The sequence below is a fragment of the Schistocerca serialis genome, chromosome 1, assembly GCF_023864345.2.
Source record: "Schistocerca serialis cubense isolate TAMUIC-IGC-003099 chromosome 1, iqSchSeri2.2, whole genome shotgun sequence".
NCBI classification, from domain to species: Eukaryota; Metazoa; Arthropoda; class Insecta; order Orthoptera; family Acrididae; genus Schistocerca; species Schistocerca serialis.
The window spans coordinates 1,071,990,969-1,072,193,128 of record NC_064638.1 but is presented as its reverse complement, the minus strand read 5'-3'; the positions used below and the strand labels follow the sequence as shown (position 1 = coordinate 1,072,193,128).

The window sequence follows — 202,160 nt, the reverse complement described above, 5'->3', positions numbered from 1 at the left end:
TTAAGTCGACAACCACCATGCGTTGTGTACTGCCAACATGACGTCCTGCAAGCGTGTAAAACATCAGTGCACGCTATCTGTTGATGAACTCTGTAATTCGAAACCGATAAAGGGAAAATGGTAACTGTGAAGCATGCGGCGATTTGGAACCTCCGAGCAGTAGCGCTAATTTATACGTTACAGGATGATCAGCGGAAAAATGTGCGTGACAAAATTAATAATTTCGCTCGGAAACTGGAATAATACCGAGGGAAAAATGCAACAAATGTTCGGCTCTGTTGGAAAACATATCTTCGCAGCCTCCTGCTACTAAGCTCGTAAACCTATCACGAAGTTCTTTTGGGCTACATCGCGCACAGCTGTCACGAATGTTGGCGCCCCTGCAAATGCACTCAAGTGGGTTTTTAGACTGCTTGCAACCCCATGAAACGAGAGCGGCGACTCGCGTATGCGGTCTGTTAGGGGCGGTACGACTTTCAGCAGTTCACAGCTTCTCGCAAGCGTGACGCACAAGGACGTGCGATCCACACTTGGGAAATCGAGACTAGCCCTACTAAAACAGGTATCCCCGCCGCTACCCCCACTCCGCCACCCCCTGCGCCTGACTCAACAGGGCTAGCATAAAGCCGACCGCAGCTATTCCAGTGCCAGAGCAAGAGCGCGCGCGTTGGGCGACAGGACTCTCTTCAGCCCTTAAGAGCACTGAGAATACAAGACAGCATGCCGGGCAGACCAGCATGGCAGGTGGGTTTCCTGTCTTTGACGTTTGTTGCGTGGCGGCTCTCATTAACTTTTTCCTCTCCGAAATAACTTTTGTGGTAAAGTGCGAACTACAAGCTGTTGTGTACAGTTCTTGATATGAAGTCTTGAAAGCAATAATCCAAGATGGCTTCCTGCATAATTTACCCTGCGTCGTTCACATCTGATTGGCCCAGATAACAGGTTCGCGTATTTTCAGGGAAGGCCTTTCATTTCATTCCCTCCCTTGAAAGATTTTGTATGTGCTAAAGTGGTGTGTTCGTTTCAATGTACTGCAAGATGCATCTCGGATGACGTGCTGTACCGTTACACAAGAATATTTAAGTAAAGTGACAAATCAACTGTCAACATTGCGGTGGAAGTATAAAACGAACTCTGTGGTATCATTTAATCACTGTAGTTATTACTATTGCGTAAGAAATGATAATACATTTGTTATTAGGATTCAACTAACTTACGGTTAAGAAGGTGGTTGCGCAATGATGTGAAAATTTTGCTAACACGCATGTTATCTTAAAAATTATTAAAGCTTTAAGATTCCTGGGGAAAAAATCGAATTAAGAACGAAAGACAATGATCGTTTTCTCGATGCTGTGCATTGCGAATACAGTTTGTCTTGCATAAGTACAAATAGATAATGCACGAAGTGGGCTTAGTACTCCAGCATTTCACCGCATTTCAATGTCTTCACCTTCTTTGCCGTGAATAAAATGCATTATTGTGTAACTGAGCTAACAGTCTACGTCAGTAATCTACAGATTTCGTATCGCAGTTGTACGAAATATCTCAATTTGTACACTATTTCAGCGCTCACTCGAAGATCGAAGCACGTCTGACGGCTGCAGCAGCCGTAATGGCGGCAGATAAACACCGAATGTCGGTCAAGATGTCGCAACAGTCTGAAATTTGCATTCGCAGAAATAGCTTTCTGGCGCAAGGGACATAAACAAAGTTCTGGAAACGACTTAGAAAACAGCTGTTAGCCGTCTCAGTCGTATCGTATGGGATGGAAGGCGGCCAAACTGCCAGAGAAAATCGTCAACGTCAGAATATTTCACAAACATTGCACGTATATATGTTTCGACTTTTATTTACACAGGGTGTCATCATCGGCCATCTTTGCCACGACCCACGACAAATTCTGTTGTTTTTTAAAGTCCATAATCGTAACTCGTCATTGAAATGCGAATTGATTGACAGTCGCCGAATTTTGAAATAACAATTCTGTGTTACAGCTGTGGATCGTAGGGTGTTATGGGAAACAAATTCGTTTAGTAATATGTAGTGATTGCTTGCATTCAGAACTTTACGGTATATTTACGTTTATCATGTCTACAGTTCTGTAGCGTATGTGTGTTACATCATGTCGTACAAAGCAGACTGAAATAAGAGCCTGTGGAGAGGGATTGACGATGGATGTAGATGACACGACAGAAATAACGTATTTTGGGGAACATTTTTGAAACTGTGGTGCTTACGAGATTCGCACGTAGATATTGTCTTATGCAAATTGTGAATCATGAAAGGCGTCGGATCTCTATCAGTGTTGTTCACTTTCTTGTTTAATCATTGCATCAACACAGCTGTAGAAGAAAGCTTCACAATTTTGTAACCATCATTTGAGTAGGACTGAATGTAGAGAGTATGTACCGGTATTCCCTAGATAGAGATAGGTAAAAAGGCTCAGTGATACAGTCATGATTAATAAAATTTGCTGAACACGAGATTCGAACCCTGGTCTGTTATCGACGCAAGTACTGTTTTCTATTTGATTCCTCCATATGTCATCACCGGTTGACTGAAATTTGAGTCGGAAGTAAACTAACAGAAAAAGGTAGACACCGGATTTCGATATCCTGTCACGAATGTTCAACTAACACAGCTGTTTCTTAATTGAGTTACTAATAAGTGCTTTTTGGTGTAAAGTTCGAAATGTTTGCCTTTACGAATATGCTGCTGCACTCGGAAGTTCTGCTTTAATAATGCAGCTACGATTGGATGATGGTTTCGATCAACTCCCTGGGTCCAGAACGAATACTTACTCTATAGCTGAATTGAAAATGTCTGGCAGACTAAGGCAGGTAGGAGAGAGATACTGGCAGAAGTAAATCTATGAGAGCGGATCGTGAGTCACGCCTTTGATAGCCTCAGTTCGTAGAGCACTTGACGAGAAAGGCAAAGGTTCCAGGTTCGAGTCACGCCAACGGTTCCTTCTCTTTTGGGATGCAACATATAAATCATTTAGTTAAAAAAAAATGATTTTGTAATCGCGTACATGATTTTTTTAAAATTTAATTCTTGATTTTATGTTTGGATTTACGGCGTAACATTATTGACTGCAGCGCGAAATTATCTGAGTGACTAGTTCTTTTGAGTGTGTTTTATCTTTGTGATATAGCAGGCAGTTAGTCGGTTCTTTGTACCCTTCTTATGAGAACGCCTCTGTAGAAGTGTACGATGACTAAATTAATAAAATAGTGCAGTTTCACTCCACAACCACGACAGAGTGTTACTTCGCGTGTCTATTCACCCGGCATTCCTACAGAGATAAGCTGCTTAAAGTTTAGCCATATCCTTCTGTCTGAAGTACACTTCTACAATGGTGCTTCAATCCAGTTCCTGTTAGTGGCGGGAAAAGTGTGTGAAGACAGTTCTTTTATACGCTTTCTGGCATTGATAAAGAGAGAGGACTTTCTTAATTGTGAAGTGAGTTAGTTCAGACAAGACTCTATTTCCTCCCCCCCCCCCCCCCCCCCCGCCCCCACACACACACTCCATTATTCGCCTCTATTGGCACTAGCTCTTGTTTTGAAAGAAATTCCTCTCACAAAGTTTGTCCAAAGAAATCTGCATCCCAATCTGCATGCTTTCGTGGTACAAGGATCTTCACATTAGAATCGTGAAGAAACTGAAGACGACAGGAAGGTATAGTGAAAGGAAAAGGTTATTTCAAAATTAAAATTATCGATATTAAGAAGCTACCAAAACGAAATGTGATTGAAAATATAAAATCAATAATTAAAAAACTCTTCTTGTGTGAGGAGAAGAAGAAGATGAAATCGAAGAAAAGGCGCCCTCCTAATTCAACTAAGGCGAGAACTGTCAGGTGCCACCCCCAGCTGTCCAATCCCCTATATCTATAGACTGTCTTCTCTAGGCCTATGCTCACTAGGCCTAGGAACTTCTACCGAAAACCGTGGAGTTACAGCGACAATTAAGGTATTTTAGTCCATGAGTTTCAACATTCTTCAAAAAGTTGGAGAGGAGAAGTATTGCTCGATACTCTCTTGGTCTAGCCAATGAAAGATACGAAACATTATGGCGCCTATCTGCTCTTTCGATCTCGATCAACATCGAAATTTCAGTGAATCACATGTGATGTTCGCTTAGTCTTACTTAAGATGATACAGTTTCCATTAAGTGCGCGCTCGAGAGCCACTCACAGACTATACTTCAGACGGCCGGCCGCAGTGGCCGAGCGGTTCTAGTCACTACAATCTGGACCCGCGCGACCGCTACGGTCGCAGTTTCGAATCCTGCCTCGGGCATGGATGTGTGTGATGTCCTTAGGTTAGTTAGGTTTAAGTAGTTCTAAGTTCTAGGGGACTGATGACCTCAGAAGTTAGGTCCCATAGTGCTCAGAGCCATTTGAACCATTTGAACACTTTAGACGGTCTCGTCTCGACGCTGCATTACTCTGTTTACGTTGCGCTAATGGCTGATGGTCGCTGATTACACGTCATAAGTTCCATAAGGCTTTTCGCGGATAATGCTGTGTGTACAGAGAAGTCGCGATTCTAGAAAATTCTAATGATATGCAGGAAGAGCTGACAGGATCGATTCTTGTGCAGGGAGTGCGATCGACTCGGTACGTAAACAAATGTAACGTATTGCATATACAGAGACAGAAATTATACTATTGCACGGTTGCAGAACAAACAATGGAACCAGTTACACCCGTAAAATATCTAGGCTACTACGGCGCTATTTAAAGTGTAACAATAACACCGCCCTAATCGCAGGTAAGGCAGATGCCAGACAGATTCATTGGAAGTATCCTTAGGAAATGTGGTACACTCGCGAAAGAGGTATCTTGCAAAACACTCGTTCAGCCAATGCTTGAATACTGCTCGTCAATATAGGGAGGTCCGTACAAGATAAGACTGATAAAGGAAGTAGGGCAGATCAAATGAGGATCAGCGCGTTTCTTTACAGGCTCATTTAGCAAGCACGAAAGCATCGCGAAGATCATCAACCAATTCCAGTGGCAAAACGCTGCAAAAGAGGCGTTCCGCGTCATTAAGTGCTCTACTGTTTAAGTTGCGAGAGCGTACGTTCATAGAGGAGTCGACAAATACTTTGCTTCCTCCACCGTGTATCTCGCGAAAGGACTGTCAGGATAAAATTAAAGAGATTAGACCCCACACGGAGGCTTACCGGCAATCGCTCTTCCCGCGAACCTATCACGGAAATGGAACGGGAAAGGAGGGAACCGACAGCGGTACACAAAGTACCCTCCATCACTCACAGTCAGGTGGCCTGCAGGTTATAGAAGTAGATTCAGAGTTACATTTTGTGCAACAAGATATGGGTGTACGTAAAGCTGAATGTAGAGTCCGGACAATGCCTTTTCATATTAAAATATTCCCATAGCTCGGTGCTGAACACGTATTGATTCACACAGTCGTCGTTTGCATTAATGTATTCGAGTTTCTGTCTTGTGTTCGCGAAAAATATCACTTTGCGGCGTGATTCAGATTGAAAGTGGTTAGTTCGTTCATATCAGGGTAATGGAGATGGCGTTCTGGTCGAAGTAGTGGCTTAACTAAGTTGTGGTAGCTGTGGGGTGGCGGGCGTACCATGGTCACCGTTCCTGTGGGGCGCATTTTTGTGACAGGCGAAATAAATTAGGGTAAGGGAAGAGACTTAACTAAGTTATGGTAGCTGTGGGGTGGGGGGCGCCCCATGGCCACCGTTCGTATGGGGCGCATTTTTGTGACAGGCGAATTAATTAGGGAAGGGAAGAGGGAGGGCGAATTACGAAGGGGAAACGAAGAAGGGAAAAGACTGAATGGCATTAATTAGGGAGGAGATGGAGACATGTGACAGGATATAATGAGGGGATGGAAACTGGTTTCTATTGAGCAACGGTTCAATAAGACTTGCCCATTCCTCGTACGGAGTTGCTTCTTTCTTGTTTTCAGTTGCTTGATGGAGCCACCGTAGTTGCCAAGTGAGCCAACATAACGGGAGTGTATATCGAATGGCATTCTATGTTTATTGCTTTTGTTCCTTGCGGCTTTGCATTGATCGACAATGAAACACTAAGAAAGGAATTGCGTTATCTTTGCAATCACTGCAACTTTAGACTGCGTGTTGTTCCGTATTTTAAACTGTATAGTGCAAATAGAATAGTTTATTAAACACAAAATGAGGAAATGTTGGCGGATAGCGAAGATTATCCTCGGCGTTTTAAACTCTTATTACGTCACTGGAAAGAAGAAAGGCAAAGCACTACAAATTAATGCCTAGTAAGCAAGGCTTTCTTCTTCTTGTTCTTCTTCCTTCTCCTTTTCATTTGGATATCTGAGGACTACGTTAATTCGGGTCAGCTTCGTTTCTTCTAGTTTTTATCTTTCCCCATTATTCTTTCATTCTCATACTTTGCAACCTTCGTTACTCTTCTATCCACCATGGTTTTACCCTGAGTGTCCCGGGAACCTATAACAGCCTGAATTTTTTACTTGAAACACATCCTGTAGTAAATATCTGTTTCCTGTGTTTCAGTTTCTCCCAGATCCTTTCGTGTCTCTTGAATCCATCTACTTTAATTCTCTTGTTGAGAAGAAGTTGTATTATCTGGTATGTAAACTTCCCCTGGTCCATCCTATGGATGTGTCGAAAGAACATGAACCTTTCTTTACTGATGGTGCCTGAGATTCTCTGTCTTGGTATACAGTTCTGGGTGCTTCTGTTCTTCTTGGTCTCAATATCATCCTGAGAAACAGTCGTTACAAAAATTCTGGCCTCTTAAGTAGTCCTGTTCTTACGAGGTGTGGACTTTCTGCTGCGTACGAGGCTTCATGGCGAATCACTGTTTGGTAATATCTCAGTTCTGCATTGATCGAAAGATTCTTCTTATTGTAGATGTTCATAGTTTGTACGCTAAACTGATGTTTATTTGTGCTCCCATTGTTTCTTCTTCTGTCTGGTCAGTTTTTACCCATTCCCTTAGGTATTTAAATATCTGTACCTACTGAACTTTGCTACCTTCTCTTGTCTTCCATGAGATGTCTTCATGTTTATCATATACTGTCTCATTTCGACAGAGATATGTAGGTCCGCTACAGTCGCTTCTCTCTGTAGTTGCTTGATGTAATTAATAGCCTCTTCTAATGAATAATATCACAATATTATCAGCAAATGCCAGGCAATGTACGCTTTTTTTGTGCCGTATTTGTATTCCAACAACTCCTTTCATTCTTCGTCGCCATTCGTTGATCACCGTATCAAGGACACAATTAAAGAGAAACTCCAGTATGAAGTAGTTGGAATAAGACGTGTGGATTGTTGGCGGTCTCAGCATTAGCTAGCTGAGCTTGGAAGTCACAGGCTGCTAGTTATGCAGGACAGACGGGGTGAGTCAGGAGGAAAGGTACCTGCTTTGAGGAGTGATAGTGTTAGTGGTGCTGAACAAAAAAACTTCACATGAACGTGTGACACATGAACACATGTCCTGTTCTTAACAGTTTTCGAGGAAACTAATACAACAATGGGGAAATACAGGTGAGAGTAAAATGAAACACTGTGATCTAATGCTTTTGTTTGATTGTGTACACTTCCTCACAAAAAGATATTCGAAAAGTCCACCGTCAACTGCAATGCAATTTGCAGCTCTTGTATACGGCTGTTGTGTTGCTGCACTGAGCTCATTTGTACGCCTTTTATTGTAAAGTACGAGTGAGGAGTCCACACTGCACTTCTAGACTTCGCTCTAAAGCCAACCCCACGAACAGTAATCTGTTGCAGTAAGATCAGGTGACCACAGCGGCCAAGAAATGACTTCACGGCGACCGATCCAATACGTTTCATCGAGGTTCGGTGTCACTGGCCGTCGTGCTGAAAGTGCATACGACTTCGTGTTCCAAAGGAATATCCTCCCAGTGTTCTGGTAATACGTTTTGGAGGAAATCGAGGTACCAGTCTCCATTAAGACGCTTATCTAAAACAACTAGGCCTATGAGTTGATCATCAATAATACCGCGCCACGTGCATTGAAATGGCCACCTAAAGACAACACTAACCTAGCCTAATATAGCTTTTATTGTATTCGCATGTGAGTGCTGTGAAGAAGGACACGTGACTGACGCCCGTGATTTTCTAACAGCTGTATGTCGGATACGGTTAAGAAAAGACCATATGTTCATTTGTAGTTTTTTGTTCAGAATGACTCATCTCTCACAGTATGTACCTTTCCTCTTGACTCGCCCTGTATATGCCTATCATCCACCTCTCTTGAAATGCAGATGCAGGAGTTATCGTTAGATCATTTATTATAAATGCTGCAATTAGACTTTTGGACAGTCAGAGAGTGTATTTGTAACGCAGGGTTCTTCTCGTATTTCTTTGAGACGAGTACGGAATGCAAATAGCGACCAGCAAAGGGACCACATTTGGAGGGCGTGTGGATGTAAGGTGACGTTGGCTGGATGGTTACGAGAGCGGCGCTGGAGAAGCCAGCCAACTCCAAATATGCGCCGCGCTGGCCGGCTCACCAGCGGACTGGATAAAAATAGGCAATCGGGGGCAAAATAGCGCTTCGCGTCACGTGACGGGCTCGTAACGGCGGGGGAGGAGCTGCGCCTGCGAAATACAGGCTCCGCTGCCTGCGCAACACGGATGGTGTTCAGCAGGCCGGCACAGCCAGGCACAGTGCGTGGTCCTGCTTCTGCGTTCCCGGTGAGAGGCGAAGGGTACTTCGCACCAACAGTAGCTATTTTATGTCCTAATCAGTTCTCGTATTGGACGAGGGAAAAATCAATGTCTTCACGCCTCTACACGCGCCCTAGACTTGCTTTCGCTAGAACAGTTACATCTACATACGTAATCTGCAGGCCACCGTACGGTGCATGGCGGAGGGTATCTTCTGCCACAATTAATCATTTCCTTTTCTGTTCCACTCGCAAATGGAGCGAGGGAAGAACTCCACCCCCCTACCCTCCTCCACCAAATAAGCCCACAATGTATGTAGATGTTGATCTATTCATCTACATCTACATACATTATCCACAGGCCAGTGTACAGTGCGTGGCGGAGCGTACCCCATACCACTACTTGTCATTTCCTTTCCTGTTCCACTCGCAAGAAGAGCGAGGGCAAAACGACTGTTTATATGCCTCCGTAAGAGCCTCAATGTCTCGTATCTTATCTTCATGGTAATTGCGTGAAATGTCAGCTGGCGGCAGTAGGATCGTTCTACAGTCAGCTTCAAATGCCGCGACTCCAAATTTGCTCAATAGCGTTCCTCGAAAACAACGTCGCCTTGAGTTCCAGAACATCTTCGTTAATAAGAAACTTCCTGGCAGATTAAAACTGTGTGCCGGACCGATACTCGAACTCGGGAGCTTTGCCTTTCACGGGCAAGTGCTCTACCAATTGAGCTACCCAAGCACGACTCACGGCCCGTCCTCAAGGCTTCACTTCTGCCAGTACCTCGTCTCCTACCTTCCAAACTTTACAGAAGTTCGCAGGAGAGCTTCTGTAAAGTTTGGAAGGTAGGGGACGAGGTACTGGCAGAAGTAAAGCTGTGAGGACGGGACGTGATTCGTGCTTGGGTAGCTCAATTGGTAGAGCACTTGCCCGCGAAATGCAAAGGTCTCGAGTTCGAGTCTCGGTCCGGCGCACAGTTTTAACCTGCCAGGAAGTTTCATATCAGCATACACTCCGCTGCAGAGTGAAAATCTCATTCTGGAATCTCCGTTAGTAGTTTTGGCCTCGCAAAATTTGTAATCCATCAGAATGTGCATTGCTACACAGTCGTAGCCGCAGAGCGGCAGTCTCTTCCTATGTAGTGTATGAGTCACAGTCAATGACGAGATAATTTTGTAATGCGAGGCAGTTTACGAAAGCACGTAGCTATAAAAAAGAGACTAAAAAACAAAGCAGCTTCGTAACACCAGAAACAGCTCATCACTGTGTAAAAGAGTAGTAGACATTGCTCTAGATCAGTGGTCGCATTGGTCAAATCTGATCACCTTGTTTCTAGCTTGTTATTTTAAGTGTTGAATAAAGAAGAATACTTCAATAACGACTTTCGTTTCCTTAATATCGCTTTTAGAAATTAGTTCAAAATGAAAAGTTGAAATAATTTAGTCAAAGAAACGTACTGAATGTTTCAAATCGAAATTTTAATTAGCAAGAAAAATTAAGCACATTACGTGTAGGTTTAGGTATAAAAAGAGGTAAATTACATATTTAAGACATTATTGTTACAAATTGAGAAAAAAGGTTTGGAGAAAACGTTTGTTCATATACTAGTGTTGATGGATTTCGATCGCTTACTTCTGGAACTTTTTTCCGATCTGACATTGACTAAACACAGTGCAGCCAAGAAAAGGTTTTGTTTCTTGAATCCGTGTAAAAAGACAGAAGAAAACCAATACATGCTAAAATATGTGTACAAAAAGGCTGAATGCAGTTCACGTTGCCTAAAACGATTTGTAATGTTTTTGAACATGTTGCGGCATCAGTACATCAGATAGAAGGATGATTAAAGCGTTTTATCTCTTGAAATATTGATGTCACATATGCGTCTCACCGTTCTCAAGAAAGCACTGGAGAAGTCGATGTAATCATGTGAAGAGTTTTGCAGCACTGGCGCCTTTGCAGTCATGATAACTGTAAGGAACTAAAGATGAATCACGAAACAGTTGTAAACCACTCCTCATTTTCTGACGATCGGTCACACTTTCATTCGCGAAAGCTAAATGAAGCAGAACTGATTTTTACAGTGCTTGGAATTGCTCATGGTGGGCGGCTCGATTTGGTTAAGTATGACAATGAAACATGAAAAAGATGGTGGTCAAAGTACGGTGAAACTATGTGAACAGCGGCAATCCGGGGATTAGCTCAGGCAAAGTGCTCTTGCGCTGTGTCTGTGGGCGGGGGAGGGGGGATTTTTTAATGCATTTTCTTTCACGAAAAACATGTATTCATTTTAGTTCATGTGTCACGACCATAATAGTGCACGCGATAGTTTTGCAAGCCCTTGGCTTCTCGGCCATTGTTTGGATGATCCAGCTGCTGGAGATTCGTTGCTTAATATATGCAACGCCTCATCCTGTGCGTCTGGAGAAACAAGCAAAAGCAACAAAAATGGGTTTTCATCAGTCTTCCAATAGCAACAACCCAATATATTCAAATTGGGAATCGGGAAGACCTGTGAACTTGACTGTCCCAGCCAATTCATCTTCTACGATATATACATGCGATGCAGAAAAATTTGAAACATTCCTTGATAGTTGTATATAGTATTCGTCACGCATGAACCTCCTGCGTCACCTTTTAAAGGGCTAAATGTGATGAAAGTAGAGAACTTATTTCGACGTTAACCAGTAACGAAGCTGTACGTGGATAATAGCTCGGGACTTCAACATAGAGTTACACTATCTGATTAAAAGTGTCCGGGCACCCCTGTGTAACGCGGAATTGGATAATAAACGACACGACAGACGAAACGAGTGGTGTAACATGAGTGAGAGAGTATCGTGTTGTCAGTAGAGAAGCATTAACACCAGAATGGGTTGGTCAAGAGAGCTCAGTGACTTTCAGCGTGGGCTAGTCATTGAAACACCCATCACGGATGTATCAGCCCATCTAAAGCTGTCCAGGTCGGCGGTTGGCCATGTGAGTGCGAAATGGAAACGCGAAGAAACAACCACAGCTAAACAAAGACCATGCTGCAGATCTGATCTGCTGACGGACAGGGACTGTCGAACACTGTCGAGGCCGGTTGTAAAAAAATCGCGTGAAATCCGGGGAAGGAATCAGACGTGAGTTTCGAAGTGCTACACCAGTCCAGCTAGCACAATGACTGTGATTAAGGTGTCAAAAAGAACCTGGACAAAGGTCGAGCAGCTCCCTGTAAGCCACACGTCTTTGTAGTCAGTGCTAAGAGAGACTTGAGGTGTTGTGAAGAGCGACACCACTGTACAGAGGATAATTGGAAACGAGTGATTTGGAGTGATGAATCGCGCTGTATCCTGTCGCAATCCGACGGAAGGTTTTAGGATTGACGAATGCCTGGAGAATGTTACCTGTCTGTAGCGCCAGTATAGGGCTGTTTTCGTGTTTAGTATCTGGTCCTCTTATTACGCTTCAGAAAATGCTAAATGCGGAAAAATATGAAAACATTTTACAGCATTGTGTGCTTCGCACAGTACAGGAACAGCTTGGAGACGATGATTGTTGGTATCAGCTTGACAGTACTCCCTGTCATAACGAGGCACCTGTGAGGTAATGGTGTGTGGACAGTAACGTTTAGAAATGGAGTGGCTTGCGCAGAGTCGCGACCTGAAACCAATTGATGAGTTAGAAGGTGAACTTCATTCGAGACCGCAGTGTCCAATACTACTAACTTCTTGGTTTCTGTTCTTGAGGAAGAATAGGCTGCCAGATCTCCACAGACGTTCAGACACGTCACCAGCAGATTTAGAGCTGTTTATAATGGCGAAGGGTGGATACATGCTATAACAATTTCTAGTAACAAGTGTTGATTGCCACCCTCCTCGATCGTCCCCACTTTTCTAAGACTGTCTCGTGTCCTTACATGTGTGTTGTGGGACACCCTCAAGTTCCTCCTTTTTCGGTTTACTTTTGCAGTTTTACTTTTTTATATCATATTGTAAAATTGTTAATTTCATATTCATTAACTTTTTGTTCTTGTTAGCCATTATGTGTAAAACACACGAGAAGTAAAAAAAAGCAGTGGTTTTAAAAGTCAGCTGTTTCGTCACCACGTTTTCGTAATGGTTAATGTTGAAGAGGCAGTTGTATTTATGGGGTGACGGAGTAAAGGAGTATTGACACGTTTCGTATTTTCAAAGTGAAACAAGCTTAAGGTGGGATCTGTGGAAAGTGACCTTCTAGTTAAAACAAATTATAATATGAGCTGCTCAGAGTTCTTTCAGCATGTTCTACAAGAGAAGGAGTGAAGGACGCTACATCAGATAGTTAGTTCCAGCCTCAGCACCATTGATTTTATACTTATATGGATATGGTGTCTGTTCTTTCGAAGATGTCCGACAGAACAGACACCATTCACGACCTGCAGCCGTCTAGAACGAAATTACAATTATATATTAATACCTTCAGCTGCTGACAGGCGTTGATATATATCAACGGGTACAGGTGAAAATGTGTGCACCGATCGTGACTCGAACCCGGGATCTCCTGTTTACATGGCAGACGCTCTATCCATCTGAGCCACCGAGGACACAGAGGAGAGCGCGACTGCAGGAACTATCACGCGGACGCCTCCCGCGAGACCCACATTCTCACCTTATATGTCCACGAGTAATGAGTGTGTTGGGTAGGGACACTACGAATGTAGTGTGTGGACATATAAGGTGAGAATGTGGGTCTCGCAGGAGGCGTGTGCGAGATAGTCCCTGCAGTCGCACTACCCTCTGTGCCCTCGGTGGCTCAGATGGACAGCCGGCACGGTAGCTCAGCGTGTTCGGTCAGAGGGTTAGCTGCCCTCTGTAATAAAAAAACTGAGTTAATAGATCAACAACGATCTAAACGGATGTCTTACGACGTCCGTCCCGAGCAGATGCAACGAACAAGAGCAAACAAAATGGGGTTAAAAAATGGATAGAGCGTCTGCCACGTAAGCAGGAGATCCTAGGTTCGAGTCCCGGTCGGGGCACACATTTTCACCTGTCCCCGTTGATATACATCAACGCCCGTCAGCAGCTGAAGGTATTAATATATAATTCTAACCATTGATTTTCATCAGTGTATAAGAGTGATGTATGGCATTTGTAGTCTGTACGGAATAGCAGTGTCTGTGGTATTAAGAAGTATGATGCAGTGGTCTTTCGGACATGAATGCATGTTTGTCTGAAGAACAGGCACTGCAGGGACTACAGTCATCAAGAAATACAGGAAATGTTTTCGCAGTTGCGAATATAAACTACCTTCGGCTGCATATTGGAATGACGACAGTGAAAATTTTTACCGGACTGGGACTTGAACCCGGATTTCCCACGTAACGCGAGCGTTCACCTTAACCGCTTCGGCCATCCGAGCACGAACCACGGCCAGCCTCAAACTTCCATATGCTGGCGTCCATGTGTCACAACCTGCTCTCGTACGTTACGTATATTCCCGTCCAGGAAGGACATATTTATTGAGAGACGAGAGCCTGATCTTGGCGAATAAATGTGGTATAGCGGTGCCTGTGTTATTAAGAATTTCGGTCGTGCATGCATGTTTGAAGGAACAGGCGCTGCAGCGACTACAGCCGTCAAGAAATACAGGAAATCTATTCAAAGTTGCGGCTGTATCATTAACACATTCATATGATTTTTTTTACGATTCTAAGCAGTTTAGCATATTCGAAATTGGACATCATATTAGGGCTACCGTGAGTATTGTGTTTATTATTTAGGAGTCAGTACCGCTCACACTGTGTAAAAAAAAGACGTCTTCATGTGAAATAAGTCTCATATGTAGCAATTTCCTTCGCATCTGTGACCCTCGTGTTAGCACCAGATATCTATTTTGAATTATGAAACGAAACATGCCTTTCGTTGTACACGACGCTAAATACGACAAGGTGTTGTATGTGCAGCACAAAGAAAGTACAGAGCATGTTCTATAAGTGGGTTAGAGTCCATGTAGTGACTATGTAGCAACAACAAATCCAAGTGTGTGTGTGTGTGTGTGTGTGTGTGTGTGTGCGCGTGCGCGTGCGTGAGAGAGAGAGAGAAAGAGAGAGAGAGAGGCCGGATGGATTCTGGTGGCGGGTCTGAGGTGAGGGTGGGGTTGGGGAGGGTGGGAGAGGGGAAAGATTGAGGGACAGAGAAAGAGGTGATTAGCGTCCCAAATACCGTTACTGAAAAGTAAACAGTACGCCATAGCAACAGGCGTCAGCAGTATGTGCATACGAGATTTTCTGTGACACTGAATTAGTTTTAATGTCACGGAGATCCGCTAACAAAAGGTACTGGCAGAGTTTTATTCAGTGTTGCCTGAAACATTTTCAGTATCGATATATTGCGTCCTCTGTCGTATGTTACGCCGCCTGTCTCGTATAACTGGTTGCATTTCAACACAGTTATTTTTATAAATGAAAGTTAGATCTCTTGAGACTCTGCCAGGCTAGTAAAGAGGTTATCGCACTTCTGGAAAGTTGGCACGCCGTCATCGTCCCAGGAGTATATTTTGCCGAAAATATGTAGAGACACACATCTTCTGCTGAGAGTCCAAATGGAAGTGAAGTTGGAGGACAATGAAACAAGTCTTCTAACCCTTGGTTTACTAGTTCAAAATTTTTCCTCGTGAGTCATTCGTTTCATTTTTAAGAGCAGTTCTTTTATAGAACTTGAAATTATTCGTAAATCGCGATGTCGCATTTGTTGTATCCGAGACAACTGGTTTTACGCCTTCGCTGTTGTTTCCAAACTTAGAAGTAACAGTTTCGGGGTAGCAGATACATAAACATATTTTCGGCAGATCATAGGTAATCGTTGCCCTTAAAGTAAAGCGCATCCTAATTCGAATTCCGACTTGAAAGCTGCAAATTTCGAAATCTGGTAGCGGAAGAAATATTCCCCATTTTGGTGGTAAGTCAAGGCGAGGCGATGTAATATAGATTCTGATCATCAGACTAAACTGAAGTTATTGGTGTGATTCCAAATCCGCCCGCCGTCTCTCGTGAAGTGAGGGCACTTGACACGGTTCTTCGTGAATCGTCCGTCGGATGAACACAATATAGTCGACAGTTTCTTCGGTGCTCTTTGGGAGGAGTATTTAACGGACTGGACTCGCATTTTGAATAGAGAGGGGCTCTGATCATCGTCCAACCAACCACATTTTGGTTTTCCGTGGTCTCATTAAATCTTAAGGTGAATAACAGAGTAGTTTGCCTGGGAAGGACTCGTCCAAGTTCCCAGAATGAGATTGTCACTTTGCAGCGGAGTGTGCGCTGGTACGGGGTGTTCAAAAAGTCTCTCCGAAGTTCCGTATGATTAATTGTTAGCCGCGCGTGCCGTATGCCGCAGTGAATATACCGAAGTGAAACTCAGTAAAATACAAATTATTAATTTATTGAATAATCATTTTTACTTACTAATTTTCACATTAAATGTTGAAAGTGTTCCCCCTGTTGTTGAATACACAATAAAATTCGTCTAATCATGTTTCCAAACACAAGCTGTAACACTTCTTCTGTAACAGAAGCAGTAAAAGTGGATATTGCAGTTTTCAATTCATCGATGGATTTTGAACGGTTTTTGTAGACAGTTGCTTTCGATGCACCCCAGAGGAAAAAGTCAGGTGGTGTGAGGTCAGGCGATCGTGGAGGCCAAAGTCCCTGTGAAATTATCCGATCAGCAAAAACATCAGCAAGCAGTGACATTGAAACGCGAGCTGTATGCGCGGTTGCACCATCTTCTTGAAAAAAACCGTTCAGTATTTCACTTAACACAAGTTCTCCTATGAATGGGTACAGAATACCACTGCAGTATCGTTGTGCGTTTATTGTTTCGTTGAAAAATGTGGAACCCACAAACTGACGTCTAGAAATTGCAATCCGAATTTCTATTTTCATAGAATGAATTAGTTCCTCATGAATACACAGTGGATCTGCAGTACTCCACGTACGAGAATTTTGCGAGTTCATGTACCCGGGTAAATGAAACCACGCCTCATCAGTGAAAAATGTTTCATTAAGAATATTCCTTCCATTTTGTTGAACGAAATTTTTGAACCATTGAGATCTTGCCGTGATCAGTATTTTTCAGTTCTTGACGCCTGTCACTTTGTATGGGAAAAGTTCTAATTTTTTCCTTACAGCTGTGTGGGCTGTTCCGACACTAACATCAATTTCCTGGGTGAGTTTTCTTACTGACTTATTCGGACTGATGGACATTTTATCGGAAATATCGAGTAGTTTATCCTCGGACAAAACGCTAGGACGACCACTTCTCGGTGCATCTGTCACTGAACTCATACTTCGAAATTTGTTAATCAAATCTCGCACAGTATCGCGTTGTGGGACTGTTGTCTCCGGGAAAACTGAATTAAATGTTTGACGAACTGAAACTGTGTAATTACGGCCAGCTTTGAACACTTGTTCGACTAAAAACACACGTTAGCGTTTTAACAATGACAAAAAACGAAACAAACGAACAAGGGAACTAAACTGAAAAGTTCACGTCAACACGTAACGACACACACACACCACCGATACTAGTGACGTTGGCTGAGATAAACCAAACAGTGGAATGTTGGGAGAGTCCACTGGAAGGGAAGAAACCCAGGCACGCGAACAATCACACGACACGCGCGGCTAACAATCATACGGCACTGCGGAGAGACTTTTTGAACACCTAGTGTGAAGCTTCCTGGCAGATTAAAACTGTGTGCCGGACCGAGACTCGAACTCGAGACCTCAGGCAAAGGACTTTAAAACCTAATATAACTCATTTCTTTCAGAAGGAGTAAGCCTTACACTGGCAACGGCTTTCACACTTTCCGTTTGTTTCAGTTCCGTAGTAATTGGTGTAACTCTGCACGCTTCGCAAGTAACCACTGTTACGCGTACGAAATAGACATAAACCTCATGCACCACAACGAGGAAAACCGGAATGCATAAACTACTGTCTGATCAAAAGTATCTGGACACCCATTAGTGGACATCAATGTGTCGTGTGTTCAGTCTACGCCTTTGTGACGCCCTCAACTCTGCTGGGGACACTTTCAATGAGGCGTCTGAATGTATGTGGAGGAACGGTAGCCTATCTTTCCTCAGGAACCGAAACCAGAGAAGGATGTTGAACGACGGCATCTGGAGCGAAGTTGACGTTCTAACCCATCCAAGAGGTGTTCCACTGGGTTCAGGTCTGGACTCTGGATGGGGCAGTCCATTTGAGGAATTGCCTCAAAGACGCTGCCTTACGGCAGTGTGGATTGCCAAGCACATACAATCAACGTCTCCGAACTGTTGCACATCCTAACCATGAAAAACACCTCCATTCCGCAACGTCACACATACACATGATGGCAGGCAACGTTCGCCAGGCATTCACCAAACCCAAACGCTTACATCAGTTTGCCACAGGATATGGTGTGATTCATCACTCCAAATCACTCAACACTGTCCTGTGGCGTCGCTCTATACGCCACCTCAGGCTCCGCTTAACACTGACTGCGGAAATGCGTAGCTTATTAGGAGCTGCTGGACAACTGGACTCTGTTCTTTTTAACTCTCTACGAATAGCCACTGTGCTAGCCGTAGTGGTAGCAGAATTTGGAAACTACGAGAGACTGGGGCAGTTTTAGAAGCGTTGAAATGTCCAACGTCCCTCGTCGATTTGTTACTCAATTGACACCCAAGACTAGTCCACATTCGAAGTCACTGACCAACTCATTCTGCTGTTACTGCTTCGCCTTTCGTGACATCTAGTGGACAGTTCTGCATGACATTGGGGTGTCCAGATGCTTTGATCAGATAGTGTGGAAGTGACGACCAACAGCTGAAACAATTTGTGTGCTGAGGAAGGCACTTCCAACACAGCTGAAACATTGGTTAATTTAGCGTTTTCAATATTCTACAATATGACGCTGTAATATGTCCAGAAATATTTCAACGAAAATCCTTGTAGGTTGTATCTGACTAATGCTCCACTAATGAAATGTTTATATCTGTATAAAATAGTTCAAATGGTTTAAATGGCTCTGAGCACTATGGGACTTTACATCGTAGGTCATCAGCCCCCTAGAACTTAATCCCGTGTCCGGCCATCCTGATTTAGGTTTTCCGTGATTTCCCTAAATCGCCCCAGGCAAATGCCGGGATGGTTCCTTCGAAAGGGCACGGCCGACTTCCTTTCCTAATCCGATGAGACCGATGACCTCGCTGTCTGGTCTCCTCCTCCAAAACAACCCCAACCCCTAGAACTTAGAACTACTTAAAGCTAACTAACTTAGGAACATCACACATATCCATGCCCGAGGCAGGATTCGAATCTGCGACCGTAGCGGTCGCGCGATTCCAGACTAAAGCGCCTAGAACCGCTAGGCAACAACGGCCGGCTATAAAATAGTTCTATGCTGAAACATAGCGATAGCAAGAGCTCTGATGCGCATTTGGAGAACTCACAGTGCCAAGTGTTGTTTATCTTCCATTCTGCACTTTCTACAAAGGGAGTTCATGTCGGTACAAAACACAGCACCACATTCCGCTTTCTCTTTTAGTTTCTAGTCTCCACATTTTGCTTGGGAGAAAGGATATGACTGAGATTGGTTTACCCACAGCTGTGAACCGTTTGTGAAAGTTGTGACCGATGACTGAGAAAAGGAAAGATGGGCTGAAATTCGCATCCCAAGCAGAACGAGACTCAACCACTCTCTTTCAGCACCTGACACAGGAGTTTGATGTAGGTCATGTGAGAGGTAATGCCGATGCGCCCCAGGCAGTCCTTCCTAGTAATTAGGTTGGAGTGAATTTAAAGACGTAGTAACGTTTAAGATCTATAGGACTTTAGGAATTACGGCCGTCTTCCTCGAATGAGAGATCCGTCTCAAATTTCAAGTCTACGAGTACCTCTCTCTTAGTTTCTTGTCTGCACATTTTGCTTGAGAGAAAGGATATGACTGAAATGGTCTACCACAGCTGTGAGTCGTTTGTGAAAGTTGTGACCGATGACTGAGAAATGGGAAGATGGGCTGAAAGCCGTTTCTCAATCAGAACGAGACTCAACGCGTCTCTTTTAGCACTTGACAGAGAAGTTGTGTTGAGCATATCTGTGACACTTTCGTGTTTACTAAACGTTCAGTAATAAAACGTTGCTTGTTACAGGCCCCAGAGTGACGAGCAAACTCACGATCGGTCGAAAGAATGTTTCGTAAACCGCGTTTTCCGTGGATGAAATACATTCCCTGAGGATCCTTGGAATGAATCTCAGTCTGAGATCTTCTTTTCCCGTAACTGGTACTCTTTGATTGTTCCACTTTAGATCGTTCCGGGCGGATGCCCTTTGATATTTTACGGTTGCCCCTGTTTCAAGTGATTTGCTCCAATAGCGTAATGGAACATTAATGGAACTTTCCACTTATTTATGCGTAGCACGTTGAATTTAGTGTCGATCATCTACAGGACTTCCTGTATTTCGCTACATTTCTCTGGCGTTGTAACCTTACTTAGCTATACGCAACAGTATCATCCGCGAACGGCCGTAGTAGCTTCTGATGTTATCCAGTATTATGTACAAAGGGCATTCAAAAAGTTTTGCACAGTCGTCACTAATTTTTTTATTTTTTGCAGTTGGAGAATGAAATTTTTTGTGAACATACTTGGAACATTTAGCTATACATTGAGCCTACTCAATGTAGCCTCCATCAGCTGTGACGCATCTTGTCCAACGCTCTTTCCATGATGTAAATGCACTTTGGTAAAATTCTGGGGATTGACTTTTACACCATCGCTTGACACAGGAAATAAAGTCTTTCTCACTATCAAATTCCTGCCTCATAAGGGCTGTAAGGGGTTTGGCATTGTCATGGCGTAGTCTGATGAGCTGACCCTGAAGTTGTGGTCTGTGGGTCTTGATGGCACGTCGCAGCTTGTTCAATGACAAACAGTAACGGTCCCGGTTAATTGTGGAGCCAGGTTCCAAAAAGTCCATGGAAATGACACCACACTGATCCCAGAAGAAGAAGGCCATCATCTTTCGGCCTGTCGTTCGTGAAAGTCTTGATTTCTTCTTCCGAGGGGAATCCGTATGACGCCACTCCATGGATTGGGTTATGCTCTCAGGTTCGGACAAAAACAACCATGTTTCATCCTGGGTAATGACGTCGTCAAAACAATGTTTCCACTTTTCAGTAAAGGTCTTCATGAGTCCCTCGCACACATTCTTCCTCGTCGTTTTCATTTCTCTTGTCAGTAATCTAGGCACCGAACGTGCACAGATTTTTCTGTACTCAAGTGACTGTACCAGTGATACCACACTACCCTATGACAAACGAGTCATTTCAGCAAGCCGTCGTGTCGTCACACATCTGTCAGTTTGGATGATTTGATCAATGGTCTCCTTATTGGTTCAAATGGCTCTGAGCACTATGGGACTCAACTGCTGAGGTCATTAGTCCCCTAGAACTTAGAGCTAATTAAACCTAACTAACCTAAGGACATCACAAACATCCGTGCCCGAGGCAGGATTCGAACCTGCGACCGTAGCGGTCTTGCGGTTCCAGACTGCAGCGCCTTTAACCGCACGGCCACTTCGTCCGGGGTCTCCTTATTCACGTCATTCACTGCCGCCGATGGTCTACCGCATCGTGGATTGTCCAGTAGAGAGAAATCACCTTCTTTAAACTTCTGCAACCACCGCTGGATACTGCTGCGATCCACTGTGTCCTCCCCATAAACAGGGAGCAACTTCCTGTGAATCGATGTGGCAGAGTCATCGCCGGTCTTGAAGGGGAACTCCATCATCGACTGTTGTCGCAACCGGACATCTACTTCACGGTCCATTAAGGCTTACTTGTAAATAAAAGAAAATACTTTTATATACCAACTTATAGCTAAATGTTCCAATTATGTACAAAAAAAATTTAATTCTCCCCCTACAAAAAATAAAAAAATAGAGACGACTGTGCAAAAGTTTTTGAACGCTCTTTGTATATCCTGAACACTAACGGTCCTGTAACACACCGTTAAGATACTCCGGAAGCTACTCTTACATATGACGATATCGACTCTTTCTGAACGACGTGTTGAGGAAGCATAACTTTGTCGCAAATCTGTAAGGAGGAGGAGGAGGTTAGTGTTTAACGTCCCGTCGACAACGAGGTCATTAGAGACGGAGCACAAGCTCGGATTAGGGAAGAATTGGGAAGGAAATCGGCCGTGTCCTTTCAAAGCAACCATACCTGCATTTGCGTAAAACTGTTTAGGGAAATGATGGAAAACCTAAATCAGGATGGCCAGAGACGGGTTTGAACCGTTGTCCTCCCGAATGCGAGTCCAGTGTGCTAACCACTGCGCCACCTCGCTCAGTAGCAAATCTGTTAACTCCTTTCGTAACGTTTGTGCTGCACGTACTAGGTCCTCTGTTTCACTACATCTTCTTCATTTTTCTCTGTGGTTGTCTTTTTGGTTAAAGTCAACGTCGCTCATCTCGGACCTGATGTCAAGCTACCGCTTTGTTGGTCTTCCCCGTGTTCGTATGCCACCTCTGTCAAACTGAAGAGCTATTTGTCCTGCTCATTACGTGTCCGTACCAGCGAAGATGGTCTTTCCTCGCTTCATCCTCAACTGGAGCGACGCCAAATCATCTGGAATATCTTCATTTCTTACGTTGTCATATCAACTCAGTTCGATTAACCATCCGAGAGTCTTCACTGTAATTGCATGAGGAGTCTGCTCACGGCTTCAGTGAGAGTCTTTCTACACCCTACATGGTTACTGGGCGTATCATGATCTTTTCGCCTTTAGATCTTGCGGCATCTTTATATCGCAGAGGACCCTGGTGACCTGCTTCCACTCGAGCCAAACTAAGTTTTCCTTCACCCACGTATCGTAGGCGGCGACAAGGTACCCCAGATATTAAACACACGTGGTCTATTATAGGTCTACATCTGGTCCGCCCCCGGTAGCTGAGTGGCCGCCGGCACGGTAGCTCAGCGTGTTCGGTCAGAGGGCCGATTGTCCTCTGTAATAAAAAAAAAACTGAGTCAAGGAATCAACGATCAACTTGAATGGATGTCTTGTGACATCCGCAAAAAAAAAAAAAAAAAAAAAAAAAGAAGGTGGTCAGCGCGACGGAATGTCAATCCTAAGGATCCGGGTTCGATTCCCGACTGGGTCGGAGATTTTTCTCCGCTCAGGGACTGGGTGTTTTGTTGTCCTAATCATCTTCATTTCATCCCCATCGACGCACAAGTCGCCGAAGTGGCGTCAAATCGAAAGACTTGCACCCGGCGAACGGTCTGCCCAACGGGAGGCCCTAGTCGCACGACATTTTATCTACGTCTACATCTGTACTTCGCCGGCCGCCTTGCGGTGTGTGGCGGAGGGTACTCTTATGCACCTCTGTCGCTTCCCCCTTTTCCTGTTCCAATGGTTCGCGGGAATAACTATTGCGGGTAAGCCACCGTGTGGCCTCGAATCTAATTTTATCTTCACGGTCCTTTGGTGGAATACGCGTAGGAGGAAGCAATATATTTGTTGACTCTTTTAGGAAGGTACACTCTCGAAACTTTAACAGTAAGCCACACCGCGATGTAAAACGCCTGTCTTGCAGCATTTGCCACGGGAGTTTGTTGACGATCTCCGTGATACTTTAGTGCTTAATAAATGGACCTGTAAGAAATGTGCTGCTCTTCTTTGGAACTTTTCTGTTTCCTTTATCAATCCTGTCTGGTACGGATCCCTTACTGACGAGCTGTATTCAAATACTGATCGAACGAGAGTTATGCACTTCCTTTGTTGACGGATCATATTTCATGAAGATATTTCCAGTGACTCTCAGTCTGGCGTGTGCCTTTCCTGTGATTAGTTCGTTGTTGTTGTTCCATATGGAGATAACTGCTTCCATCGATTGTGTCCGCAGATCGTGGTCTAGTGGCTAGCATTGGTACCTCTGGATCACGGGGTCCCGAGTTCGATTCCCGGCCGGGTTGGAGATTTTCTCTGCTCGGGGACTGGGTGTTTGTGTTGTCCTCATCATTCCATCATCATTGGTGAAAGTGGCTGGATTGTACTGTGTACAGATTGGGAATTTGTACGGGCGCTGATGACCGCGCGGTTGAGCGGCCCCACAAAACCAAACATCATCAGCCATCGATTGTTCTACATTGATGTAATCGTAGAATAGTGGGTCTTTCCGTCTATGTATACACAATACGTTAATTTGTTTATATTGGGGGTCAAAGAATGGCTCTGAGCACTATGGGACTTAACTTCTGAGGTCATCAGTCTCCTACAACTTAGAACTACTTAAACCTATCTAACCTACGGACATCATACACATCCATGCCCAAGGAAGGATTCGAATCTGCGATCGTAGCGGTAGCGCGGTTCCAGACTGTAGCGCCTAGGACCGCTCGGTCACTCCGGCCGGCTATTGGGGGTCAGTTACCACTCACTGCTCTAAGCGTTGGTCCTCTGCGAGTCTTCCTGCATTTCGCTACAATTTTTTAGCGTTGCGCTTTTTCTGTATACAACAGCATCATTTGCTTAAAGCCTCATGGAAGATAATTGTTGGTTCTGATAGTACCATTGATTTGGGGGTAAATCTGTAGATATGTTACCCCACCGCCTGTACTGATGTCCCTCCCTGGTATTTCGCTTTTGGTTTTGTTCCTGTTGTGCTTTCTCTCACCGCAACCGCTAATTTGTTGTTTGTTATCCCACATAAGTCTGTCATAGAAATAGGGGAACAGCAGATTTTATTTTAGAAATACTGGTATAGCGACGGTGATTAGATGGCTGTTGCCAGAGTTTTTAATTGTTTGGCGGCCTCGGTGGCCATGCGGTTCTAGGCGCTTCAGTCTGGAACCGCGCGACTGCTACGGTCGCGGGTTCGAATCTGCCTGGGGCATGGATGTGTGTGATGTCTTTAGGTTAGTTAGATTTGAGTAGTTCTAAGTTCTACGGGACTGATGACCTCAGATGTTAAGTCCCGCCGGCCGGAGTGGCCGAGCGGTTCTAGGGGCTATAGTTTGGAACCGCGCGACCGCTACGGTCGCAGGTTCGAATCCGGCCTTGTTTTGGACATGGATGTGTGTGATGTCCTTAGGTTAGTTAGGTTTAAGTAGTTCTAAGTTCTAGGGGTCTGATGACCTCAGAAGTTAAGTCTCATAGTGCTCAGAGCCCTTTGAACCATTTGTTAAGTCCCATGGTGCTCAGAGCCATTTGAACCAGTTGAGCCAATTGTTTGCTTTTTTCACTGGTATTGACTGTTTGTGTCAAATCGTTCTTAGGTGAAAATATCGTCATGGCGTCACATTTTTTGTTCTGTTTTGTGAAGCAGCGTTACTGACTTGTGGAATTCTTTCGCCGCGACTGCAGTTCACGGGTGTTGACTTGAGCGTATTGCATACCGAGCTGTTGCACCAGTCGGCCGTTGTCAGAGCTGCTAGGAATATGCGCCGCACCGCCGTCAGCCAGCGGCGGCTGCGGCAGTCGGAATCTCACGCGAACGCTGGGTTGGCGGCAGGCGTCGGCGGCGGGCGAGCGTCCTTGTGGCTAATGACTGCTATTTCAAACATCAGTCTTTTCTCGACACTGGCGAGTCACCCTCACCACTCAGCCAAACTGGCAGCTATCAATAGACGCCGCGTAGGAGGCTACAGCTGCGCTTTGCGGCACGTCGACGTGTTGGTCTCCAGCGGCGCTCGTGGGGTCTGTTTTGCATCTCGGATAATAAAAGCATCTTTTACTGCCGTGTTTTCTCAGTCTGTATTTTCGATCATCTGTTGGCTCAACGGAGACGAGGAATACTTCGACTGGAGTAACTGAACCAGGACTCGAGGAACATATCCATCACACGTAAGAGAGGACCTGTAGTGGAGAGGCAGATTCATAACAGAATGAATTGAAACTTCCTGGCAGATTAAAACTGTGTACCGGACCGAGACTCGAACTCGGGACCTTTGCCTTTCTCGGGCAAGTGCTCTACCATCTGAGCTACCCAAGCAGCTTTACTTCTGCCAGTACCTCGTCTCCTACCTTCCAAACTTTACAGAAGCTCTCCTGCGAACCTTGCAGAACTAGCACTCCTGAAAGAAGGGATATTGCGGAGACATGGCTTAGCCACAGCCTGGGGGATGTTTCCAGAATGAGATTTTCACTTTGCAGCGCAGTGTGCGCTCATATGAAACTTCCTGGCAGATTAAATCTGTGTGCCGGACCGAGACTCGAATTCGGGACCTTTGCCTTTCGCGGGCAAGTGCTCTACCATCTGAGCTACCCAAGCACAGCTTCTCTACAGAAGGAATTGTCTGGCGGTTTGTCTGTTAGAAAGTGTCAGCTTCAGTCTCTTCATTACTGAGGGGAGGTAACTTATCTAGTGCAAATAAAAACCTCAGATGTAGCAAATAGTAGTGTAGTACTGCCCAACAGGCTTTGTGTCACCTACATACGGAACTTGATAAGCCAAAACATTAGGACCAACGCTATGTTGTTCTACAGCAGCGATTGTGCGTGGCATGGATTCGACAGGCCCTTGGCAGGTTTCCGGAGATATGTGACACAGGACATGTGCAATTCCCTTGGATCACGGGTCGTTGGTTTGTGGGCGCCGAACTGCTGCCTGATAGCGTTACATATGTGTTTCATTGGATTCAGATCAGCCAAATTCGTTTTCCAAGTCATCAATGTGAGTTCAGTATCGTGGTCCTCAAACCACTGTGGCACCATTATGGTAATGGCAGTTATCCTGCCGTAAAATAGTATCGCTATAGGTGAAGCCAGTAGGTATGACGAGTTGCATATGTTCCGCAATAGTCCACAGCTGTCATAGTGCATTCGATTACTGCCAAAGGTCCCAGCAGTTTGATCGCATAGGAACTTACCACCACCAAAGGTCCCATGAAAGTGCAGGTGAATGCCACCCCTAGCGTCAGACTGCCTCCCCATAGGCCAGCGCCTGTCGAGTGGTGCAAACGTTCACCTGTGTGACGGCGTGTCCGGACTCGGCCATCGACTCTGGTGTAAAAAGAAACGTGATTCGTCCGATCAATCTCGATGGTCCCGAGCCCACTGCAGTCGTAATTTAAAATGTCGTCGGGTCAACACGTAGGAGTTCGTCTGTGGCAGAACCCCATGTTCGACTATGTGCACTGAGCGATTTGCTCCAAATCACTTCTACCTGCACCAGCACTGTACTCTACCGCCACATCCGCCACAGTAACGTTGATCGGCGAGTATACCGTTTTCAAAGATATAGAGGTCAGTTCGGCTATGCAACATTATGCATCCCTGTATCATAACACCTCGAACACCAAAACGATCATTGTTCGTGAGTGAATAGCCATATGACGGTACGTCCAGAATTTTCGAACATGATCGTTTTTGTTGTCCAGGCGTTACGGTGTTGGGAGGTATAGTGTTAAATGGGCAAACTGATCTCCAAATCTTTGAACACGGAACGCTGACCTGTCAACGTTATTGTGACCCTGTATTCCTTCGCCATCAACATCTCCTCAGGGGCGGCTTCTGCCCTGACTTCATTTTTATGGGTGGCAATGCGCGACCGCTTCGAACTGCGCAGTAGGCTTAGTGTGGTAAATTACTAACGTTGAGTATATACCGGTAATACATTGGAATATCATGAGTAGTAAAATTATGCACGCCTTGCCTTAATTTACAGTAACGATAATTAATCGAAAGCCTCAGCTGCCAACAGGTGTTGATATACCTCAATGGGGACAGCTGTAACATTGAGGTATATCAACAACACCTGTTGGCAGCTGAGGGTTTCGATTAATTATCATTTTTTTCTAGAGAAGCTGCATGGTCATCATTGGTATCTGTTCTTTCGGAACAGTTACTATCTTCATACATTTAATTTACAGTATTTACACTGACTTTTTGGGCGAAAATCGTATCCAGTTGTGATCTTAATCTGTAGCGAGCCTCTATTCAATTTGTTCTGTTACACGAAATTTCTTTTCCCGGGAACTGGTCGCCTTGTTGGTGTCTGTTCTTCCGTTGACAGAGCTATTGGCGCTATGATTGAAGACACTTGCATTCTGTTGGACTAGGGCTCAAATATTCTTCCCGCCACTCATATTTATGCATCTCCTGGTTTTCTCAAATCTCTTAAGGGATGCCCTGAGATATTTTCTTTGAAGAAAACAGTCCAGTCCGAGTTTGTACACCCTCTCCAACGACAAGTCGTTGTCGTAATGTAAGCTACATTTCTTTCTTCTTTCGTTTCCACGGAACACATCGGTGCCTGTTGCCTCGGATACGGTAATTACAAGGAGAGGGCCGAGTTAGCTATTTTATTCAAGAATGTACGTGGTTCTGTCTGCTGTGATATTGCTTTATATTGCGCTGAAGGTGTTCAGAGGAGTAAATCAAATCCCGGGCATTGATCTGCGAATACGTTCAGATTTCTCTCAAAGTTGTGCAGTGCTTATTTTGTTCAAGGAATAAAGGACATTTACGTATTATCCAGCGTATAATGCTGGAATTCATTTTAGGCGAGAGCAACAGAAAACGTGAAAAATAGGCAGCTTTCGTGGCGTAAACAGGATGTCTACGTGTCATGACCCTTTCAGACCTGAATTTTTTCTGGAAGAGGAAAAATTTTTCTTTATGTGGCAATGCTCTTAGGTGATTTTTTAAATGATTTTAGATGCTAGATTTGAACAAAAATATGTACTCATTATCAAAACATACTTTGTACACTTGTCTTCATTTTATGTACTATAATAACTAATTACGAAATTTTCTCTGTTGTAGTAAATAGCAAAATGATCACTCAATAATTTCCATGCAAAACAATAATAAAAGTATTCAATTATACAGTGGAATACAGCGAACCAACCACATACGTGTATTCTGGTCGTCGCGAGCTGCTGCACATTGGCACGCTGACTTGCTGATATTTTCACAGCGTTGCCCAACAGTCGATACAACTCAGGCATGATGAAAAGGTTGAACATTCACAGATGTGTACTTCAGATTTCCATTGGGAAAAATAACTTCTGTTGCAGCTAAGACACAGCAAAATTTAATATACACAATTGTAATCAGAGAGTCCGAAAGGGTTAAATAATGACTGAGAGTTTCTGGTGAGCCTATTTCCCCTCTGCCTGTGGGGGCGAGGGGGTGAGACTCTCTGTCCAAGCTGTTCCCATTTTTGGAAGCAGGCTCTCCTTTTCTTGGATAGTATCAACCGAGAGTGCAGTAATATGACCATGTGTAGAGAGTACCTTCTGTGACCACCTGCTTACTGTTCCCATTATGGTTTTTAGATTGTGATATGTGAAAATAAGAAAACTTATCACAATTATACATTTCCTGATAAAAATACCTAATACTTTTTGTTGGATAGTATCAACCGTGATTACAGTAGTTCGACCATGTGTAGAGAGTACCTTAGTGACCACTTGCTGACTCTACTTACATGTGTAATTATGATATGTGAAAATAATAAAATTTATTCATAATGATACGTTTCCTGACAAAAATGCCGAAACAGCCGGAAGAAGAAGAGAAAACGAAAGGTATCTTCTCAGGTTGAGAGGATATGTGATGTTAATTCACTGCTCACAAAATCAAGTCAAATTTATGAAGATCTTGGCAGTATAAGGTTGCATCGCCTCTGTCATAAATGCACGCACTATTTCGGTTGGGAAGGGTGTCAAAAAACTATTGAATCCTGTCCTGAGGCAATCTAGACCACAACTGTTATAACTGGTCTCTGATATCGTGGATACTGGCACTGGGACGAAATTGAACTACGAACTGGTTCCACACTGTTCTACTGGTAACAGATCAGGAGATTTTGTTAGCCAGGGAGTACCTCAGCATATCGTATATAGTTCATAGTGACACGCAACACGTATGGGCGAGAATTATCTTGTTAAAGAATGACACTACGACACTGTTGCATGAAAGGTAACAAATGAGGACGCATCCACAGCTCATCCAACCACCCGACAGTGCATAAATATGCCAGTTTCACGCACAAGCTCCACAGGATAAACAGAACACCTCTTAAACAATCAAACAAATTGCTGTTTAAAACGACTACATAACAGACATCATAGCCGGCTGGGGTGGCCGAGCGGTTCTAGGCGCTACAGTCTGGAACCGCGCGACCGCTAGGGGCTGATGACCTCAGATGTTAAGTCCCATAGTGCTCAGAGCCATTTGCACCATTTTTTGAACCTAAATTTACTTCCTTCGAATGTAATGTTCATCAGAATTCCTTCACTTATCACCACTTCCAAGTTCTGCCATGTCCGTGTCGTCCAAGTGTACTCTCCGTACCGCAACGATGAGTCAAGCCTACACGCCGCCAAATATGTTTTGTTTGGCAGCACTTGACTTCTCCCGCCGCGGTGACTAATGGCCGAGCGTTTCCTTGGCTTACTGGACGGGTCAGTGCTAGGAAGTGATCCTAATGAGAACTAAACACACCACACTAGAGCGCTGCGCCATGTTTTTGACACCTATAGTTTAGTTGCTGCAACGAAGCAGCACAGTAGAAAAGAAGTAACAGTTTTCCAGTGTCAAGCAAAAAAAGCAGTTCCCCGATATTGTTGAGATAATTCCATTGGACTAAGACTAGTCCGTTCCACGTAACAAGCAATGAAAGAATCTTAATTTTGTTAGCCCGGGTCAGTAAAATCAAGAAGTAATTACTGTACTGCACTGGTTTAAAACTACAATCTATATCTATGCAATCCACTTCACTGTTGGTGTTACTTAGGGCGCCGCTACCATTTCCTCCCTTTCCCTTTTATATTCGCAAATGCTGCAGGGAAAGAACGGGTACCGGTAAGCTACCGTATGAGATCAAATTTCTCTAATTTACTGTCAAAGTCGTTTCGGGAGAAGCAGACAGGAGGAAGTAAAAAGTTCCCTTGCGTTACCTGGAACGTAAGTTTGCGGCGGGGAGGGGTCGGTTCGTACCTCGTACTGCTCTTATTAAATGTCCAACTACCTCACTACGGCTTCCGTTCGCCGTCCCTTCACTCTGCAATCGCAGGTACTAGGTAGCGAAAAGGCTGCGTTGAAGAAAAATGCCACCTAATATCTACCCTGCTGAGGCCGCGTAATTCTAATAGCGAAGAAACAGTTCTTGCAAGTCCATATTTATCAAGATTTCGGGCGGTAATACGGTGCATTTTTGACTGTAATAAGTGTCCGAAAATTCCAAGACAAAGCTTTTTATTGCTTAGGCAACAACTGGAAATGGCTATAAAGTCCACATTTAGTGAGAGAATGCTCTATCATTCTCAACTCACAGTCTAAACAACAAATTTCACACGCAAAAGCAGCCAGAAATCGATTTTCAATCTGACCCGATGGAATACACAAATTAGCAGTCACTGATCCACTACTCTAAGTGAGTATCACATTCGGTCTTATCGGTGGTCTTCTATAACAGAAGTGCTCGCCAAGTATTCCATAATGAACACAGAATATGCCACGCGGATTTTTCACTAAAGGCCGATATCTCACACGCTCGTAACTTTCCAACAAATTAATCGAGAAGTGTCCCGTTTTCATCAAAATGTGCATAACTGCAACAGCTTTAGTCACGATTAAACGCGAGAACTCAATATTCTTTCATTTTACACTTAATGCGCACTGTGACAGCTAACATGACCTTATACGTCCGATAGTTAGGGAGCGACTATCACGATGCTACTTCACACTCTGCGTATCTAACTTCGGTGCGCGGGAACATCTTAATCCTGATTGGCTGATAAGTTTGACTGACAAACAGAATGATCCTTCTAGATCATTCTCGCGGCCAGTCACTAAACAGAAAGTCATTGACGTCATTCCAAATGCAAATACTAATATATTGTTTAATAAAAATGACGTAAATGAAAAATAATTTTGAAATTAATTTAGAAACTTATTACACTTTAGACTGTTATTCTGGCTGCTCTCTTATAAAAGCATGCACACTTCGACATACGTCATCAATATCGTGGTTACCATACAGCTTTCCCATAGTCCAATTCTGTTAATGTTTTGCAGAAAATAATATTAAATTTTACGTATGTCTCACATACACTCTCTCAATCATTCCCATTTATACACACAACAAAATAATAAACGAATAATAATTTTGAATGGTTTTTACACTACGAAAAGCAGAGTAATTAAAGTTTTGTAGAAAAATTCCAATTAAATTATTTTTATGCATTGAGAACTCTGGATGACTTTAAATGATAGAAAAAGACAAACTGTTATTGTTCCTAACTGTGTTTTTAGACCTAAGTGCCGCTTTTGTGACTTTTAAGGAATTTTCTCTCTCCGAAATATAATAGGTACAATTTTGAAATTTTCGCAAGATCCTTATCCGAATAACAAAAGGTGGTGTACCAAGTTTGATCAAAATCGGTTAATAATTACTATAGTTTATTTAGATTCGTAGGGGGCATGAATTTGCGTTTTTACTAGGCGTTGCTTGCGATAGTTGCCACGGACGCAAGCGCCAGCTGCACTTGATTCATAGCTGAGGCTTCTTCTTGCAACCTCCGTGATACGCGTCTGCTTGTTATACTGTGCTGAATGTTACCTGGTAATAACTTGTTACGTTACAAGTTCTCGTAATTTCAGCATAACTCGGTGTGGCACACGGTGCCTCTCTTGTAGCGTCTACCACTGGAGCCTAATAAGCATCTCCACAACGCTCTTGTGTTCGCTAAACGGATCGGCGACCAAAAATGCTGGTCCTCAACGGATCTTTTGTATTGATCCTATTTGGTAAGACACCAGATTGACGACAATACTCACGAATTGCAAATATGAGTTGTAGTACATCCGCAACCGACAAACATTATCAATAGAATCCGCTGAAGCGGATGTCTTTCTATTAATCATAATTCATGACTGACTTGAGAGTTTTATGTTACCTGTTTTGTGAGTCAATTACAGTGTCTGACATCTGCCTTCCCTATAATTAGTCTTACGTCGCTTTGGAAGTACACTACTGAAATTTTGTGGAAATGAGTGATTCCAGTGACTTATCGCTAATCTTGATGAACGATGTTCATCATACGAATACTCAACATTTATAGCTATTATTATTTTGTAAGACGCAGTCCGCTACTATGAATAATGTCAACACTGCTCAGTGATAATGGTCACTTTTCTACGGGTCCAACTGCATATTACGATACGAAGCCCAAACCATCACAGAACGTTCACCAAATTTCACAAATGAATGAACAATATCTTGGTTTTACACTTCCTCTGATGCAGATCTCTGATGATAACTGAAATTACGACAACACTATTAAGTAAATTCAATCCCTTCTGAAGTTCATAGTCTACAATCAGTTACAGATCAAAATCAGCGGTGACTAATATAAGGATAATACCAGAGGGAAAAATGATCAACATCATATTCTTAGCGTGGCGTAGTGCATTAGTGTTGTTAAAAAAAAGACTAGGGTTTTATTTCCCGTCAAGAACGGGTCCATTAGAGAGGAACACACGCTAGGATTGTATTTTTATGGACGCGGAAGGAAAGCGGCCGTGCTGTGTGAAAGGAACTTGGCTTTTTTCTGGGTCGATTTAGTGAAATCACGGAAAACCTAAAACCTGATGATCGGACACCGATTTTGTTTCGCGTTATTACCAGATCCGGCAGGGTATAAAAGGGGCGTGAACATCGTCCACATGTTGAGTGATTGCTATGAAGGATAACGACCTGTAGCGTATTCGTATGAGATAGCGTTATTAGCATGTGACACATTTTTGAAAGGGGCCTCATAGAAGGTCCCCATTTGGCCAGCTGGTGCAATCGTGAAATATTCAGATTTGTGGAGCATTCGGATGTAAATAGCAGTGACCCAATGATGGACTGCGTGTGAACGAGATGGCAGGCATTCTCGTTGTCAAGAATGTGGTCGACCACGTCTCACCACTACAGAGGAGTCTCTGGTAACACCTCGAAGACAGTGGGACAGCAGCAGCACATGAAGAACTTGAATAATGATATCTGAAACCAACAGCTGTTTTGTAATCCAACGTCGTTTATTTGAAACATCTACCAGTTTCGGCGCCATTTCACTTTACTGACCCCCATTATGTATAGAGTGAGTCTTTTCCTTTTCGGATTTTCTAGCTTTCCTATAACGTTCAAACTTCTGACATTCCGCACTCCGACTCGTAGAACGTTATCCTTTCGTTGGTTATTCAGTCTTTTTCTCATGGTCACCTCCCCTTGGCAGTCCCCTCCCGGAGATCCGACTGTGGGACTAGTCCCGAATCTTTCGCCATCCCTGTCGACCCAGTTTCTTCTGTCACGTCGTCAGACAGTTGCTCCCTCTCGTTGTGGCCTTCAGTGTATTCTTTCATCCACCCGCTCTCTCTCTTGCGTTTAACAGTGGAATTTCTCTTGTACTCACAATGTTGACGCCGTTGCTCTTAATTTCATCGAAAGTTCTTTTTATGTTTCTGACATTTTTGTACTTCGTTCTTTCGTCAATCAATGAAAGTTCTTTTTTTTCCTATTACACAAGGATTCTTCGGAGTTATCTTCCTTGTACCTATGTTTCCCTGTCCAACTTCTGTGGTTGTTCTGTTTAGAGATCTCCATTTCTCTCAAATGAACTGCCTACTCTGGCATTCGCTGTTGCATCTACAGCCCTAGAGTACATCAAATGCACCTCATCAATCCTCAGTACTTGAATATTCCTCTTCCTTCCCGAACCTCATCTATCTTCAGTTCTTCAGTATTCCACTTCCTTCCACACTGATTCTTCCGTGCGATTGTAAATACACAGACATGGTCTCTAAAATGCATGCCTTAAGAGCTATGGGCTTTTCTTGATCTTCGATACTGTCTCTTCTACTGAACGAGTGCTCATATCACTTAAGGTGTGCACTTTAGAGCCCATGTTTATTGGACGTATTTTACTTATTTTGTTCCATATTACCTCCTCCCAAAACATTAAAGCAAAGAGTTTGTAGCAGAAAATGATGAAGTGCTCGTAGCTCTCAAAGTATGAATTTTAGAGCCCATTTTACTTCTAATAATCGTCTCTGTCATATCCCTGAATACTGATAATTCCTCCTGGTATGCACTGTTTACGTGATCTGTTGTTGTTGACTTTGGTTTGGAGTCGACTCTGATGAGAACAATCCTGTCACTAGACTGCACACACTAGCTTATTCTCTGCCTCACTTCACTATTCGTGACGAATCCTATTCCAGTTGCATCATTTTCGGTTGCTGTTGACACTACCGTGTATTTGTTTTATCAGAAATCCGTATCTTGTTTCCATTTCGCTTCAGTGACCCGCACTATATCTAGACTGAGACAGTAAAAATTATTGCATACGTTGGAAAGGTATTTGTTAACAAATCCCAGTACCACAGACAAACTGGTAAATCATACACCGCAATATTTTTGGAAAAGTTTGAAGACAAGTGTGAAACCTCTAAGTGCTACATAAGGAATAACGTAAGAATCTCGTTGGTCAGCTGGAGAGCGTATCTCACCCCTCCTTTCCCTCTCAAGCACACACTGAGGTGACAGAAGTCATGGGATACCTCCTAATATCGTGTCGGACGTCCTTTTACCCTCCTTAGTACAGCAACTCGACGTGGCATGGACCCCACAAGTTGATGGAAGTCCACTGCAGTAATACTGAGCAATGCTGCCTCCAAAGCCGTCAATAACTGCGAAAGTGTTGCCGGTGCAGAATGTTGTGCACGAACTGACCTCTCGATTATATTCCATGTCGGGCGATCCGGGTGGCTCAATTATTCGCTCGAATTGTCCATAGTGCTCTTCAAACCAATCGCGGAATTGGAAATTTGTGGTACGTGCTATGGGACCAAACTGCTGAGGTCATCGGTCCCGAAGCTTACACACTACTTAATCCAACTTAAACTAACTTACGCTAAGGACAACACACACACCCACGTCCGAGGGAGAACTCGTACCTCCGATGGGGGGAATCGCGCGAACCGTGACAAGGCGCCTAGACCGCACGGCTACCCCCAATCGCGAACAATTATGGACCGGTGACATGGCGCATAGTCAGTCATAAAAATTCAATCGTTGTTTAAGGACATGAATAGCTGCCAATGGTCTCCAAGCAGCCGAACATCCAGAGGACACAGTCAGTTCCAGATAAACACAGCCCGAACCATTTTGGAGCCGCCACCAGCTTGCACAGTGCGTTGTTGACAACTTGGGTCCATGGCTTCGTGGAGTCTGCACCACACTCGAACCCTACCATCAGCTCTTACCAACTGAAATCAGGTCTCATCTGACCAGGTCATCTTCTAGGGTCCAACCGATATGGTCACGAGCCCAGGGGAGGCGCTGCATACGATGCCGTGCTGTTAGCAAAGGCACTCGCGTTGGTCGTCTGCTGTCACAGCCCGTTAACGCCAAATTTCGCCACACTGTCCTAATGGATACCTTCTTCATATGTCCTACATTGATTTCTGCGAGTGTTTCATGCAGTGCTGGTTCTCTGTTAGCACTGACAACCCTACGAAAACGCCGCTGCTCTGGGTCATTAAGTGAAGGCTGTCGGCCACTGCGTTGTCTGTAGTGAGAGATAATGCCTGAAATGTCGCCACAGTCTTGACCCTGTGGATCTCTGAATATTGAATTCCATGAATGTCTCATGCGTCTAGCCATTCCGCGTCCAGAATCTGTTAATTTACGTCGTGGGTCACAATCAAGTCTTACATTTTCACATGAATCACCTGCGTTCAAATGACAGCTCCGCCAATGCACTGTGCTGTTATACTTCGTGCACGCGATACTACCGCCATTCGTACACTACTGGCCATTAAAATTGCTACACCACGAAGATGACCTGCTACAGACGCGAAATTTAACCGACAGGAAGAAGATGCTGTGATATGCAAATGATTAGCTTTTCAGAGCATTCACACAAGGTTGGCGCCGGTGGCGACACCTACAACGTGCTGACAATGAGGAAAGTTTCCAACCGATTTCTCATACACAAACAGCAGTTGACCGGCGTTGCCTGGTAAAACGTTGTTGTGATGCCTCGTGTAAGGAGGAGAAATGCGTAGCACCACGCTTCCGACTTTGATAATCGTCGTATTGTAGCCTATCGCGAGTGCGGTTTATCGTATCGGGACATTGCTGCTCGCGTTGGTCGAGATCCAATGGCTGTTAGCAGAATCTGGAATCTCTCGGTTCATTAGGGTAATACGGAACGCCGTGCTGGATCCCAATGGCCTCGTATCACTAGCAGTCGAGATGACAGGCATCTTATCCGCATGGCTGTAACGGATCGTGCAGCCACGTCTCGATCCCTGAGTCAACAGATGGGGACGTTTGCAAGACAACAACCATCTGCACGAACAGTTCGACGACGTTTGCAGCAGCATGGACTATCAGCTCGGAGACCATGGCTGCGGTTACCCTTGACGCTGCATCACAGACAGGAGCGCCTGCGATGGTGTACTCAACGACGAACCTGGGTGCACGAACGACAAAACGTCATTTTTTTCGGATGAATCCAGGTTCTGCTTACAGCATCATGATGGTCGCATCCGTGTTTGGCGACATCGCGGTGAACGCACATTGGAAGCGTGTATTCGTCATCGCCATACTGGCGTATCACCTGGCGTGATGGTATGGAGTGGCATTGGTTACACGTCTCGGTCGCCTCTTGTTCGCATTGACGGCACTTTGAACAGTGGACGTTACATTTGAGATGTGTTATGACCCGTGGCTCTACCCTTCATTCGATCCCTGCGAAACCCTACATTTCCGCAGGATAGTGCACAACCGCATGTTGCAGGTCCTGTACTCTTAATGAACTGTGGTATCGTGTTGAAGCTGCATGGGCAGCTGTACCTGTACACGCCATCCAAGCCCAGACGTATCAAGGCCGTTATCACGGCCAGAGGTGGTTACTGGTGGGTACTGATTTCTCAGAATATACGCATCCAAACTGCGTGAAAATGTAAATTTTGTAATTTTTTCAATGAATACCCGTATATCATCTGCATTTCTTCTTGGTGTAGAAATTTTAATGGCCAACGGTATATATATGTATATCGCTAACCGGTGACTTTGTCACCTCAGGGTATATAAGACATTTCATCAGAAAACAATAGTGTACGCGGGTTCTTGAGCAGTATAATGTAATGGGTTAAGAATGAGCTTCTTTTTTTTCGAAGAAGTTTGTCTTACAATTAGTTTCGCTTGAAATCGTTTAGTAAGGATAATTTGCTTGGGAACTCTTTCTGTACAGCAGTGTTTCCCAAACTGTGTTCCGCGGAACATTGGTGTTGCGCGGGAAGTGAGTAAGTGCTTTGCGATAAATTATTAATAACCCGGCGTTTCTTCGACATTTTTTATTTAAAAAATTAATTATGATTTCTTTTTTAATATTTATAACTTAAAATTGAAGCGATCACTGAATAAAACAGGTTCTTCTCATTTTTCAAATTTTATTATTTTTGTTAACCTTCGAAATATAGGAAAACGTGTCCCATCAAAGAAGTAGTATTCTCAAAGTGTTCCGCCAAAGTAAGCTTTAGGAATCACTGCTGTAGAGTGTATGAAGACGTGAATCAGTAAGTCAGAGTGCTCATTCAGCTTACGTGCTAGACACTAAATACAGGTTGTTAGCACCAAGGTTGCAGTAAGTGCAGACTCCGTGTTACACCTTTAATGGCTTGCTAAAAACAAATGCATATAGCTTTCAGTCGTGTTGGAGAGTTCCTGCTTACACGAATCGTTTGTTAAGTAACTTGGGAGAGCGTTGAGGTTGAGTCCCACAGACGGACTGTGTGGTCTTTTGCAAACCTACCAAGTTCCGAACAGTGAGAGTGCGGTAGTCAGGTTTCTGTTCAGGTGTCTGCTAGCCTTCCAGACAACTGAAAAACATTTACATTTAAATTCTTACTGCATGTTTCACAGTGTCGCAACCATTTTTCTGCCACACGAGAAAGGATAATTATATGCGTTGACTGTACAGATCTCATTCTCAGAAACCAGGCTAAGCTGATGCATGTATACTGACTTCGTGTTGATGGGTTTTTGCATTCCACACAAATAGATCGATAGTTTCTTGGAGACGATTTTATCTTCTAGAGAATATCTTTGCACACATCCATAACAGTACCTTCTTGATAAATTTATTAAGATCAACGGATGACGGAAACCTCACGATTCGGTCCATCTAGCCTGTTTTTTTTTTCTGGATAACCTCTTTTGCTGCGCCTGAAATCTTCCATTCTGCTGTGTTTTGTAAGAAATTTTTCTGCCTCAGGATGTAGCCCCAGAATTTAATTTTCTAACTTCTCATGTAGTAAATTGTTCTCCAACACTACCATTCTATCGTTTTCTGTTTACGATATTCTGTCAAGTTTTCTTCAAATCATCTTCCAACTGCGTCTGTCAGCTATTTTTTCGACTTTCCTTTTGTCCAGTATTTAGCAAATGGCCTTTTTGTTTTGTGTGTTCATGTAACTGTTTGTAAATAAATATTTCTTCTTTCGTAAGTTTTCTTTGGAAGTGCAGTTTTTTATCTACTGTGTGTGTGTCTTTATCTTTGTAATAATTCATTTTTCTTTCTCCACTATCATGTCACCTAATACTATGTCTGACTTTCATTCATTCTTACCATTTGGGACTGCATATGCACAGCCAACTTGGGCTTTGTTTACTGCTCCCTTTCCTCGAGATCAGCAGAAGACTTGGTTATCTTTTGGATTCAGAACAGATTATGGAATCATGTGTCCGTTCTCACCGTTTCCATTAACGCCTTCTTATCTTAGCTTTCATCTTCCAGCAGATTTCTTTACACAGCGGATGAAAAAATTATAAATAGAAGTAATATCTGGTGTTGCCCAAGGAAGTGTTATAGGCCTTCTGCTGTTCCTGATCTACATAAACGACGTCGGAGACAATCTGAGCAGCCCTGTTACATTGTTTGCAAATGGTGTCATGTAGCGTCTTGTAAAGCCATCAGATGATCAAAACAAACTGCAAAACGATTTAGACAAGGTATCTGTTTGGTGCAATAAGTGGCAATTGACTCTAAATAATGAAAAGTTTGAAGTCATCCACATGAGTACTAAAAGAAATGCTCTAAATGTCGGTTACACGATAAATAACACAAATCTAAAGGCTGTAAATTCAACTGAATACTTAGGGACTACAACTACGAATAACGTAAACTCAAACGATCGCATAGATACCGCTGAGGGGAAAGCAAACCAAAGCTGCGAGTTATTGGCAGAACACTTAGAAAGTACGGCAGATCTAATAAAGAGTCTACTTACATCACACTTGGCCGCCCTCTTCTGGAGTATTGTTGTGTGGTATGGGATCCACATGAGATGGGACTGGCAGAGGATATCAGAAAAAATCAGAGAAGGGCAGCTCATTTTGTGTTATCACGAAACAGGGAAAGAGTGCCACGGACACGATACGTGCATTGGGGTGGCAATCATTGAAACAAAGGCGTTTGTCATTGTAGCAGTACCCTCTCGTGAAATTTCAATCACCAATTTTTTCCCCCGATTGCGAGAATATTTTGTTTGCGCCCACCTACGTAGGAATAAATGACCATCAAAATGAAATAAGAGAAATCAGAACTCACATAAAAAGATTTAAGTGCTCGTTTTTCCCGGTCGAGAGTGGAACGTTAGAGAAATGGCTTGAAGCTGGTTCGATGAAGACTCTGCCAGGCAGGGTAATCATCTAGCTGTAGATGTAGACTACTCTAAGGAGGGTAGGCAGATACAAGGCTCACTTTCCCGCAGTTACTCCCTGCTGTTCTCATTTAGTTCTCCAAAGCCAAAGTGAAATCATTCTAGCGACGATACGAACAGCTTATGGGGAAATACACTGACAGAAGCGACTTTGACAGACTTCTGTGGCTGGTCGTCTCGAAACGAGCATATCGGAAACGGCGAAGTTGAAGAGGTGTACATTTGCTACTGTCGTGAAAACTGGTTGAAGGACGGTGGAACCACGAGTAGGCAACAATGTGTTGGACGTCCACGTCTCACCACAGAAGGTAGAGGTTGGAAAAAAGCTCGCTCTGCAAAACAGAATAAGCGACCATCTGTGACAGAACTGGAGATGGAGTGCAATGCTGGTTTAGGTACAAGTGCTGTGGGGAGCACCATTCAGCATACACTGTCGAACGTACGGCGCCGCAGCAGACAACTTGTGATAGTAATCGAAGGCTCCATGACAGTGGCGAACTACGTGAAAATTAGCGCGGATCATTTGAATCCCTTAATGTCTGATCTTCCCCGATGACCACCTTCCAGTAGGATAGCTGTCCGTGTCACAAGGTCAGAATCGTGCTACCGCGGTTTTAGGACCATTATAGTGAACTCACGTTGATGACTTGGCCACCAAATTCGCCCGGTCTGAACCTGTTGAACCACATCTGAGTCGGTGAAGGGCGCCAGCTCCGCGCCCACAAACCGTCAGCTCGGAATTTACGGGAATTACGTGACGTTTGCGTAGACACGCGATGTCACATAACTCGCGAAACCTGCCAAGGACTTCTCGACCCCATGCCACGTATAATCGCTACTGCACTTCGTTAAAAAGGCGGACGAAAACACATGTGGCCATAATGTTCTGCCTCGTCAGTAAATGTGATCTTGCACAGAACACCATATATCTGATTTTTCCTAGTTCACTATTTCGCTAGTTTAGATTAGATTAAGCAGCCTCATCTTATTAATTCCCTCAAATAATAAAAAAAATTATTCAAATTGCGAATATGAACGGTCATCGGCGGTATATTGGAATGACGACAGTGAGAATTTGTGCCGGACTGGTATTAGAATCCTGATTTCCCGCTTTACGCGAGTGGTCACCTTAACCGCTTCGGCTACCCGTGCACGGTAAGACCAAAACCTTCGTATGCACTCGTACGTTACGTATATTCCCGTTTAAGAAGGACAAATTTATTGAGAGTCGGAGAGCTGGTATTGGCGAATAACTACGAAATAGCAGACCGAAGGAACAATGCATCATACTTCTTAATAACACAGGCTCTGCTATTTCGTATTTATGTAACGTACGAGAGCATTTTGTGGCACAGGGGCGACGACGTATGGAGGTTTGGGTCTGATCGTGATTCGTGCACGGATAGCCGAAGCGGCTAACGCCACCGCTCGCTTAAAGCACTGTTCCGGCACAAATTTGCTCTGTTGTCAAGCCAATCTACAGTCGATGGCCGTTCATATTTGCAACTGGAATACATGTCATCTATTTCTTGACGACTTTTGTCGCTGCAGTGCCTGTTCCTTCGGACATTCATGCATGTCCGAAGGATCATTGCACCATACTTCTTAATAACAAACACACTGCAGTTTCGTATCGTCCCTAAAATAAAAAGATGTAGGATAAAGGAAAGTGATGTCAAAGGGGTTTCGGCACGGAAACCTTAGCGTTCGGCGGTATGCCACGAATGCTTCCCTCTCAATTCTTGACTTCTACTATGCTAACTGCGCACTGGTCCTGAAAGTGAGCGGACTGACAAGGAATTTATTTTCGTATATCTTGTTAAATTTCAAACATGCAGATCTCGAGCTGTAGTCCGATCCACCAACGATGGCGTTTCGCTCATGTCGAGGCACGGACGGGAATTGCCTTGTTGACGATTTCAAGCGACAGTTGTGGTACGCGCATGCGCTTGCGTTCCTCTTGAAAGAAGCGTATATCCCGGAAATTATGTCTCTTGGTTGCTTACGCATAATTTATCACTTACCACCACATCAGTGACGACAAATCGCACAAATGAAATACAAATTCACGAACAACTCGCTGTGGTCTAAACTCGACCGCCATCGTTTGTGACTTGAACTGTAGGGTACATGATTTTCATTCTACACATACGTACTCAGGGGCTGGGAGAGTGTATATACGACGTTATTTGTACTCCGTGACTGCGCCTCGATGTGTGTGGGAACACAAAAATTGCTGTGTATCTAATTCTTAGCTGCGGTACTGAGGTACGTTCCGTCACATCTAGTCCAGGCGCCACAGGCTGGCGGACGTGAGCGGCTTCTTGTGGGTATTTCTCCTGACCAGAACATCCGGGATCTATTCTCGGCAGATAAAGCTCACACGGGCCTGACCAGATGGCCGCAGCCAGCACTGATGCTTTGAACTACGATGATAATAGTCGCGCTCTTCTCCAAGCATAGTTCCTAATGACCTCGCTATTGACGTCACGTTAGACTCTTCGGATACAAGAGCCTCAAGTTATTTTTAAACCTCCGAAATCAGAACGCGGCAGTATGCCTTCGTCAAAGAGGCACTGTGCACGAACGCACTGAAGTGAGATTTACCAATGGGTCTTATTACAAACTAGAATAACAGTCGCTCCAAGAAGCAAGTAAGCGTTGTACACACAGCAAAGCACAACTTCCAAAGTGCTTCAAATCGAACAACATTTGTGCGCAACGGACTATAAGTTGTTTTACCCTTTCTGTTGTAAGCGTGTGTGTGTGTGTGTGTGTGTGTGTGTGTGTGTGTGTGTGTGCCGGTGATACGCCACGTCTCTTCTTCCTAACTACTCTATTTTCTGAAGTCGAAGGAAGTAGCGTAAATTATTCAGACTCCGTATTAGAGAAAACAGCTTCAGCCATTCCTGCCTCTGCAGGAATTAGTTTGCTTAGGTATAAGAGATGAACCCACTTCTACATATACCTGACTATTTTGCAATTCACAATTAAGTGTGTGGTGTAGGGTGTTCACAGAACGACTTTAAGACTATTTCTCGATTGTTCCATTCTCGAATAGCATGTGGGAAAAATGAACACCTAAATCTTCCCCTACACGATATGGTTTCTCTTATTTTATTACGATGGTTATTTCTGCTTGGGTATATGGGAGTCAACAAAATATATTGGCATTCGGAGGAGAAAGTTGGTGTCTGAAATATCGTGAAAAGATCTAGCCGCAACGAAAATGCCTTTGTGTTAATGATTGTCATACTAACTCGCGTATCGTGTCCATGTCAGACTCACCCCTATTTCGCGATAATACGAGGCGTGTTCTTTAAGTAAGTACCGCTTTGAAATTAAAAAAAGACGTGCTAAGATATCTCAATAATTTTATTTTTACATAAAGCCTGTACCTTACTCTACGCACTGACGCCATTACAGTCTGATTCTTCCTTATTTGCGTTGTGTACTGAGTGTTTTAAGATGCCTCCGATAATCGTGAGTCCCGCCGACTGTGAAGTACGGGCTGTTATAAGATCTCTTAGTGTTAAAGGCCTAAAAGCGATCGATATTGATCGTGAGATTTGTGCAGTTTACGGAGAAAACATTATGAGTGATGGAATGCTAAGAAAGCGGGTGAGAGCATTTAAAGGTGGCCGCACAAATGTGCATGACGAACAACGGAGTGGGCGTCCTTCGGTCGTTAATGAAAGTTTGGTGCAGGAAGTGGACAATAAGGTGAGAGAAAACAGACGCTTTACGATTTCCTCCTTGCGGGATGACTTTTCTAATGTTTCTCGTAGTGTTTTGTATGGCATTGTGACCGAGCACTTGAATTACCGAAAATTGTGCGCACGTTGGGTACCGAAAATGTTGACGGATGTGCACAAAACCAAACGTTTAGACAGTGCATTGACTTTCCCTGAGCCGTACCACAAAGACGGTGATGATTTCTTAACACAAATTGTTACGGGCGATGAAACATGGGTGGCCTAAGTCACACCAGAATCAAAGCAACAGTCCATCGAAGCCCGCATCTCGTGGTCGTGCGGTAGCGTTCTCGCTTCCCACGCCCGGGTTCCCGGGTTCGATTCCCGGCGGGGTCAGGGATTTTCTCTGCCTCGTGATGGCTGGGTGTTGTGTGATGTCCTTAGGTTAGTTAGGTTTAAGTAGTTCTAAGTTCTAGGGGACTGATGACCATAGATGTTAAGTCCCATAGTGCTCAGAGCCATTTTAGTCCATCGAAGTTGAGCAAGGGCATCGTTTTGCTGCAAGACAATGCCCGTCCACATGTGGCGAATCAGACCAAAGATCTCATCACATCTTTTCGATGGGAAACCGTACAGCCCCGATCTTGCGCCCAGTGACTGCCATCTGTTCTTGCACTTGAAGAAACACCTGCGCGGTCAGCGTCTTCAGGACGATGAAGTCGAAACAGTGGTGATGCAGTGGTTAACAAGTCACACGGCAGACTTCTATGAGGAGGGTATTCAAAAACTGGTACAACGTTATGACAAGTGCCTCAATTTTGACGGAAATTATGTAGAAAAGTAGATTAAGATACAGGCTTTCATGTAAAAATAAAATTATTGAGATATCTTAGCACGTCTTTTTTAAATTTCAAAACGGTACTCAATTAAAAAACGTGCCTCGTACAAACGAGCTGCTGTTCTTTAAAACCGAGACTGTCACACTTTTCTCGAGAAGAAAGCCAGTGAGAATTTGACTCTCCACTACTACAAGTTTTTGAGACGGACTGGCGCTATTTTGTCAGTAGGTAAAATGTTGAGTGTAAACGGTGCTGTTTTTATAAGCAGCTAGCAATCACTAATTTGATGAAGTATGCAAATAATTTTAAATTTTATTTCTGTTAGCAGCTTAGAACTCAGGCAGTCTGTAAATGGCTACAGTACATATAAGTGCTATTCGCAACGTAGATACAACGGAGTAAATGCATGGCTAACACAAATGCTATGCCGCAGCATGAGTACCTATATTGTCGGAATAGAAACCGACGAGCCCAGTGCAAGAATGTCAGTCATATATTTTATTCTGCCATATTCACCTTCAGAACATCAATGAGTAACATTTTTTTCTATTTTTTCTCATTTAAAATTATTAATTTCTCCGTGTCCGGAGGACACTGCTGCTCCGCAAATGGGTACTGAATTGAAGAGTAACCGCGCCAGTACCTAAAAGGTTTTTTATTTTGATCGACGACTGGTTTGACCTCTTATATCGAAGCCATTTTCTAGTTTATCCGAAACTGACATTATACAAGCATGATATAATGGAATGTGAATACTTCATATTGTAGGACAGGAAATATATAGCTTACGTTGTGCTGAAGTGAAACAACGCCAGATGATTATGAAACGAAAAGTCGGGTAGATTTAAAACTGATGCGTCCAATATTATCGCAGGAAAAATGAGCGTGACAAAACGATAAAAACTGCACATTTCGATACAAGAAAAGCGTTAAGCTATATTTTTCTTTTTCTGTACTAATACTGGACATGTGTAAATTTAGCTTTTTCTTGTCATGTGAAGTATTTAAATAGCCATTATATCATTTATTTATAACGTCGGTTTCAGATCATCTAGAAAATGGCTTCACTATAAAATCCCAACCCGGTCGTCGACTAAAACAAAGAACGTTTTAGCAACTGTAGCGGATATTCTTCAAATCATTTCAGATTTTTTTCTGCTGCAGGACGCCACTAAAACACATATTACAAGTGCTCACTGATGTCTCTCATAAATCTATTCAGCCACTTAAATATTAACCCTACATCTAAATCTGTAGCCTGCGAATTACTATGAAGTGTGTGGTACAGGGTACTTTTCATTGTGCCATATTACAAGGCTAATTCCCCTTCCATTCACATACGGAGCGTGAGAAGAATAAACGCCTGCTATTCGCCTCATTTATCTGTGCTATTTAGATGTTATCAATATGTAGGGACGAAAAGAATATCCGTGTTTGTGCTCTGAAGGAAGGTTCTTGTAGTTTCCTGAGCAAATTTTCATGGAATGTATGGCGACTTTCGCCGAGTCTGAGACAGTCACGATATTTCACCATTTGTATTACACCTAGAATCAGTTAGACGACGGTCACCGCGGCTTTAGGAAAAGTAAAGGCAACAGAGAGGCGGTTTTGACATTGCGCTTAAGCAAAACGTTAGAAAAGTCAAGATACCTTCATCAGATTTGTCGACCTACAAAAAGCAATGGCGCAAGATATGCAAGAGACTGCACGGAAAGATTTAGGTGTTCTATTTTCCGACGTGCTATTCAAGAGTAGAACGCTCGAGAAATAGACCGAAAGTGGTTCTATGCACCCTCTGCCAAACACTTAAGTGTGAAGTAAAGAGTACTCGTGTACATTTAGATGCAGACGAGGTGTACCTAAAGCGCTACTATTTGAATCGTTAAGGAAAGAGAACAGATATTGCGTGTTCTAGGGAAAGATGGCGAATATAAATCTCTATCACACACACGCATATCACAACGCACACGCACACACAACCACAGCCAGACACACAAACCTTCCCCCACAACTTCTCTAACACCCCCACCATAATCCCTCCATACTGCCAGTAACCTCCCCATTTTACACAAGGGTAGTGTGGGTACGGCAGGAACATGACCTCACAGAAAGTAACGGTTCGGAATTTAGTCCCGGTACGAGGAAACACTCAACCTATGCGACCTCACATAACTGAGAACTAACGAAGGGAAATGTTGCGGCATAAATTTTTTATTCGATCGAGCACTTGTGGTTAGCAGAACTTGCATGATCATACGGTGCGGAAAAAATATTTACGTAGTTGATGAACAGGGCAGTGAAGAAAACAACAGCGCTGTTAAGCGCCATCATAGAAACAAGTCCATTTTCACCATGTTATGACAAGTTGCCTACCAGTGAAGGAAGGAAGGAAAATTCCGGTTTAATATTCTGTAGGTGCTGATGTCATTAGAGACGGAGCAAAAGTTCAGGTTGGCGAAAATATAGAAGGAAACTGACCGTGCCCTTTCAAAGAAACCTTTCCAGCATTCGCTTTGACTTTTAAGGAAAGCACGAAAATCTTGGTAGTCGCTCGGTGGTTTGAACCGCTGTCCTTCCAAATACGAATCCAGAGCGTTACCACTGCAACATCTCTCTCGTTGAATGTGACGAAAAATGGTTGTTCCTTATTTTTGTCACCCACCGTCAACCGGGCACTGGCAAAGTATCTCAGACGTTTCACAAAGAGTGCTACGTGAATCCTTTAACACGGAACAGTGCACGGAGGTGTAAAGGCCAGAGAGCTGTAGCAGATGTTTCGGACAGTGAGATGGTGTTCATCTTCATGACACGCCCCTAATAACGGCTAGCCGCTGCCAGCTCGACACCTCAGCCTTGCGTGTTGCCTGCTCCGACCATCTGGAAATTTAGAAGCTTGAATGGGAGCCCAGAGACGATCACAACACTCTTTCTGTTTCTTCGAACAGCACATCTGAGCCTGCAACTAGGACGTATTTCGCTTTCTTATTTTCTTGCTTTTCTTGTTCAACAGCGCTTGGCGTCTCGACAAATTGTATTGTTGGGCGCACGGTAGCTGATGAACAATGTTGCGGAACACCTGAGCGTATAGTGTTAGACTCACATTTGATACAGAGACAAAGTTTAAGAGCTCTTAGTTTGTGTAATATTTGGCGCGACTAAGAAGCATGTACCGTTTTGAACAGAAACGTATCCAGGAGAGAGCAACATAAGTATCTCAATCTTTAGAGACGAAAAGAACATGGAGCTCGGTAATGTTTAACAGCATTGCATCACTGTAGACCCAGCATCAGAAGAGAGAGCGCAAAGCAGTTACGTTAATGTCAGAACTTGGCGCAGAGTGTACGATGTTCCTAGGATCTGACACGAGTTCGACGTTTGAGTTCCTAACGAGTACTAGCGGTTCTGATTTGTATACGAAAGGAAGACAGCACGTCATGTCAACAGGGTCTTCAGCGCTTGTCAACTGTGAAACATGTATGAAACCTCGGAGAAAGGGGTGATCGTTCATAGCGCGAAGGCTCGATTTGTCGTCTGTCTTGAATAATGTAAGGATTATTCTTGAAGAACAGTGATGCCGACGTCAGACTCCTCTTTATCAAGTTCGTATTAAAAATTAGCATTCCATCATAACGAAAAGATATTTTAAGCATCTATATAGTCATGAACTTCGTCCAGACGTTTCCAAATGCGTAGAAAACATTATTTTTTTCTGAATATGGTATCCCCATAGATATCAATTGTTATTTAGTTATTCGACGTTTTCTACTGGAGAGTTATACAGTGACATTTGTTCAACGGAATTCTGATGTCAGTGATTATCGTATTACACGGCCGAAAGGGTCTTAGTTGTTACTATAAAATAATTTTTTGAGCTGATAACAAATTACGTTCTTACTTCTATTGCAGTTCCCATTAACATCATGTCAAAACGAATCATTCACGAGAACAGAAGCACCCGCGTCGTGATTGTCGGATTCACTTGAAAACACTTCACCTTACGATTCTTTAGAGGTCTAATGATGATCGTCCACAGAAGCATAAAAACATTGATTCACGCAGTCATCCGGATCTTCATTCTCGCGAGGAACATCTGACTAATCAACTTCAAAAACCTCTTAAAGTATTTCAGATTCGTTCACCTATTTCCGTTTTCTGAATAGAGGCATCTTTAAAAGCAGGAGGAACTTCAGTATGAAAACAGGAGAAACAAGAACTATCTAAAATATCAAAATACAAGCAAAATGCTAAATAAGCAAAAAGTACACGAAGCCAGTCGAATTTGATACATATACCACGGATGTAAACACGTAAATAGATGAAGTATTTAAAATACACTCCTGGAAATGGAAAAAAGAACACATTGACACCGGTGTGTCAGACCCACCATACTTGCTCCGGACACTGCGAGAGGGCTGTACAAGCAATGATCACACGCACGGCACAGCGGACACACCAGGAACCGCGGTGTTGGCCGTCGAATGGCGCTAGCTGCGCAGCATTTGTGCACCGCCGCCGTCAGTGTCAGCCAGTTTGCCGTGGCATACGGAGCTCCATCGCAGTCTTTAACACTGGTAGCATGCCGCGACAGCGTGGACGTGAACCGTATGTGCAGTTGACGGACTTTGAGCGAGGGCGTATAGTGGGCATGCGGGAGGCCGGGTGGACGTACCGCCGAATTGCTCAACACGTGGGGCGTGAGGTCTCCACAGTACATCGATGTTGTCGCCAGTGGTCGGCGGAAGGTGCACGTGCCCGTCGACCTGGGACCGGACCGCAGCGACGCACGGATGCACGCCAAGACCGTAGGATCCTACGCAGTGCCGTAGAGGACCGCACCGCCACTTCCCAGCAAATTAGGGACACTGTTGCTCCTGGGGTATCGGCGAGGACCATTCGCAACCGTCTCCATGAAGCTGGGCTACGGTCCCGCACACCGTTAGGCCGTCTTCCGCTCACGCCCCAACATCGTGCAGCCCGCCTCCAGTGGTGTCGCGACAGGCGTGAATGGAGGGACGAATGGAGACGTGTCGTCTTCAGCGATGACAGTCGCTTCTGCCTTGGTGCCAATGATGGTCGTATGCGTGTTTGGCGCCGTGCAGGTGAGCGCCACAATCAGGACTGCATACGACCGAGGCACACAGGGCCAACACCCGGCATCATGGTGTGGGGAGCGATCTCCTACACTGGGCGTACACCACTGGTGATCGTCGAGGGGACACTGAATAGTGCACGGTACATCCAAACCGTCATCGAACCCATCGTTCTACCATTCCTAGACCGGCAAGGGAACTTGCTGTTCCAACAGGACAATGCACGTCCGCATGTATCCCGTGCCACCCAACGTGCTCTAGAAGGTGTAAGTCAACTACCCTGGCCAGCAAGATCTCCGGATCTGTCCCCCATTGAGCATGTTTGGGACTGGATGAAGCGTCGTCTCACGCGGTCTGCACGTCCAGCACGAACGCTGGTCCAACTGAGGCACCAGGTGGAAATGGCATGGCAAGCCGTTCCACAGGACTACATCCAGCATCTCTACGATCGTCTCCATGGGAGAATAGCAGCCTGCATTGCTGCGAAAGGTGGATATACACTGTACTAGTGCCGACATTGTGCATGCTCTGTTGCCTGTGTCTATGTGCCTGTGGTTCTGTCAGTGTGATCATGTGATGTATCTGACCCCAGGAATGTGTCAATAAAGTTTCCCCTTCCTGGGACAATGAATTCACGGTGTTCTTATTTCAATTTCCAGGAGTGTATGTCGCAGCAGATGGCATCTACAGACGCGTATAGAAAAAACGAGCTAACTAAACAAACACTGTTTTTTGCCTTGTTTCACAAATTTTATTATGGTTGCTGCGCAACCTGGGTTACGGGTTATAAGCCCGTGGGCTTCCACAAATTTCATTATGGTTGCTGCACAACCTAGGTTTCTGGTTATAAGTCCAAGGGCTTCAAATTCGAAACCTAGGCTGTGCAGTAACCATATTAAAATTTGTGAAACAAGGCAAAACAGTGTTCGTTTAGTTAATTTACAATTCTTCACCAAGAACCCACAGCTTATTGAATTTTCACGAGTTATCTTGAGAGCCGTCTGTAACCTGTGGCGTACGAAACACGAGTAAACTCCAGATCCTTGCACAATATGTCAACTGCCCATACCTGTTACAAGCGAATATGAGGTTCTTTGTATGCAGTAACGAAGTAATATTTTTTGTACCAAAACCGTAGAAATACTTCGTTCTTATTGAGTTCAAAGTACGTTTGAAATGTGTACCCGTTCCTATGTGACACGAACGTGATCGTAAGGTTATGTCTGTTTGTGTTTCTGGCCCAGAGAAAACCATAACGTGGCCATAGTAACGCCAAGACATTCAGACAGAAGGTTTACGCTGTAAACGAAAACTGAGCAACTTAATAGTGTCCCGACAATGAATCAGAAGACATCGTTAAAACATTTACCCAGTATGCCAATTAAAATCTCTCAATGTTGGAGAAGGAGTTAATCGTTAAAAGAAAACTTGCAACAGTCAGGGTGCGTTCGGAACAGAGTACGACCTTCACACTGTCGCCCAGCGAGTTTCCGCACTGGCTGAGGCATTGAACTTGCATTCGAGAGGAACACGATTCAAATCTCTGACCAGCCAATGACGTGTAGGTTCCCCGTGGTTTACTGGCCATTAAAACACCACGAAGATGACGTGCTACAGACGCGAAATTTAACCGACAGGAGGAAGATGCTGTGGTATGCAAATGATTAGCTTTTCGGAGCATTCACACAAGGTTGGCGCCGGTGGCGACACCTACAACGTGCTGACACGACCGGTTTCTCATACACAAACAGCAGTTGACCGGCGTTGCCTGGTTAAACGTTGTTGTGATGCCTCGTGTAAAGAGGAGAAATTCGTACCATCACGTTTCAGACTTTGATAAAGGTTGGATTATAGCCTATCGCGATTGCGGTTTATCGTATCGCGTCATTGCTGCTCGCATTGGTCGAGATCCAATGACTGTTAGCAGAATATGAAATCGGTGGGTTCAGGAAGATAATCCGGAACGCCGTGCTGGGTCCCAACGGCCTCGTATCACTAGCAGTCGAGATGACAAGCATCTTACCCGCATGGCTGTAACGGATCGTGCAGCCACGTCTCGATCCCTGAGTCAACAGATGGGGACGTTTGCAAGACAACAACCATCTGCACGAACAGTTCGACGACGTTTGCAGCAGCATGGACTATCAGCTCGGAGACCATGGCTGCGGTTACCCTTGAAGCTGCATCACAGACAGGAGCGCCTGCAATGGTGTACTCAACGACGAACCTGGGTGCACGGATGGCAAAACGTCATATTTGCGGATGAATCCAGGTTAGTTTACAGCATCATGATGGTCGCATCCGTGTTCGGCGACATCGCGGTGAACTCACGTTGGAAGCGTGTATTCGTCATCGCCATACTGGCGTATCATTTGGCGTGACGGTATGGAGTGGCATTGGTTACACGTCTTGGTCACCTCTTGTTCGCACTGACGGCACGTGAACAGTGGACGTTACATTTCAGATGTGTTACGACCCGTGGCTCTACCCTTCATTCGATCCCTGTACGGGCCTTTCTGCATACAGAAAAGTTCTACTGCTGCCCTGGCGAGCACATTCTCCTGATCTCTCACCAATTGTAAACGTCTGGTCAATGGTGGCCGAGCAACTGGCTCGTCACAATACGCCAGACACTACTCGTGAAGAACTGTGGTATCGTGTTGAAGCTGCATGGGCAGCTGTACCTGTACACGCCATCCAAGCTCTGTTTCACTCAATGCCCAGGCGTATCAAGGCTGTTATTACGGCCAGAGGTGGTCGTTCTGGGTACTGATTTCTCAGGATCTATGGACCCAAATTGCGTGAAAACGTAATCACATGTCAGTTCTAGTATAATATATTTGTCCAATGAATACCCGTTTATCATATGCATTTCTTCTTGGTGTAGCAATTTTAATGGCCAATAGTGTAGATTAAGGTAAATTTGTCGGAATGGTTCCTGCGAAAAGTGCACGCCCTATTTCCTATGCACCACTATCCTGCCCGGACCTGTCCTCCGTCGCTAATGACCTCCTAGTCGACAGAGCATTAAAGAATAACTAATTCATAGCACACCTTGCATGTCCTCAGTTTGGGATTAGCTGTACAGACGCGCGCGACACTCTCTCTCTCTCTCTCTCTCTCTCTCTCTCTCTCTCTCTCTCTCTCCCACACACACACACACACATACACATGAGACAGCGGACGTCTGAAGGGTGTCCCAGAAATGTAGCGACATACTTCGAGGGGTGTAGAGGGTGTCCTTAGGAACAAATCGAGGATAGGAATCCCTGTCCGGAAACATCATCCAACTACGCCACAGAGCGTCAAAGTTACAGGCGATGGTGACTGCACCAGGACACCCCTACGGTGGAGATGTGACTTTGTATGCTGACGGATCGTAGGCGGAACGTCTCGCAAAGTTGTTCGTTACTCAGTGATCGAGACTGATTGCGACAATCGCCAGTGTAGAGATGGAGCTAACGGCTGTGTAGAAAGACCTTGTCTGCTATGAATGCAGTGTTCTGTTTCCTCGGTGTATGACTGTTTCGGACACGGGTTTCCATGCGCAGTTTATTTTTCTCCTGGAGCACTCTATGATCTCCAGTGTTTTTCGGTAAACAGGAGAAAAATAAACGGCAGATGGAAACCAATGTCTGATAGAGCTGCTATTCAGGCAACAGAGGACAAGAACGTTCTACACAGGAGCTAGCTCTATTTCCTCCACTGGCAATCGTGGCTATCAGTCGTGATCACTAAACAACACACCCTCTTCAACTCATCGAAGTTTGTCTCAACATTCCTGGCATACCGTGTATAGTGAGCTACATCTCCAACAGCCCGTTACACCCCTTGGAGAAGAAAATGAAAAAGTAAAAAAATAAAAAAATGAGGCTACTGTCACTTTATCTAGCGAGCAAATACTGTCTACATTGTAATGTTTTGTGTCCTATAGCCGTTCTGTTGATAGTAACTCCCTCTACCATCGGGATTCGAAAAATTGTTTTCAGGTAGAGAGCCACCATACCACTTACTGACGTCGGTCTCAGAGGCCAGCAGAGAGACTGTCAGTAAGATTCGCGGAAGACTACTTGTTTCTGAGAAATAATGAAAACATTACACGGTACATTTCGGGGAACTGCAATACTCACTGTGTTAAATGATAGCACAAGTATAATACAAAGGAAAAGGTTAGTAGAAAATTAAAAGCAAAACGACGATTGAACACAGTGTCACATAGACTCGGCTTTGTGTCTTCCTTTCTCAGAATCACTTCACAGCCACAGCATTTTGTTCTTCATAACAGTAACACATTCCTATATTTATATTAGACCTTGTAAATTAGAATGTAGCTTGAAAGATTTTCTTGTATGACATTTTTTGTGATAAAGCACTGGAGGAAATAAACCATTACGTTATTTACCATTTTTGTAAAAACAGATTCCACAGCGCACTGTGAAATGAGATTACCCCAAGGCTGAAAAATGTGAGGCCCAATAATGACCGCATAAAACCTGAAATTACTGACAACAGAAATAAAAAACATATCGTATATAAGGTATTCATTTGCATGTGATGTGCAGTACGTAAGAAAAGAGTGTATAAATACATGATTGAGCACACATCAAAATGTAATGTAAACACGGTCGTGTTGGAAAGGATTAAAATATAAAAATATTTTCCTAGATCATGTGTAATTATTATGACAGTAAACTTTAAAGGAGTGTCTTAAGACTTATTTTTCTTTTGAAGAACAGATGAGAATATTCGACTCAGTTCCACCTAACATCTATATGGCGTCCAGGCGAAATGTGGGTTTTTGCTGTGCCAGAAGTAGTGTGAACATTAAGTCATCACACAACTGTTGTAAACATAAACATACGGACCATTTCACATCTCGAGTTTACGCGTACCTTTGAAGATATTGTAGAGCAACCTGAAGTATACTATCTGAGTCTACAGAATGTCAATACTCAAATTATAGAATTCAAACAACTATCGTATTCCTTCAAATAGAGAGAATTCAGTCGTGGTTGCAATAAAGATGGATTTATAAGTTCTTCATATTCTATGTTATCTATGAATATTCTGTACTATGAATTCTGTCTATAACATTACCACAGTTGCTGCACCAGTGGTACAGAGTTTGAGAATAGAGTGGAATGACTTTTGTATTCTTAGAAATGTTAACTACCATGTCAAGCCCCTTGCGACATAAAGTATTCAGTCGTTTTATTAGTCACAGAGTATACCTCTGGTATAGAATCTTGCGCTGAAGTTCAGCAATTTCTCTCGTACTTTTTTTGATCGTGTTTTCAGTTCATGTAGGCTTTGGTGAGCTAGGATAGGGAGTGATGTTTGTACTGAAATAAAACTACCAATTTATATAAAAGGACTTTAATGTTTAACCAAATCTGGGAGTCTCTTACTGCAATTCATGTATGTTTCTCTTGCTTCCAACACAATTTGTGCAAAACGTAGTACGTGTTAAGCATTTATTCAACAAATATACTACTTTCTGGTAACTCTCTACACATAGGTATGGTGACTGCTAACAGATGACGGTACTGCCTCTTAACTACGTTGCATATTGCTTGTTATATTATTAATAAACACAACACATCTAAAAAGGGATATGGTGACTCATCTAAATATTTAATACTCTTAACGTACTGTAAATAGAAAGTGAATGACCTAATTGTAGTACAAGACAGTCATTAGAGCACAAAATATAGTGTTGCAGAAATTTCTTTCCTGTGTTACGTTTTACATTGTAAGTACATTTAAGTCCTAAGTTAAAATACAAAACGTAGTGTACACGTGTTAAGTACACACAAATACGCAAAAATTACTTAAACTACCGTTTCTAAGAATTAAAGTTATTTTGATGTGAAATTCTGTGAAGAGTAAAGAAGTTTCAGTCCTGCACGGTGGCGGTTACTGTATTTTAGGCGTTATACAAATGCTTCCCCGTCTTTTTCCCGGGGTTTAGGAAAAGAATTCGAGACGTATGTGTGAATATCGCACGTTGGTGTGATGAATGCATCTAAGGTACAGTAACCATCACCTGGCACATACATTAGTTGCCTCGCGTAGCTCACACCGATACTGCACAGCTTTTATAGATATTTAGGTGTTTTCTGCTTGATTTAACAAAGAATACAAAGTTGTTTTAAGAACAGACTGACGTGTAACTTGATTGTTGTTGAGTTAAAAGTGTGAGTGTGTGTGTGTGTGTTGGCGGTAGTGTCGGCTCTAGCACGCCAGTTTGCTGCCAGCCGCTGTCTGTGGGGCGACTAGAGCGGGCTTGCAGCAGGTGTCTTGCGGTGCAGCCGGCGCACGCAGAGGGCGCAGGGCAGCGCCTACATGTGCCTCGTGTTGCCGAAGGAGCCGAGCCCCGCCTGCGAGGCGCCCTTGTTGTAGCCCATCTGCAGGTTGAGGTGCGCCTCGTGCGCGCGCAGCTGCTCTTCGGTGAACTCGCGCTTGTGCTCCTCCGCCATCTTGGGCCCCAACCTCGGGCCCGTGTACTCGGGGTGCTTCTGCGTCTGCAAAGCGAACGGGCGCGTCAGATACACGGAAATTAATGTTGCTCGAGCACATTTACTATACTCCTGAGACTATGCTAGGTGGCCGTGCGGTTCTAGGCGCTACAGTCTGGAAACGAGCGACCGCTACGGTCGCAGGTTCGAATCCTGCCTCGGGCATGGATGTGTGTGATGTCCTTAGGTCAGTTAGGTTTAATTAGTTCTAAGTTCTAGGCGACTGATGACCTCAGAAGTTTAGTCGCATAGTGCTCAGAGCCATTTGAACCAATTGAACTATGCTGGGTGGCAGGTTTGTGTAGTCAAAAGATTGCCCCAAATTTCCAGGTTGAAATTCCCAAGTTTGACTGAGCAAATTGTTGTTCTATGCGAGAGAAAGTTTTATGTTGCTGGTTTTTATGGCCGAAAACAAATGTTACTGAACGCTAGAATATTTTTTTTTTAATTTTCAAATAAAAAGGAGTCCAGAGTGTAACAAATTTCCATTTTTTAATTCTGGTTACCAGTTTCGCTCTATAAGACCATCCTCAGACCAAGGCACTGAATTATACAGTCTAAGAAAGAAAAACACACACACACACACACACACACACACACACACACACACATCAACGAAGAAGTTATCTGAATGGGACGGATATCGGTAGATGTGATGTACGTGTACAGACGAACAAGTGATTACAGTTTCAGAAAAATTGGATGAGTTATTCTAGAAAAAGAGCTTAAAAAATTAAGCAAGTCAATAACGCACTAGTCCACTTCTGGCCCTTATACAAACAGTTATTCGGCATGACATCGATGTTCCGCCTGAAATCTCACTGACTGGAGTAATTGTCCTCAGTGGTGGTGGATCTCACTGCGAAGTGGTCGCCGATGACCATCGGAAAGCTGTTTGGAGACACCCCAGACAGCAGTGTGATACCAGCCTGACTCTCGCCCGAAATGCGACCCGACAGCCAGGAGTGATGGTCTGGGATGTCACTTCTTATCATCGCAGAATCCCTTTTGTTGTCATCTGCGGCGCTCTTACAGCACAGTTTTGCATTATACATATGGTTCTGAGCACTATGGGACTTAACAGCTGTGGTCATCAGTCCCCTAGAACTTAGAACTACTTAAACCTAACTAACCTAAGGACATCACACACATCCATGCTTGAGGCAGGATTCGAACCTGCGACCGTAGCGGTCACGCGGATCCAGACTGAAGCTCCTAAAACCGCTCGGCCACTCCAGCCGGTTTTACATTATATTTCAGCAAGATAATGACCGCCCACACACGGCGAGATGTTATACTGTTATACTGCTTGTCTTCATGCTTGCTCGAACCTGCGTTGACCAGCAAGGTGGTCGGATCTCTCCCTAATTGAGAATGTTTGGAGCCTCACAGGCAGCGCCCTTCAACCAGCTCGGGATTGTGGCGACCTAACGCGCCGGTTGGACATAATTTGGTGTAAAATTCCTCAGGAGGACTTCTAAAAACGGGAGGACATGTAACAAGTTTTCAAATCAGTGCCAAGCCAAAGAACTTCTTACATAATGGCCGGAGGTGGACCAACGCGTTATTGACTTGCTCAAATTGTGAACCTCTTTCTCTTGAATAAATCATACATCTTTTCTGAAATAGTTCCATTTATCTGTCTGTACATGAACATCACAGCTACTGACCTGCCTCCCATTCGGATAATTCTTTCCTGGTGCGTCGTTTTCTGGTCTTAAAGTGTATAACATTTACAATGGGTCATGTATGAAAAATATTTATCCACCTTAAAAACTAACATAAAATCGATATAATTTCAATATTGTTGTTGTGACTTCTGAAATTTTCCCGGCGTATTTCTTCTTCTAATAATTTCCGGGTATGCAGCCGGATCCCACCTGATGATGGCCGGACGTCTCTGGGCCGAAATATCGTGGCAGAATGGCGACGGGATCCGGCTGCATACCCGGAAATTATTAGAAGAATATTGTTGTTGTTGTTGTTGTTGTGTTCTTCAGTCCTGAGACTGGTTTGATGCAGCTGTCCATGCTACTCTATCCTGTGCAAGCTTCTTCATCTCCCAGTACCAATTTCAATATAGGATGATGTATCACGAGGATGGCATGAGCAGTTGTGGATGGATCCGCTGAGTTGTACCGATTAGTACCTACATAGAATTGCTGACTAGTTAGCAAAGTTTAGGCACTATAAAAGGGAAGCTCCACCCTCTGTTCCTCATGTAGCCCCTAATAAAAACTATTAAAATCCACAAATTGCTTGTGTATAAACAGAAAATCCTCATATTGTGCATGAAAACATGGCACAATATAGAATGTAAACGATATTATATTATGTATTCATGTACATTACTAGTTTTTTTCGTTTTTATAATGGATCACTTGATGAACAGTGGGTGAAAGAAACGTCCCGTTTATAACGCCTTATCGTTGCTAAGCTAGTCAGCAGTTAGTGACAGCGGCTCCGTTCACAGACTCGTCACGTCACCTGAGTAACACGTTATGTTGCTTTAATGGTAGCTTTTGAGGTGGATAAGTGTGTCATACATGAGCTACTATAAACGTTATGTATTTCAGAATCTAGGATGGCCTTCTAGGCCGAAACCAGTAATCACCATTAAAAATGAAATTTTATTGCAGTCTGGACTGCTTTTTATTGGTTCAAATGTTTCAAATGGCTCTGAGCACTATGGACTTAACTTCTGAGGTCATAAGTCCCCTAGAACTCAGAACTACTTAAACCTAACTAACCTAAGGACATCACACACATCCATGCCCGAGGCAGGATTCGAACCTGCCACCGTAACGGTCGCGCGGTTCCAGACTGTAGCGCCTAGAACAACTAGGCCACTCCGGCTGGATGCTTTTTATTAAAATATTTAATATGATCATTATGTTCTATAATGATGACAAAGTTTATTAAAATCATTTAATGGACTCGCCATAGCCTCTAAGAATTTTTTTTGTATGGATGAACTTTATTGCATCACGTATTACATCGAGCAGTTTCAGCTTGTGGCCATTTTCAATTGCAGCTGCAACGCTGGAATGTATGTCGTATTTACGAATACGATACTGGTTTCAGCGATACAACTGCATTTTAAATGGGCACAGACTGAAACTGGCCAGTAATGTAAAGTTTGTTTGTATAAAAAGTTTCTGGCAGCCTACAGTGACCTATTCAAGACACTGTATGAATCATAATATTTTCTTAGATAAACTGACGTTTTATGGATTTGATAGTATAGACAACCATTGGATAATGTCATAACTAACCAAAATAAAAGCACAACATTGTACTTAATAATTCAACCAATGAAAGCAGGGGAAATCCTTCTGACTGAAGAGAAATCACGTGAGGGATTCTAACGGGCTCAAACCTTGGTCCACTATTGTGACTCACATATGTAATTCATTTTTCGGATGTCACAAGTACTGTAATAATAGAAAAGTACGTATAGCAACAGAACAAATTATAAATAATGTTCTTAAAGTGATTTTCTGCGAATGGCCTCACTCTCAGTTAATAAAGACACAGTTTGGTTCTGCATATTCGGTTCTACACCACTGAAAAGCGTAACACATTGTGACTAAATAATAATAACCATGGTGGAAATTAAGAAATTGTTATGTGCCCATTTTGATGATAATTTAAACTGAAAAAATATGTTTTGGAACTTCTAAAACAAATTAGTTCAGCCACATTTGCACTTCGAATAACTGAAAATCTTTGGGAGATACAAAAAAGTAAGTTGACGTAATCCGCTCATTTTCATTCAATAATGTCGTATGGAGTAACTCATCTCTATGGAACCTTGCTCAAAAACGTACTGTAAGAATAATGTGTGCCTGTTTATATTGTAGGCATCTGTTTAAGGAGCATGTTTATTCCTTCATGAAGTTTGTTGTAAATAATCCACTGCATTTCGAAAGGAAAACAATATGAACAATGTCAATTACAGAAGAAAAAATAGTATTTAATAGTATTCCACCGTGAGATTGTCTTTAGTGCAAAATGAGGTGCACAATACTGCCACAAAAATGTTTGATCACTTTCCCAGTGATAAAATATCTGAGAGTCAGCGAAGTTAAATTTGAAAATAAATTAAAAATTTCCTCCTTTACAAATCCTTCTCTTCAAAAGTATTTCTAATTTCGCTGTGTGTAAAAATGGTTGGTAGGAACTACTAACTCACATCTACATTTAAAAAAAGACACTTGTAAATGGTCAGCATGTACCAGTATTTACAAAAATGGCTCTGATCACTATGGGACTTAACATCTCTGGTCATCAGTCCCCTAGAACTTAGAACTACTTAAACCTAACTAACCTAAGGACATCACACACATCCATGCCCGAGGCAGGATTCGAACCTGCGACCGTAGCAGTCGCGCGGTTCCGGACTGCGCGCCTAGAACCGCTAGACCACCGCGGCCGGCCCAGTATTTACATACGGTCATTTAATGTGAAAATAATATCACTCCTTCTACATCATTAATTGTACAAATGATCCATGGATCATGAAAGTAACATATAAAATGGTTTTAGCATTCATACATTACGTAGAGGCTGTGGGTCCACACGTGAAGGAGGCTGTGGTCCCACACGTGAAGAAATTAATGCAAATGAAAGTTTTTGTATTGCCACATCACTTATTAACCATTATTGAAGGGTAGAAAAAGCTAGGATTTACAGTTTTATCAACATTTGCAAAAAAAAAACTACTTCTGGGTAATATAAAACATGCAACAGACTCTTGATGAGCATTTTCAAAGAATGATCGGATACAGGTCAGCCGCGAACTATACTCCAAACCACCGTTTGTCCCAGCCTAGTCTTTGAAGAGATGGAGAAGAAGAAGAAAAGCAGCGGTGCTACAAGACACTGCGGAGAAGTTTGAAATTTAACACAAGAAACTGCCGCATTGTCTTCTGATCAAGGGCTAAAGTTTCTCAAACCTTTGGCTGTGAAATCTCAGTGATGAAAATTATCTACATCTGATATCCGAGAGAGGAGGACGGACTATTTTAACTGGTGACGACAAGAAGAGAAAGTACTGAGCAGAACGGAAACGACTCACGAGAATTGTACGAAAGCAGGTTTGTCATTAAATGAGTGGGGTGTGCGGATGTTGCTGGAGCGATGGGATAAGACAGTGAGAGTAAAGCTGTGGTTGAGAAGACTGTTGTTTACAACTAGTGGTCGTACTGTTGGTGGCATGTTCCTGCCTTCCTAAAATTTTGTGATCTGACTCACAAGTTCAGTTACAGCTGCTTCTGCAGTTTATTAGTGACTCTGAACGACGCTTCAACTTGACGTATTTAACATACAAGTAACATTGCCAGACGGGGAAGTAAATTAAGGACGAAAGTAACTTCCGCATGATGCGTCACCGCCAAGTAACATAGCTCGATGAAAGTTGAACTACACATAGAAAAAACTGTTACAGAATAGTGCAGAAGGTGACTGAAAGAAATATGCAGACGAACAGAAATGCACTTTCATTCAAAGACAAAAATTACACTGAAATCATCGAGGCTCATGATGGTCCCCCGGATATTACAGAAGGCAAGATGATGATGAGTCCCATATTTCTTTACAGAGCGTAGGGGAGCGACGCGGGAGACCAGCGCCGCCTTACTAGGCAAGGTCCTAGTGGAGGTGGTTTGCCATGGACAAAAGGCAAGACATGGTTCTTAATAGGTTATGTTATCACCTGAGCCGACACTGCATGCTCTAAAATGTGCACCCATGCTGGCAGCAAGGTTGGCAAGGAATGCTAATGATAGGGCGTTCCATTCCTTTAGCAGCGCGTCGGTGCTTATGGACGTGTTGCTATACGTCTCCCCAATGCACCCTACAAGTGGTCGATGGGACTTAAGTCGGGGAAACGGGCAGGCAAGTCTAAGCGCTGAATATCCTCTCGTTCCAAGAGCCCCTCTTTCTGCTCTGTTCGATGCGGTCGCATACTGTCATCTATAAAAATGAAGTCAGGGCTTAATACACCCTCGAAAAGACGCACGCGGTGAAGGAGCACAGTGTCATAATGACGTTTCCTTTGAGTGTACTGTGTTCAAAGGTTTAGAGGTCAGTGCGCCTGGGCAATATTGGTTCAAATGGCTCTGAGCACTATGGGACTTAACATCTTAGGTCAGCAGTCCCGTAGAACTTAGAACTACTTAAACCTAACTAACCTAAGGACATCACACACGTCCATGTCCGAGGTAGGATTCGAACCTGCAACCATAGCGGTCGCACGGTTCCAGGGTGGAGCGCCTAGAAGCGCTCGGCCACAGCGGCCGGCTATGTAACATTGCTTAAATAAATTAAAATGTGATTAAAACTATGAATTCTTCAGTTTTTTTCGGAATACTTTAAATGTAATTGCCTGTACTGAGATTTGAATGCAGACCCTCCCAATTTATATGCCTCGTAACGATAGGAGACAAACTTATCCTCATGAATTTTGTAAATGTTATAATGTAGTCTCTATCAGGAATCTAACGTAAAGACTGTAGATTTGCTATTTCTCCTTAGTCTATGCAGATACTCTTGTCGACTCCGCCGATCATCGATTTATGTGCGTATCTCCACCGTAGCCTTCATAGAACTTTACGCGTAGCCATGTGTGTTTTAGGAAGTTCATACAAAACCATAGTTTTATTGGTCGAAGTCACTTCTAAATATTTTTCATACTGGCTGTTGTGGATAACTACTGAGTGTTACAGGAGAACCCTCTGGGCGTTCTCTAGAATCGTGTATTTTTTAAAAAAAAGTGCTGTTTTTAGTCGCTTATCCGAAGCATTTTCTCGCGCAAATGTTCAAAGGCAATCACTGACTCTCTAGGTTATTTAAGAACTATCCCACGTGATCATCTCATTTGAGATTGGTACCTCCCATTGTATGTAGTTTCGCAGGATACATTAGAGTGGGCGACGAAGTAACATTTCACTATCGTCTCTGACCGAAAAATCTAGCCATCGAATTCGGTATCAACAGCGCGCTTTTCACTGTCGTACAGGAGGTAGCCAGTGAAATATTTGAATGGTACAAGTAGGAATAAACAGAAATAAAGAAAAAGTAGTATGGTAACGTTGTGAACTTAGAATAAGATTCGGTGTAGAAAAAGAAGCATACTTAAGTGATAGACATAATGAATTACGTAAATGCAAATTTGATCGTAAATGGTCCGATGTTCCCGAGATGAATGACTGAACGAATAAATAAATAAAAATAAAATGTCAGACATGAGTGAGAAAGCTGCACTCAGTTCCCAGTAGTAGGACCACATCTTGCATTCTAACAGTGCCAAAAAGTGCCAAAATCTTCTTCTGAATCTCTACAAAACTTTTCTTCTAGCGAGAGACCAGATAACACAATTGCACCACTCTAAGTCTGGCTTCTATAGGGTGTTTCAGAACGACGTTCTAAAAATTGGGGACAGGTTCCTTACACCAAAACACAAAAATATCAGTAAACATGGTCTCTAAAACTCACACCTTAAGAGCTATGAGCCCTCATTCATCTTCGCTACTTGTTGTTGTTTGGTCTTCAATCCTGAGACTGGTTTGATGCAGCTCTCCATGCTACTCTATCCTGTGCAAGCTTCTTCATCTCCCAATACCTAACGCAACCTGCATCCTTCTGAATCTGCTTAGTGTCTTCATCTCTTGGTCTCCCCCTACGATTTTTACCCTCCACGCTGCCCTCCATTACTAAATTGGTGATCCCTTCATGCCTCAGAACATGTCTTATCAACCGATCCCTTCTTCTAGCCAAGTTGTGCCACAGACTTCTCTTCTCCCCTATCCTATTCAATACCTGCTCATTAGTCATGTGATCTCTACCCATCTAATCTTCAGCATTCTTCTGTAGCACCACATTTCAAAAGCTTCTATTCTATTCTTGTCCAAACTATTTATCGTCCACATTTCACTTCCATACATGGCAACACTCCATACAAATACTTTCAGAAACGACATCCTGACACTTAAATCTATACTCGATGTTAACAAATTTCTCTTCTTCAGAAACGCTTTCCTTGCCATTGCCAGTCTACATTTTATATCCTCTCTACTTCGACCATCATCAGTTATTTTGCTCCCCAAATAGCAAAAGTCCTTTACTACTTTAAGTGTCTCATTTCCTAATCTAATTCCCTCAGCATCACCCGACTTAAATCAACTACATTCCATTATCCTCGTTTTGCTTTTGTTGATGTTCATCTTATATCCTCCTTTCAAGACGCTATCCATTCCGTTCAACTGCTCTTCCAAGTCCTTTGCTGTCTCTGACAGAATTACAATGTCATTGGCGAACCTCAAAGTTTTTATTTCTTCTCCATGGATTTTAATACCTACTCCGAATTTTTCTTTTGTTTCCTTTACTGCTTGCTCAATATACAGATTGAACAACATGGGGGAGAGGCTACAACCCTGTCTCACTCCCTTCCAAACCACTGCTTCCCTTTCATGTCCCTCGACTCTTATAACTGCCATCTGGTTTCTGTACAAATTGTAAATAGCCTTTCGCTCCCTGTATTTTACCCCTGTCACCTTCAGAATTTGAAAGAGAATATTCCAGTCAACATTGTCAGAAGCTTTCTCTAAGTCTACAAATGCTAGAACTAATGTTTATTGGATATATGTTTCTAGTTTTGGCGTAAGAAACCTGTCACCAAATTCTTAAAACTTCATTCTGAAACACCCTGTATATGATTTGTTGCAGTCGGCAGGAGGGGCTCGAAATACAATGTATTGATATACGAAAAGACAGAAATATCTGTAGGCTATTGAAACAAGGATAACTCAGCAGAAGGACCCCCGTTAGGGAAACTCAAAAAGTAAAAGTCAGTGAAGGATTTGTAGGAGATGCTGAAGACGGGAAAAATGTGTCGCCTGTAGTGAGGGAGTAGGTATTGCAAATATATATTTCGTGGAGTAAAAGAGTTAGATAATAAAATAGAAGTACAGGCGTCAACAGCCAGTTTTCTGTGAGTGTAAGTAATCAAAAGTACGTGGAGAGTAAGACTTTAAGATAGTAAGTAGGTCCAAATCGTTGGAATAGTGATGCAGACATGAAGAGAGGTCCACAGAACAGACTAGCGTGAAGAGCAACATCAAAACAGTCTTCGGATACACAACTACAACAGCAAATAATAATAAATTGACAGGTTTGAAGTCATTGACGACAATTCTGCCTGGCTATTAAGAAAAAAAAAAGAAAGGAGAGCAGTAACACATACGAAATCAAAAATGGTAATTACTAAGAAAACAAAGAAGAGTGAAATGAATATAAGAGAAACTACAGGATTATTAAAAAGAATAACAAAAATGGAAGTAGTGCCGGTCTGAAATAAGCGCCCTTTCAGATGACCAGCAGTATCACATTTTGCTTTTCAAATGACGACATATTGAAAGGCGTGTACGGTGTAGTGAACGAAAGAATTAGCTTACAGCTTGACGTAAATACATTCATTTATGTTACAAACAACCGGCATAGGGAAAGTTATGTAGGAGAAACGCAGTACTCACAATTCTGCCAAGGGCGTACAGACACAGCGTCACCTGAGGAATGTTGCGCCTCTCAAACAGATCAGCTGTCTGGAAGATCTCCTCGTCGGGCACACCATACTTGCGGATAGCGTCTTGGAACCTGGAAGACAGAGCACATATGGCTTCAATTGAATGTTAGGAGCATGAAATTGGAGTGGGTGACACAGCTCTTGTAAAAACTAGCTACAATGTTTTCAGCGTAAATGTCCATTATCAATATGTTTATTCTCAGTAGCGAATAGCTCAAGAGGAGGCAACATCAACAGTAAGATACTTCCTGTGTCTCTAGCAAACATCGCTGTAGGTCTCTGATCAAATATTTCACCAGTACAGACATGCTGTCAAATCTGACGTATAACCTACCAAAAGGTGACAAAGATTATGATATTAAAGTGAGTGATATTTAACTATCCAGCTTCCTTATACCTAATGGGAGTCCATCTGAAAATGATGACACAGGTTAGAAGATTGGTGTACTGCAGAGACTACACTTTCTCATCCTTTAACCTCGTAGAAATAATAATTCAATCTGAGAGCAATGCCCCTGGCAGGGGAAAGAATTGTTCATAGTAAGCAAGTCTCAGTTCAGTGTTCACTAACGTACGTAATATCGTACTAGTATCTTACTTTCTGCAGATTATTTACTCCCCTTTAAATTTTAAATGCAGTATTTTTGGGAGACGATTACTTTAAGAGAAAGCAAAGCAATTTATTTTAACCTGCGTTATCGTAGAATGAAGGCGAAAATATTTGAGACAGTGATGAAGGTCTATTCCTACACCCCCGTAATTTTAAGCTTACGGACAAGATATACTATTCGTTTTTATTATACATCTTTCTTCGTATCCATCCCTCTCTGAAGCATCAGCGTAGACTCAGGAGCAATATCTCAAAAATGGTTCTGAGCACTATGCGACTTAACTTCTGAGGTCATCAGTCGCTAGAACTTAGAACTACTTAAACCTAACTAACCTAAGGACATCACACACATCCTTGCCGGAGGCAGCATTCGAACCTGCGACCGTAGTGGTGGCTCGGCTCCAGACTGTAGCGCCTAGAACCGCGCCGCCACTCCGGCCGGCGAGCAATATCTCAGATTTTTCTTGTAATTTTAAAACTCATAGCGACGAAGGAACGAGGAATGAGCATAATTCTAAATTTTCAAAGTAATGGACAAACATGAGCTCCCTACAATATGCACACCAGTTTTCCAGAAAAAAGGCAGTCAGTACTTTTTATGAACTTTCAAATGCAGTACAAACAAAGAAATTCTCCTCATTCTACAGAAAAATCAGTTAAAAAGCTTCGCTTAAACGTGACAGAAGAGGTGGCAGTCAATTTCTGAAGAAAGGATGACTCCTAAATATTATACTGGTAAGAGCTGATTTAAACTATTAATGACAAGTGTTAAGCCTAGTTTATGCACAGCGCCTTTGTTTGGTGGAGGAGACTCAGACAGCGAGGTCATTGGTCTCATCGGATTAGGGAAGGACGGGGAAGGCAGTCGGCCGTGCGCTTTCAAAGGAAACCTAAATCAGGATGGCCAGACGCGGGATTGAACCGTCGTCCTCCCGAATGCGAGTCCAGTGTGCTAGAGACTGCGGCACCTCGCTCGGTGAACATGTAGAACGGCTCCTGTGTTCTGCTTGTCTAACAAATTAGAAACTTATGGCGGACTGGTTTTAGAATAGAGATGTCCTGCGCATACGCTGTTTAGCTTCAGAAACAGGCCACATGAACACACTTTAGCCGTAACATGCCATCTTTTATTAGTACATTTTGAATAGTTGCGTAATATTAATGAATATCAGCACCAGTTACTATTTTTTCTTTATTTTGGTCCACGTCCTGTTTCAGCTTTTATTTTTAAGCCATTTGCAAGTGGATCTGAAAACTAAAGCTGTGATAAAGCGACGTCAAAAGCATCACCGCAGCATAATTTTCAGGTCCATTCGATAATGGCTAAAATATAAAAGCCGGAATCGGTCGTGGGCCAAAGTGAGAACACATTAGCAACTAGAGCAGCTGTTCATTGATTCAGTAAACAGTTGCAGACCAGTGGCTCTCTCTAAACATGGAGACACTAACAGTTGTGCAATAAATGTTTCTTTGATTGTACAAGTTTTGGTAACTAGGTCATCCGCAACTGAAAGGGATGAGAGTTAATTTAGAGAGATCCTCTTCGGTTGTACTAATTATTTATTTAAAGTACGACCGCTTTCGGGATTTTAAAATTCCATCTTCAGATGTGTAAAATTATTGTATTTGGTGACATATAAAATGCGATCGGGCCCGTCAGTGCAAAAGCTCCTATCACTGCATATTGGCGGAAATTGTCCGCCGCCGGGCAGCCACAAGATAGGAACGTCAACCACGTTCTGTCCACCAACATGCAGTGACTGCAGCGCTTGCATTGACTGGCCCGACCGCATTTTATATGCTACCAAACTGAATAATTTCACACACCTGAAGATGGGTTTTTAACATCCCGAAACCGGTCGTGATTTGAATAAATAATTAGCGCAACTGAAGCGGATCTCTCTAAATTAATTATTCTTTAATTGTTGAAACACATGTTTGTATTGAGGGTGAAAGGTCGTTTTATTTGCTTTACGATCTTAACTAACATTTCAACATAACGGAAACTGACATAAAGCGGTTTTTACCGGTTTTCCTACCTTCAGGCACCACTGACTTCTGTCTTTGTTTTGCGTTGAACGCACACCTCCAACTCCGACGGCTCCGATATATATTTTAGTTCCTTCATCATAACAAAGTAGCGACGTGTGCGTGTGTGCGTGTGTGTGTGTGTGTGTGTGTGTGTGTGTGTGTGTGTGTGTGTTGAAATGTTCAAATGTGTGTGAAATATTATGGGACTTAACTGCTAAGGCCATCAGTCCCTAAGCTCACACACTACTTAACCTATATTATCCTAAGGACAAACACACACACCCATGCCCGAGGGAGGACTCGAACCTTCGCCGGGACCAGCCCCACAGTGCATGACTGCAGCGCCAAGACCGCTCGGCTAATACCGCGCGGCTGTGTGTGAGTGTGGTGTGCAAACGTATAAACCGGTTAGGACGTAGTAGATGAGACAGTAAATGTTGCTGTTTAAAAAATAGTATTCCCATATATCCAGACTTCGATAAATCTCGTATTCCAGCCAGCTACCCACCTTTAATTTTTTTTAACTTTCTGCAGTACAATGTTTTCCTATACGTAGCAGATCTCATTACATCCACAAAAGTATCCAATCGTGTTTAACCGGTTACCGGTCATGAAATATTACTTCCTCTGATTCTTCATCGGCTTAAATTTTATGACGTCTGTGCGATTTCCATTAATGATTCAACCGTACGATATTAGAGAAACGTGGTTTTTGTCTACTTTGTAATGCCTACACGTACGAAGGAACACTGCATCTTACTTCTTAATAATACAGACTCTGCTATATCGTATTTATTCACCAATACCACTCCCTCGACTCTCAATAAATATGTCCTTCCTGGACGGGAATATACGTAATATACGGGTGCAGTTTGTGACTCAAGGTCGAGGGAATATGGAAGTTTGGGTCTGGTCGTGATTCGTGCACGGATGGCCAATGCGGTTAAGGTAAAGCGGGAAGTCCGGGTTCGAGTCCTGGTCCGGGACAAATTTTCACTGTCGTCATTCTAATCTACAGCAGAAGATAGTTCAACTGCAACTGCGAATACGTTTGCTGTATATTTCGTAATGGTCTGAATCAGTGGGTGCTCGGAGACTACGATATTTCATTTTTGATTACGAAATGGTCCGTCACCTCTGAACATTCTCCATGAGCTGGAAGTTGGTCCCCTTAGGCTGTATCTTCTTGACGGAGTTGGGCGCGATCTTGTTGATGAGCTTGCAGAGGACGACTCCGTCTCGCAGCACGTCCTCGTAGGGCTGCGAGGGCAGCTTCTCACCCAGGACGTCTTCTATCCACTGCAGGACCTCTGCTTCCTGTTCCTTGTTTCGTGCCTGCAAGGAAACGAATTAAACTGTATGAGAAACACGTTCAGCGTTACGAAGCAAATTGTTAGTCCTAATTTGCAGGACAGAGTGCTATTTCCCTCGAAATTATTACAAACTTTTTGTCCGCTGTCAGTCGGCAGACTTTCGTGACCGCTATCATTAACGGTGAAATCGTCTACGACCGAATTTCGAGCCGTCTGCTGGTATTTTCTTCGAGACCTTAACCATGAACGGCAGAAGATGCTGAAGAAGACCCCCAGCAGAGGACTCGAAACGTCGATAGTCTGGAAGAAGTTAAGCGTGAGCGGTCTAATATCCTAGAAGATTTTACTTGCAATTTCTCTGGTGATTTTTTCAGTGTTTCTTGTTACCCTGTTGAGCTTTTCCGACAGTGACACAGTACTCCCATCACTGTTCGCCAAACATTTACACATAATATCGCCAGGGAGAACCAGTGATGGGATTTTGGTAGTAGTGCCTTGCCCTTTATTGCCCTGTAGATAAGATCAACCCTTATTTTTTTCTTTAAAAAAATTAAGCAAACAATACTGAATCTATGAAATTTTACTAAAACCGTTATCGGTACTGAAGAAGAATGCAGGAGATCGTAACACAAAAATTTGTTTTTGTATAGGTTCGGTCTTGAGCAAACAATTTTTACTTCTTATTAGCCAGATATGTTTCGTTGAAGCAACAGTATCATCAGTCGTTTTTTTTTTATTTTCTTGCTATTAAATAACAGGAAAATTGCTCTTTATTATCTCCACATGTAGAAATTTCAGTTTTTAAGAAAGCATTCACAAATTTGAAAACAGGCACATTTTATTATATATACGTTGGTACCATATGCTGTGGCTTTGTGGTTTTCTGTGTTTTGCGTTATAGCTGTTTTTCTTTCATGGTTTGTTATGTGAAAGAAAAACCGCTATTCAGGCAAATTACAGGAAACCGCAGCAAGTGGTAGCAAGGTATATAAAAAAATCTGTCTGTTTTCAGATCTGTGAATACTTTTTAAAAATTGAAATTTCTGTATGTATAAAAAGTGAACAAAAATTTTACTGCTGTTTAATAGAATGAAAGTAAAAAAATTCACCGATGATGGTGTAACTTCAGGGAAACATGTATGTACGAAAAAGAAGTAAAAATTGTGCTTGCTCAAGGCGAAATTTGTCCAAAAACAAATTTATTTGTAAGCAAACACGGGCACAAGAGAGAGCTTCAATCTCAAGATATAAATAACATGATAATCTTTTACTGTAAGTCAAACTTCATTATTTCTTCCAAATATTCAGTCATGTTAAGATAAGCGCTTGGTGCAGCCGAAAGCAAAATATGTGTTAAGCGTCAGAATAGAAATATTATGATGTTTTAACTGGTTTCAATACTCAGTTTGTATAGTATGCCCTCAGGCATGTCAGAAAAAATTTGTTTGTATTAATGTGCAACTTTAGTAGAAAAAGTTTCTTTGTTTGTTACAATGGCCATTTTTTTCTGTCCGTGTTTGACTTTCCGTAAAATAGGAGCATAACCGTGTTCTGTTGGACTTTGGGGGTTGCTGAAGAATAGAGTGGACCCGTAGCGTGCATTCACAAACTACTTCGAATTTCGTGAAATCTCCTTGTACTGAAATTGCATTGGTGCTGGATATCTGTGCCGGAAAAGACGAACCAGCTCTACATTTTTGTTTGACAAACTGTCTGGAAATCTCGAATTGTCCCATGTTCCTAACTTCCAGACATTCGTTTGGTGGATAGATTTGTTTCGGAAGCAGCCGTGCTTCCCGTTACTCTCTGTACGAGCAAAATACTGCCTCTGTTGTGCTGTTCTCGCTTTCAGCTTATCAGGGGAAACGTATGAACTGCCGCAGAGGTAGCGCAGAAATGCTGCAACTGGTGCATTTATAAAGTCAGCGCCGGCTCGCAGAGTGGGAAGTTACAGACTGTTGGCACTCGAACCTGGACTCTAAATGTAGGCGGCGATACCCAGATGTCATAATCCCGCGCTGAATCAACGGCGGTAATTTCGCCGCAATTTAGGTGCTGAGCGCAGCGGAGCAGCTCGTTCGCGACGTAAACGAAGCGTCGCATCCCCCGCCTCCACCCCCACCGCCCCCACACACGCCTCCTGCGGCCAGTCGTGGCGCAACTGGAGACTTGTGCGCTATCCAGGGCCGTTGCTGGCACCTATCCACAAGCTCTTCACAGGCCTCGTACAGACTGACAGCCCGCATACCATCCCGTTCACCTTTGCTATGTACGGCTAGGCATCTTCCTCTCCAGTGATGAGGGACCCATTTTCATATGCTTTAATACACATTAACGTCTACAGACAATGCCCAGCATCCTGCAACACAGGAGTAGGTAGCCTTGCACTCCATAGCGCACCCCGCGCAATATATACTACAAACCAAAGCTGAATTTGTTAATGAATTAAAACCAATAAAGAAGTTGCTTACCGGAGTGGTTATATAGTGCGCCTCTCATTGATAACGCAGTAGAAGGAAGAGACAGAGGATAACAGCAGTCCTGTATCCTCCTCAGAAGACACTAAATCACACTGACAACAAATGGATTCTACATGCTTTCTCTGCTAAGAATGCTGTTATCCAAATTCTGCTCAAACAGCAAAGACAAAATTAGACCTTTAGAAGAGAGCGGAATTTGTAGGATTTTGTGCGATGTACGTGACAAATTCTATATGAGTCTATCATGTAGGATTATAACTATTAGACTGGCTGAAAATTAAATGAGTTGGTGACCGAAAAATACTGATTCCACCTTTGCTGAACATGCTGTGAATGAATGTAGGTTCTTCGTAGAGCAAATAAAGGCAGGAGACTGGCATTACTTAAAATAATGGCTATCAGTAAACTCCGATCACAGAGTCCTGGCAATCTTTAATAATCAAACACAATTTTATTATTCCCCCTTGCTAAAGTAGCTCTCAGGATAATATAACTGTTGTTAACAGTGTAACTGTTCGTCACCCATATTCCATTGACTCCTTCGTCCCCTCTGCCCCCTATTCTTTTTCCATGTTCATTACATTCAACTGTTATTTTACCGCCGGGCGCTGTGGTCGAGCGGTTATAGGCGCTTCAGTCTGAAACCACGTGACCGCTACGGTCGCAGTTTCGAATCCTGCCTCGCGCATGGATGCATGTGATGTCCTTGGGTTAGTTAGGTTTAAGTATTTCTAAGTTCTAGAAGACTGATGACCTCAGATGTTAAGTCCATAGTGCTCAGAGCCATTTGAACCATTTTTGTTATTTTGCCAGTATAGCATAGTAGTTTGTGCCAGTGCTCACTTCTGTACTGTTATGGCCAGTATATTCTTATACTTTAATGTATGAGTGCAATGCCGTATAAGGTTTATTTTTTAATACTTCATGCTTGTGGTGCTTGTGGTTTTCGTGCAGATATATAGCCGTAAAAGGTCACATGCCTGTGGAAATTCAATCTTTGTATTAATGTTGTGTGGACTGTCTGTTTCGCGTTATGTTCTCTGAGGGTGGCCCAAAAAGCCGAGAGCCCGTTCATAAGGAACCGATACTGTGTATTTCGGTTTTTAATATGTGTGCGGATTATTCCATAAATTTTATCTGAGTATTAGAGATAGAGGCGAAGTTTTTCCTTCCCTGTAACATATATTTTAGTGTAGCTAGAGCTGAATAATGGTGGTACTACATCCTCACTGTATCTACAGAGCAGAAGGTATTAGGTCATATAATATTGTTGTAAGAAGATGCTTTGTTGGATACTAACGAGTATTCTTTCAGGTATCCTTCAGCACAAGTAGTAACGTGCTGAATAGCTTTTATCTTAACAATGGTGTGTATAAATAAAGGAGCTATAAAACTGACTAAAGTGCAATACAGTGCTAAATAGTTTCTGGCATTCACGTCAAGTGGTTTGGAGAGTTTGTATGTAAATTCGGTTGTTGAAAATCGATCTGAACGTCACAGTACGTCACTACACCATTTTGATCTGATAGGCAACTGAACTACGCATCCTTCCCCCTCTCCCCACCCCCAAAGTTTACCGTGGCACCTAAATCACGATGCATGTTTCCATTTGTCATGTAAAACGAATCATTATCAGAGAAAAAGCGCTAGGCACTGGGGATCGAACCAGAAGTCGCAAAACCTGTGACGGGAATGTGAAAAGTAAATCTTTTAAAGCAAGATTATGCAACAAGTGTTTGTGATTCTTTGAGTGCGAATGTACTGCCTGAATAACGGAAGAAAATAGATAGATGTAAAGGTAATTTCCGGAATAGCCCAAGGGAGTGTGATAGGAACATTACTGTTAATCGAGATGCTCAAGACACACCACTGGCAGACGTTACAAGAGTGGCGTTGTGCATCAAGGAGAGATTCACCGTTAACATTTCGAGAGAGAACTTTTAAGGAAGAATGGGTTCAAATGGCGCTGAGCACTATGGGACTTAACTTCTGAGGTCATCAGTCCCCTAGAACTTAGAATTACTTAAACCTAACTTACCTAAGGACATCACACACAGCCGTACCTGAGGCAGGAATCGAACCTGCGACCGTAGCGGTCGCGCGGTTCCAGACTGTAGCGCCTAGAACCGCTCGGCCATCATGGCCGCCGGAAGAATAGGGCAACATATTATTTCCTCCCTCATAAATCTCGCGTAATGACCAGAACGAGAAAATTTGAGAAATTAGAGCCAATACAGAGGCGTACCGGTAATCATTCTTCCCATGCGACCTTCGCGAATGGAACAGGGTAGGCGGGGATCAGTTATTCGTGCTGGAACTACCCTAGACCATCGTTAGGTGGGTTGCGGAGTGTGATGTAGAGTAAGTCCAACTTTCGCTTGATACGGTGTTACGGAGCTGGTATAAGGGTGTCAGAACCATTGACTGGGCTCTGTGTCTAGAAGAAATCTCGGCGCTTCGGCTATTCGCTGGCCATAAGAATGCGGCAGCAGGTGCGTGACCATGTGTCACAGCTCAGGTAGTGGGTCATGGCAGTGGCGAACGAGCGCTCTTAATGAAGTCCCAGCTGGCGGCCTCTGCCAACACAAAGATATGCGTCGTTGGGGGACAGAAATTTCTCGAGGTGTAGCTAATTGCGGGTCACCTAGCAGCGAAGGAATGTGTGTGTGTGTGTGCGTGTGTGTGTGTGTGTGTGTGTGTGTGTGCGCGCGCGTTTCAGAGAGACGGGCGACAGCCGCATCCTGCCCCGGTTGGAGTTGGAGGCGCCCAGCTGTGTCGGGGCGTCTTGCGTCAGAGACGCCGGTCTCACCACCCGAAATATATCAGGGGGAGGGGGGGAGGAGCGCAGCGTCCGCCCATCTGCTCTCACCAGAATAGACGCCGCGTGGGCGTGGCAGATGGCTGGCATCGCTTCGGTTCACGCCTCCTCCAAAACAGATGCATGCTTGTCTGTCGCGGCAGAAAAAATCTCACCGACTCTCGATTTCCTCTGGCCGGAGGTATATGTGCGATTATCCACTATTAGTCGAGATAATGTAACATTACATATCCTGATAACATTACGTATCTTGAAGGTAAAGGGTGATAATATTACTTTGAGGAGGCGATGATTTACAGCTTGTAAAAAGGGTTGAAAAAATCTTGGATGCACACAGCTGTAGTACTCAAATTTTACCACGCAATCAGTTTAAGTCTTTAACAGGCCGTCTTCAGTTGTCTTGTGAAATCCTAATGAGATGTGTGAAAACTCATAACCACTAACAATCATCTAATGCTTGGCCGCAGAATTAATAGACCCTATTTTTCCTCCTGAATAGAAATGTTGGCTCGTGCATGATGGTTGTTAGTGGTTATGACTTGTCATACATCTGATTAAGTTTTTACAAGACACCTGAAGATGGTCTGTTAATGATTGTAATGAAGACTGAGTAGTGCAGTTGTATGGAACCATGATTTGTCAAGAAAAGATAGATAGGTTCTATTAACACAGAGAATAAGGTCTACGGCGGTGAGAACAGAAACCTAAAATCTTTTCTTGACGTAATCTTGTCCGAGTTTCCTCGCTGGATTCGCTATTTATATTGAGAGACTAGAAGCGGTCGATAGAAGCTATACTTATTCCATCTTTTTATACAGCAGCACCACCGTCGGTTGCAGTTTATGTTGTTGTTGTTGATGTTGTTGTTGTAGTCTTTAGTCCAGACGAGTTTCGTTCTTTGTAGTTTCTTCGTTTGACGCTTATTTAGTGAGATATTTGGCCCGGTCACGATCAATGGACCACCCTGTGTTGTTGTTGTCGTTGAGGTCTTCAGTCCTGAGACTGGTTTGATGCAGCTCTCCATGCTACTCTATCCTGTGCAAGCTTCATCATCTCCCAATACGTACTGCAACCTACATCCTTCTGAATCTGCTTAGTGTACTCATCTCTTGGTCTCCCTCTACTATCTTTACCCTCCACGCTTCCTTCCAATACCATATTCGTGGCCCCTTGATGCCTCAGAAGGTGTTCTACCAACAGAAGCCTTCTTCTGGTCAAGTTGTGCCACAAACTCCTCTTCTCCCCAGTGCCTCCTCATTAATTACGTGATCTACCCATCTAATCTTCAGTATTCTTCTGTAGCACCACATTTCGAAAGCTTCTGTTCTCTTCTAGCCTAAACTATTCATCGCCCATATTTCAATTCCATTCATGGCTACACTCCATACAAATAATTTCAGGAAGAGCTTCCTGACACGTAAATATATACTCTATGTTAACAAATTTCTCTTCTTCCGAAACGCTTTCCTTGCCATTGCCAGTCTACATTTTATATCCTCTCTACTTCTACGGTCATCAATTGTTTTGCTTCACAGATACCAAAACTCATCTACTACTTTAAGTGTCTCATTTCCTAATCTAATTCCCTCTTGGAGTTTATATTTTCCATTTATCCGAGCATCAGGATATAACATAGCGGAGATTCAACAGTTTCTCCCAAAGGTCACAAAATTTTATCCGATATTTTTCAAATTCTTATTTGATTAATTTGTTGAATGAAGTCCGTTTGTCTTGTCTTGAAGGACACAAATATCAACAGTTCGGGCGAAATGCAGAGTTCAACATCTGGGTTCATATAATCAACGACAGGAGTTCTGTAAAAAGGTTTGAGAGCAAGTCACTATCGTCGCATAAGTAACGTGACTTTCTGTTATCCTATTTTGGGCCGATGAAGTTTCGATCCGCCTCCAGTGTTGAATGTTTAGTTACCCCTGCCAGCGAAATCCTCGCTACGTTTGGTTAACAGCGAGGGAGCGGTTTGAAAAAAATCATAAAATCGGGATGGTTGATCCTCTACCTGGGAACTTCTTGGCAGCAAGGAGAACGAAGCATAGCTCGCTCGACACCCTCAGTAAAGAATTTTTAGTGCTTTTCAACTGTAGCAATGATTTGGGTACACTACATGACCAATGTGGAATTGACCAGTAGATATCACGAGCGGCGGACCCTCCAGCTTAAAAGAAGATGAGCAGTATCGTGTTGTCAGTAGAGAAGCAGTAAGAGAAGATCTGGAGAACGCAGTAACTACGAACGTGTACTAGTCATTGGGTGTCGCTCGAGTAACAAATTCATCAGGGACATTTTACCCTTCTAAAGCTACTCAATTCGACTGTTGGTGATGTCACTGTGATGTGGCGACGCGAACGAACAACCCTAGCGAGTCCAAGGCCAGACATAAGTAATGCACTGACGGGCAGTGAACGTCAAGCATTTCGGAGGGTGGTTGTAAAAACCCGCATTAAATCAGCGGAAGGAATCGATTGCGAGTTCCAAAGTGCAACCCAGTGGTCCAGCTAGTTCAATGGTGTGCGTAGGAGTAAGAAAAATGGAGTCCAATAGTCGACCAGCTCCTCGAAAGTCACTCATTTCTGTAGTCAGTGTTAGGCGATGCCTGAGGTGGTTTAAACAGTGGAGGACTGGAAGCGACTAAGTTGGAGTGATGAACCACGCTACACTCTGTGTCAATCCGAGGGATGGGTTTCGGTTTGGCGAATGTCTGGAGATGGTTCAAATGGCTCTGAGCACTATGGGACTCAACATCTGAGGTCATCAGTCCCCTAGAATTTAGAACTACTTAAACCTAATTAACCTAAGGACATCACACACATCCTTGCCCGAGGCAGGATTCGAGTGCCTGGAGAACGTCACCTGTCACCATATGGAATGCCAATAGAGGAGGCGGTGTTATAGTGACAACGGACGATGTGGTGTTACGGTATGGAGGAGTTTTTCGTGGTTAAGCTGTGATCCCCTTATTGCGCTTAAGAGTACCCTACATACGGAAGGATATGAATACTTTCAAAACTGTGTACCGCGAATGGTAGAGGAACAGTTCGGAAACGATGACGATTTGTAACAGCATGACCATACCCTATCACCATCTGTGAAACAATGGTTTGTGGACAGTATCTTTCCTGAAAAGGAATGGCCTGCCCACAATCCTCGCTCCAGACCCCAGCGCCTGACACCGCCTTCATGGTTTCGGCTCTTGAGGAAGAAAGGGCTCTCATTCCTCCAAAGACATTCAGACAAATCATTGAAAGCGTCCCCAGTAGTGTTCCAGGCACCATAAAGGTGGCGAAGGGTGGATACAACCCATATTAATCTCCTCTATACGTGTGCGGACGCTTTTGATCAGACAGCATATGTGTAAGTCACTTCATGGAACGGATACACGCTTAATCTCTAATCCCAGCTGACCACCTTCGTTAAGCGGTTCTCACGTACAACTAAACCACAAGCAACGATCATTCTTTATTTCCAGCGCTACCTTAAGACGTAAGCATTAGATATCAGGCACTTCTCAGAAGGAAGGAGGAACATGAGCAAGAAATGAATGATAAGATCTGGGAAGCCTCGAAGAATATCTAAGCAAATGTATATAAAAATCGACATAGTTTTAAAATTTTTACCGTTGCACGATTCACAGACGTTCAGTACATAAGGAAGAAAACTCTGCTATACTTGGGAAGGGAAAGAAATTAATCGCCCTGCAGGAATCACTTGAAGCAACTTAAATCACTTAATAAAAGTAAGTCTTATGCCCCAGACTGTATACCAATTAGGTTCCTTTCGGAGTATGCTGATGCATTAGCTCCGTACTTAACAATCATATACAACCGTTCGCTCGACGAAAGATCCGTACCCAAAGACTGGAAAGTTGCACAGGTCACACCAATATTCAAGAAAGGTAGTAGGAGTAATCCACTAAATTACAGGCCCATATCGTTAACGTTGATATGCAGCAGGATTTTAGAAAATATATTGTGTTCGAACATTATGAATTACCTCGAAGAAAACGGTCTATTGACACACAGTCAACGTGGGTTTAGAAAACATCGTTCTTGTGGAACACAACTAGCTCTTTATTCAGATGAAATGCTGAGTGCTATTGACAAGGGATTTCAGATCGATTCCAGTTATGCGACTGGATTTGTGATTTCCTGTCAGAGACGTCACAGTTCGTAGTAACGGAAAGTCATCGAGTAAAACAAAAGTGATTTCTGGTGTTCTCCACGTTAGTGTTATAGGCCCTTTGCTGTTCCTTATCTATATAAACGATTTGGGAGACAATCTGAGCAGCCGTCTTCGGTCGTTTGCAGATGACGCTGTCGTTTATCGACTAATAAAGTCATCAGAAGCTCAAAACAAACTGCAAAACGGTTTAGGAGAAATATCGGAATGGTGCGAAAAGTGGCAGTTGAACTTAAATAATGAAAAGTGTGAGGTAATCCACATGAGTGCTAAAAGGAACTCGTTTAACTTCGGTTACACGATAAATCTGTCTAATCTAAAAGCCGTAATTTCAACTAAATACTTAGGTATTACAATTACGAACGACTTAAATTGGGAGGAACACATAGAAAATGTTGTGGGGAAGGCTAACCAAAGACTGCGTTTTGTCGGCAGGACACTTAGAAAATGTAACAGACCTACTAAGGGGACTGCCTATACTACGCTTGTCCGTCCTCTTTTAGAATACTGCTGCGCGGTGTGGGATCCTTACCAGATAGGACTGACGGAGTACATCGAAAAAGTTCAAAGAAAGGCAGCAAGATTTGTATTATCGCGAAATATGGGAGAGAGTGTCACTAGAAATGATGCAGGATTTGGGATGGACATCATTAAAAGAAAGCCGTTTTTCGTTGGGACGGAATCTTCTCACTAAATTCCAACCACCAACTCTTTCCTCCGAATGCGAAAATATTTTGTTGACACCGACTTACATAGGGAGGAACGATTACCAAGATAAAATAAGAGGAATCAGAGCTCGTACGGAAAGATATAGGTGTTCGTTCTTTCCGCGCGCTATACGAGATTGGAATAATAGAGAATTGTGAAGATGGTTCGATGAACCCTCTGCCAGGCATTTAAATGTGATTTGCAGAGTATACATGTAGATGTAGGAGCGATCACTGAAACCAAGCTGGTGGTGGTCGGTCTAGAATTTTAACCTCGCTCTCGGGGAGACATAAAAGCGGCATCCCGTATATATTTGCACCAGTGTTATAAAGCCAGTTTGATATTTTTGTAGGGTGGCGGGAGGGATCAGACTTTTACTTCACATTGCACAACGGGTGATTTATTTTATCTCACGATTTGCCCATTTCCGCAGTCTGCTTATTTGCGAAACCCACGGCGCCGTTTGGCGGCGTCCAGAAGTAGCGTGCCGCGCCCTGCAGAGAGATCCGACAAATATTTAATCCGCTGGCAGCGGGCGCCGTTTTACTGTGTAGAAGTGTCGGGTTGCGGGATACCAGACCCTCCGGCGCGGGCTAAATACGGAGCCGGAGAGCGCGCGCGCCCCATGACACTAAATCACTGCAGCCCTTTACGACGTCTCCTGTCCGCACACTTCCGGCGTCGTCAGTCGTGGAACACAGGAAGCAAGACTAAAGTTTCACGACCCGTCGACAACGAGGTCATTACAGTCGGAGCGAACCTCGATAGGGGAAGCCAACTCGGCTGTGGCCTTTTCAAAGGAACTATCCCATCGTTTGCTTTTGATCTACTTAGGGAAATCGAGGAAGACCTATATCTGGATGGCCAGACAGGGATTGGAATCGTCACGTCACGGAATGCCCATCTAGTGTCCTAAAAATATATCATCTTGCCCGGTGTCAGTCATGGCAATTCCTGCGAACTGCACTATCTGATCAAAAGTATACGGACATACATGTGTAATACGTAATTGACTGCTAGATGTCACGAAACGCAGACAAACCATTATAAAAGGAGGCGGCGAGGGGGGGGGGGGAGGGTGGGGCAACGCCCTTGCCGCAGTGATGACACCGGTTCCCGTCAGATCACCGAAGTTAAGCGCTGTCGGGCTGGGCTAGCACTTGGATGGGTGACCATCCGGTCCGCCGAGTGCTGTTGGCAAGCGGGGTGCACTCAGCCATTGTGAGGCAAACTGAGGAGCTACTTGTTTGAGAAGTAGCGGCGCCGGTCTCGGAAACTGACATAAGGCCGGGAGAGCGGTGTGCTGACCACATGCCCCTCCCTATCCGCAACCAGTGACGGTTGTGGGCTGAGGATGACGCGGCGGCCGGTCGGTACCTTTGGACCTTCATGGTCTGTTCTGGAGGAGTTTAGTTTTTTTGAGGGGGGCGGGGGGGGGGTTGTGTTGTCAGCAGAGAAGCAGTGACATCAGAGTGGATCCGTCGGGAGAGCTCAACAATTTCGAAAGTGGGCTAGTCATAGTACGTCACCTGAGTAACATATCCATTAGGAACATTTCAACCCTGCGTAAGCTGCCCACGTCGACTGTTGGTGATGAGATTGTGAACTGGAAAAGAGAAGGAACAACCAGAGCGAATGTATGACCAGGCAGATCTCATGTACTGACGGAACGTCGAGCATAGCGGAGGGCGGTTGTGAAAAAACGCATGAAATGAGTTGATGGGATCACTCGTGACTTGCAAAGTGCTGTCAGCAGCACAGCCAGCACAATAATTGTGCGTGAGGAGTTAAAAATAATGAGGTACAGTGGTCGAGCAGCTTCTGATAATCTGCACATATCTGTAGTCAATGCTAAGTGATGTTTGAGGTGACGTGAAGAGTGCAGCCACTATTCCCTGTGGCACTTAGATGTGTACTGTTGAGTTGCGGCAGCAGTGAAGTGCAAAGGAGGTGGTTTTACGGTATGGGGGGTGTTTTTCGGAGTTAAAGTGTGGTCACCTTATCGCCCTTACGCTAAATGCGGAAGAATATGAACTGATTTCAAGGCATTATATACTGCTTTCAGTAGAGGAACTGTTCGGAGACGATGGTTGCTTATATATAAAAAAATGGTTCAAATGGCTCTGAGCACTATGGGACTTCACCTCTGAGGTCATCAGTCCCCTAGAACTTAGAACTACTCAACCCTAATTAACCTACGGACATCACACACATCCATGCCCGAGGCAGGATTCGAACCTGCGACCGTAGCGGCCGCGCGGTTCCAGACTGAAGCGCCTAGAACCGCTCGGGCACTCCGGCCGGCTTGCTTATATCAGCATGACATAAAGCATCATCTCTGAAACAACGGTCTGTGGACACTAACATTCCTGAAATGGACTGGCCTGCCTAGAGCCTCGACCTGAACCCAATGGAACACGTTTGGGATGAGTTAGAACGTCAACTTCGGTCCAGACCCGAGCGTCCAAAGTCATTACATTCTCTGGTTTGGACCCTTGGGGTAGAATGAACTGCCATTCCTCCACGGAAATTCAGTCCCAAGCACAGTTCAAGCCGACATAAAGGAGAAGGGTGGACACACCTCATATTAATGTTGGCTAGCAGTTTGATCAGATTGTATTCATCTGAGGGAAACAAGAGCGTACCCAGGATCTGAGTTAGAGGAGAGAGACAACACTCGTTAGTCTCGCGGTAAATGACAAAATAGTTTTGAGGTATCACGACAGATGGTTCAAGGTATACTTACTAAGTACTAGTCAGTATCCACTACTGTTCTGGCTGTCTTCAAAGTGATACTGAATCGGTATGTCTGTTTAACTAGTGTGACAGGATTTGGTTGGCGAAGATATTTTTCTTTGTAAGGAGTGGTGAGAGTCTAGCTGCTGTCCTCCTCTGCCCCTCGAAGGGTGCATTCTTGCGTTAGAAAACATGACTCCAAATTAACTATAGAACTACCAAGTTAATGTAACAAACATTTTTATGTATCCATCGAAGTTTATTGCAACCCACTATCAGTTTAGAGTCGCTCGATCGGTTTCATATTTCACTAGCTACTTCATTTTAATAATATTCTTAGTTTTACTATCTGAACTGTTAAAATATTTACAGGGAATAACTTTCCCACATGATTATATATTAGATTATATAAATTACATTCTGTCTGTGTACAACAGGTGCTGGATTATAGCACGCTTACCCAGTCTGGCTCCATACGCCTTGTGTCGCTGAGAATTCTGAACCTCCGTTTATTGATGTGTGTATAAATTTGTGATAAGTTGACAGATTCTGATTGAGAGAACAAACAACGTGGTGCATTGATTAATTAGCACACAAGGCTCGCATTCGAGAGGAACGGGGTTCAAACCCACCTAGAGCCATCCAGGGACAGGTTTTTTTATTTTTTTTTTATTTCTCTAGTGCACTTCAAGTGAAGTCGAGAACGGTCAGTTGTCTGGATCGTCCTTATCAAATATAGAGTGTCTGATGTCCTGAGAGAGCTTTAAATAGTTGTTTTCTTTCCATCCTTTTGAATAAGGAACCAGAAGGAGGTATTGTGCCTTGTAGATGTAGGACAGCAGGAGAGTTAAGTATCGTCTCGCCGAGTTCGGGAAGGAAGCATAAGGTTTAACGTCAAGTCGATGTCAAGGATGACCAGAAATATCGACAGTGACCTTGCTAACATAAACACACAAATTTTTCTCAGGTGATTTAGCAAAACCTTTGAAAACATAAAGGCATATGGTTGGACGAGGACTTGAAACGTGCATTTGCTGAATACGAGTCTTCCCCGTCAACACTGCGGCAATTGGAGAGTGAAGAAATAAGTAGATAGGAATCAGTCGTAGACTTATCCACAGAGCGATGTCGACTTTCTTTGGAAGATAATGAGTAAACACAAGACAAGGTAGGCAGCGGGACTTTCGCTACGCACAAGCACGGTTAGTTTCTGCTGTCTGGATCACTGCACCACTAATCCCGCTGAAATACTGGACAAGCACGATTGTCAGCCGACTCCCTGGTTCGAAAAAGTCTGCAATTCTCCATTGACGTCCATACTGATTGTTACCAAACTTGAACCCACTGAATACGGTTCCAGTGCCAGCGGAAAGTACTGGTATAGCCAACACAAATCTGTAAGTCAGAAGAAATAACACGATGGTCCATTTTCAGAAGAGCTACGAAGCATATGCATGAATTGCTCTTAAAGCGATATACACCGACGGAGACACAACATTTGATCTTGTGATTGTAGTTGCTTCTTCTCTGTTATTGTTTTAGAAATTTGTAAATGGATCTCCTTTTGGCTTCAGTTACTGTGTGGACATTACATTTCGCACGTAGGATTAGGCACTCTTTTAGTATGAATAACATTTGAAGCAGCGGAATAAAACCTTGTTAGGTACGAGAAAAGACTCTTGAATATCACTCGAAAACGTTGACTAGAAAGAAAATCTAGATCTACACTCCTGGAAATGGAAAAAAGAACACATTGACACCGGTGTGTCAGACCCACCATACTTGCTCCGGACGCTGCGAGAGGGCTGTACAAGCAATGATCACACGCACGGCACAGCGGACACACCAGGAACCGCGGTGTTGGCCGTCGAATGGCGCTAACTGCGCAGCATTTGTGCACCGCCGCCGTCAGCGTCAGCCAGTTTGCCGTGGCATACGGAGCTCCATCGCAGTCTTTAACACTGGTAGCATGCCGCGACAGCGTGGACGTGAACAGTATGTGCAGTTGACGGACTTTGAGCGAGGGCGTATAGTGGGCATGCGGGAGGCCGGGTGGACATACCGCCGAATTGCTCAACACGTGGAGCGTGAGGTCTCCACAGTACATCGATGTTGTCGCCAGTGGTCGGCGGAAGGTGCACGTGCCCGTCGACCCGGGACCGGACCGCAGCGACGCACGGATGCACGCCAAGACCGTAGGATCCTACGCAGTGCCGTAGGGGACCGCACCGCCACTTCCCAGCAAATTAGGGACACTGTTGCTCCTGGGGTATCGGCGAGGACCATTCGCAACCGTCTCCATGAAGCTGGGCTACGGTCCCGCACACCGTTAGGCCGTCTTCCGCTCACGCCCCAACATCGTGCAGCCCGCCTCCAGTGGTGTCGCGACAGGCGTGAATGGAGGGACGAATGGAGACGTGTCGTCTTCAGCGATGAGAGTCGCTTCTGCCTTGGTGCCAATGATGGTCGTATGCGTGTTTGGCGCCGTGCAGGTGAGCGCCACAATCAGGACTGCATACGACCGAGGCACACAGGGCCAACACGCGGCATCATGGTGTGGGGAGCGATCTCCTACACTGGGCGTACACCACTGGTGATCGTCGAGGGGACACTGAATAGTGCACGGTACATCCAAATCGTCATCGAACCCATCGTTCTACCATTCCTAGACCGGCAAGGTTAACTTGCTGTTCCAACAGGACAATGCACGTCCGCATGTATCCCGTGCCACCCAACGTGCTCTAGAAGGTGTAAGTCAACTACCCTGGCCAGCAAGATCTCCGGATCTGTCCCCCATTGAGCATGTTTGGGACTGGATGAAGCGTCGTCTCACGCGGTCTGCACGTCCAGCACGAACGCTGGTCCAACTGAGGCGCCAGGTGGAAATGGCATGGCAAGCCGTTCCACAGGACTACATCCAGCATCTCTACGATCGTCTCCATGGGAGAATAGCAGCCTGCATTGCTGCGAAAGGTGGATATACACTGTACTAGTGCCGACATTGTGCATGCTCTGTTGCCTGTGTCTATGTGCCTGTGGTTCTGTCAGTGTGATCATGTGATGTATCTGACCCCAGGAATGTGTCAATAGAGTTTCCCCTTCCTGGGACAATGAATTCACGGTGTTCTTATTTCAATTTCCAGGAGTGTATATGGTAGGCTACGAAATCTTCTTTCATCTTCCTTTTGTGTAAAGACTTGTATCTACCAGCTCGAATCGTTTATCGGCGAGTGATAGTTTCTGCAAATCCGATGTCGAAATCTTCCTTGTAGCCAGGCCTGCGACGTCAGAAGGCTCTTTAATAGTTGTAAGTTAACGTAACACCAAGAGAACGTGATCCAGAAGCCGTTCTGGTGCAGTGAGAGGAGTTAATTGATTTCCGCGGTCGGCAGACAAAGGCTTTGGCAGCGACCAGCGGCCGCTCGGCCCCATTGAGTTGTTCTGTAAACCGTGAGGGCGGGGTCAACGCGAGGCGCACGCGCCTGGCGGCTAGCCAACCAGCCAAACACCTGCTGCACATCTGGGAGCCGGGTGCCGCCGGTCATCGACAGCGGACGTCTCTTCGTCGTGTGTGCCACATTTCCCAGCTGACGTTTAGGGCAGTACCATTGCTTTGGTCATCGAAATTGGCACTGTACCATACATTTTGTTGCAAGCGCTAGGGTTTTCGGCTACGTTCAGAAGGAATTTGGGCCACAGTCATCACCATTAATCTTAATTCTTACCTCCATTCATTATTAATATGTACTGTTTCGGATAATGTTACTTGCATTAATAAATACAGTGATCTACCAAATCTCATTTTTTCATAGTGTAATTTGAGAATTTTCAAGATACTGCATGTTTAACATGTTTGTTTCCGTCGTTAAAAAAAAAGAGGGACCACATTCGTGCACTCTCCCTATAGCCCTCTGGAATTTGACTCAATACTTTTCTTTTCTCTTGCTGCATTCTGATAGTCCTTATTGAAAATCGGATTTATTTACTTATGCTGGAAAGGACGATGAGGAATAGAGGAATATCGCGCAAGTTCGCTATTATTGTCCCGTTGGATGTCGGTAATATGAATATTTGTCTCAGACCCCGTATTGAGTCTGCCCAAGTCTTTGGGATCTCCACCAGATCGGATTAAAGGAAGACATCGAACCATTCAGAGGCGGACTGCTAGATTTATTACTGATAGTTTTGGTCTAAACGGAGATGCTTCTTGAATTCAAGTGGGAATCCCTGAATGGAAGACTACGCTTTTTTCGCGGAACACTATTGAGAAAGTTTAGAGAACGATTTTACTGCCGGCAGCGTAAATTTTGTGTAAAGACCGCTAGCATAAGATAATAGATATAGGGCTTGTATGGAGGCACATAGACAGTCGTTTTTCCCTCGTTCTGTTTGCGAATGGAACAGGAAAGGAAATGACTTTTAGTCGTACATGGTACACTCCGCCATGCACCATACGGTGGCTTGCGGAGTATGTACGTAGATGCAGATTCCATACGTTTTTAGGGTCCAAACCATGCGCAGCTGAATGAAACTAAGAAGGTTCAGCCTTGTCACGTAACATATCTGGGGCCTAATACTGTCCATCAAATGAAGGGAATATGTATTGGAACTTATTTGTAAATGACAATGTTCTGAGGTGCTTCTATTCGTAGGATTTTAGTTCGCTATTACAGAAGGAAAAGTGAACTACTCATATCCAAATTAGTTTCAGTCGTTTCCGGGCTAGATCAATATGCTCTGATCAGTCGTTTCTGCGCAAAGTTAAGATACGAGTTTAGTTGCTTATTTTACACTGACACTATCGTGTCTTTTCTTTTGAAAAACACTTGATTCATTCTACTTTTCGAGGCTGTCTTTCTCTTCTCCTACCATAACACAGCTGAGATCACCAACGCATGCCTATGCTATGGCATCTGACTCGATAGTAACCGGTTCGATTCACTGCGATGAAAGAAATTTTCATCGCCAATATTTGGCAACTAAGGGGAGGACAGGAGGTGGCATACAGCCCCTGACCACTAGACTGTGCATCAGTGTCGTGTTTTAAGTTCCAAACCTCTCCAAAGTGGTTCATGGAGTGGGCACATATAATGATGATGGTGATTTGTCCGTCGAACTGGGATGTCAAGTCCAGCGGTTCTTTTAGTACTGGCATCTGGTTTTACCCTCTCCCTTTTCCATCTCATCGTTGGCAACAACACAAACAAGGCACCAAAATTCTCTATACTTTCATCATTGTCACCTAGACAATGTTGCTGTCGTCTTTCGTGCAACCGGTGGTTACACTGAGGAAATAGAAATGGGAAATAGCTAATATATTTTCAGGAAAAGTCTCGTTCGGAACACCCGACAGATTATTTGATACTCACGTGCACGGACAGTGCAGCTGATGCACGTAGTACGAGACAGTGATTGTCCAGGATTCTGCTGTTCGAGATAGTATTCCCCGCATCTTCCTCAGGCCTATCTGTAAACAATTTACGCGCATACTTATTTGTCCTTAACGAGTCACAAAGACGTTATTCTTTTTACGTTTTTTGTATTCCTTCAGCTGCAGGTCGGTGAAAAGTCTGGAGAATAGAGCGTTACGGAAAGGTAGTTTCAGCTCTCGAATAGCATCAATTTGCAGTCGCCACAGAGAGTTTCCGGTTGCGTTATCTGAGAGACGGTTCCGACGAGAATAGTGTAGCTAAACTTAGCCCAGAAGTAGCTTCACTGACTTTCGGCTTTGTCAACAAAACGGTTGTAGAAGTTGCCATGCCTTCTTGGAAACACGAACTGTCCGGCACCCAAGTTACGGACCTGTTCCGTATAAAGCAGGCTGGAAAAACAACTAGCTTTTAGCGGAATTCACGGCGTTGTGTGTGGCTCTAGTTGTTTTGTGTTGAAAGACCATTATTTATAGGACAGCGGACGGTGTTTTAGACCAGAACAGGTTTCCCTCTTTCGACATCCATCACATTGTGCCAGTATCTGATACGCTCGATTCCTGATGCCCGTAACTCTTGTGCTAGAAGACTGTACCAATTGCAGCGCTAGAGGGGGCTGAACACCTTGTTGTTGCAGTCATGAGTGAAGTTAGTGCGAAACATAATCCTCGATATTGCACAACTGCTTGGCTCACACTGGTGTAATTAATGAGCCGCTATGGGACACCAATCTGGCGCCAGAAGCACGGCGTCTGCCCGACAGCTGTAGCTGGGAGAGGCAGTATATCAGCCGTGGCCAGGGTTGCGCCAAGACTCGCACTGCGTGCAACGCCGATTCTAGAATAACTCTTGGCTCTGAAGCCCAGTGCACTTGTTCTGTGTCCGGAACTGCTTGCTGTGGCTCTCGACTTCTTTCAGAACGTCTCTGGAACTTCTTTCGCAGGCACGCTGCACTCGAGATGGTTATTGAAATATAAATATAGTCATCTCGTACGCTACCATGGGGCGATAACTCTTTTCCAGAGGAACCTATTTATGCTCTTAACTGTGCTAGCGTTGAACTGTCACAGAAGCAACCTCCTTCCTAAATGTTTTGTAGGTCATAGAAGGGCACTTCCTTTCTAACTCACAATCTACTGTCATCAGTTGACCGGCCGGTGTGGCCGAGCGGTTCTAGGCGCTTCAGTCCGGAACCGAGCGACCGCCACGGTCGCAGGTTCGAATCTTGCCTCGGGCATGGATGTATGTGATGTCCTTAGGTTAGTTAGGTTTAAGTAGTTCTAAGTTCTAGGGGACTGATGACCTCAGATGTTAAGTCCCATAGTGCTTAGAGCCATTTTGACATCAGTTGACACGGTCATCGGAAAAACCTCATTGTTATTCATTAAAATTGTTCTAATAACGACAGCTAAAAAAAAGTAATGGGAAGAATACATTTGTGTCGAGTTGGAGAGCAGAGTGATTGTGCGTGGTTCAGTCCCACCACTGCAGAAACCACGACCTGTATTGTATGATCAGAAGATGGCCGACGCCAGGCGAAACGGCTCATTTCGTTAGAAATAGATGTGATTGTGCCGGATAATTGTTTTCCGTAAATTAATGGCGCTGAATACAGTATGTTCTTCACAATAATAAGTTGTTTCTCCAATTAGTGAAGGTCGTTGGCATTTACGTGTTGTGGCCGAGCGGTTCTAGGCGCTTCAGTCTGGAACCGCACGACCGCTACGGTCGCAGGTTCGAATCCTGCCTCGGGCTTGGATGTGTGTGATGTCCTTAGGTTAGTTAGGTTTAAGTAGTTCTGAGTTCTAGGGGACTGATGAGCTCAGATGTTAAGTCCCATAGTGCTCAGAGCCATTTGAACCAATTTGGCATTTACGTGAGCCCTTTGCTAGTGCTTACAGCAGTAGTGAATAAAGAAATCTCTCTGTAGGCAGTGTTCTGCTAGAAGTCAAATTTTGCCAACCAATGTAAGAGCTATACAATCACGTTCATGTGCAATACGTCACAAGACAGTGTTATAGACTTAATACTGTGGTATTCATAATACAGCTCTGCCCATCGGTTATGCTTGTACTTTTATATTACTAAATGAATGGGGGAAGACGAAAGGGATTGGCGACGCGCAACGAAGTACCTGAATGAGAGCGGATTTTTTTTCTATTTAGGCTGTGTTTATTTAGCCTTCTGCTTCGATACAGAACTAGTTTCGGCTTTTTAAAGCTATTGTCGATTGCTTAGCTGTGTAAAAAACGCACTGCGTTTCCAAAGCGAAGCTGGAACACAGTACTGCGAACGTAAGAAATCGAAGAGGGTGGCACGAAAGTGTCAGCTTATTCACATGAACGACTACGGTTCCTGTTGGTAGCAATTATACTGTTCTTGATGGTTTGACAGGTAGTCGGTGCATTTAAGGTGGAAGAAATGTAGAAAATTTTAATGCTGACCGAAGAATGAAACTGAGGATAGATTAACAATTACGGAGTTAGCTTTTTATACAGCTAAACACTTCTTAATGAATTAAAAATCCGGAAGTAATTGTGTGACGAATGATAATGACGGCATTGTTTGGGCAGTATTGTTTAGCGCCTATAGCTTGAAGTTAGAAATAAATATACTGAAATGATTGAAAGATAGTTTCTTTAAAGTTGTTTTGCTCATATTTACACCCACACACACAAGCGCGCGCGCACACACACATACGAGCGAAGTACAATTTTTTGCAATACTAGTTGTTGAAAATTTAGTTAAAAATAGACAGAAGTGGCACACTGAAATCTCCAACCTAAGACTTAGGTTCGAGTTCGGGCAACGCACAAAATTTAGAAAGCTGTATAACACTCGTCTCATCTTCAGCTAGAACAGAAGGCGTTTCACCACCCACAATAACGGCTACCCTCTGGTCCGAATAGAAAATGTACTTTATTAAAATGTAGCGAGTGATCAGTCATACGTCACAGCATCACGGACTGAGGCATCTTCCCTCGCAAGTAGGAAGCAATTCGTTAATGGACAGTATCCTATTTGGAGAGAGGTCAGGGTAACTTCCGCCGCTGGAACTTCATTTCATATGACTCGGAAAGACCGGTATGAGATACGTCACGGCCGGACAGTTCACTTCACTGACCACTGCGTATTGTCCCTCATGCGTTGCCACTCCTCTCACAACTGCACGTCATTTTGACTCTACAGCGGGATGACAGGCTTTTGACACTGTACCACACAAGCGGCTCGTAGTAAAATTGCGTGCTTATGGAATATCGTCTCAGTTATGTGACTGGATTTGCGATTTCCTGTCAGAGAGGTCACAGTTCATAGTAATTGATGGAAAGTCATCGAGTAAAACAGAAGTGATTTCAGGCGTTCCCCAAGGTAGTTTTATAGGCGCTTTGCTGTTCCTTATCTGTGTAAACGATTTGGGAGACAATCTGAGCAGCCGTCTTCGGTTGTTTGCAGATGACGCTGTCGTTTATCGACTAATAAAGTCATCAGAAGATCAAAACGAACTGCAAAACGATTTGGAAAAAAATATCTGAATGGTGCGAAAAGTGGCATTTGAGCATAAATAAAGAAAAGTGTGATGTTATCCACATGGGTGCGAAAAGGAACTCGTTAAACTTCGGTTACACGACAAATCAGTCTAATATAAAAGCCATAAATTCAACTAAATACCTAGGTATTACAGTTACGAACAACTTAAACTGGAAAGAACGCATAGAAAATGTTGTGGGGAAGGCTAACCAAAGGCTGCGTTTTATTGGCAGGACACTTAGAAAATGTAACAGACCTACTAAGGAGACTGCCTACACTACGCATGTCCGTCCTCTTTTAAAATACTGCTGCGCAGTGTGGGATCCTTACCAGGTAGGGCTGTGGAGTACATCGAAAGAGTTCAAAGAAAGGCAGCACGTTTTGTATTATCGCGAAATATGAGAGAGCGTGTCACAGAAATGATACAGGACTTGGGCTGGAAAGTTGCGACGGAATATTTTGACGAAATTCCAATCATCAACTTTCTCCTCCGAATGCGAAAATATTTTGTTGAGACCGACCTACATAGGGAGGAACGATCACCACGATAAAATAAGGGAAATGAGAGCTCGTACGGAAAGATATAGGTGTTCGTTCTTTCCGCGCGCTTTACGAGATTGGAATAATAGAGAAATGTGAAGGTCGTTCGATGAACCGTCTGCCAGGCACTTAAATGTGATTTGCAGAGTATCCATGTAGATGTAGATTTAGATATAAAAGCAGTCTACAAAAATGCAGCTAAATTGTAGAAAATGCTGCCTCCACTTAGTGGTTTCCACTATGACGAAGATTACCTGAACTACAATAGGACTGAAAAAGGGACAGCTAGTGTGTGAATGGGCTGACCGCACGGCCTGTTGCCGGAGCGAGGTTGGACAGGGGAACCCCCGCGCCTTACCGGCATGTTGACTGCTGGTTGCTAGGCGACGGTTGCGATGCTGGCCTCGCGCGGAGTGCTCTCGGGGGTCAGGCGGCGACTGTTGCCGGCGCCGGCTGGCGCGCGCTTTTCATGGCCGTCGGCGGCGCGGGGGCGGCGGCGGGGCGGCGGGAGGCGGCTCGGCGTCGCCGCGGGGAGGACTCCGGCGGGAAAACCCGCGGGGTGCAGGCCCCCGGCTAAACTTAGCCCCGGCGCCCACTCCGCCGCTGGAAGCTTCGCCAGCCGGAAGGCGTCGCGGGGGGCGCCCGCCTCACCCCATTTGCGTCACCTGGCTTTTGATTCCCGCTTCTTTATACTTACACTATATTCTCCCAGCTTTCATATTTCTCTTCCCTTTGTTGTGAATCCTGAATCGCTTTGGCAGAGTTGCAACTCGGAGTCAGCGAATACAGTTAAACAGCTTTGTCAATGGTCAGATGCTGTTCCGCAGCAGTCCTGTTGTTAAAACCAAACCCATTCGGGTGGCGAAAACTGACAACAATTCTAAGTTTTATTTATTTGTACCCCCCATGAACCATGGACCTTGCCGTTGGTGGGGAGGCTTGCGTGCCTCAGCGATACAGATAGCCGTACCGTAGGTGCAACCACAACGGAGGGGTATCTGTTGAGAGACCAGACAAACGTGTGGTTCCTGAAGAGGGGCAGCAGCCTTTTCAGTAGTTGCAAGGGCAACAGTCTGGATGATTGACTGATCTGGCCTTGTAACAATAACCAAAACGGCCTTGCTGTGCTGGTACTGCGAACGGCTGAAAGCAAGGGGAAACTACGGCCGTAATTTTTCCTGAGGGCGTGCAACTTTACTGTATGATTAAATGATGATGGCGTCCTCTTGGGTAAAATATTCCGGAGGTAAAATAGTCCCCCATTCGGATCTCCGGGCGGGAACTACTCAAGAGGATGTCGTTATCAGGAGAAAGAAAACTGGTGTTCTACGCATCGGAGCGTGGAATGTCAGATCCCTTAATCGGGCAGGTAGGTTAGAAAATTTAAAAAGGGAAATGGATAGGTTAAAGTTAGATATAGTGGGAATTAGTGAAGTTCGGTGGCAGGAGGAACAAGACTTCTGGTCAGGTGACTACAGGGTTAAGTTTGTGGCACAACTTGACCAGAAGAAGGGATCGGTTGGTAGGACATGTTCTGAGGCATCAAGGGATCACCAATTTAGTATTGGAGTGCAGCGTGGAGGGTAAAAATCGTAGAGGGAGACCAAGAGATGAATACACTAAGCAGATTCAGAAGGATGTAGGTTGCAGTAGGTACTTGGAATTGAAGAAGCTTGCACAGGATAGAGTAGCATGGAGAGCTGCATCAAACCAGTCTCAGGACTGAAGACCACAACTACAACAACATTTATTTTTACGGGCTTATCGTTGGATACAATACAGTTAAGGTTTTTAAGGTTAATTGATATTCTATTGAAATGTGATCGAAGATGCTACTACAGGCGGGTGTCAAATGAATCTGCGCAACGGAAAATAATAAACGCTTAACTGAAGATTTGGCCCTGTTTGACTACCCCTGAAGCATATCTACATCTACATCATTACTCTGCAATTCACATTTAAGTGCTTGGCAGAGGGTTCATCGAACCACAATCATACTATCTCCCTACCATTCCACTCCCGAACAGCGCGCGGGAAATATGAACACCTAAACCTTTCTGTTCGAGCTCTGATTTGTCTTATTTTATTTTGATGATCATTCCTACCTATGTAGGTTGGGCTCAGCAAAATTTTTTCGCATTCGGAAGAGAAAGTTGGTGACTGAAATTTCGTAAATAGATCTCGGCGCGAAGAAAAACGTCTTTGCTTTAATGACTTCCATACCAACTCGCGTATCATATCTGCCACACTCTCTCCCCTATTACGTGATAATACAAAACGAGCTGCCCTTTTTTGCACCCTTTCGATGTCCTCCGTCAATACCACCTGGTAAGGATCCCACACCGCACACCAATATTCTAACAGAGGACGAACGAGTGTAGTGTAAGCTGTCTCTTTAGTGGACTTGTTGCATCTTCTAAGTGTGCTGCCAATGAAACGCAATCTTTGGCTCGCCATCCCCACAATATTATCTATGTGGTATTTCCAACTAAAGTTGTTCGTAATTCTTACACCCAGGTACTTAGTTGAATTGACAGCCTTGAGAATTGTACTATTTATCGAGCAATCGAATTCCAACGGATTTCTTTTGGAACTCATGTGGATCACCTCACACGTTTCGTTATTTACCGTCAACTGCCACCTGCCACACCATACAGCAATCTTTTCTAAATCGCTTTGCAACTGATACTGGTCTTCGGATGACCTTACTAGACGGTAAATTACAGAATCATCTGCGAACAACCTTAGGATCTCTTAATTCTATAAATTACAATCTAAACATAAATGTATGATGAAGGCAACTAATCCTACTAAATTATAAACTCTGTTCCTGCTTATATATTTATTGTAGATTTAAAAAAAAACTTTATATTACAAAGTTTACATTTCCTAAGTAAAATTTCCCAACTCTGCCCCTTATTATGACTGCGCGGTCAAATATCAATAACGCGAAATGTCTGACATCATCTACGTACCAAACACTAATAGAAGACACTGCCTTCAAAGATGATCTACGGTGGTGTGGATGACAAGATGGAAGACGTGCGAGGGGAAATGCTGACATAATCGGCGCTCGGCGGTACCAACAGAAATTGCAACATTTAATTTCATCTCGCAATTTTGTCACTACAACTGCTAGGCCGCTGCCGTTTGCAGAAATGAAAAGACGGGGAAGTCGCCATGAAGTGTGGCGGACAAATCCGATATGTGACGAAGCCGAACGATGGACCCATCGGACACCTCTTCTTGTGCAGTTACCATTGCTAGTAAAGTGAACGTTCATCGTTTTCCTTTCATTCCTTGCTAAAAGGAGGATAAGCAGGCTGCTAGCTTGTTGATATACAGAATATCCAATAGTTGAATAAACAGTTCTAAAACTGGCAGTATATTTATAATATGCAGCCGATATTTTTATGGGTCAGTACTTTGATAAAACGATACGTTTTTCGATATATAGACAGCCGATAATATATTTCTAAATATCGATATATCGCAATACTGATATGTTTAAAAATACCGACAGTCCTACTCCTTACGCACAGTCGTTGTGCTAGCTGGACAGCTCGTAGCAGTTTGTAGTTGACGAGTGATTCTTTCTGCTGATTTCAAGCGATTTTATTCCATCATTCTCCACAGTGCTCGACGGTCCCTGTCCGTCAGTACGTGGGATCTGCCTCTGTCTCGCTTTTGCTTGCTTTGCTCCTTCGCGTATCCACTTCACAATCAAAAAAATGTTCAAATGTGTGTGAATTCCTAAGGGACCAAACTGCTGTGGTCATCGGTCCCTAGACTTACACACTACTTATGGTAAGAACAACACATACATGTCCGAGGGAGGACTCGAACCTCCGGCGGGAGAGGCCCTGCAGTCCGTGACATGGCGCCTCAAACCGCGCGGCCACTCCGCGCGCCACTTCACATTCACGTCACCATCAGTCGGGGGGGTTTAGAAGGGCTGAAGAGTCCCTGATGGATTAGGTGACATCTAAGGACAAGTCCACGTTCTAAATCGCGGAAGTCACCTGACCGTCCCATTATGCTTTTTCTGACATCACAATGCTCTTCTCCGTCTCCTTTTATTCTGCCGGGCCCACCTCTCGCGCATCTAGCGGTCAGTTCCCCATTACAAAGAGGTATCCGCATGTTTTTGATCAGACAGTACATATTTCTGTATTTTGGGTACATGACCGATTTTATGTCCGCCCCCGGTAGCTGAGTGGTATAGCCGGCACGGTAGCTCAGCGTGTTCGGTCAGAGGGTTATCTGCCCTCTGGAATAAAAAAAACTGAGTTAATCGATCAACAACGAACTTAAACGGATGTCTTACGACGTCCGCCCCGAGCAGATGAAGCGAACAAAATCAGATTAAGAAAAAAAAGGGGTCAGCGCGACAGAATGTCAATCCTAAGGGCCTGGGTTCGATTCCCGGCTGAGTCGGAGATTTTCTCCTCTCAGGGGCTGGGTGTTGTGTTGTCCTAATCATCATCATTTCATCCCCATCGACGCGCAAATCGCCGAAGTGACGTCAAATCGAAAGACTTGCACCAGGCGAACGGTCTACCCGACGGGAGGCTCTAGTCACATGACATTTACTTTTTTTTTTTTTACTGTGTTCGTAATTTAATAGCCTCCATCTTCAGGTGATACTAACTTTAACACGCCTGAGATTTTTGTCCAAGAACCGTGTAAAATGATTATTAGCCATCATATGAAGTAGGCCCCATTTCAGTCAAAGTGCATAGTCATAATCTGACAACAGTGGCTTGAGGAGCAAGATGATAAATTCCAGTGACAACGACGAGACCCCTCTGACAGACTGAAACCGTCTGTAGGATTGGATCTGGAAACGGAATCATCGCTTTGCGAGGATTGAGTTAATTTATAAATTTCCTCGACGCTGGTCTTCAGCTCCGAGAAGTCTGTGAACCACAGACTCATTAATAATTTTTCTTATGTCTGTAGAAGAATTCAACTTCAACCGGAACCACGACTCACCATGTCTGACTTGTAGTAAGGCTTTTATTATGCATTTAATTACAAAACGTTATCTGAGGTTAATCTGCTAGAAACATCTCGTTTTTAACAAACTACAAATTTCCGAAGAAAAACATAAGAGAATCACCTCAGTATTTACGTTATTATAATAATCTTCTGGTCGTTGGTATTCCTTGACTACATAGTGCGTGAGGGAGGTTCTTTGCATGTCGTGATGCCAAGTACTGCTTTAACGTTCTTGGGATGGAACGGAGCTCATGCGGAATACCTCAGACAAAAATAATAAAAAAAACGAAACAAGACTTGCTCCTTGATAAATCCTCTTACATAATAATTAACCTTTAACTTCTGGACTGTTTTGTCAGATAAACAAAGGAATAGATCTACTAATAAAGTTTGTTCATTTATATTCGAGATTCCACACTTAATCAACGAAATGATTTATTTCCAAAAACTTTGGAACATCTGGGAAACCACTCAGCCTCACAGCTTCCGATGGTAAACAGGGATCGTGTCGCAGCCCAATGAATATTTTAATTTTCCTTAAAGGTTTATATTTCAGTTACCAGTCTTTCCATTGATCTGATATCGTCTTTCAGCTCTTCGTATCTTCTGCTAATCTTTTTAACCCTGCATACCTTTTATACTCAACGTCCTGTGTAGTCCGATTGACGTATTGGGACCCTATAGCATAGTTAAAACTGAAGTGTGCATTCCGCTGTATTTCATCTCCTGTCGTCGTCGTTGTAGTTGTTCTTATTCCAAAGAGCTGTTTGATGCACCTGCTCACGCCACTCTATCCTGTGCAAGCATATTCATTTCTGCTAACTCAGCAAACCACAAGCATGTGAACCTGCGTACTGTAGCCAAGCTCTGGTCTCTCTCTGTACTCTCTACCCCCCCTCCCCAAACTTCTCCCATTTACAAACTGACTATTCCTTGATGCCCTAACATGTGCCTTATCAACCGATCCCTTTATTCAGTCAAATGTGGGATAAATTTCTTTTCTGTCCATTTCGATCCAATACTCATCCACCCGTCTAATCTTCAGCATTCTCCCGAAGCGTCAATTCCTTTATTTTCTAAACCGTTTATCGCCCATGTTTCAATTCCGTACAAAACTACGCTCCAGAGAAATACTTACAGAAAAGACTTCGTAACATTTAAACATATTTTTTCGGAAATGGTTTTCTAGCTATCGCTAGTCTGTATTTTATGTCCTTTCCACTTCGGCCATCATCAGCTTTTTTACTGCCCGAGTACAAGAGTTCATATACTACTTTTAATGTCTCGTTTCCTAATTTAATTACCGCAGCTTCGCCTCGTTTAATGCGCCTACATTCCATACCTTGGTTTTACTTTTGTTGATGTTCATCTTATAACCTCTTTTGAATAAACTTTCCATTCCGATCAACTGAGCTTTCAAGTCGTTTACCGTTTGTGACAGATTTACAACACCGGAAAACACCAGAATTTTTTCTCATTCTTTAGCTTGTCTACTCTGCTGATGTGATCTGAATATCTCTAATATAATGTCCATCACATATTTCTTCATTACATTCTTCTCAACGAATCGTCACTTTTTCAAATGCAAAAACAATGCTACCTTTCTTTATTTGGAAATGTTTCCGCTGTATCAGCCAAAATCCATTTTCTAAACGTACATCCTTCCTGTCTTATGTCTGGTATTTAATTAGTCTCCTCGGTTACCTTAGCATCAGTTTAATTTTTTCCGGTATCTTTCCTGGTGTTCCAGTAACATTTTATTTTACTCTGTACTAGATTACCCTCCCCGTTTCCGCACTAAATTCAGCAGCTATGTCTTTATCTTTTAGTGTTTTTATATACTACTTAGTGCTGTTTCATTCTTTTTTAAACCAGTTATTCTAGTTACTTCTTTTTGGGGAGTCGATAGCTTCCTTTGCTACTGAAAGCACGAAATGCCATTAATACAGTTCGCATTTCATAGTTGGACCTTGCGTCAATAGGCCTCCTTTATACAAGCCGCTGACGGATTGTTTCTTCCACGGTGCAGACAGGGAGATCTCAATGACCTCTTTCCGTAGCGTAACAGCCGGGGCAGGCGCCAGGGCAATCTTTCTCGCCCAGCCAAAATAGCTCTGTAACTGTTTGACAACTGTTTCGCGGCTGCCAAAGTTTCCTCAGACTGTTTTGCTCCAGCGTTGTCTAAATAAATTGCTGACGACACCGTTTGATGTATTTCCAGGCGCATTCTCTTTTCTCATGTCTGTGCGACGACAGAAGTACATATGTCCTTCTCGGCGTTATGCTTCAGCATGACTGGTGGTGAGCATATGTTGTTGCTGTAACTCCCGGTCGTCGGAGGAAGCCAGCAGATTCTCTCATAGAGCAATCTCTTGAGGGATAGTAACGAACTTTATTGCCCAGTTTCTGTCAGAACTTTTGGCCAAGTAACTATTTGTTTAGATTGTGAGTTGTCTCGTCTTGGCAACGAGATAATACGGCACGACGTATTTCGAGAGAGAGTAACTATAGGAAAGTCTTGGTGTTGCTTACGCCACCTGTTGTGAAGATTGTTGTCCAACAGGACATGGTGCCAGAATGACAGCGGAAATTAGGCAGAATAGTGTTGTGACAACTACCCTGTGTGCTTTTACTGTCCTGGATATTCATCTGAAACTGCAGTCCAGATATAGTGAAGGGTCTAACACAAGTAATAGCGTCTAGTATGGCGTAGGTCCAATGTCCACCCTCTCAAGCACATTTGCATCAGATCGGTAACACTTCAACGGAGAATGTCCGACGATTTCCCACTTCAGAGTTCTCGAGGGGTATTAGTGAGTGTAATCGGTTCCTTTTTTGTTGTGAAAGTGCTTTCGTGGGGTCCTTTATATTGCTTGCCAAAACTAGACAACAAAGGTGTGAGTAAAAGTTGAGGCACCTGCACAATCGGCCCCATGTGATCGCACAGTCTTTCCTTTCATAGTCTTTCCTTTTGGTTCTGATGACGAACAGAGTCTCAGTAAATCCTCCACGAGATTACTCGAGATTTGTCAGTGTCATGTTTTTCGTTTTTTGTCCCCAGGGGCATTATTTTCGGCACAGAGTAATAGTAAGTGTCGAAGGGAAGGAGGCATCTTGCTGCTGTCTTCTTCAGAGAAGATGAGGATATTGGGAAATGGGGTATTATCGGGCTAGAGTTGAGAATAATTACCGAAATTCAGTCGCTCGATGTTCTCCGCAGTGTGCGAAATTTGCGGAGGTTTCAGTGGAAGTTCTGGATAAAAGATACGTGGTTACAAGTTCCGTGATGGAGATGTGGTGGAAGAGTGTAGTTGCAGGAACTTTGTTCTGTGTAACAATGTGAGTTGGTGTGAACTGGAGAGAATACCAAGGTGGTAATTTGACAGAATACGGGCATTTTGAAACAGTAGGCAATTTCCACGTTTCCAAGTTGTGTAAGCAGACGACGGGAGAGTTTCATAAACAAACCCTCTAATAAATCAGGCGTAGTTCTGCATTTGATTCGCCACTGTTGAAGCAGTGAAATCCTGTGTTCACCCGCGATTATTACCATTTCACAGTCGCTGAGCACAACGATTCCAAATGGAGTCCAACCTGAATGTCAGGCGTCTATTTGTTCGAGACGTGAGACGGTGCGTACGCACTGGAACGGACACCGTCTTAGTGGTAGCAGATTCAGTGTGTCGAGTTCACAGCATTCTGTGGAAATGGAAAACTTTCTGTTGGTAATCTGCGTCCATTCCGGCGTTAATCACGAGCTTCCATGGTTTCTACAGTCATCATCACCAGAGTAACAAAATAATAATAATAATAATAATAATAATGAGTGTTAGGTAGGAGGCAGGAAGCTTCTGGAATGTTACAGAAATAAGCTAAGTAATTCGAAAGATGTATGGGAATTAGCGGCTGGAAGACTGTGCTACACACGCTGCTGGACTAATCGAATAGGAGAGAAGACAGTTTGAACACTGTCCGGCGCACTATTTCCGAATCCCCGCCTGGCTAGCGTTTGGTTCGCCAAGCATGGTGGGGCCAACAGTATCTGACCGTCACCCAGTCATAGAAAGTGCAGTGATGCTAGTTGACAATGGCTGTAATACTAATGACTGCTGGACTGATACAAGGCAGATTAATGGTACGACGCAACAACTTACGATACAGTGCATATCAACCAAATCGTCAGGTTTTGAGTTGCCGTGCGATATCTGGTCGGTTTTTGATCGAGTAATAACAAACAATGGCAGGTGAACCGATTCTCTGCGCAAATATGAGAAAACAACCTCTCCAAGTTGTGACTGTGGCCCACTGAAAAGCAGACTGACTGTTCACCGTGTAGTTTAAGAATTTCCTCTGAGCGCTCACCCTGGCGATCCAGCAGAGGTCCTGGTGACGGCGGAAGGATCAGTAGACTACATTCGTCGCCTTGATATTAGTTTGTAATTTGAGATAGTTGTAAATAGTGATTTTTAGTGTGTAGGCATACGCTAAATAAATAAATAAATAAGTGAACATTAATATGAAATGTGCCCACCCTTCACCTTTTTAATTCGTTGGTTGATTTGGGGTAGGGGACCAAACAGCGGGTCATCGGTCTCATCGGATTGGGGAAAGATGGGGAAGGAAGTCGGCCGTGCCCTGTCAGAGGAATCATCCTATCATTTTCCCGAAGCGATTTAGGGAAATCAGGGGAAACCTAAACCTGGATGGCCGGACGCGGGTTTGAATTGCCGTCCTCCCGAATGCGAGTCCAGTGTGCTAACGACTGCGCCACCTCGCTCGGTGTTCTTCGCATTTATAATGGCTTTACCTCTGATGGGGACATTTTCAGTGAGGCGTCTGAATATCTGTGGAGGAATGGCAACCCGTTCTTCCTCAAGAGCCGAAACCAGAGAAAGTAGTTATGTTGGATGCTGGGGTCTGGAGTGCAGTCGACGTGCTCATTCATCCCTCAGGTTTTTTCAGTGAGTTCAGGTCCGAACTCTGGGCTAGTAAATTTCAGGAATGTTATTGTTCACAAACCTTTGCCTCGCAGATTCTTCTTTATGACAAAGTGGATAGTCATGCTGATACAAACAGTCTTCGTCTCCTCAACTGCTCCTCTTCTCTATGCAGCACAGGATGTTGTAAAATGTATTCATATCCTTCAACACTTAGGTTTTCTTAAGCGCAATAAGGAGACCACACCACAACTATGAAAAACACCCCTACACCATAACATCATCTCCTTCGTACTTCACAGTTGTCATTGCACATGACGGCAGGTAACTTTCTCCTGGTATTCGCCAAACCCAAACACTGCTGACGGATTGCCACATGTTACAGCGTGATTCATCACACCAAATCTCTCTTTTCCAGTCATCCACTGTCCAGTGGCGTACCTCCTTGTACCAATTGAAGGGTCGCTTAGCGTTGCCTACAGAAATCTATGACTTATGAGTAGTTGATCAACCATTAGTCTCCTTTCTTCTTAATTCCGCACGCACAGTCGTAGTGCTAGCTGGACTGCTGGTAACAATTTGTTGCTCACGAGTGATTCCTTCCGCTGATTTGAAGCGATGTTCTACAACCACCCTCTGCAATGCTCGACATTCTCTGCTCGTCAGCAAGTGAGGTCTGTCTGCTCGTGCTTTAGCCGCTCTACTTCACACTCACATCACCAACAGTCGACTTGAGGAGCTTTAAAAGGGTTGAAATATTCCTGATTCATATGTTACACGGGCGACATCCAATAAGTAGTCGATATTCAAAGTGACCATTCTGTTGTTACCGTTTCTCTAATGACAACACAATAGTCCACGCCTCCTTTTATACTGGCGGGTCCGTCTCTCGCGACATCTAACGGTCAGTTCCACATTACATAGGGGTGTTCGGATACCTTTGATCAGATAGTGAAATTCAGCACATTGACCTCGCATTTCCAACTGAAAAGGATATGATGAATTTCCTTCTCGATCTTTGTACAATCCTAGTTTATGTTTCATACTGTCGTCGACAAGACGTGTTCCGCACCGAGAATGGATCCTGGTTCCCTGCCTATAACGGCCTGTGCCCTAAAATTACCCCATCCGAGCACGCCTGCTGTACTTGCGAAAAGCTTCGCGGCACCGTTGAAGACCATGACAGTGTGAAGCACTCATTTTACCTCAGAGTCACACTCGTGGTTAATTAGTGGCGACTCGAATCCTGATCCAACTCAATTTCAGCGTGTTACATAGAATCAACTACTGCGAAGTTATATTCTTTGGTGAGCAGGAAGAACCTGAGCACTATATTTCGGTCCATAGGAAGCTAGCCACCCTGGCTTATGCGCTTGATCTGTGGAGTAATTGGCGACGTCGCTAGTGCACGCCGTCGATACGGGGGTAGCTCGTTCCAATAGCGGGCTTCTTCCTTTCGTGCTTTACGACTCTTTGCGTCGGATCTCGTATTCTTCTTACGGTATTCTGAATGTCTTTGTGTTGTTTCAGGATGATCTCCCATCGTTTTCAGGTCGTTCTTTATGGTTCTAATCCATGTATTCAATGGACGTCCGGTGCCTCTTTTCGGTTCTTTTGTCAACTACAATTTTTGTCATGTGGTTTGGTTCACGGTTCGTGACATGCTTGTACCAGCGTAGGCGATTTTTTGAAGCTTTTTCGCTATGTTTGCACCTTAAACGAACCTGGGTTGTGGTCGTTTCTTACTCTGCCTTTTAGGCAGAGTAAGATCAGCATAGCATCCTCGTCTCTGCAACCTGGAGCTTCCTTTCGTCTGTTTTACGCATGGTCCGGAGTATTGTGTACTGTATATTAGAGCTGTTCCTATCAGTCAAATTGGTTCAAATGGCTCTGAGCACTATGGGACTTAACAGCTATGGTCATCAGTCCCACCAACGCGAGCAGCAATGTCGCGATACGATAAACCGCAATCGCGATAGGCTACAATCCGACCTTTATGAAAGTTGGAAACGTGATGGTACGCATTTCTCCTCCTTACACGAGGCATCACAACAACGTTTCACCAGGCAACGCCGGTCAACTGCTGTTTGTGTATGAGAAATTGGTTGGAAACTTTCCTCATATCAGCACGTTGTAGGTGTCGCCACCGGCGCCAGCCTTGTGTGAATGCTCTGAAAAGCTAATCGTTTGCATACCACAGGATCTTCTTCGTATCGGTTAAATTTCGCGACTGTAGCACGTCATCTTCGTGGTGTAGCAATTTTAATGGCCAATAGTGTAATTATAGGGACATTTCTTCTAGATTTGACTCATACTACCTCGTGTAGGAGTATGTGACACTTTTTTTAAAACACCCTGTATTTTTGCTCATGCGAGCGCCCTTTCGACAGCAAAAGAAACGTGAATGAAAAAAGTAATGACGAATAACGCCTACATGTGTGGTGTTTCGACGTTGTCCAGAAAGTGTGGGCGACATGGTGTGCTGCTGCAGAAGATGGCAGCACAGGTGCTGGTGGTGTCGCAACACCTCGTCTGGAGCCACCTCGCAGCCAGCGCCCGGCTTTCGCGCTGGGGGCGTCGCGTCACAGGCGGGCGTTACGTCAGAGGCGCGGGCAGCCCGCCAGACCCCGCTGGCGGCCGCGGTGCACGCTGCCGCGCGTTTATCAAGCTGCCAGCGCCGGCGAGTGTCGGCGGGCTTTATGTTGCTCCTTTCTGTCCGGACTACCCGGAGGTCGACCAGAGGACCCCCGTTTATTTGCTCCTCTACACTGTGTTTAACTTACTGGACCAAAGTCAGTCCCTCTTCCGGTACTGTGTCAGTTTGTACCCGAACAAGGTTGTGCAGAGGTCACGCTTCGGACTGATCTAGTACATAGACCGCATTACCTACCGAAAAACTCCAAATGATAATCACTACGATAATGAGACTTACAACATTCTCTCGGACTTTGTAAGAGTAACTGGAATCGGATTATCATTGAAATTAAAGATTTTTTTTTTTATTTTCTTAAAAATATTCTGTGGTATGGCGCAGTTAAAATGTCCAATTCCTTGAAGACATATTATTCTTACTGCTGCCGGCCAGGGTGGCCGAGCGGTTCTAGGCGCTACAGTCTGGAACCGCGTGACCGCTACGGTCGCAGGTTCGAATCCTGCCTCGGGCATGGATGTGTGTGATGTCCTTAGGTTAGTTAGGTTTAAGTAGTTCTAAGTTCTAGGGGACTCATGACCTCGGAAATTAAGTCCCATAGTGCTCAGAGCCATTTGAACCATTCTTACTGCTCGCTTTTGTGGAATCAATATTTTCTTTCTAAGCGTTGAGTTAACGCAGAAAATGATGTATTGCACGTTGTGGTACTTCAGTTGTAACTGTATTAATTTATCTCTTTTCCGAGGTGATTCCATAAAAGTAGATTTCTAGAGGGCTTTTGACACTGTTCCTCACAAGCGGCTTGCAATAAAAATGTTTGCCTGAGAGTCTCAGACGATTAAGTGCAGCTACTTTTGCTCTTCGTATAATTTTAAACAAACGAATTAACCTCCTGACATATTTTGCATATTACCACTTAATAATATCTTATGGAAGATAGAAAGAAAATATTGATTGTACAAAAGCAAGCAGTAAGAATAATATGTGGTGTTCACCAGCGGACGTCTTCAAGGAGTTGGACATTTTAACTGCGCCGTCACAAAATATATATATATATATATATATATATATATATATATATATATATATATATATATATATATATATATTCGTTAATGAAATTCTTCATAAATAATCCATGACAATTTGAAAAGAACTGTGAGGTCCACACCTACAACAGAAGAGGATAAATGACCTTTATTACTCATTATTACAGCTGCCAGGATTTCGGATGGAATCTATTAGGCACACTACGATTGTAGTGGTGTGGACATGTTGGGAACGTGGGTCTCACGGGGAGCGTCCAATGGATAAGTCCCTACAGGCGCACTATCCTCGGTGCCTCAGATAGCTGCTCTACAGTTGGTGCAGTGGATAGAGTTTTGTTCGATTCCCGGCAGGGGACTGTGTGTTGTGTGTCCTTCATCATCATTTCGCCGGCGCGGTAGCTCAGCGTGTGCGTAGTCAGTGGGTTAGCTAACCTCTGTAATAAAAAAACTGAGTGAGCGGATCAAGGAAGAACATGAACGGGTGTCACCGGACATCCGCCCTGAACGAATTGAACGAACAATATACACTCCTGGAAATTGAAACAAGAACACCGTGAATTCATTGTCCCAGGAAGGGGAAACTTTATTGACACATTCCTGGGGTCAGATACATCACATGATCACACTGACAGAACCACAGGCACATAGACACAGGCAACAGAGCATGCACAATGTCGGCACTAGTACAGTGTATATCCACCTTTCGCAGCAATGCAGGCTGCTATTCTCCCATGGAGACGATCGTAGAGATGCTGGATGTAGTCCTGTGGAACGGCTTGCCATGCCATTTCCACCTGGCGCCTCAGTTGGACCAGCGTTCGTGCTGGACGTGCAGACCGCGTGAGACGACGCTTCATCCAGTCCCAAACATGCTCAATGGGGGACAGATCCGGAGATCTTGCTGGCCAGGGTAGTTGACTTACACCTTCTAGAGCACGTTGGGTGGCACGGGATACATGCGGACGTGCATTGTCCTGTTGGAACAGCAAGTTAACCTTGCCGGTCTAGGAATGGTAGAACGATGGGTTCGATGACGATTTGGATGTACCGTGCACTATTCAGTGTCCCCTCGACGATCACCAGTGGTGTACGGCCAGTGTAGGAGATCGCTCCCCACACCATGATGCCGCGTGTTGGCCCTGTGTGCCTCGGTCGTATGCAGTCCTGATTGTGGCGCTCACCTGCACGGCGCCAAACACGCATACGACCATCATTGGCACCAAGGCAGAAGCGACTCTCATCGCTGAAGACGACACGTCTCCATTCGTCCCTCCATTCACGCCTGTCGCGACACCACTGGAGGCGGGCTGCACGATGTTGGGGCGTGAGCGGAAGACGGCCTAACGGTGTGCGGGACCGTAGCCCAGCTTCATGGAGACGGTTGCGAATGGTCCTCGCCGATACCCCAGGAGCAACAGTGTCCCTAATTTGCTGGGAAGTGGCGGTGCGGTCCCCTACGGCACTGCGTAGGATCCTACGGTCTTGGCGTGCATCCGTGCGTCGCTGCGGTCCGGTCCCAGGTCGACGGGCACGTGCACCTTCCGCCGACCACTGGCGACAACATCGATGTACTGTGGAGACCTCGCGCCCCACGTGTTGAGCAATTCGGCGGTACGTCCACCCGGCCTCCCGCATGCCCACTATACGCCCTCGCTCAAAGTCCGTCAACTGCACATACGGTTCACGTCCACGCTGTCGCGGCATGCTACCAGTGTTAAAGACTGCGGTGGAGCTCCGTATGCCACGGCAAACTGGCTGACACTGACGGCGGCGGTGCACAAATGCTGTGCAGCTAGCGCCATTCGACGGCCAACACCGCGGTTCCTGGTGTGTCCGCTGTGCCGTGCGTGTGATCATTGCTTGTACAGCCCTCTCGCAGTGTCCGGAGCAAGTATGGTGGGTCTGACACACCGGTGTCAATGTGTTCTTTTTTCCATTTCCAGGAGTGTAGAACAAAATGAGATAAAAAAAAAGATGGATAGAGCGTCTGCCATCTAAGAAAGAGATACCGTGTTCTAGTCCCGGTCGGGGCACACATTTTCAACATGTCCCCAATGATGCATATCAACGCCTGCTTGCAGCTAGTGTGTCGATTTAATCATCATTTCATCCCAGAAAGGAGTTCAATATGCACCAATAAAAATCTTTTATCATTTGCCCAATAATAAAATATCTGACTGGTAGCAAAAGTAATTGTATATCTAACCTAGAATACTTTATCATGGACTGTTTCTTCTATTCCGTGGACGATTTTCTATTTACAAACTGGTAGCTTGGAAAAAACTTTGCTTTCAAGTGTAGTTGTAGAGTAGGACTAAAAAAATATGTTCATTCATTAATGTTAACAGTAATCATGTATACATATCCTGTCAACTTATTCGTTCTACATTATTTAGATTAGAGAATCGTTCAAATAATCTATGGAACATGTAACTAACTAACTAAGGAGTAGCGTCTCAGATATTGGTTACGTGATTTCTCAACAGAAAGGTCACAGTTCGTAGTAATAGACGGGAAGTCATCGAGTAAAACAGAAGTGATATCTGGCGTCCCCGAAGAAGTGTTACAGGCCCTCTGCTGTTCTTAGGTTTAGGAGACAATCTGAGTAGACTTCTTATATCCTTCGCAGATGATGCTGTCGTGTATCGTAAAATAATCAGAAAATCAGAAGCAATTGCCAAATGATTTATAAAAGATATCTGTATGGTGAGGAAAGGGGCATTTGTCTCAGAATATGGAAAAGTGTGAAATCTTCTACGTGCGTACTAAAATGAACGTGTTAAATTTAGGTTACGCGACAAATGACACAAATCTAAAGGCTGTCAATTCAACTAAATACCTGGGGATAACAGTTATGAACAACTTAACTTGGAACGATCATAGGGATAATGTTTCGGGAAAGGCGAACCAAAGACTGCGTTTTATTGACAGAACACTTAGAAGATCTACCAAAGAGATTACCTACACTACGCTTGTCTGTATTGCTGCACAGAATGGGATCCTTACCAGATAGGGTTACGGAGTACATCAACAAAGTTCAAAGAAGACCAACACGTTTTGTATTATCACGAAATAGGAGAGAGAGTGACACTGACGTGATACAGGATTTGGGTTGGATATTATTAAATCAAAGGCGTTTTTCGTTGTGGCGCAATCTTGTCACGAAATTTCAGTCTCCAAATTTCTCCTCCGAATGCGAAAATATTTTGTTGACATCCAGCTACATAGAGAGAAATATCTTCGTAATAAAATAAGAGGTAGCAGAGCTCGCGCGGAAATATTTAAGTGTTCGTTTTTCCTCCGCGCTGTTTTGGAGTGGAACGGTAGAGAAACAGTCTGAAGGTGGTTCGATATACCCCTTGCCTGGCACGTAAGAGTGCACTGGAGATTAGTCATATAAATCTGTATATTGTATTGTATTGTATGTTAACCGGGGGTCTAGAAACGGCGGAGAGACCCCGAGCCCGCCGCAGCTGCAATGGTCTACAACCCCACGACGACTACCGCAGTCCACTTCACCCTTCCCACCCCAGGGAACGTCTCACACCAGACGAGTGTAACCCCTACGTTTGCGTGGTAGAGTAATGGTGGTGTACTCGTACGTGGAGAACTTGTTTGCTCAGCAGTCGTCGACGTAGTGTAGCTGAGGCGGAATAAGGGGAACAAGCCGACATTCGCCGAGGCATATGGAAAACCGCCTAAAAACCATCCACAGGCTGGCCGGCTCACCGGAACTCGACGCAAGTCCGCCGTGCCGGGGATCAGGCGGTCCTTCCCAGTCCGGAAAGCCGTGCTTTAGACAGCTCGGCTAACAGGGCGAGCAATCTGTATATAGGAGTGATGCATGTAGTTTTTGTCGTTGCAGACACTGATGGCTGGTTGGAAATTTTGAATCTCATCGCGGTTTCAAAACTCCTATTTTCCAGTGATAAGTTTTTGTGGTATGTGACATACACGAAGTTTCACCCTTTACCTGTTTCGGAAGATGCTTCCTTGCTTTCTGTTTATATCTTGACGTAATAGCTGACCGGGAGATGTATCATTTTTAAATCCGGAGAAATGTGGGAGGATTCGAAGAAACAATGACCCTACAATTTATCGTAGATAGTTGAGAAGAAGCAAATCCACATTTATAGCATTTGGAAATATGGAAATGTTCACTGAAATCGACTGTTTGAAATTTTGAAGTACTTAGAGATAAAACGCAGGAAGCGAACGTGTACCGAAACCAGACTAGAGTTCTAGGAGTCGGAGGTCGTGGAAGAGAGTCAATAATTGAGAAGGGAGTGAGGCAGAATTTTAGCCTATCTCTGGTATTATTAAATCTGTACATTGAACAAACAGTAAAGGAAACCAAGTGAGAAATGAAAAGAAGGAAATAAAGTCCAACGAGAAAAAATAAATACTTTAAGGTTTGCCCATGACACTAGTCATTCAAGCCATATACGCGACGACTCCCATCAGGCTCGTCAGGTGCATTTTATCTGGTGTTTCGGCAGATATTTGCAATTTTGTTCTTTAACGTGTAGCTGGAGTCAGTCAAAAAATGATTGCTCAGCACGTCTTTCATACGACGCCCAGCGTCGTCGGCAATAATCGTTTTATTTCCCTTTACAAACAAAATGATTTTCAAAGTGGGATTTTACATGGCCATGCAACAGAGCGGTCCCAAATTTGTCTAGTGTGATATTCGTCTTACCGATATGTACTAAGAGGACAGTAAAGCACAAGGAGTAACCATTACTGAGCAGCGACATCACCGCACTGGCTTGCGATGAGTTCTAGGCGCTTCAGTCCGGAACCGCGCCGCTGCTACGGTTGCATGTTCGAATCCTGCCTCGGGCATGGATGTGTGTGATGTCCTTAGGTTCGTCAGGTTTAAGTAGTTCTAAGTTCTAGGGGACTGATGACCTCAGATGTTCAGTCCCATAGTGATTAGAGCCATTTTTTGCAGAAGTGCGCTATTCAGTCCCTGCTGGAGTACTGATTATTCATCGTGGTTTTCTTTCCCTGCAGGTACAGATCGGTAAAACGAATATCGTACTACAGTATCTGGTAGCATTCTATCGAATGGACACGGTAAAACAAATATGGTACTACAGTAATCTGGCAGCGCTCTATGGAATGGACACGTGAAATTCACATTTAAAAATAATTTTGTTTGAAACAGGAAACAGACAGACGCATTTCTTCGACGCTGGCATGAAAGAGTGGTGAGCAGAATTTGTACGGGCTGACGCCAGCTACACGTTGCAAAAGCGAAATTGAAATATCTGCCGAAACACCGGAGAAAACGCGATTCTTAAGAGAGACACATTATAAATGGCTTGAATGAATTACAGTATTAACCACTATAATGTAATCCCGCCCATATGTTGCCAACGTTATTTCGACTATGCTGCAGAAGTTTCGCTGGGAAGCCCTTACTCCATTAAGTGCCGATCTCTCTCTATGCGATCTCCATGTCTTTGAAGCCCTGAAGAAAGACATTCATTGCCGTCGATTTGCTTCGGACGAAGAGGGGCACGTCTGGTTATAACCATGGTTCCGTATTCAACCGCAGGTATGTTTCTATGACGGCATTGACGGTCTTGTCTCACAGTGTCATAAATGCATTAACAGACATGGCTATTACTTTTTAAATAATGAACACTTAGCTTGCTTTTTTCCATCTGTCTCTTTTTCATGTGGCTGCCCCTTATACGTACGTAGACATCAGAGGCTCTGTATTCATGAAAATGCAAAGTCAGTTCTTTTTGCTGATGTTACAAGTATAGTAATCACACCCAAAAAGCAAGAATCAGCTGCGAAAATTGCAAATAATGTCTTTCAGAAAATTATTAAGTGGTTCTCTGCAAATGGACTCTCACTTAATTTTGAGAAAACACAGTTTATACAATTCTGTACAGTAAATGGCATAACACCATTGATAAATATAGTCTGTTGCTAAGGTAGAATACTCAAAATTTCTGGGTGTGCATTGATGAGAAATTGCATTGGAAGAAACACATCGATGATCTGCTGAAACGATTAGGTTCAGCTATTTATGCTATTAGGGTTATTGCAAATTTTGGTAAATTATCCTACTATGCCTCTTTTCATTCACTGATTTCATATGGCATATTTTGGGGCAATTCGTCATTAAGAGAGAAAGTATTCATTGCACAAAAGCGTGTAATCAGAATAATAGCTGGACCCCACCCAAGATCACCTTGCATATATTTATTTAGGGAACTCGGGATATTCACAGTACCTTCGCAATACATATATTCACGTATGAAATTTGTCATTAATAATCCATCCCAATTCAAAAATAACGGCGAAGTGCATAGCTACAACATTAGAAGAACGGATGATATTCACTATTCTGGATCAAATCTCACTTTGGCACAGAAAGGGGTGAATCATGTTGCCACAAAAATCTTTGGTCATTTGCCAAATCATATTAGAAGTCTGAGAGATAGCCAACCAACATTTAAAAGTAAATTAAAGAATTTCTGAATGGCAACTCCTTCTACTCAAATGATGAATTCTTAGATATGAAGTAGTAACTGTAAAAAAATTAATTAAATAATTAATTATTTTTGTAAAGAACACTTAAGTTAAAGTGACACGTTCCACATCATTACGAAATGACGTATTCATGATCTATGGAACAAGCATTAATGTAGGTATGTATGAATGAATAATAGTTCCGTAACATCTAAAACAGGTTCGCAAACTGACAGTGCAGTTCTGCCTCACAAACCAGAAAGGTTTTCGTCTACACTGTCCTACGAATTTAAAATGGTCGACTTCATTTACCGTTGACAACCTTGGACAGTCAAATTTTGCTTTTACAAGAGTGTAGTGTCTTGCATTGTAATTAACTTACAGTTATTCGTTAATCTCTTCTCTGAAAGCCACATGCTGATGCTAAAGGGTTTCTAGCAAACAGAACACAGCATGTCATTCTGAAAGGAGAGAAGTCTTCAGACGTGAAACTACGTGCCCCAAAAGTATTATAGAACCATTAGTTTTCACAACGTGTATAAATGACCTAGTAGATAACATCGGAAGTTGTATGAGGCTTTACGCGGATAATGCTGTTGTATATAGAAAAATCGTGATGCTAGAAAATTGTAGCGAAAGGCAGGAACATCTGGAGAAGATCGACGTTTAGGGTAAGGAGTGGCCATTAACCCTCAATATAAACAAATGTAATATGCTGCGAGTGCATAGGCAGAAAGACCCGTTATTGTACGATTACACAATTACAGAACAATCGCTGGAATCCCTTCCTTCCATTGAATGTCTGGGAGTAGGCGTATGGAGCGATATGATGTGGAAAGACCACATAAAACTCATTACCGGTAAGGCAAATACCGGACTGACATACTTTGGAAAAATATTCAGGAAGTGTAGTCCATGTACGCAGGAGGTAGCTTAGTCGTTCGGTTGGTACCTGAATATTGCTCGTCGTTCTGAGATCCGTATCAGTCAGGATTCATAGAGAAAATAGAGAAGGTCTAAACAAGAAAGCACGTTTCGTTACAGATTCATTTAGTAAGCACGAAAGCGTCACAGAGAAGCTCCGCCAACTCTAATGGCAGACGCTGCAACAGAGGCGTTCTGCGTCACTGTATGGCGTACTGTTAAAATTCTGAGAGCGAACGTTCCTCGGTGAGTCAGTCAATATATATGGCGAGTCAAAAAGAACTTTACAACTTTAAAATGATGTAGAAATTTATTGACATAACTTACAGAATCGCTAGATGTGTCATTTTGCAGCAGATAACGTTTGAATCATGTATTGCATCAGTACCGCATTCCGCCACCAGGAGCGCTAGCGTAGTGCACAGTTAGAATGGATACTTTCACTGGTATTGTATGTCTGGATACGGTTGAGAACTGTTTAATTTCACAGATCGATGAAGATGACCGAGGTGGGATGGTTTACTAACAGCAAAGTGGTGCACCTCCTCATTTCCTCACGGGAGTTCGAGGTTTCCTCGATAATCGCTTCCCAGGTCGGTGGATTGGCCGTGAAGGGCCAATCGCATGGCCACCTCGTTCTCCACACTTGACATCAGTGGATTTCTCTGCGGTTTTATTAAAGACTGTGCGTGTTTTCCTCCCCACTAAACAGTTTAGCCACCTGAAAAATCGAATCTACGTTGCCGTTGCACACGTTACGCCCAATTTGCTGCAACAAGAATGAGCAGGTATTGATTACCGGTGGGATGTTTGCCGCATCACAGATGATAATCATATCGAACCAAAATGACACCTGACACTTTTACGTGAAACTTAAGTTTGTTTGCTATAAAATGACAAAAAAAGGGTCAAATGGCTCTAAGCACTAAGGGAATTAACATCTGAGGTCATCAGTCCCCGAGACTTAGAACTACTTAAACCTAACTAACCTAAGGACATCTCACACATCCATGCCCGAGGCAGAATTCGAACCTGCGACCGTAGCAGCAGCGCGGTTCCGGACTGAAGCGCCTAGAACCCATCGGCCACAACGGCCGGCTATAAAATAACACATCTACCGATTCTGTAAAATATCTCAATAAATTTCTATACCATTCCAAAGCTGAAAAGTCCATTTGGCTCACCCTGTATTACTTATTCCCACTTATATCCCATGAAAAGACCATGAAGTTGAAATCAGAGAGATTCTAGCCCACATGGAGGCTGACCAGTAATCGCTCTTCTCGCGAACTATTTGCCACTGGAACAGGAAAAGGGGGGGGGGGGACTGTGATACACAAAGCACCCTCCGCTTCAAATGGTTCAAATGGCTCTGAGCACTATGGGACTTAACATCTGAGGTCATCAGTCCCCTAGAACTTAGAACTTCTTAAACCTAACTAACCTAAGGACAGCACACACATCCATGCCCGAGGCAGGATTCGAACCTGCGACGTAGCGGTCGCGCGGTTCCAGATTGAAGCGCCTAGAACCGCTTGGCCACACCGGCCGGCACCCTCCGCTTCACAGTGTGAGGTCACTTGCAGAGTATACATGTAGATGTAATATTACCGATTACCCTATTAGCTACATCATTTCACGTCAAATTTTTGAACCAATTAATATGTTTAGTGGGAGAGTATTGACATATATAAAGAAAAACTATAGATACAGAACGGAACCCCGTGGCACGACCCCCTCACCCTCGAACACTCTGCATGGCTCCAGTTAAGGTCAAATCTCTCCGCTGTTCGTTGACACTGGACTACCTTCTGCTTGCTCCTTTCCAGACGAACGTAACGATCAGTTGACAGAGAATTCCTAGTGTAAGAGTACGGTTGCCCTCGCTTCAGAGTTCGAAATATAGTTTTAATTTTTGAACGTGATATTTGTGCTGTCAATAATTTCTCTGAGCTTCCGTGGACATGTTGCACGTCTGCTAGGACTACCAGGTCTCTTGGTCGGTGGAGTCTTTTACACAATTACGCAAAACTGATGTGCGTGGAAACAAACAGACGGCGGTCTGGAAGCGCGTGGGGCGAGACAAATGGAGGCGGCGGGCTGGCGGGCGGCGCGTTTGTTTTGCTTGGCCGCAGCCTCGGTCAGCCCATTCACGCCCATGTTCCTGGGAGACCGGCGGTCTGTGCGTCTCACGTATAACAGGCGTTATTTCATAGCCGCTGTAACACTGGTCTGTAGCTTTATCGAACATCACACAGGATGTAGACGACAGTGAAAATTATTAAGGAAGTAGTAAGTTTCAGGAGACATTGCTGTAGTGAATTAATGATAATGGCAATAGTTATTTCGTTCCCTTCTTGGCGTATCATTTTCATACAAGTAATTTCTTACTGAAATTAAGACAGGAACCAGTCGTTACAATTTATTTTAACGTTAACGTGTGGTTTTATACCTGAACAGTTCATAACTAAGGCAGCAGTACCGGAAAACGTTTTTTACAACGTGTTTTGCATAATGTGCAACGCAACAGCTCGAATGAGGTTATTAACGGACCGTGGGATGTGTTGGCAATTGTAATCGCTGAATTTGTGGTTACCATCGCTCGATACGGGTGTGCACCCGCCAGGGTAGCCGAGTGCGCTAACGCGCTGCTTCGCGGACTCGGCTAGGCGCGCCGGCCCCGGATCGAACCCGCCCGGCGGATTAACGACGAAGGCCGGTGAGCGTGCCAGCCAGGATGTGGTTTTTACGCGGTTTTCCATATCCCGCTAGGTGAATACCGGGCTGGTCCCCACGTTCCGCCTCAGTTACACGCGTCGCAGACATTTGAAACACGTTCGCACTATTTCACGATTTACGCTAGACACAGACAGTTGGGGTACACTGATTCCGTCCTGGGGGGGGGGTACGGGGTGGCGGCAGGAAGGGCATCCGGCCACCCCTAACACTAACACTGCCAAATCCGTTGTAACCACACCGACCCTGCGATCGCTGCGGGACTATGGCGTAAGCGAAAGAAAGAAAGAAAAGCGCTCGAAATGGGTGTGCAGCTCCACACTAATCGATCGTAAAAAATCGACAAGACAACTTAAAAATACAATACATTAAATATATATCGAGGGAAGATTCTAGAACTTTCCAAAAGAAAAGTTCATAATGCCTTGCGCATCCAATCTAATTAGTTAATGTAGGAATTGTAACAGAGTGACAACACAAAGCTACTATTTAGACAACGGCTGCAAATTGCGACGGACGATACATCCACTCCAGACTATAAAAAAATGCTTTAAAATACGTGGTAACGGAAACTCGGACAAATGTCTGTGAAAGGCGCAGACATATTGTGTATGAAAGACACAGACAAAATGACTGCAGCTTCAATTAATGTAATTAAAATGACGTATAGACACAACAATGCAGCGGAATGACAAACATAGCAATGCCTGACTGAATCTGGCCACTGAAATAGTGCCCTTTCTAATTCTTAAGTAACACCTTATGCACTACAGCAATAATTAATGTTGAACATCGCAGCCTGTGCCAACGATGATGCTTCAAATGGCTGTGAGCACTATGGGACTTAACTTCTGAGGTCATCAGTTACTTAGAACTTAGAACTAATTAAACCTAACTGACCTAAGGACATCACACACATCCATGCCCGAAGCAGGATTCGAACCTGCGACCGTAGCGGTCGCTCGGCTCCAGACTGTAGCGCCTAGAACCGCACGGCCACTCCGGCCAGCCCCGTGCCAACGGCCTTGCCGCAGTAGTCTACATCTACATCTACATGGATGCTCTGCAAATCGCAAGTGCCTGGCAGAGTAACACCGGATCCCTCAGATCACCGAAGTTAAGCGCTGTCGGGCTTGGCTAACACTTGGATGGGTAGCCGGCCGGTGTGGCCGAGCGGTTCTAGGCGCTTCAGTCTGGAACCGCACGACCGCTACGGTCGCAGGTTCGAATCCTGCCTCGGGCATGGGTGTGTGTGATGTCCTTAGGTTAGTTAGGTTTAAGTAGTTCTAAGTTCTAGGAGACCGATGACCTCAAGATGTTAAGTCCCATAGTGCTCAGAGCCATTTGAACTTGGATGGGTGACCGTGCACTCAGCCCTTGCGAGGCAAACTGAGGAGCTACTTGATTGAGAAGTAGCAGCTCCAGTCTCGGAAACTGACATACGACCGGGAGAGCGGTGTTCTGACTACATTCCCCTCCACATCCGCATCCAGTGACGCCTATGAGCTGAGGATGACACTGCGGCGGGTCATTACCGTTGGCCCTTCATGACCTAGTTTAGTTTGTTAGAGTGTGGAATAATAGAGAATTGTTGTGAATGCGTTTCGATGAACCCTGTGCCAGGCACTTAAATGTGATTTGCACAGTATCGATGTAGATGTAGAAAAATAATGGAGATCGCGCAAGTCGATTGACGATGTTGTACAGGGCCGAATACCTTTCGGTAATGTAGGAGGACGGACTCTACTAGTTCCGCTGTACGTGCTGTGGGCAGTATACCGTGTAACCAACACCGACTCAAAGAAAGGCCTCGGCGCTTGTTGGTGACGTCATGTCAGCTAGGCACGGCGAACGCCAGGTCTGTTGCAGGCAGAAACGCCTGGGCGTTCTTATCAATATAAATCTCTTATTTTTGGACAAAATTCTTGGTATTGTTTTGGATTCTGCAGTTTTATTTAGATGAAAGATTTTCTTACAATCGTAAAGCTACAAATGAAGATCATAGTTCTGTATTACTGAACCCTGTCGAAACAAGCGTAGATCAATATGAGAAGATGCTTTGACCCATTGCAAGCTTCGGAAATTTTACATTCAAGTAACTATATTTACTTGATCCATTTTGTTACCGAAACTTACCCCAACCCCCTTACAATGAACTCGTTGCTTTTATTTATTTATTTATTTTCGTTTGACATCGTCGCTGGAAATGTGAACTAATTTACATGTGTAAATGTTCAACTGTTGCCAGTCATTAGATTACAGTCGTTTTCAACGAAAAGAATTCTAAACAGGAAACAAAATAGCTTCATACATCGAAAATCCTGCTGAGCTTAAACTTTTTTAAACATGCACATTAGAAAAGATAAATATTCCCCTCTTGCAACTGAAAGGAGAAGCTTTATAAGATAAAAAAATTTTATTTGATAAAACAAGTATCTCTCTTTTGCCTCTTCTTCTGTCCCCCACCCCCTCCCCCAACGTGTACAATCGCAAGATATTTCATTAATATTCAGTGCTCCTCACCCCATAGTCCACCAAGATACCTAAAGAAGAGCACCAATACGTTCACAGTTTCTTGTAAAAGCAATCCAGTACAAACGTAACTTCCTCAGATTTACAAATAAGGTAAAGAAGTACGAATTTTGTTGCTGATGGACCATGAAGTTGTTTTTCCTTAAAACAGGTGGACATTTAAGTTCAGGAGTACGCTATTTGTTAAGAAGTGTAATGAATTGCACAATTAATCGATTGCAGAAATCTCTCAGAACAATGTGTGTTGGTCAACTACCGGCGATAGTTTCACACTTTCCTGCGTCAGAGAGGGAGACACCACCATTACGAGTATGCCTGCAACAGACCTGGCGTTGGCCGTGCCTAGCTGACGTGACGTCACGAACAAGCGCCGAGGCCTTCCTTTGAGTCGGTGTTGGTGTAACAAGCTGTGTCTGACGCGGGTGCTTTCCTTTTGCTGCTGCAGGTGGCGGGTCGGCGAGACCCCGAGCAGGAGCGCGAGGCGCAGCAGTGGATCGAGGCGGTGACGGGCGAGCGCTTCCCGCCGGGCGTGCCCTACGAGGACGCGCTGCGCGACGGCATCCTGCTGTGCAAGTTGATGAACCGCCTGCAGCCGGGCATCATCCAGAAGGTCAACGTCTCCGGCGGCGACTACAAGATGATGGACAACCTCAGCCAGTTAGTACCTAGCACTAGAGACGGGCAAACTCGTTCATCCTTGGGAACTAGTTCACTGCTGGCCGTTCTTTTTTGGGAACCGTTCATTTTCACTTGTTCACCGTTCATTTGTGCTTGGTATATGGTTCTTATGAAAAAACTGAAAACTAGTAGTGTAGGTGACTGAAGAATGGAGGGCACCAAGAGGGGGCACTTGCCTCCCCCCTGGAGTATAGAGTTTTTATTCATTACAGAATTCTTACACACTTTTAGAAGTAATTCCTGTGACTCTGCAGAACCTCTCGTTTAGCCAACTGTAGCGTTGTGTGGCTGATCGTAGGGAAATAATATAGAGTGGCGCAAGGAAAACCGGCCCCGAGTACAGACTGCTCGCCAATTACGGACGATGTGTTGCCCGTTACGAGCAGATACAACAAACAGACAAACATGTAATAATTAGGCAGTGAAGAAATAACAAGCTAATGCAGGCAACAATTGCGAAACAATCGCTGACGATGTGTAGAGAGCTGGAGAAGAGAACATGAAAATCTCACGCGACGCGCATGGGCTATAGCTCATGTAGTCTTGTAAACCTGTTGGTGGCTGTTTCCCAATTTAATAGACCACAAGTGTCTTGTATAAAATTCTTCGTTTCGACTTCCACTACATAGCTATGCTACGTTGTAAACAATAATCGTTTACACCCTATATATACTTCACGTTGTCTCTGAGTTCGTAGGCGAAGTAGGGGCTTTATGGAAGCATAAAATAAGATGTGGTTATCTCATCATACTTGCATTACAAGCTTAGTAAAAATTAGATTTTTATGTTGCATTATTAAAGTCAATGCAATAATAATAATTAAGTTCGCAGCAATAAAATTTTTGGTTTGGAAGCTCCTTCTGAACAAATGTTTTTGAGATAATAAGTAAATACGATTTTATGGCAATCTGTGTCTCTTCAAATGGAGAGACACCGCATTTCCTACTGAGCCAAAATGACTCACAGTCCACTTTTTTTTTTCAAAGAAACCTAACTAGCAGGTAATGCAAATTGGAAACAACCAAACTAAAAATAATTAGAGCCTTCCTGAATGTAATGTTTTTTATATGAAAGATACACGAAAATCGATTTATATGAATTTTCTTACACTAAAAATTAAGCAAATTATTGAAAGTTAGTTGCTAAATCAAGTCGATGAAACCAAAAAATATATGAATAAGAAAAAAAACTTGCCTTGTTATAAGTATGTCTTCTGCTGTTCATCGATATAATGAAGTGAGCTGATATGTCCTTTTGTTACCTGAAAAGACGTACCTATTAGATACAACGTAATTTTTATGTATTTTACGTAACAATAAAATACTTTTTGATTGCCGGTCGTGGACGCTGAATAGCCAGAACCAACTGCAAGAACAGTTTGGAACACATGTGAAATGGGCGACCGCAGTGAACGAAACGAACATACTGGATAATGAACAGCTAGGAGCAATCGGCAGTGGAACTGAGACAGGTGGTCATGCGAAGAACGAGTGCGGCCGAGGGAGACAGGCGAGCACGCGACCGAGGCTGGAACGAGAACTGCCGAAGTGACTGCCGCGACCGAAGTGAACTAGTGAACTATGAACCGATCGTTCCCCGTTCCCGGGAACTATAAGTAGACCGCCACGACCCAAATGAACTATGAACCGATCGTTCGTTGGAATTCGTTCTCGGTCCTTTCGTTCATCTTGGTGAACCGTTCCTTTGCACCCGTTCGTTCGCGGACTACCCATCTCTACCTAGCACTCACACGCACGCCAGTACAGCTGCTGCTCGTGCACGATAACTTGGCGATTGCACTGGTGCTGCCACGAGCGGAGAAAATCGGTACTATAGTGTGTTCGTCGCAAGAATAAACCTGATGTAAACATTGCAATATGTGTTCTTCCACGTTTGCTGGAATCACACTGGATTTCACTGGACGTGGAGCAGAAGCCAAGCTGTCTCGAGTGCAGTCAAGTACGGTAATAAGGACACGTTTTATGCTGTGCGTTATGTGCACACCGACTGAACGATAATACGGGACAACAGCTTTACCGGTGCACGTAACTTGGGCAGCACAGGGAAGCTAACTGGTCCAACTAACCTGCAATGGTACGAATAGTTGCAGTTAAGACGTAAATTGGCGAACAGAGAAACAACGTAGCTTCGAATGTCATTTAATTTTTAAACAGAATTCCAGCAATATCGCACACTTGTTTGGGGAGCAGACAGAAGAATAACATGCTCTCGTTCTTAGTCAACATAGTATTGTAATTAAAAAAAAAAGAGTACAGAAAATTCGTAACTTAAACACAAGGTAATTTTTCTGAGCGAGCTATGTGCGACTCAAAAGTGTATTGCCGGGATTTCGTCGTATACTTAACCTTGTGGCGCATAGCGTCCGCTACAGTGGACAGCTTTTAATAGTCGCTTCTTTGGCATTTTCAATCAGTCCTGAGGCTACAAATGCACACCGTTCACTGCAATCGGCACTCTCTACTGCTGTTATGTCATACATGCATATGCAGCCTCATGACTGATTGAAAACGCCAAAAAATTGACCACTATATGTTGTCCACTGCAGTGAAATTCATGCACCATTGAAGGCATTGTGAACTCCTTCCAAATCGGAATACGAGCAATAGACTTCCGTACTAGAATTGAGATCTACCACGTTTATGACGAGCTGATCGACAACAGATTCCATAAAACAATCCAAGCGCCGCTTTATCTTCTCTTATGACGTGCGGTTCTGTATCCCGCCAGCTTTCGGTAGTGAGGCGTGACAAAACTTCGTGCATTAGTTCCAGTACGTCTGGCAGCTTAAATGCCTCTCGCGACAAGTACCGTAACTTGGCTCCAGATCAGTTCTGTAGGTATGGTGGTAACGGTAAAGAACAGCATTTCTGTAGTGTTCTCGATGCCGTGAAAATTATTGTTTTCCATGTTTGTACGACGCTTATCACTATAGCTCGTGTGAGATCACATATGTGATATAAAAGGCCGGCAGCGGTGGCCGAGCGGTTCTAGGCGCCCAACCCGGAACCGCACGACTGCTACGGTCGCAGGTTCGAATCCTGCCTTGGGCATGGATGTGTGTGATGTCCTTGGGTTAGTTAGGTTTAAGTAGTTCTAAATTCTAGGGGACTGATGACCACAGCTGTTAAGTCCCATTTGAACCATTTTTTGATATAAAATAATGGATATGATCCAAATAAAAATTATTTGATTTTTCACTTTTATCCTAAAAAATTTAATTTGTTATATGTTCTTAATTTACACAATCTTCGATAATCATGAATGTATATTTGCAAAGAAATCTTGAGTTTTGCGTGCAATATGTAAGTAGAAACAAGAATACGCGCATTTCAAAAAATAATTATTAGTTATGTTTTTATTTAACATATATATGGTGAATTTTATATTTAAAAGATTCACATATTCAAAATTGAACGAAAAAAGGAGACTAAAGTAAGAATTGCTTACGAATTTACGACGCTACCCATTCAGCCAAAAATAACTTTCACAAGCCCCCTTAGATTTAATAAATAATGTCCCCGGAAAGCTTCGAAGCAGATTTTTGTTTGTAAACTTGTGAAAAACTTTGAAAACAATATTTCAAACCACGTTTTAACGGTGTTTCACGATCGTATTTCACTACCGAGCAGGAAACAGCTTCAGCTAGTTTCCATCGCGACAGTACGAGCACAACAGTACAGTGACTGGGACTGTACACGATTTCTTAAACAAAAAATACGTAGCTAGATTATGATAAAAAAACGTTGATGGCTGTTAACACACTAGAATATCTTAAAATTTCATTTACCTTAATATAGTAACAAGATATCTAATACATAAATAGGATCTCCTTGCAAGAGCCCAACAACACCAGTGTACGTGTGCTACGGTGCTGGCCAATCAACGCTTTTGTGTTTGTTTACATCAGATTTATTCTTAGAGTGAACATAGTATAGCTGAAAGATATTCATTTATCTCAGAGCGCTGCCAACGTTAAGCTGCCACTAGGCGCAAAGTATTACCGTACACCTGGTTAAGAGTAAGGTGCCAGTAGATCGGCAAGCAGCCAACACTGTCGTCCTCTTGCCGCTCCTCTCCCCTCAGCAGTCTTAAGGAGAGTGCAAGGCACGCCACCTGCCCTTCCCGATAGCCACCGCGCGAATCGTCAACTTATCGTGGACAAGCAGTGTCTTATGTGGTGTCACCGCCAGACACCACACTTGCTAGGTGGTAGCTTTAAATCGGCCGCGGTCCATTAGTACATGTCGGACCCGCGTGTCGCCACTGTCAGTGATCGCAGACCGAGCGCCACCACACGGCAGGTCTCGAGAGACGTACTGGAACTCCGCCCAGTTGTACGGACGACTGTGCTAGCGACTAAACTGACGAAGCCTCGCTCCTTTGCAGAGCCGATAGTTAGAATAGCCTTCAGCTAAGTCAATGGCTACGACCTAGCAAGGCGCCATAGCAATTGATAGTTATCGTATGAAGCATGTCTCATCAAGAACGATGTATACAAATGATGGATTAAAGTTAAGTATTCCAGAAGCTACGTACTTTTCTTTATAGCATTCATTACGTATCCTGTTTCAGACCTATCTCTAGCCTGCGTGAGTTTGACGCGTGCCTTTCGGCTACTTCCGAGTGGCGTGGCTATTCATTGGACAAATATATTATACCAGAATTGACATATGATTACATTTTCACGCAATTTGGGTGCATAGATCCTGAGAAATCAGTGCCCAGAACGACCACCTCTGGCCGTAATAACGGCCTTGATACGCCTGGGCATTGAGTGAAACAGAGTTTGGATGGCGTGTACAGGTACAGCTGCCCATGCAGCTTCAACACGATGCCACAGTTCATCAAGAGTAGTGACTGGCGTATTGTGACGAGCCAGTTGCTCGGCCACCATTGACCAGACGTTTTCAGTTGGTGAGAGATCTGGAGAATGTGCTGCCCAGGGTAGCAGTCGAACATTTTCTGTATCCAGAAAGGCCCGTACAGGACCTGCAACATGCGGTCGTGTATTATCCTGCTGAAATGTAGGGTCTCGCAGGGATCGAATGAAGGGGAGAGCCACGGGTCGTAAAACACATCTGAAATGTAACATCCAGTGTTAAAAATGTCGTCAATGCGAACAAGAGGTGACCAAGACGTGTAACCAATGGCACCCCATACCATCACGCCGGGTGATACGCCAATATGGCGATGACTAATACGCACTTCCAATGTGCGTTCACCGCGATGTCGCCAAACACGGATGCGACCGTCATGATGCTATAAACACAACCTGGATTCATCCGAAAAAATGACGTTTTGCCATTCGCGCACCCAGGTTCTTCGTTGAGTACATCATCGCAGGCGCTCCTGTCTGTGATGCAGCGTCAAGGGTAACCGCAGCCATGCTCTCGGAGCTGATAGTCCATGCTGCTGCAAACGTCGTCGAGCTGTTCGTGCAGATGGTTGTTGTCTTGCAAACGTCACCATCTGTTGACTCAGGGCACGATCCGTTACAGACATGCGGGTAAGATGACTGTCATCTCGACTGCTAGTGATACGAGGCAGTTGGGATCCAGCACGGCGTTCCGTATTACCCTCCTCAACCCACCGATTCCATATTCTGCTAACAGTCATTGGATTTCGACCAACGCGAGCAGCAATGTCGCGATACGATAAACCGCATTTGCGATAGGCTACAATCCGACCTTTATCAAAGTCGGAAACGTGATGGTACGCATTCCTCCTCCTTACACGAGGCATCACAACAACATATCACCGGTCAACTGCTGTTTGTGTATTGGAAATCGGTTGGAAACTTTCCTCATGTCAGCATGTTGTAGGTGTCGCCACCGGCGCCAACCTTGTGTGAGTGCTCTGAAAAACTAATCATTTGCATATCACAGCATCTTCTTCCTGTCGGTTAAATTTCGCGTCTGTAGCACGTCATCTTCGTGGTGTAGCAATTTTAATGGCCAGTAATGTAAAGCGAAGGTGGAGGGGGGAGAAAAGGAAAGGGATTACTGATGTAAGGTGCATCGGGACATTACGCAGAATCTGCGGTGGCGAGAGAAAATGTGTACTGGACCGTGATTGTGTTACTGCAACTGTCCTAAAAAAATGGTTCAAATGGCTCTGAGCACTATGGGACTCAACTGCTGAGGTCATTAGTCCCCTAGAACTTAGAACTAGTTAAACCTAACTAACCTAAGGACATCACAAACAGCCATGCCCGAGGCAGGATTCGAACCTGCGACCGTAGCGGTCTTGCGGTTCCAGACTGCAGCGCCTTTAACCGCACGGCCACTGCGGCCGCCCAACTGTCCTATCTCGGCATGCCTCACCGCCGACGCACACTCCCACCGGAGTGCCACCTGTCCGTAGTCCCTGTCCATTTCCTCCATGCTCGCTACTCTGAGATTCCCTCAGAAGGTCGGACGTACTTGTGCATCCGCATTGAAGAAGGTCGATCCATTGCCAAGACACGGGTTCCCAGGTAGATGCCGTGCATCTTGATCAAGGCATTTGATACAGTTCCCCACAGTCGTTTAATGAACAAAGTAAGAGCATATGGACTATCAGACCAATTGTGTGATTGGAATGTTTACCGCAGACACAGGCTGGACAGTGAAGGGGGAGGCGTGTTTATAGCGATAAAAAGTGCAATAGTATCGAAGGAAATTGACGGAGATCCGAAGTGTGAAACAATTTGGGTGAAGGTCACGGTTAAAGCAGGATCAAACATGGTAGTTGGGTGTCTCTGTAGGCCCCCTGGCTCAGCAGCTGTTATGGCAGAGCACCTGAAGGAAAATTTGGAAAATATTTCGTGAAGATTTCCCGACCATGTTATAGTTCTGGGTGGAGATTTTAAATTACCAGATATAGACTGGGAGACTCAAAGGTTTATAACGGGTGGCAGGGACAAAGAATCCAGTGAAATTTTTTTAAGTGCGTTATCTGAAAACTATCTTGAGCAGTTAAACGGAGAACCGACTCGTGGCGATTACATATTAGACCTTCTGGTGACAAACAGATCCGAACTATTTGAAACAGTTAACGCCGAACAGGGAATCAGAGATCATAAAGCGGTTACAGCATCGATGATTTCAGCCGTAAATAGAAATATTAAAAAAGGTAGGAAGATTTTTCTGTTTAGCAAAAGTGACAAAAAGCAGATTTCAGAGTACTTGACGGATCAGCACAAAATTTATGTCTCAAGTACAGATAGTGTTGAGGATCAGTGGACAAAGTTCAAAAGCATCGTACAATATCCATTAGATTAGTATGTGCCAAACAAGATCGTAAGAGATGGAAAAGAGCCACTGTGGTACAACAAGCGAGTTAGAAAACTGCCACGGAAGCAAAGGGAGCTTCACAGCAAACATAAACATAGCCAAAGCCTTGCAGACAAACAAAAATTACACGAAGCGAAATGTAGTGTGAAGAGGGCTACACGAGAGACGTTCAATGAATTCGAAAGTAAAGTTCTGTGTACTGACTTGGTAGAAAATCCTAAGAAATTTTGGTGTTATGTCAAAGTGGTAGGTGGATCAAAAGAAAATGTCCAGACACTCTGTGACCAAAATGGTGCTGAAACATAGGATGACAGACTAAACGCCGAAATACTGAATGTCTTTTTTCAAAGCTGTTTCACTGAGGAAGATAGCACTGTAGTTCCTTCTCTAGAGCGTCGCACGGATGACAAAATGATAGATATCGAAATAGATGACAGACCGATAGAAAAACAATTAAAATCGCTCAAAAGAGGAAACGCCGCTGGACCTGATGGGATATCAGTTCGATTTTACACAGAGTACGCGAAGGAACTTGCCCTCCTTCTTGCAGCGGTGTACCGTAGGTCTCTAGAAGAGCGTAGCGTTCCAAAAGATTGGAAAAGGGCAAAGGTCATCCCCGTTTTCAAGAAGGGACGTCGGACAGATGTGCAGAACTATAGACCTATATCTCTAACATCGATCAGTTGTAGAATTTTGGAACAAGTATTATGTTCGAGTATAATGACTTTTCTGGACACTAGAAATCTACTCTGTAGGAATCAGCATGGATTTCGAAAAAGATGATCGTGTGAAACTCAGCTCGCGCTATTAGTTCACGAGACTCAGAGGGCCATAGCATAGAAACGGGTTCCCAGGTACATGCCGTGTTTCTTGACTTCCGCAAGGCGTTTGATGCAGTTTTCCACAGTCGTTTAATGAACAAAGTAAGAGCATATGGACTATCAGACCAATTGTGTGATTGGATTGAAGAGTTCCTAGATAACAGAACGCAGCATGTCATTCTCAATGAAGAGAAGTCTTCCGAAGTAAGAGTGAATTCAGGTGCGCCGCAGGGGAGTGTCGTAGGACCATTGCTATTCCCAATGTATATAAATGACCTTGTGGATAACATCGGAAGTTCACTGAGACTTTTCGCGGATGCTGTAGTATATCGAGAGGTTGTAACAATGGAAAATTGTACTGAAATGCAGGAGGATCTGCAACGAATTGACGCATGGTTCAGGGAATGGCAATTGAACCTCAATGTAGACAAGTGTAATGTGCTGCGAATACATAGAAAGAAAGATCCTTTATCATTTAGCTACAATATAGCAGGTCGGCAACTGGAAGCAGTTAATTCCATAAATTACCCGGGAGTAGGCAATAGGAGTGATTTAAAATGGAATGACCATATAAATTAATCGTCGGTAAAACAGATGCCAGACTGAGATTCATTGGAAGAATCCTAAGGAAATGCAATCCGAAAACAAAGGAAGTAGGTTACAGTACACTTGTTCGCCCACTGCTTGAATACTGCTCACCGATGTGGGACCCGTACCAGATAGGATTGATAGAAGAGATAGAGAAGATCCAACGGAGAGCAACTCGCTTCGTTACAGGATCATTTAGTAATCGCGAATGCGTTACGGACATGATAGATAAACTCCAGTGGAAGGCTCTGCAAGAGAGACGCTCAGTGGCTCGGAACGGGCTTTTGTTGAAGTTTCGGGAACATAACTTCACCGAGGAGTCCCTCGTACGTATGTTTCGCGAAGATACTATGAGGATAAAATCAGAGAGATTAGAGCCCACACAAAGGCATACCGACAATCTTTCTTTCCACGAACAATACGAGACTGGAATAGAAGAGAGAACCGATAGAGGTACTCAAAGTACTCTCCGCCACACACCGTCAGGTGGTTGCGGAGTATGGATGTAGTTGTAGATGTAGATACACGAATCAGTTATATGAATGTGTGATGTCTATTTTTTCGGACATGTCTGTTTCCAGTCCGAGAATACCAAACATGGAGGCCCAATAGCCAGAAAGTGACCTAGCGAGTATAGTTTACTGCACACAGGAAGCTGCGTCACCTACTTTCCAGGGAACTTTGCTTCCTTAATATATTCGTACGTTACCATCCCTGTACACGGGAATATACTTCAGAATTTTTTAAGATTTCCCCGCTGTTAGAATAATCTTATCGACCATTGTGTGTTGCTAACGACCCACCTCAAAAATACACTGACGAAAATGCGAAGTGTTACTCCGTGAAGCATCAGTCAAGTATCAATCATATCTTTAGGAAATATTCATCTGCACCTATATAACTTCTCTGCAATTCAGGCTTAACTGCCTGGCAGAGGATTCATCGAACCACCTTCAGACTATTTCTCTATCGTGCCACACTCTAACAACACACAAATCTTTCCGCACGAGTTCTGATTTGTATTACTTTATTAAGATGATCAAACTGTCTGTGTAGGCTGCCATCAATAAATATTTTCATATTCAGAGGAGAAAGGTGGTGACTCAAATATCGCGAACGTATCTTTCAGCAATGAAAAAAGCCGTTCTTTTAATGAGTGTCACCACAAGTCGTTTACCATAGCCAAGACACTACCTCCCCTATTTCGCGGTAATACAATACGAACTACCCTTCTTTGGAGGCGGCCGCTGTGGCCGAGCGGTTCTAGGCCCTTCAGTCTGGAACCGTGCTGCTGCTACGGTCGCAGGTCCGAATCCTGCCTCGGGCATGGATGTGTGTGATGTCCTTAGGTTAGTTAGGTTTAAGTAGTTCTAAGCCTAGGGGACTGATGACCTCCGATGTTAAGTCCCATAGTGCTTAAGGCCATTTGAACCATTTGAACCTTCTTTGGACTTTCCTGATCTCTTCCGTTAGTTTTATCTGATGAGGATCCCACATCGCAAAGCAGTACTCTAGCAGAGGACAGCGAGCGTAGTGGAGGCGGTTTCATTATTAGATCTGTTGCATCTTCTAAGTGTTCTGGCAATAAAGCACAGTCTTTCACTCCACTTCCCCACAAAATTGCCTATGTGGTCGTTACAATTAACGGTGTTCGTAAATGTAATTCCTCGGTTTTTAATTGAATTGGCTGTCTTTTAATTTGTGATATTTATAGTACAACTGAAATTTAACGGATTTCTTTTGTGTGTTGCGAAAAGAGACAGCCAGAGTTGCAACTACAATGGATCTTTATTTAGCCGGTTTCGGGCTATGCCCGTTCTCAAAATTCCAATTTATCCAAAGACAAGTTAAATTAGAGTGCAAAGCATAAATGGATAGCATATCGCAACCAGTACACATCAAAGTTTGCGTCCAAAATAGCAGTAAATAAAGTGGGTACATTTGCGTATGGTGCTAACAAATGTTCGTTAGCGAATGGCAGTGGTCATGTTGAAGGTTACAAGGGAACTTCGGAGAAGTGCCGCTCTATTCGGGCCATGATTCTGTTACTTCGGAGAAGGTTGTTTCCATAGCAATTCACAATCTTAAAAACAAGTTGTGTACAAAACGATTACATAACATACGTGGCACATACATATCTTTCGTAAGTGTGTTTATGAACGCACGTAAAATACAGTATAATGCTAAGACCTAACTTACAGATCCAGAGAGGGTAATATCATCTACATGACATAAGGCTCATGTGGATGGCCTCATGTGGCTAACCTTAACGTTTCCTTATTTAAAGTCAATTGCCACTTTCCGCAGACTACAGATATCGTGTCTAAGTTCATGACGTAACGATTATTCAATGATAAAATTTTCATTCCATTCGGAACTGATGTCCACAATCAACATTAATATGAAATGTTACCCCCAGAATTACGGATACAGTTTTGTATTCGTTGAAATTGGCATGGAAGCAAATAGCCTCCAAATGTAATCTTGAAGAGTTTTTTCGTAGCGGAACTTTATGCTGTGTCCATTTACTAAGGCTGCTGGCTGGAGTCTCGTATGAAAGTGTACGTCTTCCTATAGCATCCCAGTCAGTCTGCAGGTGAGAGACGACTGCTTGCTTGGCAACTAGTCGGTGATCCGTACTTTCCTTAAAGCGTTTGTGGTGTGAACTACGGTGTAGGCTCTTGCATTATCCTGCCATCTAGTACAATGACAATAGCGCTTACCAGCTCCCTTCCATCATTAGCGAATCACTCGTTTCGTCATATCCCGGCACAATGAGTGTAGCAAGGGGAACCCGCCATGCGTCGCCTCTGACACAGTTGAAACTTGGCAGGGTGGCAAACGGATGAAAATAAACGACCTCTGTTTTGGCTTACGTGGCAAAACACGCAATAGTTTCCGAGAAAATGACGACCATAGTTGCGGCGCGACTTCATCAGACTACTCGCACCATGCAATACCTACTGCGTTGGCAGCGCTCCGGCCAAAGGAACAGTTTCGAAATTTTGCTCCCCGTCTTCAGATCTAATTTTATGTTGTTTATTTTTCTTTTATTGGTCGCAGAAATACGTGACACCTATATTTTTATGACATCGTGAAACACAATGGAATTACAGGCAAGAGAAATAAAAATTTCAAGACTTATGAAATATAGGTTTTACCATCACAATTGAGACGGATTAACACCTTACAGAAAACTGCAACCAACAGTTTTAGGTTGTTAGTGACAAATTTATTTCTCGAGTCCATCAAGACGTAAACCAGCTAATGGAACAACGTCAGAAAGTGCACACGACAGCAACAAAATCTGGGAAGTTCGCAAAAGAAACCTATCATCAGTTTTTGAACGAAATTTTGCGACAGTTTTTGGAAACATTTAGTACATTATTGACTATTGGAGTGGGCGGAACGATCACTCCTTATCCGGTGGGATGTTTGTCGATGTAATCGGAATTCCAAAATGTTCATTAAAAGTAAATCTGCCAAAGTATACGCCGTTATGTAAACCCTGCGACGTACGGTTTTACTGACAGGCGTTTGTTCGCCGACTACAAAACAGCCCTGCTGTCATAGTAAAACAAAGAGAAATTACAAGTAGAAGCGAAGCAATTAAAATACGCACCTTAATCCATAATAGATTGTAGGTTCCAGCTTTCGATAAAATGCTTCGATATGCGTGATTTATCGTGCAATTGTGACCAGATGGCGAGATTGTTTCTCTAATGATATTAAAAAAAAATTAAGACTGTGATATATTTGTCTTCGCACATTGCTCTGGTGCTCCGAATTATTATGCTTTCAGTCTTTTAATGAATGCACTGATTCTCTGGAAGCATAAAAGTAAAATACAAAGAAAAAATTGAAACACTAGATTTTCTACGTTTCAAATTTTCCTTTACTGTTAATTATGTAAGATTATACGCGATTTGTGAAATAGAATCTATATTAAAAGGATTTTAAATGCTTATTTCTTTTGTCAATAATCCCATTGTATTTTAAGATGTCACAAAAAAAATTGTGTGAAATACTTCCTCAACCACGGCGAAAGAAACAAAACACGAGACGCAAAATTTCGAAACCGTGCTCTTAGCTACTGCAGTATCATCTCACTTGCTTTTACGGTGCGCGATTGGACTAATGAAGTCACGTCGAAAGTTTGTTCGTCATTTTCTTGAACGCTTTTGACTATTGACATCTAAGCCGAGTTGGGAATCCCTCTATTTTCACATATCTTTCATCCTGTCAAGCTTCGTCTGTATCATAGAGCGACCTATGGCGTCTGTTATCTAAATACAAGAACAGTCCAAATGTTGCATACGAACTGGCGTGAATATAGCGCATCTGTTCAAAGCTTCATCGGATTTTTACTGTCGTTTACACTTCGCAACCTATCGGTCCCTACTTTCCGCATAGCCCTCGAAATGTTACAGGCCGTTGAATTGCCATAGACGTTCCTTCACAAGAGTCTGTGGCGCGTTGTCTTATTTTCAATAAGAAGATGGGATATGGACCATGTCCCGACAGGTCGTGTATAGCTCCCTTTGTCGGAAGGAAGTATGACATTCTGGATATTTCTTATATGTTAGGAAGGGGCTCGTTTCTGCCCTGTCCCAGATTTTTTGCCATTCTCTATCAATGCATGTCTTTATTTCTTTATTCGATGAGGGTCTTTGCACCTCTCTTTTTTACGGCTAGGTCCAGAGGTAACAAGCGTAGTGTCACCAACAGCGCCTCACTAGTTGTTGTTCTGCACTGACAGAAAAAAATCGCTACACCAAAAAAATAATTAATGTAGAGTAGTGAAATTTCGGGAATACATTTGTCTAGCTATCATATTTAAGTGAATAACACTGCAGTATTGCAGGTTAATGTACGTGTGAGAGAAGCCATTGCAAATGTGAAATGCTGATACATTAATAACCGGTGTAAACGCCAGAATGTTGAATGCAAGCACGCAAAATGTGCATGCATTGTGTTGTACAGCTACCGGTTGTCAGTTTGTGGCAATTTATGAAAATTTAAATTTTGTTTCTCAGTTAGAAATAAAAAAATACGTGTTCCACTTTTTTTTTATTCAACCCCTAAGGGGTTGTGAAATAAGGTCAGAGTGATTCACTGACTCATCATTGCCTAGTGCAAACGGCTAAGAATTGAAACTTTAAGTTTGGAGAGGGTGTGGATCTTACACTGTAGACATCGTTTAAGAAGGGATTGTCCGAAATTCCACTCCTAAGGTGGTGAAGTAGGAGATGAAAGGCTTTTTGGAAGTATGTCCCTATTAAGGGAATTTTAAAGCTAGAACTACGAAAACTGGTATTTGGTTTCTCAGTCAGAAAATAAAAAAAATACGTGTTTCACCAGTTTTGGAAATTCAACCACTAAGGGGGTAAAATAGTGGCGAAAGGTTTTTGAAAATAAATAATTACTAAAGAACTATTAAAGGATTTTTAAGGCTACATTTATTACAGTTGGTATTTGACTCACCGGTTGAAAATAAAAAAAATACGTGTTTTACTGTTTCTGGAAATTCAGTCCGTAAGGGAGCACAAGAGGGGATGAAAATTTGTAAGAAAATATTTTTTTCATTGAAAAACTTATAACTGGTATTTCACTTCTTGGTTAGACGTAAGGGAGCACAAGAGGGGATGAAAATTTGTAAGAAAGTATTTTTTTCATTGAAAAACTTATAACTGGTATTTCACTTCTTGGTTAGACGTAAGGAAATATTTGTTAGAGGATGAAAGTTGCTATGGAAGTATCTCCAAAAGAAAGCAAAAACCATTTTTAACAAAAACTTTGGACTCCAGCTACCAGAATCGCATTTTGCTCAGAAGTATATTCAGAAAAGATCATGATTATATGGTCTTAATTAGTGTGAAAAGCTTAGAAGGTGTTGCAATTTGAGAACGACAAAAAAATTCGAGTAAGTAAAAAGTCTCTGCAGTCCATACATTCTACGCGAGCGAAGCAGCGGGCGCTAGGCTAGTGTACAATAATACAGGTTTGTTTTTAATGCTATATTTGTAGATTAAAAAGCAGTTCATGTCCTAATTTTTAAGTAGATAAATTACTATATACAGTTATTCGTTATTCCGTCGGAAATTTGCGTTTTCTCTCATCTGATCGTAGGTTAGAGGTCGCACTGCCAATTCATTAATGAAACATCGTCACATTTTCATGTTATGATATTTTTGTTCCGTATTTTTATATGTGTAATCTAATCGCTGTGGAACAGCACTATCACTCTGGAATTAACTGCAGATATTCGTACAATAGCCATGATTTATGTCGTAATTTTGTATTCTCTTGATGTTTGTTTTCTTTCCTAAGTGTTTCCAACCTGAGTACATTATACAGACTCTAAGACTGTTCATTTTTGCTCTCTTTCTCTGAAAGACAAGACATAAACATAGCAGCATACACAACAGACAGTTCTTTCCAAAAATACGCTACAAAACTGACAAGAGACATAGGCATGCACCACAAGGCATGTACCGGTATGTAGCAGTTACAATGACGGATACGTGGGATACCAGATACAGAGAACTCGAGGGCTTGGTAGTGTAGCACGAACCACTCCATATTTGCAGAGCATCTCAGAAAACAGAACTATAAGCTAACCTCTAGAGAAGGAGACATGAAAATGATCAGAAGAAGCAATAAAAGGCAGCTTTTGACGGTGCGGGAAAATTATCGTATGCAAAACACCAAAGCAAGAAAGAAAACGCATTCGCATGACCAAGTGTACTTGACAGACAACTCACAGCTCTCATTGATATATGAAATGGTAGAATAACACTCCAGCGGAAGAGCATCAGAAGACTGCCACACAAACTCCGTTTTCCTCGCTCTTTCATGACCCGCTCCAAATAACCTCTAAACCAGATATCCTATCATCCGAAGACCTCAACGTATCAGCGACTCTAAAACTTCTTATCCACCCTCTAACAGTTGTTAGATCCACAGTCAACAGTCTACAAATCCCTCCCTGACTAACCACAATACCGCCCTCCCAAATATCTTAACATAATGTTAAGATAATAATAACAACAGAAATGAACAGTTATTAAGTTTGCATCATGTACCTATTTAGGTTGGTAACAATGTCGTAAACGAATAAGGAAAGAGACGTCAAGTGAACGTACAGCTACCACAGAAATCGCAGTTCTCGTCCGGAAATCAGCAGTTAGTATCAGATTAGTAGCGATTTTCCATAGCCGTTAGTATACAAAATGTGAAAACTATTAAATGAAGAGACAGTTACATGGAGAAGTGTCCAGTGCCGATTCGTTAAAATTTTTGCAGACAAACGACTAATCATTTGGCGCCCCGCTCCCCCTCTTTTACCCTCTTACACTTTCACCGGTGTCTATTCTCGCTGCTATAATTGTGGCATGCAGTGTATACAAATCTTGCACTGGGGCGCCCCTTTCAGGTTGGCACCCCAGGTGGCGGCTTGCGTCGCTTGGGCATCAAGCCAGCCCTAGATGTTTCATGAGTGACAGTGAGGTTGCACTTATAATGTATGACCCAATGAGAGGAAAATTAGCCGCTGGTATCAGAGCTCTTGTGTCTCCTCTTCCCAAACGTGTGGCCATTTATCGGACCAGACTAAAAAACAACACAAAATCGCTGCCCCTGTCAAAAACCGTATCGGATAACAATTTCTGAGAACTCCCGTCTGAAACAGATGCATAAATTATGTGTTGAGTTGTAAGGAGTTCCAGCTGAATGCCTGCGAAACACAGAACTTCGTAACTAAGTTACTTTAGTTCATAGTTGATTTTCCTTCATTATTGTACGTGAGCTCCGAAAATAAAGGCTTTCTGAAATGTAACAAAGGAATAATATTGCGTAACAACTCAACTTTAGAAATAGTTCGAATGGGAGGGTACATGGCGAGGACAATGCACAAACAACACTGAACTGACAAACGTCATCGCATACTTCCTAATATCGAGTCGGACCTTCTTTTACCCGAAATAGTGTAGCAACTCGACGTATAGGTTGAGACATTTGAACACACATTAAAAAAAAAAAGCATACAGACGGCATATGGTATTTGTACATATTGTATTTATCCAGTGTTTAAAATCTGAAGAATAAAGCAACAAGTTACGCGATGCTATTTGGTCCCAAATAAATCACCGACTTGGTAAGCTTTGTATACTGAGTACAAAATTGTACGCCATAAATCTACATGACAATGTCTCTGTGAATCAGGTTTATTGTTTTATGTATGAAATAACATCCAATCAAATCCCATTTTACGCAAGAGATGTCGCACAGTTCTAAACTACACTGGTCATGGGATAGCGATATGCACATAAACGATGGCGGCAGTATCGCGTACACTGTCATTAGCATGGTAAAATTCAGGGCTGATTTCCTTAAAAACTATGGAGTGCCAAACTGAACGCCGTAACTTGTGTCTATTTTAAGTGACGAATGTCACGAAAACAAAACTGATGGACTTCAATTTTCAGCTGCAGCCTAAGCGATATAGTTGTTGTTGCGCTTTTCTGTCATAAGACTGGTTCAAAAAAAGTATTCAAATGTGTGTGAAATCTTATGGGACTTAACTGCTAAGCTTACACACTACTTACACACTACTTAACCTAAATTATCCTAAGGACAAACGCACACACAGCCATGCCCGAGGGAGGACTCGAACCTCCGCCGGGACCAGCCGCACAAGGCATCTCTCCATGCTAGTGTATCCTGCACAAGCCTATTCATCTGTGCATAACTGGTATAACATAAATCCAGTTGAACCTACTTACTGTATTCACCCCTTGCTTTCGGTGTAGAATTCCCCCCCCCCCCCCCCCCCCTTTGCTGTGACCCACCTCATCTTTGTGTGTATTTGCTTCGTATTGTGATCAATAGTAAATATTTTCAAATAAAAAACAAATACTTACGAAAAAATTGTAACCAATAAGGGCCTCCTCATTTACATTTGTATTTCTGTTACTTAAAATATATTAACATCTTGTAGTATTTTAATACTGTATGTTGTCTACTATTTTGGTATCACAGTTGTCAAATAACTGAATAATATTTGCACGACATCATCAGTTAATTTTTGCGCAAAATATCGCAGTATGTATTACTATTGTCGGGTATAAACGTTTAGGGAGATACAAGGGGTGTTATGACTTAGCTGCCTCACCCTGCATAGACCTAATTGCCTCCATTATAGCAAGTGATAAGGAATGCTTGTGGGTATATTGTATGCTTGTAGCATTGCTCAACCAGTACTTGCACCACGCATCTTCCCGTTTTGGACACAAACCATGCTATGGGGTTTCATCTGTTGACACTCTGTGAAACCATGTTCCCCAAACAGCTCGTCTCATGTTCTCCAGATCTCCTACATTTCTCCTTATTGCTAGTCCAAAATATTGAGTCGAAGAATCAGTTTCACCTGGACCACCTAAATGTTTTCCATCTCACAGTTTTTTTCCACTGAATTTTTGTACGTGCCCAACACATTCAAGCATTCCTATCAGAGTGTCCGCATATGGTCTGTCATTAACAACAGTAGTGTGTCCTTTACAGTCTCCATCCCCAAGGTAGCCTACGTACCTCACACCACGACTGACCTATGATATTGTAAAAATGTTTAGAACTTCCTTCGTTTCCATGTTTCCACTTGGGCCATCACAGTTCTTTACGTAAGTAAACAGGGGTGCCAATAAATTTACTTGAACAACCCTGGCAGACATTCATAATCTAGTATCTTGCCAGTTTCAATAAATGTGGCAGTTACAACCCCATTCAGAGAAGTGTGACCTCCCTTCTGCCAAGATCCGTCAAATGCTGCTACAATATCTGTATTCTCAGACAAGTCTATTGCTTCTTCTGCTGCTCTTTTCACTGAATGTTCACCTGCACCACATAAAGTATTATGTATTAATTTATTGTATCTGCCAAACCTCAGTGGAGGTGGAGGCAAATCCATCACTGTACAAATAGTCTCGGCAGCTCTCCTTCCCCTTCCAATACGTCGCATTGCATAAACAAACTGAATATTTACACTGTAATGACGACTATCAGTTACTGGAGATGTCATAGTATCCTTGTGCATCTTATACGAGTTGCAGACAATCACCAACCGACTTGAAAGACCCTTCCTTGCTGAAATGTCCTATCTTCACAATTGCAGTACTTACATTTCACAGCACTCTTCAGAAGTCTTGACAGCATATTTAGGTTCACAATAACATTTCCGTCGTTATTGCTGCTCACATTACTAGTAGGCTTGTTATTGTTACACTCAGAAAGCGACAGTTTACGTCTAGAAGTGCTGCCTGTAGACACAGTTTCCGTGGGCGACTTTTGAAGCAACTGATGTCTATTACTCGGTAGTCTTTGGAAGTGTTGGCCGCGAAACTTTCGTTTAGGGCTAAATTTCTTTACTCTCGCCACTTGTAGCACAGGAAACACACGCACAGAAACAAAACAACATACATTAACTACAAAACCACACGTGTATGAAATTCCGAAGTGGTATTTTCTCAGATCTTTGTTTACATTCGAACCATAGCCTTCTAGACATCTCTGTACTTTGGTTCCGGGAGTCAGTGCCTTCTAGAATACACCTGTGTTTAACGATCAGTAACTAACGACGGAAAAAGCGGAAGAACAATGCATCGGCCCTGTGCAACTGTACAGTCAACCTCAATTTTAGAACGAACGGAAAATAATGCCCATAAAACTATACGTTTTTAAAATCAGCATGAAATGCTTTTTTTTATCTGTAGAACAAGAATTTTTTTTTCAAATTTTTGGTCATTTTCACGGTTATGTCCCCTTAGTACGCCTTGTCAACCACACAGCCTGCAACCCACAACGAACACAAGGCACATGGTCAGAGGAACTTTCATTCATCAGCAACGTCTACTGTGGCAACGATGCATTTATGGACACATCTTCATAGACCCTTGTTCCCTCCATTTTCAGTCAGGAATTCGTCCCTGCAGTTTGTCGGTTTTATTAATGTTCACCGTATATTCATCCAGTATTTGAGAATGAGAGCACTTAGTACCTTCCACCAGATGACAGACATAATTTTCTAATCTTTTCTCACTTACATGCTTAGCGTCACATATTAGTTGTAGTAGCTTTATTCATCCATAGATCTCTTTCTGCAACGATATAGGACATGTCAAAGTATGTACAAGTTTAGACCAATTTAAAATAAGCTAATTCATATTCACATGTATTTACAGACTTCTAGTTAGAGACAATCACTAGATTTACTGCTGGTATACAATACTTTTTTTTACTGATTACTTATTAAATAATGTAATGCCACACTGTTCACTCATATCTCACTATCAGTCACTGCACACACTATATGCACATTGTTTCATAACACTTCAGTCACTACACACGCACACACACACACACACACACACACACACACACACACACACACACACACACACACAGACACACACTGGTGATCTCTGGGCCATTTTCTGTGCTGCAACTTCCCATTTGCTATCCTGAAAAACTGAGTCAAAATCCCTCCATAATGAGTGAGATGTTGAGCTCAGAAAGTGGAAGAGGTGTTAGTATTGTGCTATGCATAACTTGGGGGTAAATATTTCTAGAAAGGAAAAAAGAAGAAAAAAACATAAAGTGAGGGTGTTATGTGGAATGTTGGATGTTTTATAATCATTACTATTATTAATTAGTTGTATAACATTTTTATCAAACCGCTACCCTGTTTGATCTAAGTAATTCTTCAGTGTGTAAGATGTATTGCATAACAGGTACTTTTTAGCTGCCTTTTTAAATAAGTTTATTTTTGCAATTTCTTTAATCTCTTTTGGTAATTTATTGTACAGTTTTACTCCTTGGTAGAAAGTGCTGTTTTGAATTTTATGTTTATTTTTTCTTGGTAAATGTAAGCTTAGTCTATCTCTTATTGAGTGGTCATGGACAGAGCTGTTTGTGCAGTAATTACCGATGTTATTTTGATATGTACAAGTGACTGGTAAATGTATTCACATGGAGCAGTTAAAATCCCCAGTGTTTTGAACAGATCTTTACAATGAGTTCGACTAGTATTTTTGGTTACTATTCTTGTGGCTCTTTTCTGGAGTTTGAAAATTGTGTTCATATTTTGTGCGTTTGTTCCCCGAAAGACAGTAATTCCTTTGTAAAGTAATCGGACGATTGAAGCTGTTTGTACATGGTAGAACGATTCTTTAAAGAGTCTGGAGTGGGGATTTACTGGTTTACAATTAGTGACTGACAATGAGGATAAAATGATTACGGTTTTAGGGCGCTAAGACGATGTGTCACGAACGCCGTTACAGAAAACAGAGATGATTGTGGTTAAAACTAAAATAACAAGAAGTTCTAAAACTTGGGCACAACGAGCGAGTTTCAAAATACAAAAATAATAAAACTTGAAATACAAATAACGAACAAAGCAGAATAACGAACAAAGCAGAATAACGCTCGATACAGTCTGTTTTGAAATAACAAGACACAAGCCTTTATAAATGGACCAGAGGGCTGTAGCTTTTTGACGGCGTAGTTAAAAACAAGTTCTTTTGTTCTCCCGATTAGGGTCGCTGTACGGCCGTCGGAAGCTGTAAAAAATAGTGCACACTGCAGGCGTCAGACTATTGTCAAACATATCTCGCCACGGTTTTCCAACTTAACACGAGCCGGAAACATTGTTTTTTCTTCTTTTCTTTTACCACTCATTTGTAAATCGAAAATAGCGTTTTACGGCATTAAATCCTAACGTACGGCCCACATCTACTAAAACGCTCCACACACAGAAACATTCATTTTTAGAATCTTAAATGATCATATTGGTTTATTTTGGCATTAGACCGTGGCCTAAGGTATGTTTCCCTGCAACGTTTCGTATGCTAATGCGAGAGACAGCCTTGGAGGTTATCCGTGGTTGTTGCAAAAGCTTAACTTTTGTCGCCACGCCGTCCCCATCAAAGGAGGAAGATAAGTTTCTTGTTACCGTAACAGCGCATCGCCACAGACATTATGACAGCTGCTTGGCGAAATGTATAATTGTATTTGCTTGTGTAACTATAGCTTCGAAATGTTACAACAAAACTGTCTCTTACACAGTCGCTTATCAGTCATCTCTGTGCAGTTAATGACTTACAACTAGCTCTTCTCTAGCGTATAATTTAGTAATTGCGTTCAACGATGCAAGCCAAACGAGTTCTTTGCGCTAGTTAATATGTTAGGGTTGAACAATAGTGGAAGGATGCCAGCCGACAACTTCGAATTAACGCTGCTAAAATACTGCATTAGTTCCACCCAAGCCGAACAAATACATCTACCTTTTTCTGGATAGGCACTTGGGATGAGAGGAAGGACACAGATCGATTTATTTGTCAAATAGAATTTGTGATCGGTGGTAATATGATAAGCATTTTTTAGTTGTGCGGTGACAAATAAGGGCACTTAATCTACCAATTTAAAAATGACAATCCTGTAGCTGAAAGAATATTACGCGTACAGTTTGAGAAAAATGCGATGTAAGTGATAAATTAATGAAAAGGCATTCAGCTACATTTGGAAGTGACTGTGTTGATGTAAAACGTTGAACAATGTCATTACCTCGAGTGACTGATGAACCCAAGGTTTAAATGACTGCTTACGCTGTAATGAGTTCGTTTCCCTCTCGTAAAGACATCCTGATGTATAACATTTATTTCTGCTGCCAAATGGATATGGGTGTGAGCAATAGCTCCAGTTATGAGTCTCTTATGTAAAAGCCCAAGCCGTCTGGGCTTCACATACGGTCATTTCCAAATCATGTCAAATTTAAAGCTGACCATTAAAATTACATCATCATGAAACGCTATGCAACAAACTTCAGACTGGCATGGAGTATGTTACGTTCTTTGATATGAAAATGATGAGGATATCAGCGCAATAGAATCAAGTCAGTAAGAGTGACGACATATACATTTCGTGTACGGGGTGTAACTAAATTCCCATTATAGATGTTGAGGACTTGTACGTACCGTTTTCCCGCTACACGCAAAATACCACAACATGCATTCAAATCTCCCACATTTTCCGCGCCGCTGACCAGAGTATTAAGTATTTCATGCACCGATCACTACTGGTGTGTTCACACGCCATTCAGCTGTGTTTGTGATTTGCCCAGAGAGGTTTATAACTGTTGTTGTCCTTGTGGTCGTTGTAGCGTACTAGCGTATCCGCTCAGAAAGGTTTGTTCCTGCTGTTTTGCTTGTGATCTTTGTTCATACGGAGCCGACTTCTTGCTGCATCAATTACCTCCTCATAATCCACATACTTCTTCCCACGGAGTGCACCCTACATTCGGCCAAACAGATGGAATCGGACGGTACGAGACAAGAGCTATAGGGAGGATGAGGAAGAACAGTCCAATGAAGTTTTGTGAGGTCCGGTCCTCTCGGGTGCGCAGACGTGTGTGAGGCCTTTAGTTGTCACGGATTCACTGAAGGCGCTCCAATAACGTAAGAGCAGCACAACACATTTCAGGTTGATTATTGCACCATGAGAGAGGACATCGAACAGAATTATATTTTCAGAGCCCCAGAAGACCGTCACCATGACTTTCCCGGCTAATGATGCGCCTTCGGAGGAGAGATGGTGTGACGCCTCTCCATGGACTACCGTTTTGTGTTCGGTTCGAAGTGATGAACCCATGATTCATCGCCCGTGACGATGTTCGACAAAAAATTGTCACGATCAGTCTCTCAATACGCAAGCAATTCCGCCCAGATGGTCCTTCGTTGATCTTTAGGGTCTTCTGTTAGGAGGCGAAGAATCCAGCGGACACACCCTTTGAGTACCCCAACTGGTGGACCAGCGTTTCAGCACTACCAACAGAGACGCCCAGTTGTGCAGTAGTGATCCGTCGATCAGCTCGAACGATAGTGTCCGCATGTTCGAACACTGCAAGAGTCACAGCTGTGTGCGGGTTGTCGGTATACGGGAGATCGGTCAGGTTTGCACGACATTGCTGCGAGGATAACAGACGCCTCGCCCAACGATTCACCGTGCTTTTGTTCACTGCCAGGTCTCTGTGGACATTCTGCAAGCGCTTATGAATATCTGCGACGCTCTAGGTTTTCCACCAAAAGAAACTCAATGACTGTTCTCGGAATTTCGTGAAACTATAGGGGCTGAAGCGGTAATATTCTGTGATGTCCCACAATAAATTCCGCGTCCAACCGAAATTGGACGAGAAAAAAATGGTGTTGCAATACTTATTGTACGGCCCTTGTACCCATACCACCAGTGCGACGGCGTCTTGAGCAGCGCGGTCTGTCACCATGGCAACCATTGTTGCGGCTGCTCTTGAAGCAGCTGCAGAGAGACTGACCCGACAGTGGTGCATGTAGCAACAATCTGACACGGAAGTGGCAGCAAGTCTTAGTTTCAAACGAGTCCCGTTTCTGTGCACGCCATCTCGACAGCATGTATCGAGGCTCTCAGGAGAACGAATTTTTTCAGACTGCATTCGTCATCGTCATACCGGACCAGCAACTGTCATGTTGTAAGCCAAAATACCTGGGTGTCACATCGAACAGAACGTTGAAATGTCATAATCACCTTTGTAACACAGCTGAGAAGGTACAAATGGGAGTGAACCTGGTGAGATACCTGGTAGGTAGAACCTTGGGAGCAAATACATCAGTTCTTCGTGGAGCATCCCTTGCGTTGGTACATTCAGCAGCAGAATATTACGCACCAGTTTGACTCCGGGGCGCTCTTGCGAAGAAAGTTGACATTCATTGCAACGCAGTTATAACTATTAGTGGCACAGTCTGATCAATACATAAATGCTGGCTGCCAATACTATCGAACATCTGTCCAGCTCACCTTCGTCGAAGGGCGCACCCTTACAACCTCTGTCAGAAAATTTCTAAAGATGAGTCAATCCCTCTTCTTAAAGACTTACTATCGCTGCTTAGGAGACCCTTCAAATCCAGAAGACCAGCATATGAAGTTGGAGTCCAAATGATTTCCACTGGATTCAGCCAGGACGCCGAGTGGAAACGTTAGTGGCAGGCCACGGAAACCTGGAACCACGAACTAATTGACAATCCAAGTGTTAAAGTTCCAGCCTTTCATCATCCGAGGGTAGTCTGGGTACAGTTTAACAGGTACCATATTGAAAAAGATACCTGAAAGTACAAAATCCACAAGTGGGGCTTTTGCACTTGTAGAACGTGTGGTTTTGATGAGATTCATACAAGGAGCGACATTATAAACGAGTGTCCTAACATACGTCTCCCTGTTGGCATCAGGAATCTACTTGAAACATCCGACGAAGCGCTTGACTGGATTGAGCCTACCGTGATTCGTGTGTAGTCTGGGCCGTTTAATGTTTATACAGTGTACAAAGTCGCACATGTCTATTTTTCAGTTTAAATTTGTATTAGATTTGTTGTTGTAATTGATGCGTACAGTAATACTGTCCTATCTTTGAAGTATTGGGTCGGTGTATAAATTCGTAATGTTTTTCCATACATATAATTAGACAGCAATAATATATTCACTTCGAGTGTCTACAACAGTCTGCCAACGCTGGGTAACTTTTCGATTCCGCGACAATAGGAATTACATGGTTTTGAAGCGAAGAACTCGTCGAGTCATGTTCGGAACGCATTTTCATCCGGAAGGGAAATTCCTTGAAGGTTGTTCGATAGAGCGTGGGAAATGTGAAAATCTGAGGGCGCAAAATCAGGTGAATAAGGTGGGTGTGAAATGACTTTTTTGTCAGTCAAGCAGAACGCAGTCGGACGTTATCGTGAAGTAGCATCACTTCACGCAGGCTTCCTGGTCGTTGTTCTTGGACTGCGCCCGCAACATGCCTAAGTCGTTAACAATAAATGTCACCTCGGGGAAGCAATTCGCACTACACCGCACCGTTGCTGCTCCACCAGATGCGTAGCATTATCTTTTGTGAATCCGCGCAGAACCGGCCGAAGTGGCCGTGCGGTTAAAGGCGCTGCAGTCTGGAACCGCAAGACCGCTACGGTCGCAGGTTCGAATCCTGCCTCGGGCATGGATGTTTGTGATGTCCTTAGGTTAGTTAGGTTTAACTAGTTCTAAGTTCTAGGGGACTAATGACCTCAGCAGTTGAGTCCCATAGTGCTCAGAGCCATTTGAGCCAATCCGCGCAGAACTTCGTACGGGGAGTTGCTGCTTTGTTTGGGCTCAACCATTCCTTCCTTTACCTTACGTTAGCACAAAGCTACCATTTCTCGTCACCAGTAACGATGCGGAATGGGAATGGTCGGTATTGTCACAAGCAGAGATGCACATACGCCCACACGTTGATTTTTGCGATTTTGGCGTAGGACATGTGGTACCCATATGCCCGATTTTTGAACCTTGCCCATTGCATGAAAATGTCGCGCAATGGCGGAATGCTCACAGTTCATGACATTTTCCAGTCTCTAGTACACTGACGTGGATCATTGTGGATAAATACGTTTAAACGATCTACATCAAATTCCGAAGGTCTTCCTGAACGTGGAGAGCCATGCCAAAACGTGGAGAGCCATGCCAAAACGATCCTCCTTAAAACAAGAAAACCATTTGCTTGTCGCGTCCTGTCCAGTGACATTAACCCCACACATGGCGCAAATGCTTCTGGCTGCCTCCACAGCTGTCACCCATCTATTAAACGTCAAACTGAAGAATATACTGGAAATATTCCTATTCCTTCACTTGGGACTCCATTTTCTAGCGCCCACAGATCCACTCACTGTCTCAGAAGGACAATATGTAAATTCAAATAGTGACAGTGAACTACAAATAAAAATGGCAGTCGACAAATAATACAATAACAACCGGAGTACCAACATACAAAAAAAAACTTTACGAAGTTATGCACCACCGCAATAGCTTTGATGTTATCTTTCAGCAAGATAACGCAAGACCGCATGTTGTTCATGCTTGTCCTGCCAAACTTCGATACACAGAGTGGCCGACTGTTGTTCTGGGCAGAACGTTTCCCTGTTTTCTCACCTACTGAAAACATCTGGCCACGTGTTGCCGAGAGACTGGCTCTCCACCACTCGCCAGTTACGACGATTGACGAACTGTGGCATAGAGCTGTGTCAGCGTGGAATGAAGTAGCCGTCCGTAACGGTCATCCACGCTGAGGTCAACTCGATGCAGAGCTGAATGAGAGCCGCTGTTGCTACCAGATATGGCAACTCTGTGTACTAGATTTCACACGCTGTATACCCCAAATTACATACGAATTGCCATCGGCCCTGTCGTGGTGGGTACACCGTTCCCCGTCAGATTACCGTAATTCAGCACCGTCGGGCGCTGTCAGTATTTGGATGGGTACGCCGGCCGCGTTTGACCATCTCCCCTTGGCCTTCATGGCAGAGAACACAGCAGGGGTGGTGGCGTAAAGTTTCTGATCACCATTCTTTGGTTCAATATCCCGTATTAAACTACAAACCTCTCCGCAGTGTCTCGTGAAATGACGGCATGAGACACTGTTGGTGGTGATGCGTCCGTCGGAAGGGGCCGTTAAGCTCGACGGGCACCCTGGTGCTGTTCGAGAGGAATAGGCTATGTATGGTAATGGGATTCACTCTCTCCTTTTGTCGACATCATCCAGCAGGCACATGAGACCACACCAGACACACATCCCTTGCGGTCGCCTTTCCTTAACAGTAACACTTAGACAACACACAACACTGAACCTTCGCCAAGGAAACGTGTCTACGAGTGCAAAGGTCAGAAGATAGTATTCCAGTTCAAGCGGCTGAACATGTCCTTCGGATTCTCCCACCAATCATGCCATATGGCTTTACTTTACCTACAAATTTAATGATGCATTCTTCCTACTTATACTTCCTACCTTTGCTTTTATTGGTTGTTGGTTGGTTGTTTCGGGGAAGGAGACCAGACAGCGAGGTCATCGGTCTTATCGGATTAGGGAAGGACGGGGAAGGAAGTCGGCCGTGCCCTTTGAAAGGAACCATCCCGGCATTTGCCTGGAGCAATTTAGGGAAATCACGGAAAACCTAAATCAGGATGGCCGGACGCGGGATTGAACCGTCGTCCTTCCGAATGCGAGTCCAGTGTCTAACCACTGCGCCACCTCGCTCGGTTTTGCTTTTATCGTCGCCCGTATTCAATTAGCAGCATAAGCAAATATTTTGGGGATATTATACACTTATGTTCAGGAAAAACAGAAAACCTTGAACGACTAGAGATAATACGTTCATATTCCCAGGACATGTACATTAGTATGTTCTGCAGAAATGATTAGCATTTGAACCATATCGGCCCGCGGGTTCAAGGTCAACATCGATATTGCGGCCCAACACCACCTACCGGCAAAATGTGCCTGCGCTTTTCGTTGTCGCTGTAAACCGAAGGTAGTGGATCAGTGTGACTTGAGCAGACGTGCAGGATGCTTCGCAGACGTATGCGCGAACCGTACCGTCAAATCGGCGAGTTTTAAAGAGGGCACATTATTGGCATGAGAGAATATGATTTATCCATCAATGAAATTGTTGCTCGTGTGGGACGAAGTATTTAGGCAATGCAACGAGGGTATCCAGAATGGTTCACGGAAGGCCGTAGAACACAACAAGATGGATCAGGTCACTCCACCCGGACCACCCCTCCCCCCCCCCCCCCCCCACCCCCTTCCGCGAAGATCGAAACGTCATCCGAATGGCACTGCTAAACAGATCTGCGTCCTCCTCGGCTCTGGCGCAACAGTGGAACAGTGCAACACATCGTGCACTATTAGGGGTGACAATCCATCGCCGTTTATTACGGCACTGATTACGGGCGCGTCGCCGACATCTCCGCCTACCTGTTACGAATGTGCACAAACATGCTAGACGAAAATAATGTATGGAACGACGTCACTGGGGACAGGAATGGCATCAGATATTGTTTTCGGACGACTCAAGTTCTGTCCCGGTATCACAGTGAGTGCATTCGCACAGGACATGCAGTGCCAACTCAGGGCCTTATGGTGTGGGGTGCTATTGGGTACAACCACAGATCATAGTTGGTGCGTGTCCAGGGCACCAGTTTGACATACATAAATGACATCCTGCGACCTGTAGCCATAGCCTTTCTCTGCTATACCGCAGACGCCATTTTTCAGCAAGTCAATGCACGACCACATGTTGCTGTACGAACACGTGCCTTCTTAGTGTCTCAGAATGTCAGCCTTTTGCTCAGGCCCGTCAGATCACCAGACCTGTCGCTATTCGGAAATGTGTGGGATATGGTGAAAACGACGGGTGCAGCGCTGTGACCCAGTGCCACACACCACGAATAAACGTTGGAATGCAGTATGGATGGCTATACCACAGAACACCATACGTGCCTTATACGCGTCGATGCCATCACGTATGGAGCAAGTTATCAGGGCCCTTGGCGGACCCTGTGCCTACTAGACAACGGGACACGTGCTGAACCGAGGTGACTCAAATGCTGATCATTTCTGCAGAACATACTAATAATGTACATGTCCTGTGAATATGAACGTTCTATGTATAGTCGTTCAAGGTGTTTTTTTTCTGAACCTGAGTGTACATTGAGATCTCATAACTAGAGTTAGGTTCACAATACAATTTATTAATTCACTACTCTCCTCATGGAAAACGTGATCTATATACAACTGTGCTGTTGATGTCGCCAGTTTTGTGAAAATAGTTCACCTAAACGAGACTTGCTTAATATTTTATCGTGCTGTGATAATTCTTAATCATATGTGTGGTGTCACCGCCAGACTCCACACTTGCTAGGTGGTAGCCTTTAAATCGGCCGCGGTCCGTTAGTATACGTCGGACCCGCGTGTCGCCACTATCAGTGATTGCAGACCGAGCGCCGCCACACGGCAGGTCTAGAGAGACTTCCTAGCACTTGCCCCAGTTGTACAGCCGACTTTGCTAGCGATGGTTCACTGACAAATTACGCTCTCATTTGCCGAGATGATAGTTAGCATAGCCTTCAGCTACGTCATTTGCTACGACCTAGCAAAGCGCCATTACCAGTTACTATTGATGCTGTAAAACATGTACCGTCAAGAGCGATGTTCACCATTTACGGATTAAAGTTAAGTATTCCAACAGCTACGTCCTTTTTTGCTAAAGTCTAACTTCCTTGTCCTGTTCCAGACCTCACGCCAGCCTGCGTGAGCTAAAACGCGTGCCTTTCGGCTTCCTCTCATAGTGGGTTGGTTGGCTCTCTTGCCAATCCACAACAATATGTATTTTCCAGCAGTGAGAATTACGAAGTGTAAATGCTGCAAGATACTTTGATATAAATAAGTTAAAATCGTCAACTACGATAGCAGTTGAAACTGTACCGGATCGAGACTCGAACCTGGGACCTTTGCCTTTCGCTGGTAAGCAGCTACCCAAACACGACTCACGGCCCGTCCTCGCAGCTTTATTTCCGGCAGTACCTCATATCCTACATTCCAAACTCCACAGAATTTCTCCAGCGAAACTTACAGGACCAGTACTTTTGAAAGAAAGGATATTGCGGAGACATGGCTTAGCTACGATAGCAGTTATGTGAGCGATGAACGATTTTCGGCCGGATTTATTTTTCTTTGAAGACTGCCAGCGATTCATTGTGCCCAGGCCGCGTTACAAGCGCTGCGCAGGGTTATCCCAGTCGTGGAGTTGCCACTTCACTGCTTCATTTGTCTTCTAGGACTTATCCCCTAGGGCGGTTGACTTCTCTATGCCTACAGAGCCTGCCAAACTCTGGTTTAAGGGATTACTTCCTCAGTCCTTCAAGGGTAGCCTGCGTCCAAGCCGACACCGCCATACCGACAGTCTGCATCCCTGCCACTGCTGCCGAAGTCTCCCCAAAACGGGAAGAGAGGAAAATAAGGAGTAGATAGGGATCAGAGATACCGAAGATGGGTCTTTGAGAGGCACACATTGCCTGGCTCCTCTGCAGAGACCTATCTGGCTAGGTTAGACCTACCGGTAGCTGCACTACCGACGGTATAGCTCTCAGCTTCATCAGAGCACTCAGACTCGCCCGCAGCACGGACAGTGCTACGATAAGGCGGTCAGATCACGTAAAAGCCTTCACTCGTGTGAATAGGCAAATACTATGCACCATACTAGAGTAACACAACATAAAGGGTCTGGAAAGTACACGCACGCACACACACACACACACACACACACACACACACACACACACACACACACACACACACTAAAATTGTGATTACAACAGCTGCAAAAATTTCAGATGTGATGCCTGTGAATCAGGTTGTCAGGAAATATATGCACTGACGACATTCTAAGAAGATGGAAACAATGCTGGGTTATTTATGTCACAATATGAAACCATAACACATGCCTTTTTCCAGGCGATCAGTTTGACGGTAAATGGAAATGCCGCGTGGTGCAAGTCTTTCGAGTTGACGCCACTTCGGCGACTTGCGTGTCGATGGGAGTGAAATGATGATGGTAAGGACAACACAACACCCAGTCCCCGAGCGGAGAAAATCTCCGACCCAGCCGGGAATCGAACCCGGGCTCTTAGGTAAGACATTCCGCCGCGCAGACCACTCAGCTACCAGGGGCGGACCGTGAAGAGAAGTTATAATGTTCCATACACAAGTTACATCTCGTGTGTAAGGAATAGAAAACGGAAATATCATTTAATAAAACGAAGATACAGGCATTTAAGGGCGTTGAGCTAATCAGATCAAAAATTGCTATCAATAACAGAAAATTAAAGGACGGAGCCAGAAAGAAAGCAAAAGCAAACTTTTACAAAACTATGGCTATCACGCCTATGCTGTACGGGAGTGATACTTGGGTTCTCTCAAAGAGAGGTTCAAATGGCTCTGAGCCCTATGGACTTAACTTCTGAGTCCCCTAAAACTTAGAACTACTTAAACCCAACTAAACTAAGGACATCACACACATCCATGCCCGAGGCAGGATTCGAACCTGCGACCGTATTGGTCGCGCGGTTCCTCACTGTAGCGCCTAGAACCGCTCGGCCACCACAGCCGGCTCTCAAAGAGAGGGTTGGGTTGGGTTGTTTGGGGAAGGAGACCAGACAGCGAGGTCATCAGTCTCATCGGATTAGTGAAGGATGGGGAAGGAAGTCAGCCATGCCCTTTCAGAGGAACCATCCCGGCATTTGCCTGGAGTGATTTAGGGAAATCACGGAAAACCTAAATCAGGATGGCCGGACGCGGGATTGAACCGTCGTCCCCCCGAATGCGAGTCCAGTGTCTAACCACTGCGCCACCTCGCTCGGTCACAAAGACGGATAAAAGCAAAATACAGGCAGCTCAAATGAGATTTTTAACTAGAGTAAAAGTTTCAACAAACCAAGTCCGGGTTAAAGATGAACGAATTAGATAAGAATTTGATACAAATACAGATACTTGTGGAATGTGCATGTAAGGAGAATGCCAGAAGAAAAACTGACGAAACAGTTGTGAAGACACATTCCTAGAGGAAGAAGAAACACTGTTAGCCCCAAAATGAAATGGCTAACAACAGCCTTTGAAGACTGAGTAGGGAATTAGCCTAATCCCTGATGATCAATGAATTTTGTGGTTCAATTGTTGATTATAAATGCTAAATAATTTTTAGGAACATTCTATCTGCCCTTAGTCGACGGACAGCCCTGGCTTTCAGAGAAGTAAGTAACCTTGAGATCGTCAGGAGCGAAGCAACACGCTGTAAGGCGCCTCACATGCAGACAGGAAACTTGCCGGACGGATCCAGGTGTCACCACTCCAGCTTAGCATAATACAGCAACACACGCAAAATCTTCACGTTTGGCACAGTAAAGACCCTCACACAGACACACAGTAAAGACCCTCACGCAGACATAGTCGAATCCGAACGATCGTGAAATGTGGACAAAATAATGCAAACAGGTTCAGTTTTATATTCGAAACAACTGCTGGCCGGTGTGGCCGAGCGGTTCTAGGCGCTTCAGTCTGGAACCGCGCGAACACTACGGTCGCAGGTACGAATCCTGCCTCGGGCATGGATGTGTGCGATGTCCTTGGGTTAGATAGGTTCAATTAGTTCTAAGTTCTAGGGGACTGATGACCTTATATGTTAAGACCCGTAGTGCTCAGAGCCATTTGAACCATTTTTCGAAACAACGAGAAAGACCTTAAAAAAAGCAATAGAACAAACTTGAATGGAAGAATATCAATGACTTGCGCTCCCAATTACGTTGTATGGATTTGAGTTATGCATTTGAAATAAAAAAACAAGGAGAATACATTTACAGTTCAAAGATGATATTTATAGTATCTGCTGTATTATATAAAAAGTTCAGGGATATCATATTAGATGGGATCTTAACATTAGCTGTATACGAGAAAAGTTAGGGGCAAACAGAATTCAGTCGACGGCCATCCATAGAGTAGGGGTACAGAAAGACAATCAGTCTAGAGAAAAAGTTAGTAAAAAGGAGTAAGTTATTTTCGCAAAGCAAAAGTGCACATGGTAAAAGACAGTAACTGCATAGGAGCAGAAACAAAGAATAAACGACAATCGAGACAGCAACTAGATTACCGACATGACTTCATAACAGAAATTCGTATGATTTACGTGTCATCAGTTAAAAGATTTCAGAATGAAGGTAGGTTTCATGTCCTGCTACTTAACATGTGAAGTATGAATGTCAGTTCGATGTCACGGTCCTTTTTTTTCGGAGCCTTAGACACTCTGAGTAAAAAAGTATTTCTTTGTCTCTTTATCTAGTTACTGAACTATTGAGTATACAGGAAAACATACATAACCTCGTTTTCCGAAAGAAAATATCAGAATAAAGTTTTAAAAAGTGCCAATATGTAAAAGAGCGAATATCATACTTTAAACTTAATACTGTTGTAATGAATCGATTACGCATTGTTTTCCAATGCAACGCCATGTTTAGAGTTGTCGATTCTTCTCAGCCAAGTCAAATTGGGAGTGGGTCACTGAGGTTCCCTACTGGGATTGTTTGGAAGGGAATTTTCAATTCTGGCATTTGCTTGATAACCAAGCGATACCTCTCGAAAGGCCATGTCGGAACCAGGAGACTGAAACAATTTTAAAATTTAAATGCATTTGGTCTGTATACCTCAGCTGCCAGTGTATAGACGGACATAACCTGTAATTCTGTAATATAGTATCTTAAATTTGTTTCTGGTACAATGTTTCCATTACCGTAGAAAATAGTTTAAAAAATTCTGTCTGTGTTTGTGTGTACTCGTCCTACAAACTCTGTGCCCTGTATGTCGCACAAAATCAGGAATTTCATGACTAAGTCTTTCGTTTGGCTGTATGGTCTTCAGTCAAAATAAATAAATAAAATGGTTCAAATGGCTCTGAGCATTATGGGACTTGACATCTGAGGTCATCACTCCCCTAGAACTTAGAACTATTTAAACCTAACTAACTTAAGGACATCACACACATCCATGCCCGAGGCAGGATTTGAACCTGCGACCGTAGCGGTCGCGCGGTTCCAGACTGAAGCGCCTAGAACTGCTCGGCCACTCTGGCCGGCCAATAAATAAATAAATTAAAACCGTCTTTTATTGTACAAAACATCTGTATAACCTAGGTTATTCTGTGGACGTTCGTGTAGTTGTCTACAGTTTGTTTTTAATAAGATGAAACATGCAACGAGACACATGTCTTGAAGGCTGTTCATGTGACGTAACTACTTACAATGTGCCACGGAAGATGGGTATGTGGTCCCCATACCCGTCCGACATAACAAAAATAAAACAGATTAAATTCAGCCAGTGTCGACATTTTAGTCATAAAAAATGATGTTCCTAAATTTTGTATACTTCCCTTCTGCACAGTATACGAATGCAGTTAAAAAAATTATATGTTCCAGTAACATCACACTACATTTGCTTTTTAGTACGAGGCGTGTTTTTTAAGTAAGTACCGTTTTGAAATTAAGAAAAGACGTGCTAAGATATCTCAATAATTTTTATTTTTACATGAAAGCCTGTACCTTAATCTACTTTTCTACATAATTTCCGTCAATACTGAGGCACTTGTCATAACTTTGTACTAGTTTTTGAATACCCTCCTCATAGAAGTCTGCCGCCTGACTTGTTAACCACTGCATCATCACTGTTTTGACTTCGTCATCGTCTTGAAGACGCTGACCGCCCAGGTGTTTCTTCAAGTGCAGGAACCGGCGCTGTACGGAGGATGATCTAGAGTTTCCCATCGAAAAGATGTGATGAGACCTTTGGTCTGATTCGCCACATGCGGACGGGCATTGTCTTGCAGCAAAACGATACCCTTGCTCAATTTCCATGGACTGTTGTTGCTTTGATTCTGGTGTGACGTAGGCCACCCATGTTTCATCGCCCGTAACAGTTTGACTTAATAAATCATCACCGTCGTTGTGGTACCTCTCAAGGGAAGTCAATGCACTGTCTAAACGTTTGGTTTTGTGCACATCCGTCAACATTTTCGGTACCCAACGTGCGCACAATTTTCGGTAATTCAAGTGCTCGGTCACAATGCCATACAAAACACTACGAGAAACATTAGGAAAGTCATCCCGCAAGGAGGAAATCGTAAAGCGTCTGTTTTCTCTCACCTTATTGTCCACTTCCTGCACCAAACTTTCATTAACGACCGAAGGACGTTTATCATGCACATTTGCGCGGCCATCTTTAAATGCTGTCTTGTTTCATCGCCCGTAACAGTTTGACTTAATAAATCATCACCGTCGTTGTGGTACCGCTCAAGGGAAGTCAATGCACTGTCTAAACGTTTGGTTTTGTGCACATCCGTCAACATTTTCGGTACCCAACGTGCGCACAATTTTCGGTAATTCAAGTGCTCGGTCACAATGCCATACAAAACACTACGAGAAACATTAGGAAAGTCATCCCGCAAGGAGGAAATCGTAAAGCGTCTGTTTTCTCTCACCTTATTGTCCACTTCCTGCACCAAACTTTCATTAACGACCGAAGGACGTTTATCATGCACATTTGCGCGGCCATCTTTAAATGCTGTCACCTACTTTCTTACCGTTCCCTCACTCATAATGTTTTCTCCGTAAACTGCACAGATCTCGCGATGAATATCGATCGCTTTCAGGCCTTTAGCACTAAGGAATCTTATAACAGCCCGTACTTCACAGTCGGCAGGACTCACAATTGTGGGGGGCATCTTAAACACTCAGTGCACAACGTAAACAAGGAAGAATCAGACTGTAATGGCGTCAGTGATTAGATTAAGGTACAGGCTTTCATGTAAAAATAAAATTATTGAGATATCTTAGCACGTCTTTTTTTTTAATTTCAAAATGGTACTTACTTAAAAAACACGCCTCGTATCTCAGCAGATAAAAATAACTACTATCGTGCAATCCATACAGAGCAAGAATACGTTAACACTGAAAGCAGCTCGCCCTCGTTTCAAGACGTGGATCGAAAGAAACTGATTAGCGGCAGGTACCAAGAAACATACGCTACTGGCGCACAGGCGGACGGGCAAGAAGAAAAAAAGAACAGCCAGCCCAGAGAGCTTGCGCGTAGTCAGTCGGTCACCAAATAGACCGCAGAGAGCGCATGGGGCATCGCAGGCTACTAGGAAGACAGCCGTGTAGAGGAGGTGGAGTGGCTGAGTGACTGCGGCAGAGCCTGCGATACCTCCTCCGGACGGCTGATTCCCTGGTAGCGAAGCTTTCGCGAGCAGCACGTGCGCAAGCGCAAGCGGTCCGTCATTTTAGTTCCTTCCTTCTTTTTTCCTTCGTTGTTTTGTTTAATCAGCTGGGGAAGTCACTGGACGTCAAAAACCTATTCAGTTTCGTTACCTCTTCCCTTTTTACTGGACGTCAAAAAATTATTCAGTTTCGTTTCTCTTCCAATTCTATTTTATTGCAGCACGTTAAACAGAATATTCCCTGTTTTGATTTGTCGCATGACAGTCAACCAACTCCTCGGCAGAGGAGCGAGTCCATGCGTGCATGCATCACGTCCTTCAAACTAAATGCGTCCATCTTGCTCCTGCGTGGTACCTAATGTCATTTACCCACTATCCATCGCATCAGATCATCGTCTCCGTTTTCTCTCTTTTAACACAGAACATAACTTCCTTTGTACATCTCTATCCATTCGCCTGACTACATGTCCCCACCCAACTCTATTTCATTTTCATTACACTCATAAGCACGTCGTCCACTTTGATCTGTTCACTGATCAATTTGTTACTTCGCCTAGTAATAATGAAAATCAAAGTAATCCCCCACGTATACCTTTCTACAACTCGCTCAGCAGCCATGAGATTTCAAACGGTTTTTACCATAAATCAAAACCATTAAATCTAAATTTTCGATTTTAAACGCATCTATATTATCAAACGACTAACCCGGTGCATGGTTCATGGTGCACAGTCCCATTCGCAAGTTAACTTTCTAACAGTTTGCAGGAGCAACAAGTGGTTGGTTTTCAGTATTTCATATAATTACAGATCGACTTTAAAAATTTAAAATGCTGTCATAATCTATTCTTTAAGAGGTATAATACTGAGTTAAAGGGTTTAACACAGGAATACAAGTATTACTGTTAGAAGATGTGTATACAGGTTGGTCAGAAAATGTCTGAAAAACGTGTAGGTTCGGCTGAGAAATAATCGTGAAAAAAAAGTGATATGTTGCGCCGTTTCCGGTTTAATTATCATTGACGTTAACCAAACAGGTCGCTGCGCGCGAAAATTCAGACACTTGCACGCGCTAACATGCGGTAATGCACAGACATACAGTTAGTTCCACAAGAAAGTTACGCCCTTATCTGCACGAAATACAAGGCACTATTATAAATACATGCTTACATGAAAATACGTGCTACTACTAATTGTACAATTACCGAATAGTTAATTGAATCGCCACCATTATCGATTGTTGCTTGGCACCTTTTTGGCATGCTTTTCATGAGATTTTCTGCATATTCCCTCGGTGACGGTCTCCATATCGTCTTGATTTGATATGACAGCTGCTTAAAAGTATGTATTGGCTTTCCAATAAGCTTCATCTTAATGTACGACCAAACATTTTCGATAGGATTTTCATCCGGAGACATTGCAGGCCAATCCATCGTAGACACCCCATTGTCTTGCTTCCACGCTGTACAGAGACGGCAGCGATGTTTCGGATAATTGTCCTCTTGAAGCACCCAGTTTGCCTAGTTCGAACCAAATAGCCTTCTTAACAGACCTCAGAAGGCATTTTTAATAAATATATAAATATAAATAAGTGACGATTCAGATATTTTGCACTCATTTAAAACTGCAACTGCCAAAACAAAACATTCAACTCTCACACTGTTTACCTATATACGGTGCAAAAGCGCATTGATTACAGATTCGAGACCACTACCAGAGATGTCGCTGCGGCCGTTACATTTAAAATTATGGCGTACACTTTCTTGTGGGACTGACTGTATGTGAGTCCGTTAATTACCACTTGTTAAAATGCTCATTACCGGTTAAAAGCCGGCCGGTGTGGCCGTGCGGTTAAAGGCGCTTCAGTCTGGAACCGCGTGACCGCTACGGTCGCAGGTTCGAATCCTGCCTCGGGCATGGATGTGTGTGATGTCCTTAGGTTAGTTAGGTTTAATTAGTTCTAAGTTCTAGGCGACTGATGACCTCAGAAGTTAAGTCGCATAGAGCCATTTGAACCATTTTTTGAACCGGTTAAAATGTGACTTTTTCGGAAGTGGGCAAACGGTACGTTTGTTCGATTTGAAGAAAAGAAACGTAGTACAAGTCTGGCGACGCTGTCTGTTAGGCCGCTTGAATTTGCGCACGCAACGAACCTCATTGGTTAACTTCGATGCTAAATAACTCGGAAACGGCGCAACGTATCGATTTTTTTCTTAACAATTACTCCTCAGCTGACCCTACCCTCCAACACCCTCACAAGCTTTTCAGGCAGCGCAGCTCACTGAGCACAAATTATCCTGACTATATTCATCCAGCATTTGATAATGAGAGCACTTACCGACTTCCAACAAATCTTTATGAAACCACACCGCCACAAAATGGCAAAAGGAAAAACGTTCGTCGCTCACTACATTTTCTCTGTTCATGCAATAAAACTAACGCATCAGGCATGATTTAATTAAGGAATTCTTTACTACTAATTGTATCCACAACACGTTTTGCAGACAGTATCCAGATATAACACTGCAAGATTATATCATTATACGAAACGTAGTTGACGTCATAAGGGCTGAGATACGTAAAAGACTAGCTTTTGTTTAAAACGGTGAGCAAATTACCCACAATGTACTCATAATTTCAAACCTTTTTAAACTTATTCCTGCTATCCAGCTTAAGGTCAAAGATTTAACACATTAACTGATTTGTAACACAATGAGAAGTTTGCAGCTGTATTATACGTGGGAGTTCGCTGCTTTACAGGATCGATGGTTTACTGGTTGGAAACTAATTTGAAAGCTAAAAGCACTCCAGGCCATTTCTGCTCTCTTGTTTATTTTTACTGTCCTCTCAGTCGTTGTCTTCAGCTACCCTAACCACACAAAACTATCAATAGCTGTAATACTAAAGACTGACATCATTTCCAGATGACCTTTATTTTTGAAGGGTATTCTTACTACGTTCTGTAACGTCATTCAAAATTTATAGTGTTTATTTTTCCAATTGTTTCAGGACTGATTACAAACTTGCGAATGAAACGTAGTTTCCATTAGTTGCTGAAGTATACCTCCACTAGAAGAGGCTTGCACAGGATAGAGTAGCATGGAGAGCTGCATCAAACCAGTCTCAGGACTGAAGACCACAACAACAACAACAACAACCTCCACTAGAGGCAACCAATAGAATGTCTTCAGCAAAACGAAGACGCGGACATTTTTGCTTTTGCTGATATGGAATCTCTTTGTCTGACTGCTCTTGTAATTATGATTATCTCACTCCCCTGACAAGCTGTAATTGATACTTAACACCCATGTCTTTGGCAGTCTGTCGTAGGTGTAATCATTGCTTTCTCATGCACTATTAGTATTGATTTTGTTGAAACTCAGTCAAAAACTATGCTGTTTTGCCACCAAATGACGCTATTGAACAACATTAGCTTTTATGTGATACAGAATATTTGTAGCAACCCCTTAAAAAAGCAACTAGCTACAATTTAGTTTTGATTTACTTTACTAAAAAAAAAACAAAGATTTCATACGTTCTTCGTGCGGCGGCTTGCCTGTGCACATACTGCATTGTTTCACACGTGGTCTGCCATGAAACGACTGACTGCCTGGAACAGTTGTTTTCACCGCCTTCCTCTAGATGTTATTTGTTGGAAGAAGACAGATAAAACAAATCTTCTAGGAGATCATTTCACGGTAACTCAAATGTGAACTAACGTAGCGAGTCTTCTGATAAGAGTAGCAAGCCGTCAGACGATGAACGTGTACATTCGAGACTGGTGACGGTGATTTTACCTTCCCGCGAATCAAAAACGAACCGTAGTTGACTGTACGAGATAAACATTCTGTATCCGTCAAAACATTTAGCATTATCACAAATCAGACATAAAATGCGAACACATATTCGTTGTCCTGTCCGATCAATTCAGTTGCGATTTGCAAATAGAGCATTCTACACTCCTGGAAATGGAAAAAAGAACACATTGACACCGGTGTGTCAGACCCACCATACTTGCTCCGGACACTGCGAGAGGGCTGTACAAGCAATGATCACACGCACGGCACAGCGGACACACCAGGAACCGCGGTGTTGGCCGTCGAATGGCGCTAGCTGCGCAGCATTTGTGCACCGCCGCCGTCAGTGTCAGCCAGTTTGCCGTGGCATACGGAGCTCCATCGCAGTCTTTAACACTGGTAGCATGCCGCGACAGCGTGAACGTGAACCGTATGTGCAGTTGACGGACTTTGAGCGAGGGCGTATAGTGGGCATGCGGGAGGCCGGGTGGACGTACCGCCGAATTGCTCAACACGTGGGGCGTGAGGTCTCCACAGTACATCGATGTTGTCGCCAGTGGTCGGCGGAAGGTGCACGTGCCCGTCGACCTGGGACCGGACCGCAGCGACGCACGGATGCACGCCAAGACCGTAGGATCCTACGCAGTGCCGTAGGGGACCGCACCGCCACTTCCCAGCAAATTAGGGACACTGTTGCTCCTGGGGTATCGGCGAGGACCATTCGCAACCGTCTCCATGAAGCTGGGCTACGGTCCCGCACACCGTTAGGCCGTCTTCCGCTCACGCCCCAACATCGTGCAGCCCGCCTCCAGTGGTGTCGCGACAGGCGTGAATGGAGGGACGAATGGAGACGTGTCGTCTTCAGCGGTGAGAGTCGCTTCTGCCTTGGTGCCATTGATGGTCGTATGCGTGTTTGGCGCCGTGCAGGTGAGCGCCACAATCAGGACTGCATACGACCGAGGCACACAGGGCCAACACCCGGCATCATGGTGTGCGGAGCGATCTCCTACACTAGCCGTACACCACTGTTGATCGTCGAGGGGACACTGAATAGTGCACGGTACATCCAAACCGTCATCGAACCCATCGTTCTACCATTCCTAGACCGGCAAGGGAACTTGCTGTTCCAACAGGACAATGCACGTCCGCATGTATCCCGTGCCACCCAACGTGCTCTAGAAGGTGTAAGTCGACTACCCTGGCCAGCAAGATCTCCGGATCTGTCCCCCATTGAGCATGTTTGAGACTGGATGAAGCGTCGTCTCACGCGGTCTGCACGTCCAGCACGAACGCTGGTCCAACTGAGGCGCCAGGTGGAAATGGCATGGCAAGCCGTTCCACAGGACTACATCCAGCATCTCTACGATCGTCTCCGTTGGAGAATACCAGCCTGCATTGCTGCGAAAGGTGGATATACACTGTACTAGTGCCGACATTGTGCATGCTCTGTTGCCTGTGTCTATGTGCCTGTGGTTCTGTCAGTGTGATCATGTGATGTATCTGACCCCAGGAATGTGTCAATAAAGTTTCCCCTTCCTGGGACAATGAATTCACGGTGTTCGTATTTCAATTTCCAGGAGTGTATAACTTCCTTAAGGTATCATTTTCCAGCTTTCTTCTGGAAAAACGTGTTACAGACGAGCATTTTGTTCTTTATGTAGGCAAATTCTGCTAAGGTATGTGTCATGTCTCTGGGGTCATATACTCAGACTTTACCACTGAAGATCCTTTACTCTACTTTTGTGTTAAAGTGCCCCTTTGTCTTCTTGCAGTGACCTTTACTACCTGAAACTTCCTGGCAGATTGAAACTGTTTGTTGGACAAAGCTCGGACAAGAACCTTGCCTTTTGCTGGCAATGCTGTTATCGTCTGAGCTGCACAGGAAGATACTGCGTAAAATCATACCTTGTGTAGTTGACGACGATGCGAACGTGTTTAGGAAATGAAGGAAGATGACATCCGCCTGTTCACCTTCATCTACCGGTTGCATGCGTCGTATATGAATAACGCAAGCCGTGTTCCACGCGAATGTCCTTCGTGAATACGTGGTTTTTTTTTTTTTTAGAGAAACTTCTTTTCATAACATCATAACTTTTGAGCTTATATTACGCTCTAGGATCCCGCAATATACGGAGTTTTGTCGATATTGCTCTGTAATTGAATTCAAGTACTATTTTACCCCTTTTGTTAACAAGAGTGACGCCTTCTTAGTAAGCTAGAACAAGCGGTATGAACTGTTCGGGGGCGTTCGAGATATTTGTCTCCCGGTATGTACCGAGGACTTCACGACGAATTGCAATTGTAATGCATCCAGAATGTAGACCAACGCGCTACTGGGTTCGCGACGATGTATTTTGGCTGATTGGTGTGTGTTATTTCATGAAGATTTCCAACGTACATTAGTGTTGTTCATATTCAGAGCTCTTACCAGGCCTGGTATGGTGAATAAGGGGCGTGAACAGTTTCAGATATTGAGTGATAACTGTGAAGTACATGAAGACGTCGTGTACTTGTGCAAGGCAACGTTGTCAGCACCTGATTCGAGTTTGAAGGCAGCCTCTTTGTGGGTCTCCGATTCGCCGGCTCGTCAAATCCTGCAGTATCCATACTTGTGGGGCATTCGGATGTGACAGTGTGTTGCACTCCATGGGAAGGTGTGGGCAGGCATACTTGTCGTCAAGGTTCCGGGCAACCAAGAGAGGATCGCCGTAATGTACACCAAGTACGAGGTCTGTTCAAAAAATTCCGGAACATTCGTAATTTCGCACCAATATTGTGTTGGAGCGAAATGCGAATGGCATTCCTGCACACACCTGTGTTTAATGTGTAACTGCCGGAAGTTTCATTGTTATATGTCTGTTAGTTATTGTTCAGTGCTGTATCGAGTAGAACGTTGTGTCGCACAGTTTGCGAATTTCGGGATAGCAGAAGTAGACGAGCAATGCGTCTGCATTAAATTTTGCGTGAAACTCAGGAAAACCGTAACAGAGACATACAAAATGACAAAGGAAGCCTACAATGATGAGCGCTTAAGCTGTGCTCCGTGTTGCGAATGGTTCACACGGTTAAAAAAAAGGTCAGACGGAAGTTGAAAACGACCCTCGTTCAGGATGGCATTCGACGTCTACTGACGACGTTCGTGTCAAGAACGTCAACGAAATTGTGCATGCCAGTCGGAGACTGCTGTCCGAGAGATTGCAGAAGAATGTAATATTTCAGTTGAATCGTGTCATGAAGTCCTGACACAGCATCTTTGAATGTGTTGTTGCCGCCGAGTTCGTTCCACGGCTCAAGACTAGAAAGACCTTCGCCTCGCAGTTTGTGAAGAGCTTTTGGATCGCGCAAATGAGAACGAGATGTTCGTTAAGAGAATCATAACTGGTGATGAGGACGTAGCTATATGGTTATGATGTCGAGACCAAGGTTCAGTCTTCACAATCTACATCTACATCTACGTGATTACTCTGCTATTCACAATAAAGTGCCTGGCTGAGTGTTCAATGAACAACCTTCATGCTGTCTCTGTACCGTGTCACTCTCGAACGCCATGCGGGGAAAACGAGCACTTAAATTTTTCCGTATGAGCCCTGATTTCTCTTATTTTATCGTGATGATCATTTCTCCCTATGTAGGTGGGTGCCAACAGAATGTTTTCGCAATCGGAGGAGAAAACTCGTGATTGAAATTTCATGAGACGATCCCGTCGCAACGAAAAACGCCTTTGTTTTAATGATTGCCACTCCAATTCACGTATCATGTCTGTGACACTATCTCCCATATTTCGCGATAATACAAAAGGAGCTGCCCTTCTTTGTACTTTTTCGATGTCATCCGTCAGTCCCACCTGATGCGGATCCTACACCGCACACCAGTACTCCAGAATAGGGCGGACAAGCGTAGTGTAAGCAGTCTCTTTGGTAGACCTGTTGCACCTTCTAAGTGTTCTGCCAATGAATCGCAGTGTCTGGAAAAGTTCTCCAAGACCAAAAAAAGCATGTCAGGTCAAGTCAAATGTCAAAGCCATGCTGATGGTTTTCTTTGACTTTGAAGGATTAGTTCGTCATGAATTTGTGCCACAGGGACAAACTGTTAATCGATGGTACTATCGGGACGTGTTGCGACGCCTGAGACAAAATGTGTAACGGCCTGAAGTGTGGCGAGATAATTCACGGCTCTTGCATCACGATAATGTACCCGCACATCATCGCAGTTGGTGCGTGACTATTGCACAAAAAACGAAATCATTGTGTTGCCTTATCCTCCGTACTCTCCAGACCTGGCCCCTCCGAACTTATCTGTATTTCAACAGTTGAAAACCCCGTTGAAAGGACTAAGATTTGGACCGATAGACGAGATAAAAGCCGGCCGCGCTGGCCGAGCGGTTCTACGCGCTTTAGTCCGGAACCACGTGGCTGCTACGGTCGCAGGTTCGAATTGTGTCTCGGGCATGGATGTGTGTGACGTCCTTAGGTTAGTTAGGTTTACGTAGTTTTAAGTCTAGTGGACTGATGACCTCAGATGTTAAGTCCCATAGTGCTTAGAGCCATTTGAACGAAATGAAAGGAAATTCACAGGCACTTCACATGATCCAGCAAGAGGCGTACTGAGATTGCTTGCGGAAGTGGAAACGGCGCTGGGAGCAGTGAATCAGTTGTGGCGGAGAGTATTTCAAAGAAAAATGGAAATGAGCGTTTGGCGTCAATGGCCGGGAGGCCCCTTGCGGGGCAGGTCCGGCCGCCTTGGTGCAGGTCTTATTACATTCCACGGCACATTGGGCGACCTGCGCGGCGGATGGGGATGAAATGACGATGAAGACAACACAACGCAAAATCTCCGACTCAGCCGGGAATCGAAGCCGGTCCCGTAGGACGGCAATCCGTCACGCTGACCACTTTTTTTTTTTTTTTTTTTAATCTCGTTTTGTTCTACATTGTTCGTTGAATTTGTTCGTGGCGGACGTCCGATGACACCATTTCGGGTTGTTCGTTGATCCATTCACTCAGTTTTTTTATTACAGAGGGTAGCTAAACCCTCTGACCGAACACGCTGAGCTACCGTGCCGGCACCACTCAGCTATCGGGGCGGACATTTCGACGGAGACCATGCACAATAAGTAAAAGGTAAGCGTAGAAAAATGTTGTGGCCAAAGTTCGAATTTTTTGAAGAGACCTCGTACAGCGTAACCATTTTACAGTTGCGCGTGCCATCCAAAAAGTGATTGACTTCCTGCAACATTCTGTATCATTCCACACTGTTGGTCGGAGACTAGCAGCAGACGGACTAGGAAATTACCGACCCATGCGTGCGTTGCCTTTCACAACACAAAACTAACGTCTGCGTTTGGAGTGGTGCCGTGAGCGGAAAGCGTGGAACGGTAATGAATGACATCACACTGTGTTTAGCGATGAATCGCGGTTCTGCACTACCCTGAATGACATTCTTCGGCGAATATGGCGGGGAAAGATCCCGTTCTCCCTGTGTTTTAGAGATGCACAGTGGCGTTACACCTGTCGTCACGGTGTGAGCAGCCATAGGGGAAGACTTCGGGTCACGAGCTAATAGTGACGCTACAACGATACATCACGGACATCGTGCATCTCTCATGCGACAGTACCGTGTTGCCATTCTTCAACAGGAGCATGCTCGTCCACAAATAGCACGTGTGTCTATGAACTGTCTGTGTGATGTTGAGGTACTCTAGTGGCCAACAAGATTCCTAGATTTATCGCCGATGGAACATGTGTGGGACCTTCTAGCACGTGACCTCTGTCCCAGGGCCCAGCATCAAGGATATTTACGACCACTTAACAACAGTTGTGGGCCAGCTTGGCTCAGGGGAGAATAAAGCTACTTTATGACATGCTTGCCAGCCGAATTAGTCCAAGCGTCGAGGCCGGACGGAGTGTAAAGCCGTACTCATAAGTGGACTCATACTGTCAAATTCCTCGAAAATTTATCTCGGTTTTGTAACCACTGAGATATCATCACAAACACTCTCAGCCTGTGAAGTTTTTATGCTGCCTCTTTCCCTTCTAGGGACTGCACCTTTTTGTGAGCCAGTGTAATTTCTAAACTGTTAGGTTTTACCCAGATGGTTTGGACTTTACTTGGTTGCAAGAGTTCATATAACAGCAACCTACAGTAGATTTTACTGTTTGGGTTAGAGATCAGCTATTCTGCTTTTTCAAGTTCTCTGCATTGCTGCGATGTTTTCTACACAATTACGTTCAGGTGTTACATATACATACTGATGTTTAAGAAAGAGTCTCTTTTTGCTCCAGATTCCACAAGGCGTGCGTGAAGTACGGCGTACCAGACGTGGATCTCTTCCAGACGGTCGACCTGTGGGATAAGAAGAACATCGTGGCTGTCACCACGACTATTTTCGCCATTGGCAGAACGGTGAGTCTCTTCTCAGGCCATGTTGCGAAATACTTGCATTCTTCAATTATACAAGTGTCCGCCACGTATATAAATGAACATCACAATGGTTGCTAAAAAAGTTGTAATTTTCTAACAATTGATACATAAGATGTCGAAAAGGATTTCACCTGACTGTATTACATGTACGATAATTCCATGTCGTACATAATTTTTTCACATATCCTTGTATAGGGACACGACTCGCCTAACAATTGTCCATGGGACGAACATATAGAAATATCCATCATAGGTACCATACACATGATGTTAAACACCAGTTCATAAACTCGACTGATTTCTCATTGCTGCAAACTCGGAGCAGCTTTTGTCCAATTTATAGCATTTAACTAATAAAATAGCTTCTCTTTATCTCTTGGAAACAAAGAGCTACAATACCATAGAGGGACAACACCGTGACCAGAGTGAAGCAAGTGGCGTTATTGGTAAAATAAAGGCCATGGTACATGATAGTGCGTAAGGAAATAATTAAATAACTTTCAGGTGTTAGCTTTCAGCAATTACAGCCGGAAACAATATTATCAGTAAGTATAGCGCACAAACACTTTACGTAGATGCATCGTCTCTCGACAGTGTCAGTAGCTTTCAAATAAACACTGTAATCCCAGACGCCAGTAACGGAGCGTAGAAGAGTAGAAGAGACGGTCTGGAAAATTTAGTTTAGGATCCATCTTAGTGTGTTTTTAGTATACCATTTTCCACACAAAATTTTCGAAGAATGACAAACATTTCAGAGACGAACGTTCTACAGAAAGCTGTCGGATTTCTGCGGACTCCTTGTGAAACTATGGAGTGCGTTCGACGTCTGTCTCAGACACTCGGAAGGGCCCAGCGATTTGCCTTTACACAAATAACCTCCTTCTCGAAATTGTTGCGGAGGATCCGCACCATACCTCGTACGAAAGATCACGCTGAACTGATCCGCACTGCACAAAACGTAGAACGCGAAACGCTTTCTGTTGTCCCGACACCATCTTTACAAGAACTGAAGTGGGCGCACACTGTTGCTATCTAGCGGGAACCATGTAAAACTCGAGAGTTTTCTCTTTCCAACAGTACGTTATTCACGCACATACCACAAATAACATAGCAGTTATAATTTTTCTTAAATCTGACGATTCTTTTTGATACTCCTTGTGTTACCTATCAATGTATGAGGGTCGTTCAATAAGTAATGCCCCACATTTTTTTAAAAGCCATTAATATACATAGACAAACGTCCTTGTGTGTGCTTCACATCTGATGCTTGTTCTGTGCGCCGGAGAAGTATCGAACCGCTCTGGCACATATCAGAGCCGTAGTAGAGCGTCACAATGGCGTCTACATACGACTTACGTTACAAGCAGCGTGCTGTTATTAAATTCTTGTGTGCAGAAAAAGAAACCGTAGTGAACATCCACAAACGTTCGTGTGCAGTGTATGGCATGCTGCAGTTGATAGGAGCACAGTTGGGCGATGGGTAAAGAAAGTTCTAGCCTCAGGAAATGCAGGAATGGAGCTCCGTGATGAGACACGCTCGGGACGTCCTGTTACAGCCACTGTTCCAGACATGCTGGATCGTGCGGATGCCATTATACATGCCGACCGATTCTCTACGGGGAAGACACTTTGAAGATGACAAGAGATTCAGTCACGCAGTGAAAACATGGCTATGCGTACAGGACAAGAGCTTTTACCAGCAGAGGAATACATGCTCTTCCACAACGTTGGCGCACGGCCATAGAACGTGATGGATACTAGTAGAAAAATAGCACATGGACAAGACATCTTGATGTATATTGTCACCAAATTCTTACTGTTAACAATAAATACACTACTGGCCATTAAAATTGCTACACCACGAAGATGACATGCTACAGACGCGAAATTTAACCGACAGGAAGAAGATGTTGTGATATGCAAATGATTGCCTTTTCAGAGCATTCACACAAGGTTGGCGCCGGTGGCGACACCTACAACGTGCTGACATGAGGAAAGATTCCAACCGATTTCTCATACACAAACAGCAGTTGACCGGCGTTGCCTGGTGAAACGTTGTTGTGATGCCTCGTGTAAGGAGGAGAAATGCGTACCGTCACGTTTCCGACTTTGATAAAGGTCGGATTGTAGCCTATCACGATTGCGCTTTATCGTATTGCGACATTGGTCGAGATCCAATGACTGTTAGCAGAATATGGAATCGGTGGGTTCAGGAGGGCAATACGGAACGCCGTGCTGGATCCCAACGGCCTCTTATCACTAGCAATCGAGATGACAGGCATCTTATCCGCATGGCTGTAACGGATCGTGCAGCCACGTCTCGATCCCTGAGCCAACAAATGGGGACGTTTGCAAGACGACAACCATCTGCACGAACAGTTCACGACGTTTGCAGCATCATGTACTATGAGCTCTGAGACCATGGCTGCGATTACCCTTGACGCTGCATCACAGACAGGAGCGCCTGCGATGGTGTACTCAACGACGAACCTAGGTGCACGAATGGCAAAACGTCATTTTTGCGGATGAATCCAGGTTCTCTTTACAGCATCATTATGGTCGCATCCGTGTTTGGCGACATCGCGGTGAATGCACATTGGAAGCGTGTATTCGTCGTCGCCATTCTGGCGTATCACCCGGCGTGATGGAATGGGGTGCCATTGCTTACACGTCTCGGTCACCTCTTGTTCGCATTGACGGCACTTTGAACAGTGGACGTTACATTTCAGATATATTACGGCCCGTGGCTCTACCCTTCATTCGATCCCTGCGAAACCCGACGTTTCAGCAGGATAATGTCTGTATGGGCCTTTCTGGATACAGAAAATGTTCGGCTGCTGCCCTGGCCAGCACATTCTCCAGATCTCTCACCAGTTGAAAACGTCTGGTCAATGGTGGCCGAGCAACTGGCTCGTCACAATACGCCAGTCACTACTCTTGATGAGTGGTATCGTGTTGAAGCTGCATGGGCAGCTGTACCTGTACACGCCATCGAAGCTCTATTTGACTTAATACCTAGGCGTATGAAGGCCGTTATTACGGCCAGAGGTGGTTGTTCAGGGAACTGATTTCTCAGGATCTATGCACCCAAATTGCGTGAAAATGTAATCACATGTCAGTTGTAGTATGAATACCCGTTTATCATCTGCATTTCTTCTTGGTGCAGCAATTTTAATGGCCAGTAGTGTATGTTCTGAGAAAAAAAAAATGTGGGGCATTACTTATTGAACGACCCTTGTAAATCAAAGCTGTTCAGTTCGCTGTGCTTATAGCTTAAAAATTCGTTTCGGCCCATGTTAAAATACATAGGCAAACTCGACCGCACGGCCCTAGTAATTTTAAGGGCCGTGCTCGCTGCCAAGCGCCGCCGATTGCGCAACGCGGCGTGGAGCGGCCACGTGCTCGGGCAGACTCTATGCGCTGCAGGGGGGGGCTGCGCCCCCCCTGACCCGCCCCCCCCCTGCCAAAAAAAAACACCTACCCTAACCTCGATTGCCAGGGCTACGCTACAGATCAATGTGTCACCTCATTCAATAACTTTCCAATCCAGACACGTTTGGGACACCACTTCCACCACGTACAATTGCTATTGTTAACCAGCCATTACCATGAGAAAATGTGTCATTCAAATCAATGCTGAAATTCAATCTGCAACCACAAAACACAGAAGGTCCATCTAGCAATGAGTGTGCTGCTACAGATTTAACTGTATTCTTCTTTTTGTCGGCGGCGGTCGTTGACATTTCAACATCTTCAATAGTCTTATATACTGTCTGTTTTGAACGGCGTCTCCACCGCCTTCTATACGCCATCTTGGCAGCGTTCAATGCAGTTGCCGCTTCTTTAAACGGGGTGTGTGTTTTGCTGTGCAGGCTTACAAGCACCCCGAGTGGCCGGGCCCCTGGCTGGGACCACGCCCCGCGGAGGAGAACCGCCGCGAGTGGACGGAGGAGCAGCTGCGCGCCGGCGAGTCGGTGATCGGCCTGCAGGCCGGCTCCAACCGCGGCGCCACTCAGGCGGGACAGAACTTCGGCGCCTCCCGCAAGATCCTACTGGGCAAGTAGGCCCGCCACTCCCTGCCCCACCACTCTACTCCAATCGCGCCCGCAACTCGCACCCCTTCCACTTGCAACTTTCCTCCCTGCTAATCTTCACCCCTCCCCCCCCCCCTCTTCTCTACTCTCGCCACTCGTGTAAAATTTACGTAAGCAACCATTTTCCAGTTTCCTTTACACCTTCTCAGTCCTCCCGCACGCTGTCTGAAACCTGCTACAACTCCCACGGCCACTTCCATATTTTTGTGCTCAGCACTTATCGGTAATGGGGTCTATCTTTCTAATTTACAACTCTCGCTCAGTCCTTATTGTCAACAATTGTGCGACGATCCTGTGATACACCAAACGCGCCTGCTTTCCCGCTTTAAAAAACTTTCGAAAATTTACGAACAATTAATAATATTTTTGACATGTATACATGTAAACGAATATGTAAAGTACTTTGTGCAACAGTTAGCAGAAATAAAATGAGTTAATCAAGTGGAATAGCATTTTTTTCCTTCTGCATTGTTTTTGTTTCTGGTTTCACCCTATTCTTCCTTAATTTTTCATAATTTGTAATATATAATCTCTTGAGAATATTGGACAAACACTGGAATATAGTAAGATGTTACATTAAATAGGCTACATCTACATATTAATTTCTAATACACACACACACACACACACACACACACACACACACACACACTCCGTCTTCAGGCCACGAGTGGCCTACCGGGACCATCCGACCGCCATGTCATCCTCAGTGGAGGATGTGGATAGGAGGGGCGTGGGGTTTGCACATTGCTCTCCCGGCCGTTATGATGGTATTCTTGACCGAAGCCGCTACTATTCGGTCGAGTAGCTCCTCAATTGGCATCACGAGGCTGAGTGAACCCCGAAAAATCTCACGGGAACCGGTGTATCCACTGAGGCAAGGCCGTTGCCCTCTGCTGGCCGAAGTGGCCGTGCGGTTAAAGGCGCTGCAGTCTGGAACCGCAAGACCGCTACGGTCGCAGGTTCGAATCCTACCTCGGGCATGGATGTTTGTGATGTCCTTAGGTTAGTTAGGTTTAACTAGTTCTAAGTTCTAGGGGACTAATGACCTCAGCAGTTGAGTCCTATAGTGCTCAGAGCCATTTGAGCCAGCCGTTGCCCTCTAATATACAGGGCGAGTCAAAAGTCCTTGGACACCTTCATAAGTTGGAAGATTAAAGAGAAAATTGAAATGTCATGATGGGAACATAGGTTTGATGTGGGGCCGCAGCTTTTGGTCGCCATCTTGAAATCCGCCATTTTGGATTCAAGTCATTTTTTTTTAAAATGGGATGGGGGGTGTATGACACATCAAATAACACTCGCTTGAGCTCTGGAATTGAGTGGTGTAATTTGTTTTTGTCTATCTTGTACAGTTTAGATGTTATTAATGTTCAAAGTTACCTTGATACCGACCCATGTCTCAGGATGGACAACACGTAGAACATCTTTTGTAGCAGTCGGTATGAAGGTAATTTCCCAACTTTGAACATTAATAACCTCTAAACTGTACAAGATAGACGAAAACAAACTACACCACTCAATTCCAGAGTTTCTACCGAGTGTTATTTGATGTGTCATGCACCCCCCTTCTTATTAAAAAAAAAAAAAGACTTAAATCCAAAATGGTGGATTTCATGATGGCGGCCATGAATGGCATTCACTGCAGAGGTTGTGGCCCTACATCAAACCTATGTTCCCATCATCACATTTCAATTTTCCCTTTAATCTTCCAACTTATGAAGGTGTCCAAGGACGTCTGACTCACCCTGTATTTTCTTGTGTTGGAATCTGAAGCTTGATGTAAAACACTGAAATGAACTGGGAAAACAAACTCAACGGCAATTTCACAATTTCTTTGTGTACGTAACACGAGACATTACTAGTTGATGTAGAGGAGAAATTGTTTCTACGAAGATTTTTTGGAAAGTAATGTCCGATTGGTCTCGAAACGAAAACCACTGTCAAAATAAAAAATGTTTTATTTGCAATAGTTAGCTACACCTTCCATCTGCTTCTCTACATAATTGCCGCTCAGACTTGGACATTGTTGTAGTGTTGTACCAACTTTCCAGTACTCTCATCATGGAAGGCAGCGACCTGTGCTTTCCGCTAATTCTCTCCGCTGGTTTGCAGCTCGTTGTCTGTGCTACAATGTTGTCTTCATAGCCAGTGGTTCATGTGAGCACAGATGAACATCTGAAGGAGTGAAGTCTGGGCTGTATGATGGGCGATCAAACACTTCCCACTGAAAACGCTTCAGGGGCGTCGTCATTCCCCCCGAGTGTGTGACCGAGAACTGTCATGCAGAAGGAAATGCATGACTCAGGGGGAACCAATTACAGACTGTATTCTGTGGACGATCGAACACGCTGCAGGAGCATCTTCATTGCTCCTGCACTGAGTGGTCGAGAATTGTCATGAATGAAGAACGAAACGCAAGATAGGTATTTTATGTGGGCTGCACGACATCAGGCGAAATCACTCGCCAGGACCTCATACTTGGCGGGAGACACTATTTTCTAGGCATCTTTATGTGTTCACTGTATGTTCAGAACTGTAAGGGCGACGTGACGCGGTCGACGAACATAGTAGATGCACTGTCCAAGATTCATCGGATTTTCACTGTGGTTTTCAAATGTTCAAATGTGTGTGAATTTCTAAGGACCCAAACTGCTTAGGTCATCGGTCCCTAGACTTACACGCTACTTAAACTAACTTACGGTAAGAACAACACGCACACCCATGACCGAGAGAGAACTCGAACCTCCGTCGGGAGGGCACTGTGGTTTCCATTTCGCCCATATTCGTACCGTACTTTCTGAACAGCCCTCGTCTGTTAGCGGAGAATGTTGCAACATCAGACACTTTTCACACATACGCCTGTTGCCAGCTCTGTAATAGAAGTTTTAACATATTTCCTAATTTCTTTTCTAAATGATGACATTAAATTTTTATAGGCTGCAGACTCTTTCTGAAATTACAAACATTACTCTGGAAATTTAAAATTTTTCCGAATGTAAAAACATGTTCGGAGGTACGGCACGGTCATGTACCAAGGAACAACTATGCTGCTGAAATTTAAAACGTTGCAATTGAGAAAATCTTGTCAATATGTTTTTAGTCGTGTCTTGCATTATTACTCTAGCACACACCAATAATCAATAAGTGAAAACAAATTAAACAGAAGTGTTATCAAAAACCAGTTACAAGGTAAATACATTTTGAGCCTGCAGCTACTGGAAACTAACTTAAATTTCCATTTGCGAGACAGGTGAAATTGTTAAGACAGTAACGAAACTCAATTAATTTGCAAATATCGCACTTTCCATGGTAAAAGGCCATCTGATTCCAGGTACAAGATGGAGCACTACCGAAAAACATGATTTTACCGTCTACAATTTATATAACTACTTTCAAAAACATGTTGAATTTTACTTGCCATATAATTCTGTAACTGAAGAAATAAAAATATGTTCCAAATAAGTTTAATACATTATACAGCACTTACATACGTAGAAATCTAAACATTTACAAATGTTTCACAAAACACAGCCTCTTGTCTAGCAACAACAAAAACTGCAGGAAACGGCAGAAACTTCGTTATACGGCCTTTAGCCCGCAATTCTTCACTGGGTTCTGAAACCGGTCACTCGACTGAAGTACCAACCAAAAAATACATCTGTCTGTAGATAGGACATTCTCCCATAAAGTATGATGTTATTTACACTGCATTTTAAAGAAAATAAAACCAAGAAAAAATCGTACATCATACATGAAAATACCTGGCTTTCAAAACCTGAATGATTTAAGTGCGCATTTTATTGATTACAACTTGAAGCAAGCGTCCAACCTTCGATTCCTTTTGATCACTAAATATGTGTACTTCGTTTTCTACAAAAATTTCTCTCATACAAGGTCAATCATAAGCGTCAATCTGTTACATTCCAGACCGTCTGCATGTCTTTAGTCATCGCTAGCATCATGACAAGCACAGTCATCGAAATATTATATGGAAGGACGGAATCAGCGTAAATCAACTCCTGGAAATATATCTCCAGCCAGAACCAGGACAGAAAAAATGAGAATTCATCAAACATCAGCAATTGGTGCTTTTTGTCATGATGTGAATCATGAAATTCGTTCAGAGAAGCATAAATTTGTGGAATTAATGAAATCACAAATAATCAGTTTGCATAATATTAGCGAAAGTAATGCACATACCAATGCTACAAATGGCATCCAGGAAGGAGTGACAAGTTTTGAAAAATCGTTAAAAGAGTCTCACAGAGTTTTTTTTTTTTTTTTTTTACGTACTTGACTGAGTTTCTACTTAACATGAAGCATCTTCGCTTAATAGTTTTTCAGGTTAGAAAAATGGTCATGTCTCTTTCACAATCTAAAATGTTCTCAAAAATATTTTTTATGCATGTGGAATTCCAGACAGTGTAGGGGTGCTTGGGTCCAAAAGTAACGGAGGTAAATAGTAAAAGCTCAAAATTACCACCATATGTTGTTTGTACATATTTAGCAGAGGCGACAATAGCTTTCAGTTGTCTTCCATAAGGAAGGGAACAAAGCAGGGAGACTATCGCTTGTGAGTTGGTTGCGTGTGAGAGTGAAACTTGTTTTTATTGTGTTCAAGTAAAAGCAAGTGTTCTGAAATATTTCCAGACAAGAGAATTTATTTTAACTAATATATGAAAATATTTGTTACTTTTGGTTTCATTTCAAGTGGGACTGAACCTTGTTTTTTCATATAGCCAGAGCTATTCAGCTTCAGTCTTAACATGGACTGATGGGGTGAGTTGTAACAGTATCCGTGGGGACACTTGTAGGCTGTCGTATAACGGACCCCAGTGAAAACGAATCGTTTTCGCGTCTATTTCTCCACAGTTTAGGCTGTTTGAATAGTAGCTAGAAGATATATTCATTGAGATTGTTTTATAGTAGGCCGAGGAATCGTAATAGTACGACAGAGAGGTGAGATGGGGGAGGGAGGAGGGTGGGGGAGGGGGCGGGGGGGAATCAGGTGTCACAGGAAGCAAACTGTTGCTGTCGAAGTCTTAAACTTTACAAAATCAGTAAGAAGCTTAGCGAAGGACTCTAGCTAACGTCACGTGTCACTGAATAGGTTTTGCCAGAAAATGAGGAAGAACGAGATTCCGGAAGTGGGTAACAACCCGCCTAACCGTTTAACTAACTTGAAACTTGCATCAAATATTGTGCCGATATGTGATATGGGTTGTCCACAAGGGATGGTAGCCTGTCAGTATGCTGCACACTATGGGCCTAAGTTCCGCGAGACATATTGTGAAAAGGAAATGGCAAGAATCTATTTGAAATGGAATTGTTCATTGTCAGCTCACCATCCAGAAGCAAATAGTCTCGCCCGAGCAACGAATTCAAGTAAAGGAAACATGGCATCTTTCTTCAGGAACCTTTCAAAAAGTATTAGATGACCACAGTTTTGAGCCCAAGAACGTATGTAACGCAGGCGCCAACAAAAATATTAGCAGAGGAAGGAAAGAAGTAAGCTGTAGCAGTTACTACCGCCGCACATGGAGATCTTGTGGCAGTTTGCGTAGCAGTAAATGCTGCAGGAAACTGTGTTCCTCCAATGTCTCCGCTCCCTCGTAAAATCTTTCAGGACGATTTCTGCGAAGTAGTCCTGTTATTATATGAACGATCTATGTCATATGTATTTTGAAGAAGATATCACCATAATACAACTTCTATCTTCACCATATGAATATGATACAATTGACCCATGCGCGTGTTACAGCCAGTCCACATCTAGGGACAAATGTAACACTCACCAGTTTTAAGTATAAGTTTTAATACTATGTAAAATATCAAAGAAGAATTAATAATAAATAGATATTCAAAACTGCGAACAAGTTACATAACTTTTATGCTATAAGTGGAGTGTTAAAGCTTGGTTTTGTTACAAATGACACCAAACTCCCTATGCAATCTGTACAGCATAAGAAATAACGCCATGAAGATTTAGAGAACCGGCCTTTGAAGTTGGCTGCAGATCGATTTTACTGCTGCCCCCGTACCGTGGACCTTGCCAAGGTCGTGTGATTAATATGCCTCGTCTATACAGATAGTTGCATTGCAGATGCAACCACAACGGAGGGATATTTGTGGAGATGCTGGTCTAACAAGTGATTATTGACAAGGAACAGCAGCCATTTCAGTGCTTGCAGGGGCAATAGTCCAGGTGACTAATATGTCCTTGTAACATTAGCGAACAGAACCTTGCTAATTTGACTGCGAAAAAGTGAAAGGAAGGGGAATCTGCACCCGTCATATTTTCCGAGGATATTAATCTCTACTGCATGGTTTAATGACGATAGCTTACTCTTAAGTAAAATATTCCAGTAGTAAAATAGTCCCCCACAGCGTGGAATGTTAATTCTCTAAATCGGGTAGATAGGGTAGAAAATTTAAAAAGATAATAGGACAAGTTGGAGTTAGATACATCGATAATTAGTGAGGCACGGCGGCAGAAGGAACGGGACTGGTTTATCAATACATAATCAAATAGGGGTGACGCAGATGTATTGGACAAGAAAATAAGAACAGGGGTGAGATAAATGACATCATAATGATTGCAACATAGCAGCAAAGTTAGACTCAAAGTTAACACCCATCACTGTACAAGTTTATATGCTTATGGCTGTAGTTATTGAGATGATGAAGAGATTGAGAGAACATATGTTTAGATAATAGAACGTCTTCAGGTCGATAAAAGTGATGGAAAGATCATTTTAATGGAAAACTGGAGCCTTTGGGGGCGCGACGCAATCGTAATTACACACTACTGGCCATTAAAATTGCTACACCACGAAGATGACGTGCTACAGATGCGAAATTTAACCGACAGGAAGAAGATGCTGTGATATGCAAATGATCAGCTTTTCAGAGCATTCACACGCGCCGGTGGCGACACCTATAACGTGCTGACATGAGGAAAGTTTCCAACCGATTTCTCATACACAAACAGCAGTTGACCGGCGTTGCCTGGTGAAACGTTGTTGTGATGCCTCGTGTAAGCATGAAAAATGCGTACCATCATGTTTCCGACTTTGATAAAGGTCGGATTGTAGCCTATCGCGATTGCTGTTTGTCGTATCGCGATATTGCTGCTCGCGTTGGTAGAGATCCAATGACTTTTAACAGAATATGGATTCGGTGGGTTCAGGAGGGTAATAAGGAACGCCGTGCTGAATCCCAACGGCCTCGTATCACTAGCAGTCGAGATGACAGGCATCTTATCCGCATGGCTGTAACGGATCGTGCAGCCACGTCTCGATCCCTGAGTCAACAGATGGGGACAACAACCATCTGCATGAACAGTTCGACGACGTTTGCGGCAGCATGTACTATCAGCTCGAAGACCATGGCTGCGGTTACCCTTGACGCTGCATCACAGACAGGAACGCCTGCGATGGTGTACTCAACGACGATCCTAGGTGCACGAATGGCAAAACGTCATTTTTTCGGATGAATCCAGGTTCTGTTTACAGCATCATGAAGGTCGCATCCGTATTTGGCGACATCTCGGTTAAAGCACATTGGAAGCGTGTATTCGTCATCACCGTACTGGCGTATCACCCGGCGTGATGGTATTGTGTGCTATTGATTACACGTCTCGGTCACCTGTTGTTCGCGTTGACGGCACTTTGAACAGTGGACATTACATTTAAATGTGTTACGACAAGGGGCTCTACTCTTCATTCGATCCCTGCGAAACCCTACATTTCAACAGGATAATGCACGACCTTATGCTTCAGGTCCTGTACGGGCCTTTCTGGATGCAGAAAATGTTCGACTGCTCCCCTGGTCAGCACATTCTCCAGATCTCTCACCAATTGAAAACGTCTGGTGAATGGTGGGCGAGCAACTGGCTCGTCACAATACGCCAGTCACTACTCTTTATGAACTGTGGTATCATGTTGAAGCTGCATGGGCAGCTGTACCTGTACACGCCATCCAAGCTCTGTTTGACTCAATGCCCAGGCGTATCAAGGCCGTTATTACGGCCCGAGGTGGTTGTTCTTGGTACTGATTTCTCAGGATCTATGCACCCAAATTGCGTGAAAATGTAATCACATGTCAGTTCTAGTATAATATATCTGTCCAACGAATACCTGTTTATCATCTGCATTTCTTCTTGGTGTAGCAATTTCAATGGCCAGTAGTGTAATAGTCTGTGCAGGGGGTTTCAGAGTCTTTGTGATAAACGTCCCGTAGTTATAACTCACGTCATGAGGAATAATTTTTGTCAGAGACAAAATGTTTACTGACACTTCTTGGCGGTGCCAGGTCGTCGTTTAAGACTTTTTATGCCCTTAAGACAGGCGTACGCAGTCTGCAGCGTTTACATGCAATGCATGTTGCCTGTCATCCACTCGCTGCGCAAAATTGAAGTTCTTGATTCGCTTTTAAAATATCTTTCTTCACTTTGAGACACTCAGTCTTATGGTTTCTTGTTGAAAACCATTCTAGTGGTTTGCTGCGGTAGGCTCCATGCTGCACATCTGCTTAGTAGACCTTGCTAATTTGATAACTTGTCATCCTAATGCCAGCGAATACTAAAGGATGCCTGGATTAACTGAGACATGTGAGCAAATATTTTGTCTCTAATGCAAGTTGTTTCTCATGACGCGAAATTATGCCTCTAGAATGACTTTAAAACATCCTTTGTGCAGGTATTGTCGGCTCTTCGCGTATCTCGAGAATTGCCATATCAGTTCTGACTTAGCATTGCCTGGATATAGGATACCAGGATGGATTGAAGGACTGAGATCCGATATTACGACTAGGGTGGGAAGGAAAAAAGGTAAGAGAACATGGACTGGGGGGAAGGGTGAATATTGCGAAGAGCACAATTTAATCCTTAGTAAAATTGGGTTAATAATTATGAAAGAAGGTTGTACACGTTGAAGAGATCTGCAGACAACAGAAGATTTCAGATAGATCATACAACAGTATGACAGTGGTTTGAACAAGTTTTTAAACTGCAGAACGTTTCCAGGGGCAAATGTGGTCTCAGAACATAATTGATATGTTTTGGACTGCAGATTAAGACTGAAGAAGTTGAAGAAAGGTAGGAAATAAAGGGGATGGGGTCTTGGTAAATTTAAAGGAAAAGAGGAGGGGTTTTCAAAGAGAGCATTAGACAACGATTGACTAAAATATGAGAAAGGAATCAACAGAAGACAAATGGGTAGCACTCGGACATGGTACAGCGGAGGCAGTTGAGGAACAATGAGGAAGGAGGCAAAAGAGGAAGAGGAGATGGGAGATATGATACTGCGATTCTGAAGAAGAATTTGACGGAGCACTGAAAGACCTATGTCGAAACAAGACACATATATTAAGTGAAATAACCACAGATTTAAGATTTTTGGAGAAAATAACATAAAAAAACTTGAATCTGGCGAGCAAGATACATGAGACATATGACATAACCTCATAGTTAAAGAATAACGTAATAATATCAGTTGCAAAGAGGCATGTGAACATTACAGAACCAACACTTTACCAAGTAATGGTTGCAAAATACTGACAAGAATTATTTACATAGTATTGGAAAAACTGATAGAAACCAACCTCGGGGAAGATCAGTGTGGGAACCAGACGTAACAGTACAGTCTCTGATAAGACCTTGTACAGAAGTGAAATACTGACTATAAATAGTTTAGATGAGAAAATAATAGAAGCTTTTGAAATGTTGTGCTGCAGAAGAATGCAGAAGAACAGATGGTTAGATCGGATAACTAATGAAAACGTGCTGAATATAACTAAGTAGAAAATAAATTTATGGCGCATCTTGACTAGACGAAGGGATCGGCGGACAGGACAAATCCTGAGGTATCAATAAACCGAAACTTTGGTAATGTAAAGAAGTGTGTAGTGATAAAAGTTGTAGAGGCCTTGTCTTCAGCAACTACATTCAAATGGACGTAGGTTGCAACAGTTACGTAAAGGTGAAAGGGCTTCTTCCCAAATGCAGATTTGCGTGGAGAGCTGCATCAAACCTTTCTTGGAACTCGATATCATAACAACAAAATACGGTGCTAGAAGCCATTATATTTCTAAGTGCTTGGGCTGACTTCGTCTTTGAAGTTGCAGCTGCATTGCCTGAGACCTGTCGGCCCACAACTCCTAATATTATTTCGTCCGAGCTGAAAAATGTTCGCCCCAGAAGCTTGCAGGTAGCAGTGACGCACCCGAAACACCACCCATGGCTTCCCACTCTGCCATAAATAGAAGCATTTGCGAGGTACGCTAAACCTCAGCAGGAATCTTAGCCCTAACCTGTGTGCATCTAAATCTGAGAGTTTGGGATCAGCTCGTCTCTTTCGTTAAGTGACCTCGTGCCAGCATGGTTCTCAAGTCAGCCGGCCGCTGTGGCCGAGCGGTTCTAAGCGCTTCAGTCTGGAATCGCGCGACCGCTACGGTCGCAGGTTCGAATCCTGCCTCGGGCATGGATGTGTGAGATGTCCTTAGGTTAGTTAGGTTTAAGTAGTTCTAAGTTCTAGGGGACAGATGACCTCAGATGTTAAGTCCCATAGTGCTCAGAGCCATTTGAACCATTTTTTTGATCTCAAGTCATTACTGCCAGTCAGCGATCAATCAGTCTTTGTGTGACTGATACGGCATTTACGTCTGGTCAGTTCCAGATATTCACTTCCACGCTGCCTCTAATGCGGACTGGTTAGCAGCATATCCGTATTTCTTACCCAGAAAGCGACTGATCTAGATGATCCCCTGCTGGGTACTAACAGACGGCATGATCGCCTCGACTGCACACTGAGATCTACCCGGGTCGGTTCTCTCAATCATCATGTAAGGACCGTCCTCGCTGATCGCAACAGAATCACCTTTGCAATCATATACCAGGTGAGTTAATTAAAACGTAACACCTTTTAATTTTGTGAAATTTCAAACCTGGTTTTCAGCAAATGATAGTATGCAGAGGGACACGTAATTATGTTTTGTGTGTAGCCCTGTTGACTCTTGTATCAACTTAAATTTTAAAGGAAGTACGGTTTATACAGGGTGTTTCAAATATGACCGGTATATTTGAAACGGCAATAAAAACTAAACGAGCAGCGATAGAAAGACACCGTTTGTTGCAATATGCTTGGAACAACAGTACGTTTTCAGGCGGATAAATTTTCGAAATTACAGTAGTTACAATTTTCAACAACAGATGGCGCTGCAAGTGATGTGAAAGATATAGAAGACAACGCAGTCTGTGGGTGCGCCATTCTGTACGTCGTATTTCTGCTGTAAGTGTGTGCTGTTCACAACGTGCAAGTGTGCTGTAGACAACATGGTTTATTCCTTAGAACAGAGGATTTTTCTGGTGTTGGAATTCCTCCGCCTAGAACACAGTGTTGTTGCAACAAGACGAAGTTTTCAACGGAGGTTTCATGTAACCAAAGGACCGAAAAGCGGTACAATAAAGGATCTGTTTAAAAAATTTCAACGGACTGGGAACGTGACGGATGAACGTGCTGGAAAGGTAGGGCGACCGCGTACGGCAACCACAGAGGGCAACGCGCAACTAGTGCAGCAGCCTCGGGTTTCCGTTCGCCGCGTTGCAGCTGCGGTCCAAATGACTCCAACGTCCACATATCGTCTCATGCGCCAGAGTTTACACCTCTATCCATACAAAATTCAAACGCGGCAACCCCTCAGCGCCGCTACCATTGCTGCACGAGAGACATTCGCTAACGATATAGTGCACAGGATCGATGACGGCGATATGCATGTGGGCAGCATTTGGTTTACTGACGAAGCTTATTTTTACCTGGACGGCTTCGTCAATAAACAGAACTGGCGCATATGGGGAACCGAAAAGCCCCATGTTGCAGTCCCATCGTCCCTGCATCCTCAAAAAGTACTGGTCTGGGCCGCCATTTCTTCCAAAGGAATCATTGGCCCATTTTTCAGATCCGAAACGATTACTGCATCACGCTATCTGGACATTCTTCGTGAATTTGTGGCGGTACAAACTGCCTTAGACGACACTGCGAACACCTCGTGGTTTATGCAAGATGGTGCCCGGCCACATCGCACGGCCGACGTCTTTAATTTCCTGAATGAATATTTCGATGATGGTGTGATGCTTTGGGCTATCCGAAACACACAGGAGGCGGCGTGGATTGGCCTCCGAATTCGCCAGACATGAACCCCTGCGACTTCTTTCTGTGGGGACACTTGAAAGACCAGGTGTACCGCCAGAATGCAGAAACAATTGAACAGCTGAAGCAGTACATCTCATCTGCATGTGAAGCCATTCCGCCAGACACGTTGTCAAAGGTTTCGGGTAATTTCATTCAGAGACTACGCCATATTATTGCTACGCATGGTGGATATGTGGAAAACATCGTACTATAGAGTTTCCCAGACCGCAGCGCCATTTGTTGTTGAAAATTGTAACTACTGTAATTTCGAAAGTTTGTCTGCCTGAAAATGTACTGTTGTCCCAAGCATATTGCAACAAACGGTGTATTTCTATCGCTGCTCGTTTAGTTTTTATTGCCGTTTCAAATATATCGGTCATTTTTGAAACACCCTGTATATGAAAAGGCCAATTGAGTATGTTCTACAGCGTTAATTTATTTTGTTAACCGGTTTCTGGCATTGAAGGACGTGAATCAGTTAGCACGAAAAAGATTTTTTTGAAAGGAATGATATACTTTTTAATGGCAATCGGCTTAAAATACGAGTATAGTGATGTAACGCTTGAAAGTGTTGACAATGAAACGTTAATATTTTGTATGGTGTGTGGTACACGGAGTAGCTATGGAACCATAGCAGTAACAGAAACTCCGAGGCTATTAGCAAATAAATGATGTGGATCGTTAGCTGCGAAATGTTGATGTTCTCTTGGGAAGGAATAATTGTGGTCTCTGGTCCACGGCACAAGGTAAAGTACCGAAAGGACCTCGCTGTAATTAATTTATTGGTGGGAGAAAGGAATTCTGTTCGGTATACGACTGGAGAACCTCTGGAGATCCTGTAGTTTTCTTTTGTGGTGACTAATTTCGAGGGGGTATTCGAAGTTTATAAGGATGTTTATAAGATAAGTCTTTCGCATCAATGTAAGTGATGTTACGAAGTCAAGAATCACTGGAGATTAGTAAAAGAACTTCACTTTCAATTCCCATTGGCGTGTCCTTCTTAGTAGTTAATCTTTTCTCTTTTAATGTGTTTTTAGTTTTTTCCAGCGTCTGTCGTGATATTTGTATGTGCTGTAGGCATAAGTAATCGGAAGAAGTCAGGCTTACCATTCTGTGTTGATTATTGTTTTTGTTTGATTATGTATGTTGTTGTCAGTCTTATGATGTTGTATCCTTGCAATTTAGTGATCCTATCAATTGATTCTGGGTCTTTGGGAAATGAGTAGTCACAAGGACCCGATAATTCGCATCTCACGGGGTAAACATATTATATTGAGGCTGGCGACCCAATTAACTTCAGTTAACGGTATTGGGGATGATGCTGGTGGCATCTGAAAGTCAATATCTCTATTTCGGTGGCTAAATAAGTACGTCGCACCATGTCACAGCGAATCGCAGCTGTAATCAAGGCTCGTGGTGGTGCTGCAGATTATTAGGGGCTGCGTAGCTATTACAATCGCTTTCAATGGTCACTTGTTCTTCGCTTGTAATGCTGATACCAGTCGCCTTAGCAATATCTATCCGATAGATTTTCAGATTTCCCCAAAATATCGCTTTCGAAAACGGAAGGTGGTTGTTTCTTGAGTCCAAAATCTATTGGTAGCATAAATAGTTATCACATCAGCATTTGCAATATCGCGATTTTCTTCTTAAAAACGATTTCTTATCGTCTGTAATTTCTCTTTTACTGTAAGGAGAGAGGCAAAAAAATCTGCCAATTGCCTTTTTTATTTTAGAAGATGCACCAAATGGCTGCTTATAATAAGTAATCTTTATTTATGGCAGACTGTTTCGGCTTTATCGCCGTTTTCAAGTACGTCTAGGTCGACGTCTTTAGTGGACTGTCTTATAATTGTCACTGTCTCTGTAAGATCGTAAGTGATGTCAGTATGTTATAAATAAAAGGTTAATTACGATGTAAAAATAGTTTGACAGTTCCACTCTTACGGCGCTGTATGTTTTTCATCGTAAGAGTGGAACTGTCAGACTACTGTCACATTGTAATTAACCTTTTATTTACAACATATTGACATCACTTACCATCTTATTAAACTGTGACAGTTATAAGATAGTCCACTAACGACGTAATATGGACGTCACATCAATCTAGACGTACTTGAAAACAGCGATAAAGGTGAAACGGACTGTCGTAAATAAAGATTAATTATTATTAGGAGCAATTTTGTGCATCTACTCTATTAATCATGTCGTTATCAGGTATATATTGTGCTGCTGGCCCAAAAGAAGAAAAATTATTTTAGAAACTTCTCTTCTGCAGTAGCGGTTTTACAAGTAGCAGCACAGCTATTCTATCTTTTGTGACACTTTTCTTCCTCTTCGATCTTCAGCCATAAGGTTGGTTGGCACAAGCTTGCCGTGCTTTCCTGTCTTTGGCCTTCCTCTTGGCAGCGGAATAGATGGTGCAGCTGGCATCCTCCATGATCTGGTTGATTCCAGTCTCGGTCTACATCTTGTGATCCGCCCCTCTACTGTCCCTTCAATGATACTTCTAATGATGCCACCATATATCAGCAGACGGCAGAACCATGTATCCCTCCTGTGTTGGATACGATTCCAAAAAACAGCTTCTCTTCTTCCGCTGTATGGAAGTAGCTGTTGGAGTAAAATATGGAAGAACACCAACATTTTTTGAAAAAAACCTACCCCTTATTATATGCGTTTTATTGTAAATGAAATATGTTAATTTTCTCATAGTGATGAATGTTTTTCAAAATATTTTCGAATAAATCTGAAGATTGAACTTCAGAACTTTCTAGAAAGCTTTTTGCAGCAGATAGGCATGCTGTAACGAAATGGTACGTGCAAAGATCGGGAGACAATCTTCATACGTAGAAGAAGGGAGTATGTTGTGTGGACATAGTCTGGAAAAGCTGCTTACCTGTGAAGAAACATACTCTACCTCATCAAAAGTATCCAGACACCTATCATTCGAGATTAATATGGTCCAGGGCGGATTTGGACTCTGACGACAATCTACTGGTTATGAAATGTAGATTAAAATTGAAGAAACTGCAAAAAGGTGGGAATTCAAGGAGATGGGACCTGGATAAACTGACAGAACCAGAGGTTGTAGAGAGTTTTAGGGAGAACATTAGGGAGCGATGTACAGGAATGGGGGAAAGAAATACAGTAGAAGAAGAATGGGTAGCTTTGAGGGTTGAAATAACGAAGGTAACAGAGGATCAAGTAGGTAAAAAGACGAGGGCTAGTAGAAATCCTTCGGTAACAGAAGATATATTGAATTTAATTGATAAAAGGAGAAAATATAAAAATGCAGTAAATGAAGCATGCAAAACGGAATACAAACGTCTCAAAAATGAGATCGACAGTAAGTGCAAAATGGCTAAGGAAGGATGGCTAGAGGACAAATGTAAGGATGTAGAGGCATATCTCACTAGAGTTAAGGTAGATACTGCCTACAGGAAAATTAAAGAGACCTTTGGAGAGAAGAGAACGACATGTATGAATATCAAGAGCTCAGATGGAAACCGAGTTCTAAGCAAAGGAGGGAAAGCAGAAAGGTGGAAGGACTATATAGTGGGTCTATACAAGGGCGATGTACTTGAGGACAGTATTATAGAAATAAAAGAGGACGTGGATGAAGATGAAATGGGACATATGATACTGCGTGAAGAGTTTGACAGAGCACTGAAAGACCTAAGTTGAAACAAGGCTCCGGGAGTAGACAACATTCCATTAGGAATGCTGATAGCCTTGGGAGACGCAGCCCTGACAAAACTCTACCATCTGGTGAGCAAGATGTATCAGACAGGCGAAATGCCCTCAGACTTCAAGAAGAATATAATACTTCCAGTCCCAAAGAAAGCAGGTGTTGACAGATGTGAAAATTACCGAACTATCAGTTTAATAAGTCACGGCTGCAAAACACTAACACGAATTCTTTACAGATGAATGGAAAAACTGGTAGAAGCCAACCTCGGGGAAGATCAGTTTGGATTCCGTAGAAATGATGAGACATGCTAGGCAATACTGACCCTATGACTTATCTTAGAAAATAGATTAAGGAAAGGCACACATACGTTTCTAGCATTTGTAGACTTAGAGAAAGCTTTTGACAATGTTGACTGGAATACTGTCTTTCAAATTCTGAAGGTGGCAGGGGTAAAATACAGGGAGCGAAAGGCTATTTACAATTTGTACAGAATCCAGATGGCAGTTACAAGAGTCGAGGGGCATGAAAGGGAAGCAGTGGTTGGGAAGCGAGTGAGACAGGGTTGTAGCCTATCCTTGATGTTATTCAATCTGTATATTGAGCAAGCAGTAAAGGAAACAAAAGAAAAATTCGGATTAGGAATTAAAATCCATGGAGAAGAAATAAAAACTTTGAGGTTCGCCGATGACATTGTAATTCCTACAGAGACAGCAAACTACCTGGAAGAGCAGTTGAACGGAATGGACAGTGTCTTGAAAGGAGGATATTAGATGAACATGAACAAAAGCAAAACGAGGATAATGTATTGTAGTCGAATTAAGTCGGGTGATGCTGAGGGAATTAGATTAGGAAATGAGACGCTTAAAGTAGTAAATGAGTTTTGCTATTTGGGGAGCAAAATAACTGATGATGGACGAAGTAGAGAGGATATAAAATGTAGACTGGCAGTGGTAAGGAAAGCGTTTCAGAAGAAGAGAAATTTGTTAACATCGAGTTTATATTTAAGTGTCAGGAAGTCGTATCTGAAAGTATTTGTATCAGAGGTGTACAAATTCCCCTTGCAGCCTGCTTGCCCCTAGCACCTCTGCAACCATTCATGCAGGTCAGCCTGCCGCGATGTAAACACAAGAGTGCGCGTGTACTGAGGTATAGTGGGCAATGCGGGCGATACGGGCTCCCGCAAGCCCGGGCTACCTGGGTTCCCGCAAGCCTGCCAAGCTTCACGGGACCCGCTCAGCTTGCTGCGCCTAACAGGTTGCGCTGTCAAGCCACCGTGACTAGAGTAGCCAGGTAGTTAGCCTGCAGTTCATTTATCGCAACGGTGGAGGCAGCACAATGAATAGGTCGAACTTTAGTGAGATTGAAAAAATATTGACAACTGGCGAATACATGCTGGTAACGAAACAGAGCACAAGTGCCGCATGGGAAACGTTTTCGTGTGTTTATGAGGTCGCTTCAAATAAATCGGTAGGTGTGTCTCAATGCAAACTATGTAAAAAGCTCTTAAGTACTTATTCGGGAACCTCGAGTATGTTACGACATGTGTGCAAATTTGACAAGCAGTTCCCTCACTCCGTAAATATCTTGAAAGAGGACAAAGATTTAGTGGCCGAAAAGTGCGTCGAAATGTGTGCTAAGGACCTGAGACCATTTAGCAGTATAGAGGGAGAAGGATTTCTTAATTTAGGGCAGACACTGATCGACATAGGTAAAAAATATGGCTCAGTTGATATTAAAAATGTTATGCCTTCCCGAGTGACAGTAGCTAGGAAAGTTCAAACCTTAGCTGATAAAGTGCGCAGCAAAATGCTCCCAGATATAGTGCATGCGATTCGTTCTGGTATATGTGCCAGTACAATTGATCTATGGACAGACAATTACAAAGGGGTGCATTACATGTCCGTGACAATGCATTACATAAATTCAGACTGGCGTTTGAATAAATATGTACTGATGTGCTCTGCGTTTCCTGACTGCCCAAAAACTGGCTCGAATATTCGAAACGAGTTGGAAGATGGCTTAGAAACTATGGGTGTTTCTCGTGAAGACATTGCCAAAATTACGTTTGTCACAGACCAGGGCAGTAACATTGTCAAAGCTCTCGAAGTATATCAGCGTCTTCCATGCATGGCTCATAGTATAAACACAGTCTTGAAACATGTTCTGAGCGAACAGTTTTTGAAAGAAAATGTTCCAAATATATTAGCCATTCTTAATACAGTGTGGGCTACGGTTTCGTACTTCAAGAGAAGAGGTCTCTGTGTGAGACTGAACACATCTTTAAAGCAGTGGGTTTCAACTCGTTGGAATAGTTATTTTGACATGCTTGTATCAGTCCATTCTCAGATTGATTCAGTGAAGGCTGTTTTACATAATGAAGGTGCCTCTGATAAGATGCTGGGTTATGACCACCATATAACTGGCCAGCTTATAGAATTTCTTAAGCCGTTTAAAAAAGCCGCAGTTGATCTAGAGAGTGACAAGGATCCAACCCTACATTTAGTTCTACCGTGGTTTTACGCCTTAAAAACTCACTGTACCGTACGGGATAACGATGAAGAGGTTTGTAATTTTATTCCATCTGAATATTATAGAACCACTTGTGAAATATGTATGTTGAGAAAATGTATTTTCAGGACATGAAACCTTTGAAACAAGCCGCTGATGCCTTCCTAGAACAGAAAATGTGCGTTAGTATGTTGCATAAAATTGCAACGTTTATGGTGGCTAACTACCGCACATTAAGGAAGCTAACCGAGGATGAAAAAATTGAAGTTTACCAAGCAGCACGACAGATGTGTGCTGAAGGTAAGCTCCTAAGATAATGCATATATTCTTCATCTACATGTACATGGTTACTCTGCAAGACACACGCAAGTGCTTAGTTGAGGGTTCATCGAACCACTTTCAACTTATTTGTCTCCTTTTCTCGAATTTCGCGCGGGATAGAACACCTACAGCTCTCCGTCTGAGCGCTGCTTTTTTGTATTTTATTCTGATGATCATTTCTTCCAATGTATATGGGACTCAACAATATCTCTTCGAATTCGGAGGTGTAAGTTGGTGATCGAATTTTCATATATAGATCGCGCCACGTCAAAACACGCCATTGTTGAAATGATTACCACCCCAACTCTTGTGTAATTTCCGCGACACTCTTTCCCCTGTTTTACGATAATACCAAACCAGCTGCCCTTATTTAGACTCTTTCGACCTCTTCCGTCAATAGTAAGGCTCTCCAACTTCGTAGCAATGCTCCAAAAGAGTGTTTTTTCATTAAAACGCCTACAGCATTTTCTGTGTGTCCATTCCTATTTAAGTAGGTCGTAATTGTAATCAGAGGTATTAAGTAGAATCTACAGCCTTTAGATTTGACTGGTTGATCTTGTAAACGAAGTTTAACGGACTTAGTTTAGTACACACAGGGATAACCTCGCTCTTGTCATTATTTATTGCCAACTGCTAATTTTCACATCAAAAATATATACCTTATTTAAATCGTCCTGCAGTTAGTTTTGATCTTCTGGTGACTTTACAGGACGATAAATGATAGCATCATCTAAAACCTATTATAATTTCAACTATGTGTAGTACGATCTTCACATTATTCTGCAAATATTAATTGGAACCTGTACAGTTTCAGTACAAGTGCCCAGTCACAGCAACCAAGAAACAAATCCAGGGCCGTACAAAATGGCGAAATTTGAGGACTGGGCAGAAGAGCCTCCTCTCCTACATGATGAAGTCAGCAGATACTTGCAAGAACACTGTGTGAACGAGGGAGATATTCTACAGTGGTGGAAAAATAACTCCCAACGACTTCCTCGACTTGCGTGTGTGGCAAGAAAAATATTAAATATACCAGCCACTAGTGCGTCTAGTGAGAGAATTTTTAGTTGCGCTGGAAACCTAATTAGCGAAAAACGATCACGTCTTAATGCAGACAGACTTAACGATCTCGTCATAATTAGTTCAAACACTAATCAGCAGACACATTGAAAATACAGTAGAACATTAAACGGGAAACTATGAGTTTGAGCGCAAATTTACTAATTAAGAGTGCAGATTTCTTTCTTGTGCTTTCTGGGCGTCAATTTCTGAGATAGAAATTTTGTAATGCATACAGTTCATTTATATTTTAGACTAAAATTTTTGATTTCAATCCTTCCAAGTGACATTAATTATTGTTTGTAAACCATTTTCTGTTACTTGGGTTTGCAAAAGTAGCCAAATATTTTTAGGAGTATCTGGTTTGGCCTAAATAATACTTTCAGGGGAACTGAAGGAAAATTTGTAAAGATTTTATGTTGAAAAGTGTTCTGCAAAATAAAATATCATTTGTGGAGTAAGGCAATACACATTATGAGTTTAAATTACAATTTATTTTGTTGAGTTCCACACAAAGTGTTCTGCAAAATAAAATATTCATTTGTGGAGTAAGGCAATACACATTATAAGTTTAAATTACAATTTATTTTGTTGAGTTCCACACACATTGCAAAATGCAATTTTATTCTTGTATTTCTATATTAAGGGGAATCCCACATGCAGAGTCAAGATGCTGAAAACCTAGACACTACAAATACTCCTAAAATGAAGAGCGTCTTTTTCCATGAATGTATTGTAGTAGGAATATAATGGAAACTCTGAGACACTCTCCACAGCGTCTATATCTGCGTCATGAGGATTCAGACTCGTCGTTTAGGTCTGTGTTATGAGGGTCTAGAGTCGTCGTTTAGATTTGCATCATGCAAGTAAACACTCGTCGTCTTAGTCTGCATCATGATGGTCCGAAATATGGTCCCTCATGATGCAGACCTAGACTACAAGTGTGGACTCTCATGACGCAAACGTAGGAGCCGCGAAAAATGGCTCAGGGTCGCCATTGTATTCCCAGTACTATAGTTTTTAGACGAACTGGATACGAAACAAGTCCTTCGATTTTGTTAAAATCCATTTTGGCAATTTAGAATGATTTTTCCAACTTCGAATGAATTCACAGAACCAATAAAATACATCCTTGAAACGTAGTTAAATATTTATATAATTGGTGTCATACTTGGCTGAAACATACTAAAGTTAAAGAATCTAGACTTCCAAAATCTTAATTTGGTTAATAGGGGCGTAGATAATTTATTCTTCTGGGGAGGTGACCAATCTTCTTTTTGGGGGGTGGAGGTTCACTTCTTTAGTACAAATATCCATCCGTTTCGGTGTTGAAAAGTGCAGCACAGACTGCATTGCGTTGCCTGGGCATTTATTTATTCCATACTCTCGTAGTCCATCTTCCCTCCCGTATTTTCTCTCTATCCATTTAGTCCTCTCCCACTATCTCTTTGATCACCTCTACCCCCCCCCCCCCCACTCCCCATCCCTTGGCCGGCCGAAGTCGCCAAGCAGTTCTAGGCGCTACAGTCTGGAACCGCGCGACCGCTACGGTTGCAGGTTCGAATCCTGCCTCGGGCATGGATGTGTGTGATGTCCTTAGGTTAGTTAGGTTTAAGTAGTTCTAAGTTCTAGGGGACTGATGACCTCAGAAGTTAAATCCCATATTGCTCAGGGCCATTTGAACCACTTTTGAACCCATCCCTTGGCCCATCTCCCCCCCACCCTCTATCCTTCTCTTCGTCTCTCTCTGTTGGATTCCGCCACCTCAGTTCATCTCCTCTTCACCTATCTATGAAAACTCATCTATATCTGTCAACTTTTGTGGTGATCAGTGAATCAGTGTCAAAGTTTATTGCTAGGTAGCATTTATTGTAATACTTTTTGATACGCAGCATTGATAGTTTTGTGTTCTGGTGCGTAAACAAATGAAGTTGAAGGTGTCCCGACAGGGCAATATGCGACATACAAATAGCCATGTGAAAAACATGATTTTCAAGATTGATGCCACAAACATACAACAACTGCCCCTGCGATTTATCTATCGACATGGCAAATGTAAGCTGCACTGGAAATTATAACCGTTTAAAGTCGAATGGCATGTCGGTCGGAATCTTAGTGATATTGGAATCAAACTGTCCTCACCTTTGTACTTTCCTTTTAAAATTGTGGCTTCGATTACGTTGTTCTTTAACTTCTTCCCCGCAAGCCGGGTGCCATTACAAAGACGTGGCTGGTTTACCTTTCGCAACATGATTGCCGATCCGACTTAATTACAGATTGGGAGGCGGTAATCCGGGGAAATCCAGCGAATTTAAAAATTCCGTAGGATAGTTGACTACATCATCTTGGTTAGTAACGGAATAAACCGACTTGTATGTCAGCAATTCGCCAGGTGTCATATTTTGAATCTGAAAATTCATTTCGTTAACATCAAGGTTTTTTGCAGCCAATATAACACGTTCACTCAACCAAAAATGGTTTGCAACTGTTAAACGACATTTGCTGTGCGCGAATTGTCCAGCACGATGACTGTGAATGTGACAGACAGCTCTCAAATTTCAAAAAGATCATAGACATTTCGTTTAAAAGATATATATATATATATATATATATATATATATATATATATGCGTATATATATATGTATGTATATGTATTTGTCTATGAGTATATATATATATATATATATATATATATATATATATATATATATATATATATATATATATCTTCTTCTTCTTCAGTAGCTCTACAGCCCTTGGTGAGCCTTGGCTTCTTCAACAATCTTCCTCCACACTTCTCGGTTATTTGCTGCTCTTTTCCACCCCCGGACTCCCATATTGCTGATATCCATTATTACCTCATCGATCCATCTTCTTCTAGGTCTCCCTTTTCGCCTAACTGAATGGATCATACCTTTCATCATTTTCTTTGGCATTCTATCCTCTGCCATTCTCTCCAAGTGTCCTAGCCATCGTATTCGCTGTGATTTAACAAATTTTACTATGTCCCTGCCTTGTATTAACTCCTGTAATTCAGCATTGTAGCGTATTCTCCAGCCTTCTTCCTCCCTTATTGGCCCATAGATTTTGCGTAGTATTTTCCGCTCAACGCTTCTTAGAGCATTTTTATCGTGTTCTGTCAATGTCCATACCTCTGAGCCGTATGTGATAACTGGGCGGACTAGGGAATTATATATTAGCAATTTAGTTTTTCTTGTAACAAGGCTACTTTTGAAAAGCTGCATATTTGCAAAGTAAGCTCTGTTTCCTGCTTGTATTCTTTCCCTTATAGCCTTTCCAATACTGTTATCATTTGTTATTAGGGCTCCCAAATAGTTAAAAGAGGACACTCCATTGAAGCATTTCCCATTGATGTTTAGGTTTTTAGGGGTTCTTCTGGCCTCAGATTGTGACATTACCATATATTTTGTTTTGTTTACATTTACTATGAGGCCAATTTTTAAGGCTTCTGTTTCCATTGCCCGGTATGTTTCTAGGAGTGTATTGGTATTTCTTCCTACTATAGCAATGTCATCAGCGTATGCACATATCTGGCTAGTTTTCATAAATATGGTGCCTCTTTTGTTGATTTTATTTACTGCACTATGCAGGGCAATGTTGAATAGGACAGTGGAGAGGCTATCCCCTTGCTTCACACCTTTATTAAAGTCAAAGCTCTCACTTGTTCTGCTAAGGACCTTTACTTTTGCTCTTGTCTCTGTCATTGTCATTCTGATTAGTCTTATTAATTTAGCACATATACCAACTTCTTTCAGTATTCTGTATAGTTCTTGCCGAATTATGCTGTCAAAGGCTTGTTTGAAATCGATGAATAAGAAATGCAGATCTATATCATATTCATAGAACTTTTCCATCATTTGCCTTATCACAAATGTTTGATCAGTTGTTCCTCTGCCCGGTCTAAAGCCACACTGATATTCCCCTAGTATGCCTTCTGCACACTTCCGTATCCTTTCGTTTAATATACTTGTGAAGATCTTATAAGCTGTACTTAGGAGTATATGTGTGTGTGTGTGTGTGTGTGTGTGTGTGTGTGTGGGTGTGTGTATGTATATGCGTATATATGTATTTGTCTATATATATATATATATATATATATATATATATATATATATATATATATATATATATATATATACATGCACATGTAAATATTCAAAAACCTTCTCCATGGAAACATGCGTACATAGTGAACTTTCATGGTAACCCGCAAACGATGTCAAAATCTTTTGTAAGGTACTCTCTTCAATGTACTGTCCGAAATATTATGTAGACAGTGATGTTCCTCTTGATGGTCAAGTGTGCAAAATTTCTTCAAGATCGGAATAAAATTGTAGGTTGGTGTAGAAGTGTGTACGTGAAGTACCCTCCGCCATGCACCATTCAGAATTTTAAGCAGGCAACGCCCTTCATCCTGCTTTGAATATCAAGTGTGCCAAATTTCATCAAGATCGGGATAAATACGTACAATTTGTCGAGTTCCGTTATGTAAAGGAACCTGTGCCATGCACCATATGAAATTTTATGTAGACTGTGACCTTCCTCTTGGTTTCAAGGTATAGTGTGCAAAATTTCATCAAGATTGTATGCAATACAAACACAAGGACACAATGAAAACGCACTTTCAGTTTTTGTCAAATTTTCCAATTTTTCGGTCGATTTTCGAAAAATTTTATTTCATAAAAACCTTGTCCTGAGAATTACGAACACAGCAAAAAAAATTTAGCCGAACTGGTCCAGGCGTTCTCGAGTTTTACGCTTATCAACACATTTGGCAATTAATGTTTATTTATATAGATAAGAAGCCCGAAATATACGCGTAAAGGAAGAATATACAAATAAAATCAATATTTTTTTTACCTGAAATTAATACATATATATATAATGTTGGGGTTTGTCTTTTGGTGCTCAGGTAAAATAAAAACTTTTGATTAACGTTCATAATACGACAATGACGCGCGCAGACTAAACGGCTGCGTAGCGCAGCTCAGCAGTAATATGGGCAGGCAAGCAAGTTTCCCGCAGCCTGCCCGGGTTGGGTTCTGCTTGGCTTGGCTGGGAGTGAAGCAGCCTGCCCGTTCTGTTGACAACGAGCGGCGGCCTGCCCGCCTGGCCACCGGGCAAGCATGGGCGGGTTAAAAGCGGGACATGTACACCTCTAATTTGTATGGAGATGGAGTGTAGTTATGTATGGAAGTGAAACGTGGACGATAAATAGTTTGGACAAGAAGAGAATAGAAGCTTTTGAAACGTGGTGCTACAGAGGAATGCTGAAGATTAGATGGGTAGACCACATAACTAATGAAGAGCTACTGAATAGAATTGGGGAGATGAGAAATTTGTGGCACAACCTGACTAGAAGAAGGGGTCGATTGGTAGGATATGTTCTGAGGCATCAAGGGATCGCCAATTTAGTACTGGAGGGCAGCGTGGAGGGTAAAAGACCAAGAGATGAATACACTAAGCAGATTCAGAAGGATGTAGGTTGTAGTAGACACTGGGAGATGAAGAAGCTTGCACAGGATAGAGTAGCATGGAGAGCTGCATCAAACCAGTCTCAGAACTGAAGACCACAACAACAACAACAATGGTCTGTGGCCGCCCCTTGCCTGTATGACGTCTTGAACTCTGTCGGAGACACCTTCAGTGAGATGACAATGTCTGTCAAGGAATGACAGCTAGCTCTTCCTCAAGAGCAGAAACTGTAAAACATAGTGATGTTGGACGGTGGGATCTGGAGCGTCGTTGACGTTCTAACTCATTCCAAAGGTGTTCCCTTGGTTTCAGGTCGGGACTCGGCGCAGGCCAGTCCGTTTCAGGAATGTTATTGACCCCAAACCAATGACTCAAATATCCAGCTTTATGGCACAGTGCATTATCACGATGATACCTACAGGATGCAGTGTACAATACCGTAAAATGTGTTCAAGCGCAACAAGGGGGCTACACCCCAACCAGAAAAACACACCCACACACCACATCCTCCGTGCTTCGCTGTTGGCGTTATACATGTTAGGTGACGTTCTCCAGGAATTTGCTAAACCCTAACCCTTCTCACCGATTGCCACAGTGTATTCATCACTCCAAATCTCTCGTTTCCTGTCATCCCCAGTCAGGTGGCGTCGCTGTTTACACTACCTCAAGCGTCGCTTACCACTGACTATATAAATGTGGGATTTATGAGCAGCTGCTCGAACGTTGTGAACCATGAAACTTCCTGGCAGATTAAAACTGTGTGCCGGACCGAGAGTCGATTTCGGGATCTTTGCCTTTCGCTGGCAAGTGCTCTACCAACTGAGTTACCCAAGCACGACTCACTCCCCGTCCTGACAGTTTGGAAGATAGGAGACGAGGTACTGGCAGAAGTAAAGCTGTGAGGATGGGGCGTGAGTCATGCTTGGGTAACTCAGTTTGTAGAGCACTTGCCCGCTAAAAGCAAAGGTCCCGAGTTCGATTCTCGGTCCGGCACACAGTTTTAATCTGCCAGGAAGTTTCATATAAGCGCACACTTCGCTGCAGAGTGAAAATCTCATTCTGGAAACATCCCCCAGGCTGTGGCTAAGCCATGTCTCCGCAATATCCTTTCTTTCAGGAGTGCTAGTGCTGCGAGATTCTCAGGAGAGCTTCTGTAAAGTTTGGAAGGTAGGAGACGAGGTACTGGCAGAAGTAAAGCTGTGAGGACGGGTCGTGAGTCGTGCTTGGGTAGCTCAGTTGCTAGAGCACTTGCCCGCGATAGGTAAGGGTCCCGAATTCGAGTCTCGGTCCGGCACACAATTTTAATCTGCCAGGAAGTTTCATTTCAGCGCACACTCCGCTCGGGGTGAAAATCTCATTTTGTACCATTCCTTTTGGACTGTACGCACAGTCATTGTAGTAGCTGGATTGCTGGAAGTACTTTGGACCTCACGAGTGATTCCATCTGCTGATTTCATGCGATTTTTTACAACCACTTTCCACAATATTCGACGGTCCCTGTCCATCAATACGTAAGGTCTGCGGGGTCTTGGTATATCTTTGCTTGTTGCTTCGCGCTTCCACTTCACAATGACGTCACTAAGTGTCGACTTTAGCAGCTTTAGAAGGGTTAAAATGTCCCCGATGGATGTGTTACTCCGGAGGCATCCGATGACTAGTGCACATTCGATATCACTGAGCTTTCCTGGCCGGCCCATTCCGTTGTTACTGCTGCTCTACTTACAACATAATCCTCCCTACTTCATTTTGTACTGGCAGGCCAGCCTCTCGTGACATCTAGTGATCAATTCTACATCTACATCCATACTCCGCAAGCCACCTGACGGTTTGCGGGGGAGGGTACTTTGAGTACCTCTATCGGTTCTCCCTTCTATTCCAGTCTCTTATTGTTCGTGGAAAGAAAGATTGTCGATATGCCTCTGTGTGGGCTCTAATATCTCTGATTTTATCCTCACGGTCTCTTCGCGAGATATACGTAGGAGGAAGAAATATACTGCTTGACTCCTCGGTGAAGGTATGTTCTCGAAACTTCAACAAAAGCCCGTACCGAGCTACTGAGCGTATCTCTTGCAGAGTCTTCCACTGGAGTTTATCTGTCATCTCCGTAACGCTTTCGCGATTACTAAATGATCCTGTAACGAAGCGCGCTGCTCTCCGTTGGATCTTCTCTGTCTCCTTCATCAACCATATCCGGCACGGATCCCCACCGGTGAGCAGTATTCAAGCAGTGGGCGAACAAGTGTACTGTAAGCTACTTCCTTTGTTTTCGGATTGCATTTCCTTAGGATTCTTCCAATGTATCTCAGTCTGGCATCTGCTTTATCGACGATTAATTTTATATGGTCATTCCATTTTAAATCACTCCTAATGCCTACTCCCAGATAATTTATGGAATTAACTGCTTCCAGTTGCTGACCTGCTATATTGTAGCAAAATGATAAAGGATCTTTCTTTCTATGTATTCGCAGCACATTACACTTGCCTACATTGAGATTCAATTGCCACTCGTTGCACCATGCGTCAATTCGTTGCAGATCCTCCCGCATTTAGTTGCTGACCTGCTATATTGTAGCTATATGATAAAGAATCTTTCTTTCTATGTATTCGCAGCACATTACACTTGCCTACACTGAGATTCAATTGCCACTAGCTGCACCATGAGTCAATACGTTGCAGATCCTCCTGCATTTCAGTACAATTTTCCATTGTTACGACCTCTCGATAGACTACATCATCATCCGCAAAAAGCCACAGTGTACTTCCGTGTTATCCACAAGGTCATTTATATACCGGGTGATCAAAAAGTCAGTATAAATTTGAAAACTGAATAAATCACGGAATAATGTAGACAGAGAGGTACAAATTGACACACATGCTTGGAATGACATGTGGTTTTATTAGAACCAAAAAAATACAAAGGTTCAAAAAATGTCCGACAGATGGCGCTTCATCTGATCAGAATAGCAATAATTAGCATAACAAAGTAAGACAAAGCAAAGATGATGTTCTTTACAGGAAATGTTCAATATGTCCACCACCATTCCTCAACAATATCTGTAGTCGAGGAATAATGTTGTGAACAGAACATGTCCGGAGTTATGGCGAGGCATTGGCGTCGGGTGTGGTCTTTCAGCGTCCCAAGAGATGTCGGTCGATGACGATACATTTGCGACTTCAAGTAACCCCACAGCCAATAATCGCACGGACTGAGGTCTGGGGACATGGGAGCCCAAGCATGACGAAAGTGGAGGCTGAGCACACGATCATCACCAAACGACGCGCGCAAGAGATCTTTCACGCGTCTAGCAATATGGGGTGGAGCGCCATCCTGCATAAACATCGTACGTTCCAGCAGGTGTTTATCAGCCAGGCTGGGGATGATGCCATTCTGTAACATATCGGCGTACCTCTCACCCGTCACGGAAGCAGTTTTGCTGTCCAGCACCATCCGTCGGACATTTTGTGAACTTTGTTTTTTTTTTTTTTTTTTTGTACTAATAAAACCCCATGTCATGCCAAGCATGTGTGTCAATTTTTACCTCTCTATCTACATTATTCCGTGGTTTATTAAGTTTTCAAATTTATACTGACTTTTTGATCACCCGGTATATTGCGAATAGCAACGGTCCTACGGCACTCCCCTGCCGCCAACCTGAACTCACTCTTACTTCGGAAGACTTCTCCCCATTGAGAATTACATGCTGGTTCTGTTATCTAGGAACTCTTCAATCCAATCACACAATTGGTCTGATAGTCCATATGCCCTTACTTTGTTCATCAAACGACTGTGGGGAACTGTATCAAACGCCTTGCGGAAGTCAAGAAACACGGCATGTACCTGGGAACCCGTGTCCATGGCCCTTTGAGTCTCGTGGACGAATAGCGCGAGCTGGGTTTCACACGACCGTCTTTTTCGAAACCCATGCTGATTCCTACAGAGTAGATTTCTAGTCTCTAGAAAAGTCATTATACTCGAACATAAAACGTGTTCCAAAATTCTACAACTGATCGACGTGAGAGATATAGGTCTATAGTTCTGCACATCTGTTCGAAGTCTCTTCTTGAAAACGGGGATGACCTGTGCCCTTTTCCAATCTTTTGGAACGCTACGCTGCATTTCATAGGGGTGATCGGATCCTTTTTTATGAGACAGTGTAGATCCGGAAACGCTGTGTATCTGTATTCCTTACAACTATTCACAGTACATTAATCAACAGAAAGCTGCTGCAAGTGAGGAATGTGACGTGAAAATTTGATCGTAGCGTTTTGTTACACACGCTATAGAGGGTGCCTCAGGAGGAATGGTTAACATTCAGGGATACGACGGGAACGATCATTCGAAGAAATAAGTCTATTAAACATGGGCTCTAAAACGCATTCCACAAGAGCTATGAGCACTTCATCTTCGGTGCTGTGACTCGAATTTCTTCGACTACAAGCTCTTACTTTCCATATTTTGAGAGGTGGTAGTATGAAACAGAATTTTTTAAAAAAAATGCCCAGTAAGCATGGGCTCCAAATCGCGTACCGTCAGAATTATGAGCACCTGTTCATCTTCGCTATTGTGAAACATCTCCTCTACTGAACAAGTACTCGTAGCTCTTAAGGTATGCGTTTTAGAGCCCATGTTTACTAACTTTTTTGCTTCGAATGATCATTCCTGTCCTATCCCTGAATACTGAGCATTCCTCCTGGGACACTGTATCTAAAGGTTAGTTCTGGTGAGGTTTCTGTGAATAAAAGTTTCATGTAAACAAGTAATATACGAGGGTCGTTCAATAAGCAATGCTACACATTAAAAAAAAAAGCCGTTAATATACATAGACAAACGTCCTTGTTGGTGCTTCACATTTGATGTTTGTTCTGTGAGTCGGTGAAGTTTCGTACCGCTCTGGCAGATGGCAGAGCCGTAGTACGGCGTCAAAATGGCGTCTGCATACGGCTCACGTTACAACTGCGTGCTGTTATTGAATTCTTGTGTGCAGAAAAAGAAACCGTGGTGAACATCCGTAAACGTTTGTCTGCAGCGTATGGCGCTGCTGCAGTTGATGAAAGTACAGTTGGGCGATGGGTAAAGAAAGTTACACTCTCAGGAAATGCAGCAAAAGAGCTCCATGATGAGCCGTGCTCGGGACGTCCTGCTACAGCCACTGCTCCAGACATGCCGAATCGTGCGGATGCCATTATTCGTGCCGACCGGCGCATCGCCACTCGACAGTTGGCTCTACAGTTGTCGGCCAGCATTGGAAGAGCGTCTGCAATGATCGAGATTCTCGGATATTCATAGAGGCACTCACGATGGGTTCCACAAATGCTCGCAGCGGACTACAAGAGTCAAAGAAAAGCCGTTTCATCTGAATTGTTTGAGTGTTTTGAGACCGACGGAGAGGCCTTTCCGTCAGTCCGTTGAGTGGCTTGATCCTCATTCACCATAAAAGAAGAAATTCAAGACAACCCCCTCTGCCGAAAAGTCATGGTCTCAGTCATAGCGCCATTCTCTTGGATGAGATGCCAAGAGGGACGATCGTCAATTGAGAGGCATATGTGTAGACTCTGAACAAATTCAAGAACCGTTTCCGACGGGTTCGATTGGACAAGAATCAAGTAGAAATCTTGTTCCAACACGATAATACACGCCCATACACAAGTCTGAGAACCCAGGTTCAAATGGCTCTGAGCACTATGGGACTTAACTTCTAAGGTCATCAGTCCCCTAGAACTTAGAACTCCTTAAACCTAACTAACCTAAGGACATCACACACATCCATGCCCGAGGCAGGATTCGAACCTGCGACCGTAGCGGTCACGCGGTTCCAGACTGAAGCGCCTAGAACCGCACGGCCACACCGGCCGGCGAGAACCCAGGAACACGTCGCCAAATTGGATTGGATATCATTGCCTCATTCACCCTACAGTCCAAACCTGGCACCCTCGGACTTCCATCTATTTGGGCCACTTAATGATTCTCTATGGCGAACACATTTCGAAGATGACGAGAGTGTCAGTCATACAGTGAAAACATGGCTACGCCTACAGGACAATAGCTTTTACCAGCAGGGAATACATGCTCCTCCACAACGTTGGCGTACGGCCATACAACGTGATGGAGGCTACGTAGAAAAATAGGAAGTGGACAAGATATAATGATGTGTATTTTCACCAAATTCTGACTCTTAACAATAAATATGTTCTGAGAAAAAAAAGTGTGTCATTAGTTATTGAAAGACCCTCGTATATTCATTTTGTAGCATTCAGTCCTTGCCGGCCGGGATGGCCGAGCGGTTCTAGGCGCTACAGTCTGGAATCGCGCGACCGCTACGGTCGCAGGTTCGAATCCTGTCTCGGGCATGGACGTGTGTGATGTCCTTAGGTTAGTTAGGTGCAAGTAGTTGTAAGTTCTGACCTCAGAAGTTACGTCCCATAGTGCTCAGAGACATTCAGTCCTTACAGATGCGAGTGATAACAAAAGACCCAGGATTTTTAAAGTAATAATTTTACTCTTCTCTAGATAATTTCAGTATAATTATTAAATTTACACATTTGGTACTGTTTTTTGAAGAATGCTGAGAGTGAAATGTCCTCTCTGATCTAATTCAGCTCTGCCCTGAATATCCTGGTGCGGGAATCTTGTCGGTGACTACGTAA

General features: G+C 43.6%; 2 protein-coding genes and 1 pseudogene across 2 annotated transcripts; 2 read left to right on the top strand and 1 right to left on the bottom strand.

Moving 5' to 3' along the window:
* The first annotated feature begins 588 nt into the window (after window positions 1-588).
* On the top strand, window positions 589-170,691 carry LOC126415829 (muscle-specific protein 20-like). The gene is made up of 4 exons (XM_050083459.1): window positions 589-744; window positions 119,305-119,516; window positions 166,012-166,132; window positions 170,023-170,691. Exons 1-4 carry the CDS (start codon window positions 721-723, stop codon window positions 170,212-170,214), a joined length of 549 nt encoding a protein of 182 aa, XP_049939416.1. The 5' UTR covers window positions 589-720; the 3' UTR covers window positions 170,215-170,691.
* LOC126415845 (muscle-specific protein 20) lies at window positions 55,411-93,041 on the bottom strand. The gene is made up of 4 exons (XM_050083461.1): window positions 92,897-93,041; window positions 69,928-70,127; window positions 66,102-66,222; window positions 55,411-56,574 (listed from the first exon to the last, which is right to left on the bottom strand). The coding sequence occupies exons 1-4, from the start codon at window positions 92,900-92,902 to the stop codon at window positions 56,392-56,394; spliced, it is 510 nt and encodes a 169-aa protein (XP_049939418.1). The 5' UTR covers window positions 92,903-93,041; the 3' UTR covers window positions 55,411-56,391.
* LOC126429294 (5S ribosomal RNA) lies at window positions 81,388-81,505 on the top strand (annotated as a pseudogene).
* Window positions 170,692-202,160: the final 31,469 nt, after the last annotated feature.

What these genes read in the sequence shown, in the direction of transcription:
- LOC126415829 (XM_050083459.1), top strand. Translation starts at nt 721, where the DNA reads ATGCCGGGCAGACCAGCATGGCAG. An exon ending in CGGGCAGACCAGCATGGCAG is followed by an intron (nt 745 to 119,304) that starts GTGGGTTTCCTG and finishes TTGCTGCTGCAG; the next exon opens with GTGGCGGGTCGGCGAGACCC. An exon ending in ATGATGGACAACCTCAGCCA is followed by an intron (nt 119,517 to 166,011) that starts GTTAGTACCTAG and finishes TTTTTGCTCCAG; the next exon opens with ATTCCACAAGGCGTGCGTGA.
- LOC126415845 (XM_050083461.1), bottom strand. An exon ending in CTCATGGAGAATGTTCAGAG is followed by an intron (nt 66,223 to 69,927) that starts GTGACGGACCAT and finishes TCTGTCTTCCAG; the next exon opens with GTTCCAAGACGCTATCCGCA. An exon ending in TGTACGCCCTTGGCAGAATT is followed by an intron (nt 56,575 to 66,101) that starts GTGAGTACTGCG and finishes TTCGCTTTGCAG; the next exon opens with ACGCAGAAGCACCCCGAGTA.